Source organism: Ostrinia nubilalis, chromosome 15, assembly GCF_963855985.1.
Source record: "Ostrinia nubilalis chromosome 15, ilOstNubi1.1, whole genome shotgun sequence".
Taxonomy (NCBI): domain Eukaryota; kingdom Metazoa; phylum Arthropoda; class Insecta; order Lepidoptera; family Crambidae; genus Ostrinia; species Ostrinia nubilalis.
The window spans coordinates 9,079,632-9,367,989 of record NC_087102.1 but is presented as its reverse complement, the minus strand read 5'-3'; the positions used below and the strand labels follow the sequence as shown (position 1 = coordinate 9,367,989).

General features: G+C 36.1%; 3 protein-coding genes and 2 long non-coding RNA genes across 6 annotated transcripts; 2 read left to right on the top strand and 3 right to left on the bottom strand.

The window, feature by feature from the left end:
* Positions 1 to 20,403: 20,403 nt before the first annotated feature.
* LOC135078491 (uncharacterized) lies at positions 20,404 to 25,410 on the bottom strand. Its single transcript, XM_063973034.1, has 8 exons — positions 25,255 to 25,410; positions 25,089 to 25,163; positions 24,686 to 24,808; positions 24,051 to 24,077; positions 23,041 to 23,085; positions 21,602 to 21,721; positions 21,105 to 21,215; positions 20,404 to 20,548 (listed from the first exon to the last, which is right to left on the bottom strand). The coding sequence occupies exons 1-8, from the start codon at positions 25,319 to 25,321 to the stop codon at positions 20,466 to 20,468; spliced, it is 651 nt and encodes a 216-aa protein (XP_063829104.1). The 5' UTR covers positions 25,322 to 25,410; the 3' UTR covers positions 20,404 to 20,465.
* Positions 25,411 to 25,833: 423 nt separating this feature from the next.
* Positions 25,834 to 39,797, bottom strand: LOC135078492 (uncharacterized). Of its 2 annotated transcripts, XM_063973035.1 has the most exons (7): positions 39,570 to 39,797; positions 39,296 to 39,370; positions 38,740 to 38,838; positions 26,538 to 26,573; positions 26,327 to 26,419; positions 26,023 to 26,166; positions 25,834 to 25,934 (listed from the first exon to the last, which is right to left on the bottom strand). In XM_063973035.1, exons 1-7 carry the CDS (start codon positions 39,637 to 39,639, stop codon positions 25,852 to 25,854), a joined length of 600 nt encoding a protein of 199 aa, XP_063829105.1. In that variant the 5' UTR covers positions 39,640 to 39,797; the 3' UTR covers positions 25,834 to 25,851. The 2 variants fall into 2 exon arrangements, with proteins under 2 accessions (XP_063829105.1, XP_063829106.1); XM_063973036.1 differs by lacking the exon at positions 38,740 to 38,838.
* A 39,973-nt stretch (positions 39,798 to 79,770) lies between these two features.
* LOC135078935 (uncharacterized) lies at positions 79,771 to 213,627 on the top strand. The gene is made up of 3 exons (XR_010258693.1): positions 79,771 to 80,132; positions 129,710 to 129,782; positions 213,591 to 213,627. It is a non-coding gene; the product is annotated as an uncharacterized LOC135078935 (long non-coding RNA).
* Positions 213,628 to 213,634: 7 nt separating this feature from the next.
* LOC135078557 (transcription factor hamlet-like) lies at positions 213,635 to 214,384 on the top strand. Its single transcript, XM_063973092.1, has one exon. It carries the CDS (start codon positions 213,635 to 213,637, stop codon positions 214,382 to 214,384), a length of 750 nt encoding a protein of 249 aa, XP_063829162.1.
* Positions 214,385 to 264,354: 49,970 nt separating this feature from the next.
* On the bottom strand, positions 264,355 to 264,942 carry LOC135078490 (uncharacterized). The gene is made up of 2 exons (XR_010258630.1): positions 264,812 to 264,942; positions 264,355 to 264,637 (listed from the first exon to the last, which is right to left on the bottom strand). It is a non-coding gene; the product is annotated as an uncharacterized LOC135078490 (long non-coding RNA).
* Between the last annotated feature and the right edge of the window lie 23,416 nt (positions 264,943 to 288,358).

The following is a 288,358-nucleotide window of genomic DNA, read 5'->3' as shown; positions in this document are numbered from 1 at the left end:
GTCATTGTATACAATTCCTAGGAATTGTGTATGATTTTAGGAATTCACCCGGAAAAGTGTGATTTAAATTATATTAGACACATTTCCTAGGAAATTTACACATTTCCTAAACAGCAATCGGAAATGTATAAGAATTCAATGAATACGCGTGGACATGCGGTGCGAGGGGAGGGTATTGCATCATCCGATTACGCGGGGTCTCTATCGAATCGCAAAATTTTTTGTACGCCTAATTGTCTATAGCACAAAAAGTTCAAGCCAAAATTTTTTTACACATTTTTTTTTATTACGCCACTTTTTTTTCTCCGATACTTAAATAGCGCTCGGCGGCGGCTACCGCGGCAGCTGTACTAATGTGTAAGGTCGCAAGTCTAACCAACCTAACCGAGACTTTGTTATCCAGCTACAGGAGTCTAAAACCTTCATGCCAACGCTGAAGGATTTCCAATACTTCAGCGTAATATGCCGAAAGAAAGGTATGCCAATAAATTTTAGGTAAATATTTTTTTCGCTCAAGTATAATAGTGCGAAAACAACAGTCAGGCTAAACAATAATAATAATTGTGAGTTAAAAGTACCTATCGGCCAATGTGATTTGGCTAAATGAAATTTTAGGCGTACCGAGGGTCACGATCACGCGACCGCGCTAGTGTCGCTTAGTTTTATACATTTCCTAAATATCTTCGGAATTGTATACATTTCCTAGGAATAATATACAATTCCTAGAATTCATACATTTCCTGCAACATAGATAGGTACTGATTGAATAACTCATCATTGCAATCCTATTGAGTATTAAGGAGAGCCATGACAGAAAAAAAACTATAGCTCCAATCTTGCAAAATTACTATCGAATTTACTTCAAAATCTTCCATTCTGATCTAGGAAGAGTAAATGGAACGCGGAAACTTACGTCGGCGCCACAATAAGATTTTTTTAACGCAATATTGTATCGCTTGATCGAGTCTTGTAAAGGCGCTCTCACACTTATTTGCCATGCGCATTTATTTTATTTTAACTCCAGTGATTAAAATTGACCTGTCTATTGCACAATCAATATAATTAAAATTACTCCAAAATCTTCTAGAAAGAGTTATTAAATGAAAGAATGTTGTTGGCAATAATGACGTTTAAAAATTGAAATCTGGGGGCACGGCAGTGCCCCCACCAAGTCGAGCAAAAAAGCGGCACGGCCGTACCATACTTTTCTCGAAGCAATTCAGGCCATTTTCAACCGCCTGTAACTTCGTTGTGGATAAAACTAGAAGGCTGAATTTTCATTAGCTATGCAGGCATTGTAAAAAAAAAGTTTCTTAATTTTGTCACTCACTGACTGACTGACTGACTCACCGATCATCAAAATTCTAAGGCACTTCTAGCAGACCTAGAAGCTTCAAATTTGGAATATAAGTAGTGTTTGGTGTATGAATCAAGGAAAAACTAAAATATTTGGGGGCACGGTAGTGCAACCGCCAAGTCGAGTAAAATTTTTCAATTTCGGTCCAGTTTTCTAGATACATAACTGCTGTCTACAAAATACAAAAAGAAATGAGATCCCATCAAAAATAATACTTGTCAAAAAAACCAAGCCTCGCAACTCAGTTGTTCTACGGTAAAAAGTTGTGAGATCCATGTAATACCAAGTCCAGGCCAGGAAATCTTTAACGTTTTGCATAAATATATTGACTTGGCCATCGCATGAAAACACGTGTAAATTAAATTATTTAGTGCGATGGCCAAGTCAATAATTTCTTTTTTTTATGTACAGTCAGCTTCAAATACGCTCAACATCAAATAAACCGCACCTTCCGCGACGCGCACTTTAAAGATTTTCTTCTGACACAATCATGGTGCCCCAGCAATATTGGTGTTATTTGAAAGCCCAATAAATATCGTTAAAGAAAGACTCATTTAATTTTTTAATAAATGATTAACATAATAATATACCATAAATGTGACTTGAAAAAAGACCTCACTTTGAGCTCATCTCTGGGATCAATTAGACCAATTTTTATGGTTATAAAACCGAATAATGATTTCACGTGTCCTTTTTAACAGATAGATAGCGATTAATCCCAACTTAACAGTTTTAAAGCCATAAAAGTTGGCTGAAGCGTAACTACCTAATTTTTGAAGAAGTGACTCTGGATCCTTCTAAAGACACATTTTTGGGGTAAAAACCTTTCCTTTAATGAAATGAAGTTTAAAACTAGGCTTTTAATTAGTGCCAATATTGGTGGGAAGTGGGGATGCATTTGTATGAAAGTGCTTGTCGCGGGAGGTGCGATTTATTTGATGTCGAGTGTAGTTCGTCACACCCTAAGTGGCCGAAAAGTTGACAACACAACCTTATTTAAATTGTATCAGAGACGTGTTGAGAACTACGAGTATTTGGCTACTTTGAGAGTCACTATTTGACTGTAGGTACTTGCCTCTTTATGAAATAACACAATGTACGATCAGAAAGTCATAATATTATATTCTAGCTAGTAAGTGTAAATGCCTCTTAAGAAATTCAGAATGTCTTTGTAAATACTTTTCTTACTGAAAGGCAAAAAATAAACAGGCATTTCATACGCAAATAATTTCGGACAAAGAACATAATCAACTTCAGCAAAAAGTGGCCATTATCAATTATTTATTGGGGAAAGGCATCTTTTAACTTTTTGCTCCAAATTGTGTCATTTTACAAAGTAAATATTGAAATACCGTTCAGGTTATTTGAAGTGAAACCGGTTAATTTAGGAGTTTTACTAAATATATTTTGTCAGAGATTTCCAAGCTTTGGTTAGTGTCAGTAATATCTATCTCTACATGAAAATAATTTAACTGATTGACTGGTCGATCTATCAACGCTCAGAAAAAAAAACTTGATGTTTTTTTTAGTTAGTAGGTTAAACTTGTAACAAAAGTATCAGTTAAAATAAAAATATTTCAATAGTACCAATTTCCCTGGAAAAATATGACTCCACTCATGTATTACATAGTTTTTACCTTTAGCATTCAATTAAGATATTCGAATTGCATATTATGTTAATATTGTTCGTAAAATGTAAAAAAGTTTGTTATACAAGGAAAAAACCGTTTTAGCCACTGATCCAAAATTACCAGTCTACACCTCCTTCCAACAAAATCAAAATCAAAATCAAAATCAAAAAATATTTATTCAGTTTAGACCACAAGTGGCACTTATGAACGTCAATAGAAAATAATAAAAAAAGAAAAGGTAGCCCTTATGGGGCACTTTACATGTCTCCTTATCTTTTGGGCCCTACCAGCGCTTCGAGACAAACATATGGCAAGTCCTGAGAAGAAACGCCGGAACAAACTCAGTCACCACTTATTGCCAGGAATTATCTAACGGTAAGAATAGTCAAATTTAAGTACATCAAATATGTGCAGACTGAACTGACCACGCATCCTTGTCATCAATATAGTCTCGAACCTTGTAGTACCCTTTGGACATAAGGGTATTTTTTATATGTATCTTAAATTTGTTTATTGGCAATTCGACAAGGTTGTGTGGTATTTTGTTAAATATGGTAATACATTTCCCCAAGAATGAATTACCTATCTTATGCAACCTAAATGATGGAACAGCAAGTTTATTCTTATGTCTCGTGTTAAATGAGTGGACGTCACTTTTCTTAGTAAATAAATGTATATGTTTACGGACATACATAATGTTATCAAATATGTATTGCGAAGCCACAGTCAATATATTGATTTCTTTAAAAACTTCTCTAAGCGAGTCACGTGGTTTAAGACCGTATATTGCCCGAACAGATCTTTTCTGTAAAATGAAAATTGATTCTATGTCTGCTGCTGAGCCCCACAGTAAAAGACCATAAGACATAATACTATGAAAATAACTAAAATATACAAGCCTTGCTGTTTCAACATCAGTCAAGTTTCTGATCTTTCTCACCGCAAAGGCAGCTGAACTAAGTCTTCCCGCCAAGGCAGCAATATGGGGGCCCCATTGTAATTTACAGTCTAGGGTAATACCTAGAAAGACAGTAGAGTTTATCAGTTCAATGCGTTCATTATTTACTGTAATATTAGTATTAACTTGTTTGACATTAGGCATAGTGAATTTTAAACATTTAGTTTTTTTTGCGTTTAATAGCAAATTATTAGTTGTAAACCAGTCTAATACTTTGGAAAGAGCATTATTCACGTCGTCAAATATTTCCTGACGCCTGTCAGTTTTAAAAATTAAAGAAGTGTCATCAGCAAATAATACTATCTCACAAAGGTCCTTTGAATAAAAAGGTAGATCATTTATATAAATCAGAAAGAGCAATGGTCCCAGTATTGAGCCTTGGGGCACTCCCATTTTTAGGGGGGCGCCCGAAGAGTTAGTTCCGTGAATATTTACTTTTTGTAATCTGTCTGAGAGGTAAGAGTGTAATAGGCTTAAGGCCTTGCCTGATACGCCATAATGTTCTAGCTTAAATAACAGAGTTTGATGATCAACACAGTCAAACGCCTTCGATAAGTCACAAAATACACCAATAGCATCCTTTTTCTCCTGCCAAGCATCGAAAATGTGTTTGATAAGAGCAACCCCTGCATCGGTCGTACTTTTCCCTTTTGTGAACCCATATTGTTTTTCATGAAACAGTTTATTTAAGTTAAAATGAGACAGTAGTTGATTGAAAATAATTTTTTCAAATATTTTACTGAGCGCAGGTAGTATCGATATAGGTCTAAAGTTGGATGGGTCACTTTTGTCTCCTGCTTTAAATAATGGTATGATTTTACTATGTTTCATCAGGGTAGGGAACTGACCTTCGTTAATACATTCATTAAAGATATGAGCTAAATGGGGAGCTATAAGAGGAATGATGGGTTTTATTATGTCTGTTGATATGCCCCATATATCCTCTGTCTTTTTTATATTTAGTTCTTTGAAAGTTTTTATAATAACTATGGGGTCTATTTGTCTAAATTTTAATGGGCTATTGCAAACATCAACACAACCCTCGAGAAGAGACATTGCCTGATATGAACATGAATTAAGATTGCTTGTTGTTATGATTGGTACATTTGAGAAGTAACCTTCGAATGCGTTTGCTACCTTATCATTGCATTTAATATACTTATTATCAATTTTTAATGCGAATGTGTCATCCCGAGATATAATTCTACAAGTTTCTTTATTAATACAATTCCAAGTAGCTTTAATTTTGTTGCCAGAGTTTTTAATTTTGTCACGTATGTAAATAGATTTTGCCATGGTACAAACTTGTTTAAAAACTTTTGAGTATTTTTTTACATATTCTATAAAGTCCGGGTCGCTACTATAGGCTTTTCTACCATATAATTCAAACATTTTTTTCCTACTAATATAAATACCTACTGTAGCCCAGTCACTGAATTTAGTTTTATTGTTTTTAATAATAATTGTTTTCTTAGGAAAAGTTTTATTGAACTCATTTTTAATTAATTCAAATAATTGCTCATATAAAATATTTATACTACAGTTAAAATAATGCAAAAGTGGGACCTTATTAGATATTTGAGATTTAAATTTGTCTTTCTGGGATGCAGTGACTGGTCTATATTCTATTTCCTTGCTCGATGGCACAAAATGGTGTTGAAATGACACTATTTGACCGCAATGATCAGAATTAACAAAATTTATTATTGATTTCTCTAGCACTAAGCAGTTACAGAATATATTGTCTAAGCAAGTAGCTGATGTTGGAGTCACCCTAGTTGGTTCAGAGAAAAGATTTAACAAGTTAAAAGATTTGAATAAATTTAAAAACCGTATTGAAAGAGAGGAATCTTCTATTATATTAATATTAAAGTCTCCACATACAACTACTTTCTTTGAACTATTACACACTCTTCTAAGTACCTCTTCCATTGTGGTTTCAAATAATTCATAGTTACTAGATGGGGGTCTATATACACATACAATAACATAGTCGTCCAGTTCTGCACATGACAGCTCAATAGTTCGCTCGACAGAGAGAGATACAATATCTTTACGCTCTTTACATTTTAATTTATCATTGATTAATATTAGTGACCCTCCACGAATAGCTAACTCTCTAGTGAATGAACTAATAAGCTTATAATTATTAATGCTCAGCATTAGTTCATATTGCCTGAGCCAATGTTCCGTTAAACATAAGACATGAATATTCAATTCTTGGATAAATAACTCAATTTCCAAGTCTTTGCCGGAGAAGCCTTGTACATTTTGATGCACTAAATTAAAACCGTTAAATTTCTTTGTACCCGAATTTTGTATGCCAGAGTTATCCTCTATTGTCTTACGATGTAATTTAAATTATGATTTGGAACAGATTCCAAGGGTCGAACATCCATGTTCTGCTCAATAAAAGCAGTTTGGCTAGCCAAATTAATGGCTAAATATTTAATAAAATATGATAGCGAATTCGCTATTCGTCTTTTACAATATTTATTTAGATAATTATATTTATCTATTGTCAATAAACATTTATTTTTTAAATAATTGTTAATGTCAATTACATGGAATTTGCATTGATTATATGTCAGTGTATTCAATGTCAAATTCAATTTATATCTTAAATTATTTTCCTCCTGTGGCAAGCTTCTACTGTAGGGGAATGTGAACAAAATTATTTTATCTACAAATTGATAGATCCTACTAATCCTACTAATATTATAAATGCGAAAGTTTGTATGGATGTCTGGATGTTTGTTACTCTTTCACGTAAAAACTACTGAACGGATTTTGATGAAACTTTACAGTATTATTGTTTATAACCCGGAATAACATATAGGCTATAATTTATGACGATATGTGACAAACTAAATTTCACGCGGGTGAAGCCGCGGGCCGCGGGCAAAAGCTAGTCTGATATAAAATGAGTTCTTTATTTTTTTTTATTTTACGAGCTCCGCAGGAAGCATTCTATCGACACACCCAGCTCTATAATAAGCCAGTAAATCAGATGGCAGAGCACTTTTAATTTTGCCTGACCTTCGGCGCTCGCGCAGTGAAAATCTGATAGAATCAAGCGCTCGTGTTCTACCTTTGTTCGGTGCTGTGCATAGAAATGTTTGATAAAACAATTATAATTAACTAGCTTTTGATCGCAGCCTCGCTTGAATTTCGGTCTGTCGCAGAAATACTTTCAAAAACTTCCTATTATGTTTTTCCCTGGGCGCCTTTACTAATTCGTTCTAATAAATAAGTAATTAGTAATTATTTTTCTACTTTTTAGTGTAGGTTTTTTGGAGTTGTTTTTTTTTTATAAAATTTATACAGATTTTTGACGTTTGTCAAAGTAAAAGTACTATGGTGCACCTCAGCCTGTAAGCCTGTAGCCTTAAAGTATAGCATAAAGTATCATGTAGTTTTTTCGTAAAAGAGTAACATTACATCCATCCATCCTCATAAACGTTCACCTTCGTAGGCAATATTAATAGGATAACATGCAGCTTACAGGTAAGTGTGACAGAAATGACATTTAATAAGGTAGAGCAAAAAATGGTATGCAGTAGCACTAATTTTTTGTGAGGATCACTTTCAGTTTCCCAAGAGCGAGACCGGATGAATCGTTGGACAAACCACAAAGGGGAAGTCCCTTTTACCTTATTAATTTTGTAAGAAAAACAAAACAAAATGGGTGAATAATGAGAAGAAGGACAATAGGTTATAAAGGACAATGACCAAAAATGTATGGAGTGTGGTCCAAAAGTCCACCACTAACGAGACCTATGTAGTAAAATAGTCTACTAAATACTGATTCATTATAACCAAACCGCAATCAAAAATATGCTGTCAGTAAAAAGTTATGACTGAATGAAAAGTCATGTTTTTCACCTTTTCATACGAAAAATGTTCTTGATATCATTCTATCCATCGCACATTTTGGACTAATCTATGCATGTTATGTCATGTCGCTTAGTGTGCCGTGTTAGGTTCTCACTAGAAGAAAAAAAAATAAGCTCAGAAGAAAGACAACAATATTGGAATACTTGGAATAATACGAAAGGGGTAAAAATAGTCTTATTTCCAACTGGTGCCGGGTTATAGATGAATTATATTATATATTAAGTATACTAGCTGTGCCTACGACTTTGTACGCGTGAAAATAGTTTGAATAATATTTCCCATTTTTACAACATTTGTCTTTACTGCTCCGCCCCTATTGGTTGTAGGGTGATGTTATACAGGGTGACAGGTAAAGCGATACATTTCTTGAAAGGGGTTAAAGTAGAGCTTATTTGCAGTCATTTAAGTCGTATGACACCATGGCCGAAACTTGTTCATTTCCAAGTTATTCGAGATTTAAGTATTTTTTTAAAAATCTCCAGTTTTTATGTTAAAATGTACCCTTGCAATGAAGAATACGGAAAAATGTTAACTTTTTTGTTGTATTCGTATAGCTAAATAATAAGATTGACATTTTAAATTAAAATTTGCAAGAAAGAATCATCATTACTCAAGTAAAAGCTAAAAAACTATGTATTATTTTGCAAAAAAAATATGTTTTAGGTAATTAAACGAAGAATTTCCAAGAAAAAATGTATGGAATGTTGTGTACAAATTACAGAATTTAGTTCCTTGATTCATTAGCTATTCAAAAAGGTACAGGTGTTTAACAAACAATACATAATTATTTTTTTATTTGAATTTAAACGTCTAGTAAGATACTTTCATAAAAAAATAAATAAATAAAAAAGTCACACTAACAACTGTTCTTGGGTCTCAATGAATGAAAACTTAGTATTTTAATAATAATTGTATCACCTAATTTTATCTAGATACATTATTTTAAGTCCTGCTCAAACTGTGAGCCCCGTCTTCTAATACAAGCTCGTAGTCTGTTTCTCACTTCTGTTTTTGTGACTCTTGTTGTCAAACTTTGCTGAATATCTTGAGCTGCCCTCTGAATGCGCTCACGAAGCTTTCACACACACAGCACACTTTCGGCTCAGTGCACGCCAATGGATGGATCAACAATATCCACTTCGTTGGATTGGGCGCGGTGGACCCATTCCTTGGCCAGCCAGAAGTCCGGATCTGACCCCTTGCGATTTTTATTTATAACGTAAACAACGAGCAAAAGCTTCGTGAGCGCATTCAGAGGGCAGCTCAAGATATTCAGCAGTTTGACAACAAGAGTCACAAAAACAAAAGTGAGAAACAGACTACGAGCTTGTATTAGAAGACGGGGCTCACAGTTTGAGCAGGACTTAAAATAATGTACCTAGATAAAATTAGGTGATACAATTATTATTACAATACTAAGTTTTCATTCATTGAGACCCAAGAACAGTTGTTAGTGTGACTTTTTTATTTATTTATTTTTTTATGAAAGTATCTTACTAGACGTTTAAATTCAAATAAAAAAATAATTATGTAGTGTTTGTTAAACACCTGTACCTTTTTGAATAGCTAATGAATCAAGGAACTAAATTCTGTAATTTGTACACAACATTCCATACATTTTTTCTTGGAAATTCTTTGTTTAATTACCTAAAACATATTTTTTTTGCAAAATAATACATGGTTTTTTAGCTTTTACTTGAGTAATGATGATTCTTTCTTGCAAATTTTAATTTAAAATGTCAATCTTATTATTTAGCTATACGAATACAACAAAAAAGTTAACATTTTTCCGTATTCTTCATTGCAAGGGTACATTTTAACATAAAAACTGGAGATTTTTAAAAAAATACTTAAATCTCGAATAACTTGGAAATGAACAAGTTTCGGACATGGTGTCATATGACTTAAATGACTGCAAATAAGCTCTACTTTAACCCCTTTCAAGGAATGTATCGCTTTACCTGTCACCCTGTATAACCTAAAACCATCCTTGATAAATGGGCTATCCATAACAAAAAGATTTTTTCAAATCGGACCAGTAGTTCCTGAGATTAGCGCGTAAACTACTACAATTTTCCATACAGTCATAACTTTTTACTGACAGCTTATTTTTTTTTCGTCCCATACTGAAAGTTAATCTCTATTTAATGGACTATAAGACAATATAGGTCTCATTAGTGGTGGACATTTGGACCACTTTTGGTCATTGTCCTTTGTATGAAATCTTATACAATGCTGTGTAAAAGAAATAAAGTTTGCTCGTATAGGAAAGAGTCACATTTCGTAGAATACTAGAGCTGACGCGTTAGAATTATGAAAATGTTCTAGTATTACTAATTTAAAAAACGTGAGGAGGACACATACATCGCACACATTAACTACTCTTTTTCATGAAGTATAATATAATAATACGAGTATCAGTGCTTATCGAAACATTCTGTATAATATAAAAAGCAACCAACAGGGTTTTACGTTTCATTGAGTACCAACTGCGTTCCATTTTTCGAGCTCACGTCCGCGACCAAGTGTAAATCGGACGTAATCACTGTATTTTAACATTTTGCAATTATAACTGCGCGCAAGGTTGATGTATGAAACGAGAGCAAATTGCTATAGCCATGCGAGTGAAATAATGCAGAGAACGTTTGACCTCTCCAAGGCGGTCGGTCAATGGAATCTCGAGCGACATTTTTTGTTTTATTGCACTTGTAAAAAATGAGACAGTAAGCCTCCATACACCTGTATGTATATGTTTGTATACACACACAGGCCTTAGCGAGACCGAAGGATTTTGAGTTTCAAAGATCATTCCAGAACTGGCGTGTAACTAAGATGATGAGATGGTGCATATTCAAGATAAGGATGATCTGAAATTCTGAATATAACTGCTTAAATCTTTATTTTCTTTCAACTAAGGAGAAAGCCATGGTTATCCGAAAGTAAATAGGATTTGATTAGTGTTTTTGAGGACGTGTTCGCGTAGTTTCGATTGAAGTTACATCTAGACTTACTCGTAATGAGATATTGACTCTCGTAGTTAGTCAACATAATCTACCTATTTATTTATTAGTTTAACAAACAATTTCTTAAAGAAACTAGAATTTAAAAAGCTATTAAATAAACAAATAGAACGTGCTAAACGATCGAATTAAACTTTCAGAACTGACAAACGGTTGGATTTACAAAAGTAAACAAACTTGAATGGGACAAATTAATTAATACTTGCAAGTATCAAACAGCTAACTCGCGTCCTCGCCTGTCTATCTGCCTGTTTTGTGACCAGATTAAATCCAAGGTGGGTAAAATGAATAGATCCAATAGATTCTAGCTTAAGATAAAGAATTAAAAAGAGATTCGAAGAACAAAAAATATGCAGGACAAGGCAGGTATATGACCGCAATCGTAAGATGCAGTCTAGGATGGTACATAATAATCTGCCCTGTAAGTGCCTATTCACTCTCGCCTGGAAAAGGCAATTCAAATTCATGACAAAAAATCGTCATAGTAAGTTAGGAAGCTAAACCTTGGCTATGCTACGATCTGACACATGAATCATATATCGTAACTAAATACTTAACAGATTATACTCTTGAGTACGTTGTACATTGAAGTTATACAAAAATGTACTTGCATGATCATTCTATTTCTACAACAGGACTCGAATGATCACAGGTGGAAAAGAACCCAGCAAAATCATAAATATGTAATGGTTTTGAATGGGTGGCAAGTTCTGGAGACAATCCTGAAAATTGAAAAGAACGTTTATAACAGTCTTAATTAATTAAACACAATTTCTTGTCTTTTCTGCTATCTATTTATCTATTAAACCTCATAATAATATGACTTGATCCTTCAATGACTAAAACGTTTGTAGTTTATACCAGTGTATTCTATAAAAGTGCCATCTATATGTATACCTACTTATTACATTCGGAAATTAAAACTATTGTAGCACCCAACCGTTACTAAATGTTTGGCCAAAAGGTCACAATAATTACAATTGGACACACAATGGTTAATATTTTGCACCGCATCTGATCTGTTGTTAACCCGGCGCCAATGACGTGAAAATAATTGCAAAGACGATGACCCCGGGTCATATTGACCCATTCTTCATCGATAATTTTTCAGGAAATCGAACAAGTAATATTAATTTTAATTACTGTCTATGTTTATAGGGTTCTTTACTGAGCTAATAAAACAAAAATAAAACTAATACATAATATAAATCAATTTTTTATGAATTTTTGAGCAAAACATAAAAAAATCACGTGTAAAAACACAATGAGTCTATATTTTTGGTTTTTGGTAAAGATTTTTAGTATTTATAGGAATCAACAATGTTATATAGTGAAAAAGAGATAAAATCAACTTCTTATATGCAGATACAATGAGATCAGTCTTCTACTTCATCATTCAGAGCCATGGAACTGCTGCAACTGGTGCAGATGTAATCAAATGGTCTGGGCATGTAAATGTGGCATGACGCACTTGCCGGCATCGTACTAATGCAAGGTCGAGATTTTCCGAACTGAGTCCACATTACTTGCGACTTTTTCACATTCGTTGCCATTTCTAAGTTCTGGCTATTACAGCCTGAAATTCTTCACTCTCGGAATCCGACTCTTCTAGCAGCGCTTCATTCTTGCTGGGTCATTTAACAAAGACATTTTGACTAAAACTTAAAAAATAAGAACATAAGCTAGCACTAAACACAAAATAAGCGAATAAAAGTAAGCCACAAAATCACCGCGCCACCGATGACGCCGGGTCATAATGACCCGTTCTAATTTGAAGCCTGTGTATCTCGCTACGCAAGCGGAGTTACACTGAGTTAACTAACGGAATGGACTTAGGGAGGTTGTATCTCCAGCTATACGAACGCTCGAACCACAAAATGGACGCAAAAAAAAATTATGAACGTTTGAAAATGCCTCGGGTCAATATGACCCAGCGTCATTGACGCCGGGTTAAACACGGCTAAATGTCGTTTAACTGATCAAGTCCGGCTCTTTGTTTCATAGTAACTTGTTATGCGATTTTCCATAGATAATGCTCGCCATTATTGTATAATACGAACCTGAACCGCTTATCAAGCTGCAGTTCTAATTCTTTTATTGGCCGTGTCAGAGATAAAATAAGTGATTGTACAAGTCTAAAGTACTTTTGGCTTCGATTGACGGCCGTTTCCCTAAAGATCTTAACTTTGTTTTAGTAGCAGACACCACTGTTATTATGTAGCATAGCACACAGCACAGTTTTATGTTTTGTTTTGTCCAGTTCCCCGTCTCCACGAGATTTGCTATTTACAAAGCACTATATGTAACAAAAATATACAGGCTATACAAGTAGTAGCTAAAGACAGTTCAAATGAAGAAAATTAACATTCTTATTATTAATTTGTATGAAATATAAGCATATAAGCTTGTCGTCTACGGCTGCCGTAGCCGTCGGTGTCAGAATTTAACCTTTGTGTGAGTCGATGAAGCTTAATACCTACCTACAGAACAAGATATTCTAATTCGAACACTAAAAATCATTTTGGCAGTTAGCACCTGTCTCGCACCTACAAGTGGTAATGATATTAATTTGATTTGCCTACTGTCTGAGAAATGAAAGGATAAAAAGAAACAAACGAACAGCGCTCAACTTCTGCGCGTGTCTGAAATCAGTCTACTAAAATGTCATGACTAACTTACATAACATTTAATTTAATATTACTGCACCTTATTTTTGTGGCATTAAAGTGCAGATTAAACTAGAGTAATATCTCCGACAATGTGTACCAAGCGCAAAATAAGCTTTCAACAAGGGAGCAGAGATTAAAATAAGAGGTCATAGATTAAATAATTACGCAGAGGCGTGGCGTGCGCCCGCGCACACGATGCGAGCGTGACCTCCGCTCGGCCTCGCTCCCGGCTCGATCCCAAGTATTCTTTCCGCATTTAATTCGTAAAAAAGATAAATGTATCATTTGTAGTCTTATCTGTTTTTGATCTTTGAATCCTTTTTCATTTGTTTTTTTGTTGACTTTAATTCGTAAAAAATATGTATCATTTGATTTGAACTAAGTTTGTATCGTTTTTTGATCTTTGAATCGTTTTCAGGTTTTTTTTTGTTTACGTGGTGGTATTATACCTACAAATTATAAATAGAAATATACGACAGTTACCTAGTAATATAAACAAGATAATTGTGATCACATGTGTTTATTAGATGTGTCAAAGTTTTGAAATTCTTTAACGACTGGAAGTTTTCGATCAATAAGTAGTGGCATTTGTAATACCATTTTTTTATCCGACTGCGCGACGCAAAGGAGTGGTAATGTGTTACTGTAGTGAGTGTGTAGTGTAGAGCTTCCAATTGATGTTATGTAAACAACAATAAACGATGAATATTTACTACTAGCTTTCCGCCCGCGGCTTCGCCCGCGTGGAATTTTGTCTGTCACAGAAAAACTTTATCGCGCGCGTCCCTGTTTCAAAAACCGGGATAAAAACTATCCTATGTTCTTTCCCGGGACTCAAACTATCTCTATGCCAAATTTCATCAAAATCGGTTGCGAGGTTTAAGCGGGAAAGCGTAACAGACAGACAGACAGACAGACAGACAGACAGAGTTACTTTCGCATTTATAATATTAGTTGGGATGATAATCTTCAAAACAAATGCCCTGCCAAAGAGTAAAAACTCAAACGTACCAACGAATATTTGTTTAAGCATTCCTTAGGAGTCAAAAAGTCAACGCGGACAAGTAATTTCAGAGCTGTCATAAACGATTGCGCAAGCCGCCCCCAAGAATTCACGCGTTGAATTTTCGCAATGAATCAATGCAATCAGAACCTGATTCTCAACTTCACCTTTCTGGTCACCATATAACCTGTTACAAAAAAAAAAGAAATAGATCGGTCTAGCGCGTGCGATGGGCGCGCCGGCACGCTTCCAGCATAGCGCGACGGAACCTCTTTGATAGTTTACGTCTTTTTGTTTTTAAATGATTGATAGACAGATTTACAGACGGTTGTGCTGATTGTAAATGATTAGAGTTCGGACCTGTAGCTCTTTATTTTTACAACCGTGGAGAAAGTGTCTATATTTATGATTGGAACTGGAGCTTATTTGTCAGTATGCAGCAATACTTTTGTGTATGTATTGTAATCAAATAGTGATGTATCTTTTATTGAAGTATAATTCTAAAACCAATAAATAATGTGTGATTAAACAATTTAAAATTAGGCACAAATTGAGAAAATTAAATTCAACTATCCTCAGAAGGTTCGTCGATTAGGCAATGTTTCCCCGATTTATAATCTTTTAATAGGCGCCTTATTATAATGTTCTCGAGTCTTTCCTCTGTCGCAACACCCACGGCACTGCAGCTAGTTCCACGTATCTTCAACAATCTTCGGCAAAGTTCAGCGGAACCTTTGACACGCCGAAGGACGTTACAATTTCCCCCGGCAGCCATTTTACGTGATCGCCCGTTGCACTTAACCTAATAACACTAGCAATCTCAGTGTTACCCGACAAAATTATGGGGTCATCTATCTAGGAACTAATTGAGACAGTTTAGCCGACGCTGGCCGGTCGGCAGACATCCGTAAATTGGCCATTTATGGTGAAAGTCGACCATCGGGCCCTATGTGGAAATGTCAAAGTTTGCTGCAGCTCCCGATATTACAGGCATGTTATGGAGTGGCTTCGCTCCGGGGCGCTTCTGCGCGCTAGCCGCATTTACGGTAAGGGCGGCAAGTTTGCAGCTGTTAACACTATTGTAGTGTAGGTATGAGTTTATGGTCGACACTTTTATTTTTATATTTTTATCACTATATCATTTCAACGTGTTCACAAGATATTGATTTTGAAACAGATTTTCTTTCTCATACTTTTCCCCTGAACTTGAATTCGAGTGTGATCGTCGCTATGCTTAAAATATGATCGTTTTAATAAACTCATCTAACTTTTCTATGGACATGAATAACAAAACTTTGTCATATCATAAAACTTTTATGGACTTGCTTGTTTGATGCCCTAGGCTCATCTAAATCCAGTGTCAATGTCAGTGTGACGTGGTAATTTTTGGACTCCCTGTATATCTCATGTTTCTAAGTCTAACTCGCTGTCCTTAACGGCACGTGCAGTGTCCATGCAATCTGATTTACGCGCCATACTGTTCCTTGGCCCTCTATAAACTACACTGTAGCCTTTTTAGGCATGCTAATTCTGGTGCAGATTATTCATGCCTCTGGCTTAGGCTTGTGCCATTTTATTGGCCGAAATCTATTGTAGTGATAGGCGTGGCTGGATCGGATTTTGTATTTTTGGCAAGGCAAATTTTTTTCTAAGGGTTTACATTTCACTATTTTATAATGCATGATTCTTGCTTTAAATAAAGACATATAACTAACAAGTAACGATGACTGAGTTTTTTCCGCCACCTTCTTTTCAGTAATTGGTTAAAAGCTCTGTGATACTAGCGTTCCCTGTGATGGTAATTCAAGCCAAAATACAGATTAATTTAATAGTAAGATTTGTTACCTTACAATGATGCATCACCGCCTACTTCACGAATATGACACCTGATAAAGAAGAATTTTGAATAATTTCTTTTCAATGATTTCCGTACGAGTTTAATGTAATGAATGTATGTCTACATGTGAAATCAAACGTTGCTTAAAAAATAGAAGCTTCCAAGAATCATTCTGCTTCTTGTTATGTGATACCTACATACAGCATCATAACTTCAATGACTTATTACTAATTGTAGAGACCTTTGGCTAAATGAATGTCAAGGTTGAACTGTTTAAATATTGACTTTTACAAATGAAACATAATTAATTTAAAATACGCGTGCCTTAGTAAATTTTTCTTTAAAGTATATTTGTTTAAACGTTTATTGCTGCTACTGGTACCAATTTTTAGTGACTAGAATTCTACTACATCATTGTAAATAATTGCCAATGTAAAGACTTAAATACTAATGAACAAAATAATATGAGTTTGTTAAATAGGATGATATAAATTTTATGTCTATTCTTCTGACAGACGCCTAGGCCTGTTAGAATACTGGATTCCTACAGTAACGCCAGCTGAGTTGCGGATTTGACTCCTGCTAAGGGCAAATTTCAGTGCTTTGAGTACGAGCATTTATGCCCGGACTCATTGTCTTTCATAATGATAATAGTTTATTTATAAAATTAAGAGCGTTCTGTACGTTTTATGTTAGAATTTACATCGGTCATAGTCTCTTTATCCTGGACTAGGTTAAAATCTGTGTTTCGTTCACAGTATATTCATTTATCATTCTACAACCATGCACACAAAATTATATCATTTAAAATAAGTCGCCATAAAACAACAACAAAGTTTAGTTAGATAGTATTTTCTGATTTCTTTTTGTGATAGTTTAAAAAAATATTATACATAGGTATACGAATGAAATTGCAAGCCTAATCTTATTCTAAAAGAAAATATTTACTCAATGAAAAACGTGTGCTTAAGTGAGGTGGGTCTCGTTAAGATACGCTTAAGCAACTGTTATTAGTGGGACTAGTCAGCGTACGGCTAGTGTAGAATTAAAATAAACTAGTATAAAATTACTGGACCTCACGCTGTGTGCAATTAAAACGCAAGCTTTTTTATTGTTTTAACTACGGTTCTGCGATACTAGCTTTAGTTTGTGTGTTTACTCGTATCGAATATGGTATTAAGAATCTGGACGTTGAAAAATCTTTGTTACAGATTTAATTTCAGTAGGAAAACAAATTCGACATACGTGAACGAGGTAAAGTATTCATAAATCCCAACAAGTAAGGCTGAGTTGCACCAACTTATTCTTTATTCTTATTCATTCTTATTCTTTATTCTTATTGATTCTTATTCTTTATTTTTATTCATTCTTAACTTACTTTAACGGTAACTATAACAATAACCGGTGCTTTTGTATAGAGTTTGACAGATTTTTGACGTTTTTTTTAAGTTAAAGTAAGATGGTGAAACCCAACCTAAGAATCTAAAATTATGAAAATAACTCTAAGTATCTATACCAGGATATTAATCTCATAGATTTCCTGCCCTTTAATGGACACTTAAATTTTCAGTCTCATTCGAGATTCAATATCATGTGTGCGAATATGGTTTAGCTAATGGCGATAACAGAAGTTGTTCTACTTAGTAAATTACACCAATTGGAGTGATAATTAAATAAAAGTCAGAGAAACAGACAGACAAACACTGACGTTTTTACATAAGCGAAAACAGCGGACAAATTAGATTTAAATTCGACGCCGATTAATTATCGAATGCTTAGCATTATATTGTCACATTGGATACGAACAGCTTGGATTGCAGTCACGTTTTTATTAAATGCTGCGATTGGTTAATAAGCACTTGCAATGTTACACTTGTTGTTTGAGTTAGATACTTACTTACTTAGATGACTTTTTATTTGAATCTAAGGTAATTAATGACTGAACATAATATTGTCTATGCCCGCTAGGTAATGAAAGGCTCGAAGAAATATTTAATTACACTGGATAACACAAGTAAAGCTTGATGTGCAATCTTACTAAACTATTCTACCAATATTATAAAATGTATTAATGAATGTGCATTTTTTTGAAGACGGGTGTATGACTTGAAGTATGGATTACTCATAACGCTTAAACCACTAGAGAAAAGTTAAATTTAGTATAGTAGAGATAGTGCCCAGGAAAGAATCTCAGGAACTCACTTGGGAGTAAGTCTTTTTTTGACAAAAGACGCGAGAAAATGCTAGTTCTCCATATGTAGAGATACGAGTACAAAGAGATTTTACGAATAAATGAAAGCTAAAGAAGAATGTGTGGTAACCTTGACACTGGCCAATATCAAACCGCACGAAGCCATAAAGAAAAAAAAGAACGCACGTTAACTCCCGTATCATTATTTTTATTTAAAAAAAGAACGCGGTTCAACCACGACCTCAGTAACTGCCACAGATAACCAGATGGTCCATGGATCCAAACAAAGAGGTCCAACATTCATCGGGACTGTCCTTTAGCTAATAGTTTAATTGCAAAGCTATTCGGTCGAGCACAGATAAGATAAGATCGCGCATGCGCGCGGGAGGTCACTAGCGGCCCGCGTTTTGCTGAACTATTCATCAGTTGCATAAGGCGGGCTGTATTCATAAAGCGAATTATTTTTGCTGGGAACAATAGATTTGTTTATGAGTTTTGGATTCTATTTTAGGAATGAAAGAGAGATATTTCTGAACGTTTGTGAATGGAACAATTTTGAAATAATTTTGGCAGTGTTAACTGTAAACAGAGATGTACACGGGTCTCAACGCGATATTTTTTAATTAGGTCCATGAGTACTTACTGATGGAATCGTTATACTCGTAGTTATGGACTTTAAACTAAAAGTTATCTTGAGCATCATCAGCGGCAAAATTTTAAGTTAACTATTTTACCTCAAGTCTGCCTTAATTTAACAGATTTTACATATAAAATGATTCATAACTGAGTTACGTATTCTAGAACTCCTAGTTAGGTAATGTCTTTGTTAGTGACTGTGAGTAACCGTAGAATTTGGAATATCTTTGCGATGCAATTCAGCTCTGTATCACCAAATTAGATTAGAATGCGTTGTATTATTCACTTTACGAATTCACAAGAATTATTGTAATAAAATCTATGATTTAAGTTGTGAAATACGCAAGAGATAATAAAACTATAGGGAAAAAGTTCTTTCTTTTCAGTTGATTTGAATACTACAGAATTTATAATCTGATGATTACTTACTTAATTACTTTTGGTTGGTACCTTTTCCACACAGAATGTGTGACTATCACGTTATTTTTCCTCGTATCTTGTGAGTTTGTCAACTAAGGTAAATTATTTTTCCTTCTTATTTATTTCTCTCGATCAGGCATTTTTTATCATTTCTTACCACCACGGAGGCGTAGACATTAATAGTTTTTGAGTTGTAGTTTTAATTTACAACATCTCGTTGATACTACACTCACAATATATCATTCGGTTTTGAGACCGTCCGACTTGGTAATTGGGCTCATATTGTATCCGCTAAATAGACAATCCGTCACTATTATTTACAGCCGTCATTCTAGTCCCGCATCATAAATACGGCTCTTCGAACGTCAGCTCGGATCGATGAGTTAATAATATTATAGAATTATCTCCGGTGGTATCCATAAATAAGGCCCGGTTAATTTTTGTTCCGTGCCTCTGTTCTGAGGTCAAGTAGCCTAAAATATTGTTATACAGGCAATAATTGATTAGTTTTATTTGTTCTTTGTTTGATTTAGTGTGCGCAATGACAGAACATCGACAAGCAATGTGTTTTAGTCATACGTGTCCTTCGCTGTGCAAAATAAATGAATGGAACTTATAGATATAGACGATAAGTTGTCTGATTATTTTGTCTATTGTTTTATAATATAGCTATAAATTATTAAAGTTAATTATTAGTTAATAGTGTTTGCACAGTCGTCAGCTGTTCTTTTAGAGATGGGATATTATTTTATTATATGTAGTTCAGTAAATAAACTGCGATTACTTATATTTTCGTGTAGGTATTTAATATTAGCTTAGCTTTAAGTAATGAAAACTGAGATTTGGTCAAGAGCTATTAGGTATTTTAATCTGAAGCCAATCCAGGTCGTCGTCTGTTGGCTTCGGGACATTATACTGCACTTTTACCCCTGAAAAAAGTTTTTAAATAATGATTAATACATAAAATGGCGACTACGAACTGCATATTTTAAGATTATAAATATTTATAAACTTTTTTTTACATATTTTCCAACCTAGAAGAATTAAGAACGTAATAATCTATTTAGTTATAACGAAGGCTGTGTCTTCAAACAATTAATAATTATATTTTGACTATCTTGTTTTATAGCGCCTTCAGTAAGGTTCGAACCCACTACCACAGCTGATGATGTTGTCCAAATTCAAAAGCGGTATTGCCAATTTTTTTTTGTTGCAATGAATTTACGGGACTATTCCCGCCTCTTGTTCCAACCGCTGCAACTCCTGTGAAGCCAGGATCTACAGCTTGACCACCAATAAAAACCAGTGAAGGTCAAGTTATTGCAGTAAATTTAGTGTACAACAAGCTTGATTTAAAATGAAGTCAATAAGATTGACAAGTTCCTCTAACTGCCCACGCAAACTGAATTACTTAGATTTGCTGATTTACCACCGGTAGTATTATGATTACTTCAAATACCTGTGCATATTAATGAATTTAATTACCTTTTCCTATTAATTGCATGATTTCTTGAATATTGCGGTGGGCCTGGATAGGACGTGGTGAGTAACCCTTTTGTGCTGTAGTTGCTGTATTCTGGTGATTACCGCTGCAGTCTAGGATGTGAAATAGTTTGATAGATGAATCATTTGTAGTTGTACTTATGCTTTAATTATGTCTCTATCTTGTCTTTCATTCTGACTGGGATTCCAGTATGTAGAAGGTGCCTTCGAAAAACTTGATTATATTCATTGGAATTTAGGTATAGATACTGATGTGAGTCTTTTGATCGAATGATTCGTAGTCGTAGTACAGATGACAGCACATAATACTATACAATTTTGTTGCAATATCACCCTTATTACAACTACATAAAACCCTCTAGCGTTTAGCTTGATGTGCTGTCGGCTAAACATATTTGCATGGCGGGCAAAAAATCTTAAAAGTACCTATGCTCTTTTACATTACTTTTGCCAATTAAAATCATAGTATAATTGGTTACCTGAATGAGATGCCAGTTTCTTCTCGAACTCATCTAATGCTTGCTTCAAATCATCGAGATAAATTGGAGATTTGTTGGGCTCTTGCACTGCATTGATTTGTGATGCTGATGTGAAGAGTGCTATAAATTGTACAAATTATTATTAATAATAATTAAAAAAGGAGCGAACGATTTCTAAATCGAGATAGGCCAATATAAACTTCTTATTTTGTTATAACGTGACTTTTTTCGGTAGGTAAGATTCCGGGCGATACTCGCTTGCCTTCGTTCGATATTATGATTTTCGATCGACTTTTCATCAGGTGAGTGACAAAGCTTAATACCTAGATATAATATTATTGTGGTTAAAAAATAAAGTAGGTATACCTAGTTTCCTTTATATGTGTTATAGTCAAACCTCGAAGTTCCGGCACTCCTAGGTTTGACTAGTCAATCCTCAGGTCTGACTAGAAGTCTTAGTCAAAGCCCAAACATTTCGGCCTTTGACTAAAGAATGTTAGTCAAACCTAGGAGTAACTAATTTGGTCAGGCAAACGTCGAAACTCAATTTAATGAAATCGGGGTTTGACTAGTCAAACCTCAATTAAGACTTTAAACTATACTTCATTCTGATCTTGAACTTATTGCATAGGCGTTACGGTCGGTTATCACGCGCACGCGCAGCTATCTCTTTAGGTGAAGGTACGAGTAACTAAACTTATTTACTGAGGTAGTTTGTCAGTGTTTCTAGATCGATCTTGAAATTACTAATTTTTAGGGTTCTGTTACCTTAAATTAAAGGATAAAGAGTTAAAACGCAACCCTATTACTATGACTTCGCTAAAGGTTGTCGTCTATCACCAGGCACGTAACTAAATATTTTGAGAATGATTCATGAGATTCGTATCTCATAATTTATCATTATTTAGTTTTCTATTCACTTTAAAAATAAATAATTCAATAAAATACTTAAATATTTAAGGGGGGTTCCTTTACAGCAAAAGTGACTTGTTGCAGTTTTCTACTCGATATTAAAACGTAAACAGGTGAACCCTTGAAATATTCACATAATATTTAGTTGCATATCTATTTTAAAAATAAATCATAAAATTAAAATAAAATAAATATTTATGGGGGGCTCCCATACAACAACAATGTCTCACGGAACCCTTCGTGAGCGAATCCGACTCGCACTTGGCCGGTTTTCTATTTGCCGTCTACTTTTGACCGAGTCTGCCAGTCGTTTCTAGGATTGACTAGGCAAAGCCCGAAACAGATTATTTTAGTTTCGACGTTTGACTGAACAGTTTAGGCACTTCTAGGTTTGACTTAGTCAAAGGCCGAAATAAGAATTCACTTCGGGGTTTGCCTGAAGGACTTGGTCAAACCTAGAATAGACCAGTCATTCCGCGAAGAGACTGCATATCGACCTTTGACTATGACATATGTATCATACTTACTTGTTGTTGTAGCCGTTGTAGGAGCAGCAGTTGTCATTGTTATTGCTGTAAAATTCAACTAATATCTTATATCAAACTACATAAATTCATTGCACTTTAATCAGATTTTCATGAGATATGGAACTGACAGTTAAACTATAAATTTAAATTACAAGTTTCGATTCTACATATAATTACATTTTCCGTATTTGGTATAACATGTATATTTATCTACCAAAGCCGCGGGCAAAAGCAAAGTTAAAGCGCTTAAATATTACTTTAAATCCTTTAGTGCAGTTTGCCAAATCTGCTAAAATTTGTAAAAAAAAGTCTTTTGGGACAATTTACCATTTTCGACTTTTCAAGCTAACTTACAACAACTCGAGCGAGGCCAATGATCATTTGGGTGTAGACCACCTTTTTTGTCCTTTCATAAAACTGATGAATTACTAATAATACTCAAGACAAATTATGAATACTTTTAAAGACAATAATATCAGCGAGGAATATAGTCCGTAGTGGATGCCCGATGGATTAGCAAGCTGAAGTGGCAATGGACAGGGCACATAGTACGCAGAACTGACAGCCGATGGGACAGCAAGGTTCTGGAATGGGGGCCGCGTACCGGAAAACGCAGCGTGGGATGTCCACCCACGAGGTAGACCGACGACATCATAAAGGTAGCAGGAAGGCGCTGGACGCAGGCCGCTACCAACCGGGCAACATGGAAAGCATTGGGGAAGGCCCATATTCAGCAGTGGACGTCCTATGGCTGAGATTATGATGATGATGATGATAGTCATAGTCATAGTGATACATGTTATTGCATCATGTTGGTACATTTGATGATGAGTGGATGCAGGCCGCTACCAACCGGGCAATATGGATATCATTGGGGAGGCCTACCTCCCATAAAGTCTATTCTACTATTATATACTATCTTCAACAGTGGACGACGGACGTGCTGTGGCTGAAATGATGATGAAGAGTCTGTAGTAGATTGTACGGTTAAAACAGAATGCTCTACTCACCATTTGAGTCATTATTATCGGAGCGCCCTGAAAGTTAAAAACGTATTTTTTAATCCAATTTAGTTTCAGCCATAAAAAAATACAAATTCAGCCGAGCCACAAGAGGATAGTAGGTAAATAGTTGTGAAAATTTGGGTCAGTTGTCCTAAAATCGACGTGTAGTAAATTCTTTAATAGATTTTCATGTATTGCTTAAAGAACCGCACGAAATGAAAATTTTCTTTGAACGCGTTATTGTTTTATTATAACTTTTGAATTTACGGATAACGGCACAATAAGCTGGCATGGGGTCCCATTGTATAAGAATTGCCATTTTACAAGAATAATACACTAAACTACATAAGTACCTACTCTTTACTCGAAATAATGCTGCAGCTTGCAAATGTTGTTGTTGCAATTCACGAAGGCGAGTGAGCTTTACATGTGTGGTACCTCGCTACTGTTCATTTTTCAAATGTTTTGGTAGACATTACACTATCGTTATGTGCATGTACACGTACACACACAAGTAAAACTTTCTCGTCTTCGTGAGTTGCAAGAACTATATTTGGACCAACCTGGACCGCGCGGGCGGAGCTACCCGCTAAAGCTTGTAATAAAATAAACATAATATTCTTGGAAGGGCTTTCACTCACATGTTTTCTTCGGATATTTGACCACCCGCACGTTGCCTCGCCTGAAGGGCAAAGGACTTGGTTTCTTAGTAACTGGACCAGAGTATTCGATCTGCAATTCTATCTGGTGATTTGGAAATTGTTCTGTAAGAAAATATCGAATTTATTTTGAAACATTTGAATATTATGAATCACTTATCTCACTGTTTGTTCGCCTTGTATGCTAAGTATAAGCATGCAAACTTAATTAGAATTCATACATGAAAGAATTAAATGTCATAGCTGAATCAAGAGCATTCAAACTTCAACTATAGATTTAAAAACCTCATCTACCTTGTTTTAATCATCCTCCTATGTACTTTCTAAAAAACTCATTTTTGACAGAAAAAAAGAAATAAATAATAATACTTGTGTAGGTACAAACTTGATAACTGGTTTATTGTATTAAAATATCCATGAGCCACTCTCTCCATTTTCTTAAATACACCACTAGTGTCAACTGAAAAAATAAATAAACACTTCCGTACTTTTAAAACTTTCAAAGTTACTTGCAAATAAACTTTGATTAAGTATTTAATTTGTATAATTACCTCTAATGAGAGAAGTTTCACTTTCACGACCGAGTGTAATAAATATAAAAAACAAAGTACAAAACATTACTGTGCAATCACTTCACCATTTTTATTGTTTCAAATAAAGTTTTGTAGTTCACGACTATTAAAATGGGTATTGCTAAATTTAATAGTCTATACGCTGCGACAAACCCGAATAAATTCAATATCTAGATAATAAAGTTTATCGTTCAATTTTATGTGTTTGTTCAAAGAAGTGAATGACGGATTTCCTTGGAGAAGAAATACAAATAGCTTTTAGAAAACGAATGGTGAAAAGTAAAATACCACAAAGAAGTGTAAAGTACCATATTTACAAGGGGCTAAATTATGGAAAATGAGTTTATAAGATGGCAGAACGAAAAACAGACTATAATGGCGTCAGTTCTTGATTACATAGTAACTTAATAGTAATCTGTGCCAAAAAATTCGTGCTCTAGTCGATTCAAGGCCTGAAACATACATATAGCACTAACCCCAAATCAACTGATCTCTATACTCAATACTTTAATCTACAAAAATCGGAATATCTATGTATTTACAGTATTAAAAACCAAATTCATTGGAGTGTTTTATTTAGTGCCCCGTTTTGGGAATCTTAATCTTCATCCAATGAAGATTTTCAGGGATTGGGTCTTCAATACTATGTATAGTGATTCCTGTAAAAGCATTAATTAAAAATATTGTGTTATTGTTTTCACTTTGATGGAATTAGAATCTACCCTCATTACTATTTTGAATACTTGCCTCTTTTTATAATATCCAATACTTCCTCCAAGTTTGAAGCCTTTATAAGACTTCTCTTAGCTTTATTTAATCTTGAAATTATTACAGGATTTTGTTGATGGTTAGTGTTTTGTGGTGATTCATCAAAATGCTTTTTCGTACATTCTGAAAATCGATAAATAATTTGGAAAAGCTCACTTGAAAGTCATCAGTTAAATAAGTTGGTGTATAAATTTTGTGCATATAAAAACTAATAGAGACCAAAAAACCTATCAGATAAATATGAGCAACAACTGAAAACAAAAAAGAGTGATTTATCACTTACTGTGTAAGGTTTTCCGTTTTTCTGCTATTTCTTTTAAACCTTTTAATAAGTCTTCTTTATTTGCTAGTTTCTTAGCGTTGCTAGTAGTTACCTCTGCAAAAATGTAAATGGCTGAAAATTTTGAGCGGCTAATCTTTACATAGAGCTTCAGAAACAACAGTTTTTAAATTGTTTGAAAATTAGCTCTAATTAGTATTGAAGTAAACTCTACCAGATCGGCTTGTTGTAACGGCATCTGTCATCTCACCTGAAAATAACAATGATATTGTTCACTTTTGACATAAATGTGAAACCATAGTCGTAGCATTATTTAATATTTTTCGTATAGCAACATTTGGTTGAAATGTCAAATAAAGTTAGTTGCAAAATTTGGATTCGGCCGTCGTGTCGCTCTCGTTTTCGAATCGCCAAAAAGGCGGTTAAACTTTTCGGAATTATCGCGCAAGCATAGAAATTACTCTCAATTAGTGTCGCAGTAGTTTAAAGTAGTATATTTATTAAATCCATCATCGATTGCGTGAGAGGCGGTGTGAAGGTGTCCAGCGTGGCCGTTACTACAAGGACGGTAGGAACTCATCTGGGCCCAGCACTGGGGGATTACTTGAATTGTACGTATCAGGCTAAACATCTTCAGGAGCCAGGTAAGCCCGATCGCAATCCTTTTACATTATTTTCAATCTTAAAGTTTTTCACCCAAGTCACAGAAATATTTTGGAAGTCTCCCTATCGCTATACAGTCCACTTTTATCGAAATCGCTTCATTTTTTGGCCTTCCGAGCCGCATTTTATTGAAAAGTGCCTTTTCGTGGCGATTTCCAACATATTTTTCGTGATTTTACACATTTTTCATTTTTATAAATTAGTTGAGGGTGGTTTGCTTTGCGCGATAAATCGTTTCGTTTCGTGTCGTTGTGGTGGCAGTTGTAGTCCGCCATATTTTTCGCTGTCGATTTTTTTTTGTTTGTTGGCACTACTACTTCCTACCATAGACAATCATAACATTTACCGGGTTAGGTAGTTCTTTTTTTTATCGATTAGTGTTATTGATTTTTGTTTGACAGTTGGTTTAATCTGTCGTTCGAAATGCCAATGTCAACAAATGAATCACTTGTTGAAATTGCAGATGCAAATAGAATTGCACGGGATTATGCTATTATGCGATTGGAATTTATTGAAAGTTCCGAATTATTAGGATACACTGAGGCGGACATTAAAGATCTTGCTAATGAATTCCATGACGCGCAGCGGAAGGTGTTGTTATCGTTATCGGATCCGTCTGCGCGGAGTGAGGAGATGAGTGCAACTTACGAATTCGAGAAGAAAATGTTAGCTATTAAACATCGTTTGCGTAGTAAACAATCACAAGAAAGTGAATCGAAACCCTGTGTTGGCGAGGCAGTTGTGGCTAATTTACCTAAAATTGACATTAAACCTTTCGATGGGAAATTAGAAAATTGGGTATCGTTTATTCAACTTTTTGATTCGTTAATTCATAGCAGAAATAATATATCGAACGTCGAAAAGTTACACTATTTGTTGTCGAGTGTACAAAATTCTGCTTATGAACTAATTAAAAATTATCCGCTTAGCAATGAAAGTTATACGGATGCATACGGTTGTTTACGGAAATACTATGACAAAAAGAGACAGATTGCTACACACTATTACGAAAAAATATTATCCTGTGAACCGATCAAAACAAAGACGGCCAGTGACCTTGAACGTATTCATCGCACGTTTACTGAGAACTTATCGGTCTTAAATAAATACAGTTTACCAAATAGTAACTTTATGCTCTTTTACCTATTGTGGTCAAAATTGGATAAATGCACTCGTGAAGCATTTCAACTACAGCATAATAGTGATGAAATTCCGTTGTTCTCAGACGTCATTAATTTTATCGAAAAGCAATATAGGGCACTGGACCTGTCGATTGTCGTACCTCTGTCGAATAATTCGGGTGGTTCTTTTAAGGGTAAACATAGTGGGGTAAGCATGCCTAAACAGTCGTTCGTAGTCTCTTGTCCAACCTGTCGCTTTTGTGGTGGCCAGCACAGTCTCACTGCTTGTGATGAATTTTTAAAACTTGACATAAATTCTCGTTTTAATTTTGTTAAACAGAATGGTCTCTGTTTGTTGTGTTTTTCGGATACGCATAGGGTAAAAACTTGTCGTGCTTCTCGTTGTGGAGTGTGTCGTAACTCACACAATACCTTATTGCATTTTACAAAACAAACTCAGACCTCATCTGTAACTGACAGTACACAACCTGATAAGAATAATATCGTTTTAACTTCAGTAACTAGTAATAATACTGTCTTGTTTTCGACTGTCAAGGTTTTAATTAAAAATAGTTCCGGTAACTTTCAACCCGTGCGTGCACTGCTAGACTGCGCTAGTGCTTGTAATTTTATTTCGGAACCCTGTGCCAAAATGCTGGGACTTAATATTTGTCGTGGCCAACATTCCGTCAATGGAATTGGCAATTCTGTCGCTCAGCCACTTGGTTCGTTGTCGTGTGAACTAAAACCGTCTGGTAAATCATTACTGTCGTCAAATATAAAATTTGAAGCTCTCGTTTTGTCGGCAATTTGTGCTGATCAGCCTGCCCAACCTATTGATTCGTCCGCATGGTCGCACATACGGAACTTACTTCTCGCTGATCCCGACTTTGCTCATCCAGGGCCGGTAGACATACTGCTCGGTGCAGATATTTTCGCTTCTTCGTTACTACCGGGCCTTAGGAAGGGGAAGGCTGGTCAGCCCAAAGCGCTTAACACCATCTTTGGATGGATTATTTTGGGGGAGTGTGACGTCAATCGACTCGCACCCAAACCTGTCGGTCGTAGCAATAATAATTGCCTTCTCGTCTCGAATATTTCACAAACGTCGTTGGATAACTCCATTAAAAGATTCTGGGAAATAGAAAATGTAAATTCTCCGCAGAAGTCTTACTTGTCGAAGGAGGACCAACTTTGTGAGAGTTATTTTGTCGATAATCATTCTCGTAACCATGAAGGTAGATTTGTGGTGCCCTTACCTTTTGTCGATCCCACAAATAAACCTGTCTTTGTGAATTCCCGTGAAATTGCGCTTAAACGCCTTTTCTCATTAGAACGCAAATTGAACACTAGTCCTGAATTAAGAGCTGAATATGTCGCTTTCATGGAAGATTATAAAGAACGCGGTCATCTTGAGGAGGTTGATCCTCCTCCCACGAGTAAGGGGCGGTTTTATTACATACCCCATCACGGTATTTTACGCCCTGAATCTGTCAGCACGCCTCTCCGCGTTGTTTTCGATGCCAGCGCGAGAGATGGCAAAGCGGTCTCACTCAATGAAACCTTACTCGCCGGGCCGAAACTTCAGACTAATATTTTCGATCTGCTTATGCGCTTTCGTTGGCATGCTGTTGTTTTCACTGGAGATGTGAAACAGATGTATAGGCAAATATTAGTTCCAGAAGAAGACGCGGAATACCAGCGCATTTTGTGGCGTCCTAGTGCTGATGGACCAGTGCGTGACTATCGATTGTTAACCGTGACGTATGGAGTATCGTCGGCACCGTTTCAGGCTCTTCGAACCATGGCTCAACTTGCCACAGATTCTGCTGAGGAGTACCCAGCTGGTTCCGCAGTCCTGTCACGTGACATCTATTTAGATGACGTAGTCACTGGTGCGAACTCGGTCGAGGAGGCTTGCTCTCTTCAGATGGAACTGACCAAAATATTGTCGTCGGGTGGGTTCCATCTGAGAAAGTGGACCTCCAACAGTAGCACTTTTCTCGATAGCCTTCCCCCTTCGGACTTGTATTCGGGTGACTTCAAGCGTTTTGAAGAGATTCCTGACCTTTCGCTTAAAAATCTTAGGTCTGTTGTGGTAGCCACAATCAGATTCTTTTAGTTTTCGTGTTGCAGATACTTCGATTTTCGTCGGTTTCCACTGTGAAACATATTCTTTCGTATTGTTTTCGATTCGCTCATAATTTAAAATTAAATCGGTTTGTAACCGTAATAACGGACCTTTGCAGCCGTCCAAAATTCATGGCGCCTTTATGTTTTTTGATCAAATCTGTGCTGTTGTTTATTGTCGAGTTGTTACTGATGAATGTTCGTATATCGTTAATCTTCGTCTGGAAGCGGGTCTTCTCAGGGTGGGCGGTCGCTTGGCTCATCCCAGGGTTGATTTTGAAGTGAAACATCCATTGCTACTACCTCGTTCACACCGTCTCACTTCCTTGATTATCCAGGAGTACCACGTTCGCTTCATGCACCCCGGTGCGCAAACTCTCCAAAATCTCCTTGCACAGCATTTTTGGATCCTGTCGTGTAAACGCGCCATTCGGTCGGTAATTTCGGGCTGCATTAAATATTTTCGTGTCCGTCCGCAATCAGCCCCCACACCACTCATGGGTAATTTACCGTCGTATCGGGTTAACCAAATTAATCCTTTCTCGAGTTCTGTCGTTGACTAGATATGGTGGACCTTTCGATATAGCTCTCGGACGTGGTCGCGGTGTTAAGACCTTTAAAGGTTACATTTGCGTTTTCGTTTGTACCACTACGAAAGCTATACATATCGAGCTCGCCTCTGAGCTGTCGACGGAAGCTTTTCTTGCTGCTTTGCGCAGATTTATCGCACGTCGTGGAAGGTGTAGTCAGCTCGTATCGGATCAGGGTCGCAATTTTATCGGTGCAAGTAACTATCTTGGTTCCTTAATGCAGATGGCCGCGGATGCTCAGGAAATAAAATTTTCGTTTAGTCCTCCTGGGAGTCCCCACTTCAATGGCTTAGCGGAAGCAGGGATCAAGTCGGTTAAGACACATCTGGCTCGCGTTATCGGTACTCAGCGACTTACCTTCGAAGAGCTTTATACCGTTTTGGCTCAGGTCGAAGCGATGTTAAATTCTCGGCCTTTGACCCCCTTAAGTTCTGATCCTAACGATCTTGCAGCTTTGACCCCAGGACATTTTCTCACATTAGAGCCCATGACTATAATGCCCGAGGAGAATCTTGTCGGTCAAAACATTGGCGCTCTTCAGCGCTGGAAGCTTATCCAACAGATGCACCAGGACTTTTGGGTTAGATGGCGCAATGAATACATGCACACCTTACAGCAACGTGCTAAGTGGGATAAAACCAATGCTAATATAACTGTGGGAACAATGGTTCTAGTTGTGAATGAGCTACTGAGCCCACAAAAGTGGCCATTGGGTCGTATTGTTGCCTTACATCCTGGCTTAGATGGAATTTGTCGAGTGGTGACCGTGAGGACTGCTGCTGGGCAGTACAAAAGACCAGTCGTTAAGATTTGTCCTTTGCCTTTGGCAAATGACTTATCAAATTAAATTTAAATAAGTTTCGTTTATCGCTTTACACTGCCTTCGCGAATACAGGGTGAGTGTAAACCTATCGTCTCGTAGTTTGTAAGTTGCACTTGTTGCCTTATCGTATTTTTTTTGAATTTTCGCCGTATTCTTTTTTTCGTTTTCGTAGTAAATACGGTTGTATTTAGGTGGGCGGAATGTTCACTTTTGACATAAATGTGAAACCATAGTCGTAGCATTATTTAATATTTTTCGTATAGCAACATTTGGTTGAAATGTCAAATAAAGTTAGTTGCAAAATTTGGATTCGGCCGTCGTGTCGCTCTCGTTTTCGAATCGCCAAAAAGGCGGTTAAACTTTTCGGAATTATCGCGCAAGCATAGAAATTACTCTCAATTAGTGTCGCAGTAGTTTAAAGTAGTATATTTATTAAATCCATCATCGATTGCGTGAGAGGCGGTGTGAAGGTGTCCAGCGTGGCCGTTACTACAAGGACGGTAGGAACTCATCTGGGCCCAGCACTGGGGGATTACTTGAATTGTACGTATCAGGCTAAACATCTTCAGGAGCCAGGTAAGCCCGATCGCAATCCTTTTACATTATTTTCAATCTTAAAGTTTTTCACCCAAGTCACAGAAATATTTTGGAAGTCTCCCTATCGCTATACAGTCCACTTTTATCGAAATCGCTTCAGATATTGATATTAGTAACATACCATACATAACAAAAACATGTGGATGGTACAACTAAGAGCACATAATAAAGAATCCCAAACTGTCATACAAAAACCGGTTAATGTCTTTACCTTGTAGATATAATAAGATATTATGCTTATTTTAACTTTACCAGTGAACCTCCTTTTATTCATTTTTCGGCGTTTTTCACGATATATCTCTGCGACACAATTTACAAATGAGGATCGGGGCGTACCTCCGATACATCAATACACTCATGTACCCTACACTGGACATTTATAGGCTATTATTTTACCCCTTATCTTCTACCTCTTGGAACAATCACCGAGAGCTAAAAACTGGATATCTCCACCAGACCATAAAGGTACATAAGCCTATATACAGGGTGTCCTAAAAACAATGGATAACCTTTCAACTATCGATAAGCCTTACTATAGTCTATCTTATATAAAATTTTGACTAAGCAAAAATATCTCACAGGCACAAAACAAAAAGTTTGTATTAACGGAACTGAGTCTTCTGGAGCACCTCTTACTATGGGTGTGCCGCAGGGATCAATATTGGGACCTTTGCTATTTCTTATTTACATTAATGACCTTCCTTACTTTGTAAAAGATCTGTGTGATATTGTGTTATTTGCTGATGACACATCTCTCATTTTCAAAGTTGATAGAGGTAAAGTAAATTTTGACGATATTAATAACACACTCTCACAGGTTCTACATTGGTTCACTGTTAACAACTTATTGTTAAATGCAAACAAAACTAAGTGCATTAAAGGATGATGGGCACAAATGTATGGAAAGTGGTACCCGCTCCAATAGCCATAACCAATATATATTTCAAAGGGCCTTTAGATGTAGGAAAATATCTGCTATGGGGCCAGTTCTAATTCACGTTTTGAAAGCAGTAATTCCACTAAGTATTATAAGAAAGTATAACACAATCATCCATGTATACGAGTATGTACAATGACTACAATCTATTAATATAACTAAAAGAAGCATTGAAAAGGAAAGGATTATACCTACGACGAACTACCCAAGCTATTAGCCCTTGATTCTCTTTCATCATCATCATCATCATGATCATTTCAGCCTTAGCACGTCCAGTTGAACATAGGCCTCCCCCAATTATTTCCACAATGGCCGGTTGGTTGCAGCCTGCATCCAGCGCCTTCCCGCTACCTTTATGAGGTCGTCGGTCCATCTTGTGGGTGGACTTATTGGGTCTTGTGGGTTTATTCGCTTTAGCAACCCATTATAAAATCCTTAAGAAGTAATAAAACTCTAACCCCTTTATTAATAAAATTAAGTTACACCCGAGTTGAACTCAGGCTTAAATTGTCATTTGGTATGGAAATGTCATTTTAATCCATGGTTCATCTTAGGTGTAACTTTTTATTAATAAGGGGTAGTAGTTCTTCAAATAAAAATATTTATTTCACAATTATCCCTATAAATATTATAGAGTTAAGAAAGGATGCTGGAGTAGTAAACCCTTCATGCCTCGCATAACCTAAGTACCATACGATGGACACGGTGATACTTCGAATACACAAAAAGTATGTTTATCTTCGAACGCAACCAGATCTGAGGCTGGTGGCCATAGTAAATGTTGTTCGTCTTGGTAAGACCTTTCAAATGACACTACAAACATAACTATTGGAGCCGGGTACCATTCTGCAAAAAAGTATGTTTATCTTCGAACACAACCAGATCTGAGGCTGGTGGTCATAGTAAAAGTTGTTCGTCTTGGTAAGACCTTTCAAATGACACTAGAAGCATATCTATTGGAGTTGGGTACCATTTTGCCCATTGTCCTTTACCTTACCTAATGTGAGGCAGGTTTCCACGCAATTAATGGTGAAGAATGAACCATTAAATAGCATAAATTCCACAACATTCCTGGGAATCACTTTAGATGCTAAACTTCAATGGGGTCCTCATATTTTTTTTTTTTTTTTTTTTTTTTTTTTTGAATTTGTTTCTATGCACCTCTGACGATTGCATATCAGAGCCTTTTTTATTATGCAATTTTCAATTTTTTGTCTGGTGTGTTTTTAAAAGTTTTAGTTTTGATTTTTTACCAGTGTTTATTTTCTTGAAATTTTTGTTTAAAGTAATTTTTATTTTATTTAATTTTCTAAAAGATACCAAGTTCAATTTTCCGTTTTATCTATTTTATTAATATGCCAAATAGGTTTTCTGTTGTTCTGTTTCTTGCTTGTTTTAATTCGCGATGATCGGTTTCAGGACTTCCTTTAGTGTTACATTTTAACTATTATTTTAATTTCTACGTTAAGTTTGCAGGTTTTTCTTTAAGTTATTTTCTCTAGTTCTATTCTAAAATTTGCCCATCTGTACACTTTTCATTAATGTTTTTCTAGAGTAATCTCATATTACTTAGGTAACATTGGTGTTATTATTGTTTTTATGTGTGCGCCTTTATGCTGTAGTGTTCAGAGTGAGCTTTGATTCCAAATAGTTCTAATTTTCTCATAAAATTATCTTCTATTTGATTATATTTAGAAAATTTTGAATTTACTACAGTTTCTTTTCCGAATTTTAATTTATATGCCAAAAATGTGTAGTAGAAATTTTGAATTTTTCCAATTAACCAACTTTTCAACTTAATATTGTATTTTCCTTTTTCAGAGTTGCAGCGACGATCGAGGCAGTTGGCGACCAGGTAAGTTATGAGCTGGATGGAGTTATCGCCCGGGGCAACCTTAGCAGTAGGCCACTGTGGATCTGGCCAACGCGTCCCACCGCCTGCGCACTGGGCAGTCGTTGCTGAACGCATTGTGCTGGACGTGCTCCGCTTTGGCTCGCTGGCAGTTCCGGCACGACGGTGCCCCACCAGCGAGCTTCTCGGCGCAGTCGGTGCTAAGGTGTGGCCCTCCACAGTGGCTGCAGACATCCGCGGGCTCCGTGCAGAATCGCTTGCTGTGGCCGTAACCCAGACACTTGGTGCACTGCACCAGCGGTGACTGGTCGGCCACTCGGATGTGCTGCAAGTCGATGTGCACGGTTCCCGCATCAGTCGCTCTCCGCCAGATTGCCGGCGATACGCTCACAACTATATGGTGGGTATGGGGGTTTCTGGCCTTCTTTTTATAGCGTATCTGGACGCGGTCCTCCCCTTCGCGGAGTTCATGAAAAATGCCCCTGTTCTGATTTCTCAGAGCCTTCAGGACGTCTTCGTCGCTATTAAGCAACAAGACGTCCTTCAGGACTAGGAGCGGGTCCTTATTTTTCATGTCCTCCGCGACTAGGAGGCCCCCGTCTTCGATTCTTGCCTTCACCTTCCTCCTTTCCTCCTCCGAGCTACACCCCATAATTATCTTCTGGTCCTTTGCCTTTCTTATACGATCAACCTTTACCCATCCCTCCTTGGCGTTGACAGCGTCCCTGACCTTCCGCAGCACCTCCTCCCCTGTCTCCATCGCGTCCTTAGACGTGACCACGATGGAGTGCAGGGCCGACCTAACAGGCAGGCGCTGCTGTCCGGGCACGGACGCCGCGACGCTGGCATAGGTAGGTTGCCCAATATTCGTCCTATGTTTCTCTGCCTCTTCCTTAATCTCATCCAGTTTCTTGCTATTCTCCAGCAGGAGTTTCCGGTTTACCCTGATTTCAGCCAGTATTCTGTCCTCCTCCTCTCTACTATCCCTTTCCCTATCCGCTTCCTTCTCTTTTACAGGTTCGGGCTCGGCGACCTTCTTTGCCGGAGCCTTCCCCTTCCTCTCCAACTCTGCCTCTTTCACCAGCTGGTACAGCCGATCCAGAGCCTGCGTGACGTCGGTCTTGATGTCACCGCGCAGGTTCCTGGCTGTGCCAAGGGACATCTTGGCCTTCTGCAGGCAGGCTCTGGCTTCGGCTGTTCTTTCCTTGATTGCAGTGGCGGGCAGCTTGGGTGAGCTCGCCGACGCTGCCTCCACGGAAGCCCGGCGCACTGGCGCGGGTTTCTTGGGGGCCTTCGGGGGCTCGGCCTGCGGCGGGGTTGAGTCGGAGCCAGAAGAAAGCCCAGCTTTCCCTGTCTCCCACTCGCCGACGCTGCGTCTCACTCTCCCTGCCCTCCTGATAGGTGGGGACTCCGGAGACCTCTGCTGGACCTCGTCGCTGGGCTTCTTTGCTGGAGTCCTGAAGCCGAACATAATATCGTCAGAGGTGCGCGTCTCCTAAAATGTGGTACAATGTGATGATAAAAATCAATAGTCCGTATGACCGCGTTAAAATAAAATAAAGGTTTGTATAAGTTATATAAATAAAATTGTATAAAATGTAAAAATAAAAACAGTCTTGTTTCCCCTTTCAGGTACTCGTCAGTCTGGATGGCAGACACTGCGGCAGTCGGTGTGTCAGGTGAGTATTTATTACTTTGTAATGCGTCTTTTTTTCTTGCAGGTGCCGATTGCAGCAGCGTCGTGTCCAGAAGCGGTCAAATATGTCTAACTCGTCACAGTTAAATTTGTTAACTGGTCGAAATTACCTAAAACTACTTACAACTAAACCCAAATTTCGTCAAAAAGTCCCTAAGTGTCAACACTACCCAAATCAACCGAAAACCGAAATAAAAATTTTTGGCCCAATCTAAAAAGTTAACCTAGTAAAAGAGAAAAGGGTGGGTGGGCGGGCTGTTTTTTAAAGTTTTTGACCTCCGATCGCAACAAATGAGGTGTCTATGGATAGGGCTCGCCGAGACGAATCCAAAAAGCTGAAAAACGCCGGGGGTGGCCCTAGAAAATTTTGAAAATGACGCCCAAAAACCGTCTCAGATCCCAAAAGAAACACTAAAGACCACCAAAAAAGCGGAATTTAGTATGAAACGATGTCAATCGAACGTCACGGGAGTGCTAAACCGAAAAGGGTGAACCTATTAAAACGAAAAAATTTTGAAAAACCGACCAAAAATTACCAAGTTAAAAAATTTTGTATGAAAAAATTCTAAGTCAATATTAAAAATCTAAAAAATTGAATAAAATCGCCAGGAAGGGTGCTAGGGGTCTCAAAATGTTACGGGGGTGTAGGCAAAAATGTGGCGCTCAAAATGATGTATATAACCTATAGGTAGGCTATTATTTTCTAGAAATTTGAGTTGGGGGTCCTCATATTGAAACTCTGTCAAAAAGGCTCAGTTCGGCTGCTTTTGCAGTGAGAAAGATAAGGCAATTAACTGACATTGAAACGGCAAGGCTAGTATATTTTAGCTATTTTCATAGTATAATGTCATACGGCATATTGTTGTGGGGCTCAGCCGCGGACATTGAAACTGTGTTTGTTCTGCAGAAGAGAGCAGTGCGGGCCATTTATAACCTTGGACCCCGATTTTCCTTGAAAGATTTTTTTTAAGGAAATAAACATACTGACAGTAGCTTCACAGTTCATTTATGAAAACCTTTTATATGTCCGCAAAAATATAGAGCAATTCACGAAAAAGAGCGATTTGCATAACTTTAATACAAGAAACAAAAATAAACTTGCCGTTCCAAATTTCAGATTGCATAAGATTGGTAATTCATTTATGGGAAAATGTATGAAATTCTTTAATAAATTACCACAAACTGTTGTAGAACTACCCATTCATAAATTCAAAGCACATATTAAAAGTACCTTAATGAAAAAGGGCTACTATAAAGTCGATGATTATTTAAAAGATAAAAATGTTTGGGATACGTTACTGCCTAGCTCGCATAAATATTTATAACTTTGTACATTTTAAAGCATGTAAACCTTTGAAAAAGAGGCTGACAATAGTGACTGAGTTTCTTGCGCTGCTTCTTCTCAGCACTGGCCCATTTATTGTCCTGAAGCAGTGGTAGGGTTAATACTGGGACGTGTAAAAGTGCTTTTTTTAAGCCTATTTACAGAAATAAATGAGTTTTAATGAGTTTTTTTAATGAGTTTTTTTAATGAGTTTTAGTTTTATCACGGTTTTCAAGATTTTTAAGTTTTTTTTAGAAAATTGACACCTACGATTGCGATGCGAGATTACGAATTAAATTTTCCTTTTCTTCTTTTTCATTTTTTAAAATACTTTAGAACTATGTAGTTTGTTGAATTTTATAAGAAAAACTAATCACAAATGGCAATTTTCTAAAAATAAAAATCTTGAAATCTGTGATATTTTTACTAAGGTCAAAATGTTGATATTATAGGGATCTTGAGGTGGCCAATCGAAAGCTGTAAGCTTATACATTATTTTGGGACACCCTGTATAACCATGGTTTATTTTATGATTTCCTACGTGCTTTCGTTTTATCGTCGCATTGTCGCCACCGGTATAAACACTTGTCAACGCTAAAAGATGTTTCCTTACATTTATGGTAGCAACTCTACGGGGGGTACAGATCTATAAAGACGTCATGATGCTACAAAAAGTTTCTCACGAGCAATCGGAATTGTGTTGTGATCCTGCGGTTTTGGCGTGTGGACTGAATTTAAATGGGGGTGCAGTAAGTCCAGCCCTATACCCCGGTTTGGTACACCTGTAAATAGGTAGTTAATATTATAATTTATATTAAAAAAATGGATCTATCGCTTAACTCAGTCAGTGTCTGTCAAACCTGGTCGAGCTGGCGCAAGTGAAGGCCCAAAAAAAAACAATAATATGTAACCAAAAGCGGCACGGGATGGTGTTTTTATAATGTCAAACTTCAAATTTCTCTATCACGTCATAATATTATGTCAACACCACCCCTCTCGTGCCAATTTCATACCTCAGGAACTGAATTAAGCGCTAGAATTAAGCTGATAGTCTCAAACGAAACCTAATATTTTATACCAAACAAACAAAAGTAAATAAAAATATTAATCTCAGAATAAATCGTCAGTTTTGACATTATTTCCCATACTGAAACTGTCAATGTGCCAGTTACCAGGAGTTATTCTCGGATAAAAGTTTGGTCGAATTGGGCCTAAATGGCACAAACTGTAGGTGCTTACCAGATACGGCACGTAAGGGTCTAATAACTCTCCATATTACACGGTCCATCACTCTCCGTGAATTTAGTCCCGGCACTGCCAATATAAAAAACATAAAACATTGAAACTTTTCTTTCAATCTTTAAAAAAATGTTTATTTGATTAATCAAACATCAGTATTTTGTATTAGTTGCGGGAGCGCGCGTATCACCAGTATCACACACATTTCTACAAGAATCACATTATTATTTCAATTATAGAGACAAGTGTTCAAACATTCTAAATGGTAACTTACAATGAATGATATAGTTTTTTGAGAAAACACCAATATAATTCAAATAAATTAGCAAAATATATCTTCTCATAATCTTCTTGTTTTTAAGAGCTATTATTTTGTTTTTCAGCCGCACTTATCATTACTTTATAGGGTGTGTTATCCAGATGTAGGTAACCTAAAAACACTTGTAAATTGTGCACCAAAGAGTCGTGTGTGCGCAAAGAAAATATTAAATTTAATAAGCGATTCGATAAAGTTTACAGCGGAACTAAAATTATAGTTTTCGTGGATCTCGATTGCGGTCGTTATTTCAGAACGTAATATTGTTCTTATCGGGTGGAGTCGGCGACATCGTGAGAGTGCGCGTGTGCGCTTGCGTCGATATACAGTCATTTGTATGAATGCGCCTTATTATCAACGGGTTTGGTATCATTATAAATTCGATTGAGCGAGTTACATTATTTGCATGTTTTTAACAAGAGGGTTCGAATGCGATGGTCAGTTTAGGATTATTATCCACTAGTATGTTTTACCGTAAGGAAAAAAACATAGAATAGAGATTGTTCTCTATTATTTAGATCTTGTTTTTCTGTGAACGTCCCCAGCCAAAGCATATTTATATTGATTCAAAATGCTACCATTTTTAAACCACAAATGGTGGAAAACTTTTATTGTCTGTCTTTAATACATAAGAAGTCAGAGTGTCTAGCTTAATGTGCCGTCATCTATATTCAACAGATTTTTGTAGTCTAGCAATTTTTAGTTGCGTTTCTTTCGGAAATAAATGAACTACCATATTTTTGAGGTAACGTTTCCTTCACGTATTATTCAGCTACGTTATGCAGATTTTCGCATTCAACATGAAGTAATCATACACTTGACAAGTGGTCCTCGTCCAAATACTCCAGCTGTCTATCGGATCATTTTAACGACGCACTTCGTTAGCGGTCTGTATGGACTGTAGTAATTACATTTGCATGGAAATCCCCGTAAATTACCCCATAGCGGTGCTTGGTGTTCTACAAATCAGAGCAGACATAGAAGCGGCCACACAGTGCGTTACTCTTCTATAGATTTTCCTATAGTAAGTACTTGCCGGGTATATTCACCTACAATATTTGTTTGCAAAAAATATTTTATAACACTTTCACATTATTTCTATTGAAGAGGTCTAAAGTTTTTTGTAGCCAGAAATAAGTTCTCTGTATCCCTTCATAGATAATAGCTAATCATAGCAAATATTAAATATTAAAATAAATGAATTTTCCGCTGCTAATTATTAATTGAGCTTTTATAGTCACTGTAGTACAAGTTGCTATGTACCTAAACACCAAGCAGATAGGCAGTACTTGTACTCTTACATTATTTACTTAGTTGAATATACATTTCAACACTAATGAAAATGCTATAAATAAGACAAACAATGCCTTGCTCTCGGAGTACTTAACCCATTAGCCATAGCAAGAGCAAATCGATAATACCTACTTCAAGAAAAAAATCTGTATCTGTCCAAAATTTTTATTTTGTGCTGTTCTGTCTATCGAGCAACATTTTTTTTGAAAAATGACTAAAGCATGCGAGGAGCTCAGGACCAGTTATTTTTAAACAGAAACATACAAGCCAAGTCACGGTAATCAGCTAGTTAACAATGGATACCAATCTTACATCGATAATGGGTATCTAGTACCGCATCGAGGGTCACGCGGTCACCGCTGCCGGACCCATTGACTACAGACCCTAGTGATAACCAAAATTGTGTGCTAATGCGATACCATTTTATTTCTTGGTACCTATTAAATTTTGTAAAGAGAGTATTGTTTTGGTTTTGTTTATGAATATTAATGAGGTTTTGTCCATTGTGTGGATGGTTATTAAAATTTTCTAGCGGTAAGAATCGTATCTCAAACTAAATTGAAAACATCGAATTTTCTGCCTAAGGTGGGAATCGAACCCATTTTCGTTTTGTTCGTTTGACTGTGATCTAATGTAGCTAAATGGATTTTACGATCTGGTCTTACATATTTCACGACAGTATTGAAATGGTAGATAATTATTATCTTTAATCTTCTCAAAGTTTTCGCCTGACCTTATACTGAAATTCATGAAAATCTATATTTATGAGAAGAAAGAAAGAATTAATGAGAATTCCAGTGACAGTTAATTTACCACCGTCAATTCAAAATAAATCACACACAATTTCCTACTTTAATAATATCAATTACCATCTGAATCTTTATCTACTCATATAATTTCCAAATTCTTTCTATTCATCTCTCTTACATACACTGGCATGTTAATATGGACGAAAAAGACGAATATGGTGTATTTTTACACTGTAGAAAACCCCTTGTATCATCAGCGATACATCTCAATCTGACCTCCCCTTAACCTGCGTTTATGAGCGAATCATAAACCAGAATGGCTGGCACATCACGATATTTTCAGATCAAGAACTATTTCAGCTCATTATCGGCATTATACCCGCATTTATTTAATGAAATGTAATTTAGCTCAAGATTATTTTTAACAGCGTTTTTCTTTTGTTTCAGACTGATGCACGTATACGAGTACATGGCTTAATTATTCCCAATTGGACTCATTCCTACCGGGCAAATAGGTCATCTGTAGGTAAAGAAGACGTGATCACTACGGCTGACTGACATTTTCACAAACGTAGAGTTTCGGAGGCGTCTCCAAAGTTATACAACAGTCATAACAAAAATTTAATTATGCATGAACATTGAACACTAATGAACAGGGACTAGAAAAATACGTTAAGTAGCTTCTGACGGCGTAAGATTAAATTATTCATTTATCCATCCAAATCCTTTTATGAACATGAATGTAATTACTGTCGTTTGCAAAACAACACGACTATCAAACCTTCAACCACACCTTTTTACTGCACAAAATCGCTTCAATATTTTATGTTAATTGCGAAAACGTATCGCAAACTTAGTACACGCGAATCGCGATACTATAACGAGTATCGAATAAGTCTAAAATGACAAGTCGGGCCCGGCGTATCGGGCAGTATCCCGCTATGGTCACATCACGCGCGGGCTATCACTGTTATAACGCAGTTACCTGCGGGTGCCCGCTGCTCCTACCGGCACTGCTGATACTGCTCTATACGCTGACCAGTCAGTCTTGATACTTAGGTATGCATTAGGTAGATGAACAGCCAGAGCATACTTTCAATATTAGTAACGAGCGTAGCGTACTATCAGTTAATCTGTGGTAGGTATAGGGTAGGATCGCGCTATGTTATGATGACCAGATGCATCTCTCAAAAACTAAAGATCAAACTCACCAGACTTCATTACTAGACCTAACTGAAACACTATGTATCTAGCTACATTTTTAAATTGGAATAATAATGTCATGAAAATGTCTAATTATGTGAGTAAAAACGAATATCAAATATTTTATTCCAAAATAATCATCGTTTATATTCCACCTAACTAAACTATCTTTATATTGCTAACAAACAACAATTTACATTACAATCAGGCTAACTGTCCCATAATCATCGGATTTAACTGTTCATATTTTCCCGATGAGTGTGCAAGTGTGCCGTACTCAACAAAACACCTATAAAGTATCAAAGCTAATAGAGCGCTGTAGACATCGGGAGCGAGTGTGATTGCGAGCGGCCACAGATAAGGTAAATAGCTCATACAATTGTCGGAATGGGAGGCTCGGAGTTGCTTTTGTTAAGGAAGTGGCGTCTAATAGGCCAGCGTTGCCGGTGGCTACACTAACACGGTGCGAATTGCTATGCTGCGTTCGGAACGAACGGTGTGTCGATTGCCCACTCAACGCCTGATAGTCCGCTTCGAGATTTGCATTCGATAAAGGCTCTCTCGAGTGTTTTGTGATACCTAATGTATCGGATTACGATTAGATATAGGGCTTATTTGGGTAATATAATCGCGGAACATTTACAGAGGTATAGACTATTGACGGATATTTAGGAAGTGGTTTTACAGCGCTAGCGAAGGGCCTGGCTTTGCATTAATGTAGAGATTGGCTGTATATTTGCATCGCACAGGTATGCCGTTGGTTTATTTGATTGAATTCACGATCGTTTGATGTTGAAGAGGTATAACCATAAACGTTGAGCCTAATGGCATTATTAAGTGAATTTCTGCTTGAAAGCCGTAACAAAAAGCTTTAATCAATTACGCTAACGTTATAAAAGATAGACAGCGCTTACGTAACGTCAACGGCACGCGCTCGATGCGACAGAAGTGTCCACGATCGTGACACAGCGCAGCGGGGGTTCGTAATCTCGTATAAATTGCGTACACTTAGGACTTTATAGACCTTTTAAGGTAGAAAATTTAAGATGATGATAGGCACGTTCATAATTAAGATCGGCGGAGATAGCCGAAGCGTGACGACGAGTGGGTGGCTCCGCTTCCGACTCTTGGGTGGTGCCTGTTTTAGGCAATTATTCTAACGATTAGAAGCGGTTAGGATGTTTTTAAATTAAGTTACTTTAAGTCAGGTTTAAAGTAGGTGTGGCTCAAAGTAATTATTTCATTTTGCTGTTTCAGCGAGTGAAAGTTTCGTCCACCAAATAAGGTGCGAATTTAAGTGCTTAAAATTATCTGGATTGTTATGCAGCCAAACGATATAAGAAGAATGAGATATTACTCGTGTTTTCTGCAATGTAAAAATTAAAATAAAATCTAAACAATCAAAATTTAACCTAGAGAAAATGCAGAGAGTATTTGCTTAATATGTCTATTAATGAAGTCTCAAACAAATTCGGGCTGGATTTCTTAGGTCGATATGCGAGATGTTGGAGTTATTAACTTTCAATGGCGAATGTCATGGGCATGGGTATAGCTAGTAAAATCATACAAAACATAACAGATATAGAGAAAATATATTTTTAAGTGTCTACATTAAGAACATTTTTAATCCGACCCGGGATTAATTTATAATGACAATAAGTAACGCGCCTTAAAAATTAAGAAGCTCTCCCGCGCTACGAGTAATATTGTATGCACAACGATGTTACCAGTCAGCCGTATTTATCAAAGTTACTTAAATCTAAGTTACGGTGAATATTTACAAGCACTTTAAACTAACCTCGACTGGTTAGCTAAGTCTGGGCTAGACGTTAACTCTAAAGCAAGACCATAAAATACTAAAACGACGTTGTATAGCTCGGGGACCATACGGTAGCTTCGTGTGTGGCATCCTGATACTTTGAATAATATACGAGTATACAGGGTGAGTGGATGAATAGGATGTCGCAACTTGAAGTTTTGAACTTATGGTACAGTATGGTAGTGAAATGCAGATCTAGAGAATACAATGACATGTTTTAAAGGAAATCGTTTTGATCTAAGAATATCTGACAGCTTATATCTTTTTGCTCGACCACGTTCTGGGCGATTGGATAACGTATGAACACATACATTGTTAAATGCGGGTAGTAGATTTAGATGAGATTTTATTTTACAATATAACTTGTACATACTTACATCATGAATAAGTACTTAATGATTGATTTAATAATACGCTCTACCTATATTTTTCACAGAAACCAAACACTTTATCCAACTCACCCTATATACTTACTGGTTCCAACGATGCTTATATCTCAACGGGAAGTTTTGCATGAAGCAAACACCTATCTTTTGGTATAATCTTAAAACGAGAGCACTTACTTTTAAAACGAATTTAAAATACCGCACAAAATTGAATTTTCAGTCTTACATTTCAGACTTAAGTTGCAATTTTGTTTGGTTAATTTATCACTGTATGATGTTTGCAGTTGAGGTTAGGTGGTTTATCGTAAAGTCGTAATTGTAGATTTTGGTCAAAGAAGAACTTTATTCGAGGGACTCTAATGACGTATATTAAGTGTAGATCGCTGCGTTTAAGTTAAGTATTAAGTTGTAAACCAAAATTACAATGTTCGTAAAATCTTGTTTGCGACGGTGTAGTTGTAATGGCGGTCTATTTATTTTTATGGGTTTCTTTAAAATACAATTATTTTGATGCGTATTTATTAAATAATTAGTATGATTTAAAACAATGTTAGCTTTAAGTAAACAGATTTGTCTGATTACAGATATAAACGAGCATACTCAAGCAAAAACTACTTACTATGTAGATACGAGTACAAATAGTTTAAGTATACGTATAAAATGATTACCCCTTATTCAACCACTTAAAAGCTTAGGCTCCAATAGCTATTGCGATTATTACTTATCGTTAATTAAAGAAAGAATAAAAATGACATCTTGAATTTTCGGTGCAATTCAAGTAGGCTTACAAAAAGCTTTTTTACACGTCAAGTTTGGGACAACGATCCTTTTTACATTTTGACTTAAATTTTTAAGTATGATCGCCAATATCCTTATTAAACCATGAATATGTATGACCAGTTCTAAGCTCGATAATTACGCCGGCTACTTATAAATAGTTCATTACAACGCCGGTCATAAAATGTCTGGTGGGCGAAGAATTCTAACGCTTCATTAACAAACATTAGGATTGTGCAGAGACTTCAGTACGATGTAATGACAATTTAGCTAAAACGACTTCGGTTGGCTTGATACGTGATGCTTCCCAGTAAACCACCACAGTTTTAAAAAATGTATTTTGATTCGTGAAAAAAGTTTTACCATCATCATCATTTCAGTTATAGGACGTCCACTGCTGATCATACGTCTCCCGCAATGATACCAAATGATAAAAAAAGCTCATTGCCGTTAAATAATTTATGTTAGTCTACATTTTGAATAGACGGAATAGAATAGGAAGACGTAGTGTGGGCAGGCCTCTTCAGGGGGACCGACGATCTGGTAAAGGTCTCGGGAGGTCCTTTGTGAACTTGTCCAGCAGTGGACGTCATTCGGCTGAAACAAACGAACGAACATTTTAAATACGGTACTCTCCGGAACAAATTTTAGGGAGTAACATATTTTCTTCAAGTTCTTCTTCTCCATTTGGAAGGTATGACGACAAACAAACTTTCAACAATAAAATAATCATTATACAAAAACATTAACCTCTTCCCTGCAATCGGGTAAAAACGATTAACATCAAAAGATTTACGTCTGTACATTTTATGATCAGATTTTGACATTGATATGCTAATTTTATAAAAGCAATAAAACTTTTTGACTGTTGATTCTCAGTTAATTACCCCGCTTGATTGATTTTCTATGCGTTTAATTATTTTGTTACATCTTAGTTTGCGACTTTGTAAGGCTTAACTTCCTTAAATAGCTATAATACGAATTTTTTTTTTAATGTTCCTATGACTGTTGACTGTATTCTTTCTTAAAATGTTTTTTTAACATTTCTTCCTAATCCTAAGTGACAATAAAATCGACCCTATTTACAGACTAAAGAGGATTGATACACAATACAATACCTGTATGTACCTAGTGTACGAATTTACCTTTTGTAAATAAAAAGAATAACGAATAAAATCATAAAATTAAGTCTATTTCCTAAACTAAGTAAAATCGTAGAAAATACATGGGGGAGGGGGTGATTTCGATACATGTAAGGAGTCTAATGCCCGTTTTCACCATCAATGCCAAATTTTTAAGTGACCCTTACGGTAACACATAACAAGCATTATGTTTTCATAGGGGTCACTTCAAAATTAGGGATTGATGGAGAAATCGGGCATAAATCTTAGCTTTGGACGTCAACTCCCTGGCCACCCTGTATTATTTTTGTGTGAGTGCGTTTAAGCAAATTAATAACAAAGTCTTTTTCTGTTGTGTAATTTTATTGGTAAAATCCAATCTATTGTAGATAATAATTATTGTATTCTAGTATTAGCTTTAGATGGACTCAGCCTTCAATCTGCTCCAGATTTTAATTAGAAATTGGAGCGGCCATAATGTGTTTTATTGGTTCGTTTGATTGCGGATGCCAATACAGACGCACATCGATTGGTTTGTATACTCAGACTCTAAAACATATTACATTCCTACTTGTTCAATGGTCCACTATTGGACCAGGCGATTCTACTGACCAGGGGCGTTGCGTTTTGTCTAAACACTCCAGTCTTTAAAAGTCATTAAGTATTATTTTCATCCTGTTTTTCTGGTTACATGAAAAAAAAAATGGTTTTTAATTAAACGAAAAAAAATACTACAATACTTCTCACCTCCTCTTTCATCGATTTTCCATATTTTTTCAATAAATGGTGATTCTATCTTATAAAAGTAATAACGTATATCACGCCTCATAAAGGATGATGCCGCTACCAATCGGACAATATGGAAATCATTAGAAGAGTTCGTCAACAGTGGACGTCCTATGGCTGAAATAATGATCATGATTCCACACTGTTTTTTAACCATTGATAAATTAGGTCATTGCCTTGCTGGAAATTAAGGAAAATGTAGTTACTTTTAATAGACTGACTGTACCCTGATTAGACCGGCTTTTCAAAAGGAAGCAGCGTTATTAAATTATTTATTGAATAAAGTAGCTGCCTTCGACGGGATTGGTATAATGACATCTTATTCTGTACCTTCATTTAGTAAGAAACTGGTTGTCTAATAACTTATTTTGCAACATCTCACAATAGATGTGGGCTGGAATTGTAGGGGTCTTTGGATAATTTCTTCTTCATCTTATCATTATCATCATCGCTGCGGTACTAAATAATAATATACCTAACCTACGTAAGCTGGAAATATTGAATTTTAGGAAACATTCAGTTTAAAAGAGCTCGTGTAGCATTTTCAGGATCAGTACAGCAGTTGTTTGATATCTTGTATAGTTAAATCTTAAAACTAAAACATTTCTGGGAAATTAAGAAATGTTCTTTTCCTGCAATATGTATACCTATCAAACGTCAACTCAAAATACAAACAACATGCATCAAACTAAAGCATATTTCAAGTTAAGTCCATACTCGTAGCTCGTAGAGACGATGGCCGTTGGGGCAGGAAAGTTCTCGAGTGGCGACCACGGGCTGGAAGACGTAGCGTGGGCAGGCCTCCTACTAGGTGGACCGACGATCTGGTAAAGGTCGCGGGAAGAGCCTGGATGCGGGCAGCGCAGGACCGTTCATTGTGGAAAACCTTGGGGGAGGCCTTTGTCCAGCAGTGGACGTCATTTGGCTGAAACAACAAGTCCATACTGGCAAGATTGATCGACATGATCCAGAGTCGAGTATTTTGGCAAAATTATTCCCCCAATGCAATTATTTTGACCTAAGTTATTTATAGTTGCATCAGTGCTGCCTCTAGACACATTAATAACTTGATCTGCATCGGCGGCTGTCCGCGGTTGTCCGTCCGACTGTCAGACTCGGGCTGATTTAGATGTCCGCGCGTTTCCTGCGCGTACGCAGTTTCATAGCCTTTGGTTTATTTCTTAATCATTGGGGCTGGGAAGATGATATTTTTATGGTTTGTCGAACCGAAAATAACGTCATTTATATTAGATAACCGTGCCAATCTTCTCAAGTTTATGTTATGGGTAAAATATGGGTTTACATCGGTAGGCTGTAAGTAGATGATTCTAATGCCTTACAGAAGTGACGACAAAAGGTGGAGCTTACGTTTTTCTACAGTTTAGAAAATAAAAATATTAATCTAACTAAGCATGTTGCGAATGACAATTATTATTGTTAATATAGGTATGTACTTTTTAATGTTTTTACCATAAGTTAACATTTTCGTGCTGTCATAGATTTCAGGAGACGAGTTTGAATCCGAAATATAAACTTAGAGATTTTTTTTATATACTAACTTGACTTTTTTTCGTTTTACCATCCTTTGCTTGTGTACCGTTATTGTTTCCCTTCATCCACAAAAATAGATACCGTTTGTCATTAACTGCTATAATACAGACCCAACACATACCTGTGCAAATGATTTAAACATCCGCAGCAGCTGTCGGCAGGCGGCGCTGCTACAGCAGTCTTCAAAGATACAGTTTCCTGGACCTGATGGATGCGGGCCGTAAACAATCTAGGGAAGTGGTTCCCAAAGTTGTCTGGGCTACGACTTATCTAATACAAGTTCACAAACTCGGGACACACCTATAGGACATTTCGCCCGCTGCCCAGCAGTTGGATCGGTAGGGGGGTGTGTCGTTCTACAGGCAGGGACCACTCAATATTCGCTCGCGACCCACCACTGGGTCGTGACCTATAGTTTGGGAAACCCTGACTAGGGAAAGGAGAGGCGGGGTGGTTGATTGAGTGGTTAGTTTGCATTTACACTAATATTATTAAAGAAGAAAGATTTGATTGTTTTTTATTAGGCTACGAAACTACTGAAACGACTTGAAAAAATCTTTTTCCATTAGCCGCATTAAAGGACCGCGTAACAATTGAAAATTCTGTTGTCTCGGTTCGCGAGGTTTGATGGGCTGCCTGCAATCTTACATTTTTTCTGAGGAATGAAAGAAATATTTATTTAGATAAGGCTGTTGTTCAAATAACTCAGAAGTCCACATCACATTTTACATGAAAAAAATCCAACAAAAGGATACAATACTTGAATTAATTAATATATTGATATGTATGGAATAGCCTACATCATTAAACCCTATTACAATTAATTGGCATTTGCTTCGACAATACAAATAGCAAAATAGCGTGCCGTAACGAAACTATACTTAATTAATCCCTTGTTTCCATTTTAGATGTGGCCCGTTATCGCGGGGTCGACGCAACAAGTCCGCGGGCGGTGATAATGCGGCGCGCTGTCCGCGGCACCTCGTTGTATCTTCGCGCTGCGAGCCTTGCCCCTAATGTCGAGCCACATCGCTTGCTCCCAATCGTTAGCCCCTCTACAGTGTCCTCAGTTTGATTCAGGAATACTTTTTTTATTTCAATGTTCTAGCTACGATGTGGCCCGTTATCACGGGGTCGACGCAACAAGTCCGCGGGCGGTGATAATGCGGCGCGCTGTCCGCGGCACCTCGTTGTATCTTCGCGCTGCGAGCCTTGCCCCTAATGTCGAGCCACATCGCTTGCTCCCAATCGTTAGCCCCTCTACAGTGTCCTCAGTTTGATATAGGAATACTTTTTTATTTCAATGTTCTAGCTACGATATGGCCCGTTATCGCGGGGTCGACATAAGTCCGCGGGCGGTGATAATGCGGCGCGCTGTCCGCGGCACCTCGTTGTATCTTCGCGCTGCGAGCCTTGCCCCTAATGTCGGCTGCCCCATCGAGCCACATCGCTTGCTCCCAATCGTTGGCCTCTCTACAGTGTCCTCAGTTTGATTCAGGAATACTTTTTTTATTTCAATGTTCTAGCTAGGTACGATGTGGCCCGTTATCGCGGGGTCGACGCAACAAGTCCGCGGGCGGTGATAATGCGGCGCGCTGTCCGCGGCACCTCGTTGTATCTTCGCGCTGCGAGCCTTGCCCCTAATGTCGAGCCACATCGCTTGCTCCCAATCGTTAGCCCCTCTACAGTGTCCTCAGTTTGATTCAGAAATACTTTTTTATTTCAATGTTCTAGCTACGATGTGGCCCGTTATCGCGGGGTCGACGCAACAAGTCCGCGGGCGGTGATAATGCGGCGCGCTGTCCGCGGCACCTCGTTGTATCTTCGCGCTGCGAGGCTTGCCCCTAATGTCGGCTGCCCCCATCGAGCCACATCGCTTGCTCCCAATCGTTGGCCCCTCTACAGTGTCCTCAGTTTGATTCAGGAATACTTTTTTTATTTCAATGTTCTATCTACGATGTGGCCCGTTATCGCGGGGTCGACGCAACAAGTCCGCGGGCGGTGATAATGCGGTGCGCTGTGCGCGGCACCTCGTTGTATCTTCGCGCTGCGAGCCTTGCCCCTAATGTCGGCTGCCCCCATCGAGCCACATCCCTTCTACAATGCCCGCATTTTCAGTAAGTATACGAAATTTTGTGGCTTGTTGGCAACTTTATTTGGCTGAAGGTGGTTGCTATGTCCGCGGCACCTCGTTGTATCTTCGCGCTGCGAGGCTTGCCCCTAATGTCAGCTGCCCCCATTGAGCCACATCGCTCGCTCCCAATCGTTCCCCCCTCTACAGTGTCCTCAGTTTGATATAGTAATACTTTTTTATTTCACTGTTCTAGCTACGATATGGCCCGTTATCGCGGGGTCGACGCAACAAGTCCGCGGGCGGTGATAATGCGGCGCGCTGTCCGCGGCACCTCGTTGTATCTTCGCGCTGCGAGCCTTGCCCCTGATGTCGGCTGCCCCCATCGAGCCACATCGCTTGCTCCCAATCGTTAGCCCCTCTACAGTGTCCTCAGTTTGATATAGGAATACTTTTTTATTTCAATGTTCTAGCTACGATATGGCCCGTTATCGCGGGGTCGACATAAGTCCGCGGGCGGTGATAATGCGGCGCGCTGTCCGCGGCACCTCGTTGTATCTTCGCGCTGCGAGCCTTGCCCCTAATGTCGGCTGCCCCATCGAGCCACATCGCTTGCTCCCAATCGTTGGCCTTTCTACAGTGTCCTCAGTTTGATTCAGGAATACTTTTTTTATTTCAATGTTCTAGCTAGGTACGATGTGGCCCGTTATCGCGGGGTCGACGCAACAAGTCCGCGGGCGGTGATAATGCGGCGCGCTGTCCGCGGCACCTCGTTGTATCTTCGCGCTGCGAGCCTTGCCCCTAATGTCGAGCCACATCGCTTGCTCCCAATCGTTAGCCCCTCTACAGTGTCCTCAGTTTGATTCAGAAATACTTTTTTATTTCAATGTTCTAGCTACGATGTGGCCCGTTATCGCGGGGTCGACGCAACAAGTCCGCGGGCGGTGATAATGCGGCGCGCTGTCCGCGGCACCTCGTTGTATCTTCGCGCTGCGAGCCTTGCCCCTAATGTCGAGCCACATCGCTTGCTCCCAATCGTTAGCCCCTCTATAGTGTCCTCAGTTTGATTCAGAAATACTTTTTTTATTTCAATGTTCTAGCTACGATGTGGCCCGTTATCGCGGGGTCGACGCAACAAGTCCGCGGGCGGTGATAATGCGGCGCGCTGTCCGCGGCACCTCGTTGTATCTTCGCGCTGCGAGGCTTGCCCCTAATGTCGGCTGCCCCCATCGAGCCACATCGCTTGCTCCCAATCGTTGGCCCCTCTACAGTGTCCTCAGTTTGATTCAGGAATACTTTTTTTATTTCAATGTTCTATCTACGATGTGGCCCGTTATCGCGGGGTCGACGCAACAAGTCCGCGGGCGGTGATAATGCGGTGCGCTGTGCGCGGCACCTCGTTGTATCTTCGCGCTGCGAGCCTTGCCCCTAATGTCGGCTGCCCCCATCGAGCCACATCCCTTCTACAATGCCCGCATTTTCAGTAAGTATACGAAATTTTGTGGCTTGTTGGCAACTTTATTTGGCTGAAGGTGGTTGCTATGTCCGCGGCACCTCGTTGTATCTTCGCGCTGCGAGGCTTGCCCCTAATGTCAGCTGCCCCCATTGAGCCACATCGCTCGCTCCCAATCGTTCCCCCCTCTACAGTGTCCTCAGTTTGATATAGTAATACTTTTTTATTTCACTGTTCTAGCTACGATATGGCCCGTTATCGCGGGGTCGACGCAACAAGTCCGCGGGCGGTGATAATGCGGCGCGCTGTCCGCGGCACCTCGTTGTATCTTCGCGCTGCGAGCCTTGCCCCTGATGTCGGCTGCCCCCATCGAGCCACATCGCTTGCTCCCAATCGTTAGCCCCTCTACAGTGTCCTCAGTTTGATTCAGGAATACTTTTTTTATTTCAATGTTCTAGCTACGATGTAGCCCGTTATCGCGAGGTCGACACAACAAGTCCGCGGGCGGTGATAATGCGGCGCGCTGTCCGCGGCACCTCGTTGTATCTTCGCGCTCTGAGCCTTGCCCTTAATGTCGGCTGCCCCCATCGAGGCAATCGTTGGCCCTTCTACAGTGGCCATTGGGAACGACCAATTGTGCGAGACCTACCCACTAAAAGGAAACGGAGCCGTGTGTCAAACTTGGAAATTTGTCCACAGCTCCGTCTCAGGTTAATATGGCTCTCCAGCTTATAAAGGTTTTCTCCTGGTGGCACTGGTGAAATAGGACCCTCGGACCGCCTTTACGGTTTTCTCTATGCCGCTGTTCAGTCAGCTCTGCTGATCAGAGGAGTTCGAGGGTGGCCCTCCGAAAAAAAGTGCCCGGGCAAACGCCCTGCCAGGCCCTCCCTGTGAGGGTTTTAAAGATGTCCCCTGCATAGCGGCCATTGGCGGCCTAGGCAAATACGCGGGCCTTTCCCTTAACGTTCCCTTCATAGAGTTAACTCACTTACTCCCAATCGTAAGTCACTCTATAGTGCTCACATTGAAGCAAGTATGTGTAAGAAATGAAGTGCCCCGTTACCAACGATATTTGGCTCTAGGCGTCCTCAGTGTCCATTGCGCCTTTCCCCTAAATCATAAAAATGGCCTTAGTGACGTAACTTTACATTTATACTTACTTGTTCATTTTCATTTTAGCACCGATTCCATTTTACAATATCCACTCACGACCACTGTAGACGGCCCGCCGCCCGTGACGCCCGCGGATACATTTGACATTAACGTGGAATAAACATTGATGATTCGCCGTTTCCATGTTTATGCTGCAAACGGCCCATCGCGGACTTATTGATGTGCCTGGTGATACACATTGTGAAATCGAGGAAGCATGGTGAGAGAATCGGGTTAGATTACAGTACAGTTACGAATATAAAGTAGGTAAGGATAGGCAAGACGGATAATATAAAGGGATGCTTTCCCAAAAGCTCCTAGGTAGACGAGTTAGTAGCTTAAACATAAACTTAGGGTTTTCTTTAAGCAATCAAATTAAATAATTGGAAATGTAGCAGTACCTATGTAAATTTTATATGCCTCTATCCCTCTTTAGAAACGACATGGTTAAAAATTTGTGCACTTACTTTTTTACTTCTTCCGACTCACGATATTAAGACAAAAAGAGCGTGCCAGCACATTTGGTAGTTTAATGCAATTTCAGTAGGTTAATTTAATGGTACACATTAGAGTATCCGTTGTAGATGAAACACCAAACCCGTATTATAGAGATGTTACCAACGTGTGCACAATACTATAAATAAAGCGTATTCAGTGTGCACACGTTTACAAAATTCATTTTATGCTACCCCTTTGAATATTGTTTTAACGCACTCATTCCGTTCCCTTATCGTTTTATTTTCAGACGCTCTCTCCATTGAAATGTGCAGGACATTAGTAAAGTGCAAAGGCCCAACAATGCCCACACAAATCAAACAGGATTCCGAATACTATCGGCGAGTTGTGTATAAACATTTGCATGGCCCAAACGAGAGTTGCGTGTTGACGCCCACTCCGCGGTGCAATACTGTGCAATCGTCGGCGTATCGGCATTGCATTAAGCCTGCTAAAGAGGCGGCCATATTGCAGCTAATTGTCATAGACAGATTGGAGATCGAAAGAATATTCAACAGAATCAACCGCTTCCTTAGAAAATACCTATTCACTTGTACAGACAGCGTCAAATACTCGTAGTTCGTGACAAAAAGTTCGCACCACTTCTTTGTTACAATTTGGAATAAGGTTGTGTTGTCAATTTTTTGGCTACTTTGGGTATCACGAACTATTTGACGATGGTCTTGGGTTTATAAGAACTCGGGAATACTGACGTCGGCAGGGAATCCTCCTTGACTTTACGCAAAGCGCTAGGTAAGTTTCTTATTATTATAATTAAGCTGATGTTTGATTCGGGATCAAAATATACGATTAACTTCAAAATAGAGACATAAGTACTCGTAAGTCAAGGATAACTTTAATTAAAGAGTGGATCAGCAAAACTAGGAAATAAGTCGAAGACCTCTGGATTAACTGCTATTTCTTCTCTCACCACTACCTTATAGCATAAAAACGTCTGCTGTAATCGTCAACGGTAAAAAAAATTTGAAGGCTACCAAAAAGTTGATTTAATATTGGCAAGTATCCTGAAATTTTAAATCTAGAATAGACATAATGCACGTATCTAAACGCAACTTTACCCAGCACAATGCAAGTTTCTCCATGCTCCGTAAAAAGTTATGCGCCGTTTTTGCTAAATGCCTAGCGACATGCGAAGACCATTGCATCAATGATCCGTACAATCGGAGTATTTCTCTAATTACAGTGGGACACATGAGTGTTCACACGTCTATTGCACACCCATTTTGACATCTGCCACAAAAAAGATTTTTACAAATATTTTAGAAGCCTTAAATAATCCAATTACCGATTTTAACAATCGTGAGACGTTTTGCGCTTTATACTGCGCACTCTCATAAACACAATTTTGTGATGTTTAATCTATTAGATTTTTTTTTCATAAAGTTTTTTTATGGAAATTGTTTAAGTGGGAACTTCAAAATAAGGGATATAGGTAAACATTTAATTATGATTTTTTACATAAGAATTAAAAATTAACGATCCTGAAAAAAAGTAAAGCAAATACCTATATGTATACCGTTAAATCCTTACAACAAGTATACAAGGGGCTTAATAGTAACTGTTAGATGTTCACAAATAAAAACTTGATTAATGATACAAAATTAATCGTTTCCTTTTTAACGCATTCACTATTTATTGCATCAGTTCCTCGCAACAGATCTTAAACAAACTGTTAATACTAGTTAGTTAATTAATTCCTAATTACAAATTAAAAGATTCATATCTCCCAACTGGCATAGAAAGCCGGGCTGAATGCAGATTGCTTACAGCGCCCACACGTGTCGCATTAGTAAAGGTTGTTCCCTTAAATCAAGAGTTCCCAAACTTATTTTGTCCACTTTGAAAATAAATTTTTAGCGTCCCCATTTGTAGTCGAGAGTACTCGAGAGTCGAGTGTCTAAGAGCGCTTTCATATTAGGGCGTTAGTAGCATGACTGTAGCGTGGCAGTGGCGTTTTTATAATGTGAAGGTAGGCAGCCGCTGTCACATTTTAACCGCCTCTGAGACCACCTGCTTCAGACGCAGAGGTTCCCAGTGGGGGCAGATTTTTCTGTTCGGTTTGGTTGGTGGTAGGACTGTTTTATAAGTCCGCCTGGCTAGCTACCACCATCTTACCTAAGTCTGTCGCCATAACAACAATGTTAACAGCATTGTTGTGTTCCGGCAGTTAGAGGTAAGATAGCCAATTCCTCCGTGGTTGAGGATTCCGGATGAAGCTCGCTTCCACCTTCGGCCTGATCATCACTTATCATCAGGTGAGATACAGGCTAAGAGCTTCCTCGTTGTGGATAAAAAAACATAGTATGAAATTTTCGGCAGCGCGTCTGTCGCGCGTTTGTCGCACTGCTAAATCGCCTAAATTTGGAAGTGCTGTAAGGGCCAACGCTGCTTTATGCGGATGCGAGCGCGGGCTCATACAAAATTGACACGTCGTGGAGCCCGCCGCGGAATCCTCCCAGCAGGTGAAATTACGAATCTTTCTTCTTTCTAGTGGGTGGATTTTTTTCTGGGTCTCTTTAGGCCCACAATGGGGCGTTGTCGCCCACTTTGGGAAAGACTGCCTTAAATCTACGCAGGTAATTAGTGTGCGTTGGCATTCTAAGCTCGTGATCGGTCGGTGGTGAGTCTTTCTACATCTCTTCATTGATATCTAGTTAACTTTGCTGCCTAGATAAAGGTGTCAACATGCGTCGAGGGTTTTGGGTAGAAATGTAATATTTTAACCGGTGCAAGAAACGGCAGTGCGACAATAGATTCAGAATTGTGTCAAAGAGTAATTAAAAAATGATTGATGAAAGAAAGAGTGGAAACAAGGAGGGAGGCTTATGTCCATCAATGTACTACTTGTATAGTGGGTAATGCTGATGATGATGATTTCAGGTGGAAATACGTGAAAATCTTGTTGATTGATTATTATTGATTGATTTTTTCAGTTATGGCGTGGTAGGTAGATTGTGTAAATAGTAAAGCTAGTGTACCTACTCGCACTACAGGTCACTCCAATGGAGAGGTGTAAAGCCTAATACCAGGGTTGTCACAGTCCACAAATTAGTCGTAAGAGAGTTGACATTCTAAGCTGATCGGTCGATGGGTAAGTCGATCGCATCGTCTCGCCACCCGACACCCCGTATCGTCTGTCCGACGATACGGCACGGGGCCTTGGATCGCGCTTACGGAATACACGTCTCATGCGTATCGAGTTAGCCGGCATTCTTTGGAAATCTGAGAGTTTACTTGTGTATTTCGTTAATAAAATAAATTAAGACGTTTCTATTTAAAAAAAAAAAATTATTCTCAAACAGCCTGAAATATAGTAGGTACAAACAGAATTAAATTCTAAAGTTTAACCTCAGTCTAGGGCGATCCTGTATTTTCCTGCGTAGGGCAACCCTGCGTTCTACAAGGAATGAACATAGGCTTCTTTAAATTTGGACTAAGGTCAACAGACCTCTTCTTATCTCTAAGTTGGCTTGATCCATCCAATATAATGAACGGTTAATTACATTTTTTGCAAAATGTTGCCACAAAAAGTGCACATTACCGATCGTAAATTATTTTTATTAGGCTTTATTTAACACATTGTGCATTATTTGGTACAAAACATTATAAAACAACTATTGGGTCGAATTTGTATGTTAAAAATTTGGAACGTTATAATATGATGCACATTTTATATTCAAAAGTTAAAATCAAGTATGAAGTCAACTTTGAAGCAATAAAAACTGTTATTACGACAGGAGTTTACATCTTCACTTTATTTTAAATGAAGCGAGCAGCCTCAGGCAAGTGACACTCCCTTTTTTAGGTTGTGCGTGGATTTTTAAAAACGGTTCTTACATTCTGCTCCAGCAAAAATAGGGTTCAATAAAACAAAATTTGAGTAACACATACCACAAATTGATCTAAAATTATTGAGTGAAATGTAAAAGATATCTTAAAATATTTAACTTTATTAATTTCATTGTAATATTATACGCGAACATCAGTAACTTATATTTATAGTGAAATAACCATCACGTATCCATCCAAATTGCTTGTTTATTTAAATGAGGTGCAGCGATAAAAAAAACATTTCTAATTTAATGTTGACACGATATTGAATCGTTTACGTATTAATTTGTTTTTATGTCCGAATAATTAATTTGCATATCAAAATATGTGATCTTCAAATCAAATTCGAATCTTCGCTCTGTATGATAATTTTATTAGAAATTCATTCAAGTTTGTAGCGCCGATCGGAAATGAACCAAATGCGTTTAATAGGCACTTTACGAAAACTAGATGTTTTACTATAATTTCGATAGATACAGGTTATTAACATCTTTCTTCTTGCGGAAATGGTGTAATTGTAATAAAATCTTCAATGGGCGAGTTAATTATTACGGTATTTATTCGAGTTATGTAAAAACCCTTTGGTTTCATAATTTCTTTACCTCAAAATTTTCCACTTCACACTTCACATTGAATTCAAGTACCTACCACATGGAGTATGGAGTTTACGTTTCAGAACCTAAGGAGTTCCTTGCCGATGTAAAAGTAGGCTTCGAAATACTGTATCGTAATATTTCTTTCAAGAATTTTATTCCCATTATTATTTGTTTGTTTTATTTGGTTAATGTTCCAGACTGCTTATTTTGTACATAGTTACTTATCATTTCATATTATTATTTAGTTTCACCTTTTCCTTCTTCTTTCTTTCCTTTCTTGTTTGTTCTTATTTTTCGCCCGTAGAGCTACGGTTAGTTAGGATGCCTCTGTTCATAGGGAGTAAGTCCTGGCCGCATTTAATTAAAATAAAAATAATTGCTTACCTTTCACCAATTATATTATTATTGTTCCAATGCTGTTATATTTATTTAATGCCTAGTAGCACTCTAACCTGTTATAATTATGATATAAACAACTGAGTGAGGTGTTTAAGAATTATCAGAACACTTATGACAGGTCGAGTTCTTTGAGAATTTTTCCATCAATAATTGTTACCTTATCGTCGGATTATGTAGGAAACCGTATTTTATTATTTATTGGCGTTTATTGCTGAATAAACAAGTGGTATAATGCGTAATTACAAATAAGGCGACGCGAGTTGATGATCCACCTTATGACAGAATAAATTAAGGACGTATTCATAAGCAGATCCCGAACCAGCGACTTGTAATAGGACTTTTAAATTCTTCAACAACTAGTAATGTCTTATACCTAGGTCAAAATTCATGCTTCGTAATTATGTTTTGAACATTCTTGCATTTCTGAATTGAACGTATATTTTTTGACCTTTCAGTAAAAAACATAGATAGGCTGTTTTGTGCGCTACCAAAGTGACTTCAGTACTTTTTCACTACATAGTAAACCAAGTCACTTACCTCTGTATGTCCTTATGTATGCTTAGATCTTTAAAACTAAGCAATGGATTTTGATGTGGTTTTTTTTTATAAATAGAGTGATTCAAGAGTTTATAATATGTAGTATAGCACCCGTGCGAAGCCGGGCGGGTCACTAGTAATGTAATAAATTATTTTGACAGTTATTTTAACAGATTTTAAATGTATCAAATAATTTACCTAGTTGCTGTAGTACAACCTTTGGTTAATTGGATTTCTTAGTAATTGTTTTTACAATTGAAATAGTTAATTTGTATTTTATCATTTTGAAGTGGTTAAATTCTAAGCCTATTGAATCAAATGAATGGCATGTCTAACTCTAGGCTCGGCTTATGAATACAGGCTCTAATATGTAGATTAGTCGTAGGCTGCTTTGACTTTTAGATCAGTGTATTAAAGCAATTACGGAGGTGTCTCTATCTGGAGGTACATGAGGAGAAAAATGGATCACTCATTAACTCGCTAAACTTGTATTTTAGAATAATTATAAAATAATGTGGACCTTGAGATTGATTGACTGCTAATAGTTAACAATTCTTAAAGGTTTACAATCCATTAGTTTTTTATTAGTAAAATTATTTATAAAAGGATTCTTTTATACCTAACCATCTGGTAGTTTAAAAAGTGTCCGAAATAATATTTAAACGAAAGAAAATTACTTGTATTATATAAGTACAAAATCTTAATGTTAGTATAATATTAAGGATGTTTATAATGCGATTTGCTGCTGAAGATTTTAGAGTACAGTAAATACGTCTGATGTTCTGTCTATTGTTTTCATGTTAGGGAAACACATATTTATATGTATATAAATACACTTATTATATGCATTACATACGGATAGGAACAAAGTAGGTATGTGTACAATCTGTGTAGTACATTGTAACATCGGTGTAAAAATACCGTTTAAATACCTTCTTGCACCGGTAGCAATATAACAACGCAATAAAAATATTTAAGTTATACTTAATAACGGTGTTAGAAAAAAATATTATTGATAAGGCAAAATGCCTCTGTAGTAAGTACTAGTACTACTAGGTAGGTACTAGTCATTACACTTCTTTGTACTTGTAAAAAGTACATATAAAAACAGAAATATACACAAAAACAAGTTACTTAAAATTACTTCATCTTCATCTTATGCATCTTTTCTCTTAAAAATACACAGTATATTAAGTGACTAAAACTGTAAACATTAACGTCTATTATGTAAAATCTTCGGAAAAACTTTCAGTGACGCTAAAATATCCTAATATACCTCCCTCCCTATCTCTTAATACCTAGTTATACAGTAAGTAGTTTATAGTATTATTATTTTAATGATAAACACTTCAATTAAAATCCTTTCCTCTAAAAAGTTACTTAATCTAGATAATAATAATTAGTTGAAATTGGATTCACAGTTAAATATTATAGATTTTATTTTAATCCTATCATTTGATAGTTCAAGTAAAGGATTTTTATCACGATCGTTGTATTTTACAAATCGAGGAACTGTCAAACTTTTTTGTCCCTCCTCTACTATTTTAACGCTCCTGTTCACAAACGATGCTTGCTTAAGTGAAGCAGCAAATCAAACGCACAGCGTTGAATAGAGCTCTGTAATTGGTGTGACATCCTGTGAGTCCACGCGCACTGTGAGACCTCATACTTAGTAATGTTTAACGGGCGTAACACTTAAATAAGTAAAGTAAACAACTTACCACTGTAATGCTACTGGTGATATTTTAAACGATCTTGTGTGCTCGTTAGGTTCCTAATGTGTTCCATAAATGGTCTGCACTTTAAGTGGGTGTACCCTGATCTACATATAGGCTTCCTCAATAATAACTCTCGGGTCTTCCTTTGTACTTAATCATTGGTTGACGCGTTAGCATAATGAATATGAAGTCGCGTAATTGGCAATCAGCAGGGCTGTCACAAAAGTAACAATGAGCAGTTTAGGGCCCCGTTCACCATCTCTGAGTAAGGTGTCAAGTAGGGTACCAATGAAACCATGATAGGTACTGACAAGACTTTGACGCCAAAATACTTTTTGTACTTCCTCAACCGTCCTTAATAGTGTTAATCAGGAAGTAGCTACTTAAAAGAGGTCTTTAGACTATTTGTAATAAGCTTGCTTAAAGAAGCGTTTTATTTTCCCAAACGCGAAATTGTCCTTTTGTCTTTTCTTGATGTGATTGATTTGGCTTTTGAGCTCTATTTTTTTATCCTTATCTATTTTGAGATGCTTACTCAAGTAAGAGTTACATAAAGAGACAAAATAATGATTTGCAGAGATTGGTACACCTTTAGCTATTTAAAAGTATTATTGGGATTTTACACGACGACGGCTATAGGAAGCAAAACAGCAGTTTTTTTTTTCAGGGAAAAAATCTAGTACTTTTTCCCCATGACAACAAAGCGTCTATTCAAATTGGAAACAAATTAGTCATAATAGTGATTTATTATAATGTCAGTATCACAAGGTTTTCTAATAAAATGTTGACGGTAGACATTTTATCTGATCGATACGACACCGATATACTTATCGTAGTTACATACGCAGTATATCTTGATTGTTCACGTATGTTCTTCCGCGGTATGTAGGGTAAGTTATGTCTTTTTTATAAAGTTTAATAAAGGAATATAACATACTACAATGTTTTCCTTAAAATAGTTATATTTCACAAACATCAGCATTATCAGCTTCAGATCATTTAGTCCCCACTAAAGAGGGTTACCCTCTCTAATTTATCAAAGGTAAAAGGGAGGATTTGACCTACACTCCCCTGATGTTCACTTGTTATTCCTTAGTCACTTTTTACGACACCGAACCCACAAGGCATTAAAACTAATATACCTATATCTTTCACTTACAATTTTTATTTTAAAAGAGTTTAATTGTTGCCCATGTCTGATGAGGTGCAAAATCTCAAAGCGACAACTTTTCAGTTTTCAATTCAATTTTGAAAATGGAGAACTACAAAATAAAGCATAAAAGTTAAGTTAGAGCTGCTTTTGTGGCTCTATATCATTTATCTGAAAACTGATTCACTACATAAGGTGCTTTACGAGTACTCGTTGTTTATCACTTATTTAATTCGTAATTTTCATAAGAAAGGTCACGTATGCCAGACGCAATCAATTTTTTATTCGCATATCGTTTCATGTTTATGGCATGATTTCTTTATTACAAAAAGACATAAGAATCCGAGCAAAGTATAACAATAAATGTCATAATAATGAGTAATTGTGTTGTATTTCTTATTTATTACTAATTTATAATTGTCGAGCATTTTTATTGGTACTTGTGGCTATATTTGTTGATGTTTTTTGAAATCATAAATCATAAGTAGGGCAAAGTCGATCACTCATAGTTATTATGACTAAGATAAGTATAGTCCCATGGTCATCTAAGTACCTACCTATTTATTCTTTGTAATAAATGTTTATTTAGTTAATACACTTTTTAAGATATCTTGAATATTATTAAAACAGTTGATTGACTTAAAATCAGTATATTTGGATCAAAAAAATTCGGGGACGTGAAGAAAAACCTGCTTCAAGGTAATATTTTTCAAGCCGTTGATTTATTATTAATTACCTATGTGACATATTAAATGTGCATTATAGAGGTACTCATTAGTACTACGGCTGAGTTGCACCTCCTTACTTTAACCTTAACTATAACCTTAACCGTAACCTTAAAGTTCGACAGACTTTTGACGTTTGTTATAGATAAAATAAGATGGTGCTACCCAGCCTAAGTAATCATTAGTTAATAAGCTGGATCATAGATCAAACATGAATCCTGTCATGTCCTGTTAACAATGTCCTAACAGATTTAAATTTATTTAATAATAAAATGCACTTCGAATTATAAGTGCATTGTGCTAGCATCCGCATTGTGGACAGCGGCTATCAATAAGCCGGTAAGTTATGCCAGTGGGGCGCGTGGGCGGCGGACTGATGCTGTAGGGTCACGTCGCCTGTTTGCGTCCACGTACTATTTGACACTACGGTTCATTAAATACCCTAAGTATATTCAGGGTTATTACCTGTCATTTTGGGTACAATTGATGGAGGAATCTTTTAAATCAGTAGGAAATACACAAGAATCTGTTACGTGTGTAGTTATACCTATAACTTGTACGCCGCTGCCTGGTATCGTTTTAAAAAAAATGTGAATCTGAAAATCTGTGTGAAACTAGCTATGGTGTCTCGACATTATTTTTCCTAATACAAGACTCTCATATATGCAGACTTTCATAGAAAGCTTTCAGTTTTGTTTGTATGGATACTTTTCAAGTTATTCAAATATTGTATAATCTGTTGTTTGGATGCGGTAAGCGAGGTGGACGCAAACAGGTGGCATGACCCTACTACAGTTAGTATCTACACGCCGCTGACAGGCGGTCAATGCAAACGCTTGTCTTTGAGTGACCCATGGATCACTCTATTGATATGCTTATTTGTGTTTAACCGACTGCATAGCCTAGAAAACAGTGGCGTTTTAACTGTTTTTTGTTAAAAATTGGTAGATTTGTTTCTTAAAAATTAGGTTATTTTTAAATTATTATTTTATTTAATAAAATAACAACAAATAATTCAACCGTCCATTGGTAGCTCATGCGTTCACCGTCTTTAGATCAGAACTTTAAAAAATAAATTAATTATAAAAAATACAAACAGACGAACATTCTCCTTTTTTAAGTCAGTTAAAAATAGCATATCATCCAATCTGCAAAAATATGAATCACATACGGAAACATAATTTGCGATTCCTTTAATATACAAGTAGCTATCCGGCTAAAGTATAAATTATACTACGAAATTCCTAAAACTAAATACCTAAACGGCCGCGGCCCGCAGGGAAATCACTTGACCATCTTTTTCGCGTAATCGTCTCTAATCCGACTTAAATAAGGTTTAATCTGACAAATATTGCAATAATAAAATTAACAAACGCCTGAATAGATGTACCTACGTATCGAAGAGTCGGCTCTAGTATAATGTAAGGTAAATATTATTATAATAAATTGTGGTGTTATTCGGGATACTGTCAAGGGTTCCAATTTATGGGCCCTACATTACTTTCGTATGTATCTGCAGGCTGTGAAACCAGCTGATAAGAATAACGTAGTCATATTCAAATTAAGTTTAAAATTAACTATCGGCTGATAAAATGGTTTGCTATTGTTTATTGAGAAAGACAGTGTTAAATGTACAGTCTGTCTTTTTGTTGCATAATAGATAATACTACAACTAGATAAAATATCACACACAGTATCTTCAGCTTAATGTGCAGTTGTTTGAACTTATTTATACAGGTTTTAAAGAAGTCTGAGCTTTACCACTATAGTAACTTAGACTATACTTACTATAAGGCTGGGTTGCACCATCTTACTTTAACTTTGACAAACATCAAAAATCTGACAAACTTTATACAAAAAACACCGGTTGACGTTGAAGTTACGGTCAAAGTTAGGTGGTGCAACTCAGCCTAAGTGTTTAATATACTCGTAGAGTTTTGGCCAAGTTTTCCAAACAAAGCTCATTAATAAAAGTGTGATTGAAACCAAGAGCATAGATCGTATCGTATACATAACTACTGACATTGAATCCTACTTATCCATCCGAAACACATTCTGTGTATTCTTCATCTCAAACTGTCCAATCAATACCTGATAGATACATGGTCAACTTTCATTATAATCAATTATATCAATAAGTTAATTTTTAGTGATTTGTACTTATGTTAGTCAAAACTTAACCTTGATACTTTTCCATAGAGTTCAAACAGTACCTAAATGTCGCCCATAATTTTACAACAATATTACGTAAATTAATTATTTCCTGGTAGATTTTCATACTGCCTTACACAACCTCACAATGGTAGATGTTAGCAAAGCCCCAGTTCCATTACCTCAGTGTGATAAGGCAAGCCGCGTTATCACCGCGCCCCGTCCACCCGTACAGTCGCCACATTCACTCCGATACAGCGCCGACTAACCCTGTTTGATACTTGACTTAAAAATACATTTACATTTTATGCAGAACAAGACAAGTGTTTGACCGCAATCGCACCGATGTTAAGTAAGTAGCCTAAGATAGTACATACCTGCCTGTTAAGTAATTTTCGTAGTTTCAACCAAAGGACGTCTACTGCTCGACAAACGCCTCCCCCAAAGATTTCCGGAATGAAACCTCCAGCACTGCCAGCATCCAGGTTCTTCCCCCGATCTTCACTAGATTGTTGGTATACAGACAGAGTGGAAGGCCTATCTGCACCGCGGTTTTCTCTCTATATTTGTCCCAAAAATGATAAAAATGGGAAAAGACAACTTAACATTTTCTTTGTCCTATTAATGTGACCATATTTTGTTCTGCGAAAAGAATCCTTGTTATTTATATGCCTTGACCGGTAATTAAGCTAGGTTATAAGTTGAAATCTAATCAAGTCTTTTAAATTAAAACTTAAACAACAATATTTCATTGCAGGTAATTAATTAACGGGCTAACCTCGTGGTATTTGGACTCGAATAAAAGGAAGAGCTATATAGCGAGATTATGCGATGTTTGACGGTGAGCATCAAGATTCAAGGAAATTTACATGATAATAGCTTTATTTTTGTGTAACGTAACATTTGGACCCAAATAAAAATAACAGTTGCATCAAGTATCAATCACACTAATCCTTAATATGCTAACAAGATAATTATGCGATGCTTAGTGTGGTCACTTAAAAACAAAAAAAAAAATCAAGTATCAATCACACCCGGTCGCTATATACAGCAGAGATCATGCGATGCTTGACGTTGGAGTCAAGGAGAGCGGCCGGCGCCGACCACGCCCGCGCCCCTCCCGCGCCCCGCAATGCAAACTACGGTCTACGGTACAATCGGTGGCAGAAATACGGCAACTGTTGTAGTAAGGCACTGGTGACAGTTCCAGGTAAGGAAATTGCAGGTCAATACTCAATAAGTTATTGATTATTCACATTGATGACATATCTGAGATTAGGTGTCGATAACGATTGGCGCATAATGATTGTCTTTTTTAAAGACTGCTCTGCTATCGATTTGGGGTATTCAAATTATAAGAAAATATCCCATCCATGTAATCTTATTAATGTGTAGGACAAAACATTAGTGATCGAACTAGCGTCGCATCAGACAATACGATTCAGTTTTGATTTTTACGAGTACCTTTATTAACACAACGAGGCAGAGCGCAGATTTGTATGAAACTGCAATGTTTTCCCCATAAAAAGGGCTTAATTTTATGAGCTTTCTCACTCTCTATTCATTATTTTGTCGTTTTCGTCACAATATTACATTTGGCAGATAGGCCTAATGTTAATCTATCTGATCAGATCAACCTACTTAATATCACTGACTGTACCCCGATAAGTCCAATTCTTGGTCATTACGGATCCTGCTCAACGATATTATTATGGTTTATAAAGGATATTATATAATATTTTCAATGAAGCTTCCGTGATATGAAGCGATTGAGTTTTGTTTAACTAGGCTGGATTATCTTATGCCCCACAATATCGCAATCTGCCGTTGTATGTTAGTATTGGGTCTGAAACCGGTTTTATAGAAATGAACAATGTTAAATTGTATGACATGTAAGTTTGTACGGATGACACTATGCCATCTTTTCTATAATAATTGGTGGTATCTTAGGTGTTATTTTAATAACAGTCTATATAGTGCTTCTTATATTTATGTAGACAAACGTTAAATTAAAAGTATTTAGGCTGAGTTGCACCACCTTATTTTTGCCGTAACAATAACAATTACCTGTGCTTTTTGTACGGAGTTTGAAAGATTTTTGACGTTTATCAGAGTTAAATTAAGATGGTGCTACTCAGCCTAATACTTTTTATTTGACTTTTTGTGTCTATTGAGCCAGAGTGATAAATTTTTTCTATAAAGTAAAAAATAGTGAAAAACTTATTCTATAAAGACGATTCAACCAAAAAAATTGTAACTTTTATAGCTACATAAATAAGTTAAATAGTTGTCACATCTTGAAGCCATTTAAGCATTCTTTTACCTTCATATGGTACATTCTAAACAATATTGCAACTTTGTAGGTTACAATATTATTCGCATAGCATTTACAATAATTATGATAACCACTCATTTACTCAAAACGATCCGTAATTTGAAATCAATAAATAGATGTAGATATCGGTTACATGCTAAGTGAACTAAATGATTGATTATATCTCATTTCAATTCTCTATATTATTGTTATTTCATATCGTGTCTATACTGATAACCGTAAGGTGGCATAGCTGATGTAGAAAAGCCAGACTTTTATTTAAAGCTTTCAATTAATTTCGCTTTATACCAACAGTGGAACAGTTTTCAGGTACTTACAGATCAGTTTTCTTGTACAGCCATGTAACTAAAAATAGACTACAGATATACTTAAAGCTAGATTGGATTATGACCTATCTAGCTTTAAGTGAAAAGTATTATTTGTTATTAATAGTCAATGTTGATAAAAGAAGGTGAATTTAGAATAATCATTTTATACCTTTTAAGACTTAAATTTAGCCTAAAACAGAAGTGGAACTGGGCAGGTCATTTGGCAAGATATAAAGATAAGAGGTGGACCTATCAAACAACAAAATGGCAAGGCCCAAAAGGCAAAAGAAACGTAGGACGGCCGAAGAAAAGATGGGCCGATGACATAACAAACAAGGCAGGGAAAAATTGGATGCACATAGCCAGCGACAGGGAAAGGTGGAAAAAGATGGAGGAGGCTTTTACCCAAGTGGGGCCACAAACAAGAGATACAGATTAATTGAATCAACTTTAAAAATGTGGAATATAAAGCTATAATAATAATAAAAAAGACTTTTAAAGGTAAGGCTTCGAACCTATCTTTTGATTTGAGCTACAAAATAAAAATGGAGGAGCCGCGTGCAGAAGCTAGTTACTATAAGTATTAAATGAATATTCATTTAGTCGTATGATATAATATGAGTGGAAGGGTTTTCTGTTCTACGTATCCTGTACACGTACTATCTGAGTAACGAATGATCTATAGACATCGGCTTGACGCGCGCCAACGACGACAAATATCCGCTATTACTTCGCAGTAAATTACACATTCATTATTAAATCAGAACACCTCCTCAGCATTCAGGATCTATGCCTTTCCGACAAAGCGAAGCGGACTTAACAATATCAATTAACATTCGTATTACAAGTGATAATTCGAACCAATACACAATGACGGCAAAAAGACTACGTCAGAGAAAAGTTACGAGCGCAGGCGCATCATTACTTAGCATCTGGATTGACATAATGGAGACGTACAACTCAAATTTCCCTATCCGAAAAACTGGTTATATTATGACGGGGAATAACTCACATGTGGGCCATAAACATACGTCATACAGTATAGCAAACCGCATTGATTTCAAGTTTATGCTTCTCGCCAAAAAACAACAGAAATTGACTCACTTCTGATATTGTATATGGTTATGGCCACTAATTTTGAATGTAAAGATATCCCGTATAATAAAACGGTCATCTTCTCGAAGTGAAAGAATAAATCCATTCAAGATTCCATACTCAATCCGAACTCACCCATACGCGTCGCCAGCAAAAACTTCTAGGACCGTAACAATTCAAATTTGACATTTTCGTATTGGTCCGCTGAGCAAAATTAAGTTGTAAAAGTTAACGATACGATCCGAGAAAGTATTCAACGTCGCATATATTATCATATGATAATTGTTCAGGTTGAAAAAGCTGTCGAAACGATCGCGGGGTGGCATGGAGCCGGTTCTCTTTGCAGGTAGGCAGGTATTTCTGGTAGTGCACTTGTTACTTTATAAGTGGACGGATTAAAATTAATGGGAATATAAAGTCCACGTTAATATCGTGATGAAAGAGAGGCAGACTGGATATAAAATAGTTTTTTTTATAATTGCTGAAATAATCACAATTTAAGTGATTCAAGATACGATTTTGTCGGATACGGCTGTCACCACGCCAGTGCAATTTAATTACGGATTGTGCAATGCATTTTAAAGCTAAATATAAGTTAGATTTCAAACTAGACGTTTTTTTCTGTCAACCGAATCGGACAAATCAAATAGCAAGTGTCTTACACTAATAATTATATCACAAACTTTTATAACATTAACTTATAGCAGACACTTTGTTATGAATTTTAGTCTAGTCTAAATCTGAAGTCAGCCAAGTCTTACTATTATGATCTTGACTTTTAACAAAAACATTTTTATTGGTAAAACTGAACTGGATACTTTAACTTTGATCTGCTGTCATAAGCTGGTAAGTGACAAGTTCAAACAGAAACCTGCAATCAGAAGCACTGGCCTGATTTCGTGGCAGTGCAGCGCGATCGACATTTATGCTGCCAAAATGCAGGTACAGTTAAGGGTAAAAAACAGATGTCTATCAATACTTATTAAAATTCAAGAATTTGTTTCAAATTGAGTGAATTGCGATATTAATATAAACTATTGTAATATCTATTTAAGGTCTATTTAATGTAAAGATCGTTATTCTTTTTATATGATAAAGATACATAAATCATCTGTTTTGTACGCAACTTTAGAACACAACGGCATTTACGATTTCTTATCTATGAAAATCTAATGTCCTGTGGTAGTATTATATTCATTCTGATAGATCATAATAGTAAGCTAAGTATTTGCAAGCATTTGGAATTACCAAAAGCTTAGTAGAGTTAGATCGTAAGGGGCTGTGTTTTACAGTTTTGAACTTAATGTTTTTTTTTCACGTGCTCACTTAAATACCAATAAAACTATCACCTTACGGTATTTTATCCACCTGACTGTACCGAACCACTACTGCGTCTGTAATGCTTTCGGACGTTAATTTCGACGCAGTTGCCTGACCTTTTCACTCAAGCAATACTTTTTAGAGTACCGCAGTAAGAATAATAATGTTTCCTTTATAATTACACATCCTTTTATGGCGTGGAAGTTTTTTTTTACTTTCTGCTAATCGTCGATGACTTGCATATTAAGATTGAGTAAAATATTAATTTAATATTAAGACACTTGTAATAACAGACGATAATAAATAAATGTTTTCAGCTCATTAAATTATTCAAAGATCGCTCGGACAACAATCAAATCAATTGTTATCCGAGCGATATTGAATAAAACGACTAATGAATACGAGTTACTGAGTTTAATAGAGTTACAATTGTAAAATTAAAAGTTTGCATAAGGTCATGCCTTTTGTAGAGTCTATAAAATGAATTAATTAGATAGATAATTAGCTATTTTTATTTTTCATAATTAATAGTCAGTGAAAAAACCTTCAATGGACAACGTCATTACAAGTAACTTGTTTTGTTCTAGTAGTCCCTAAAAGGAATGTATCGATTCCGATTACCGTGTTAATCTGTTATCTAATCATCTTATTTACAAGTCGGCTAATGTAATGTTTTCTCAAGGAAAGCACTTAAGTACATCCGTTGTCTGGTAACAAGTAATACAAGCTCTGATTGGTTTGGAACTAAAAAAATGTTTTGAAAATGAAACGTGAAACAATGAAAAGTTGAAACGAACATTTTTGAACATCCGTGAATCTCACAAGGTATCACTAAAATGTAACATACGAAGCACCAACTTTATAAAATAGAGTCAAAGTCAACATTCTTTTATTTAGTCCATCTATTAAAAATAGTGCTAACATAAAAAATAGTGCTTACTTAAAAAAAAAATCTGATCATACGATCAATTTTGATTTAACTTTCCTTTACTCTATACAAACGGTAAACCACCACACAGTGTTCCCCACTTGACTATGAAACATGTAGTTGTAGAGGCTCCTTAAAAGCAAAATATTTGACGATATGTAAGTACTATTTGAGTATTTCTCAAAAAAAATGTACGTAACGAAACGGTAGTAACGAAATAGTAAGGCCATAAGGCTTGTTATACATTGGCGAAATATTGTGAATGCTCTTCATTTATTCAATTCGAGATATTTGTAAGTATGCACCCAAATACGGGGTAATATTAAGGGGTTAGAAATAAAATAAGGAAGTAATCATTCATACTATTTTAATAAAATTATTTTTGTTCCATCATGTTTATCCATTTTGAGTCGTTCTCTGTAAGCTTTTTGCCTTTCGGCATTGGTTTTTGGCGGCATTCCTAAAAAAACAAAAGAGGTAATCACGTAAAAACGTAATCTACTTAAATGATTTGATTATTTTTTGCTGGTGGCACTTCTGTAAAGCAGATAGTATCCAATCCTTTTGTTATTGACGCTCTATATTTTTTGAAATAAATTAAGTAGTGAATATTACTATGCTTAGTCAGGTAATAACAGTATACACTCAGCATTATGTTGTACTTTTTCGTAACGTAACGAAATTCGTAAAAAACGTAACGAAATATTAGACAAAATGAGATCAGACACAAGTATTTTTTTTGATAAAAGCTGTTACAGAAAATATAAAAGCTTACTAAATGTTCGTACCACACGTATTACAAAAAATGGTTAAATGAAGACTTACCGTTCTATATAAAATCGCTGATTTTACTTCCTGTTACGAAAAAGTAATCCCACAAAACACACACGTTTTCACTAATTTTCGCGATAGATGTAATGGCGGAGACGTCAGGCCAACAGCCATTCAGAGTGCAGCTATTGTTGTCCGTGTAAAATAAATACGGTATTGTTCAGAAACCATGGGAAAGTAGAAATAAATCGTAACTAAAGAGTAAATAACGAAATAGTGAATGAGAGCGACTCATTTTGTTTTTTTGCTTTATATTGCCAATTCATTATGACACCCCATAGAAAATCAATTTGATACAGAAACTACGATTACTGTAGAACGATAATACAAAGAAATTTACAATAATTTAGTTACGTATCGCATTTTATGAAACAAAAATACATGAAAAAGCTAGGGTGGCAAACAGGTTTTTGTATGAAAGGTAAAAAAGGACTATTTTTAAAATATCTAAATATTTGGTAATTAGTAGGATTATAGCTACAATTCTTCGTTATCTTAAAGATTAATATTCATCCTTCAAAATTGTTTGTGTGTTTTTTTTTGTGTGATGATTTATAAACATAAAACTTTTGAACTGTTTCAAAGCACACTTTTTTTTTTCAAAATGTACATTTTTTTTGAGAAATACTCATTTATTAGTCTATACAAATAAATAAATTTTGACTTTGACTTTGATTATTGTAAAGGCTAATTTATTGGTCTAAGATAATTAGGTACCTACTTAAAACCTGATCGACCACATGTTCCAGTAATTTGCCTAATACATCAATAGACTTCCGATTGTTTACATGACGTTGTCGCGCCTACATGGAGCCTTGAGACCAACCCAGTCAATCACATAACGATCGATCATCACATCTATACTAATAATTTAAATCTGAAGAGTTTGTTTGAACGCGCTAATCTTAGGAACTAGGTACTGGTTCGATTTGAAAAAAAAAAAGTGTTGGATAGCCCATTTATCGAGGAAAGCTTTGGGCTATTTAGCATCATCCTACAGTCATTAAGAAAGAAAGATACATTTATTACAATGGACATCATACAAATACAGGAAATTACATACATAAAAGTAGCACATAATAATATTAATGAAGAAAAACTAGAGTGAACTGAGCAGTACCTACTCACAATCAGGATGCCCAGTGCAACGGGACCCCACTGAGCATGCCGTGGCCCACGGTGACGAAGGCCACGACGCTGGCTAGTGTACCCCATCTTCCAATAGAAGCGGAGCAGTAAAGAAAAATGCTACAAAAACGGGAAATATTATTAAATATTTTCACGTGTACGAAGTCGCGGGCACAGCTAGTCAATCATACAACGATCGATCATCACATCACTTTATATTATTAAATGATATAGTTCCAATAACGTGACGTGTGATGGATAGGTGCATTACGCGTCTAGTAGCAACCAATTTGCTTGTCAATTTGACAATGGAAACGCCAGTGTTAGCTGTCACCTTGGGCGGTGTGATATAATCGAAATAGCAATCTTAATCCAGATGGCTTTTAGGTATAATATTTTTCAGCTGCTTCTTTGTTTAGTTCACGCAATCGCCAGCTGTTTGACGCACCTCTTATGATCTTCCTCTCACCTCTTCCTCGAATATAACAATGTTTTAGAGATTGAACAAATTAGAAATCCTGAAAAAATACAGCTCAATGTTAGCGTTAGTGTTAACGTAGAGTTTGTATAAGTATCTAGTTAAGATTTTTGTAAGAAATAGGTATGTCGAGTTTTTGCTTGACTTCATAAGTTTATTTTACCAAGATACTTTTGCTTTTAGATCATGACAGATAATATAATATAAAGAATTAATAAATCGTTTGTTAGTTCTGTCGTATAAAATGACATAGGTGTTCACGTTCAGTAAATACTTTAAAACGTGTAAAATTAAACTAAGGTTAACTTTATTCATCGGATTAATAGATAATTTATAAAACACCTGTCTGAATCATATTGTAAGTGTAGAGATAATTTAATATAAGAATTATTTCAGTTATTTATTTGAGCATACTAATAAATGTTACATTGCAGAAAATATGTTGCATATTACACTTATAAATTACATGTTAAACAAAAACTAAGTCCAAACCTGGAAATGCTTGGAAAGGCGAAGTATAAATAAGTCATACTTGTACAGCGCCAGCACTTAATACTATTTTGTTGAATAATCGTACTTATTACAATGGTATAAGGTACTAAAATGCTTAGTATGATGTGCCGTCATTCGTACACGAGTTTAGTTTGTAATAAATAATCGTATGTGATGGGAAATATAAAACATGTTGTTGTCATCAAAGTACCTAAACTTAAGGAATACGCTTTATGGGATGAAAAATTTATGACATAGGAAAATTCATATTTTACACAATACTTTCTTAGGAAAACTCGTACTAAGTATATAGGACTTAAGATACAATTCACTACAAAGTGATTATTGTCAGCACTGGCCCATTTATTGTCCTGAAGCAGTGGTAGAGTTAATACAGGGACACGTAAAAGTGTTTTTTAAAAGCTTGTTTGCCAAAGTAAAATGTGTTTTATGAGATTTTTATAAGTTTTACTCATTTGAATGTATTATTCGAGGATAGAACCCGAGACCTCTTTGCAGTAGCTAAGTTAATGTAAGTTCTCAGCCACTGCGCCAAATCGATCGCCACAATTTCTAGGACATCACTTTCAAATTAATAAACCATAGACTACAAATTCAGACTCCTGTCCAGATAATATCTGTGATTGACACTCTATAATGACTATGTGTTGGAAATAAAAGGTAAAAGACAATATCCGTCGTGTTCATCCGTTTGCGTAAGCGCAGTTTACATCAAGAATAGGTTTCACTTTTTCGGTCGGTTGAGCTTAAGGTGGCGCACACTTAGGTGCGCACTAAACACAGCTCAAAACTCGACTTATATTCAAGCATAGATTGATGGTTTAGATTGGTTGAGTTTCAATTTTGGACCTGTTGCAGGTCAGCGTCTATGCGTCATGTTAATACTTGTTTTCTTACAAAAAAATAATATCTTAGTTACCAAAAAGCAGCATAAGTACTAGGCACTTAAGAGGTGCCTGCCCCTGTAATTGATATTTTTTAAGCTTAATAGCCAATCTTGAAATTATACCACTGGTAACCTAATGTGCGCCAAACTTTACTTTTTAAGGCGCAACAGAGAAACATGTCCTTGTCATGCATTGGATCAAAATCCTTATAACATAAATAGTTTCTTACATGCATCGACGAATACAGATATCATTGTGATTGTACGCTGGTTACTGTTTAAATCGGTGGTCCGGCAATTAAATTTTCTCCGAAAGGTTTCGATTAGTGTTGTTCAAGACAAATTGAATATCGATAACATGATTTACCACAACGGGGAAGCTCTTCGCCGGAAACTCGCCTGATGAAAGTAAGGCTAAAACGGAATCAAGCTTCAAACAGAATAATTAAACTCAGTGGAACTGGTTATTTCCAACTACCAATTGCGGAAACAAACAACCCATTAACATTTTTGTTATGGCGACAGGCAAGATGATCGTAGCTAGACAGGTGGACTTAGAACAAACCCTACCATTAGCTTTCAAGAAAACAGTAGGTAGGTACTTGATTATCATATTTATTCAGAATCATCAATTAGATAAAATACAATTAAAAAATTAGAGCTCTACATCGACGAAATTATATGAATTTATTAATACAAATAACGTTTAATATCATGTTTCTATAAAAATGATTTTCGTAAAAGTGATTTGTTATGTTATCAGGTCGTCGGTCCACCTTGTGGGTGGACGTCCCACGCTACGTTTTCCGGTACGTGGCCTCCATTCCAGAACCTTGCTGCCCCATCGGCCGTCAGTTCTGCGTACTATGTGCCCTGCCCACTGCCACTTCAGCTTGCTGATCCGTCGGGCTATGTCAGCGACTTTAGTTCGTTTACGGATCTCCTCATGTTGTAGTGTTATGTTATAGTGAAATAATTTCGGTATAATAAGTATATCACTTTAGTTCACAAGGCCACTTTTATCGATACAAAAACTGTCGACACATTCGCATCACTGCCACCGATGACGAAATGCCGTAATGATATAGTTTTACTCGGTGAAATGTGAACCTGTTACGGATTGTATTGTAAAGTCGAGCACTCATTAACGAACTCGTACTTTGAACCAGATCTTGAGACGAAAGGTCACTGAATTTTCAAGTTTACATCCTCCAAATGTAAGGCTTGTTTTACGTGTGCACTTGTTTTTCTTGATCCGCTATGCTTTCCAATTTCATTTTAAGAATTAAGGTGTATACCTATTATTGATTTTTTTATTCTATCATGCTCGTATACATAATAATGAATATTTGTAATTCAGCTTACCCTCTTATAAGCATAGCTTCATAACAAATTAACATATCAAATGATACTTACTCGTAATCATCACACGCATCTTTGACTCCTCCAGAATTTGAAGTCGCAACTACGACTGGTACGCTAACCACCAAGCCAGGCGGACCTGACAACTTGGTAAAAGTTGGTAAATAATTTTAGTAATACTACTTCGGTCGTTGATTGCAAAGAAGTTACAATGTAACTAAAGTGTAACTTAATAATGTCATTATTCCTCAATTAATTTTGGTGTATTTTCTTTTATGTCACAGGAGGCAAACGAGCAGACGGATCACCTGATGGTAAGTGATTACCGTCGCCCATAGACACCCGCGGACCCAGGGGCGTCACAGGTGCGTTACCGGCCTTTAAGGTGAAGATACGCTCTCCTCTTGAAAGCTTGCAGGTCGTATCCGTCCGGAAACACCGTTGACGACAGTCCATTCCACAGTTTGGTTGTACGGGGCAGGAAGTTTCTAGAGAAACGAACTCTTGTGTTGTGTGTTGTGTGTTGTGTCTAAGTGATGGGGGTGGAAGTGCTGTATACTCGTATGCTAGATAATTCCATAAATACCAAAAAAAAACTATGCAACTGGAGCCAACGGTAAAAAAACTTTAACACAATTTCAAAACTTTATAGCAGGAAGTTGTTACATACTTAAAGTATTTTCGGAAATTACACAATCGTTCATTTAAATTTAACAAATTTTAATAAAGAAATTTTACTAACTTTAAGTAATAAAGTTTTAAAGTGCATTTAAACTGAAAGAATTGATATTATTGTCGATGGAAAATAAAAAATAAAAAAGTCGCTGCGTTTTGTGCAATTTTTGCAAGGCCGGTAATGAAGAGTTATGTCGGTGTTGATTTTAACATAATGAGCTGAGTAATTTCCGAACCGCACTTTAAGCTGTTGGGACACACAGTCTGTCAGAACAGCCATCAAAAATTACAATGTAATCAAATTGGACTCATGAAATTTAAGAATAAGAATAAGAATAAGAAACAAAACAACTGGTAAACGTTGACTGGCAGAGAACGCTGTGAAGCATTAAGGCCACTTGTACTTTCATAGTGCAATTAAATAAGCTAAGTACGCGATGAGTAAATGGAACTCGGTCTGTTATCATTATGTCATAAATAGAATCTCTATTAACCTCGTAAAATTCATGTTGTAGTTTACTTACTTCAATTTATGTAATGGTACTTAAAAGTATCAGTAATTTAAATATTCTGAAGATTTGTACCTATTTAAAATACCTCTACCTGATTTATTTACGTGGTGAATTTTCAAAAGTCAAAGAATGTTAATTAGGTTTCGTTATCTTAGAAATATTGATTTTTACACGAAATATACTCAGAATGTTTGAAGAACGCAAGAGTCGTATTCTCGTTCTGACGCTTACAGAATTTTAGTCGATTCTCGAAAATCGATTAAATGTGATGATTTTTATTGCATTTTAATAAGGCGTCGGCAGGTACAGCACGAAAAGCCTCCGGCTTTTATTTTTTTTTTGTATTTGGCCAGGGATTCCTTACTTTTTAAGAAAATAAGTTGATATAGTTTCTTCGCGCTGATGGAGATATGGCACAGTATTTTTAGTAAATGAAGGATTAAAAATATAAAATAATTCCAAGACTTTTTAAACCTTTTATATAAAATGTTTATTATTACATACATCAGCGCGAAACTTGACCTTTCCTAGGTGGCGGTAAATGTCTACGATCAAAGCAAACTCTACCGTGCCTGAGTAACGAAATGGAACTCTGATTCAAACATTAGATGAAAATTGCGTTGCGAGCTTTAAAAATAAAAATAACTCTACCTCTAGGTTACTAACTCTATTTTTGGGACACCCTGTATAGAAGCCTTAAGGGTTTATAAAACGTTATGTTACGTTTCTATGAACATGATTAATATTTTTGGCTCCAACTTTTAACCTCTATACAATAGACATCAACGAGCTAATACCTCACTTAATTTTATTTATTCAAGAATTTAAATTTTAGTTTTGTTATTAATAATGTAAATATCTGCGCAGTGCAACATATTTATGAGCAGACTTATTACCCACATACATATTAAAATTTTATGGGATTTCAATATTCTAAGTCAGCTGTCCAGCAATCAAAATAATTATAGAGATGCATAACGTCAGTTATAATTATACATACAGCACTCATAAATTGACTTGACATCTTTAATCTTTGACAAATACTTAAATAAATTCTAGCCTTACAGTCAAACCTTCTATTGCCTTGAGCAATTATATCATACGGCTATTAAATAATAATTATAATTCAAATTACTTTGTTTCAATTGCGACTCATTAGATGAGTTAAATTTACGGTTTACTAGTGCCACATTAATATGCAAAGCACTTTCATTATAATAATGTTAAATCTGTAGCAATTTGCTTGTTTTACATCAATTAATTGGGCTTTTATCAGGGACCAGTTGGTAGCATTTAAAATTTCGTAAATGTCTCATTTCAACTCACATAGAGTAAAATATTTATCAAATGGTGCACTATTTATTGTATTAATAAACGACAATTTCGAGTTTCCAAAAACACATTTGGTAAGATTATAAACTCAAATTCTAATTGCATAAAAGGAACGATTCTTATAAACGCATTCTGAGCTGATCCAAGTTAACAAAGCAATTGTATTACGATCTTATTTCAGTCATACTTATTCATTCGCATCGAACCCGGAAGGCTGCGATCTTACGCTCGCAAAGGCTTCTACGCTGGGCTTAAAGCCTTAGGCGCGTGCGATCATAACGGAGTCGCGCGCGCGACTGTTCGCTCAGTTCGCTGCCGCCCGCGCGCTATCGTTCACTGATCGGTCCCGTTAGAGCGAGAGCGCGGGTGCGAGCGGGACGGCTAGCTGCGCCCGCGCATGAGCCATCCGGAAGCCTCACTGAAACTGGACCGTTTTCTTTTCTTGTTATTATTGAGAGCTCTCAAGTTCTGTTGTTGTCGCGCAGCGCGCCGCCTGCGCTGATAACGTGATGCCACGCCGGACCGCGCGCGCGCTTTGTACGCTCCGTAAGCTCGCACATTACCGCTTAAAGCTCGCGCGTGCGTAAGCTATGGAATGGATATTTTGAGTGCTGTGACATTAAAAAATAACTTTTTGACAATATTTTTTTACTTTGTGTGTTAAAGACGTTATTTTTTTTTAAGTGTTTATAAGAAAGTGAAAACGATACTGTGCTAATTAAAATTTAAGGATTTTTCATGGAACTTGGAAAATTTTGAAGTGCGATTCGTTGAATGACACTATAAAGTTTAAAAGAGATCCGAGCAGTTTTTTTTATTCTTCTAATTTAGCAGGTATGTTGGTGAAACAGAAGTTAGTGATAAGTGTCTGAAAAGTGTCAGTTCTGAAGTTTTTTGGATACCATGCGTTAACAGTTATTTTGTCTCTAAATAAATTTATTTTAAACGTGAACCAAAGAAAATATCAAATTCATTGTGCGAAAAATATTTTTAATGTGATAATTATTTAATTTACGCAAAAACGCGAAATCGGATCAAAAGTTTTATGGACAATTTATCAAACAATAAATAAAGGCGCATAAAAACTTCCAAAGTTCTAAAAGTTCAAGTGAAAAGACATAAACTTTACGAGGTCATATTTTAAGTCACAATTATTTGCTTTAATTTCCGAATTTAATGGCCGTGTCACAATAAATTACTTTTTACATTAAATAGCACAAACCTTATAATAAAACGCATTAAACTTTTTCTTCCGCGCGTATTTTACAGAATCATTATTACACTTTTTTAAAATCCAATACTATTAAATAACAAAATAAAATAAAGTTTTTAATTTAGATAAAACAAAGTAATTAATCCATAAAAAACTATATTGTATAACAGTTATGATTCCATTTCAGAAATTAGTAAAAGACACTAAAATCATTCTCAAACTAGGATCAAAATCCCGACCTACGGCAACGTGTTGTTTTTCATCGATTTTCAATCGAAACAAAAGTGAAGGGTACAGTACCTCTAGTAGGAAAAACTTTCGAGTTCGTTTCGTTGCGTATTCAAAGTGTCATCGAAAAATTTTGTATGAAAAATTAAACAGCGCCCCCTAGGGCGGCTATAATATAGGGGGCGCTGTTTAATTTTTCATACAAAATTTTTCGATGACACTTTGAATACGCAACGAAACGAACTCGAAAGTTTTTCCTACTAGAGGTACAGTTTCACTGGCATTTTCACTCGATATCGAAATAAAAAATCGAATAAAGAAGATTATCCGACCTAGTAAACCAGAAACCTCCCGCCGAAGGCTTTTTTGCGCTCGAGTTTCGGTTCATTGTAAACAGATAGAGTTGAATAGGTAGAGTTATTTGATACTCATCATTCATAGTTAATTTAACTAGTATTTTTATTTAAAAAATCATGGGTAAAATAAATATTATATGGGTATAATAATATTATTATGAGAGCATCATCTCAAAAATATGTTTAACCATTTTGATAACTTATGTAAAAAGTAATCATTCCATTTTATTTGGCACGGAAGATTTATAGAAGATAAATAAATAATATTATGTTAAAAAGTCCATACTTAAATGTTATCTCCAATTTTATTTACATAACTTCCACAAATTATACGTAAAATTTAAGTTTTAAACTAAAATAAAATTACAATGCAAATTCCTTAAATTAAAATCCGAAACGGGAACATTAACTGCATTATTGATCTCGCATTTTTCCAAAACGAAAACGGGAGCTAAGTATCGCTCTGCAACTGATAAAACTCGCAAAATGCGAAGTAACTGTACCGGCGGTACCCACAGATGCGTAATGAGTGCGTTCCGATTTTTAAATCGTGCAAAAATCGATTCGTTACAATTTTAAATACGTGCACGGCTTGAAAAGCAGCTTGAACAAGATGCACGGGTGTGGAGTTAACAAGAGCAATTTAAAAGTGTTTTTCTTTAATTAAAATGCGATAAAAGATCACTAAAAAACTAAAATTGGAACATTCATCCGTTTTTGTCTATTTAAAATTTAAGTTAACAAAATTTTTGAGATATTCTATTTTTTTTTAAGAAATGTAAAACAATGAAAATCCTTATAAAGCCTAACATTTTTATTGTAAAATATTAGATGACTTCAAAATTTTCCATGCTTTTAAAATATTCTTACAAGTATTTACCGCGCATTGGCAGGAAATAATTGAATTTGAAACGTTTTTTCTTTTTTGTCACTTCGTGCGGCACCAAAAAGTATCTGCTTAAAACATCGGCTTCCAAAAGATTAAAATAATTGAAGCAGCGTCCGCGAAAATGTTATCTTGCCCTTAAATCGACGGACTGAAACGAATAAATTCGAATGTTTAAGCGCTAATGTTCTAGGGTATCAACTTGATAAGTTTTAATTTTAAATGTGGAGTGCTCTGTTTCTTTTTAATGTATAAATGGCACTTTATAAAGTTACTATTTAACTGAATTCAAAGTTAATGTATGCTTGTTGTTGTTACAAGTGGATAATATAAATATAAATGAACTATTTTAAAGTTAAAAAGTATTGAATTTAAGGTGAATTAATGTAATTAAAGTAACAGCGCGGCAGCGCTCTGCTGATAACAATATTTAAATAAAATTAGTAGTTTTCAGCTAAATAATGTCATGTATTCTTTGCCTAAAATGCCATTTCAATAATGTACTTCTATTTATAGTTGTACAATTGGTTAGTAACAATATTTAATCGATCGTTTTCTCAATCGAAAGTCAATCGAGTACGTTTCTAGCAAACCAATCCCGTTCCGTTCCACACTGACCGCAGATGAAAATTGCGTTCCGACCGCGTAGAAGAAAAAAACAGTCAAGTACTAGTGATGCTAAGACACATTGGGTTCCGTATTCAAATCTGAAACAATTGCCAAACATGGAACACACCTTACAATATTCAAGATTGAAACAATTGACGAGCATAGAGCACATCTTGTTACAAATAAAAGATGAATAATTTAAGGTGATTTATTTAAAATGAAATAACTTCTTCATGAAACAAAAGCTGTTCATAAAATAAATCGAGCGGCCAGACATAGAGCAATACATACTTTAACGGGTAGAGATACTAAAACTCGATTTAGGCCTATTCTTAGTTTAATATAGAGCTTAGTTTGCAATGTTTTAACTGATCCCCACTTTTACATGCATATCACATTATATTTTCAACTTCTCTTATAATAAAATACGTTAAAAATACAGTCAGGTTTCTTACAGTTACAGCGTTCCAACACTTCCAAAAGAACCTTGCGACATTGAACCCTAAAACGAAGCGCTATGTCATCTCTGTTGGATAAAAAAAACACGAAAATAATTAGACATTTCGCTTTCACTAACTCTAGGTGCGTAGAGTTAGGTAACTAGTAGACACGTCTAGTTGTCGGATGGGTGACAATGGACTACTTGCTCTAAATTATTAAGAGCTAAGTTTTTTTATGTGTTTGACAAATTCATAACTAAAACTTAATATAACGCTGCTGTCTTAAAACTTAATATTAAATAATTAATATAATTAGATCAGACTTCTTACATTTATTGTCATACGCATTAAAAAACTAATTTGTTAGGTGTTCAAAAACGTTTGCGCTTATTAACTATTTTAATTAAATTACCATGACTTTCTGACGGGTCTATTTGTCTTTTAATATGCATTACGGAACACGAAATTAAATATCCATTGAAATTAAGGTGAATGTTCACATTTCCTTTAATTTATTACCGTTTGAAAAAAATCCAGAAGTTTTTATTAATTGCCTAGTAGATAACAAACAGTCACACCGCGGGGCATGACGCTACTATAAGCAAACTGAAGCGTGGGTGCGCTCACACAACAAATTAGTTTATTTCGACGTTAACTATTTCACGGTGTAATTGTTTTGTTTTGTGACTTCATTATAAATGTATCTTTTATATTAACTCAGTTGTAAGTAACTGATCGTGTTCCATTGTTTACAATGCTACAAACAGTTTTTAATGCCTAAATCTTCGCGAGCAAAGCTGTGGGCAGAAATAGTTATAGTTATTTTATAGACCATTTTGAACTACAAAAACAGATTTTTTTGTAAAAACGTTTTTTTTTTTCTACATTTCATGAAATATAACGTCAAAAACGGTAAAAAAACAATAATATAATGTCATTATTCATTGCATTTATTTTATTCTTTAACACTATTATTTTTCGGTTTGATTTATTTCTTTTGACGTTTATACGTTCAACTTAGACCTTGAAAAAGACATTTCAATTTTTATTGACACCTTCACCCATACAATCGCTAATTTGTCAAAGCGGGAACTCTAACTAGGTCGGGTTCAATCGTCTTTCAATTGCGCACCACCCACAGTTGCCCACCGCACACCTATGCATCCCAAAATTGCCCAAGTAGGTGTGTCCTCAAATTGGTGGTTACAAAACGAGCGCAGTTGTCGTCTCGCATTTACATATAATTGCAGTGGGGCCTAATTATCTGCATAGTGTTTTGTGCATGTTTATTGCCCTTCCTGAAGCTTTGATGGGTAGGCTAGAGTTGACGGGATGTGACAGATCTATGACGTAATAAGATGGAATAAGGGAGACTGGACAATATGGTATAATTTAAAAGTTAAGTAACTTTAAGTTTCGACTAAGTAATGATAAAAGACGGACTGTTTTTCTCAATTTTCTTAACACTAAAGGTATCTTTTAATCATTTAATTTGTAAAACAAGAAATAAGGAGAGTTTTTAGTAGGTTCCGGTAATAGTTTTGCAATCGAAATTTCTTCTTTTTGAAAGGGAAACCGCAATATTGAGACCGAAATATAATTTTACGATTGCATCTGTCTCTACCAGCAAACTGATATCAAGAAACGAATAAGCGACGTGAAAAAATGAGTGTTCAATGTTAAAAAAATATCTGTCACTACAAATTTTATTGGTCTACTGCTGCAGACACATGAATCACGATGCACGACAAATAAATTCGGTTCTAGTAGTGAATTTGCGAAACATTGAACCGGTGGGCAAGGCTTGGAATTCTCGACCCTAAACGTTCAACTTTAAGGACTAAAAACAGTCGAATTTTGCGTCTAGGCTCCAGTTGCCACGTTGGAAAGAGCATTTCAGACATAGACTACTAAAAATTCAAGGAAATTCGAATAGTCTGCACTCAAGTACATCACTCGATAAAAATTCAGATCGTAAAAAATGCACGAACGACATAGACCGCGTCGCATAATTTTCAGATTCATTTTCATAATGGTGCAGTCTAGAAGTTGAGGTCAATATAGTATGACTGTGACTTGTATCTAGTTGTGATTGGAATAACTTAAAATATCGATAGAATATTTATTTTTTTCTTATACGAGAACTTATTATTGTAAGCATTCATAAGTAGAAATGTAACTAATCCTGTTACTTAAAAATATTATCTAAAATCGTATAAAGACACACATAATTCCACTTCTTCAATATAAAGATACGTTTATCAGTTGACAAACAAGTAAGTTTAAGCTCATATTTATATTCTACAATCGGTATTAGGAATTTTACCAGTTATTATAGAACTATTAAATAATTGTAACATTATTATGCAACAACGGAGTAAAAGAACGCAGTCTTTCTCTTCATATACTATTTCTAATATCAATAAATCACAGCAAACGTTCAGTAAGTGCTCAATAAACTTTAGAAGTAGGAAAAATGTATCATTTTAAAACAGCTATTAGTTTAATAACGTATTATTCTAATTGAGGTCTGTGTTTGTTCAATAAAACAATTAATTCTTTAGCTTTCTCCAAGAGCGGACATCCGTCTAACTGTACTGCAAGGATGTCATAGCTTGAGGCATAAATTGATTTATCGCTCGACTAGCGTCCGTCCGCGGGTATATTCGCATTACCTTAGAATAGACCTCACAGCTAAAAGCGGTTTCTAAAGGAACTCTACATTTTGTAAAATAGATACATAACTAGGATTTTATACGTTTGAAAAAAGCTTTACTTTACGCTTGAGCAAAAAATATAACCTTTTTAATTTGATTGAAATATTTATTCTTGTTTTCTCAAGATGAATTAGTTTTATTAAAGTAAACTAAGATCTAAGAGCTTTCGCTGCTAAATAACTGCAATTTACAGACCTGTCATAACAATATACAGATGGACAGACTTGTATTTATTTTATTTATTATAGATGGATGAATACGATAAATAAGCAAACGCTTTGTGGGTTCAGTCAGGTAAATCATTGAACTTATCATTATTATACTTACTTTATTTTGTTTAGTACCTTAGTACTCGTATTTTTTATGCATTTTGTGAGCTAGTGCCGTTGTCTTTGTTTTAATAGTTATAAACATTTTAAGTTGTGTACAAAGAATAAATATATTATTTTGTGCAACCTATTTAAAGTCGTCTGTCTATAGGGCAGGTGTTCATGCTATGTTACTCATGACAGTGAACGGATTCCATTCAAAAAGGTTTCTGCCCAGAGGCGTCTGTTCACCGCACACAGTGCAGCACTTTTGATGGCCGTCTCGCCTGATGGCTTACGTGTCGGACTACCAAGGTCAGTTGCGGGTTCGAATCCCGCTGGGGGCAAATTTTAGCTAAGTAATAAATAGGGCTTTATTCATAAATTAAGCTGTCATTTTAGTTTATTGAACATTTAAACAACCAACTTTTTCAAAAGTTACATCTGTAAAAAATCACATTATTGCTCTATCGAACGAATTATTTTAGTAGGTTTTATTGCACTATATTATTTAGATTTAAAATTCAATCCTTAAACCTTCAAATTATGAACACAGTTCTATTGACTAGGTACCATTACAAACAACAAAACTGTAACAAAAATCGGCAATTACAGAAAGAATACTGTTAATAAGGAAGTTATTACTCCACCACGCTTTATGACTTACATTGTATGAAGTAACGTTTAACTTATGTTAACAAACTTACTCAAACAATAAGATTCACTGACGCAAAGCGTTTAAAGCTACCTTGATTCCCTTCAGTTTCTTTATAGTATAAGTTTATATTATAACCTTATTGTAAGCATAATAAGTTGCATCTTCGCAACCCACAAAGGCCTATAACATTTTATCAGCGAATAACCGAGATGAGAAAAATCAGTTCATTTTACGAGTTCACACAAAACTTCATTAGCTCTTCAAGGCTAGTGATGTGACCCGATTTTAGAATATCGATATAGTTTCAAGAGTAAAGATATATTTTTGATAGTAAAGTGGAGAGTAAAGGATACGCCTTGGTGGGGCGAGTTTATTAGGACTACAAATGCGACTTATAATTTCAATGCTAACCCCGTTGGGAGTAAATATTAGTATGATAAGCCCAAGCCTTATACTAAACACATATTATTTTATGGCTTAGGAATGCTATTCATTAACTTTTCAAAAGTGTAGCTGTACCGACTCCTGGACAAAACCTGGAAAAACTGGTATATTATAGATAAAACTGCCACAGTTAAGAGATTAAGATAAATGTATGATGTTGGATATGGTTTCGCATATCAGTCACGTGACTGACCAGAATTATTTTGACTCTACTTTGAATCAAACATCGATATGAAAATATCGACGATTCGTCCTCACTACCAATGCGTTGAATTAGCTCAGAATCCTACAATAACACGACTAATGTCAGTATTCGTGTGTGAACCCGTTTTGTGCTACAACAATGGTGTTCCCATGCACCCGATTGGCATCAGCTGTAAACTTGTGTGCTTTACGCAACGTGTAGTACTAGAGATAATGAAAGTGATGTTTTTGTGGGCAACGCGTGTGAGGGAACCATATGGGCGCGTTAATGAGATATAGGCTAAGATACGAAGTGCACTCTCGGTTTTTGTTGTACTATGATTTAGAATTTAAGTACACTGTGTTACACGTACATACTCGCCCGTATTCAGTAACGATGCTTGCTTAATTGAAGCAGCATGTGATTGGTTCGTGTATCACCCTGTGCATCCACGCGCACTGTGAGACCTCACAGTAATTTTTGTGAATACGGGTGACTGTGTACGCCCAAATCCGTATCGATCTACTTCTCAATTCACAATTCACAAAAAGAAAAACATGTAGTGTGACATAAAATATTGGATGGAAGAGACAAGGTCAAGTTGAATTTGATAAGTTAGCCTAAAACTATGTAACTGATATAGTCGTAGTAAGATATTCGCTAAAATATAAGATGTGCTATGAAGTGATGTGTGTTAAGACGTGCGTAACTTACAAAATTGTAAAAGAAACTGTTGCTGCGATGCTCGTAACTCGAAGAGGCGTGTTGATAGGTTGCGAAGTAAAATGCTTTTTCTTCAGGTAGTTGCGTATAGTATTCAAAGAAGGAATGATTTGACAAAAAACATACTTAAATTAGTGGGGCGGCTCAGTCGCGCCACTTCAAATTAGTCTATGCTAATAATGCCATGGTTATAACACCGACACAAAATAACGTTACCGTTAACTACTAGACAGAAACTATGCATTGGAAACTTATAGCTGTGGCATTACCTGGTATTTACTAATACACAATGGTTATTACATTATCTTTAAAACTAGTTTAAGAGTGGCGCTCCAATTTTAAGTAAAAAAGTTTTGTTTTTATTCCACGTTGCGTTCGCTCCGCTATGCTATCGCCTACCAAAACCCATTCGATCACAAAAAAGATCATCGAAAATGAAATCGAGTCAATAAAAGATCGCTCGTGATTTCGTTAAGTGTTTCACTCAATGGGTGCTATCGTGATCTTTAACAATATAATTCCCATCAGCGTAAGAAATCGCGAAAAATTGCTGTTGCGTAAGCGTGAAATACTTACAATAGAATAATTGCCGTTGCCGATTTATTAAAATTGGTTTACGGTCATTTTTGAAACGTAGGAAATTATAACATCTGTTAGATCATTCGGGTGGCTTACTCTTGCGGGAGATCTTTTGAAACGTTTTAGAATTAAATTGTAATGGTGATTTATTGAAAAGAACTGATGTCGTATAATCTACCTACTCTGTTGCTGTTGGCTAAGATAATAATATGTTTATGTTCAAAACGATATCATGCAATAATTAGCGCAAGACAACTTAAATTAAAGAATTTCGTTAAAAAAATATGAAAGCATTTATTGGTATTATTAAAACTTATACTTTCTTTCTTGTGATGCAAAAATTTTCTTAAACTAATGCTCCTTTCATCTTGCATTAAATAATTTATTTCGAAATTTAATTCCGACTACGAAAAAATTAAAAAGCAGAGGAGCCTTTTTCTTAATTACAACTTTATTACATCCTTATTTTTTTTTAGATTAGTTTCACGTAAATATCTGGTTCGGTACAGTTAAATAAGTGTTTAAACAAACTGGACATTTCTTAACCGTCTCATTAGCAACACAATAATATTCACAATAAGTGGTTACATTTTATAAAATCATTACACCTTTACGGCACGGCGCATACTTAGCTTAATCCGTTTTATTGTATTTTTATGCACCACCACAAATATAGTTATAAAACGTACGATTGAAATAATAAAATCTGTACACACTAATAAAAGTGAAAGTAACGGAATTACGGTGCCGATGTTACCACACAATATCGATTACTTAGTGAGATCGATCCAGTTTTAATATGCAGTGTCCATTCGATAAATTCATGGAATGTTGAGATTCATTTATGCATAGTGTTCTTGATTACACTTAGTTTTAGGGAGTGTTCACACTTTGCGAATTTGAATAAGGAACTTCACACTCAGACCTTGCTTATACATAGCCTAAAGTCAAGTAACGCTCATGGTCTTTCGTCTCAGTTTCTTGACTCAGTCTTTCGTCTGGGTCTTTCGATTCGGTCTATCATCTTAGTCTCTTGTCTCGGTTTCTCGTCTCAGTCTCTTTACGGTCACTCGTTTCGTTTCCTCGTCTCGGTCTTTTCCTCAGTTTTCCTTTTGTCTCAGTTTCTTGTCTTGGTCTCTCGTCCTGGTCTCTCCTCTCGGTCTCTCGTTTCAGTCTCTTATCTAGGTTTCTCGTCTCATGCCCGTTTTCACCATCAATCCCTAATTTTTAAGTGACCTCAATAAAACACATAACAGGCATTTTGTTTTCAAATTAGGGATTGATGGTGAAAACGGGCATCACAGTCTCTCGTTACGGTCACTCGTTTCGGTTTTTTGTCTCATACCCGTTTTCACCATCAAATCCCTAATTTTGAAGTGACCCCTTTGAAAACAAAATTCCTTGTAAGTGTTACCATAGGGGTCACTTAAAAATAGGGATTGATGGTGAAAACGGGCATCAGACTCTGATCTCGGACTCTCGTTTAGGTTTCTTCTCTCAGTCTCTCGACTCGGTCTCGTGTCTAGCTCGATTATGTCTCCACCTTTATGAACCACGCCTTATCATCCGTTTCGCGCGCAACTGCGCAGATGTCCAAAATCTAAATTCAACCTTCATACGAAACTGGAGCAACTTTACACTTACATAGACTTACGACAAACGCGACGGAATTTGACCGCTAATAAAAAAACCATTAGAGTAAAGACGAAACTTGATTCACGTCTGGTTAGAGGTTCTATGAAATCGATGATAGTTATGCCTCGTTAGATGTTTGCTTAGACGAGTGCAGCCTTAAGGCATTGTGACTTGTTTCATGCCAGCATCCGTAACATCCTGTAATAAGCAAACAGCGTATGAATTATTACTTTTTGAGATGACTATTTATTATCTGTAAGAAATTTTGGAAAGAAATAAACACTCTCACAATGAATTTTCTAGTTTGGAAAATACGTGTTCTTAACAATATGTTTCTGTAACTTACTTTATACGAACCTGTATTTTTTTAGTAAATTATATGTGTTTTAAAGTTTCAATTTTAAATATAATAGGAATAATAGTTTCCTCTTAGATGCAAATATTCATACAGATTACTTTTTATTAGGATAGCTAAAGCACAAAATGAACAAAAAATATTTTAAAAAATCTGCATACATTCGTAGGTAGTTAAAAAGACATCAACGAGTCATGCAGCATTCGTACATCAGGGCAAGTAATCTAAGTAAATAATTATCTTTATTTATATGTAGTTTAGCCATGTTAGCTATTAGTTGGACTGAGCCAAATCAGACGTCTATTCTGGCTAAAATTTCAGTGCCACTACTGACTCAGTTATTACAATCGTCTCAGGAATCGTCAATTTCTGACCTTAAATATTTACTGTTATGTAATATTAACCCAATATTACTGAGCGATGATACTGAAGACTATTTTTCAAATCATTTGTGTTAATAATTAACCATTTCAATGTACGGCTATCTCTTATTCAGATCAAATATCCATTTGCATCAATCCGCAGTTAAAAAGACATCAACGACTCACTCTGTATTGGAACACTAGGTTTTTTAGCTTCCTGCAAATCTATACAGTTTGAATTATTTCAATTTAAAAAAAAACATCATAGATCAAATCTGCTAAATAAAATCAACATCTTAATAAGCCATAATGATACATCATTATTATGTATCACAGTGTTGTCTTGTATTTCCCACGCAGAAACAGCACGGATTATTCGATAGAATGATAGATAACATTCAATTTTGGTGCTGTCCAAACTATTTTAGTCCACTTATTACACTAATTAAACGTTTATTAAAACCAGAAGCACTTATCAATTATAAACACCGTTTAAACACTTTAATCCGGGACTTTTTAAGGCGAGAGTGAATAGGCACTTACAGGGCAAATATGTACCATCCTAGACTGCATCTCACTTAACACCAGGTGCGATTGCGATCAAATACCTGCCTTTTTATGCATAAAAAAATTAAGCCTCGATGCTCTATGTTTTGAAAGCCTTATTTATACAATCTATCAGTAGCACATTCTAATACTTAATACCTGCATTATATGTAGAAAAAATCAATCAAAACCAAATTGATAAAGATTTTGACATTGATCCAAACTAGGACCGATTAACCGACTGCCAAAGAAGAGTCCTGTTTTATACCGAAAAAGATTACAATACTAAAATAAAATAATTGTTTTATATGATTCCACAGCCTATTGTGACTTTGACAAGACAAATAGCTTTAATCCAAGCAATCTCACATCCGAAAACGATCGCAGACCTACGTCCTCAGGAATGCGCCAATCAAGCCGCACAATAGCCCACAATCCCACGGCACCGCAATGAATAGCTTAAACTAGGTGAATCTTTGCAACACTAGTGTCTTTTAAAAGAAATATGATCATTTTCAATTTCATAACGTTTCCCACACAGCCATGAATGGGCTACGTTGTCGGGAATTGACAAATTAGTGTAATCTAAAACACATTTGGTGTCGTCTGACGCGTGCGCACATCAAATTACACGGTCTGTGATACGGTAATAAATATCTTGTGCCGGTGAAATCTAGTAGTTTTCGAGAACTATCATTCATGGTTTTTGTATGGTTGTTGTATGGATGTTTGTTTATTGTTTTTGGTGTTGTTAGAATATACGACACCAATTCAACGGCGTTTTATTTCTTGTAAGGTTAAACGAAGTACATTATTACTAGTCTTTTTAAATTATATCTAGACCCTAAAAAAGTACATCATATTATTATATTTTTATTGAGAATAATGTAGACGATGCTATAGATTGACTAAAGTATGTCAACTACTGTATCAGTATCTTATCTACAACTAATCAAAGTCTTATAAAATACCAGACATCTAAATTAAAACAATAAAATTAAAATCAAATAAAACACAAAAAACATAACTTTAAAATGTAAATTAATAACCGAAACACTTGTCAACTGACAACACTCGGCTCAGATCTAAACGTTTGATGTATAATTTACGATTCCAAAATGATTTGGCAGTTTGAATGCTCACAATTATGACGTCATCACAAAATTTAGTTACAATACCCGTTTGTCTACAAACAAATGGCGTACAATTTATTTCTACTCATCTCGTTAAGCGCAAACATTTAACTGGTTCAAAAGTCCATTGCTCACATTAATTACTGCGTCAAGTTGAGGATGCGCGGGCGCTGCAAATGTAGCACATCAGGCTACTCATTTTTGGAGCAAAATGAACCCAATTACAAACCTATAAGGTGCCATAATGTTTAGCTTATTGTGCTGTTTGTACGTGTTCTAATGAGCGCTTTAGTTACGCTACCGACCCATTAACTACTGATCAGCGAGCCAAGCGAACTGTTATGAGCTTTTACTGTTCGGTTTTGTTCGTTAACAAAAGTGTTTACAACTTCTAATTGTGTAAAGTGCTTTACAATGTGATGGTTGTAAGTCTTTGTGTGCTCTTCAGAAGAGTGCTTCTAAAGAAATGGTAAATTAAAAGAGCTTTTTCTTCTGTTTCAGGTATGGGATTTTTTTCATCACCTTGTCTACCAGCTGAAGAACCGTCTGTTCTGGGCCTAAGTGAATACTTGTAACTGTAAGCATCTTATACTCGGACTATTATGCACATTTAATATCAATTCGAACGTGAATGCTGATTTTTATGAGACTATAATACACTCATACTCGGTCAAAAATACACGGGACTCTACCAACTTCTTGTTTCTACCCCTACAACAACAAATTACTTAGTTAGAATCTTCAACTCATTCCCCGATAAGATCTAACCCGTAAACTAAGTCCCAAACTTAGAAATCCTATGAACTTCGAGTATGAACATAAAGTAAAAGAGTGTTTTACAACCAGTTCACCAAAACAAAGTCCAATGCTTAATCCAATAACATAATACATCATAAACCTCAACACAGACATAACATAACAATGAAGGGAATACAGAAGAATGCATGTGGAATCAAGAACACATCCAATGCAAATTGGCGGAATGTCAGACGTATAATGGTGTTGCACAACGCACATCTTGACATTACACTTTGTCCATCAAATAATCGGCCGATCGTGGGAACAGTTCCCACGGTAGGGCTGACGCTTCTGCGATTGAAAAATAAAATTGTGAGTCTATGAAATGAAAAACTGTGATAGATTATTGTGCCCTATTATATCAATCAGGTTATTTGCCAGTTTAATAATTGAAATGCTTAAGTATTTTAGGTACTAGATTTTTTTAAGGGAAGCACAAATCTTCCAGCGACTTGACCTCATTTTTAGCTTGGCTTGCTTTTCAAAGTGGACTTAGATGCTGGAAGTCTCGCACAAGAGCACAACAGATCTAATGGATTGAGGTGCACTTAAGTACCACTGGTTTCGGGACATAATTCTGTATTTAAGAAACGAACGGACAGGTGATACTCGTAGTCTCATATTAGGTTTTTGATCTACATAGTTTAGTAAATGAGAACTTTTACCCGGGTATCAATGATTTGTTTGAAAAGGTATGTGGCGGCCCTAGCCCAGACACATTCAGACGATGGTTTGTGATATAAAAAAACGATTAATGCATCCACGATACGCCGAGAGATAGAAGGTCTCCGATTCTGACCTTTTTGTAACATCAAGATGAGATAACTAGAGTGACGGACATCATTATCTTGCATTTCGTTTTTCTCTGAAGGTAAAAACGAGAGAAACAAAACTTGTGTCATACCTTGTTTATTTTCTTTTACGCCCTTAACGATATGATTTAAATAATTAAACAATATACATAAATAAACTTAATTGAATCGATCCCAATTTTGTAAACAGTGAAACGATACAACAAGAATCAACTCAAATTACCATAGGTTTGAAATCAAATTTGAATAAATCTCATCGGTGCTCCCATAATTTACCCGAGTACGAGGTGTAGCTGGAATCCACAGAATCGATTTAAGTAATCGATTAAGCGATTCATTAATCCCATTCGATTATAGCGGCGAGAATTTATTTGTCATCTGATCTATTTCACACGGATGTGTTAATTTAGACGCGAAATATTCGACATCCGTAATAACTAGATGCCATAGTTTATTGAGATATAACAAGAATCTCGGTTGAGTCACTGGCCATAGAGGAAATCCGACGCATCCTATGTTTTACGCGTAGTAGATTTAGTTTATACTGCGGCATTGCTTGATCAGAATTTGGTTAAGGTCCTCATGGAAACACACTACATATTAGAATTTTTATCTCATTAACAATGGTAGTAATAGGACAAATAGTACATACAATACTCAAGTACAGGGCCATCTAGTTAACCCAGTATTTTTATAGATTTTCTATTTTTTTCAAAATATTTATCTAATTTGTGCAATACAAATTACTAATAGTCCGTTAACTTATCGTAGGGTTTGTCTTATACAGATTTTATATTATCGTCAATATTGACAGAAATTTATAAACTTTAAAGAACTTCACTGACTAATATATATAATTGTCGGCCGTTTGGTGTAGTGGTTCAGAACGGACTACTATGCCGAGAGGTCCCGGATTCGATTCCCGGCCGGGCAGAAATTGAAATGATGAATTTTAATTTCTGTGACGGGTCTGGGTGTGACTATGTATAATATGTATGTATTTAAAAAAAAAAAGTATATAAGTAGTATATCCGTTAAGCTAGCACCCATAACACAAGCATTAAGTTGCTTACTTTGGGGCTAGCTGGCGCTGTGTGAAATTGTCCAAAGATTATTTATTTATTTATTTAATAAATCTAACATTTTTTCTACTACTTATAAGAACAGTAGCTTTACATTAAAACGTTGTCTAATTAGGATATTATATCCATGACACTCATTTAAAGAGTAACGCAGTTTCGGCGTTTTTATTGCGCCTCAATTACTCAATAAAGTTACTCGGAGCCTCTAATTACTGAATCATTAATTGAGATTATCTTATTAACGATTAAACGAGATTGCGCACGCAATGATGAATGCCGCACTAGGACTTTGTGCTTGTATGAAATTTGTATTCATTTACATATTTATTGATTGAAATCATTTGAGACGTATGTCGAAGACGCTAGCAATCTTAAATAATTGAATCTAAATATATAAAAGGAGAAACTGACTGACTGACATATTAACGCACAGCCTAAACGGCTAAACGTAGCCACTTGAAATTTGGAAGGGACGTAGCTTAGGTACTGTAGAGGTGCACTAAGAAAGGAATTCCCGAAATTCCCACGGGAACGGGTATTAGCGGGAAAATCCTTTTGTATGAAAAATCCAAACCGCTTAAGTTAGATGCTTGAAATTTGGCATGCAGGCACCTTAGTAAACTTAAAGCTTAGTTACAACAGGATAGGACAGTCCCAGTCCAGTTGCAAAATTCCCACGGGAACGGGAGTTAGCGGGAAAAAACATTTGTATGAAAAAATCTAAACCGCGTAAGATAGATGAAGGGGGTAAAACGGGATCCACGCGTACGAAGTCGCGGGCGGCCGCTAGTTTGCTTATATTCTATTCGATGCCATTCATTCTCATTCTACTACTACCAAGTGGACCGACGATCTGGTGAAGATCACTGGAAGAATCTGGATACGGGCAGCGCAGGACTGGTCGTTATGACAATCCTTGAGGGAGGCCTTTGTCCAGCAGTGGACGTCATTTGGCTGAAACGATAATGAGAAACGAGAAATCCTTATTCTATGGTTTGCAAACGATTCATAGTGTGCTTTTGGTAAAAAATAAAAAACTTTTTATTGTTTAGATTTAAATAAATAAATAAATAAATCTTTGGACAATTTCACACAGCGCCAGCTAGCCCCAAAGTAAGCAACTCAATGCTTGTGTTATGGGTGCTAGCTTAACGGATATACTACTTATATACTTTTTTTTTATTTTATTAAATACATACATTATATTATATACATATTTACACCCAGACCCGTCACAGAAATTAAAATTCATCATTTCAATTTCTGCCCGGCCGGGAATCGAACCCGGGACCTCTCGGCATAGTAGTCCGTTCTGAACCACTACACCAAACGGCCGACAGATTTGACGACAGTGTTTTATTCTTGAGACGCACGATAAAAACTTCTGTAATAGACCGTTGTAATCATAATAAAGATGAACTCAAATTGATCCTGGAAAAAGGCAATTTTCTTAAGCCTTCTAAGTTGTTATCACTTATGTGATACAAATGGCTGTAGGCTATAATTCCAACAACATAAATCACTAAGTAACATCCTTGATTTGAATAAGTTGGAATTGGGCAACACCCATCGCCTATTTAACAATTTAAAATTAGAAACACATGTACAGGAATGGATTATTTACGAGCAGTTTCGAAAAGCAATCAGGGTGGGCGTGACCCGCAGTAATTATTTCTTAACACCATCATCTGAGCAGCGGCTACTGAATGCTCTCCATTAGACACTTCCTCTTCTCTAATGGTTTTGATTGAGACTGGGTAGGGCTGTCACGTGTTTTTTGAGAGTTTTGACTGTACAGACGACAACGGATTGTACATTTTTGTTGCAAAACAGTACCAATTACAACTATACATATACGGTGCCACAGTGTTTGCTTGATGTGCCATCGTCTATACAAAAATAAAACACCTGCTCCTGTACTGTACAAAAAATGTCTATTCTCACGCATAATTATGTGAAACCTAAAAGAAAAACGGTTTTCTAAGGAAAATAGTTCATTGGAAAATTAGCTAATTTATTTGGTTACTCACTAAAAAGATTCCCGCATTGGAAATTCGTTACGTTTTATTACTTTGCTTTTGTACCAATTTTCATTTCAATTAATTACAAGTAAGTTTGATACGGACAACTGATACGGACAACGGAAATTATTTTAACAAAAGCTAAGCTGTGTCATCCCTGAACACTTAAGCTTAAGGGTTAATTATAACACCTGAATTAACTGTACTTCGGTGTTCTATCTTTTATAACATGGGAAGTAGGTACTTGTAAGTAAACTTTATAGAGTTTAGTCTTCGGAAATACCTTTGGAACTAAATGAAGCTGTATGCTTGAACTAATAAATCGCAGAAAAAAAAGCTTTCATTTTCAAAATAATCACCAAAATGGTAAATAATTAGCAAGTAGCATTTACCGATGTCTCAATAATATCGCTAACATGTACTTGATCTACTTTTTGCCAGCCAATTTTGGCACTAATGACAATATAATGAAATTATAATATTCGCGGTTAATCTTCCTTTTGTACTCCAATGTCATTTGGGATATTAAAATAATATCACGCGATGATCGCATTTGGATCAGTTGTAATAAATTTATATGTGCCAAATTACCGATCGTTGCAATCTCAAAGCTGTATGTTTCAAAGCATTCCGAACAACAATGCGAAAGTCATTCTGTCTCGCTCTGATGCTATGATAATACGAGATGTTAATAATTATAATCATCGCTTAATTTCTATCTCCAAATTCAAAATTAAGATTAAAGACTTATCGAATCAACAAAGTCAGAACAACTACCTATTTATAACTATGAAACTGTATAACAAAATGTCTTCTAACTTACAGTTCAAAAATACAGTTAAGTACTTGACAAAGACAATGTCTTCATTCCAAATCGGCACGCCTGATCCAGATCGATTACCATTGACCCATCACTAAAAGACGCGTCTAGATGTTGACATCCGCCGCTGTCATTGTCATGTCGCTGTCCCGATGACAGCCAGTTTGACAACCAGCTTGACAGCTAACCGCGTGACGAAGAGATAAATCCGGCTTAACGAAAGCTGGTGTGGACGACCCTTGCATGCCATCTCGCTTATTAAAAGAAACATGATGAAAAACGTCAGTTCATCTTTAATGAAAAATACATAGAGAAAGCTTATTGAGAAAAGTGCTTATAAAATGGGTTAATGAACCTTGTCGTATGTGATTAGATGAGCAAATTATATGAAAAGTTGGTAAATTAATAAATTGAACCTTACATAAACTTAATTTCAAATTAATCCAGTTCCAGTATATGCGTATGAACTTCTAGTGTTCTACCAACTTGGCTACACGTCAAATATTTTACGTATTTTGACATAGGTCTGCGTTAAACTTTGTTTAATTGCAGTATATCAGCACAGAATGCCCTAACTAAAGAAACTGAAATAACTTATCTACCATCATCTAATGCTCTATGACATTTATGATTTCATGTTAATGTCTCTTATAATATAAAATGTCACAGTAACATAGCACGTCATGTAGTCACAGCCACGCCTTATTTTGTTTCTGTAACCAACTTTCTGCATTAACATTTGGCTTTGACTATAATAGGTCGTAACTGAAAAACGACATTAATGTTTCTACAACAAAAGGAAAAATTAAGCACGCACGCTAACATTTAGCGTTAATGCTCAAGTTATTCAGGGCGAATTAATAGCGAACACAAATCCATAACGTGTCCGTTTCAAAACCGAAATTGTTGTCATTAGCGGGGGTAAAATGTCATAGAACAATACAAACGCTCCGTTGTCGCAGACGAAGGCCGCACGTGATCGCATTTCCTTAGACTTTAGGACAACTACATACTATAAACTAAATCGAACTAAATCGCAAATTAAACTACGACACATCTTTTATTGACAGATTTAATAAAGACTAGCTTATGCCTGCGGCTTCACCCGCGTGAAATTTAGTGTCAGAGATCGGCATAAATTATAGCTTATATGTTAATCTGGGTTACAAACAATAATACTGTAAAGTTTCAACAAAATCTGTTCAGTAGTTTTTGCGTGAAAGAGTAACAATCATCCAGACATCCAAACTTTCGCATTTATAATACCTATTAGTAGGATTGCTGGCGATTAATTAGTTATTAATTATTTCGTCGACACCAACATCGCCAGGTGAATACCATCAAAAAGTGAGTATTCTTTTGAATAGTAGTTTTGTAAGCTCTATCTATCTGTATACTACGAAAATAAGCTCTCCTTTTGTAATGAAAACACTACACAAATAAAAGAAGTAACAATTTCTTAGGATGAGTAGCGTCTCACTTCTAGTAAAGTCTACTCAAGTCGCAATCTATAAATTAAGACCATACCTACATCAAAATCGTGAAATATTCAAGTGTTCTTCTTTACACCATATTAAATATTTTCAGTTTTTAACCCCTAATTGCTGTTGCTTTAGTCTCTAACGCATGATGTTTTCTCCTTTAATTAAGTTTGCATTTAACAAGTGTCATTTTTTACTTTTGTGAATCCTCAATGTAACCTTGTTGGTGATCAAATAAATTAATAAGTGTAAAGAACATAATTTTTAAGAGTCACAATTTTGCGACTTTAGCCTCATTTGACATGTCTGTCGTGTATCCCCAGCCTTACAAATGGTCACGCAACAACAAACATAATGCACTCAATAAATGTCTCGATATAAAATGTTTTGGCAATACCATGCGCGCGCGCAGAACAATCTATATTCAATCACCAGTGACCTAATTTTCGGAATTCGATTCGATACGTAATGAACTCATTTCGATTTCGTATCGACCCAAAAGAAACGATTAGAAATAATGAAATCTTGAAACTGATAGATACCTATTGTCTGTTAGAGTGGGCAATTCGATAGTGCGTTTAATTTTATGTCTGCTTAAATTATTCTAACTCAAAGGTGACTGACTGACATAGTGATCTATCAACGCACAGCCCAAATCACTGGATCGGGCTGAAATTTGGCATGCTGGTAGATGTTATGACGTAGGCATCCGCTAAGAAAGGATTTTACGAACCTCCACCCTAAGGGGGTAAAACGGGATCCACGAGTACGAAGTCGCGGGCAGCCGCTAGTTTTTATACCTAAATAAAACTTTTGTTAAGCAAATAATGACCTACTAGGCAAATTAGTATAATAAATAAATACTTCACGGTAATCTAATTTAAATATTAAATTAATAAACGGCGACATCTCGCTAATAAAATACGAAATCACGGCAAAGGATTAAACACGATTATTATAATTAAAACCGTAAATATGATGCTTATCAAAATAACGAAGTGTAAATCGAGTTAATTGATGCTGACTTCTAATAAATAATATAGTCATTATAATATGATTATTCTTAATTTGACATTAATTAACCCTTAACTTTATTGTACGTATGCTAAGAAAAGGCACTTAGTTCAACATATTCTACTTTAAAACATACTCATATAAATAAAAGCAAATAAAATCGTAATAAAAACAAAACACAATCCTGTTTAATGGCCTTCTATGAACTGCGAATCAATGCCTCATAAAACTATAAGAGCTTTTATGGGAGGTCGTATAAAAGTCTTAACTCTACAATACTTCAAGTCTTACGCCCGTATTCACAAACGATGCTTGCTTAAGTGAAGCAGAAAATCGTACGCACAGCGTTGAATAGAGCTGTGATTGGTTCATATGTCACCTTGTGCTTTCACGCGCACTGTGAGACCTCATAGTAATGTCTGTGAATACGGGAATAAGCAAGCTAAGTAGCCTGAAAATCATCAACAAAATCATTCAGAATTATTTCAAAAAGTGACAAAACAAACCTTCTGTTTCAACTAAACGGTTGATATAAGAGTAAAAAGCGAAAGATCACGGCAGCGTTTAGTAGCTGTGCCCTAATAGAGCGAGACTGTTACAAAACGATGAGCGCCGCCTCGCCGGCCAATCAGAGAGGCAGCACGTGTTGAGCCGCGCAGGTCAGGGGTCAAGCTTGCGCGGGCGCATAGTCTTAGGGACAGGCGTCTTTTTGTAGCTCGATTATGAATTAGAAAGAAAGAAACAAATAGTTTGTTTCGTTTGAGTTTGGTGAATTATTGTGAATAGCTGAGAGAAATAGTTTATTTGGTTTTAGTTTGGTTGGTTTTGGTAAATTTTAAGAGCTGAGTCTTTGTACGATGAAGTAGTAAAACAAAAAGTTACTCCACACTCGTGGTTTATACATGATGAACGAGCATGATTGTGTTGTCATAAAAAATATGGCAATGGCGGTCGACTTTAAGCATGACAGCAGATTGAAGTTACGACTGGCGGTAAAGAGAAAAATATGCAGGAATCAATTAGTAAACACTTTTGCTAGACACTAAGATAAATAGAAAGGTAAATTCATTCTTAAAACAGAGTACATAGAGCAATAAGTAACTAGTATTGCAATTTTCACATTAATTCAGCCTCCAAGTTACAGACAGGTGCTTCCAAATGATTACATCACGTCCGTATCAAATTATGATAATGCAAGTCAATTCTGCGAACAACAACCAAATACAAATGTTTTATTGCTGGTTCGTGAGCTAATTAAATAGAATACTTTAACTACTGCCTTACACGAGTTAGCTATAATCCCGTTACTGAATCAATGATCAACTTGCCATTAAAACATATTTTAATAATAATAATAATGTAGTTTTCTTTTTTCTTAACTTACTTTTTGTCTACAATCCAAGCATATTTTTTTTTTACAAAAGCAGTTGCGCTTTTTATTAATAGCCGTCTAAAATATGTATCTATTTTGTGATGATTTAAACCCACTTGTATGGTAATCAATCAGGCAACTTCAATGTCTTATTTGAAAAAGAAACATAGTACAAATTGTAATTGATTTGTTTAGAACTATGTTCCTTGGCTCTTGGACTAATTTGCGCCTTAGGGATCGCCTAGGGAGCGCGTGTTTGCTATTGTTACCGACCTGATGAAAACGTGATGGAAGTTTTATAATAAAAAATGTTTGAGTAGCTGAGAATGAGATCCTATCGCAACATACAATAGGGGCTTATTGTGAATCACTTTGGGAATTGCATCAGTTCAATGTCTTTTGTATAATGTGTGCGTATGAGAATAGTATTATATGTAGTATGTATGCAGTGAATTAGTAAGTATTTGAACTATGTTAATGGTAAATTATGTAAAGACATTTGTGAACAAACAGTATTGTTATAGTACTAGTGCAGTGTGGAGTAGAGCGTAAAAATCATGACATTGTGGATGGTTTGCACACCGGACTACAAAGCAACTGTATCTCTTGTGGGTTCAAATCTTACTAGGGACAATAAATATTAGCGTGATGTGTAAAATTTTAACCAGTCGTACTTGTTATAAAAAATGTAAAAGCCATGAACGTAATATACTAAAAATGTGTGTATTTTTTCGGTATATTTATCGGTCTATTCACCATTATAAATATACAAGCTCTATTTGATGTGACTCATATAAAAATATGTCGGTGAAAAAAAAAATTGGTGACTGAGTTTGTTCCGGCGTTTCTTCTCAGCACTTGCCATATGTTTGTCTCGAAGCGCTGGTAAGGCTCTAAAGATAAGGAGACATGTAAAGTGCCCCATGAGGGCTATCTTTTTTTTTATTTACAATATTTTGACGTTCTTAAGTGCCACCAGTGCAGTGGTCTAAATTGAATAAAATATTTTCGATTTTGATTTTTGATTTTGTCGTTTTTCTCTATTTGGTTTTGGGCTATGTAGGATAGTAGAGTCAATGTATTTCCGTCATTATTATTATGAAATAGAACGTGATATCGCCATAATTCACAGCGTACACGCTAATGTCTTGATAACAGTATTGCTATCCGACAATACCTACGGGTCCCCGCCCACAGATACGACTGTCTCTCCGCCGCCATTAGGCCCTTCATCGTTAGTTGTTTTGGTTTTCACGACAATGTAAGCAGTGAACACACTGCATATCATAAACTTCTAACAGTTTTAATAACTCACGTAATCAGAAATTCACGAATAGTTAATGTTGACTCTCAATTATGATTTTAATTATGGAATAAAAACTTCTTAAAACTTCTATTATTTTAGTTTCTTTTCTCTTCTTTAAGCGACTAGAGTTGTTCGAAACTGAACCGTCCCAGCTACGACATTGTCATGGGGATGCTACTATCAATTAGTTGGCTTAGTTTGGGACTAGAAGCGTAGTGTAAAATATTTATTTATGTGCCACGTTGGAACACACTGAAAATATTATAATTTACAGTACGCTACTTCTGATTTTTGCGATTTGACGTTTCAGAATCGTTCAACTATTCGCCACATACTCGTATGTACTGTAAATCTTGAGAGCACAAAACATATCCAATAACTTACAAAGGGGCATATTAGGTGCGAAAGATATTTTTATGTAATTTGATTCCACCTTCGCATATCCTTGTTGCATAATAACATAACAGTTGTTAATCACTCAAAGCAAATTTCACCCTTATCAGCCAACACTGTATCAGGAACCAACGACAGTGTGACCCCGCAATCGTGTCAAACCGTCTCCTGCACTAGGCCTAACATTCCGTTATCTATACTTGACAGGGCGCGAGGGGCTTTAATTCAATCAGAGCCACGATAGCTCGTATCTGTTCTCTAGGCACCGTTTCTCAAAGTGTGGTACATGTACCCCTATGGGTTCGACAGACGGCAGGGGGTTCGCGACAAGGTTTTCATAATAGTGGCTTGATGACTACGACTCAAAAATTGGAGTCAAAACCTTATTTTCTTCAACATTCAATTTTATTATTTTCTTGGGGGTTAGGGGGATTTAATTAGTTATTTATGGGGTTCGCTGTCACCTAGGATGTGCGCTGCCATAAGCTTTTATCACAACATTTTATCTATTCTACGCGATAAGCCCCATACATTTGTCATCTAAAACCATCGATAAGATTGTATCACGGTGCGCATCCTAGCCCGGTTGGAAACTTTAACAGGGGTTCGTAGAGCCCAAAGTTTGAGAAACTATCCTCTAGGGAGGCGCGTCAGCAAATAAATCGGCGCGCGCGCAGGCCAGAAGATGAAGTGCCCGCTTAACATACAATGAGTTTGCACTCTGTCGCAACAAGGACTTAGGACATTGTTGTTCGAGTGACAAGCGGGCTTGGTTAGCTATTTCAGTTTTAACTTACACCTTTCGTTAAAGGTACAGTTAGCACTTCGACATTTTTACGTACGCAGACTAACGATTTAAATAATTTTGTCACACAAGTCTATCAATCTATTGAATATTAAGGTGGGAATTGAATTTTCTCTTCTACATTTTTTTTATTTAGACTTAAATTAGACTGGCGTTTCGAGGAAATGAATCTATTTCCTCGAAACGCCAGTCTAATTTAAGTATCTTGGCTATCCCCTTTCACTACTAAAATATGACTTTATGACAGAGGTACACTGTCATAACACCCATTCGATCCGTCGCATTATACTCTTAAAAACGTCAAAAACTATGACTCCTTCCTTCGTTTCAGCCAAATGACGTCCACTGCTTGACAAAGGCCTCCCACAAGGCTTTCCATAATGAACGGTCCTGCGCTGCCCGCATCCAGGTTCTTCTCGCGATCTTTACCAGATCTCAGAAGAATTTCATTTTTGCCTTATTATTAAGTAATTTTATTTAATGTTAACACGATCCTCTTACATAACTACAATACACCCTTCCAACCAGATAATATCAAAGCATTCGCAACACGACCTAATTTTAATAAGTCAGCGTAGGTATTCGACAAGGCGCTAGATCTTAGACCGCATAACCGTTGCCAACCGGACTAAATGCCTTTGTGATCCTAATACGCACAACTATGTATTGACAAATGAACGACTCATGAGCTTTATCTGTTTAATCCATTTACATCTGCACTAAATCGCTGGACAATCAAATCTTGGGACAGAACAAGAGGTTGGAACGCTGCCCCGTCTAGTACGCTTGATAATGTGGCGCCGGCACTTGAATGTTTAATAGTACCGATTAAGTACAATTTAAAATCGAATATAACACTGAAATACTCTCCTTTATTAATATGAGAAAAAACGATTGATTGTAAGACAGGAATCCAAAATAAGTAAGAGTCTTCAAGGATAAAATCGTCTTTTTTTCGTGACCGCAATGTTTTGCCGTGATCTAAAATGTAAACAGCGCCATTTGTTAATTAGAAACAACTTTATTGACACACACATGACAACTAGTTAAAACAAATAATAAACACATTTTATTGACCTAGGTATCTCTGTAAAATAATTTCGTATTATTAAATGCATCTCACATAGACATCACAGGTCATCAATAGTTTCTAAGGTTTTTTCAAAGGATGGTTTACAGCGGAGTCTTTTGTCAATGATCAGCCAGGACAGTAAAGACAAGTGATAGTAAAATGTGGTGCAAACAAGGCACAAGGGCCATCTTCTAAAGTTTTTTATACCATTGCTTTGCATGCGAGCGGCGCAGGACCGGTCTTTGAGGAAATCCTTGGGGGAGGCCTTTGTCCAGCAGTGGACGTCTTTCGGCTGAAACGAACGAACGAACCATTGCTTACTGCGCAGTCTTTTGTCAATACAAAAGAATGAATGAAAAGATTAGCTGGGCCAGTAAAGTGATAGTAAAATGTGGTGCAAACGAGGCACAAGGCTAGTCGCTAACGAGTCTGGGTGTGTCCCCTGCACCAAATAACGCGCTGATAATAATTGTGGGTGCAGTTAGGTGCAATGCAATACAATCTGTACAAGTTCTGTTGAAAAATCGCACCTATTGCTACAGCTTAAGGTGCAGCATTTAGCTTAATGTGCCGATTGTACATAGTTTAGGTAGCTTAAATGTAGTGGACTTTGTTTTGAACTAACTGTATCAGTTGTGATATTGGTTTATGTAATAGATGGTTTCTGACGTGTTATTAGCTGAACGATTTTTATTTTTACATTAGCTAGCTTTAATAAGAGGATATACTTTTCATGGATATTTACGAGTATTTGTATTGAGAAAATAATTTTGTATTGAGTGTTAAATTTTAATAAGTTCGAGAAGTGCTTAAAGTTGGGTTTTAGAATCATTTTTTCACTCAGACCAATGTTTTAATGATCAACTTTACGTAATAAGGTTGTAAGGTTAGTAATAAGGCTGGTACTATAAATTACTAAAGCTTTTATAATTAAAGAGAAAAAAAATATGTGTCTGGATTTAAAGCTCTCCGCGAATTTTCAAAAATGTGATTATTGTATTTGGGTATTTATCGAATTATATACTTTATGAATAAAAAAGTGTCCCGAATTAAAATTCTGTCGAAAACACTTCCAAAATCGACCAGTCAAACAAGAATAGCCACTAAACTTTTTGTGAAGCGATACGATGCATTAAAGAGCAATTAACCGGGCAAACACGGCAACCGTTTAGGAATAAAAGCAAAACCGAAATTAATTACACTCATACAGTAGAAGATTAACGATTACTGGCTCTTCCAATTACAACGTCAAAACATCACCTTGAAAGGAAAGAAAACACGCGTAGGGCGAATAGAAGAGGCAGCCAATACCAGAGTATAAGCACAGAATAAATATTACTGTAGGAGTGAGTGACTATAAATAATAAGACAAAATCTAATCTAACTTAAAATATTATACTTTAACATTAATAATTGTTCGCGTTTTCCTACACGATATTTAATGGTAATGAAATTATTATAATAACTTATTTAATACAGATAAATCTGTACCTTTTCGTCTGTAAATCGATTAGTTTACGCTTACTGTCGAGATTTTATGTAAAACCATTTTATAGCCTGTAGCTTCACCGGCATAAGCGTTCATGTTTTACTATACAGTACATTTGAAATAAAATAATTTTATTTGTTTTGCAATTAAAATTATTTCATTTCATATTTAATTGTTATGTTTCCATAATCAACGTTGGACGGCAGTCATTGCCGGAATAATGATTTTGTTCAAATAATGAATCGTAATACGTCATGCATTATTTGCATGACGTATTACGTTTTGAACAAAATCATTATTTCAATTGGTTCAATCACAATGCACGATTTCATTAACACTGTCAAGACAGTAGTTAGGTTGAAAAAAAATTGTTTTTATGTAATAAGCTGTTTTCGTTTAGGTGTGACATCGGCAGAGGTCCGTCAAAATAATGGGCCTATTGTGAGGCAGATGTTGCCCACAGATAATTTTGTCATGCAAAAATATTGCCAGTGCAATAATTGCAGTCTTCAAATATTGCACAATCTCTTACAATGGGGGTGCTTCAGTATGTATCATTTAGGCGTTTTAATGATAAGAAAATGTTTTAATATGACTAATTAGTTACTTTATCATATTCGTCATAACTTCTTATAGTCAGATGTGTATTCCATTATAATCATTTTGAGTTCTTATTGAGCCACTATTTGTATTGTAGTCACTAGTCAGTCGTTTTGCAAATGTTTTTTTCTAGTCAACGCAGGAAGTTCTGTATTATGTAGGTACGTGCTTTTTAGAACAAACTAGAAATTGGTGTTCCTTTTTGCAAACTTCACTTTCAGTTCAATTAAATAGAAATGGATTAATGTCCTCTTACTGAGTAATAATCTTCATTAAGATGATCAACATGACCAAAACCGATTGTATTCAAAAGATGTCTACAAAACAATTTGCACAAGCTTTCGCAACTCGACCAGTTTGGTCCTCTTACGGCACTCTAGTTCTATCTCGATAGGCGACGATTTGTCATAGTACACGCATATTAAATTGATGAGCATAGACGGTCCGTAGGAATGCGATTTTACAATACAATCTGTTATGTAAAACCATGAAAAAACCGCACGCAAGAATTTGTGGCCGCATCGACGGGTGTCGGTAACGGAACGTCTACCTATGCGGTTTGACAGAATACTGACGCATATAAATATGTTTTGCTGACGCGTTAGAAGTTTGGTAGCGTCAGCAAAAAGGTTGATGTATAGTTTGAAATGTTGAAAATGTATGAAATGGAGTTGCGTCTGTATTGAATACGATTTTCGAGCTTACGAAGTTTAAGTAGTTCTAAAATTACGTAGGCTTACAATTCTCACACTTTTGCTGGGTATATTCAGTGTTCATAAAAAATACTAACTGACGAATACGTTACCATACGTATTCGTCAGTTAGTATTTTTATGAAGGCTACAAGGCTACAGATCTAACTCTGGTTATTAAGTATAGGTACTAGAACTTCCAAATGTTAAACAAAAGTAGTTATTAAAAGTTAAACAGCCACACAAAATCATAATAAATAAATTGAGACGTCTAAATCATGGTCTGTAACAATGAACATCAAAGACAATATTATGCATTATGTCCAAGTTTAGTGCCGCCCATTATGTCATAATATAATTTACGTCAGGCATCATTAGCAACATACGTCACTCTCAAATCTAACTTTGAATAGGACACCTTTTAACTTAGATGTAAATGACAGAAAACGACTAAATATCCCCATTGAGCTCGCCAGATTTATCTTATGGGCGGGACGTAAATCATTTTCAATTGTGTTTTGTTGTTCTACACTTTACGGTAAAAGATGAGCGACGTTAACTAGGTATTTAGAGGCATCCGCATCTATCTTCTATCTATCTTCTATATAAATAAAAATGAATTGATGTTCGTTAGTCTGACTAAAACTCGAGAACGGCTGGGCCGATTGAGCTGATTTTGGTTTTAAAATGTTTGTCGTCCAGGGTAGGTCTAAACGGTGAGCAAATAAGGAAAAATTGCGATGGCTTATTTATTGACTTTAAGGCGGAACAGAGTTCGCCGGGTCAGCTAGTCTTTAATAAAAACAAAAGAATGAAGAATAATTTGAATGTAGAATAGCCAAAATAATAAGTACGTTTCTGCGATGGCATCTGATAGGTAAGTGGTTTTCGTAACGCCCCGGCGGCGATACAATCAGAGGCTGCGCGCGCGCCCGAGGCCCGCGCATCTGACCGTATGTTACATTTTTAAGCCGAACAAACACGTAACAGAACATCTGGCCGATCGCAGATTATCGACCATTATATGCATCCTCTATTGTTTTTTTACTCTCGAAGATCGTTTGCGCACCGAGATGAGGACAAATCAACTTAATGGACCGATACAATCGTATGATCGCAATCACACCCATATCACGAAGACAGCTATTAACCTCAATCCCTAAAGGACATACTTAATCGACCTTGTACCGATAACCGATAACATCGTTACAGCTTTCAATCTACTAACGCACATTGTCGAACAGATTTTTGTACTATGAGTCACCGTTAGGAGACGAGGCGTAAGTTTCATCGAATTCCAATCACGCTGAATCGAGTTCTCGATTATCTCGAAGATCATAACGAAAGCAAGGTTGAAAGGAGCGGTCAAGGGATAGTCACCTTCAACTCGAAGCCTTGATGAGTCACTAAGCTCGGACATATTGTTCTTACTGATCCTAACGACACGACGATTGCAACAGCCAGTAATTATAACTTTATATTGTTGGCCAACGCTGGCATGGCTTCTGTGACTGCTGTCAGATGCCTCGGCTATCTTTCGTGCTCGAGTAGGTACAGATCTGATCTTGCGCAATGCCACGCATCTCGGGACCAAAAATATTTTACCGACGGCCTTGCTATCTTCGGATTGTGCGTTTCTGAACACCTGATAACGAGATGGACTATTAGTTATCTCCAAATCGCAATTTGTTTGAAGCCTTTCGTAACAGCCGTTAGGTAGGTCAGTAATAAGTCCAATCAGTTGCGTTTGCAGACAAAGAATCTGTTTCACTTTCTTAAGTATAGAATTTGTTCTTTGTTACGGCTAGTGTTTGGTATGTTTCATATTTTATTTGATTAAATGTTGGTCCAATATTGAATTGTTTCTTTTCAACTTGGACATTGGAAAGTTGGTTCTCATCGTCACTTTTTATTTCTATTGGAAGTCGTATAAAAACCACATGGTTGCAGACATATGTTCTCATCTTGTAATTCTAAGCGAGTATCGTTTATGGGTAATCTGGTGGCGCAAGAAATTATGACATCTGCTGAATCCTGTGTTTCACATTGTTGTGGAAAAATGCGCTTAAGCCTTAAAAAGATTTCCCGTCGGACATAACTACATTGCAGTCGTTCTGCAAAAGGCGTGTCAGTGAAACGATCTTGGTCTACGCGTTTTTGTCATAATAATATCATAAAGGATCGAACTGGATTGAGGCAGATCTACTTTCTTGGTTCTTGAATTCTGGATCTATATCATTTACATTGATGATATGACATTGGTTTTTTACGCAATGGACACTGACCTTACAATGTGGGTTTCAAAGATCGTAAGTTTTATAAGGGTATGTCTCATTGTGAAACAATAATGTACTCAGTTTACTAGTACTTCAGTATTTTTATGGCACAGTTTTCCATTGCCCACATCAATTTAAAATACATAGTTGATTTTAAGCAAACATTTTAAACTAAGTAATTCAGTGTCATCATCATCTCAGAGTTGTTTTATTTTCTTGTTTGGGTTTGATTGCCACTTATCTATAATTTTGAGGATTTTGTATCAAAATAAAGCATCACTTCTAACAATTTTATACGTATTTACAAGGCTAAAATTCTTAAATGCATCATGTCGTGATTCATACTATCCATTACACTGGTGGCCAAATCATTTGTTCGTTCGCAACGTCGCAAACGTTCGCATACATATTCATCCGCATCCTTATCTGAGAATCTAAGCGCTCGACTTTAGTTTTTCACGTCAATGACGATGGCTGTGTGTGGTACAAATACAACAAGTTTAATTTTTGATATTTTGTTTTTAAGGGGAAAAATATGTTCATTATTTTAATCTACTTACAAGACTTTTTGTTTTTCTACCACGTTGAAAGTAACAACTTCAATTAAAAAGACTAACATTACACCACGATCTTGATTCATGTAGATAACTTATTTATTACATAATCCATCATCATTGATGACTCACTCAATATCATAAAAAATTAAAAATCTGGTTTGCTTTATACGAATGCTCATAAATAATATTTAAAACCTGTGATGAGCATCTAGCGTAACATCTCACAAAGCACCCGGAAATTGAAATATAACACACAAAAGGCCTAATTTGAAACGTATAACTAATAGTGCACTTAAAATACTTTAAAAAGTTTCATAATTTTTAAATAAGGCTGCTTCCTTTCCCACATAAATCTGTCGCTTAAATGCCTCATTTTGTGTTGTAAAAACAAGTGACCAGCAAAACGGTTTTCCGCTACAATGCCGTGCATTGGCATGTATCTCTCGATCATGTATGCACAATCGTCAAGCTGTTTTAATTAAAGGAAGACATCCAAAAGTAACATGAAGGACCACCCGTGGCGGGCGGTTTCTTGCGCCGCAAGTGTATCATGTTGCATCGGGTTTCGTAGGAAGTTTCTGGCGTTTTTTTTTCATCATAGACGACGGGAAGGCCATTGATGAAGATGCACGATTGTATATAGAATCGATAACATCTTTACTCGATTAATTATTATTACGTTAATTAAGAGAATGATGATGTTGTGTGTGATCAAATCAAATGAAATTAAAATCATGATGAATGTTACGAATCCGATAAATTGACGGTCTTCAAGCTTATTTATCTTAAAACATCTAATGACAATAAATATCGAAAAATAAATAAATAAATAAAACTTAATTTCAGAAAGGTACACAACAAATACAAAAAAATTAACTGGTGTAATTAAATCAATTGGATAACTTTAGACTTACTAGCAGTGCCCAAACTAGGTACCTAATCAAATAACAGAATACTTACGTGCCAATATACACAAAACTCACAAACACATCTACTTAAACCATAAAGCTAATCTCTATTCATTCATATCACTAAAGATGAGATCTAATGTTGAAATCCATAAGTAATATTTTAGCCTTAAATGGGGGACAATCAAATCGTCGGGCACGAGCCATTTCTCCGACGCCCGGCTTACTGGACCATTGTGGTCGGCTATGACAGTAACGAGAAATTTCTGAACGCATAGCTTATCGGCCTGCTACGTTTAGGGTTGCCACACGGTACGTAAATAACGGGAATAGCAGGGAATTTTTGAAGCTGCTTCACAGTCAAGTTGAAGTGATTGTGTGGAGATGACAAAAGGTAAGCTCATTATGACTGAAATAAAATTATAGAAAACACAGTCTAAAGTTCACAGTTACAAAGTTAATTTGTTCCTTTTTTAATTTACAAGAAAGTAGAATAAACAATAGCTTCGTACGAGAGGCTAACGGGACTATTGTATTTGTTATTACATAAATTACTACTAATCCTTAAAAAAAAATGTTTTTGACTTTGAAAATTAATTTTGTTTTAGCATACATTTTAAAATGGTTTTTATACTTCATTGGAATATAAAAAATCCTGAAGAAATATTTCGTAATTAGAAAAAAGTCGCTCCTAGTCTCGGCTACAAACAATCTACTAGGATAGTCATGTTTGAAATTAAATTATACAAGAACCAGTCTTTGTCCGGTTTTTTCTCAACGCGTGGTAGCCCTACACGGGCTTTCACTGGGAATACAAAACGCTTATTATAATAACGAGGAGTCAAGTAAAATTATATCGCGATCTTATTCCAGCTTGGAGATCAAAACTGTACATTCAGTGTTTAGGAGCAGCGGTTAAGTAACTAAGTAGCAGCTGAGGCATGTGGAATTATTATTATAGTTAAGTCACGCCTACACAGATATTTAGATAATGTATTACTTGGGTCATTCATTCATCAGTCGTTATTTTTACAAAAGAAAAATTCATTTTTAAAATTTAAGTCAGTATAGTAGTACTAGTTGTACAAGTAAATATAGTTTGTTACAATTCACAAAGACGAGTGAGCTTTACATGTGTGATGGTCTGCTACTGTCCGTTTTTCAAAAGTTTTGATAGACATTATACACTATCGTTATGTGCCTAAACGTACACACACACAAGTAAAGCTCACTCGCCTTTGTGAGTTGCAAGAACAAGAATTTTTTAAATAAAAACTATTCTTCTTCGATTGTAGATTTGACAATTTCACCGTGTTTTGAGTAAAATCAATGACACTGGATAGATGCCACTTTCTATCTTTGACAGCTTTTTGAAAATCGAACCCGCCCCCCTAGACAAAACGCACTTTTTGATCGAATCGAAAATCGAATCCGTCAAATTCCATACAAAAAAGGGGCTTTTCGACCACTTTTCGACTGGTTTGCGATTATAATGGCACTTTGTCTAGACCCACAGTTTTTAAACCTCCGTAATATCAGTAACTCGATAGGCAAGCTGTACCGCACGCCGGATATTGCAGCGCGTAGGACATCCAGCGTCGGCTTTATCGATGTAATCGGTGTGACAACCCTTAATTTAATCATTATTTTATGCGTACCTAATAGGTACTACCTATTTCTAAATGCGGTCTACATTAGCTGTACCATATACGGGGTGTCCCAAAATACAACAGAGGTAGATGAGCCTATGACGCATCGAATATGAATAGCCTTGCTATTAAGCCCATTTTTAAAAAAACATAACCCTTCTTCTGGTGCAGTCGTGTAATAACTAATATCAGTCATTTGCAAAACTCATCAAACTTTTCTATTGACAATAATAACTAAAATTGGTCATATCTGAAAACTCATTAAACTTTTCTATGAACATATTTCTTGTTCGATGCGTCTTAAGCCCAGCTACCTCCAGAGTCAATGTGTCGTGCTAATTTTGAAACATCCTGTATAGCTATATATAGAACTTTACTGCCTTGTGTTAACACCCAAAAATTCTTCAAAAATTCAGTGCCTGATAAAAGGAACACGGAAACGTTTACCCTGTTAAACAAACAATTACCCTGAATCAGATACCAAGCCTGCAATGCAGATCCATCGCCACTCTAAACGGGTGTAGAGCCGTTTTTATATGTTTCCTGCGAGTAATGGATGTCTGTAGTGGTTTAACTACGGAAATAGCTGTTTGCATCTGTCTAGGTGTTTTTATTGTAGCAGGTGTGCGGAACATTCCAGAGTGGTAGTGTTTGAATCAGGGTACTGTTAGGCTGTGCTAGATTAATTGCGGGTTGTGCCTTGGCGCCAGGCTACGTGCCTAACAGAGTAAGATTGAGAAGAATCTTTTGATAAAATTTATTGGACTAAGCTTCTTTTACATTAACTGTGTATTAGAGGCTTACTTCCTTATTTTATTAGGAGTTACAGGATTTTATAATACTTGTGCGTGTAATTTTTTTCACACCAAGATAACCTTAATCAACAACTTAATGGACAGAACAGATTTTTTTAAGATAAATGTCACTGGCTTAATCTTCATCAACTGCTGGATAATATAGCTCAGATACTTCAGGGGTTAACGGGAATATTAGTAAATTATACTGTACATTGCAAGTACTGTCAAATGCGTCATAAAGGAATATCTCCACTGAGATTGAAGATTTTCTCGGAAAAGATGACAAATCCCCATCATCTAAAGGACATCTAAAAACTTCCCACCACAGTGTCACAGATTAGCCGTGACGTAGGTCATTACACTACGAAATTAATTCTCACGCAGCCTGCATTAAGATGCTCCGCTACATCACAAAATTAAAAAAGGAATTAACACTCTTATTCCAAATTAAATCTTAACACATTTACCACACGGTTGATTTTGAGTCGCGTTAAAATGGCATTCTGTAACGTATCTTGCACTGATCCATCAAAGATGATACTGCCTTAAAAGTGTAAAGGGACGAAATTGAATTCTGCTGTGAACGTAATAAGGTTTGTAATTGGTTTGAGGATGATTTAGGTATGTATCTCAGTTGGATCGAATCAGCTGTCACTTCACACGGAGCTTTGGACCGTCCGGCTGATGGCTGGATATGTATTTGTATAGAGACGTTAATACGTATTTAACACAATTTTATTGCGTTTATAAACAAACAAGAAAGTTGAGGTGATAAAACGGGACTGCTTCCGAATGAGTGGTTTTGGAAATAAAATTAATTAAAGAGGCTAGTTCTTTTATTGATAAAATATGTTTGTTTTATGTTCTAAAACTAATTCAACGTGGAATGTAATGGAAGTTTTTATAAATTACAAAGCTGTTGAAACTCTCTCTAAAGGACTTAATTCGCATTTATGCGAGTTTACCATCCCTACCAACACTGCAAATTTTTAAAGTACATACCTAGTAATAAAATAATCAAATGTAATAAAATACGGTCAACGGCGAACTGTTAAGAAAAGCATTATAGACTTTTATGTAATAGTAATAGGCGCTATATTGCTACAAAAATATGGTCTTTAGATTGCTGTACCTACACAGTAAATGCAGCGGATGATGATATCACAAATAACACCAAATCGCCTGTCAGTTTTACTAAAAGCCCGCTGTAAACAAAAAGATGACTTCACACCAACACGAAAGCGAAGGTCGAAACTATATTTTAGTTAAGCGACTTATTAATAATTTTGAGTTAAGCGACTTGACTGTATGCAATTTTCGCATTTTTATAAAATTGCAACACCACCACCCACAGAGTTTGTGAAACATTACCGAGTATGTTCCAAGAAAAATTAATATTTTAAAGTCACTTTGTCGGCCATACTTAATTAATTTTGAGAAAATGAGACCAGTGCGTAAGTGTTAATTGTAATAATCCAATCCCATGAAAGAAAATAAGGGTGATTTTGTATGAAATACAAGTTAATTTATGAGCACAATCATACTTATCGTTGACCTATAGAAGCGTATGGCAATATTTTAAACCAAATCACATCCTTATAAATGTATTTTAAAATATCATACAATCAATACTTATTAGGAATCGCGGATATTGGTAAAAACATCCAATTGGTACTAAATAAGATTACAAACGTAACAATAGCAATCTAGGTTATTTACGCAAAATAAAATTTGCAATCAAGAAAAGGCAATGTAATGTAAAACCATTAAAAAATATTTTAAAATTTTGTGCATAAATAACGACTGGCAATATTCACGGTAGTACGGATATATTCAGGGATGTAGAGTCTTTAGATAATTAATTAGTCTACAAATAAGTAAATAGGTATCGAAATTGAAGTTAGATAAATACTTACTTACTCGTATACTACACTAAGAATTTCTTGACTGGCCGTGGATGGACACGTGCTAAACTTTTAAGTAACTACAAAGTATTACAAAATAAATAAAGAAGATTCCCACCCACCCTACCTGGCCATGCATGGCGATCGAAGCAGCCGGACAAAAACTTAACAGCCATATCATGGCCGCCGAAAAAAGGCAAACAATGAAAGTGAACAATTTTGATGAACCTCTAAACTACGCTTTTGGCATGCGCGATACTTTTCGCGCTTAATTGGACACCCAAATGAGAAGAGTGCCTCAAATTGGTCGCGCGGCAACCTCAAAGAACCGCTTTTATTTATTGTAAGGGGAAAAAAAGGAAATTAAAACAGATTAGAGTTAAAGTGGCCGCGAAGATTGTTTTAATGGCTCGTTTGGCGTTACGTGAAGTGTAAATAAATCAGTTAAAAGCTTAATATCGGAATGAGTGGGATCAGGCCGATGGTTTATGAGCAGCTTGACAGATGAGTTCAGACGAGGATGTTCAAGGAAAATCCAATATCTACTTGATTAGAGTATCATTTTTTACATGGGGTGAAAAACTGTCTTACTTTTACTGTAATCAATTTATGAAATTTAATCTCTTTAATAAGTTAGATAGATCATAACTAGTTAGTTCCAATTAGTACGAACAAAAGATTTTCTTACAACTTCGCCTAAAAAATACGAAAAGTTTTATGCTCGACGTTTAATGTAGAGTAAGGCAAAAAAAGTATATCTTGATACTTTTTCTACTTCATCATTAATACACATCAATCAGCTTAATAAAATTACACCTTTAATTCTATACAACAAGAAAAAAATCGCTTAACACATTACTTCACAGTCCGTTTCTTGCGCCACGCAATATCTTATTCAAGCGTGCGTCACTCTTACAATCTTCACTATCACTCCTCAATCTCTCTTGCTCCTCGCGACCTCTGCTATCAGCTACCGTAAGCACGACTTCGGTATCATCGTTCAAATCAAATTAAGCCTTCACGTCAATTAATTAAAATTCAGTTTAGTCTGCTATATTTTTATCTGTCGGAACATTACAAGCATTAGTAAATTAACATGTTAAATAGCTGTCTGCTTCTATTGGCATTTTATTATTTAATAATAGTTGTAATAAAAGATTTCATATGTTCATATTTTGATTTTTTTTTCATTTGCTTCTATTGTATTACAAGAAGTACGTATCATTTTGACATTTCGTGGAAACAATATAATGTCAAATTGTTCGATACAACTCTTCAAGCTATATCTAAACCTATTGTTTGTCATATAGGTAATAAATAGTCCAGTCTAGACTTAGGACATGGCCTAGACGGAAAGTTGTCTAGATCTGACTGTTATTGATTAGATGCACCAATCCTGTTAGTCCAAGATAAATCTAATTTCCATACAATCGAATTTTCGAATTCGCAGTCGTTGTTGAAATGACATTTAAAACAAGTATTGATGTCATTATAAGAAGTAATTGATGCAACGGTAGAACTTGGCATAATAAAAATTCCACTACATACAGTGTTTAAGGTTTCTAGGAGGCCCAAGCAGTCTGTTATTATTATTCTGTTTAATGGCTTCAATGGTGCGTATTTGAAGCTCACTGGTTTTGCCAATGTCGATCTGTCAAGATTCTGACTGTCAAGATTTGACCGACTGTCTACCAGATCCAATCCAAACAATAGCATATTGAAGGTTGGTCATTCAAGTTAATCCCTGAGCGCTCATATGTCCAAATAAAACTGGAAATTTTCAGTTTGCTGGCCTTAAAACTTTGACCAAGGATCCAGGCAGTGAGAGTCTAACTTACCTACTAAATAAGCTAACTTCATTGATCTTCCTATAACATTAGAACAAAACCCTTAAATCTTCGAACATCATTTATATAACATCCCCGTCATAGCGATTACGATCGCCATCAGCGATACAAAGTACTTTGGGAAGTCGCAAATATTCAGTTCGATATTTCGCAACAAAAATCATCAGTCCGAACCCATTAAGCTAATGAATGGTGAATATGGAGTAACATCCTGTGGACGTAGGAAGCCAGACCAGTTTCTGAGTAATGGTAAAGATGAGACCAACACAAATCGATCAGCCAACGCAATTTTACCTCTAAAAGCTCTACGCACGATTGAAATTCGACCAAAATGCTTTGCATCCTGAAAAGTACAAGGGCGATTTTAATGTACCCCTTTTTTGTGTGGGCAGAGAGGTCAGTAATGAGCACTCGAAGGTATTTTTTATGTACGACAAATGCAAATAGAACTGCCAACAGATTCATTTTATGCGAATAATAAAAAACAATTCTTATTAATTACACAGTAGGTAGATAAGTTTTATCATTCGGCAGAGTACAAAGTAATTCATTTCACAAGGAAGTGGATAAAGAACTAGTTATCTTTATAAATATGCCTTCTTTTGTTTAATGCAGCAAAACACTGGTCAAGTGCGTCTTGTATTTTGCGAGTTTTATCGCATCAATTACTGTTATATGTAAATAAAAATCTACTTGTTAATTCCCTCAACATTTAACACAATTTATTTAACAAAACATATTTAAATTTCCTACAATTTTACTATACAACAAGATCCTGAACAAATTACCTATGAATTTTAAAGGGGTTCCCGTTTTTGCTGTAATTATATTATCATGTAAACAAAACACTGCACTGCATAAAACAATCAAACAATTTCTACCTGTAAAAAGATGTAAAAAAAATCGTACATTAATTATCACTATTATACGCTTCTTTCTCTTGCACGTTTTAGGTTTTCACCCAACTAAGTATAGTGTGTTGAGCGTAGTGTTGTTCCTATTGTTGCATTACATTAGGAATATTGAAGAAATGCTACCGCTGCCCTCACGATTCTCGCCTCTTTATTATGTGCATGAATAATTTGTTTCTATTAGTGATTTATGCATGATAAAGGCCTCGGAATGCACGATATCATATCTCAGATGATCTATGTGCATGTTCGGTGCCGGCTATGTACGGGATATGTCCCATTTGTATTGTCCAACAAGGTCTTACTACATAACTTGTACTGTACCAATTGATTTAATACTAATAATAAACTTTGCATCAATATTTATACATACAATAATATGTTTTCTTTTTTGTTTTCAGGTAAATAAAACAAAAGATCTACTCATCTAATGACACTACTTAAAGTTGTAAGTTTCAAGCTGAATGAAAGCTGACAGATGTTATAGTTTGCACTATTTTTCCTTATGACTATTAATAACATCTGCTATAAAACATGACACAGGTTATGACTGAAAAAAAAAGTATTTTTTTTTCTCTTGATACATTTTTATAAAGGTTTAATCACAATATTTTTGTTAGATTTTACAAAAAATGTCGCGTTATGACCCGTGTTTCTCTACAATATTTTTTGTTCCGAAAATAAAGTTTATTCAGTTAACAAGTTTAAACAATAAAAAATATAACACTGGCGGAAACTATTACCATATCTCCAGCCTACTCTAGAAAACATTTCGCGTACGCTCCATAGTAATTTATCTTTTATTTTTTTATCATTCGGACTCCCGAGTTACACAATGGCAATGACAATTAAATTTGTCAGCGCACTGACCGCAAAAACTGGTGCGCTATAACGCGGCACACACTTAATGCTACCGGACGATAATATGGCCCGTTCGTGCCAGATGGCCACCGCGTACTCAGAATGTCAACGGTAACGCCAGAAAAAAAGTTTGTTTTTGAAAATGGAACGGGGTAGGCTGCCAGATTTTTATCATTATGGTTATTTTTGAGAAAAAAAAGTACCTATAATTTAAATTTCGAAAATGGAACAATGTTAGAGCACTTGGGGTTAATTTAATTACCGCTACCGGTTAAAATCGCTACGAATGTAGCGGTTCGATTATTGGAATTAAAATGTTTGGTAAGTGGTACCATTTAGTCAGCATTCATCTTTAGCTAAAATTACTGAAAAAGTTGTAGAACCATATTTTTAAATGCTCATGAATATTTCTTAAAATTAATTGGAGAAATATTATAGTTAAATACTTTGAAATGAAATTGCGATCATTTCATTATTGTTATTATATTAAGCTTACAATAAACTCGATTGTGTCAATGACACTCAAAAATAATTTACGACTTTTCTTGGCACTCAGAATTCAAACCTACAAGGCTACCCTTTTTTACCAGACCGTACATTAAGTCGGTTAACATTAGCAATAAAATTCTGATGATTCCTCGAGTGGCGCGCGCGCAGCCATGATCTACGTACTTCCTTATAACCGTCACTCTGCAAAAACGCCGATTACAGTGACTAACTTGTTTTCCATGAAAAAGTCGCAGTTCTGGTGACTTTCCCGAGTTTTTTATTTAAGTTTTTGCACTTCAAGTGTAAATTACACTTATTTAATTGGATGAGTCATTTCTTCTTTGTACTAAAAAAGGAACTACAGGATAATGACATCTGAAAAAGGGACTGATTATTGAGTTCGATCGAGACAATTTATTTCGTTCGATAAAAAGCAAATTAATATTTAGAAAATTATTATATTTTGCCAGCCTTCTAAACTTTTTTTAATAAAATTGTTTTATAAAAATTAATTAACTTTATTCAGTTTTAGTAAGTAAGGACCCTGAAATTCTTAATCCTCAAAAAATATCAGCCACAAAAGAACATCGCATTCCGCTTGATATTTTCAAATTGCCCAATAACGTTTACATCATCAATAAACTTTTAATTTACCAAATAAATACTTCAAAAAACAAATTGGGACATGCATAAGGATGAAACCTCGTCCTGGCAATAAAACAGTTTGCATAACCTCAGAAATCACTTTCGAAAAGTATTAAAGATACATAAAAAGTGAATCCCACCCTTCTCTTACCACTGTCGTAAAGGCATAAAACACAAAATCTGATACATTGATAATGTATATTTTTATCTTTGATTTATTATGAGGTGTAAAAGATGTCCCGTTACTAATCATTTGCTTAAAATATCTATAAAAAATTAAAAGCGGCCTGTAACTCAACGTAATGTGTTTCATTCACAATACAGTGTGAGTCACGTTAAAGTGTACATATGAAAATAGATGAAACTAGACCTATTTTTATCGACAAAAAAGAGGTCAAAAAATTTTTGAGATTTTTTTTTAATTTTTTATAGATTTTTTTTTCTTCCAATTACTTGTTGTAAAGAAAACGTAATAACTTTTAAACTAAGCGGTATATCCTGATAAAATAAAAACAGTAATAATGCTAAATAACAGGAAATACTAAAAAAATACATAAAATACGCAAAAAAGGCCAACAAATAATAAAAAATGATACTTTTTGAAAAAAATCTGCTTAAAAATTCGTGTTTTTTTGGTTATTTGATAAATTTCTCAAAAAAATGGCCCTATAACCGGTAGTTTTTATTACTTTGTATTATTCTCTATCGTATTACCTTCGTAAAACCAAAAATCGCATGTCTCTATCCCTATCACAACGTTTGCAATGATCGTTTGAACTAAGCCTCTCCGGGCGCGCCATTCAACGCTTCGTTAACAACAAAACTGAAAATGGCTCTAGATTTGTAATTTTGATAAAGACAAGTTAGATTTCAAATAAAAACAAAAGATTTCGAAGTAAAATAAGCATTTTAGTTAAAATTAAAATTGTCTCTACCTGTAGCGGAGAATAATGTTGTGACAGGCCTTTGTTCAAACGATCATAGCAAATGTTGTGATAGGGATAGAGACATGCGATTTTTGGTTTTACAAAGATAATACGATAGAGAACAATAAAAAGTAATAAAAACCACCGGTTGTAGGGGCATTTTTTGGAGAAATTTATCAAATAACCAAAAAAACACGAATTTTTAAGCAGATTTTTTTCAAAAAGTATCATTTTTTATTATTTGTTGGCCTTTTTTGTGTATTTTATGTATTTTTTTAGTATCGCCTGTTATTTAGCATTATTACTGTTTTTATTTTATCAGGATCTACCGCTTAGTTTAAAAGTTATTACGTTTTCTTTACAATAAGTAATTGGAAGAAAAAAAATTATATAAAAATTTTTAAAAAAATCTCAAAATATTTTTGACCTCTTTTTTGTCGATAAAAACAGGTCTAGTTTCATCTATTTTCATATGTACACTTTAACGTGACTCACACTGTATAAAGCACGATGTTGCTGCCTACATTGAAATATGGAAAGAAAAAAGAAAATCACTGATCAGGTAAACGTAACAGTATTCTGACCTAAAACAAACCTCATTTCATCTACAAAAAAAGAAGATTACGTCAATATTTATACACTACCTGCACGGATAATTACACCTACTCGTAAACAGTAAAATGTTGACTCATATGGCTAAAAACAAAAGCAAAAATCTGAATGTCGTCACAATCTACATATGGGTACGTAATAATGACAGCACATCAAACTAAATACAGTGGCGTCTTATCTCGTTGTAATACAGGCTGTTTTACAACAAAAATGTATAATCTGATGTGCTGTCGTCTGTACAATCGCGAGCAAATAAACCAGACCCAAATTGTTATTCGGTTCGACGGAGTCCAACGTCTTAATTATTGTTATTTCGCTCGACCCACCATTCGTAGCAGGTAATTGCAGGTTGTGTCTAGGGATGTACCGGTAGAATATGGCAGCTGCATCTACCGGTACACTTACCGGTTTTTGTAGAGCATTGTCGGTAGCGATAATTGTAATGAATCTAAATTCCATCAATCTTTAATTAAGCACATCTTTTTGGTAAAAGTCAGTCTCAGTAGGAATATCTAGAGGCATACTTTCTTCAGCGTGTCTCATATAGAGAACGATATTATCTCCTGATTAACCTTAATTAACTGGTTCTCTGTAAAAATACACGTTTTTAATTTACGTGTTTTTAATTATTTTAAAATTAAGTTTGATGAGAAAAAACGGCGCTTTGATAAGTAAAGTTGAAACGGTCCAAAAGTAATACCGATATTCCGTACCGGTTCCATACCGGTATTCATCACATCCTTATCTGTATCATCTATAATTTTCATAGAACCATAATATTTTGTATAAACGAGCCCGTCGATTTTTTGGAACGGCCTTGCCAGTTGTTACTTAACATTGATGTCTTAAACAGCTCTCATCAAAGAAAGTTGCGTAAGTTCTAATGGAATGAATCATCTTACAAATAATGGATTTTTAATAATCGCTACTTTTGAACGACGCTGTTATTATTTTGTACGCGTTTTCACAACGATCCGGTATTCAATGGAAAAGTTGCTCTGTATGTCTCATTTTACCTCTAAGTCTCGTATGATTCAATTGGAATAAAATTAGGGGCAGGAGGATTTGATTTGACCTAAAAATAATTACGTCTGAACGTATTTAAATACATCTTATCACAAACTAAGCACAACTGTAGCAGCAGACACCTAGTAGAAACAAAATGTTAACTATACTTTTATGTAAGATGTGGAGGATCAAAACTAACTTCTGGCACCATTTTTAGAATGGGCATATCGGGTTCGGGACTCTATGTGAGTAAAATAGTATCATGCCATCTCAAGCGCTACTCTAAACTCTATCACTCTTAATCAACGATAATATTAGTAATCCTACTTTCATGTACATTTTTAAACCAGTTTATCTACGTCATCACCATAATATTGTAGTATAGTTTATTTATATAGTTACTTTTTGTTTTGTTTTTCATAATTTTGACGAATTTCAATATTGGTCACGGGCATCATCAGTTCAATGGTCACTGAGTGATGATGGCACTTCTTATGTCATATCCGTCGGATAAGAAATCTGATCCCAATTATGATGGCTTGATAAATATTAATGAATTAACTTAATGACCAATTATTTGATGATAATACCCATCGGATGATGTGACATTTTACCGTGTGAAACTATTAAACAAATTAACCTTGAATAGATAGGCAAGTTAATTGTCAAAGAACATAAAACATTTAATTAGATTTCCCATCAAAATCTAAACGGAAGATGTACAGTAGGCTTTCTTTGAGAAGTTTTTTGCCGAACAAATGTGTTTGTGCTCAGTAGCTTCAATAATGGCACGCGTAATAATTTACGCTTGGGTATTAAGGACGTGTTGGATTCAAATACTAGTAATATATACACCCTAGGGGACACATGAAGACAAGCAATTGTTTTCTATTTTATTTTGTTTTGCTGGAGGGGGACTAATACTAAAATTTTATTTATTTGTGTTCTTCTTCGTTCGCTTTTTCTTTGGATTACTTTGAAATTGTACAGGGTTTATAAATGCGTGGTGCGAGTCAAGCAAGTCTGCTGCGTATACTTTTGTTGCGTCACAAATGATACACTAAAGTTAAACAATACTTATTCTACGGCCCAATAAATTAATTGACATCGCGCTCTGACCAACGGTGGACCGTATGCCCACGACATACAGACCTAGTTAGCTTGACATGCTTGCCGTAATCAAATTAATTTAACTGGGTAATAACTCTTACACTGAACTGATAAGCACAAAAGTTTGAATAGGCCAGTCAAATATTTAGGCAATTTATTGAAACCTGTTTTATCGGTATTTAACTGAATGTGTTATCTATTAACCTTTTTATATTATTGAAGGCCTTATCATACGGAACCTTATACCTCAAATACAGGTTGAATGTGTCGTAGCTATCAATCTCACGGGCCGATTAAAATGGGGGGCAACAATTGCTTTGTATCTTTGTATGACAGAATCATCGCCTATTGTATTCAATATCTCAACGCGTGAGACACACAGACAAGCAGGTTGAGGAACAAATATTTTTGAGATTGTAATTATGAATGGCTATCTTTGATATTTTAAATTTTAAAAGCTTTCTGATGTTACACAATTAAGTAAGGCCAATTATATCGGTGTACTTGATCATTAACTTTCATTAGTAAGTTCCATTTTTTTCTATTAGGCTCTTTAAATGTCAGTAAGCGAGTGCTATCCAAATTGAAAAGTTTGATGTTAAATAAGAAAACTTTTGAAAAAGTACTTCCTATAATCTTATACGTAAATCAAAATCATATCATTACATAAATAAATCTAAAACGAAAAAAACTACAAGATTTTTTATTCAATACATTAATACTAAGTAATTTGCTTCTGACTTGAAGTATCTAACAAGCTTTAGCGTAATTTACTAAAACCAAAAACCATTATCCTAAATATGATTTATAACAATTTAACAGGTTTTAAATATTAATAGGACATTTATTGCAAATCCATTAACATCTATTTATTATACTGTATTGAATTAATGCGCAATAATATACAATCAACTTTTAATCAACTGCTAAGACAACATAATTGCTTGTTCTTATTTAAATGAAATTTAAAGAAAATTGAGGTATATCGTTTTACTACACTTTTAATTGCCAAACTATTAACGTGAGGCGTGTTTATAGCTCTACCGTATCGAATTTCGATATGTTTTTATGCTACCTTACATTAAAAATAATTAGATAGACACTTGATTTCGTCTGTGTTAATTTTAGAGCTGATTTATAAACGCAGAAGCTTCTGGACTAATAGAAGCATCAAGTATAATTAAGTGGATTGAAAGCCAATTTATTTTGATTAAATTTGCTTCGACTTTAGTCTGTTTTACGTTAATTAAAATTAGAAACATGGAATTATTATATGTTTTTGAAATGATTTTTTTATTCAATCTGTTTTTTTTTTAAACATTATTAGTAATTTAATATTTTAAACTATTATGTTGCATTTTTACTATAAAATTATCACTTCACGGGATTTATTGCAACAATATATCCCGTGTATATAGATAAAATTGATATATTGTTGCAATAAATCCCGTGAAGTGATAATTTTATTAGTAATTTGTTATTGCGTAAACAACTTATAGTCCCGTTAGTCCCTCGTACTAAGCTAAATATGCTTGTTAATTTAAAAAATATATTTATTTTAACAAAGATTTTTTAATAAGTCGTCTGATCTTCCAGTCTGTATACTCGCTGACATTGGTCGAGATTCTCAATAGGTGTACCAATGATGTAGTCCCAAATTGTTTATGGTTTTGTTTCACGATGGATCGCAATCATGCGCAGGTCATGATATGAAAACATCTATCTTGTTATGCAAAACCATCATCGTGTTACACAACAGTCATCACTGCATGGTTATTGGAACTCGTATGTGTAACTCAATTGTTTTGATCAAGACGTTATATGTTCTTTGTGAGGTGGAAGGTCGCTTCTTCTATTCGATTATGTATCTAACTTGAATGATAATAAGATATGAATAAAGTATGTAATAGGAAAGGTTTGAACTATTAACTGTACTGAAGCTCTACCATGAAATGTCAATTTAATTAATCCGGCGCTAATCAGAAACTTATCCAGAAGTAAAAAGAAGACCAATAGACTCTATTTACAGTTATAACTAATTAAGTTGCTATTCAATTCCGAAACAAAATTGCATCAAAACGCCACCAAATACAAGCTTATTATGTCTGTTTTATTTTTGTAACTCTAATAATAATGCGGGATTTTGTAACACAAGTAGACTGTGTTTCTTTACTTCGAAGAAAACCCTGTCAAAAAGTGATACTGAATAAAACAATTTTGTATTTGTAATGGTGAATAAAAATAGTCAGCTGATAATCTCTAATTTAATTAACCACCTGTGTATTCAAAGAGCACGCGCCATACGGACATTCAGCATGTAATGTTCACAAAACGCGCTATAAACCGTGCGCCCGCGCCGACTCATAAAGTGGCAAATCGATTCTATGCCTATAAAGAAATGTTCTAGCTATGCGAATATTATACAGTACGCAAATAGTATAAATAGGTATTTTATAATGTAGATAGATTTTTGTTATTTAAGCTTTGCATCATCGCAAAAGCTTCGTAGCTAAATATTTTTCTTAGTGAAAAAGTGACTCTATATCGTTCGTTCCTCCGTTTCAGCCAGATGACGTCTAGGTACTGCTGCACAAAGTCCTCCCCCAAGGATTTTCGTAATGACTGGTCCTGCTCTGCCCGTATACAGGTTTTTCCAGGGCCCGGATCGTCGGTCCACGGTCACCGTCAATGGGGGGCCTGCTCTCTATAACGTTGAAATTACTGAATGAAATTGAGATATTAAGAATTTCACAACATAATATTGTAAAAAAATAGGGGAGAGTTCGGTATATTGTACCGCCGGGTAAATTGTACCACCCTCATATTTCGTAAAGTATTTATTGAATGTCTGTAATTGCAACACTCAGCGATACACAACTAAAATCAATTAATATCGGCCATGTGTTTTTTGCCGTGACAACAAACACGTGTGTTTTATTTTGAAAAGTATTTCTTCATTGTTTTCAAGTAACTTTTGACAATACATGTTTAGATTGTAATTTTGTTAAATTTAATCACAGAGTGTTTCTAATATATTATTTAGAAGCGTAAATTAGTGTGGATTACAATTATTTGAAACATTTTTCGGTATTTATAAGCTATATTTTTTACCGATTTTTTAAAAGCACTATCACCTAGTCGGCTAAATTGTACCACATCAAGTTGTATGGAACTTTACCAAAGGATTTTGAAATTTTTTTTAGTAAATCATATTTTGAAGTTATAATAGCGTAGTTATGTTTGACTAACAATAAATGAAAGCAAAAGACTGGCAAAGTAGATTAGGTACAAGTGTGCGTTACGATAATTGGAATTACAAAACTTGTACTCAAAATCGTGATAACGTGTAAAACAATATCGATTGTCTATGTTATTAACTACTGTTCCTCTTCGTTTCCTAATTTGTTAAGAATGTATCGTATAATATTTTGCCATAGTTTTTTTAAAGGCTTGAAATTTATTGAAATCCAATTTAGTAACCCTGTGGTACAAATTATCGAACCGGTTGGCTAAATTGGACCGAAGCTCTGAACTCATACTTTGTTGATTTGTGCTAAATATACAAAAATCATGTTAATTAATACTTATGAAATAGTAAGTTGAATAATGTATCTTTTATTATATACCATGAACATTAGCAAAAACAAAAGAAAACTATGTGTAAAATGGGATTGAAAAAAACTGGTCCAAATTAGCGGACTCTCCCTTACTATTTGCCCGTCTCTTCACGATATAAAGTTGCGGATGGCGTCATCTTTATAGCGATGGTTTATTTTTCAAGACGATTCTGAAATGACGTAAATTGTGGTCGTATTTACGATGAAATTCAATTCACTTTATTTTAAAGTCGAAAAAACTTTATTACCTCTCAGCAGGGACCAATTACGCTACATTTGTGCCTTACATTTTATGATGACAAAAAGATGGCCGATCCAATTGCAATCGCCTTTCAAATGTTTCATTGTGATTGCCGATTTGATTACTCGAATAGAGAAAATGTAAAACCTAAAATTCTACATTTTAGAATAGTCACTAAATGTGCCTAATGTTTTAGAAAGTGTAGATGTAGAATATTTAGATACTCAGACAATTTTAAGCTATTACACATAGAAAAATATTACACTTAAAATTGAAATATTTCCTCGACCTACAGACCATCCCTAAATTTAAAAAAAGTTCGTAACATCACTTTGGGAATATACCTTATTTAGAAGTTAATAAAACTGGTCGTTAACGTTTAAATTATAGCGGCATTATCTCAACATTAAAAGTGTAGCAGTCACGTAATATCGCTATATCGGTATGATATCGTTTAAGGCCCAAGAAATGTATGAGGGCAATAAAATAATAAATAAAGTTTCTCTCGGCAATGAATCACCTATTTACGCGGGCTCGAGCAACAATGCAGGGCTAGTGAACATTTGGCAATGGTTCAGAGATCACGCAATTAATTCTATGGCCGATTTCGAGAATCGGATCTGCAGCTACGTCACGATGCGACTAATTCACCGCGAATTTCGCAATGACACCATGAAATAATTGCTCGCGAGCAACTTTTGTCGTAACCGAACAATATTTGGTGACGTCGAAAGTTGCACAACTCTGAATCAGATGGCGATGAAATTAACTTCTCGCAACTCCGTCTTATTATTTGTTAACAACCATTATTAGTGTTTCGTCAAGCACCGTCATTAAAGGCAAACAAGCCTCTTTATTTGCCATCAAATCCTGCAGATATCTTTTATTAAGGTCGCTGATTAGTGTGAATTTCTTTTGCAGTGCAACAACAACGCCGCCAAGCTGTCTACCGCAAATGAGATTATACCCAGTCACCACGTCCAAGCGCTAATAGGTAAGTAAGTATTTTTAAGCAGATATTTTAAATATTGACTAATGTCAATTAGTCGCAGAAATAAAGAGATAAGAAAACAAGTCCTTTGAAATTTTTTTTAAAGATTATTATTAGCAATTTTTTGTTATTTGTACTGCAACCTTCATGTTGCTGAAGTTAATTATACTGTCTTAGGTGACGGTAAAAACCGTGCCCATGAGTTAAACCTTCTCAATCTCTTTGTACCCACTATTTAGGCGTTCCTACGTTATTTAAAAATAAATATTACGTCTCCATTAGATAGTAAAATTCTTCTTAGCGCCTCATCATTTAGAAGACAATAGGTACTGTAGCAACAAAATGGTTTTGATGGTGAGCTTATGAGAATGAAGAGTAAGATTTAAAATATAACAAATGTTTATCAAAACGTGTTTTATTATTATTTTGACTAGGTACTAGTTCTTTTCCGAACTGAAACTCAATTTATCACCATGGCAAAGTATTTCAAGTCAACTTTTGATATTCCAGACACATTTCTAGATGACCCTAGTTCCTTTACCTTAAAGCCTACTTTCCAATAGGTTTGGTGCACATTACAAATTACTCGAAAATATTCCGCTAATGCAACACAGTTTCAGCGTGGCATAAAGGGCGATCGGCAAACGTTATAATAGCTACCAGGCCTTATTATAATAAACGTGGCGGGCCGGCGGGCGGAACACGGCTTGACCCCGGGCTGCGATTAGCTGGCTACCAGTGGAAATACCTCGTTGTAGTACCTAAGAACATGATGCGGACTTAGATTCACTGGATATGGAACCATTTTTTTTAAACTGCGCTTAGGAATGACCCAATAACATTACTTGTACTTAACTGTTGGATGTGTTAAACCACACACCAAGAAATACACCGGCCTTCAGTTAGTTTGCTACCAGTAGAAAACTGCCACATTGTAATGAACTTATTTAGTTACATAAGTACGCAAGATAATTTATAATTGCGAATTATAATATTAAAATGTGGTTTTTGAACTATCCGCTCCTGATGAAGTTCACCCTTAAATTAAACATAGGAATTAGCATTGGACATTTACATAGAAAAAAAGACTGACTTCCAAAGCTCGATCCCCAACTTTTTTAACCAGCCACTGCCTGCTCCTTCCTTGAGACAGTCGCTTCAGCGATCAGGAGTTGACCTCTAGTACTTACGTTTTCCAAGACTTGGCCTTTTAGAGTCAACTCTTGCAGAGCTCTAGTAATATAAAAATATCTTTATTTACCTGCTTCAAATAAGTCGAGTGTTACCTTAAAAGTTTGGATTGGGTACAGGCCACTTCAATTATTTTTCTTACATCTCCGCACACCGTCGGCGACTGTACACAGGCGCTCGCACGCATTACATGCGCGATATAATCGCGTAGCAAATGACCAGGAGAAATTTCCCGCATCCGAAACATTTTCCAACCTCGATCCATGTAAATTAGACTGCATTATACGGTCCCATCGCCATATTGAGAGAAACGTTTCTATAAAATGAGCAGGGAAAAACAGTAATTGCGAAGGCTCGGCGAGTTATCGAGATATCTACCACCGATTTTCATTTGTTTCACTTTAATTTTGAAAATATATTTTTTTTTTAAACAATCGCTAGTGTCTAGAAATAGATTTCTTTTTTAATCACAACAAGCATTAGAAGAAAGCCTGTATCTCACCTGATGGAATGTGATGATCAGACCGAAGGTGGTAGTGAGCTTCACCCGGAGTCCTCACAACCACTATGGACTAACTGACTATAATATTTTTTAATAGTATTATTTTATTTCGCTTTAAATTTAATTTAATTAAGTTACTTTTTCATAACTGAATGTGCAGGCAACTATTATAGTCAATTCCGAGAAGCTTTAATGCAACTTAAAATGCAAATGAAAAATTAAATAAGTATACGAATACGTACTGTAAAATATGTATAATTTTTGCTGATTTTAATAAGAAATTACAGACGTAATTACTACCTCAAAGTTCCTATTACGAAAATACTAATAGCGGATATATTAGATTTCTAATCAAATTAATTCATTGAACCCTGTACTATTTTATGGTAAATGACAGATATTTAATCCGAAAGCCCATTAACACAAGTCAAAGCTAACCATTTGGGTACTTGCGTTAAAAGTGGAAGACATTATTCGCCTTTGCGTATTAGGTCAAGATATTTTGACACGTGTCTCATAATGACTAGTACGCACGCAATGTTGTTTAATATTCACAGAATTCCAAACATTGAATAAGAACATAACGACATAATAGGTTTAGTGTCTTTCTTTAAAAAAATATAATTTTATAGGTAGGTATAATGTCTTTCTTTAAAAAAAAATATTTTAAACCAACTATTATAGTCAATTCCGAGAAGCTTTAATGCAACTTAAAATGCAAATGAAAAATTAAATAAGTATACGAATACGTACTGTAAAATATGTATAATTTTTGCTGATTTTAATAAGAAATTACAGACGTAATTACTACCTCAAAGTTCCTATTACGAAAATACTAATAGCGGATATATTAGATTTCTAATCAAATTAATTCATTGAACCCTGTACTATTTTATGGTAAATGACAGATATTTAATCCGAAAGCCCATTAACACAAGTCAAAGCTAACCATTTGGGTACTTGCGTTAAAAGTGGAAGACATTATTCGCCTTTGCGTATTAGGTCAAGATATTTTGACACGTGTCTCATAATGACTAGTACGCACGCAATGTTGTTTAATATTCACAGAATTCCAAACATTGAATAAGAACATAACGACATAATAGGTTTAGTGTCTTTCTTTAAAAAAATATAATTTTATAGGTAGGTATAATGTCTTTCTTTAAAAAAAATATTTTAAACCATAAACAATTTTGACAGATTTGAGTTCGTAATCGCTTCGCTACCTCTCCCTATAACGTGTCAGAATCAGTCCCTTTAGCTTTAGACAAAGTTACATGAAAGTCGAGATTCCTACTTCTTTATACCTTAATACTTCGTTCCGTGAAGCTATTTCGATATTACAACTGTCATAAAACAGTTTGGAGTTAAAGAGGAAGGGTAATGATAACAAGTTAGTGTATTTCATGTGTTTGCACTAAAAAGAAAAATAAAACGGAAAATTAAAAAACTTTTGCTTTTTTCTTATTTTGTATAATGACCAGGATGTCATAATAACATAAATGAATGTTTGTTATCATTAGTCATTGTCACAAATTTTTTTGTTTTTGTAATTTCATTCTGGTCTTTGAAACTAATTCACATGTACCAACTTGTTGCTATCTTCACAATGTAACCACATGCAACTTACCCACCCAGAACTGCCTGAATTAATTGATATATAGCCTAGCGTACCCACGTAATCTGAAATGGTAATTTTATGCGATGCCTGAACCGAATGTTCAAGAATATTATAGCATATTCAAGCTCATTAAGCCAGCTTACCGAATAACAAATGAGAACGACTTAAACTTTATTAGACATAATTTCACTAATAACTCTATAATCGTGTAAACAGTGTAGCTGTCAAAATTATACGCTTGATGTGTTTATTTCTTTGGGCGTGGGAGTGGTCAAAATTATGGTTTATTTTGGTAACCAAATCTTGGTTTTTTTTTTCTGTCAATATTAACAGCCAATAAATTACTCGTAGCTAAGTATGTTTATGGGCATGTTGACTGTAAATTTTTACCATCCTTTAAGCGAAACGATTATTCTTACATAATTTACTCAAAAAATGGAGATAATTTTACTACAACGCAAACAGTCGAAATAACCCTACTAAACTCCGGTTGGTAGTAAAGACGTAAAATGTATGTACATAATATCGTATCCAGTGCATTTAATTTCTCGATAGCTAGATCAAATTAACTAAATTATTAGTTAACAACTGGAAAAACTTCCATGACATGCTCGAATTTATTAAATCGCTTCTGCTATATTTATTAAGTCCTTATTACCAAGCGTTATAAATGCAAATTGCACGGTGATAATTTATATGGCAGATCAAATGTATTTTTTTATGACAAACATTTTTATATCATCATTTTTCAATAACTTATCCATCATCCGAGACTTGCTTGTATTCATTAATAAATATAATATCCATGCCATTGTTAATCTTAATGATCTGCAAAAAATATGCGGCACTCAAAATCCTAATTGAGTTGTTCACCCATTCTTACATATTGAGAGAAGAGACACCAAGAAACCTTCTTAATTATTTGTCTAGACCTTTAAAATGTGTTGATAAATCAAGTCTTACAAAACCCTTTATTGACATTTCGTGAGACAACTCCATCGATTAGCATTTTCGTAATTAATTGACCACAAACACCGACTGTGTGATATGATGGGAATCTGGGCCTTATCTCTATTATTTGCATACAAACTACGGTTTAATTTCCTGTCCACACACTTCCTCGATAAAAAAACGATATTAATAACAATGACATCATAGTTCATCATGTGCAGTAGACAATAATGTCGTTACAGAAATTGTCTCAGTAAGCTCACATCAAGGGTTAATAGCAGTTTCTTAGCTTTAAATATAAGCTATATTTGCATAGCAAACCCCCATTTAAAGAACTGACCCCAAAGAATGGACAATTACATGAAATTAAAAACTAAATAAATAAACTGGAAACACAATACGCGACCTATTCCAAAAACCTGGAGATTGCACGGGTGTTACATTTTTCTTAAGAGACTCATGCCCGTTTTCACCACTAATCCCTAATTTTTAAGTGCTCTATGCTATTTGGAACACAACAGGAATTTTGTTTTCATAAGGGTCACTTAAAAATTAGGGATTGATGGTGATAACGGGCATCATGCCAATTTTTTCAAGCTTCAAGTAATCGACAAACGAGTCTTCTCTCCACCTCTACTTTGGTACATTTGGCATTATTAACAAAAGAGAAATAACTCAAAACTGATAAGGCTGACCTTAAAACTTCAGCCAGATTTGGTCAATAGACCGGAGCCTTGAATCTGCACCGCAATGAGTAATTAAACAAAACATTCGGGCTATCTCGTGCGAAAATCTGAATCAAAACCATTTTAAGTAAAACTGCAGATGATATATTGTCGACGTGTTCACATTACTATCGAATTAACTGCAGGTATAATTATGAGTAATCTTTTTTCTTATTATTACTAGCTTTTGCTTGCGGTTTTCCCCGTGTCACAGTCTTCGCGCTCAAAACAGTATGTGTGCCAAATATTATGCCAATAGCAATCATTTACTGAGTTTCAAATATTTGTTACAAACTTTCACCCCCTATTTTACCCCATATAACTTTTACGAGTACTTTAACAACATAGCAATCTTTCTCTACACCATTTTTGTGTGAATGGTACTTCGTTCGTTCGTTTCAGCCGAAAGACGTCCACTGCTGGACAAAGGCCTTCCCCAAGGATTTCCACGATCCTGCGCCGAATGGTAGGTACTTATGGCCTTATTATACCAGTACAAGAAGACATTTTTGCATATCCATACATTGTTACTAAGTATTGACTGGAATGAATTGATGGAATAGCTTTAAATGACGTTGTTTGAATATTTTTACACTTAATAACTGTAACGCATAATTACGTTCGATTCAGTTAAAAAATAATTATCTACAAGTTTGCGAAACCGATACTTTTTATGGCCATATCAAAGTCATTTTTGTCGGGGACCCAATTGAATTATGAAAATTTAACGACCGTTCATGAACGGTTATTTATACAGACTATTTCAAAGCATTTAATGGAAATTACTTTTCAATTAACTGGTTGCGGTTTGAATTAATTACCTCTGCTTTGAAATACGCACTTTGTTGCAAGCTAACGTCTTTGTCGGTCACTGTTGGGCATAAGCTTTAAGGGCATGAGTCCCCATAGGCCCATGTTATTTGCCATGGCTCAGATGCAATGTGACCTATGACACACGCAGTAATGGTAGTTTTTAAATAAACAGGTTGATTCAGATAAAATATACTTATTTACCGCAAACTATGTGTTCATCTCAGGGCCTGTAAATTAAGAGACCATTTCCTCTATAAAATATTTGTAGCCAAAATAGTAACTGGTGATTTAGTTACCTGAATGTAAGTCTGCGGCTATTCTCAGAAAAACTTGGTTATTTTTACTTTAATAGCAACTTTATTATCATTGCGGTAGATAGAACGCTGATTTGTACGAAAAAAAGAATTAACTTCATTTATGAAGTGTTCTTCCCATAGCATAAATAATTTGTTTGGACAAAAATAATCGCCAATTTAAATATCCTAGATATCTAACTTACCACGCTGTATATCGGAGAAATTGAACGTTCTGCTCGTAGCAAAAAGTATGTATTCGTCATTCAATGACAACGCATACACAACTATCATACTAATACACAAAAAAGCAATAGATAAATTGTATTCTAAATCTGATATTGTAAATGCGAAAGTTTGCATGGATGTGATCAGTGACTTTAATTTCACACGGGCGAAGCCGACCGACGACCTGATAAAGGTAGCGGGAAGGCGCTGGATGCAGGCCGCTACCAACCGTGCGATGTGGAAGTCATTGGTTGATATGTTCAGCAGTGGACGTCCTGTGGCTGAAATGATGATGATGATGATGATGAAGCCGTGAGTAAAAGCTATTGTTTCTCATAATTTAACTTTGTTTATATCAACTGCAACATTTCTTCCTTTAAACCTTTACTGAAAGTCGCCACTGCATTATCGCTTAAACAAAACAAAGAAGCTAAGGTCTTAAATCGCTAATAGAATATAAATTATAGTCAGCCCTCAGTAAAGTATTTATTAGACTGCACTGAGCTCAGTGAAATTACCGGCGATTTCTCTGTTGCACCGATAACGTTGAATTTCTATGTAATAAAATCTTGAATTTTATTAGTTTAATTTTGATTTGAGTGCTATCACCGACCTATTTGATTGTTGTAAGATATTGGTTTTAAAAGTTATTCCGTTCATCAACATAAAGAGAGATGTAAAGATTAATCTTTTCCTTATCGATATAACATTGAAATGAGTCATTCAAAACTTTTCTTTAAGAACTTCAGCCGACAGACTGAGGATTTATAGCAGTAAATATTTACATAAAGATCAATTCGATTAAAGTCGTCTCTTCGACATTTATTAAGGTTGTATATTTACTTCGCATTAAAATGACACTCCATTTTAAGCTCCAACTTCTATCAAAGATAAAAGCTTGAGGTAGACAATAGATATTCCTGAAATCCTACTAATATTAATTTAATGTGAAAGTTTGTGAGGTGTTTGTTATATTCTTTCATGCAAAAGGCACTGAATGGTTTCCGATGAAAATTTACTGTAAGTTTATACATCAAAACAACATAGGTATAGGCTGTAATTTTTTAATATGTAAGTCTAGATATTAGCACGTCACTACCTTGTTTAATATACCACGCAATCTTGTATACCCATTCTTATAAGATACACCATACAAGAATGCATGGTAAATTCAGTGAACTGCTCCTGAATCGAATGTACCTACTACTACTATTTCTATTTATTTATATTAACCGGCAAACAGTGGTGACTGAGTTTGTTGCGGCGCTTCTTCTCAGCACTTGCCAAATGTTGGTCTCGAAGCGCTGGTAGGGTAAAAAGATTATGAGACATGTAGAGGCTCCTTAAGAGCAAAATGACGATTTGTAAGAACTATTTATTAGTCCAAACAAATAAAGAAATTTTGACTTTTGACTTTGACTTTATGTGGCATACTGAATTTCTGATCTGAGACAAATGAAAGGCACTGAATTATTTGAACCCACTGGTATTCATTAATAAATACCTAGTATCAGTAGATACCTAGTAAGCTAGGCCTGTCAAATTAAGCATTTCTCCTTGACACATTGCCTTATTCTTCCCGCACGATCGTATAAGAACTTTTTATCTAACGGCAAAGTGCGCAAGCGCTTCAAACTTTATCAAACAACGCACTAGCCCACTTTCAAAGGCTCTATACATCGAAAGCAACGGCTCTACGCGTTTGTGGTTTCCTACAATTGAATATCAGCGGTCTCGTACCAGTGGATTACTCGAGTACCTAACACTCGAATAGCGACCCAAGTAATAATGAAACCGACATCCATCAGAGGCGCTCAGAATTTACTCATTATTTACTGAAAAGTCAACCTTTATCTTTCTTTGTTAAGGTAAGGTTTCATTTTCAGTCAAGCTTTACCTACCTACTGATTGGCTATACCTGTGTTGCAGTGACATAAAGAAGAAAGATCTTAAGTCATTTATTATACGATTTCTGAGATAGCTTTTGTGTCTTACTTTTAAAATTGAAAGAAATCAGGCAAAGATATAAAAAAAAACTTCTAAGATAAACTGCGAAGATACTGCAAAATAAGATTTACGAGAACAAGAAAACAATTGTTTCATAACAAAAAGACAAATGCGCAAATCAAAGGCCCTAAATTCTAATGTAAAATTCTGTTAACATCATACAAAATTCATTGAATTTCAGAAACCTAGATTAGTTCATACAAAACCGCACCTCCTAATTGGGATAGAGATAAGCTTTTTAATTAAATCTGTTAACGATCTACGCGTATCTTCGATCGATGATCTGAGGATCGTAATTTGGACGAGGTCCGATGTTATCTTTTCAATTACGACCATGGCAAAGGTGTAATACCAGAATGGCTTACAAGTGGTACGGGCTCACCCTTGATCCCTTACTCCTATTAGGTCTACATCAAAGAACGTTCTGTGCACCTACCATGAGTTTACGTTAGGTGTCAGCGTTGCCAGTTTTTTTTTTCGCCAAGTCGGGACTTTGGTACTTTTTGAGTGAAGAGCGGGACATAGTAAAAAAACGTATTTAATCAAAGGTTTTCAAATATTTATCTTTTTATTTGACTTAAAATTACGTTTACGTGACAAAAGATAGCAAAAGTAGCCATAAAAAATGTATTTTAACAAAAAAAAAATATTTTAAATCAGTACGGCTAGCACGAAAAACTTTCGAGTTCAAATCGTTTGCGTACTCGAATCGCCATCAAAAGATTTAGTAGGAAAACTACAACAGCGCCCTTGTAAACGTGTCGTAAAGTGAACTTAGTGTAAGAAATGGTAGCACGAAACTTATTTTGAGAATCTAAATTGTCACGTTATCGTTTAATTCGAAGGTTGAGTATCGAATTTTATCGAATACGCAAACGATTCGAATACGAAAGTTGTTCATGCTAGAGGTACAGATTTACTCTATCGTTAAATTCGTCTTTAGAATAAAAAAAGAAAAAAAAAACAAAAATCGCAATTTAAAAAGTTTTAATCTTTAGAATAATATGGCGTTTCAAACAATAGTCTGGTGAAGTGAGTGTCTCTCTCCGAAAAGCGGGACCGAGCCTGTCCCGCGCGGGACATTTAAATTTGTTTAAAAAATCGGGACGTCCCGCCAAAATCGGGACGTCTGGCAACGCTGTTAGGTGTGCTCGCTAGAGAGTACGTCAAAAATCTCTATGAAGATTTTGTTTCTTGAAAGTAGCCGCTAGGGGCGCTGCACAATATGTCATACAATTAATGTAATTTTTTTACGTAGTCGCTAGCGAGCACACCTAACGTAAACTCATGGTAAGCACACTGAAGAGAGACCACATATTTGGAATTTCTTTAAGTGTCGGCTACGTGGTAAGGTTGGATACTCCGCTATTTACAATTCCAATAAACGAATACAGCATTCTCGATTTAATGTAAATTATTTGACGTCCGAAGAAATATTTCGCAGTTCGAGAATGGTTTTGAAAATGCCTCGGACGCGAGCTGAGAAAGATTTAGTAGGTATCGCCATTATCTACAACTTCTATCTACTAAGAACTTTATTAACATTCCAGAGAACGCGTTATTGATTTAATTTGTCATAACTTTCTTGCTTCCGTAGTGGCGTTAAAAAGTATTAATAGAGTCAATTTTATGACCAGCCAAGTCAAACATTCAAGTAGTTTATAAAATAATTAACGAACTAACAAAAGATGATCGTATTAGTAAGCTGGTAGTAAGCCAGTAAATCTTCGATTCTCGATAAAGCAATACCCATCAAATCTCTTCGTTTCCCCATAAAGTTGGTGAGGTAAATATGCTAATAAGCGATAAAGATGACCATGCTAGGGCTATGAAACAATATTTTGTTTTGTTTCAAGAAGATATTAACGCTGCACGCTGGCTGAAAAAAAAAATTTTTTTGAGAGCAAAAAGAGTCGATGTTACGTCACGGCTGCCAAGGTACGCAATAAAATCTACCAGGTTGTAATAAATTTTAACATCTTTTATACCTGAGTAAATATTAATTGTGTTAAATAGTTTATAATACTCGTACCAATTGCTAACCTCGTCGTTTCAGCCGAAAGACGTCCACTGCTGGACAAAGGCCTCCCCCAAGGATTTCCACAAAGACCGGTCCTGCGCCTATTTAATGATGAATTCGTGTTATTTATATGACGCTAACCTATTTAAAAAAGCATTATTGTTAAGATACTACTTCAACACATCTCTGCCAGCCCTACCTCATACATAGTTAAAGTAAAACTCCGCCGCGTACGCAGGTATTATAAACTAGTTTATTAACGCAGTTCTACTTAGCAGTTTCGCTGCCAATAATTGCCAATTCCGCTGGAACAACATAATCGAGGAAAGCACGTCGCGAGTCGGTCTGTTTGTGAGATGTTATGAACGAGAGTATCATTTGCAATGGAGCTAAGATGATAATCTTAATACTATATACTTTAGGGCACTCGCTGCGACTGCTTAGCACTGTTACTTTTACTTCGATTGGTATTGGATAAAATACATATTTGCATAGCAACTGCAAGATACTATTGATTTGATTAATAATAACAAGAGCAGTATAGACTTCATCGCTTAACTTTGTTTTTATTGATTTTTAAACGCTTAGAAATATCGAATTGCAGTTTGAAAAAGAGGGATTTAAACATACGACCTTTTGCCTGCTTTTGTTTTATTGCTACAGAATAAAGCAAAAACAACACTAGGTACATCTTTTTAAATGTGACTGTTCTTAAAAAGCCTGCAAAAAATATACTAGAGGATGACGCAATTTACTTCAATCAACAAACCTTAACATTGTAGAAATATAAAGTGAACTCAGAATAAAGACATAAAAGTTTTTACTTCGCCCACTGCGCTCGCACATCTGCATACATAATAAATTTTATACTAGTACTTATTCTGTGGTTTTACCGACCAACAGCGAGAAAAGATGGTCACACTCATCGCTCCAATTTGTTATCTAAAGATATCGTACTAGAAACAGCAGGAGCCGGAACTTTGTCGGAATAAGCTGACTTTAACATAGGAAGGGACTTTAGAAAGTTCCCTTGTAACTTGTTTCAATCAAACATTTAACCAACACTTTAATAAAGTTATCATAAAGTTACTGAACTTTTTGTGACAAAGAAAGCAATCATCATCATCGACTGTGTGCTCTCAAAAAACGCGTAATTTTTACTGAAATTAATTGAATTATTCAAAAGGTGGTGGGAAAGTGAAGCCTAGATTTTTAATTGAATTTTGCGACCTAGGCAGTCAACTGTTTATTGCATCAAAATTTAATCCCAAGGTATCTCCCGCTGCTTCGCCCGCGTTAAGTTCGGTCTGTCACAGAATTTCAATCAGGGATAATGTAAGTTTTTTTAAGTCGATCCAGTACTTTCGTTTTCAGTCAAACCTTTTCTCTCTATAATATTCGTGTAGATGTTCATATAGCGTTTAATAATCAGTGTCACGCACATTAACGAAGTTTGTGCTCTCGTTTCATACAGAAATGAAGAGCCACTCGCGCCGGTGTTACCGTTAGGCGGTCGTTAAGCTGCTGCTTATGTAACTTAACTGTATCAATTAATCCGATCAGCATTCTGTAGGCTTAGGTTTGAACAAATATTAGTGGAAGTGTGAATAAGCAGTAGGTACCTCAAATGAACCATCATAATAAATGTTATGCACTATGCTATCTAGTTCCAAGCTAAGCAAATTTTGTACCATGGGCACCAGATAACTGCTGTTGTAAACATTTCCATACTGAGGTAAATACAACAAACAGATGTTATGTCTATATATATCATACTTATGCATATTTTTTTTTGTTATTGTGTGAAGATCAAACTCGCGACTTCTGGCATTATAGTACGACAAATGGACCACCATAATATTGTCATAGCAAAAATTACCAAAATATCAAACACTACTTAAGGCCTTTCAAAGCTTAAGCCTAATGGAAACATTTATGGGACAGAAATGACACTTTCAACACTTAGTCTTAATAAAATTGTAGTTCCGTGACGTGACCATTTCGGGTACATCAGGCCACTCAAAATGGCGACCCAGAAACTAAGATTCTGTAAATCACGATCCACTCACGCGTGATCGGAAAAAAAGTTTATCAATTTCTTACTTTTTTCATCGATTTGTTTGAAACAATTTACTGTTTTCGAATCTTACCTCCATTTTTAAGAAAGCCGAAAAAACGTTACCGATCGATTCAGCTGATATGAGTATATAGCGTTTTACGCGAAGCTTTTAAAATTGTTATTGGGGCTCCCGAATACGCATTTATTTTCGAATTTCTGCTGCACTTTAGATGGGCAGTCGTGCTCTGCTCGCATTTTTGTATTGCTCAATCAGTTGGGAATATCTAAATGCATGTTTTTTTGAATTTTTCGCAAATGTGTTTTCACTGCTCCACTGCCTACGGCAACTCATGAACACAGAGTTATTAAAACCGAAATTAAAAAAGAAAACCAAGACATATTTTAATCTTAATTTATTATTTAATTTAAGCACTAAGGTTATTGAAATGTAAACGATCGAATTTAAAGAGCTTTTTTCACGAGAGAAAATAATATGTAGTATGTACTAATAAATTATAACATGTCCTAAGGGGCCTTGTTACCCTAAATGTTACCTTAAAGTACACACAGGAACTATTAGCTCGCACATCACAATTTAAGTCTTCATCTAACAATTGCGCATTTAAAATTCCAGCCGTATCACAATCTGCTAGTAATACCAAGATTCAAGAACAAAGTGAAAAGAGTAATTACTTCTCCTCACATCGCGGTATCGCTGGTAGCGCGTGCTTCGTAGCGGAGGCGCGGGCGCACGCGCGCCGGCATCAATTACCCGCTCGTGATCGCTCCCGCGCCGCATGGTTGCCAGGAGCTGGGGTATGGACCGTTAGAAAAGGGCCGCCTTGAGGCAACAACAGTATCGATATATTAGACTACTTATGTCACAAATTCCTTAGACTCCGAGTTGAAAAGGCAGATTTGATAAGGTTGGATGTATTAAATACCCCAAAGCCAAAGAGACTTTAGAGAGTTTGACTTAATATAGCGAATTAGAGTTGAATTGGCCAGAATAAGTCGCCTTTGGTGGAGTTGAAATGACCAGAATATGTCACCTTGGCAATCTGTCTCTGGTAAGGAAATAAATATTTGACTTTTTCAGTATTCTAGAAGGTATGTACACACGACAGCACATCATGCCACCCATTTTTGTTGCAAACTCGCCCCTATTACCTACAACTAAAGAAATAAGAACACAAATATAGTTAGCGGTGCCAAACTTAATAAATGGTGTAGGAAAATAACGCTACAGGATGGATTGTTTTGTAAGAATGGTTTATTTTTGACACCATCTCCCGTTAGTATAAAAGCTGTCATAAGTCTCTACTTAAGTCTTAGGCTGAGTTACACCATCTTACTTTAACTTTAACAAACGTCAGAAATCAGTTAAACTCCATACAAAAACACCTGTTTTCGTATATTTACGGTTAAAGTTAAATGGTGCAACTCCGCCTGAATGTCTTTATATTTATTGACATGTAAAGCTACTTTAATATCTAAATTATGCGCCAAAATGTAAGGAATTCAAACAAACATCCTGCCAGCCCTGGCTACAAGCAATATAAATAAAACTGGCCGGCGCACACGCCGCTACCACACCATTTCACAGTGGCGCAATTGTAAAATGCTAGATCGGAAAGGGCACGGGTTCAAGCTGCTTATCTTTGTGTCAGAAAAGCTTTAGGGTCCGTCTGAGCTTCGCGACCTTGGACGGACTTAAACATTGTAAGCTATTATCTTCTTTACCCAGTGATTGCTATACAGTTACTTCTAATTCTCTAAACTGTATTTTATTTTTCTATCCAATGTTTATGGCACGGTTAAAAACGTAAAATTGAGCAGCTCTTAAAGTCATAAGAATTCTTCACCATAACATAGATTACTATCATAATATTACAAGGATCCAAAACCTCACTCATTTCTTATACAAAATAGAGGACCTTAATCAAGAAGGACAAATAAGAAAACAAAACACAAACTACTTGATCATAATCAAAAAAGACCATTAAGAAAACAAAAAACAAACAACTTGATAGAAATCAAATTGAACTGAAAGATTGGCGAGCACGTGCCGAATCATGCAAGCGCAGGCGCTCGTTAGGCCATACACAATCGGTGGCCATATTAGACGAGTCGTGACTGGGGTGACGTGGAAGTAGCACGCGACGAACGAGAGTCCACGACTGAAACGCTAAAAAGGCTTTTAGATTGCGTGAGGAACTTTCGACTTCGAAAATATTCGGTAGCGCATTCCGTGTTCAATTACGCTATTGTTGAAACGGGATCTCTAACTGCTTGGACTTTAAAATCTTTCACTACTTTAATTTAGTCTGAAAATCAGAAAATAAAAAGGTGTCTAGTTAACTAGCAAATTAGGTAGGGACTAACTAACTACGTGTCATATGAAACCATAATAAAACGGTGTTAGTGATAAACTGTAGTGGGTTATAGTACTTTACAAGTCAATTGTTATAAAATGCAACTTGAACATTTGAACACATTCAGCCCACTTCAATCAGCGCTGTAATTCCGTGTTTTTTTACACAAAATCACACCCAATAGGCTGTATCAGATATCACTCACTTTCGCTGCTAACTGTACGTTTACAAGCGTGTAAAAAGGCAAAAAATCTCCGGACGCCATTCGATTCTTCTATTTCGGCGTCCTATTTTCCCTTTCCTAACAATGGCCTCGGTCACGCACATCGATGAGCGATCGATTCGCTTTCGCTACCTGATGACGACACGGCCCTTGCGGTTCGCTTTTGTTTTTTTGTCAACTGTTTTGCTTATTAGACAATTGGGTTGGCATGTACTCCTGGTGTTGCTTCCTTTGAGGCATGACAAATGAGCGCCTAGGCTGTGGTTTGGCCCGAAAGTGAGGTTTTTAGCTGTTTGGCGCAATGTTCCCGCAATTAGTGTTTAGCTCTATTATTTTGACTCAAACTCAATAAAGCTTGTATTACAAATAAATAAAATTAACATGCCATACATTATACGAGTAGATCCATGCCTCCCTATTTTCCCTAACCCATCATGCATGGAGAGTGTAGGCCCTTTTTCCCTTTGATAATACGGGGAGGGTCTTGGTCCTGGAGTGGAGATAAAATGATCTGATGACGATAGATGTATCATTGTACCTAATGCTATCAATGTACCTTATTTACGGCTCTACTATAAAATGCTCATGTTTATCATACTATCGATCCACCGTTCTCTGTACTTGGTACTTACTCATAGAAACCTCTTCAATATAAATCAAAAAACATTGCCAAATATCTCCAGACCTCCAATTGTCAGGTTTTTCTTAACTACAACACAATTAATTGATTATACGAAGCTACGGTGCTACGGCCTTGCGCGGCCGTCAACCTGAAAGAGTTTAGAAATAAAAACCGCTACGATTATGAAATCATTCGATTTTGAGTCTTTTATTGCAGTTTTTTATTGGAGAAGACGCAAAAGTTAAAATTACAAAAAATAAAAAAGGTTGGAACGGGGAAATAGTCACTGTCTCGGTGTGAAACATACAAAAAAACTAATAGTTTTTTTTTTAGAAAACGAAAAATGTGGGTGTGTAATGTATGATATAACTACATATCATATAATACTTAAAAGATATAACATCAAATTATATAAAATCATTTAATATAATAATTATTTACTATAATAAACGAATAATATAATTTTAAAACGAATAATTTTAAGACAAATAACTATTAACTGATATAAAATGGTTTGATATAATAAATATTTTCTATAAAACTTACAATGTATAAAATTTAAAACAAATAACATTCAAATCATATAAAAATAAAGTGTCGAACAATCAAATGAGATAAAATTCTTTTCCTATAAAACTTAAATCATATAACAATAATAATTTTATATAAAGTTCAATTGTTATAATAAGCATTGCATGCAGCAAGCAAACAAGGAAGCTAGCAAACGAGCAAGCAAGCAAGCGAGCAAGCAAGCTAGCATGCAGGCAAGCAAGCAGGCAAGCAAGCAAGCAAGCTAGCAAGCAGGCAAGCAAGCAGGCAAGCAAGCAAGCAGGCAAGCAAGCAAGCAAGCAAGCAAGCAAGCAAGCAAGCAGGCAAGCAAGCAAGCAGGCATGCAGCATGCAAATTTGACTAAAAACTTGAGACTTCTGTCACGGCTCCGGCACTGCGGGGCTCTGGCGGTCCCTCGCGTGCTAATCGTCGCAGATGGCTTTCGCTCGACACCGCGTCTTCGGCTTGCTGGCCGGCTTCGCCGGCCAGCCTCAGCCGCGGCGCCTCGCTTCCAGCCACCTGCTCCTCAGCCCGCGGGCCGCCTCGCCCCTCCGTGCCTACGCGCTTCTAAATTACACTCTAGGGGTAGGGCAGACAAGACTACGTGGAGTCGGTTTTACGGCGATTCGTTTTTGTCACTAAAGTCATTTATAAGTCAAGCTAAAGAAGAACATACTAAAAGTTATATCTATCAGAAATTATGTCAATTAAAGAGTACCTATACCAAATAGTCGTTATAACAAATAATATTTATTTTATGTAATGGTTATATGAAATATTATTTATATTAAACAAAATTACATCAAATGAGTCTTAGGTTAAGTAAGGTTTATATCAAATGTCTTTATGCGTTTTGATTGGTATCTGAAATGACATTATTAGAAATGATTTATTATATGAAGTAAACATTATATGTTAAAAAATTATATCAAGTGTTATTATAATATACGTTTATTATACAATATGAACGTTATTGAAATGAATTTATATCATATAAACTTATATAAACTGTCACGCACCCGAAAAATGTATAGGTACTTTAGAACATTACTCTGTCTCTTCATAATACCATTTTTATCAAATAAAATATGAAAAGTTCATATTTGATAGGCACGCTTAAGCCAAAAAACTTAATTTGGAAACCCATCCAAAGTTTTGTATGTAACTTGATGATAATTACCGCCCTTAGTGACATTGAGCGTATAACAAATGAAAGGTTAAAAACTCGAAGCTTTTAAGTAATTAAGTAGTAATTTAGACCACTTAAAAATAAAGTATAAACGACATTAATGTTATCGCCGTCATTATTTAACAGTGAGTAAGAAGTTCCATTTATGTTTAACGATTTATGTAAATTGACAACGTGTTGAGTGTGAATTATATTTAAAACGCGCGTCAATAAAGTGAAGCCTCACAGCTCATTATACCATCAGAGACATAAATATTTTTTGTACTTAATGACTTCTTGTGTATAAGAAATTAATAACCCAATTATTTTAATTATAAGGAGTAGGTCTTCGTTTCCCTAAATTAATTTTAGCACACATTGTGCCAGATACAATATAAAATATCGATGGCTAAATTTAAAAAAACACGATAATTACTAATTTTGCGTTGAGAGAGGTAGCACTTGAAGACAATTTAGGATACTATAGACTTTTAGTCGGCCGATAGTTGGGTCGGGCTTAGTCAGTTAATCAGTTTGAACGTGTATGGAAGTGCGCACATTAGGTACACCTATTTAGTATCGGCCGATTCCTCATACGAACTGGAAGCCGACTAAACTATCGGCCGACTAAAAGTCTGTAGTCTGCGGAGTATACACTTAATACACGGTGTTACTTTGCATCCTTGACATAATGCACAAAGATAAAAGTAGGGAACAGTACCTATTATTTTAGATAAACAAGAGACTCCCATAATGAAAAGCACACTATCGCCCGTATTCACAAACGATGCTTGCTTACGTGAAGCAGCCAATCGAACGCACAGCGTTGAATAGAGCTCTGTGATTGGTTCGTGTGTCACCCTGTGCGTCCACGCGCACTGTGAGACCTCATAGTAGTGTTTGTGAATACGGGCGTAAGTTTTTAGTAAATTTAGTTTTGCAACAAGTCTCCATCGCCATCGCCAACAAGTGATGTGTATGCGTTACAATAATAGTGGTGTGTTTAACAGATTGTCGATAAAATAAAATATTCAAAATTAAAAAACAAAATTGTCTAGTACCCATAGTACAAGCTTTGCTTAGTTTGGGACTAGAAGCGCAGTGTAAAATGTCTAAGGATATTTATTATTATTATTTAATTATAGGGCATAATTTTTTTACTGATTTATGAGTGTCAGTAATATAGTTATCTTTGTATAATGGCAAGAATGCAAAGTAACACCCTGTATAATGCGTCTGTCTGCGTTTGAGATGAAAATACCGCAGGCCTAAAGTACGCTGAGACTACAAGAGATTAATTTTCTATTGTTATTAGTAATGAAGTAGATATGATTAAAGGATATCCTTTCAATCAATATGAATGTAAAATTAATATTTAAGATTATCCGATACTCATCAATCAGTTTGCGCAACCTTAATAGCGTTTACTCGTATATTAGACATGTAGATTAAACTTCAAACTTCACCTTTAGACACAAAGCAAAATGGTAATGAAAAACCATCTATCTAACCTTGCCGTTATGTATCTAGCGAACAATGTTCGCCGCTGGCGTATCTTGCACTATCGCGGTCGAGGCTCGGAACAAACAAATTCAATTAGGATTAAGAAATTAAACTTCTCAAAGACGCCGCCAAGAGGTCGTTGACTGGATATCGAATTTCGCGTAAAATTCTTGAGCTACTGGTTTTCTGGGTTCTCTACAGAGAAATTTCAGTTTCATTATGTGCCTGAGCTAAAAATAGCATCTTGTTACGGTCAATTGCATTGAAAGAAATTACAAGTAACTGAAATAAAACATCAAAACAAGTAATCGTTCATTATCTTTTTCATTTTTTTCTTAGAATCACTGCCTTTTATTTCAGTACTAATTAATTGATGATAGTGTAATACTTGTTACAAAATTTTAACATTTTTCATGATATTTGTTGTAAAACTATAATATGTGCTGAACCATTCATAAATTTCCTGATTCTACTATTTATTAGTTACTATCTGTAAGACACTTTTAGCCGAACAACATCGCAAATTCTTTTTATTCTGTTTACTAAAGTAAAATTAGATTTACTTTCTGTCGTCGGGCAAATACCTACTGTCTAGACTAATATTGATTGGTTTTGGCTACATCTAATGCATCAGTGATCTATAAATAACATTTATTTTAAGGTTATAGAGCTTTAAAGCCACGATAGCCGAACGGTGTAGGGGTCGGACTTGCCGACTCGTGATCCGGGGAACGCGGGTTCGGTCCCCGCCGCCGCTCGACTATTGTGCTGAGCTCACGTGATACAAGCATATTTAGCTTAGTACGAGGGGCTAACAGGAGTATTTGTTATTACACAAATTACTAATAAACTTGTACTTTTTTTAAATAAAAAAGCATGATATTTACAACTAATACAATAAACTACTCAATAAGACTTTCATACTTCTTTATGTTTTATGCAAAGTTATGTTTTAATGCCAACTGATAAAGAAATTCTACCACCACACCACACTCAGCAAAGCTATTTGACACTTTCGTGTCCGTGTATGTTCGTACATAATTTGTCTGCAGATTAAAAAAATCCGTCGACTAATCACGACACGTATGAAAAACAGTTTTTACCGTGTGAAAAAAAGACTTTAAAACGGTTATACCCATCGTGCACGCGTTTGAACGATCCTCGAAACTTCTTGGAAGCGCGCGCGCATGAGAAAGAAGTGTTTTAAGCTGAGGTTACAAATGTCAGAATAGCCAGTTGAACTGGTGATATAATTAAGGTGACACTGATATTACTTTCTGGCGAGACTATGCGACGAGTGTGTTCACACCATTAAAAACTGTACATTTATGTACGCGTATTGCTCGGTAGCTGTGACTCATCTTTTTATTGAGCATTTACACTTTATTAAAGTTGTAAATGCAAGGGAATAGCTATTACGTTACAAGTTTAACAGGAACGTATGTGAATCTGCTCGTGTATTGATATGTACGGATGATGTCACATTTGCTTACATGTTCAAACTAGTCTGGCGCTCTTTCGACATAATATTATATTCATTGCAATCAATAAATTCTTGAAATATTATTTACAGACGACAGCACATCAGACTACACATTTTTGTTGCAAAGTCACCCCTATCATAACCACGTATGATACCACAGTGTTTTTACCTTGATGTGCCGTTGTCTGTATAATTAAAATACCTAATGCGCATTTTACTTAGCGCTGTCGATTCCAACAAACTACTCCATATCTTTCCAGCGGCTGCTGCTCTTAAAGACAAGTGCTCGTAATAAATAAAAATAGCCTCTTAAGCCTCCATAGCTGTCATTTTACAAATAGCATCTAATAAAAGCGCAGTCCGGGGGTGGACTGACAACTTTTCCCTCGGTCGAGTTTTCTCGCTCGGACCGGTCACATCGCTTAGCGGAAACTGTCGATTTCAATTCGAAGCAGAGCGATGATTCCTCTTATCAAATTACGGGTCTCGGTCGGACAGTGAAAATTTTCCCACATTTTCTCGTTGGCCTGATGATATAAATCAGTTGAAATTGTTGGTTGTGGCGCGCGCGCCGCCGGGCTCCTAATGGTGGGCATTTGGTGTTTTCACTGGATACGCGCGAGTGCGCACTGGTGCGGTTGGCGGCTGAATTTGGCAACTTGGCAACGCGTTTGGCAATTGTTTGTTAGCAATTAATCCGCCATTAAATAGTGCGCAATCGTTTTTCAGTACCTAAATACTTTGGTCTTGAAAGTCTAGTTAAGTATCGCGCATTTGTGATGCTAAAAACATAATTACAACTTAGGTACATTATCTTTCAATTGTAGTAAAGTACCCATGATAACTAACATGAAAAAATAACTACTTAACTGAATTTTTTCGAAAGCGTAATCCGTAACTGTCTTGACTAAGATAAACCAACACTAGGCCATGTAATAATTACAAGCAATAAAAAGTCTCGTAGATGACTTCCAGAGCGTCCATCATGACAATGGTGGTCATAATATTCGCAATATTCACATGTCACTCTATAAAACAAACACCGAAAGAAAGTGCGCAATATCAAGAGAAACCCCACAATGTAGACAAGATGGACGACATCGTCCGAAGGCGAATAAATCTGGAGCGCAGACCACTTGAACAATAGACTGCATTTAGGTATCTTCACAATTCATGGACAATATGGACATAGCATCAGAAACTATGATTACTAGAGTCTGCTTAAGCATACCAAGAAGGTGTTACAGCCTACAGACAGAAGGAGACCAAATCCTTCGACCTAAATTCGACAATGATAGGAAAATCTATGGTAATAATACTGCTTTGTACTGGTCATTTTCAAAGCTCGTGACCGCTCCTTTGCGCGGTTTCTATCAACCCATTGTCTATAATAGTGAAAGCAATTCAGTTGTGAATTATGGCGTCATAATTTCGTGACTTAAATGTCCTAATATTCTTTTTAATTACAATTGCACAACCGCAACCTGCCGTGAGTGACGGTGTCAATTAAGCTTGATAGCGATCGGTATTGGCCAGTGATGGCATCCTGCTGTGAGTTGCTATCGGTATAAACGTTATTAGAATATTCGGCGACCTACTGTGCAGTAGAGTGCTTGCTAAAACTTCTATTCATTGAGAATGGATTTGATTGTAATCTAGTTAGTGGACGGTACTCGTGTACGTCAAAAATTATATTCTTTTCGTTGAATTAAACTGTGTTGAAGAAGTAGTAAAGTCTATTTATAAATAATAACAGAATGTGTCCACAAAAAGTGGTTTCATTGTGAATTTTATAGGTTGTGACACCATTTACTTTATGAATTGCGATTCGAGTGCCAATAAAACAACGAACTCTTAAAAAAGTAATATGATTGATAAATAAGATCACATCAGTTCATACGTCTGTTATTGAATCGCAAAACGGTAATTTACTTCTATTTTTCGCTACATTGATTGGTGTTCACCAAAAGCGCACATTACGTTCTTATCTCCATATTATCATCAAGGCTCATTCAAGGGTATAATCATAATATATTTAGGAGGCGTCGCAATTTTACGTAATCATTATTATGTAAATATCGATTTGAAATTGAAAGTAAATCGTTGGTTCTAATAATAGGCGCGCGACGTCCCGCTGGGTTCCGTCCCTCGTGCGTGTCTATTCAATATTGTAAAAGCCTTCGAGCTTTCTCAATTTTGAATTAGAATATAAATTGAACATTTTATATGTACTCTAGAAGTAATAAGAGTTACTAACTGGGTTACACTCCTCACGACTCTATCGAAGATAACGATAGTAACTCATGTGCTCCTTGTCACATTTACAACGTAATCAAAGTGAAATAAATAACCAACGTATGGTAATAGTTTAGATAAATAATTTTTCTTTATTGATGAGTGCATGTGATTAACTAGATAGGTACCGGTATCCGCCTGGTAATCTTCAAACATAATTTTTTCCTTCAAAAATATTTTTACCCTTCTCATGTTGAGATTTTCAGCTAAACATTGTAATAGCAGAAACATCAAAATCGGGATCGCAATAATTTGCGAAACAGCACGTTGTAAAGGTATTATTTACAAGGGTTAAAATGTAAAAGATCGGTTGCAGCGATCGGGTTTATTGCGAATGCCTGCCGAGCCGGGCCCATTACGCGAGGACACGACCGCCGGCGGCGGGGCGCGGCGATCGACTGAAGAAGTGACTGCACCCCGAGGCGCACGCGCAGCGGTCAGGGGTGCGAGGAAATAAAAACAATTGAAAATTATTTATTTTGTGTCCTTTGTTTGAAATATCAAGGATGCGAGAAAGAAAAACAATATCCAGAAATATTTACGCTCTTTTGTTTTTGACCTGTATCAAGAGATATTGGAATATTGGATTTTTTATGACTTAGCTTGACCTGCTAGCAACAGTACGAGTATTTCTTTATTGTAATCATTAAAAAGGCACAAGTGTCTATGGTGTAGGTAATTCCGTGATAGTAACAAGAAATTCCATGTGCAAAGAACACTTTTAAAAACAATGCGTAATGTTACCAACAGACTCGTACTGTCCATGGCGATACATCTCATCAAAGTTTTTCCAAACTTCTGGCAAGACCCTTTATTATTTGAAAAGTACTATTTCTTTTAATCGACTCTACCTATCATTAACATTAATCACAGACTTTTCGATAGCAAATAAAGTACTTGAATAGACCGAAATTTTTCAAGTTGTGCCAGCCCTACCTTAGTTCTTTTCGAGCTGCGCAAACGCAGCCCTCGCGTATTTGCTCAAAGCCGCCGCCGCCCAGAGCTACGTGTCACTCCGCGGGGCCACATTAGTCTCGTGTCACTGGCCCTCGGTCCATTTCAAACGCCTTGTTAACGCACTGTCTGGCCCTTTGCTTTGTTTTGAATTAAGTTGGAATTGTTCAGTTTGATTTTATTATACGCTAGTTTTAGCCTGCAGCTTGAACTGGTTGGTCATAGACATTCTCTAAGGATCAGTTGCACCATCTTACTTTAATTTTGACAAACGTCAAAAATCTGCCAAACTCTATACAAAAAGCACCAGATTGTTATTGTTACAGTTGAAATAAGGTGGTGCAACTCAGCCTGAAGCATATTCCATAAATTGAACCGCAGTTTCATTTCAACCCCTAATTTCACATGTTAACTAAAGTTGATTAAAATTAGGTCAGCTGTTTAAGCGCATAAAATTGTGTCAAATAAAAATAAATAGAGCAACTTTCGCATACATAAAATACCCGTATGATTTTCTCCTTTGGTCATGTTTCCTTCGATATTAATTTTGATTTTAACTTATTCATAATGACAACAACAAAAAAAGAGATAATACATAAATAAAATTCATGAGTACCTTAAGCCTTCCGCCGCCGAACGAATCAAAGTAAAATATTGAATGACAACCAAATATCTAAAGCATTCCATCTGGCCATGTTTATAGCTTACCCATTTACAAATATTTGAATAATAAGTATTTTGCGAAATCTACAACGGAAACGTTATACCTAACGATCGTTTAGATGTCTTTAGTTGGAGTAACTCAATCTATAATTAACTGTGATAACGATCATTGTGAAGAGTAGGAGCAATTTGGACCATATTATTTCGTGATTAAGCGCATCGATTAAATTATTATCACACATAAGACAGGCTTGCGAAATACAAGCCGACTGCTTGCTAATTGCTTTATTAACTGAGAATAGTTTGATTAATTGAAGGCTAAATAAAATCTACCACCCGTTACACAGTTATTTCGTTTGTTACAAGTAGGTACAATTAATAAGTAAATACTTTTTATAACGAGGCTTAAAAAAAACAAATGACGTCTAGGTATATCTTTAAAATTGGAACGAATTGACATGCCAGTATAATAAAAATATTATTTTAAAAAGCTCTGACAAGCCAAGAAAAACAAAAGAGAATCAGTGTGTTCAGAACATTTTCAAACGAAGACTCTTTGAAAATAATGTATACCTACTACCTACATAAAAACTTTTGCACGCGTTCCATACAAACAAGCGAGAAACTAACACCAATCGATATTCTGCTTGCCTCCCAATCAATCTCCACACGTCTAACCATTAAAGCGCTCATTGAAAGCGCTGCTTAACACTTGCGTTTGCAGCCTTATTGTAAATAGCAGTAACTTACGGCGCGCGCGCGGACGTTCATCACGATCACTTGCACATCTAGCTGCATGAATTAAACATGGCGGAGTCGAGCTGGCTGCGGACACCATATTCAATGTAAAGACGTTAAATACCTGTGCTTTAGAGATGTACCCGTGACTGGTGTGGGTTTTCAATCAGTCGATTGGAAGTTGAGGCAAAAGGCACGTGAAAACGGGGTGAGAACTTATTTTAAAGTTAACAAAAAAACGTCGTCATTTATGCTGTATCTTAATACAAGTTCAGGTATTACGAGATGAAACCATTTTAGAGTATACAATTTTGAAGAACAAAATGTCTGTAAAAATTACAGCACATGAAAAGCAACTTTTCCATTTCACCACTTATGTGCTATTAATGACGAGTAGTTAGACTAGTAAAAAACCGGCCAAGTGCGAGTCGGCCTCCCGCACCGAGGGTTCCGTACCATTGATTTATGAAATTAAAAGTATTATTTTTTATTTAAGTTATTGGTATGAAAGGTTACGCGGTAATAAGCGGTTTACGATTTACGAGGAATATAATAATGTCATTGAATTTAATTATAAGTATAACACTCTAAGCAGTTAGGACGCATTTAGATTATACAGCTACATTCACCAAAACATCGGGATTTAATGACGATGAGTGAGGTCGTCTTTGCCGTTTGAAAAATGTTGCCCTCCCCATACATAGTATAATAACTCGCGGTCATTGCTGTAACTAAAATTATGTTTACAATCACAATTTTTTTGGTGGTATAACTACTTAAAATTTTAAGCTTTTCGGAATTTTTCTGTTACTTGTGCTGTAAGCTATTGCTTCTTACCAAATTTCGAGATTCTATGTCAACGGGAAGTGGTCTTTAGGTTTTAATTCCCTTGCGTGTAGTTGCGAGTTTCAAAATATGCGGTATCAATGGTTGTACTTTTGCGTTTTGCGTTTTTGCGTTGACTTAGAATTTTTTTTTTTTCACGGGTTAAAGGCAATTAGATCTAAGTATTTGATATGAATTTCAACTTGATAGCTCTACGCGTTCATGAGGAAAAAAGTAATCTATATATATAAAAGAAAGTCGTGTTAGTTACTCCACTTATAACTCAAGAACGGCTGAACCGATTTAGCTGAAAATTGTCAGGGAGGTAGTTTAGAGCCAGGAGAAGGACATAGGATACTTTTTATCCCGTTCGAAATAAAAAAAAAGTCTGCTTATTTATTGCCATTAAGGCGGAACAAAGTTCGCCGGGTCAGCTAGTAAGTTTATATTTATTAAAAAATATATATTTTGTAATGTAACTAAAAATTTAAGATTTTCGGAATTTTTCCTTTATGTGTGCTATAAAACGTTGCTTCATGCTAAATTTCAAGATTCTAGGTCGACTGGAAGTACCCTTTAGGTTTTGATTCCCTTGCGAGTACTTGCGAGTTTCAAAATATGCAGCTTAAATTGCTGTTTCTTTTGATTGCGTTGACATAGAAGTTTGATTTTGTTACAGCTTAAAGGTATTATAGACCTGAGTATTTGGTATGAATTTCAATTTAATACCTCTACGCGTTTATGAGGAAATGGGTAGTAAGTTTAAAATAATTAAAAAAAAAAAATTATGTGATGTAACTAAAAATTTATGGTTTTCGTAATTTTTCCTTTATCTTTGCTATAAGACGTTGCTTCGTACCAAATTTCAAGATTCTGAATTCACGGGAAGCACCCTGTAGGTTTTGATTCCCTTGCAAGTGTCGAAAATTTGCGGCATAAACGGCTGTATCTTTTGATTGCGTTGGCTTAGAAGTTTGATTTTTTCACAGCTTCAAGGGACAGTAGACCTGAGTATTTGGTATAAATTTCAGCTTCATACCTCCACGCGTTCCTGAGAAAAAGGGTCTTGACAGACGGACGGACGGACGGACAGACGGACAACAAAGTGATCCTATAAGGGTTCCGTTTTTTCCTTTTGAGGTACGGAACCCTAAAAATCGGCTAAGTAAAATGCACTAGAAAAAACAAGCTGTAATTCCTAGTCTGGTGTTCTCGCTACATCACTATTTTAAGCCTGTTTGCAGCAATTATAATATAAATGAAGGAATCCGACGCTTTTCGCTAAGAAAAAGTAGTTAAGCGGTGTTAGTTGTGACTGCGATTATGTTATTTAAGTTTAATTAAAACATTAAAAGAGATGTACGGTTTCTTAAGCATTAAGAAGCAACAACCTTCCTGTATTACGGTCAGTTGTACCATTTGTTTGTAATAGTTACTGTTATTTTAATTAGAAATCTTACTAATGAGTGAAAGTACTTAAAAGACCTTGTAGAAGTAACTCAATTCAAATAACCTCGTACATTGTTGACACATCTTAAGGAATTTCAAGTCTTAAAAACATTCTTGATCAAACAGTCAATTGTTTCAATTTTATGAGCTCTACATATTCAAGTACGAGTATAATTTCGAAGCGGGCTGACTCTATAACTTAAACAAATGACTCTATTCTCTTCGTAACTGTAGTTTTATAATAGCATGCGAGAGATCGTTGTGTCACTTTGAGTTTACATAATAAATTCTTCGCAGTTTTACACGCACTTTCATTTGTTTTATTTCATTATTCATTTTATGATTCGCTCTGGATTACTTGTTAGGAATTGGTAATTGCGATTATAAAGAATTAATTGTTATAGGTTTATGCAAACATTATTTATAACAGAAATCGAGTATTTATAGGATTATTTTATGATCCGTTAATTTACTGTAAACATATTTCAGCATTGCGTACATTTCCTTTAAGTAACGACTTTAGTATTATGGTTACAAAATGTGAATCTCGCAAACATCAATACCTAATACAAACGTCTATAACTCTATAACATTGCATCCGGCGTTCGGAGAGTACAATACATTAAATTCAGTACATTAACGCTGCGCGTGGGCCGATCCGTCCACATTTCTATGATGAATCGACTCCGGCGCCGGCGTCTTACAAAATTCCGCACAATTTACATATAGATACGATCCTGCGACATATACTTGGGCTAACGATAGTTTAGGGCTTTGTATTATTGTTACAAGCGTTATTTATTGGCTACCGATGAAGTCGGCTGAAGTCGGCCGAATGCCCTTATTTGGGAAGGCAATTTGACGCATATTGCAAACCACAACAATGTTGTAAACATGATCGTGTCAGGAGGAGATTTATAAATCTAAATTACGTTCCGATGTCAAAATGAGTAACTGTATTGACAAGGTCCTAGTAAAATAACCTTTGAATTCGTGTCTAGGATATTTTTTACAATGAATCATCATGTTATTAGAGTAAAGACAATGTTACGGCGCTTTTAGAACACAGCGTTTTGATGTTGATTGAAGGCACGGGGAAAAATACATTATAAGTGCAAAATGCACTGTCTTTTAGTATCTTCAAAAAGTCAAGGTTCCATCTCCTCTTGGGCTGTCTCTATAAATTTAATATATTACACTCTTGTTTTTAGCTCATACTTTGAGTGATTGCGTGCATGTAGCCCGCATAATAGGAAAAATATGAAATAATGAAATTAATTATGCGGATTAAGTCCGCACGCGTGCCACAACCCGCATCACAGTAAAAAGGTAGGTTAAACTTAAAATTAAGAAGATATCAAAACAACATGGATATTAAAATTTGTATTCAAAGAAAAAAGAAAGAAACCTTCTTTAGAAGGCCTCTACAGAGATGACGGTCAAGCATTAGGTCAGAGTTGCAAAATAAAGTAGGTAACTATTAGAATGTCATGAGGCAAGCGCCGTAAGTCATGATCATGATTGATAACACGTGCGCGTGGGCGGGACGCGTGCACCGGAGTCTGTGCTTTTTTGTTTTGGTTTATGTAAATGTCATCGCGCATTTCTGGGTAGTGTTCTAATATTGTGTGAAGGGTTTGTAGAGGCTTGTTTCGCTTAAAAAAACAAGGTGTTTTTTTTAAAATAAACAACTTGAAAAAATCAATCTGCGGGAAACACGTACAGGTACTCAAGTTCTTTGCAACACCAAAATTGGACAATCCCCAAAAATACTTAATTAAGAGGGCACAAGTTTTCCTCCGAATTCGGGACTTATCCCGAAAGAAGAAAATAAATCGTAGTCAGGGTTTTTTTTATCTTGTCAATTACTCACACGCATGTTTCATAATACGTAGCTTCCAAGGTCAGGTCAGACCCAATCAAACAGTATGTAAGTATACCTTCGTTAAACAATAATTAGCAAACCATCAGATGGAATATTAACCAGTAAGTGCGGTTGTGTGCACTGTTTCGATAATGGCTCATCGTCGCACGCGCAGCGCACGCGCCGCTAATGACCTGTCGGGTTATTCTGCCAACGATACGTCAGTTTTAGATTTAGCTGAACGAATTGCGAGGCTTTGAAGGTTAATGTAAATAAGGTTTAGAATGTGTCTTCATAAAATAGTCCTATATATTTTTTATATTTTTCGATGTCCTATCTATTTTTTATCGTAACATTTTATATTTTTCAAATGATCAGAATTTATAAGTTCTTGCAACTCACGAAAGAAATTAGCTTAACTTGTGTGTGTGCGTGTAGATGCACATAAATAACGATAGTGTATCTAATGTCTATCAAAACTTTTGAAAAACGAACAGTAGCGAGCCACCACACATGTAAAGCTCACTCGCCTTCGTGAATTGCAACAACTATACTTATCTCAAGACAATGAGTTTGACTTGTTTGTTTGTACCGTTGTCTAGTACCCATAGTACAAGCTTTGCTTAGTTTGGGACTAGAAGCGTAGTGTACAATGTCCAGGGATATTTAATTTTATATTTATACTTCTTTTTAATGCAACTGAGTTTTTAACGATTTCAATTCTGTAAAAAAAAAATTACAATAGCAGAATAGACCACCCATTCCATCTTAATGACGTTCCGTAGCACGCTCACTTCGCTGCGCCCGCGCCCATCCATCTCGCAAATGATTTTTATTAACTATCCATTTGTTCGGCTATCTTGTACTCCTCGGAGAACGGAACGTCAGATTAATGGCGGTATTATTCAATGCAAATTGTATTTAATCTAATAGAAGCTGATTATTTAAAATAGTTTTTATTGGTTGGCGTAGTTTGATAATAATATAATGATAACGTTAGATTAACATTTTGTATACTTCTTACCTTATTTACTTGCCTTGAGTACCCGAGCCTAGAAGGTACATTCGAAGATCACCTATCATGGGAAACTTTCTTCTAAATTGTTTTTTTCTTTTGACTTTTTGACATTGCAAAGGCACGAGAGGCAGGAATAGTTTTTGATGTAGAGACCTGCGATACGAGACTCTATATCGCTTATTAATTTGCCTTCATAGCTCAGATATTCAGATATTTGCATCTTGACAAACAATGACACTAACACAATGCCGGTATAAGAAACGGGCTAAAGGTTGACGCCCCGTCGCCATTCTACCTCATTATTCATTCATACGGATTATATTATGACAGTTCATCCAAAGTATCCAGAGTTGGGGCGCAGTTACACTACGATCCGATCAAGTTAACAACGCACCTGGCAGCCGTGACGTCACATCGACGCTCTGGTACGGACGAGGGTAAACGCAGTTAACTCGATGAAACAAACAGTGGCGTGCTTATAATACCATCTAATTTGACCAAGTTCGCGCATAGTGTAACCGCGCCGTTACACCATCCATTGTAATTTGTGCAAAAGCCATTTGTAGTTAAAAGTTCATTAAACAAATGCTTACAAATAAGTGATTTCGCGCAATGGCTTCACCCATAAATCACATAGTCCAATTTAGGTTAGCCTCGGGCCATGACGTCTGCTTATAATAGGTTTTAAACATGTTAGCGAGATGCTTAAGTAAATTTTCTGTGTTAAGTTGCCGCTGTGTATCATTTGTCTCAAAATATGTAACAGTAAAATTATGATCATCGTTCATTTACTTCTGGAAAATATGCTTGACATCTAATTGTACCTACTATGTTCATAAAGCATTGTTCTGTATAATTTTCCTTTTAACTGGCTTTTTATCACAATATAAGTAATCCCAGAATTGTAAACCTTAATTACTCATATTTGGTCCAATTTCTTAATGAAAACTTTTTAAACATCAACATTTACTATCACATTCCGATTTATTCTCACAGTTAACACAATATTTTGTACGTAATAAAGTTTTTACAACATCCCACCATTGCAGGAAACAAGTAAATTTATGAACCAGTAGGCAATATTCGATCAGAGTCGTATAAAAACTAACATCCCGAATGAGAAACATCTGCCCTCAGGCGAGAGCTTAATATCCGATTTAAACACCACCGAAATAATTATCAATGATATCACTTCTAACAAAAACAACTGAGAGATCATTAATTTATTATGAAGTGTTAAAACTTTTATTCATAGTTAATGAAGTATTTTATTCTAAAAGATGAAATATTTAGCATAATTATTTGTGGCCAAAAAGTTGTATTGATAGAGCATTGTTGAGCACCTGCTGTTTCTCTTTTTTACAACAAGATTAAGGGCCGTTTTTATCAATCGTCAATCAGATAACATTAATATAATTAATACATCAATATATGTCATTTAAACATGTTAATTAATTGTCATTGTTCAATTAAATGTCAATCATCCCATAATTATTAATTAATTATATCCAACACCTTAGGCAATCCTGAGCCTCAGATATTATACGACTGTGAAATGTGTAAGCTAATGTATTATGAGCTTAATTAAAGCCATTTTAAATGACCGCCTAATACAATCCAGACATTCCAAGTGCCACATAACTAATCCCATCCAACAATTTACGTCAATGTTGCCGAAACGCGGTCATATTTTGCGCCGCACAAAATCGCCTTAAAACGGCTCAAATTGTTCTGGATGACTTACGGGACAATAAATCTAGTTTGCGGTCTAACTTGAAACTGATGCGGCGCTAAATCAACGCAGTAAACATCTAGTGTCCGACAGAACACTCGCTTTATTGCTCGCAATGTGCGTGCGCAACCCTAAGGTCGGGGATAGACCACCGACCGTTAGCTTTGTTGGAAACTGTATTATTATGAAGTAGGTTGAACGAAATTCCTTTAGTTCATTGATTCTGATGAACATAAGGTAGTCAGAATGTGCCTCATAAAAAATATCTGAACAATTTTTACTATTTTATGTCATTTGTCTATTCGCAAGACTCGTAGCACTATTGACAGTAACATTATGACTTAAATACTATAAACTAGCAAGTAACGGTGTGGTCTAGGGTCATTCAAACATTTAGAATATCATTCCTAACGTTTTAGGGCATGCCATTTGGAACTCATTTGAGAAATGTTTACCGGTGTCGTTCCCATCTTTTTTTATACATCGGTTTATCAGAATTTTTATAGCATCTCTTCCTTAATTCTTACCGGCACTCTTTTTATCATTAGCCATAATTTACCAACTGTTAATTAAGTTGTTATCAGTTTCATTTAAGTTTTCTTCTAACATTATTATCAAACTAGCTTGTGGATCGCCTTATTGTACCTAATTGACTCTAGAAACATAGTTGCCAATATGCCTACCTTTTTGAAGAATTTCGTGAACTTTTTTCATAAAGACTCCTATGTTAGTGTTCAATAGGAAACAACGATAGTTTATTGAGATGTTTGAACGTTTAGTTGGTTATTGTTAACATGTTAATTGCCATTCCCGTGTCTATGTGTTGGCGAGAGTACAATGAGAATCGGTTATCCGCGCTATGTGGCCGGTTGCCCGCTGCATCCGCGTTTGTGGGTTACACGCCGTTTGAACATTCCGAGTGAAGATATCGAGTATCGAATGCTTTGTGCGGTCGCATTACGTTTTAATAGATTACAATGGGTAAATCGATTCGGTAGAGTCGATTCCTAAAACTTTATTTTACTTTTTTATTACGGGTATCGTATTAATTAGATACCACAAAGGCTTATAGTCGCCAATCTGAATAAGCTTTTTTTAATAAATCTTTTTTTAACAATATTAAATTAACTACAATTTACGGTAAAAATATTAAAATTAATAAATCAGTAAAGCTCTACATTTAATTCGTAGCCCTATTCTAGCAAATTGATAATGATGACAACGACTGTTTATGTTTTTTGAGACTTCAAAACATTAAATCTTATATGTTACGAGTATGTTAAGGAACCTAGCAACCTCTTTTTTCTAACATTGATTTTATTGTTTAAAAAATGAGCATCAATTTTCAAAAGAATTTATGCAATGTGGCCAGTTACCGTTCCGCATTTGTGGGTTACACAGACTTAGAGCATTCCGCGCGAAGATATCGAGTAACGCATCGACTATCGAGTGTTCGCTCGCTCGGCTTATTTTAATACATTTCATTAGCTCAATCGATTCCACCGAGTAGTCGATAAAATTGCATACCTTTGAACTTGTCTTTTGGAACACATAAATACATACAAACTGTTGCTACTGTGACAAGCGAAATTGCAGTCAGTTCCCGATGCAGAAGTTCGAGCAATAAAATTGTATATTAATGATGCTGTGCCGACTAGCTTATTACTTGTAGCGTCTGTAATAATTGCTTATAATAATGAAATAGCGTGCAATATTACTTTTACATAATAATATAACTACCTATAGATTTTCCTCAACTGTTCAAAGATTTTATCACGTGTTTTAGCTTAAATTTATCATTAACTTCACCGTTATGATTAACGTTACGCCATAAAACTTTTGTAATGACTCTTTGTAGTCAAATTCTTTTATCAACGCGTCGTCTCGTGTGCTCTTGGCTTTAGCAAATAAACTTATTTAAATAGCAGCCTGTCGACCAGATGGACAGCTTTCGTTTTGATATTTATTAACTTTAATTGATAGGATACGTATGCGATGGTCCGTAATGAGCAGAGATGAATGAGCCGGTCACGTGGTCCAAATAGCGGACGAAGCTTGCCTTCTGATGAGGTTGACGTTTCATTTAATCAATAATCAAAGCAAAATTAAGGAAAACGAGCCGATTAAACCATAATTAGGTAATAAGACAAGTTTGTAGTTTAGCCGGTCTTGGAATTTCAAATCACGGCTAAGTCATAAGCATAAATTGGTGCTCAGCTAAAATGATGCTAGAATGAAAATTACAAACATGGGGAGTTTAAAAAATCTGCGTAATGCAAACTACACACCAAGCCCGTCGACCCACCGACATGAGTCGTCGACTTTTGAAATGTCGGCAAAAATCATAGAAAGAGGTACCTATATGTTGTCGACATAATTCTCTTTGAAATAAAGTCGCCGACACCAACCAAAGTTAAAGTCGTCGACATGGTTCTATTAAAATAAAGCCGCTGATACCAAGTCGCCCGGGTACGGCGGGCTTAGTGTGTAGAGTCTTAGGCTGGGTTGCACCATCTTACTTTAACTTTGACAAACGTCAAAAATTTGTCAAACTCCATAAAAAACACCGGTTATCGTTATAGTTACGGTCAAAGTTAGGTGGTGCACCTCAGCCTTAATGATGCAAATAAGCAACAAGACTATCATTGCTGAAAACATGAATATAATTAGAAATGAATTAATACCTCTACCTACCTCAAAATACGGCTAATATCCTTAATATACACCAGCTTAGGGATGTTATGGATATGTAGTTTCGTTTATGGATACGGTTACGGATATAGGAATAATATACCGGTTTCGGTTACGGTTACGGATATTTTTTTATTTCGGATATGCGAAAGTTTCGGTTACGGTTACGGATATCTGTGCTTTAGAATGCAATTTGCAATAGTTGTCCAATACGGTTCATTCATGGCCGCACACTTTACATCGAATAAAAGTAATAAAAAAATAAAAATTGATACTAGATGGCATTATAAAGGTAAATCAGGCTGTTATGCCTTTACATATAATGCTATACAAAAAACATTTTAAACTGCCTACATCCGAAACTATCCAAAACTTTTGAATCGGTTACGGTTACGGTTTCGGATATTTTTTTATTTCGGATATCCGAAAGTTTCGGTTACGGTTACGGATATCCATAACATCCCTGCACCAGCTCCACAAAGTACCTACTGCTACGCATCTTACACCTAGATCGTCTAAATAGGTGATATCATTTACTGATTGTGAAGTATGAGGCTCTTGATATGGATCGCAACCAGTTTGTATAGGATCGGCATTGTGAAAGCCCTTACCTAATACAAATATTCTGTTTATAGTAATGTACCTATTTAAGGATCTCCTTACAGAGGTATCGAGCTGAGATTTTAGCTTCCTTGTTGTTTCTTCCCAGTTTTATGGGGGCCAAGCTTCTGTTTAACTGGAACACACCATTTGTATAAAGGTTTGTTTTGTTAAGATTATAATAGTAGGAACTACGAACACTATGACGCAATTTCCATGTAAAAATTGGTATAAAATATGTATTTCAAAAGACATCAGAAAAATACTTCATGATGGGTATTTTGAAGTCCAAAATCTGAATCCATATCCAGATTATCCCATTAAACCCTATTTTGCAGAAAATCTGTTAGTAAAATGGTGATAGTGAAAGGAAAAGAATGTTCACCTAACATAGGGCTGCCATCTCTTCGAGATTTCCCATGTTCGCCCTAGTTTAGAAGTGCCGTCCAAGAAGTTTTCATACGCCAGCAAATAAATTACACAGACACTGCTTGTATCAGAGTTTTAAAACATGTGTAATTATAAGAGCACAAAATTATTTCGTGTACTGCCTTAAAGGCAACAGATCAAATCGTCATATTCAGAGGTATCCAAAAAAACTTAATTTCAACCAAAGTTGAAAAGTTGTTGTTGGGGCTTAAAGAATTTGTCTGAGAAACTCGGTGATGACAGCCCTAGCAGTAGTACAACGGTCGTGCTTATTTCAATATTGGCACAACCGCAGGCAATATTATTTTATGCCTAGAACGGAATCCAATAACTTCTCATCGCAGCTTCATAAAGTGGTGCAGGCACGACTCTCCATGTCCGCGGTAATTTTACACTTATTACTCGATCGACAGATTGGTATCGACTTCGATTCGACATCGCCACTTAATATAAATCGTAAGGCGTTGGCGTTTCGGCAAAGTCGCTAACAGGTTTGCAGTTCGCGTTTTATGGTATTAAGCCAATAATGGCGCTCACGCAATCCATTGAAATTTAGTTGTTTCACTTTATTCCGAAAAAATCCTACAAAGAACAGTTTAAGAAATTCACATTACTACCTTAAAATATTTTACCAAACCATCAATTGACTTGTTCTTAGTAAAAGTAATGACGTTAAGGGGATTCCTTTACAATCCCCTTAACGTCATTTCTTTTACCAAGAACAATCAAGAATGTATCCAAACAATAACTTCAATCATTCATAATGAATTTCATTAAACAATGAGTGGAATTTCAAAAAGGACAAAAATCCATTATTTCATCGTGTACAACATCAATATGCAAAAACCTTGCACAAAAATCCCATCCGTTATAAACTATTTGTAGAAATCTTTCGAAAACCCCAAAGGAGATTTCTCAAGGAGACCAACAGCATCAAGGAAAGTCATTGACTCAATACTCATACTCAATGGTTGGATGAGTCATGACGTTTTCTCCGCCGTCATTTGTTCACCTTGACATTTCAGAGCAATCATCATACGTAAAAGTATTGTTGCATCCCAAATGCGGGGTAATTGTGGTAGCGAGTGCTGAGACGCTGGCTGCGTAGGCGCCGATGCCTGATGAGCTACGACTCAATTTATCAAGCCAGGGTTGCTACTTTGAGAAAAAAACAAAATGTCACACAAACTCGAGGATTAAAAAAATCAAAATTCAAATAAAAAAGTGCACTAAATGTTTAAAAAATGTGTCCTGTCCAAAAATGTTTAATAAATAACGCATTCACTTTTCTACCTAATAGTGCACCTTGTTGTGTCTTGTTGAATGTAAACCAGTTTAAGCTATTCAAAGTGTCAATAAAAGCAAAATCATACATGCAGTTTGAAAATCCCATCCTTTTTTTAAGTGGATCAAAATCTGGGTCAGTTTAAGGCAAGTCTGAGAATTTAAGGAAAACATACTTGATTACATGTTACAGATAACGATGCCACAGGAAAGAGTAAATCCATACACATCATCGTCTGCTCCAAATAAGCTGCAAGTCTAATGTTTTCGTCCGAATATTACCATAATTGATAAGGCACAGCTCATTAGTAGACATCCTTATATAAAAGCCGTGTCAAGTCACGTACATGTTTAATTCACAGCTCTAATAAAATTAGCCAAATCGGGAAGGCTGTAGCTGGTAGCGACTTTTTAATGGCTTAATGTTGAAATCGAACCGCAACCCCATCTGTATTCAGCCGTTACAGTGATGTGCCGACTGTAACCTGCCCAAATATTTACGTTAATCAAATACTATACCTACAAATCTAATAAATTTTAAGATTAGCCCTAAAGCTCCTACCGGCTCTACAAGTCTAAGCCTAGGTTGCACCATCTTACTTTAACAAACGTTAAAAATCTGTCAAACTCCATACAAAAAACATCGGTTATCGTTATAGTTACGGTTAAAGTTAGGTGGTGCAACTCAGCCTAACAATAGTTCTTCAACTACATTGTTCGTAATGTTATTATTATAAGATAGAGAAGTGAGATTTTAAAACGGAACAATTCCGCGACCATTTTTTTTAGCTCATCCTATCCCATCGTATTGGCAGTCTTTTTTAATTAAGTAATTTAGTGAAGCATAGCGATGCCTTAATGGTTTGTGCGGTAGCTGCAGGCTGATCGTGAAGAGAGGGTCTTTGATGACTACAAACGGGGGCATAGGACAAAGGTCAATAAGGAAAAACACTAGGAGTCAAGTCTCTATAAAGCTTTGAAACTTAAAGAATAGCAATAAGAGGAAAATATCACTTATCTTAAAGTATTCAATAATCATCTGAAATTAATGTACATAATCATTGAGGACCCCATAACTTACTGACCTTATCAGGCCTTTGTCCTTTGTCCTTTGTCCAGCAGTGGACGTCATTTGGCTGAAAAGAAGAAAGAAGAACTTACTGACCATACAATATTTAAAACAATTAATAACAAGTTTTTAAAGAGCTTTTGTAGTCGTACTACACTGCAGTCTCATTTGCATTAAACCAACCATCTCCCTAACAGTAGGAATCCGACCACTTGCAAATTAATTTCATCCTACCGTCTTAAAGAGCCCTTAAACCATAAAGGTGTATTTATTTGTTTTCTAAGTTACTAACTGCTAATTAGACTGGTATACACGTTTTATACTTGAATACCTTACCACCTACCTTCCTGGACGCTCCGTTTACTTTATGATAGTGTTTACGTATTTCAGCTTAAATTGTAGTTAACTGTAGAGTAACTAGAATTCCCCTTCATTAGCACGCACCATCGTATGTTTCAATACAAAAATTTTCAAACAATCTCAACCCTAAACCAACACAATAAGACTCACAGTTTTGAAGTCTTAGGACTGATCTGTGCCAGAGTCCATTCAGTAACTAAGCCTATCGAATTTCAAGTAATGTTCATTCCTGAGGAGAAAATGTTAGTAGGCTTTACAATGTTTATTGAATATCGCCTTAATGCTATCTGTATTTTGCACTGAAGTATTTATTCTTACAGATGGATAAACGTGAAAGTTATTGTGGTTGAGTGTACGATTAACGGAAGATAGGATTACGTCAAACGCGGTACAGTCAGTTTTGCATAAAATGCGGCTTAGTAAAGCATGTTCTATACGCTTTTACAATAATCAAGCATATACTTAACTTTACTATTATTTGCAGTAATTAGGAAGTTTTATTTGGAAAATGTTCCGAAAGTTTTGAAAATTGGTAAACTTATAGATTTCGATGTGCTCTTTACGAATTTCCACTTTACCACTCCTATCTCTGTCGCTTGTGCCGCCATTTTAGAAAAAAATAAAACCTATTAATAAATACGGGCATATCGTAGTTTACTAACGATTTTTTTTAAATCGAAGAAGCGTCACAGCTCGATAACCATCCAGTTTCGACTCCTGGTTCACTGGACTTTCAGGGAATAGGTCAAGTATCCCAATCAACTTGTAATAAACAACGAACCTCAGCCCTATAAATACTTAATTAAAGTACATTTTATTAGGAGAAAGATAAGAAAGAACACAAAATGGCCGCATCTCATTAGTGCAAATGATGCATGATAATTTGTTAACTATAAAACGCTGTGCGTATCTTACTTACTCCTAATAACTTAATTGAAGGCATTACATTAGATGCGTAAAGTTTTATTGCGCAGATTACCATAAAGTATGTTCTTGTCGAACTATCTTTACTTACCTACTGTAAAATCATTATGGAATAAGTATAGTAAACCGTACAAGGTATAATTATACTTAGAGCTATAAAAACAGTGTAGGTACATGATGTTTACATACTATTTTAAGATTTACTAGTTTTTGAATTTTGATAGTTCCCTTTTGAAGAAAGTGCGCTTCTTTTATTAAGGTTATGCTTATTTCATTGGTTTTTTGCTGCCTTTTCCTCTCTTGTAAGGTTTTCCAATACAGCTGGATTATAATATCAGGGATACTGTTTTGACAAAGTTTCTTCAACCTTTTTTCTCGAACGTGATTTCATGGTCCGCAAACCGCTTCAATTAACGTGCGAGATAATAAAGTCAAAATAAGACTACACCCACATAAATTAAACGTATTTAAACAGATAAATTCTCCTTAATCTCTTGATATATTGATTGCTGTCATTAGCGAGACAGTATCAAACAATGGCTGAAACAAGGAAGTGCCGTATCCAGTTCGAGCTATCGATAGTACCGATAGTAAACGCAGTGGACAGAGGGCAGTGTCGCGTTGTGCCTTGTGGCCCGCTTGCATACTTTCACCACTTCCCTATTCATCGATAAAGAGCGTTTGAACTGTATTAGAATACTCACCCTTGCGGTCCACTACTTTGTTGTTAGAGATTTATCAGTTTCTACTGCCGTTACCAAGGTAACGAACCAAATACATTGATAAGCATCCAGTGTCGGTTGCAACTGGGCTAGCTTCCTCATCCCCCGGCCCCCCGTCGGGGGGGCATAGTGGTAGACTCTTTTTAGTAGTTCAAGCCCCACATAACCTGCCGCCCACAGCGGTAGGTATGGACAAGCCATTTTCCTGGGTAAAAAAAAACTTCCTCAACCCTGCACCCTATAGAGACTGCAGAGGGTAGACGACGAAAGCATCTTCTATTCACTATGAGTTTGTCACTTTTTATACCCGACTGCAGAATATTGTTTAAGGTTTTATGAACTAATGTTTACTGTTATGTTTTTGTTCCCGTACTGGTTTTTACATCCCTATAGGATTCTAAAATGACTATCATTTGCAGTACATTTTTAATACTTTCTCAAGACCTCAAGTAGTTAGATACAGCAGAGTGTGAACGCAGCATCGCTCGCTTTCCGTCGTCCGTGGCACTTGTTACACATTACTTAGACGCTAGTGTCTGCTCGAGGCACTAACAAATGCCTGCAGGCCTCCTTTATTTATTCTACACTGTATATTGTTCGAGTGTGTGAGCTTATTCCAACTCTTCAATAGTTATCTTGTTGAATTTATGCAGATGACTTGCATGTTAATGACTGTAGTTTGTGATAAGAAAACTTTACTTACAAAACCTTATTTGATTCTTATTCTTTATCATTTGATTCTTCGGTAGATGCTCAAACAAAAAGAATTGATTCTAATACTTAAATTCTATATTTTTTCCTATGGGATCAAAAAGTAACGTGACTTCCCGATGCCAAATGAGTGATCGCTGATGACATTGTAAATGGAAAGGTTTTTAAAATTGAATTTGAGAGAAAGTTATCTAATGAAGTTTTCGTTTGAACATCCAACAACGAAACTCTTGCTTTAATAAACAAGTGGGTGGATACTTACCAACTAAAATAAAATAACAACACTTAGCAACAACTTTACCACCCAATTAACGCTTTATTTCCTTGTCCCCACAGTTGCATACCTGAATGAAATAAAAAAAAAATCCGCAAACAGCTACCTTAATTTCACCATACGAAAAAAATAGCGCTAAATTCGCTTCATATTTTTGCATCATCAGTAAACTGTGCAATAAAGCGATGCAATCAGTCAGTGCATCTTGCGCAAGCGCTCGAAAACTGACAATTTCGACATGAGACAGTAAAGACCCGAAATGATTCCGCCGAACGCTTATAAACAGTGTGATTTACATGGAAGTTTTTTGGGGTTCCGTAATGCCTATTGTCCATCGAGAAAACCGACTTCCACTGGCCACCAACTCATATGAAACTAAGTATATTTAATATCACTTTACAGTTTGTTTCTTTTTATTTGACTTCATTTCTGTCTTACAGTGTGTGAATGAACGTAAAATGTATGAATAAATAAGTATACTTTTTAAAGTGATAAGAGGGACTATTAAAATAGTCCAATTTGATAAATTTGTCTGAAGTCTGATGTAATTTGAGTTGTTTTCCTTTCGTTAGATTTCATCGTGGAAACCAAAACAGTCAAAATAACAAATACCTAACTCACGAAAAGCTCGCTCAAAAGCTTCCCGAAGCATATTGATTAATAAATTTACTTAAAAATAAACACCGGACCCTCAACTTCCTACCGGTTCGATCTTGCCGGTAACTTTGAAAGTTACGAGCAGTAAAAACGTTGGCGGCCCCTGCGGTGTCACCGCGATACGCGAGCGCGCTAATTTGCGAGCGTGCGACTTCGCGCTGTGACTTGCGATGAGTAAACTGACTTGTTACACCTACGGATAAACAAGTTGTAGGTTTTAGTTAAAAATAAGCCGATTTGACAATATGAGGTACTTATTATATCGATTTATAGGTACCTACTTGATATTTGAATTGAAAACACTTTAGAATTTCCTAAATTCTATAAAAAGACTTCACATATTCCGGCAGTTAGAGGTAAGATAGCCAATTCCTCCGTGGTTGAGGATTCCGGGTGAAGCTGGCGGCGAGATACAGGCCAAGAGCTTCCTCGCTGTTGATAAAAAAAATATTACGTAGGACAAAAATTCAGTGTCCAAATGTAAAAGAAGTAACATTACAACGTGAAGTTTTAATAAGTTTATTTGTAAATAGATAACAAATACACCCAGATTGCGTGTTATCACAGTAAATTTCTCAGAATGACGGATATTTCCAAACGGGGCGCGGCGGCCTCATAAAAACCCCGATATAATTAGGCACAAACACAGCACCACTTTTAATTACGCCCATACTTTACATTACCCTTATCGGCACGACCTTTTCGAGAAAACCGCATTAACATTTGCTTTCATTATTATGTTTATTCGGCAGACTTTTAATTCGACCATCTGAATTCCGCGAAACGGCCGCGATCCGTATCGATCCAAAAGAAATATCGATTCAATATTTTGGCACCACATAAATTGTCGATCAATGAAAAAGTTGACGTAATAATTATGAGATGTGGGAAAAATAAGAGCAAGCGCACACGGTCTGATTTGATATCTCACTCTGAGTGATTACTCGTGTGAGATAGCACCGAAATTACATGCACAACTCGAGTTTATTCAAATCAGTTGACTCATTTTTGCGAAGTTATTCAATATTCTTATTAATAAAGCCATAAATATTCAAGGTTCAAGTCTAATTGCAGTTTATTTAATAACATTATTTTGTGTACTCGTAAAATGTATTCATTCTTACTTAAAACCTTGAAGCATACAATATCAGTCCAGCGCATAATATTAATTTCATCAATAGCTTTAGTTCTGCTACTTATTTTAGAATAGTACGGCGAGTGAGTCAATTCAATAATACAATACGCTGACTTGCAAACTCGTATCACATAATAGGAGGGCATAAACGGCACCTAGAATCTGCGCCGGAGTTTGATCATGACTCATGTCAATTAGTAGTTAAAGAAGCTTATGAGTGTTTTTAACACGCTATAGTATGAATTAAGAGTGTAAGCAGCTTTTTTCACATTTTTACTATTAATTACCATAGAGGGACTTGATAAAACAATCTTACTTGTCAAACTGATATACTGGGCAGTTCATTTTGCTCAAGAACCATAGCAGTGGTTCGACTAACAAGCCGTAGTATGGCCAAAATGGCTTTATACATTTGTTTAGATTTAAATCTCACTCACGCAAGCTTTTTGTTGATAACTGAGGCTGACCCAAAAGCATGATCTCTCTTTTTTATTTTGACACGTACCAACGCACTGCTCCTACCTGAATTGTGCTACAACATTGTAAAGGATGAGTAAGGGTCATAATATCGGTCCCGAATGTATTAAGAAAGCACAAAGCGACCGCTGCCCTACTTCGCTCGAGGGTTAATCACGGCGATCGCTCACCGCTGAGGTCTTCATACGACGGCACCACGCAATATATTACACGGCAAAGAAATTAAGTGAATATGTAATTAACAATTGTTTTGATTGGACATTATTCACTTTACAAAACTTAATTAAGACATCCCATTAAGTAGAGTTATAATGGGAAGATCATTGAAGTCAATATTTGCTTTTTTGCATTTATAGTAATTTTGAAAATGGATTTTGGAGACGTGATCATTATTCTGGTCTTACGTTTTCATGAGTACCTAATTAAAAATTGTAAGTATTGACAGGTAGGTACTAAAGTAATGCGTAATCAATGAGATTCAAATTTTTTTCTATCATTTAAAAAATAAACCCACTACTTTGCTACTTTATTAGGTAGTTACTTACCTACTTTTTAATTTGTTAATTGAATTTAAAGTTTTCTTAAAGCTGTTATGTTAATATTTAAAGTTGGATTGGCAAACACAGTTTTATAACTATTTATTCGCATAACTTAGAATGTAGATTAATTACTCGCAATAAAATTTGTCTACTCGCATCATTGCAATTATAAAAGCGGTATATTCTTTCATCTTCAACTGAATAAGATTTATTGGCTTCTTTTTATAGTGTGTAAAGTAAATACTTTTATAATTAGCGGTAAGTCTTTTCAGTCGTCTTCTACATATTGTGACTGTGACGCCCGTATTTATAAACGATGCTTGCTTAAATGAAGCAGCAAATCGAACGTACAGCGTTGAATAGAGCTCTATGATTGGTTCGTGTGTCACCCTGTGTGTCCACGCGCACTGTGAGACCTCATAGTAATGTTTGTGAATACGGGCGTGAAAATGGAGGTTTGACAAATACATTTGCATGACTCTCATACATTACACGTAACACTAGGCAGCAATAAAACATATGTCAAGAGGTTATTCGCTATAACCAACTATAGTTATAGCAAAATGACAGGAAAAAACATGAGTTCGTGAAGCAGTTTTCATTTCATATGACGCTTTTTATTACTATTGTAATTTTGTAGGTTATTTTTCAAGGAACATCCTATACCTACTGTACTTAGTACGTATCTGTCAATCTAAATAAAACTTTATTTTGTTAAATATAAGGTTAAATGTTAAATATTCGAACCTGAGACAACCTAAAATCGAGACTGGTGATTCTGGTGCTCTAGAAATCTAAAAAAAAATGGATTTTCTATCTGTCTGCGAAAAGCACGAATCACTATTTATACTATTTATATACTTTCGGGATATTTTCCATTACACGAGAATCGCCCAACAAAATACAGCCCACATAAAATAAAAAAGTCGAGGTTCCGTCTTCATTTTATGATTTTCGTACATGTTTGCATTATCAAAACATCTTTGTCTGTTTGTATTGACATCGTATTCCATATGAAGTCGGCCAAAAATAATAAAGGCAAGATAAACATCATGCTCAGATATTGCAGGATTTCACAATGCATTTTTAATTACTCCACCTTCAAAAGCGATGCCGACTGATGATTACTTTCGTGAAATTAAATTATCTGATTTTAATGCTTCATACGTGCAAGAAAATTGCACAATCAACAGCAATATTTATTGCAAAATAACACCTATTTACAACTACATTAGAAGCTACAGCATTTAGCTTGATGTACCTACCTTACTTGCGGCACGCGTGATCTTCTATTAGTTTATGTCTTAAAAATATCATAAAATGTTATTAAATCTACTTCGTAAAAGCTTAATACATGTTATTAAAGTTGAGTTGTAGGACTTGTAAACACCTTAATCAAAAATTATATTTATCGTCGTTAAAACTGGTGAAACGATATAACAGTTTGTTAATAATTGTTCAAAGATAATGAAATAATAAAGTTATCTTTATTACAAGTGTGTGCACTACTACAATTCTCGCTCAACATCCTAGAGAATTGGGCATGGCTGAAAACCAGTGTTGCAAGGATCTCTCCTTACAACGTAGACTGAGCCAGGTCCAATTGCCTTCGGTGTACTTCATATTATTATAGTTGTAAGTCTAACTACCTGTACCTGTCTAATGGTTCGAAGGCAATAAATACATTTTTTATTTTTATTTTTACAATACACACTGTGTACACTTACGCCCGTATTCACAAACATTACAATGAGGTCTCAGTGTATCTCTATCAGATCTCACAGTGCATGTGGACGCACAGGGTGACACACGAACCAATCACAGAGCTCTATTCAACGCTGTGCGTTCAATTTGCTGCATCACTTAAGCAAGCATCGTTTGTGAATACGGGCGTTAGGCTGAGTTGCACTGTTTAACTTTAACCGTAATTATAACGATAACTGATATTTTTGTATGGAGTTTGACAGGTTTTTGACGTTTGTTATAGTTAAAGTAAGATGTTAACAACCCAGCCTTAAGATTTATAATTTCGTTGTAACTGTTAGTTTCAATTTGTGCTAACTAATATTTCTACATATTTCCACATTAAACCTAATGGGTTATGCGCAGGTTGTTAAAATACTATGTCCTGTATACCTCGAGATTTTTACCCTTATATGGCAGGATTGATTTATCATCACCGATACCCGTCGTGGTTATTGAACGCTTCAAATAACGTCCTTCGGGCTATTGCAACACTCGTCGGGCTATTTGTAAGATATTATTGCAACATAAAAATGCTTGTGACTCTTTTGGCGAATGTATTGTGACAATTTTGACGATCAACAACGATCTTGAGATAACTTTTCAAAAACGTATAATCTCGTGTCTCTCAATAGGTATCTAATAGTAGTAGATAGGTATAGTAGGTACCACCTAAGCTTAGGCTATTGTAAAAAATAAATAAAGCCGTACAAGAAGTTGTTAGGCATTGGATAATCTAAATTCATTTCAACTATGCATCTGGCGGCGTCCATGACGACTTCAAAAAGCTTTTTATTTAAATGCACAGTATTATTTCCATTAATAATGGATCAATATTGTTCAAAAGTAGATACCAGAAGTACCTAATCTAGATTTGTCAACTTTCAAGTAGATATCGATCTTAGTTAGATTGGCACTTGGGTCCCTGTAGGTACCAATTGATTAACGCAAATAAGCGTAAAATGTTCGTACTGAGGTGTTGATTGCGTAAATGTGTACCACACTTACAGGGTTGTCACTTTCATTAGAGATCGAAACTTTAAAAACTTTAATGGAACCATATCGTAGGTTAGGTATTTTTGTAATCCGCATACTCGTACGCCAATTCCAAACCACATTTCTCCTTCTAAATTAATATGAACTCACAGAGTACCTATCACTGATATTTTTAGCTCAACAATAAAACTTTTGACTCAAGATCAAACTGTTTTACTACTCACAAGAGTCACAAGTTATACGTATGTACCGATCAACAGATGTACGAGACGGGATTTGTATCAAATCAAAACCCTAATGACTTACTCTATTTTTGCGTTTTCGAACTTAATAATAACTATTTAGGGCCATGTCAGATCGCTTAGTGCCTTCAGGTTGCTGAACTTTTGAAATGTAGAGAGAGACTTCTGTCTACATTTTTGTAAACTTCTTGTTTATAAACGTATTTACGGAATCTCTACAAAAGCGACACAGCCCTGGCCGTATGAAATATTATAAGTTTTCAATCGCGTCCGCCTGTCGCCGGATGCCGGTATTGATGGAACCAGTCCGCGATTCTTGGCAATTTCACTTCTGCAAGATAAGTAGGCTTACTTATCAATTAATTAAGTGTAACACTTGATTACGCAATATGGTTCTGCGAGCGACAATTTAGCGGGTAATTAAACTTACTTTGTTGCTTGATCTCTATCACGTTAGTATTTTGTCTGGCGAAAGTCTATTAAAATTTCTTTCTTTCTTTCAAAATCGAGTCAATAGTGAAGGTATGTATCGATTGTCGAATCAAATCAATAGAGCTCACCGTAGACATGAGACACAAAAGTGTCTAAGTTTGCGGCCTCTGAAAAGTCGGCAGTACTTATCGCAAAAAAACTTTTAGTACAATTTACCTGGACATATCAAACTACGAAACAGAAAAAAAATAAGTAACGAAATTATGATACAAAACTATAAGATACAATAAAACATTATATCACAATCCAAATTCCAACGCGCAGCTTCAAAAGCTAGTCATAAATAAATGCCAGAATCCATTCCAGTCGCTCAACAAATCAAGAGCGTAGAGATTCCAATAAAATTTATATGGCCAATTAAATTAGAGGCAATACAAGGCCGGTAATGAGGTAATCAATGGCTATTTACAGTACCTTTCGACTACAAAAAGGTTTTAGTCCGAACTGAAATTTCTTTTAAATGCCTCTCCATCTTCTGGGCGCGACAAAGTAGTTAATGGTCACATAAATTTGACAGCGTTTTTTGGGACGTGTTCGTTTAATGAGACATCTGAATCAAAGACAATGGGTGGCCGGGGTAAATTGATTCGTACGCCAGCAGATTACCCTACAACAAAATTACGGATTTTACTAATGGATTCTGAACTTTACAATTTTAGTTTAAGGTTCAATTCAGTAAATATAATTTTGGGGTAGCTGAATAAGTTTGTAACTGCATAATGTAAGTAGTTCTTTACATGCGCACTTTTAAATTGTCAGTTTGTTAAAAGTGACTATGCCTTGCTGCTTGTTATAAACATACTTATTTATTATCTAATTACTCAGCACGATTGAATTTTAAAAATTGTTAACAAACGAATTAAGGACGTTTGAATTGAAAGAGTTACCATCTAATCACTAGACCATAGAGACTTACAGCACAATAAAAAGCAATAATATTTTATTCCCCTTTCGAACTAACAAGACAACCTATAAAACCAATAACATGGTAATAGCGGGCTGCTCTAATGATGTTTTGATAGGCGCCGCGATCGGCCATAAACTAGCATATTTAACACTATAATCTGATACGCATTAGCGGATAATATACTACGCCGTATCACGCACAGCGTGAATAGAAGAGCCAGCTCAGTTGGAACAAGCTAAGAGTGGTGGTTGATTTACTAAAAATCCAGTCGGAGCGTAGCGTAGGCACTTGGTGTATCTCAAGATATTAAGCTACTCGTATTATGGCTTGGTTAGATAACTTGGAAAGTACAAATTAGGGGTGAGTGTATGTATCTCACTCAAGACATGAGATAAAACTGAAATAGTACATAGTTTAGGTTTGTTGTTAAAATGAAAAGCAATGATGTTTTGAACTAATGGCTACCTAATCATCATTAACTACCTAACTCATTTTTTTCAATGCCGAATTTTCACGCTTATCTTCAAAATAGGAATAATGTTAATGTCTTTCAGCATCTGTTTGAATTGATTTTACTATCCGTTCTTGATATCCATTTTCCAATGGCCTAGCTGAACAATTTGGACTTTGTTACATCAAATACAAATTAACTTGTTGGACGTTTTGTCATTTATAAGGTTTACAAGTGGCGTTTTCAACCTAATTTACTATTATGTAGAATTAATTTTAATAATGGTTGTTGAATAATTACCGGTAGGTTTACATAATTAAGTCGGTAAGCATAATCTTCTTTCTTTATGGTTTACTTATAAATATAAGTAAAGTAATCAACTACAAAGTAGTACTTTTTACATTATTAATTAAATAAATATCTTTTTTAAATCGATTCTTCTATGCTGATTTCTAAGACATATCAAACAACAGAGATTCATTATGATCAGTAACGGACTATACTTATTTATTTAATTTTACCAACCTTTTAAACGATATAAATATAGTTATTTCTTTCATTATATAAATTATAGTCCCAGCAACACATAAAACCAAGATGAAAATATTAATAACGCTTATTAAATAACTATGAATCAAAAACAGAAGTTTACTACCAAATTCCAATTAAGAAGAGAACGCAAACTATTAATGTTTACTTATGATGATATTTGTTACATAGTTATTACTCTAAAACTGCAGTTATGCAGAAATAAAAGTTAATTTAATAACATTTACTTAATATATTAGTGATGTTTATGTTTCTTTCGATGATATGAAAGCACTGCACTTACCTACTTTTCCTATGGTACCTAGTTAGGTACCTAAATAAAATGATAGATATCTAGCCTCTATTTCCAATGTCAATTGTCATGAAGGTCAACGAAACAAATGTTGAATTTATAACGAGTTTTGAGCGTTATTTCAGAATTGAAACCTTAAAGCTCTATTTTTTTATATAATCTTTTGTTTCGAAATCTATTATGCTATAAGCATACATCGTAGGTAAAATTTAAATACTCGTATCATTGGATTGTCACTGCATAAAACCAGTAACGTTCTTTTTCAATGTGACTGAGAAAGTGGCAATTATTTTCAAAACTCTTCATTTTGCATTAAAATCACGTGTAGGTACGTAAGAAGAGACGCTATATTGACTATACATTAGGCGACTATCTTTAAAATCTGTACCACGTCTAGCCTTACAAGCCAATATCGGAACATAATTATCTAACGCATGATTCCACGCTACGTTGGATCGATATTAAATATGATAGGCGCGCGACGCAAGCGCATCGAGAGAAATGCGCCGAGGCGCGCGCGCAGATGTCGTTCTAACAAGACCGAGTGTCCGAGCGGTATCTAAATTCCGTGCGGCAACGTGCCGGAGAAATCATAGGGGTCGGCAACATTTTCATAATTCTATAACCTTTATTAATTATTAGAAATATTAATCGCAAAAAAGAAAACAACATATTGTTCTCTTTTTCCCAGTAACATAGAATACCTCAGTCACACAGAATCTAGCTTGAGAATTGGAAGATTTTTAAAATCTAATGAATAAAATTTTACCTATAATTATTATAGTGCTTCATCATTTTACCAAATCTACAATACTAATGATTTATTATTTCCTTTTTTCAGGTAATTTTGAAGCCCAATTCCACTGAGGTTTTCCGATGGCGATTAGGTAAAGTATCTCGTGAAAAATACCTTAATAATGTATCACACATCGATTTCCAAGTCACAAATTAGAAGTAAATCTACATACAGTGCAAGTGCGAATTTAAATTCAAATTATGACCAATTTTTTTATTGAAACCATCTTAAATACCTGAAGCTTTAATCAAATCAATGAGCTTCTTGGCTCATACGTAATTTCAGTTTAGCTTTTCAGACTATGCACCTGTTAACTACTAAGATGTTTTGTCTCTAAATTAATATGATCTAAATGGTTTAGCACCACTGTCTAGTTTCACCTTAAACCAGTTGTCGCCAGCGGACGCATCGATCCTCGCTAATCGCAATTAACGACTGAGCCCGTGAAATCGAATTATGTCGACAAATAGTTTCCCAACCATCACTCATGTGCACCATGTACGGCACACTACTTACGGACAATATTAAAATTTATGAACTGCTTAAAACAACTCGAAGGGAAAGTTCGTGCATCCAACTCATATCTCCACGATGTAAACTACTCAGAAATCGTTGATAATGATCATATTTCTCATAAATGGCTGTGAGATTGAACGTTTATAGAAACACGCATCTATTGATTTAAAGTTTTCTTCCAGCTTCATAATTCTTAGCAGATTTATGACTGCTTCATTTGAAATCGGCAGACCAAGTAATGCAATTATCAGATGCCATTAAATCCTGCGCTATATTTAATGAAAACTTTCAAAATCTGTGACGTAAATGTCCAAATGTTACTCGTTGCTCTCGTTATCGATTTCATCAAAAAGTTTAATATACTTTTCATTTAAGTAGCCGGCCCCAGAAGCTTAAATACCAATTAAAATTATTACTAATTACAGCCTCGTGTTGCGTAACTAAAGTTCCATCACTGTCAAACAAATTGAAAAATGTAATTGACGTAGAAGATTGTGTTGACTCGTAGAGACGCGTAGACGTTATTAACTGTCGATGAATTTGGTACCACATTACCACCAATGTAGTTGCGACGTAGTTTTTCATCAATCAATCATAAGACGCAGCCATATGTCACAAAAAAGTATTCAAGCACGTTTTCGCGGACCCACCGCGAGTTCCTTATATAAGGGAAAGTTCGTTCCTTATTATTGAGTGTTCAATCTTTGAACAAATTGGAGTATTGTGCCCACCTCCAGAAATAAGATCGCAACCAGTCAAACTTGGTCTGTGGTACCAGCTCTGTAATATTAATAAGACACGACTATCGCACTACGTAAGGGCTCTCTCGACATTGGGCGCCAATAATGATCTTCTTGTGTGTGGTCCATGAAACTTCCGCAAAGAATGTCGTACGAATAATTATAGCAAGGTCAATTACAGCGAAATTAGCATGCTAATGATCTAATTTCCAATCAGTAGTCTCAATCAACCGCGATTCAAAAAACTCTACGTAGTGATGTGCCAATTAGAATGGTATTCGAATTAGGTATGTTAATAATTTAATTGAGTCGGGTGTGGATGTCGATGCGATTATAAATATTTTTATAAAAAATCTAATATCAATTTAGATAAATAGCGTTAAGGAATGTTTAATTACGTTTATCTTTCATCGCGGTATTCTAGGTTGGCCGTAAAGTCTATAAATGTGCGCGATTGTGACTAAATAAAGAGCAGTTTCACCGTTAATGGATACTGATGTCTTCGAAGCCGACGGTGGCTATAAAGAGAAGTTTTATAATAGGGATTCCATAACCGTTAATGGTCGCCAGGTCGATAAAACCTAATAATAAATTGATTTATTTGTTTTTTTATCACAATAGCTGGATGGATAGAGCGTTATCAGGTGGTGCTCATGTCAATGTCGTGGTCTTGGAATCCTAACCGGAAACAAATGGCGGAAATATATTTCCCTTTATGAAGGCTCAAAAATAATTCTTCCAGATAAGTTTACAATACATACATTGTTGCTTTGATAACAGACATAATCCCGGTTTCTACGGCCCTATTCAGTCCTATATTTAACTAAGTGATTTTCACATTTTCCTAATTAAACATTTTCATAAAATGATTTTCATCGATAAATCTATCGACACGGTCGCATCCCTCCGAATTAGTGCAGCCGCCAGGCAAGTTCAGTATGTAAAGCAAGTGCGAGGCTGCGCCTTGTAAGGCATAATAGTGCTCGGGGCTCGGACGCTTCCCCTTGTGAAAGTCTTGACGCTTCTGTAGGATCTTGCGTAATGGAGATATGAAGGATCAATTTATGCCTTTTTAATGGGTATCGTATATTAAAAAATCGTAAAAATGTGTAACTTTAGTTAGTAATAAAAGACCGGAAGAAAACTGGATCAAACGATGTGGTTCGAAAAAATCATGCATGATAAAATGCTCTATTAGGAAAATTCTTGAGGCTTTTGTCCGGCAGTAGATGTTTTTCATACAAGAAGAGAGAGTATTTTTCCAGTAAATTACTTTGTGTGGGACTGACGACGATCTACGTAACGTTAGTGATATACTGGGCTTAGGTAGAGCAAAATGAAATGTTGTGGAACTGAAAGTCCACTTCTATCTGCTCATTGATCGTCCGCGTTGCGATGTTTACTACAGAAGAGCAAAAAATTAAGTAAAAAGTGCTAATTTCAAAATAGGAAAATGCAATCGTTTAAGATGCCACACCACATTACGATCCTCTGCTCGATAACGACTCTATATAGTCATTACTTGCAAATTTCCTTCCTAACACTATTTATTTCTTGTTGCGCCCGCGCCGGCCTTTATCCGGCGTTAAAACATTTTGTTTCGTAAACTATTAGTAAGTTTTTTAAACAGGAAGGAGGCCGGTTCGTATTATTAATTAAATACATTATCAAACACCAGCGGCCTACTTTGATACTCCTCGAACGCACTTCCACCCAAATTCTAACGAATGATTACTTTAATTAGTTTAAGTATGAACGATAAAACTGATGACTTCGGCCCCCTTTGATATAAACAAACAGTAGCCAGTACAGATGCAAATAAATAAACTTAAGATAACATAAGTAGCAGTGTAGTGTCAAATTACAGACAATTTTATGATTTAATGAATATTACGTCAAATAAACTTAGGCGCGTTATCAGTTTCGCATCACATAAATATTTTGAGGCAGACAGGACGGACATCATAAAACTGAACGTCCAACTTGATCTCGACAAGCTCGCCGTAAACGCTGCACAGCACTAACTCATGGCAGTGCGCTTAAATAAAATTCATGTTGTCTAACACAAACACAGATTTATTCGAGTTCCTCAACAGTTAGTAGCAAATCAATATGGGCATCGGAAGCGGCGCAGGAGCCGCCCCCGCGCCATTGTGCGCGCTTACCGCCATCTATCGGGCGAAACGGGTATTTACGACGACGCCCCGTTGTTTACAGTAATGTACCGTTTCGCTCTGAGTACCTATTTGATTCCTAATAGATACTAATGACTGCTCTAATGAAAGCTTTACCGTTGTTCCTATTGAACTAAAGTTATTGCTTCAGGCTCATTTGTTTACATCGTTATTACTGTCAAGGAAACCGTTTTAAATCCAAAATCATTGAATCTCGACACCAAAATACGTCAAGTGAAAATTCTTTTACCGATTCCTCGAGTCATGTTCGCCCAATTACTTCGAATTCGCTTGCACAATACGAAGGTGATTTTAAAGGATTGTGAGTTTATTGCAAAATGCTCATCCATCACATCTTGTCGTACAATGTCTCGCATTATTAATTAAAGCAGCTATTTAAATCACCGCAAGGCGTGCTCAATTTTTTCTCTCCCTTAATGAGGTCCATATACGGTGCCTTCCGATCCTGAATTTGCATTGCGAGTAATTGCAGTTGTAGAAAATTACCTGTTTAGTAGTGTCACCAATTGAAGCCCCATGCACTTGTCAACATTGAAAAATTGATGGTCCATTCATTGGATGTTCGGAATTTGTTATGGATCACTTAAGTGAAATTCTAGGTCCTATTCAATGGTCTTTGTGGCACGAATTTTAAATCAGTGCTGGACATGCATAAATTGCTGGGATCGCTCTAGGGAAATTGGTTAATTGCAAGAAATTCTTCTTTAAGTGGGTTTAATGAAGCAATTACAGTAATGTGCTCTTGAGGGCAAATGGAAATGAGGGGACATTTCTAACATACTGCGAGTTTCACATACGGTTGATTTTGTTTATACGTATAATTTTCTATTTAAAATCCAAACAACCTAGAAAGATAGAAGCAGAAATTATTTGTGAACTGATATTATTAATTTGTTGATAATAATCAAACTCAGTAACACTTTTAACCAAGATTCAATGAACTTGCATTTTCAATTAAGTAAGTTGCTTTTATTATATCCGTGTCCGCGTTAGGGCGTTGTCAAAGCATGTCGAATCATTAGTTTGAAATAATCGATAATCAACCTTCGGTCAATTTATAATTCCACTATGAACAGGATGTCGTTATTGTCAAATCAAAACAATTGATACCTACGCAGATAAAGCTAAGATTAGAAAAAGACCTTAAGTTATTACTTTTTGCACTAAAATGACCTGAAACTAGCAATACAAAATTCGAAAACATTGAACAATAACTAGCTATTGCTAATTAATATATATTATAAATGTGCACTGTGCTTAGGTCACAATTATTAATAACATGTCCAAGCAGCACCGATAGAAATCAAATGTTTTAAAATTGAATTGATGTAATACCTGTTTTACTAAACAATTACTTTTTTCTATGTCCGGGTTCTATTATAATGTGAAAATAATCCAAATGTGGCACAGTAAAGTCCTATTTTTTTTTTTTGTTTTAAGACATCATGAATGCACATGATAGTACAGCGTAAACTCTTTATAACAACACATAATAAGGGACTGAGCTTTTTTCTACGTTTGAGAGGGAGCGTTAAATGGAGAGACAGGGTAGAGTGGATAGAAAACAAGGTAAACCATGTAAAATTAAGCAAAGTCAACGTTTTAAGGAGTTTGTCGGTAAATCGAGTGACTTCGTAAAGAGTTTATAGGCTGTATATGAAAGAAATTCGTTTGCGTGCATACAATTTTAAAGTAAAGTTTTTATTATGAGTGGGTAGGTGTAAACGAGGCTGCTCGCACCAACTGAGATCGTAAGTTCTATCATAAATTGTATAAAGGAAATCGTTTACCTTCGGGCTATAGTTGAAAACCAGTGTTATTTCTTGAGCAAAATTATACACTGCTCCACCATCTGTTATTACTAGAGTAAGGTACCTACTGAACTTAAATATGCCTATTCTAATTCTAATAAAACACCTCCTTTTAGGTACTTATTGGTTCTTAGTGGTTTGTAAGAAGAAAATAGCTGACTAATGCCTTTGGATTGATGGTAAAAACGGGCATAAATCTTCGTTATTTTTAATATTAAATCAATTCACTAACAGCTTAGGTGCCTTCTTAGGTATCTTCTTAGTAAGTCTTACTGTACCTACTGTGTAATTCTAAACCAAATTTGAGTACGACCAAAATCACTACCATCTTCAACCTCTAACCGCCTAAAAACCATAAAAGAAATATTAAACACAATTTAAAGCCTAAGGCGACAATACAGTCCTAGGATCATCACGACACTAAGCACAGCATTACATCGTTAGCGACTCGTAAAGTTGTCACGATATCGAAATTCTATAGCGTTCGAATTATATCAACGCAAATACCCGGGCGCTTCGTAAGAGCGTATCTACACATTTTATCGTCTTTACCCTAAGGGGCAATGCGCACTCTTTCCACCCTGGCACACTTTACGCCTTGCATTCATTAATCACCATTTTAGGTTGCGTACATGTTGTATAAGTTAAATCATCTAGATGATCAGTTGCTTAACTAGTTGGCAAGCGCACTGCGTAGTGTAGTAACAACGGCCAGGCTGACGAAAAGCACATCTGAAGATACATTTTTGTAGCAATAAAATTATAAGAGATGACAGGGCAGTGTTTAACTTAATGTGTGCCATTCATACTACATGCTTTCTAATTGAATATGAGAGATTCGTGGATTGAATGATACGCTAAGAACAAGTATACATAGTGTCAATACCTTACCAAGCATTTTAGAGCTTAGATTGCTCTACCAAATTGTGGCCACGTCACACCTGTTTGATTATGAAGAAGTGGATTACAAATTTTAAAAACACCACACACATATTACAACTAATTCAAAGAAGAGTGGCTCTTTAATCCAATAAGATTAAGCACGCATGAGCATATTTTAGAAATACACATTATTTACTATGGAGGACACATTTTTATGTGTCAGACTTCTGTTGCAATCGTAACATGATCTGCCCGTTCTTCCCAAACTGTAACATCATACGTCATCCATAGAATTAACACTTAACAATTGGCTGCCATATCGTCCTCAGGAATCTGCCAGACATTTCGTTAATGCCAAGGTAGCCATGTGGGCCGTCCATTGTGGACTATTGTCATTAATTCCTATTGGAAATATTGACTCGCATTTATTCTGATTATGATTAATACGACACGTGAAGAAGAACCAGTTTCGCAAGAATACCTTCTATGATCTGGCCTACTTAATACTATGAATTAGAGGCAATGCAATCGATGCTGTTGCAGCTCTGAATTATATTGCCAGTATTATTGAAATGTCCACCATCCATTTAATTATTTTACTCGTTGAGAAATCTTCGGAATAACACGAATAATGATGTCGGTTGTAATATATGCTAGATTATTATCCTGTTGGAATGTTTATTATTGTAACCAATCAGACGCATGTAGTGCAGTAACTCTTACAAAAGATTGAAATGGATAGCTAAACTATTTTTGTAAGTTTAATATAAACTCACGCACATGTAAACACCATTGCTAGTGAGCTTTAAGCTCGTAAAATTAATCTGCAGTACAAAACCAGTTTTGTTATAGTTTGTTTATACAGGGTGGAAACGTAAAGTGATCTCACTCGATTATTTCTAAATTATACAAGATATTGAAAAACTGGTAACTGATCCTGAAAGTGCTTCATGAGCTCTTTCAAACGGTACCAATAATAGGGAACAGAATAAACTGGATCTTTCTGAAAATTCAATGTTTCCAGCTTCCATACTAAATGTATGCCAGCCACACAATATTAGAAGTGTATTTTTTTTTATTTAATAATAAACTCTTAAAATAAACTCGTAAATTGTATTCTTATTTAAAATTATTCATGAAAAACATTGGTTTTAGGCTTTACTTGCTATAATATTGTCAAGAGATGAGTGTCATGATGACATGACTGTGTTTGTACTAAATGTATGGAAGAAAGAAACATTGAATTTTTGGATAGATCCAGTTTATTCTGTAACCTATTATTGATACCATTGGATAGAGCTTGTGAAGCACTTTTAGAATCAGTAATCAGTTTTACGATATCATGTGTAGTTTTTAAAATAATGTGACTTTACCAAATGTATCGAAGCTGGAAACATTAAATTTTCGCATAGATCCAATTTATTATGTAACCTATTATTAGTACCTTTTGATAGAGCTCATGAAGCACTTTTCAGATCAGGATCAGTAACTAGTTTATTGATATCTTGTATAGTTTAGAAATAATCGAGTGAGATCACTTATCGTTTCCACCCTGTATACGAGTAAGCTCAGTTGGAAGTAAAAAAACAAAAAAGGGAAATACTTTTCTAATAAGGGAAGAAAAGCTCAAAAGCCAGTAATTACTGACTATGATAATGATACATTTGTGATATTTTTCCTAGACTATGCGAAAGAAAATTTTAGAAATAGAACAACCAATTAGACCCTAAGAAGAAGAAATAGCACAGACTATCTTCTAATGAACAGACGGCTAAATGTCAAACACTTGCACCTTACAAGGGCACGCCAGTTCACCGGTAATCTCCGACAAATTCAATAAAAGTACACAGTCCACACGTGTAATTGTTACGGATCAGGCAAATTGCCGACACTGAGACAATGAACATACGACAGCACATAAGCCTATACACTTTCGTTGCAATATAGCTTCTATTGCAACTTCATATGCCTACAATTTTTAGCTTGACGTGCTGCCTGAACGTGTAATCTCCGATTGCAGCGACCGCAGCGCCCTCATCCTGATGCATGGAGAACTTGACCTGCATCAAGCATTATACGCCTTCATTACGCTTCGGCCTTATTACGTTTGTAATGACAGGCCGACTGGCTTGCCATTCAGAACCAGTGATGTGGTAGAGAAAACGCTCCGTCAAATCGCGGTTGCGATAGTGAAATGTCCGAAAGATTTGATTGAATTGAAGATGTGATGAGTTGAGAACTTCGGGGTTTCAATTAATTTTCGAGACTCTTCGATTGCGTCGCGTTTGTTTTTTAGGATAGCTTCTTTCAAAATGTATTTGATATTTTGGAAAGATTTCTCTTTAGATTTTGGAAACTTTCGTTTGAGAAAGACTACTTAATTTTAAAGCGTTTGTATTGGTGAAAAGACAGTACCTACATAAGTAATTTAATGCAATTTTCTAAAAGCTCCTCTTTTGAAAATCATGCAAACTAGCATACATGTGTTATATTATGAACGTATTATAATTTGCAAGATAATATACCTAATGTAAAGGGAGTGAATCCGTTATCGTAAGCACAACATTTTCGTATCATTTAAATATCTGACCCAGTCCTGCTTCAGATGTCTAGTAGAATATACCTAACATGAGTATCAATAATACCGATCGATATCACTCGAGTAGTCCAGTATCCATCAAGCATCGATTGAATGCTCGCTCCGCTATTGCAGTCTAATGACAGGCATCAACGCGCGCACCATTGAGTAAGGTCGATCGTCCATAATGCGACCCATTAACAGGTGTTACACTCACATAATAATCCTATCCATTGTTCTAGTTATGGCCGTTTATAGCGGTGACATACTAAGTGCTAATCGCTGTAGCTGTCTTAGCAGAAACAATAAACTTTCCTTATTTGAGTATTTCGACGCGTGCGCAGATTACAAAATGAAACCTGATTTTGAACATGAAAGCTAATGTATTGTGGTGCATTGTAGGATTGTTGTTGGTATGTGGGTCTACGTCGTTCTTGTAAGCTTGTTGTCACAATTTCTAAGTAAAGTTTATTTATTAATGTAGGCACTAGATTATAGTTATCTAGGTTATGATAATGCTGACATTAGTAATCATCTGAAGCATTAGACTTTGAGCTTTCTTAGAACAATGACATTTTAATTGTACGCCAACCCGCCGAACTAAATTGCAGACTTTTGACATGTTGTCAAAAGTTATAGAAAGTACAAGTCGTCGACATTTTTCTTTTGAAATAAAGCCGCGACAACTGTGTATTGAGTCCTTTGTAACCTTGTGTGTTACATTTCTTGAAACTCCATATCATGTAAATAAATAACGTCAATAAGGAAGGAAGGAAGGACATTACCGATTATTTTGATTAATTGATTAATTAATTTCTAAAGATTACTAATTTACGTTTCGTCGTCTAGCTTGGTGTATAGAGTTCTTAATTGTAACCTTATGTATCACAATTCCAAAAACGCCGCATCATGTAAATAAATAACGTTACATAAGGAAGATAATGCAGATGTTCCGTTCGTGTAGTAAATAATTGTCTCAAATCATCTGACGAATCGCTACTATGTTTACTATGGCAATTACTGTCGGTCGCTTATGGACTGATGACACTCGGAATGATGGCTTTCCGCTATTGGATGCCACCTATTAATTTATTCGATGAGGCATTTTAAATATGAGGAGTCCTTTGTTATGTGTAGATTGTACACCCAAAGTTGTTAACACATCCTTATTCCAATTGTAGCCACGATAGCCGAACGGTGCAGACAGGCCGACTCGAGATCCGAGGAACGCGGGTTCGAATCCCACCGCCACTCGACTATTGTGGTGAGCCCACTCGTAACACAAGCTTATTTACCTTAACACGAGGGGCTAACGGGACTATTAGTAATTTGTGCAACACCAATTGCTAAAAATCTTTAAAAAAAATTGTAACGCGATCTTTTTGGCTACTTTGGGTGCCACGAACTATATATTTGAAGCTGACTATATAACGAGCAGTGTTTACTATGTTCAGTTGTTATTACACTGCTCAAGCTAGAAATCGTAGCTACAATATTATTGAAATGTTAAATCATACCTTTAGCTGATCACAATTATTTAGAGTCACTAGACAGAGGAGTTTGTTTTATGGCGACAACGTAAACAAACTTAAATTGTTATAAATGAATATATTTTACCTACCAATAATTCATTATAATTCCAATCCCGCAATCGATCGTTGTTACGAATAGTACCTATTTAACGTGGACCACCGAATCAAGCAGTGGTCAAGTCATATAGATATGTAATTATCAGAATTCCTATTTCATTTATGTATACTAAGAGAAATAACATAAATTGGTAATTGAGCCCACGTTTCTACCAATAAACACAATATTCAAGACTCTATAATGGTTTAGCCAAAGTAGATATCTTCGCTCTTTACATTTAATTCAAATAAAAATGCCTACATACCGACATAGCTTAATAGGTAGAATCCTTGATGAGTCCACGTGCGGATCCATATTCATCTGCATAGCTGCAGAATATGACAATGTAGTGCATTTATACATTATTGATGAGTCTTAAGAGGACTCTTCACTGACCTACTTTTTTTTTTCATATAAGCAATAGGTCACTGATTCATTAATCACGAAATCTCAGAAACTATAAGTCCTAGTCTCAAATTTTGCATAAGGCCCAGAACAGACGGTGAAACGCAACTGCAACGAAACTGCAACTGATGATTCTGATGAATGAAACTGAAACGGAGAGTTTCAAACTGGTCGCGTCATGTGTGGTCTCTCAACGGACGCTATGGCAGAAAATTAGATGCAACTCAAAAGTAACTAGCAGTTGCAGTTTCGTTGCAGTTTCGTTGCAGTTGCGTTTCACCGTCTGTTCTGGGCTTAAGGGTTCCTTTTAGAATGTAGATGCTCACTAAGACTGAATTTTGCAAAATTCAATCCCTAAGGGGGTAAAACTGGTTCCACGAGTACGAAGTCGCGGGCGGGCGCTAGTATTCCTATAAGATTAAGGTAATCCTTCATACTTGAAATATGTACCGACAGACACTACTGCTTTTTTCCATTCACATATTCATTAACTTCTTGCCGTAAGTCAGCGGTATGCTTTTGAAACTTCGGCCAAACCAACGCGTGCAGCTCGCGTCGGCGATAGCGATCACTGCTCGTGCATAGAGCCGCGACTAATGACAGAACGCGTTTGATGTGAACTCATCGCTACAAATTCTTGCACGATCGCCATCGCCATCGCGCGCGCAGCCTGCACGAGTTGGTTTGGCCGAAGCTTAAAGGTTTTACTCGTACTTTAGAATAATTTTCCTATCGTAGCAACAAAGGTTATAACCCCCGATGCCAGATTTTACGAACCCCATAGGCGTTAGCTAATCTATATCGACACGGCTTAATATGCCCTCAAAAGCATGGAATCATCTATCTTTTTCGAACAATCAAATTAATTCAAGCTTGCATTGTTCAGAATATTTCGAACCCACTCCTTACAAAAGGAAGATTGCTGAAACTAAGCAGATTAATATAATTATATTAAGATAAAACTTCGCACAAGTTAAAATTGTTTGAATAATTTTTCAGTTTTGATAATATTTTTCATTAGCGCTCGAGTATTTTTCGGGCTGGAAGACGTAGCGTGGGCAGGCCTCCTACTAGGTGGACCGACAATCTGGTAGAGCCTGGATGCGGTCAGCGCAGGACCGTTCATTGTGGAAAACCTTGGGGAGGCATTTGTCCAGCAGTGGACGTCATTTGGCTGAAACGAACGAACGAACGTTAGGTAACGTGATATTATTAGCCTGCCTTCCTCGCTAAATGGACTAACCAACACAAATAAAAGGTTTGAAAAAATTTGATGAGTGTAGAGACAGTTGAAATAGGAACACGTTCGCGATCAAGTCTTTGTGTGACAGATCAAAATCCGCACGTCATCCGCGGGCAAAAGCTAGTTATCAATATCTATACTTCTATACTAATATTATAAATGCGAAAGTAACTCTGTCTGTCTGTCACGCTTTCACGCCTAAACCACTGAACCGATTTTGATTAAATTTGGCATAGAGATAATTTGAATCCCGGGAAAGGACATAGGATAGTTTTTATACCGGTATTTGAAACAGGGACGCGCGCGATTAAGGTTTTCTGTGACAGACAAAATTCCACGCGGGCGAAGCCGCGGGCGGAAAGCTAGTATCATATAAGCTGTCAATGTATCACCTCTACATAACTCTAGGACACTTACTGCTCTCGATACAAGCCCGATGCTCTAATGTATGCAGGTTTGACGGCCAGAACGACCGCTGATAAGCCTCATTGAGACATTTACATACGTGGCCGATATCCACGCAACTGGTTGTACACTTGTATAACTTTAGGGTCATGCCTCCTGCTTGCGTCCACCTACCCATTCGTGCAAACGACGGATCATTCTTTAAAATACAATGGAATACAGAGGATATGGAGGACTGATCATCACTTACCATCAGGTGTGATACAGGCCAAAGCTTCCTCGTTGTGGATAAAAAAAAGAGGAAAGTCATTGTTATAACAACAAAACTTTCGGTTTTATTTGTGTCGTTATGATTGATTACTTTGTACTGCTTTAAAGAGTGAGCAAAGAGTAGTTTTTTTTGGACGTTTTTTTGAAGTTTAGTTGGACGAGAACGGGTGACATGGCCCTATAACTATAACCAGTACCGATGGAACTATAGCTTGAAGCAGGTTATAAAAAGCATTTGATCGGCTAGTCTTATCATAATCTTATGAGGTGAAAAATAATAGTCTATGATAATCAGTAATATGTTACCAACTTTATTTTCATTCACCTTTCTTCTTCTTACCATTGCAGTGTCTCCTCTTAGATCACGTTTTCGAAATGATGTATCAAGTCATTACAGCATGATCCATTTCCTAGTGTTTGATTGTTTACCTGCTTCCTACATCCTAGCCTTGGCAACAACTAGTGATGTCTGTTAATATTGGATAGGATACTACCGGTTGAGTATCACCATCATTCGAAATCGAATAAGTATTCATCTGTTTAAATAATATGACTTAACTCTACTGAATTTTCTTGCAAAGTCAGCGTCAAATGACGCCCAAAGTTGCAACAACAAATGTTATTACAATTTAAACAATAACGTGTTGTGAACTTTTTGACTACTTTGGGTGTCACGAACTACTTGACGCTGACTGTATAATGCCCCTATTAAGACAAAAACGAACAACATTAACACTCACTACATTACCTAATCTCATATAACAACGTGTAAAATCAAAAGCCCAGAAGTCCACTCCAAACTAAACAAACCTAACCGGTTTTGCGCCTCGTGAGACGAGTCCACAAAAACCGTACCGGTACCAAAAAGTTCCGGTAATCCAAACCCTACGCACACCTGTATCGGCAAGACAAATTACTATAATCATCATCATGCGGAGTATCTCAACGATGCCATAGTCGGCGTCATTAGCTAGTTATATAAATATGTAGTTACGCGCCTATGAAATTTGTTGCTCCAATAAAAAATAGTCCAGTCAATTGCGCATGCTCAACCAGGCTGATTAGCATGCAGACTTCACTCATTGGCATGCAAGTGGATCGGACCAAACTTAACTAGTTCTACTACAAGTGTTAAGACATTTCTAACGACTTTACGCGTATAAAATCGTTAATGGTGGATAAAAAGCTCTATAAGCGTGAGAAAGTTCGTCGTCCTTTTTCAGGTAGGTATTTTAAAAAGGTTTAAGGTTATTTAATGGCAAAACTGCTAATATTCAATTAAAAAAAGTTTCGTATCTTTTCTCTGTCACTCCGCATGTCTCGCCTTTCAACAGATAACTCTGAAAACTTTTGTCGTTCGTTGGTTTCAGCCACATAATGTCCACAGCTGGACAACGGCCCCCAAAGGATATCCATAACGACCCTGCGCCGCGCGCAACCAGTTACTTCCCGCGACCTTCACCAGATCGTCGGTCCACCTAGTAGGGAGCCTGCACACACGTATACGTCTTCCCCGTGGTCGCCACTCGGAAATTTTTCTGCCCAAACGGCTACCAGTATTAGGTACGTGTTATGTGCCGCCTACTGTCACATGATGTTACAAATTTTATTTTAATTCATTTCTTCATTTGGATAATACTAATACGTATTATATTTTCAGACATATGCTAACTAATAGAACCCTATTTTGAACTGCATTATCACGCACTGCACGCAAACTGCACATTTACAGGGCGTGTATCAGGCCAGCCTTGCCCGCGTTCTAGGCACGTACCGCACATCACTGGCAGATTTACGATGATACAAGGCGGCATGATTAATATTAAATATGTATCTCCGCTCCGGTATTCGCTGGATCTAGAGCGGTGACGTCAGATGGCAATTTAATCGAATGAGGTAAACGATTAAGCCTTAAAATTATGCTGCGGATTGAACCAATTAGACCTTGTCTACATGACGTTTAATGAACGCCATACATAATAGGTGGAGTACATAACAATTTAGTACGACAGGCAAATACAGCTTCTTTGGGCCATAATCACGCCAAATAGGCTTAAAATGGCTCAAAGAACGACATAATGATCTATAGATTTTTGTGATAGTTGATGAAGCTTGAAAACAAATTTTCGAGATTTTCAATAATAATTTGTTTCAACAATCATATCAATTTCTTAGCTCCAAACTAAGTCCGGGTTGCACCATCTTACTCAACTTTAACAAACGTCAAAAATGTGTCAAACTTTATACAAAATACACCGGTTATCATTACAGTTACCGTTAAAGTTAGGTGGTGCATCTCAGCCTAAGAATTCAATGAAATGTGCCAATGTGTTTGCGATTCTACATTAAAACACGCGGTCTTATAAATCATAATTTATCGCCTGCCCCATTGCACTCTAAAATAAACTTTACACTAATAATCACATACTGCTAATCCGCATCAACTACTTAATAACTTTAACAGCCATAAAGTTACAAGTTAATCAGCGACCGTCTGCTATAAACTGGGTTATAAAACGTTGCTTACTTAATAATCGAGCAAAGATTATATCTGGATTCTATGAAAGTTTTATTCACGACCAATAAAGTTAAGTTCACGCGAGCTCAGACTGTAGGCGGTTATCACACTGCGCCGCGCTCCGTCGCGGAGCGCGTGATTTTCAAATAAAAAATCACGCGCGCGGACGCGTTGTCAGTGTGAAGTGCCGCGCGTGTTTTCTATACAAACTGAGGTACTTGCATACAATGAAAAAATCTGTCGCGGAGCGCGGCGCAGTGTGATAACCGCCATACTGTTTCAACTTTGATGTAAATAAAACCGCCCATTGGCACCTTCAAACATTATTTATACGAGTATAGTGAATTGGCATGTCCTTTTTTGTTGCGAAATAATTAAAATAGAAGACTGCGGTCTGGTCAAAGTAAACGCAGCCCGCATCATGTTTATGTATGAACAACATTGTCGTCGGCTACGTTCATTTTGACCTGACCGCAGACCGCAGAATACAACCAATGTGGCAAATCCTTAAGTCGTAACTATGGGTCGCAATCGCAAAGCTAAAAAGCTTCTTGTCTTGTTGTCAATTTTAACAACTTCAAGCTTGCAATATCCTAAAACATGAATGTTTTTTTATGCATAACAAGGCAGGTATTTGACCACAATCGCACCTGGTGTTAAGTGGGATGCAGTCTAGGATGGTATATCTGCCCTGTAAGTGCCTATTCACTCTCGCCTTGAAAAGGCCCGGATTATAGTCTTCGGAAAAGACAGCAGCAGGCAATGAATCGAATTTGCGGCCTACCTAAGAATTGTAAACCTCCTCCTTTTTGAAGTCGGTTCAAAATGCAGACTATTTGTACTATGCGCACACGCATCGCTCTCGTACGGGGTCAGAACAACGCTGGATCCTCCATAACAATGCTAACCGCCTTATTACCATAATATACACGCTATAAGTAGAAGAAGGCCATGATGACTTGCAGGTGTGTCTGTGGTCCATTTTTTCTGGTTCCTTAGATGTAGACAGCTGAATATATCGATCTTTATCCATCTTTAACTGATCAATACGATGTAAAACCAATCGTAACTAAAAAGTTTCTTCTTCTTTTTCAAATCTGAAACAACCAAACCAAAGCAAGTGTATTACTTTAATTATAGTTACTTGAATCTATCAAAAAACACAATTTTGCCAGGCTGTAGTAACAGCAAATACCCAACTGTTGAAAGTTTCATCCTCTTGTTAGTAAAAAAAAGCGGATACGTTTACCCATGTCACACATTATGTCTGCGTCACAACACAATATCAGTAGATCAGTAAGTATAGCTAAGCTCCAAACTTTCTTATTAATAACTGGTGCACTATAAATTCTTAGAAGAATACTAAACTCTTCAAACCTTGTTTGTTGATTTGTTAATTTAAATAAGGCTGTGTTGCACCATCTTACTTTAATTTTCACAAACGTCAAAAATCTGTCAACGTTTAAGTTATGGTCAAAGTTAGGTGGTTAGCCTAAGACGACTCCACGTCTCATCCAGCATAGTAAATTGTATAGCAGTCCTTTTCCCTATTGAGTAGAGATACGATGATTTCGAAGCTCTTCATTCACACATTTGCTATTCGTCAGTTTCTATGCTTTTACCGCTGTTAATCACTAATTACGCGTCCGAGTTAAGTCCCACGTCAATGCGCTACTAATCAATCAATATGTTAATGAGACAGAAAGAACGTCGGCGACAGAGGATCTAAGTTAAGCTCAAATTACTAAGAATCCGATGCGTTGACTTTAACAAGAGTGACTTAGGCGATGATACTACGTTTTTATACATAACATAATAATATCCGAGAACTCTTCAATGAATACTTTTTGAATGCGAATCTTTCGCTTGAACTGTGAATAAGATAATTTAAACTGTATACGTGTTAAGTTTTAAGGATAACAGACGTTTCTTTCTTTGAAAACATCTCCCTGAAAATACTGATTGTTTTTCGTATCTCCCATCGATAAGTAATGCATGTGTAAGTCCTTTTTACATCACACTTTTTTTTGTATCAGTCCATTTTGACAGCAATCACACTCTCCACAGATCCTACCCATTTATCTATTCATACATTACGTCTTAATGTCAAAATAGTTAATGTAATAGTTACGTAAATAACAATAAAATTACAACTCAAATATGTCAACCTGCCGGTCCGCTAAAGACTTGTCACCTGCTCTGACCACATCCATTTTAATATCAATCTCGCGACAAAAAATTAATCCATGCAAAAAAGGATAGACCGTATGACAGGTGCACTTTCTCCAATCTTTTAATTAAAGTAGGCGTTAATATATTACTTAATAACTGGGTGTTACGTACACGTAACTGAACCAGAAGTATTATTGGAGTACTTCTACAGCCCACATGTCGCCCTCAAAACATTGGAGAAGGGAAATTTGTGGAGCCATAATTTACCGTGATTAACCATAAAATCTGGTTTTCATTAGTGCTTTTCCAGTGCGTAATCTACATTTAGTAATGGAAAGAATAGAACTAAAATTAGGCTTATGTACAAACTGCTTATTTTGTTATTGTACGAGTAGCTTATTGTAATAGTACGTAGGTACTCGTTGTGATTTTTTTAAATTTTCTGAGTATAAAATCTCTATAAAAGTCTGTAAGAGGTTTTTCTTCATCGTTTTTTAGACTAAATAAAGAATTTTTTCTTCTTTAATTCACACTTACATCATCGCAAAATTGCACTTATTTATATGTGCCATCATGCGTACACTGTTGCTTTAGTGTGACTTTATCACTTTTTTTATTAATATGTGTTTTAATAAATAGGGATTTTCATAAACAGACACGTTTACCTCCGTTACTGTTTACACAAAACTAAAACAAAAACTGTACTTTCGTAGCACACCTATAAAATACTGCACATTTCAGTTCATCTTTTTACTTTAGCGACCAGTTGCCAACCCTGCCCATAGCCTCCAGCACCAGATGCCTTCAGATGATTGCTATGGCCAGTCATAAAGCTGTATTGAGGTTACATATGAGGACACTCACACACTATGATAATAATTAATTTCTGCAAGCCACGCCTCGGGCGCGACGTTTACTGTTTACATTGGGCATTTAATCGCACCAGTAATTATGTGTATAATTGCTGGGATATGATATTGATAGGTTGTCACAAGTATTGGCATTGTAAATTATTTGATTATTATTTAGACAAATTAAATAAAGATGGGATATTCTAACTTTGAAATAGAACTTGATAGAATGGAAGCTTGGGTTTAAATAAGTTTTATCTCATTTAGTACTAACATCATTTCGTATACAAAAATTAGTCAATTTTTTTCGCTAATATACTATGTTTATTTTATGTTTATGACTGGAGGAGAACGACGCGCCGCGTGCGCTTCACAAAAGCCATCATTTATATTTTTATGAGTTTATTTCATCATGGCAGACAATATTAATCATCCGTTTATCGTCAAATTTAATTGAAAATGAATCATATTTCATATTAATACCTATTTCCATTACTTTAGACAAGAGCGAACTTAATTGAAAATGTAATTAACACTAGATGTGTGAGCACATTTTTAACTATGATTAATTTCATAACCAAATTAGGACGTATCATAAAACCCAACTTCAAACTAGTTGCTAAATAGTAGAATTATTTTTGCGAGCACTAATTGAAGAAATAATTAATAGTCGAATGCTAAACAAGTGTGAACAAATCGATTTATTTTTTCTATGATTAAATTATTTCAGCTTTTGCTCAAGCTAATAAAACATGTTTATATTGCCACATTCATCACTTGCAACAATAGTTTATAACAAATTAACCTTTTTAATTCAATTAACGAAGCTTTAACATTATTATAGCAGAAGCTATCAAAATCAATTAATGCCTTTATAAGATCAATGGTGAACTTTATAACAGAGATAGTAGAGTATCAATACAGTCTTGCCAAATATTTGAGCAAAAGTCGAATAAAAAGAAATGAATAGCGTTCTAGTACAGTCTACACAAAAAATCTTTACATAGAAAGTGTTCAAAAACATCTTCACCCATCATTACACAGTACAAATCCTATACGGCGCTGTAACTAACTGTAAAGCCATTTTCGATGTCGAATGCAAATACATTTTCGTCGTCAACAGTACTAGCGGTATTGTCGCGAACGTGACCACCTACGTAAAGATCTCTAGTCTAGACACTGAGATAACACTATTCAGGATTATAGTCGGATTGGCACGCCATAACTCGCCCGGGCGTGCGACATCGGTATCGGACGCTTTGGTAATTTAATTTAAGGACTGGCTTTTACATTGTTCAGTCTGATAGTTTGGAGACGGTTTCTCTATCAAGCGTTGTACGTTTTTATCGCTTGTTACTCGGGGTAATGTCAAGTATTAAGTCAAGAAAGATAGATTTCGATAAGAGTCGAGAAAGACTCATCCGAGTAAGACAAAATCTCAATATACCTACGACTGTAAGAAGTGTCTACCTACCTATGCTATGTCAGCCAATGAGTGCTTGGGAACAGCTAGCCAAAATTGAACTATCAAATAAGACTTTCACAAGTATAGAGTTCTCCATTCACATAAAAAAAAATATTCACAGCTTATTATTACAAACTCCTCCAAAACTTATACGGCAAAGATCCTTAAAATATGACAACCGCTCCGCCTTCAGTTACAGTGGGTTAGAAGAAGGCCTATTTACTGCCCAAAACCAACTACAAATTACGTCACGAGACATAACAAAAATCTATAACTCTGACGAGCTGTACGAGTACTGTTATAACAATACGACAACATCCATGCCCCATACTTTACGCGTACGTGCCGCATCCTTGCCCGTAATCAAACGTCAATACATCATGCTAATGCCGGGCACGTCACCGCAAATCCAGCAGGGCTAAGATGCGCGCCGTGATAAACTGCTATCGCGGCGTTATATCGATTTTGACGTCACTATATCGTTTTATCTACCGGCGCTAACATGGCACCCCGAAAATTATCATGTCATCTGTCAAAATGTGATAGTGATAGATTTGTTTTTTTTTTTGTGATAAACCTGGCAAGCCCTAACATGAAGCGCTAACTATATCATATTTTGACATCACGATAGGATAGGATGTGGTGTTTTTATCGTCCTCGATCCTTGCCCACGATAGCAAGACGATAGGAGATTAACTTTTTTGCAAGCTACTTTAACTCTATTTATTTATCATTTACAATGGTAAATGACATTTTACGATTAATTTGAGGCTAGAAAAATTCAAAGAAAGGAATCTAGCACCTTTGTGATACTTTTACTTCTAGGTGGAGATTGAGTTTTAGTTCAAGAGTTTATCAGAAGCAGCATTTTGTAATTATTGCAATGGATGTGAGGCGAATCTTGCGACAGTTTATAATCATTAACTGCAAAATCTAAGTGCTCCCACAGTCCCACCCACATTTAATTATTACATTACCTACCTTGTAAAATAACCATTACTTACTTACCTACTTAGGTAGGCAGTCAACAACAGTACATCAGACAAATATTAAGTTGCAAATGACGTGAGATACCCCATAGTGTTTAGCTTGATTTAAGTACCTACTGTCATCTGTACATAATCTTGTAAAAAATATTGAAAATGGGGCGGAATGTGGTGACCGAGCTTCTTATGTCTACATTATTTTCAAACAGTGGTAAGGTCATTGTCAGAAATTAGCATTGGGTGGGATATGTAATCAATAAAAAATTGCTATAATAACAATGAGAATAAATGAATTTTACTAATTTTATAACTTGACGGTGATACCATACATACATTCCACATTACTATAAATCTAATTCCTCCGTTTGGACTTTTTTAAGGGCTTTAATGTGACAGGATGATAATCTTGTACAATTTATTCCATTATAATAAATTCATTCATCATCATCTCAGCCATAGGACGTCCACTGCTGTAATGCTTTCCATGTTGCCCGATGGGGCAGCAAGGTTCTGGAGTGGAGGCCGGGTACTGGAATACGCAGCGTGGCACGTCCACCCACAAGGTGGACCGACAACATCACGCAGGCCGCTACCAACCAGGCAATAAATTCATTATTGCAGTGTAATTTCAAAATAATTCAACCATTATTTACAAAATCTTTATTTGGAAATCTTTTGTTTTACAATAGCTATTGATAATTTCAAACACTAACAGAATTCCATGAATTGGTTAGCCTAGCCAGTATCCTTGAAGTTTTTTGCTGATTGTTATTGTGAATTTTCATGACAGTGAGCGAGACTTGCTTATGTCTGCTTTAGAATGAAATAATCACTCATAATCCCACACTTCTTCATCCACTGTCTGAAAAAAAAAAAGAATATTATTTAAACACAATTACATAAACAGTTCATAAATCTATAGAAACATTTACTTAATCCTATTTGTATTTTAAGTTTACATACAAAATGTTGATCATCAATATTATTACACAGTGAAAGAACTATGTGAAATAAATATAGGAAAGAAGGTGAAAGCTTATTTGTAGGAATAAAGATATTTTTCCTTTTATCAGGTGTTATTACTTATGAAAATCAAGATATGCGGAGTATAGCTAATATTTTAGACTTTAGGTACTTACTTTGCTACTTATGAGTGTAACTTTATTTCTCAAATCTCAATAAACTTTCTGACTGCTTCATGTACGTTGAATAATTACTGTAAACCTCGCATTATGGGATAGGTAGTGGAGTTCGGACTTCGGTTATTCTGTTAATTTTGAAGACTTCATTCTTTAATACTATCGGTATGATTAGGAATTCTTCATTGTTTTTCTTTAACTTGGTTATCTCTTCGTTTGATATTTTCCGTACTTTAGAAATATTAAAAATAAGACTGGAAACAATACAATTTTAAAAATACAAATACAATCAAGCAGTCATGTAATGTCAACAAATTTGACATAACTTTTTTTTAATGACGTTCTCACTGCTTTAAGATATGTGTTTTAGCCGAATTAATAGCAGAAATGAACGAGATTGAACGAATGAGCTAAAATATTTCAAGGTTGGCCAACATAATAACGCAATTTTTTCTTAATATGGCAACAATTGGGTTATCACGCGATAGCGGTCGATAGACTTTTCTATCGATGGTCCCATGTTAGGGAAAATGATAAAATTATCTACGTGATCGAAAATTGTCTTATCATATCATGTCATTGTCGATGCGCGCATCTTAGGCCTACAGATCTCCATTGCAAATGAAACAGGCCGAACCTGGCTAATGGCACTCGATAAATTACGACTAGGGTTGCCAGGTGGACGGGATTTGGCAGGATTATCCCGAATTTTTTAAGTCCTGACACAGTTAAAAGGCCCCCGGAAAACAACATCATTTTATTTTAAAAAAAAATAAACGAACGCATTATTTGATCTATTCCATTCCATTTTCAGATTTTTGTCAGTGTTGATTTATGTAACGGTACTATTCCCACCACTCGTTCCCACTTTGCAACTCCTGTGTAGCTTGACCGCCAATAAAAACTCAATCAGTAAAGGTGAAGTCTCGGGGAAAATTGATTCATGTAGACATTTCTATAGGTAGCAGACGATGTATAACAATAATGTTCAATACACATTTACCTACATTTACTTTATTGTATTCTAGTTTCTCAGTCCCAAAATCCCACTTTGATCATTCGAATTGGCAACCCTAATTACAAGCGACCCGTTGCCAGTTTTGTTATCTCCGCGCGTTTCTGTATAGAATTTCATAGAGATTATACTTTGAATACCTAATGCGTGTTCCGTTCAGAATTCTCGACATTATCTTGGGAGGTTTTGTTAGGTTCGGTGAAATCACGTGGATAAATAAGACCGAAAATTAAAGTGGGAACATATTTCCCACTTCACTGATGTTCAAATCATCGATTCGTACTTGAGCTTGAAGATTACACGAATGCCTTCTTCGAGAAAGATGCACTTGCCTATTTGTTTTAACGTTTATTTTATCAAGTTTACACCATACCTGCTTATTAAATGTAGACACGCCTTAACTACTATTTAATTTAATATCAGAAGTGAAACTTTATGCGCTCTCATAACTTCTGTGCGGTGTTAACAGCGCAAGTTTACGACGATGCTAAAACCCATGAGCCTATGAACTTGCGAAACGCCCCGGTTCTGCCCGCGGTGCAATTAACTGTTGCAATTTGGCGCGTGCTCTCAGATTTTATGAGATATGGTTAATTATATCGAACCTCCATAACTTGTGATTGCTCGTAAAGCGCTGATACATTACTTTTTTATTGTCAATAGTAAAATCAATGCGATTATCGTGCAATTATAATCTGAATTAACAGTAAAAGCATGAAGACTAAATTATCTCTATCACAGCAATCAGGGGCTGAATCAAATTAAAAGCAAATCAAGCTTTTTCCTGAGATGTTTGAGTCTAATAAACGTATCTACATATTAAACGAAATCGAAAGTAAACCTGCAAGATGTTTATCAGCCCAAGTATAGTCCGGTGTAGCCACCTGTCCTGCGTCGGCGCAGCTTAGCGTTTATCCTCTTAAAATAGCGTCACATCGTCATACTAGATTATAGTAATTATGTACGTGGCGCGCATAGCTTATGCGCGGCAGCTAAATAAGTTGTGCAGATACGTCTGCGGCTTAAAATTGGTGCAGCAAAAAATGTCCTGTGTTCCCACGTCGTCGAGGCCCGATTCTCACATGAAATCGTAGTCATAAGTGCGCATGCGTGTGGAACAGGCAGCCATTGGTGCGCGTATAAATGTCCACTCTAAAATAGATTGAATTCCACGTGGATTGGCCCATTCGCAGTGTTACAATTTGTAATTGCTGCTAACTCATTCTGAAATGCGGATTCTTTTTATGTAACAGTTTATTTAAGGATGCTGTTTTGGGCTCCATTTTCTTTTATTGATATCAATTGGACTTTTTAAAGATGAGAGCAATTTGGGTATAACATGATGACACATATTCAACTCGAATTTATAAAGTATCCTTTAGAAGTTTAGGGTCTTTCAAGCTAATGTTACTCGTGACCAATGGTGCGGTGGGAGTAATGATACTTAGTTCTTCTTAATTATAATAGCATAATATCTATAAAATCACTAAGCCTAAGTCCAGACTGAATTGTAAACAATTTATTCAACCGGAAAATTGGTTCATTTTCCTTTACCAGACGCACTTAAAGTCTCAGCGGTGGAAGTCATAAATAAAATCAAGAACCGTCAGCTGGCGATATATCATAAATACTGAGCCATCTGAACTCCAATCTAAAACATTGTGCGCACAGACAGTAATTTCATATCTTACCAAAGGCAACGACGGGACATGTTTCCTAAAATAGTGATGTGAAATAAATCAATGATCTCGGTTGTCGATACGGTGGGCTCTAAAAAAGTCGGCGGGCGTGTGAATCTGCTGCGACCGCGATCGTATGAGAATATGACACGGAATGTTATCGACTATTTGAATTATGTCTCAGCCAACGTACAGTTTAGCAACACTTTAGGCTCGATCTTTGTAAACATCGAGATTTATGAATAAAATTTTCATTGCGTCTGCATTGAATGGCGATTTGCGTCGTTTATTTACATTTGCCGCGTAATGGTGTTACGCGCTTTTTGCTTGTTACTAGACGACTCAACTATTGAATATTTCCGTTTTTGTTTAGTGCGCGATTGTGCTCTAATTTATTACTTATTTCGTAGGATTGCGAAGGACCGGCTTCGTGACGAAGAATTGCTGCCTATAGAAACGGTGGTTTTTGTTGTGCGCTTTATCGATACACAGTGGCAATAGCGATGGTGCAATCTCCGCTCGGGTCTAGCTAGACCCATTGTTATTGGGTTCACGATTTTTTTGGCAACGTACTCAGTGTTTCGTAATTTCATATTAATGATCAAATCGAGCAGTAAAGCAATTAAAATCAGCATGATAAGTAGGTGTACATTAGGTATACTTGAGTCGTCGACAATGACAGAATTTGATTCAAATAGCTTTCCTAGAAAAAGACGTCAGTTCATTCACAACACAATACTATCAGAAATTCAGATTCTGATTCAAGGCTACATTTTGTTTTTAATCGGAATAACATTTAGGCATTACTCGTCTACTTATAAGTAGATAAACAACATAGATTAAAATCATCCTACTTAATACATTGTAAGTAAATAGAGCACCTCATCACAACGTGGGTTGGGTAAAGCGCGTCAGTGCGTGAAGCGGAACGCACTGGATTGGTCAGTGCCGGTTCAGCCAAGCATACTGAAAACGTGCGTTTTGCAGCGGAGCGTAACGCGTGTAGTATCAATGGAGTGTTGCCATATATCACATAGCGTGTGAATGCGTGAAGCGGATCGTGATCTGCATCATCCAGTAGCAATATTTCATGATAGGACATCAAAACTGTAACGTCTTATGTAGTTTATAATAGGAGCTATTTCACAACAACGTAAAGCTGATGTACCTACAAGTGTAGAAGGGCTCATAAAACCATGGGTTTCACGAAACTGACGCCCGTATTCACAAACGATGCCTGCTTAAGTGACACAGCAAATCGAATCTACAGTGTTGAATAGAGCTTTGTGATTGGTTCGTGTGTCACCCTGTGCGTCCACGCGCACTGTGAGACCTCGTAGTAATGTTTGTGGATACGGGCGTGAGCATTTTTGATGCCAATTTAGGTGCAATTCTAGGAAACTTTGCTGCTATGCCAGAGTACATATTTATTTATATTAATAGACTCAAAGCATAAAAAGGTAACTTTTCATACTAATATAGCACACCACGGTATTGAGGAAAACAACAAGGCGTAACGCTCCTGGATTGGTCAGTCAGTACACCATTCGTGCACGTTCTACTAAGTAGGTACACATCTACAAATACAAAAAAGTGTATTTGTCATGGTCCATGATCTTCACAAAAGCATGAAGAACATACTGTACTCAATATATCACACAAACATTAAGAGAGCGTGACGAAGACACTGGATTGGTCGACGCCATATACCATACCACCTACATACATTACGATTAGCCTCTATTATAGACTAGCAGTCTATTGTGTATAACTTTAGCTTTAACAGTCACAATACGTCAACTTGTCACAAAGAGTATTTCTAAGGCTGTGTTGCACCAGCTTACTTTAACTTTGAGAAACGTCAAAAATCTGTCAAACTCCATGCAAAAAACACCGGTTATCGTTAAAGTTAGGCGGTGCAACTTAGCTTAAGAGGTAGATTCTATTTTCCTTCCAAAAAAATTAAAGGGTCATGTGCTATCGACTGTACTTTCCTCAATGCCGTATCCAGCGAATGAAAATGAATGAAAGAAAATCTTTGTAGAGACGACGAACACGACACGTTAAGCTATATTTTGATCGTTCGTTATTTTGATCGTTCGATATTTTGATCGTTCGATATTTTGAACGTTCGATATTTTGAGCATTCGATATTTTGATCGTTCGATATTTTGATCGTTCGATGAAACGTATTCGATATTTTGATTTTCGATCATTTGTCATTCGATATGGCGTAGGTAACCCATCGCATGGGGGTGGGTGCATCTTATGTAAATGGACATAGATGCAAGTTTACAAGATAAAATTTTAGTTTTATGTTGCTGTACATACAAAAACTCCTCGTAAAGCGTCGCACGCGCATACAGCCGTGGAAGTCGGTTTTAACTGCTCGGATGATTTATGACGATACTGTTACGCGATTTACACACCTTTTAGGTCAAGTCAAGAGTTAGCTAAGTATCATATTCTGCTAGCAATATGTTCATGTCCAATTTGTAAAATAGTACCTGTCGTAGGTATTTCATTTGGATGAACGATAGGTGAAAGAATACTTCTACTAAAATATGAAAATTATTTAATAAATTTTCAGCACTAAAAAACTATTGGACACTTTAATACATAGTAATAAATTACTTCAAAGCAGCTTCATTCATATTTTGCTCTTAAAATCCTGAAAGGAAATTATAGGTACCTACTTAATAAATTATTAGGTGCATCTTAAGTACTTTTAAGTTCACTTAGGGCAGTATAAAATAATTAATAAATGCCATATTATTCAGCATGAAATCGCCGTGCACAATCGCCTCATTCGTATTCACACCTCGAACGCTTATTGGCTGATAAATTATCCAATTTATAGTTGCACGCTAAATTCACGATATTATTTGAACGCGATGATAGGCGGTCTACATACTGAATCCGATTATAGTTATTTATTAACGTTATCTTTACATAACAAACCAGTTAGGTTAGCATGAAACTTGGAGAGGCGCGGTAACGAATAAGCGTTCCAAAATGATAATATATCACATGAGGCGGCGTCTTGATGGTTCTCATTGGTCACGGTGTTTGCATTAACATACAGCGGCGAGCTGGCTCCGCCTACGCGGTACGTCACGTGGTTCTGAAGCGCAATTAACAATAATTAGTGTGTCGTGACTGCCCCCGCGATGCGCGAGCGCAGAGGCCATAACACACATTGATCAATGCATGGCCGACGGAGCTCACCGGAAGCATCCTGACCCAGTAAGCGACCTTGTTTGTAACTCAGTTCTAAGTCGTATTAATAATAAACATTATGACATAAATCCCAGGGCTGCAGACTAAGGGCTAGTTCCCACGGCTATCCAGTTTTGCGGGACCCAATGATGCAGAATCCCGCAAAACTGGACTGTCGCGTGAACACATTATATAGTCCAGTCAATAAAGCATTATAGATGGAAAACTGTAGAACACAATTTCTGACTTCAGGACTTTATTTAGACTAGTTAGGAGGTGAACATAGCAAAAGTCCCCGCCCTTAGCCCTTGAGCCGGCGGGGAGAGGGGGGTTTAAAGGTGCCACTTTTCGGTTTTTCGCTTAATCCTCGGAAACTATGCGTCCTAGTGACATGACTACATTCAACCAAAAAAAGCATATTCAATTTGCTACAGATGAGATAAACAAGTTTTTCTATAAATTGTATAGTTTTCGCGGCATCTGCTCTAGAAGGTCTGTAATATTGGAAATTTTATTTTTGTCTTACATGTTACCATCAGGAGAAAATCGACTAAATCAACATTGAGCAATCATTCTAGACATGCAGGAGCATGTTAAGCCTAGTTCCAGCGAGGGGACTACACCATGCGTATATTTAGACGAATCACTTTGAGCCACTTTTGAGTCCTCATCACTCAAAAACTACTGTGCATTAACACTTCAAATTTGGCTCATGTGTTGAGACTTACAAGATATACATCAGTTTCAAATTTCATAAATCTGCCTCAAACGGTTCTTTAGATATTGACGTCCAAAAATCTACATGTCTGACCTATAGACCAAATTCTAACCACTTCCAGATGACCTCGAAGGTTCAAATTTGGCATCCAGAAAGGTAGTTATGTAAATACAAAGGAACAAATAAAAAACCAGTAAATTTTAACATTTCACATGTGATAGATAGATAGTAGTGCTCTAAATATCGATTTTTGAACGTCAATACCTAAATAACCGTTTGAGGTATATTTATGAAATTTGAAGCTGATGTACATCTTGCAAGTCTCAATACACGAGCCAAATTTGAAGTGTTAATGCACAGTAGTTTTTGAATGATGAGGAGTCAAAAGTGGCTCTAATTGGTTTGTCTAAATATACGCACGGTGCAGTCCCCTCCCTGGAACTAGGCTTAACATGCTCCCGCATGTCTATAGTGTTTGCTCAATGTTGATTTAGTCGATTTTCTCCTGAAAGGAACATGTAAGACAACAATAAAATTTCCAATTTTACAGACCTTCTAGAGCAGATGCCGCAAAAACTATACAAGATACAGAAAAACTTGACTGTCTCACCTGTAGCAAATTGAATAAGCTTTTTTTGGTTCATAGTAGTCATGTCACTAGGACGCATAGTGTCCGAGGATTAAGCGAAAAACCGAAAAGTGGTACCTTTAAACCCCCCTCTCCCCGCCGGCTCAAGGGCTAAGGGCGGGGACTTTTGCTATGTTCACCACCTAACTAGTCTAAATAAAGTCCCGAGGTCAGAAATTGTGTTCCATGGATTTCTCTCTACACCGTCGTTAAGGCATTCATTGACTGGACTAATATGTGTTTGAAATTCGAATGGATTGGTTTTTGCGGGACACTGCAAACGGGATGTTCGTGTGAGTGAACGTTAATATTAAAACACGTGTATTACTAAACGGTATCCTGCAAAAAACGGGATGTCTTCGTGGGAACAAGCCCTAATTTATAAATACTGACCTACTTTACACGGATAAGTAGTAAACTTTTCCATGATTACACGCAAGCCGTCTTTGCACCGTCCTCGATGCCGTTATCTCATCGGAATGTCTAATTCGTTTCTTGATCAAAACAGATTCTTTATTAAACTTCTTAACACATTCGGCACGCCTTACTAACGCTTCAGATCATTGGTCAACTTTAATGAATCTGGGAGGTAGAGAACTTTATATTTATTTAATCGGTTTGATACTGAGATGTATGACTCGCTGTCGATTTCACTCTGATATATTTTTCGTCTTCGAAACGACCATTTAGAAACTATGTTATACGACCAGATAAAAATCGTCTTTATTATGACTATTCCTACTTTTCGTTTCCACCTCCTGCAACTCCTGTGTAGCCAGGATCAGATCATTGACCGCCAATAAAAACCCACAGTGAAGGTCAAGTTTGTCCCGAGGGAAAGTTAAACTGTCATTGGACCCGCAACTAAGTTAATCTGAAGAACATAGGAGGAGTTCAAATTAAGGTTCGCCTCTCCAGTGCAAAGCGAATGACAAGTGACAAAACAAAGCAAAGTCTGTCTATAAACTTACCTGTCACTATTAACATCATAAAATGCTATTTACTTCACTTATTTATGAGTATCACTATCCAACGCATCACTTACAAAGATTAGCCTCAATTTCTCTAATAAATTTCGCATTCCCTAAGCGCATATTAATAGCAAAATCGTGAGCTACCTTCGTTAGGGGACTACTGTAATTTGTTTACATACTGTACGAGTTAAAACGATTCCGATCTCACACGAGAGCGTGTACAATGTACATGGTCCACATTACGCCTCTTTATGGAGCAATGGCACGATACATGGGATATCTTAACAACTACTCCCTCACGAACTAGAGCGGAGTCAAGTGAGTTTTCAATGTGAAGTTGAAATAAAGACAGGCAAAATAGACCTATTTAAAATGCAAGGCAAGGCAGAAAAGTTGACAACTTTTCTGATGTTCCGAATGTCAAATGACGGTGGTGATTTCATACCATTACTAGACCCATAATATCGTTTATGTCCTCATATTATGTAAACATATACTATAATAATATTACAATAAGGTTACTGTGTTATGCTGCTTAAAATATATTGTACGGACAGTTCAACTAGGTACAATTTTGCAACAAAAATATACTATCTGATGTGCTGTTGGACTGTACTTGACCCCTGCCCAAGGCAAAGCCTGTAACTGGTGGCTGATAGACCCGCAAAATGATAAAACCCTGCAGGCCTACCACGTCTTAAAGGAGCAATATTTCAAGTGTTTTGTTTCAGTAATAGACTTTTACGTAAAAGCATCCTCTCAAGATGGATGACACCATTCATAATGCATATCTGGATCTGGACACTTGCATCCCAGTGGCTTCAGGCGGGATGCAAAGCTAATCCGATAGGCCCGCCCGATTCTGTAGCTAGTAACTATTTAGTACTCAACAGTGCAGGAGCTAAACTTTTAGTAATAAAAATGGTCGAAATGTTTGCTATTTGGACGTAACTACAAAGGGGAGAAGTTTTATTTTCAATTATGCGATTCACATCTATGCACCTGTGACCTATTAGTAGCCTAATTTCCAACTTGCACTCCAAGAACTTTTCTTCATTATAAGAGGAGTAAGAAACCAAAGTGGGACTTATTGAATTTTTCTTTTCTTTCCCTAGGCCTTTTTTTAGCTTTTCCACGAATCGGTGCTTATTGCTGGAGACTGACGCTAGCCGCTTCCCGAGCGTCGAGCGCTTCTTAATAAACTGGGTTGGAAAGACAAACGAATAAATATCTTTATGAATAAGTGTGCATTCATAAAGTCCCTGATTGCTGGAGGGTCGCGCTAACAAATCAAAGCGCGGACTCACGACCCGCCCAAATACGGCGCGGACGCGCGGCGGCGCCCGAAGGATTTATGCTCGCTGCTTTTGGAGCAAATTAGCGGCGTGTCGATGCGGCGTGAGCGGACAAATGCGAGGATACTAGATAAGGAAGATTTAAAACTGGCCAGTAAAGTAGTGCTAACTGTCTAGGACTAGAAGAATTTCCAAGATGATGTGAAAATTCTAAGTAGTGTAAGTTTTTTGTGTGTTGCTTCACTCATATAAATTACCGCGTTAGAGAACATACTAATAAACGCATCTTTTTGACTTCTAAAAGATGTTTCAGAAACACTGTTTTGATAGCTTACCTACCTATTCAGTGATTTTACAGTTAAGAACATCACTTTAACTAACTTTATTATTTTAGGCTAACATTGACTTTCACATATTTCACAATCCAAAAGATAAACTTCAAAAGCTTCATCATTATTACGTGATTTATGAATTGTCGTCCAAAAGATAATGCTTACTGCCACATCAATCTTAACATCTGGAGCGAGTTCTACCGTCTTACTCGCAGTAAAAAACGTGACTCGAAATTAAAATACAATCGATCATTCTAAGTTGTAATAAAATCGTAATATAGTTAACGTTAGGGCAGTATCTTTGCATCGCTCGCGCATGCCAACAATAAGCGTGACGTACGTGGGTGATGCGCGCTACGATCAATCACTCGAATGAAGCTGTCCAATTTATCGTGCACGATTATTGCTTATTATTTTTGTAATCACTGCGTAGGCTTCGGAACGACCGCGGAGACAATACAATCCATTCACACCTCTTCGAAATCGTGCTTGAAATGTACTACTGCTTTGTATACACATTAGTCTGTCAAGCGGCCGACAAATTATAAATTAAAATGGAATTAAAGCTGAAGCATTGAGAGGGAAACCATAAAATTGAATTGATTTACAGGTTTTGATATGTACCTAATGAGCTAGTGTCAGGCATTGTTCATCAAAACACGCAAAACCTCAGAACGAAAACTTATTTCTAACCCCTTTAACATATCGAGATAAAATAGATATCCAAGATTTTTCTAGATATTTCTACGCCTTTCAGCACTAAACGTTCGTTCAACGAAAAACAAGATTTCATACTTACCACGCAAATTGCTTGTGATGTATCTCATTATGACTTCGTTATTTTACTTGTACAGCTTATTATAAAGATAAGTTAGAGAGTGGAGACTATCAATTCGAAAAGTGAAACCTTGATAACCAAACTTGGCTTTTTGTATATTATGAAAACATCCGTCGATATGGAAAGCGGTGATGTTATATTATTTAAACTGGACGTAACAGGAGATTAAAGACCAAAACAGGAAAGCTGAGCTACAGTAGACATACCTGTTTTAGGATATTAGCAATTTGCTGGCAAACGGTATTTATGGTGTAATGAAACAGCCGATAAAGCGGCGTTAATAATTAAATCGGATACATCGCTGATTCGGCGACTGTAGTGATGTTCTAGCACTAGACTTTGTGCAGAAGCTGCTTAGGTATGATTTTCGTGTAACTTTCGAGAACAACTCATTTAACGCCCCTTTTACTTTCATCGTCATCTTTTCCTACAATAAGCTTCTTTATAGGACTCATACATAAGCATAATCATCTTAGGTAACAATTAGTAGCATGTAGCCAAATTTTTGAAGTGCTATTTTGTTTTCACCTTCTGAAGATGATCTTGATCGAATTTGCAATACTAAAACTGTAAGCCTGACCTCAGAATGTTCAGTAAGAAGTTTAGCAACAACTCATCAGATTAGGATTCGACAATAAACAAATCTCCCTTTCGACAATGCCTCGTCACTTCACTAGTAGCTGCTCTAGTTTCGGTGTCGCAAGGCAGTGGGCGTGCGTTCTGCGTGGGCGCACCACCCCCGCTGTCGGCGCGTCATTTCGCAACCGCTTTTAGGACGCTGTCAAGGTTGCAGGAAGCTAGACTGGACACGCCTAGGTGCTAAGATGGCTGATCTGACAGGTCATTTGTCACGCTCCACGGTTTGGAGAATGAAGAGTTATTGCCGGCTTGTGGAAATTGTGCAATAAGTTCTTACCTACTTAGTCCTAAATGGAGGATTACTACATTATAACGAGGTTCCAATTCTAGCACCTACAAATCTTATTGGAAGGCTTAGTTGTAAAATAGCCTGTAATGTTATTGGAAGATAAAGATTTATGATTCTACCATCTCGGTTGATACAGCAGTGGTTACAATGTATCTTTTTCTTGTTCCAGGTCGGTGGCGCACGAGCCCGATGAGCGCGTGCGCGGCGGCCGCCATGCGCGAAAAGCACGCGGCGCCGCGCCGCCTCGCCTCCCCCCCGCTCTCGCCGCGCCGCCCCAGCCCCCTCGGCTCCCCGCGCGCGGACGAGCCCCTCGACCTGCGCGTCACCCACAAGCGCCCCCAGCGCCTCGAGGACGAAAACTGCAACCTCATCATCCCCTCGCCACCGCCTCACCCGACACACCCAGCTCACCCCGCGCATCCAGCGCTTCTTCAGTTCTGTAGACGATTGCCTCTCGCCTTACCAGCATCGTTCGGGCGATACCCGTTCCTCCCGGCAGCCGCGGCCACGCTCCTCGCTCCGGGAGCCCCTCGACCGCCGCCCATACCCCCCAACCCTGGCGCCCCGCGCGCTAGAGACCGCTACACCTGCTCTTACTGCGGCAAAGCGTTCCCTCGAAGCGCAAACCTGACCCGACATCTGCGGACGCACACGGGTGAACAACCCTACCGCTGTAAATACTGCGAGAGATCCTTCTCGATATCCTCGAATCTTCAGCGGCACGTGCGGAACATCCATAACAAGGAGAGGCCTTTTCGGTGTCGTCACTGCGACCGCTGCTTCGGGCAGCAGACGAATTTGGACAGGCACCTGAAGAAGCACGAGGCGGAGAACGGCGACGATGGCCGCCGACGGTCGCCGGACGAAACGTACTTCGAGGAGATCAGGTCGTTTATGGGGCGGGTGGCGCCGGCAGCCCGCCGCGCCGCCGCCGCCGCCGCCACGGCAGCGGACCATACCTGATACAGAACACGACACGACATTCGCCGTTACAATAATCTGGTCGATGCATCCAAATGACTCTTGTGTATTACGATAATTAATTTTGTGTGTTTATATGAGGAAGAAGTCGAATGCGCCAAAACAAGATTTCTGATGTTGATGTACATTCCGATCTGGAAAAGACATTTTAAGATTATTGTGAACATTTTAGTAGAGACGATTGTAATATTGGTCATATTGACATTAAACTGGTACTCGCAGAAATAATTCCAAATAGGTGTCTATTCTCAATTGTTACCGTAGTTTTCATGAGTAGGCGCGAGCGAGTGTGATGAAGATGTTTTCAGGCCACAAGGCTATTAGTGTGTAGCGTTGTATTATAAATAAAGTGATATGCATCTCATGTACTTAATGTAAATACGGATTATCGATTGAAGAGCTTAGCATACCGAATTCACTACCGATAGTATACAATTAGTTAGTACGATTATATTCCTTGTCATTAAAGACATCGTAGATAAATAAATAAGTGTCCAGAGTGTTCGTATAGATTTTAAATGTATTGATAGTTAAATAGATATTGTGAATGTAAGTACATTGTATTATTTCTTTTTGTAAATTTTGCTTTATTTGATGTAATATAATTAGTATTATTAGTCTGAAAGGAAACGCCGGTTACCAATAAAAATATAACTTGTTGCTTATTGAAGAATATTATAAATATTTTTTTATAAATTGTTGGAGAAGTTTTGCGTAACTACTCGAAACCTTATGTACTACATGTTGCATAAATTATTTTCTTTTTCGTTTTCGGCATCGGTCACAGAGACCCGTAAACCAAGCTCAAAACGTATGTAGAGATCCAAGCTTTTTGGTTACAATTTTGTACCAATTAAAAGGTCGAATTTAAGCTTGAGTATGAATCGAGTTTTGAACGTCGTTTCAGAATACGGGCATGAGTTTTGTGTCCCGTCGCTGCACCGATGCCTTCATTGTTAAGTTTTCAAAATATTACGCAGATTATAATATGTATTTTATCGTATGTTTTGAGATTGTAAATTAGAATTTTAATTCAGATAAGAGATTATTCTGCATAATGATGTAATCATGCACTCCAAATTACTAAATTTAAGATAATGTTTAAAACTGTGATTTTTTAATTAATTTATTACTGGGCTTCAATTGGATCCTTCGACATGTTTGATTTTAAAAGTCTCTCAAAGATTTATGTTTATCCTAACGTTCCTTTAAGTATAGATAGATCTCTATAATTGTTACGAGTATAAAGTTTACTATGCTTTCCATTGAATGACTATGATGTATAGATAGACAACATTGTAAAAGATTAAAAAGTATAATTAAATATTGTGAGAGAAGTGAAATAGGTTTTTATATTTAGGTGCCTATTTATTACTAATCTTCTAAGTTTTACAACACCTAATTTCAGAGTCAATGTTACCTTAAATATTACTTGCCATGCCCCAGGCTTTTTGTGATGTCCTTTTCGTAGTATGTAAACAGTGATCTACAAAATCTATTACCATAAGATATTACATTTCTTTACAAAATAATCTTAAAGATCTTAAACGTTACGCTTCATTTTTCTGGAGAAGAAAGCAGTTTTGCAGTTTCAAATACTTCACAAAACATTCCATGATAAGAAAACTCAATAGTGAGCTTAATTTAAAACTGAACTTTCCTTACAAAACTAGTGAGTAAAATGTGAGATTACACTTCACACGTCTCATCCACTTATTTTAGAACTCCATCTGCACATACATACTTCAAAAAGGACAAACCTCCAACTTTTTGTTCACTCGTACCAAAACGCACACGAGATGCTATTTAACTTAACATTAATAGAAAATAGAGATTATTACCTTATCGTTTTGTACTTTTGATACTTATTAGTCGTTCAAAGGTCACCGATTACCTTGTCAAAATGAAATAAATAACAATAAATTGAGCTTGTATTTTTATTTTTACTATTTCTTCCTAAACCTTTTTGCCAGAAGAACATAATGTTAGTGGTGGCAGACGTCAACCAACCAACTGTTAGGTTTTCCTATAAGTAAATTCTCAATAAAAGAAGTAGACTATTCTATGGCATGAATGATGGCAGTTTATTTATTTACCATCAACTGTCTGATAAGATCTTTAAGTAAGTATGCCGAAGTTACATGCAAATTACCCTAGCTGGATTAAAACCAGCAGCAGTAGGTACGAGTGCGGAAGCAACTGCCTCGGTTAGACATTGTCCAAATTGGATGGAACTGGTCACCTACGCTCCATTTAAAAGACGGCAATTTGACTTCATATCACAGTTCATATCGACATCAAAACATGAGTCAATATTGAGACCTCTATCAGTAGATCCACCAAACCAACACGAAGGCGTCCAATGGAATCTCACAATTGGGTTACAGTGGAGTAATTTTGACCCATTCTGCCATGTAATGGATGTGCCATTCAAATTTTTTATTTAAGAAACGGATTTTAACATAATATAAATTGACTTGCCATATTTTTAAATTAATGACAGGCATATAAAACACCAGTTTTTCTCTCAGTGGCGTCAATATTCTCATCTTAAAAAAATCCGTCTAATACGTTTTAAATCGGCACCCGCCATCTTGGCATCGCAGGCGCCGCGGGCGCGTCGCTTGCGCAGCCAGCGTTTACGATATGATTATGCTTTATTGCCATTAATTTGCGACAAACGAACCGCCCAGAAACATCGGACCATAGCACCAGCCATGTTGGCAAAGCACGGATTTATTGGACTCATTATCTGAATGAACTACTGGCCCATCGTCTATTTGAAAATTACTGCTTACGATTGCCGATCCTAGTAAATCCTCTGAATCATGGGATTGAGAAATCCAGTTCGTCTATAATAAGACCAACACCAAAATTATTAAGTATTTGTGCAACTACAAAGGTCTGAAAGCTTCAAATTCGTAACAGTAAGGTCATCGCTAGACTCTACGAGTATCTATCAGAATCAGAATAATATTTGTTATTTATTCGAACACAATATCACTATTTGTTCCTTCCCAACAAAAATACATACAAAGTTAAAATTAAATAATCCTACCTTTACAACTTAAAAAACAATATAAGATATAGAAAGGTCAGAAAATGAAAAAACTTCTTAGTCAGTGGAAAAAAATGAATGAATTTTCATTTTTATTAAATCTGGATATACTGACCACCATCAGATTCATGATTAATTATAATCTTGATAGAGTATAAATATATGGACCTGTTTGACAGATCTGTTTAGCAAGTGCAATTTATGAAATGATTATAAAAACTAGTCATGAGTAGATCAAGTCCAAGTTGCGTAGTTTTTTATAAGTACGATAATTATCTTAGTACCTACCTACCTAAATCGTACCCAAAATAGGTCCTTGCAAAGTCCTCTAACTCGTGGAACCCTTTAGGTGGTCGCATGAGTCCACGTTAACAATTTATAATTCTATTGTTTCTCGTTCACTGATACTTAAACGTCTCTAGGAATCCGAAAAATATTAGTAAGGTCAAATTTAAGAGCAAAGTGCATACGCACGGTCATCAACATACAATTTTTTGTCGCAAAATGAGACCTATTACAATCCCATAAGATACCACAGTGCCTAGCTTTCCGCACTTTTATCATGCCAGATTGAAAATCTCCGCACGTCCTGTAGATTATGATCTGCGTTTATTAAATTAATAGATAAAAAATACTACCTACGCCATCAGCTATTCATCTAGCTCCCGCTTGAATGAATACTAAATTAATATAATCATGAGCATTGCAAAGAACGTTAGCAAATTGTATTATGTATAAATAACAAACAATAAAAATGTCTAAAATAAATGACTTGATAGTAAATGCGAAGCCGTTATCGCATCACATCAAGGAAATATAGGCCAAGAATCGTAAATATCCAGTTCAATTTATTATTTGTTATTGATTCATAGTTACCAGGATCTAAACGCCCATCATGATCGATCTAAAATGCTCATTATTAATTTGTATAACTAACCAATCTGAAAGAGTTATTAACTATAGTAATTATTAGACCTTATCGCTCTGTGCATCTCATTTTCGACATAGAAACTACGTATTAGAAAGGTATTTATTTCAAGGACAGTCGGTACATTCGTATCTACGTTCACAACAATAGATGGAGCTTTTTTATTTGGACAATAGTTAGTTAAATAACAGCTGGTCTCCGTGCGGAGATCTAGTTTGGAATCAGAAAGTTCATATACACAGGTACTTAGGTATCATTGTGAACACGGGCGGGTGAAGAACGGAATCAATAAGGCGTTGGTCCAAGTCAAAGGATTTAGGCTCGTAGTCTGAAATAAGAAAAAAACATACGGGTCGAATTGAGAACCTCCTCCTTTTTTGAAGTCGGTTGAAAATAGTAGTGTCAATTCACATATTTTATGAGCTATCAAAACGTGGCTCGTGGATGGCTTATGGATAGGGTCGTAGAGATGAGCTTATAGATTTAGGTAGATAGTGGTAGAGAGCGATGATATCTCTCTCTAGTTTGCGAACTCTATTAACTAACTAATTGGTTTGAGAGCTATTTGAAATAACATTTTACGTCAAATTGAAAACTAATTCGGTTTTAGGACTAAAGATATTGAACAAAAGCGACGCGACGAACTTACCGACTATACGGCTTACTATCCTATAACATATAAAAAACCGTACAATAAGAAGTAGCTAAATCATCACTTAAATATCTAGTTAGGCAGCAAATCATACTTTATATTTTTGTCTCTAACAGCTCTTATTACTGCGACTAGTACCAACACTGTTGATTAATGAGCGTCCGTTCTAAATAAATATAATTACGCGAAGATGCGAGCGATAAGGATAGCATGGGTAGCTTGGGGTCATTGGACGAAATTCTACGTGCTCGGCGACCGGACTTTAATAGGTATTAAGTTCCAGCCCACACGCTCCCGCCTATACCTTGCGTCGAATGTAAAGTGCCTGAGCAGGGTGGGGCCGGTTGCACAACGATGGCACGCCGCGCGGCGCGGGCGCACGGCACAGCTTGTTAGTGGCGCGTGCTCGCCACCGTTACGTTGCATTACATTATTTATTGCTTATTGAAAAACTACCGAACGCTTTGCAGTTACGAGTACAACTCCTGCGGTCGGATTTCGTAGCGCGCTTTTTGCGTATTTTTGTTGTGACGCAAATGCAATTACCGATGCAAACTGTTTTGTTTGGAAACTAATATTATTAGATTGCAGTTGTTTTATGTAATTTTCGCTGACGAAAAAGTAAATCGTGCGTGTTAAGTTTACGTGATAATATTCGGGCTAGATTTCTTTGTTACATCACTATTAAAAGCGTTTCTGTACCTGGAAATACATTATAACTTTAGGCTGAAATCCAATTTAGCTCGACTATATTATCTGGCAAGATTTTTTGTTAAATCAAGCAATAAAATCGGCCTCTTCAATATCGAACAGAGCAAAAACTGGTAGCACTTACATGCATGCATTAACCTCACATCTTTAAAGCTTTATGTAACGCCAGCAAATATTTAATAAGGCCTGTCTCATAAATTGTGAAAGTAAGTACTCAAGTTCAGAATTCGCTACCGAAATTAAATCTTATCAAGTGTTACGAAACAATGAACCACATTGGTATTACGGATTCGATTAAAGGCACGTGTCAGAATAAATTAAATACTTATTAGTTCAAAAGCTGTTTGGAATGAAATGCTTTAGAGCTTTACAATTTGGACAGCGTAACCTGGGATCGTTTGCAAACCAATTACTTATTATTATTGTAGCAATTACCTACTTATTGTTATCGTTGTACATAATCATACTTACAATACAACAAGAGAAGGTATCGGATAGACAATTGTTCTTCTTTCAAGAAAAAGCTGCTGGACGGATTTTTATGAAGCTTTTCATAGCATATGTTCTTTGTGTAAATAAATCTGAAATCCACGTGGGCGAAGCCACAGAAGTTAATAAATAAAACACTAAACCAAGCATCATTTCGGTATGCCTCTTTGAACAAGACCAAAGGAGTAAGATATCAATACCATCACTATCTCGGATCGAAGGAAGGACAAACGAAGCCGCACAAATAAGCTAGTAAGGTAATACGTTATGAAAGGTCGCCTACTTACAAGTCGTCAGTGAGATGTAACCATAAAATCAAATCAACCTGTCTGTGGTTACTTGCATGATTTTCGAGAGCGCTTTGTGGTGACATACGGACAGAGATGTACTAGTAGATAGAGTTGCTGGAAGTGCCAAGGTTTTCGGCAAACTCATAGACCTTACAGCAAAAATTTTCAATGTTGCCAGTAATAAATCAACATTAAATAAAATTCTTCATACAATTTTAAAAAATATTATAAACGTTATGTTATACATATATTGTTATAAAACCGATAATAAGTTCAGTTTAAAAAATCGAGAGCGATTCAGTCTTACTTACTGACATCCCGGAGCATTAGTTCCCCAAGCTAAATAAAATAAGTCCTCATCAAAAAAATACTAATAAGTACACATGGCAGCACATCAAGCTTTACACTGTCGCATCTTATGTCGCTGAAATAATTTGCTACAAAAATGCAAACATTTTAGTCCGATGTTCTGTCGTCTGTTCATCATACATATCAATTAGGTTTAGGTGTCATTTTTTCTACAACAAAACTTGGTCTGTCAAGCAGCGCCACACACTGATTTTCTGTAACCACATCCAGCTCGACACTACATCTTTGCACCAGAACAGGTGACCGATCCATCATTTGTGCTCAGCGAGGTGGCTAATTAACGCAAAGCAAGGTCGATGATGAAACCTGCTAGCGCCCACTCTACTTTGTCACAAAAACGACAGTTACTTATGTAACACGCCTCCTTAAATTGCTTTGGGTGACATGTTACGCGAATCCTGCTGGAAATTCCAGTTTTAGGGTAGGCCATAAATATTAATGACCGTAATGGTTATCCATTAGATTTTGTAACAATTTTTGAGTACAATTTTCTAATCACGACTATTAACTCATAGCGTTTTTCTATTACATAAATCAGTAGGCTGTACAATTTGTTATTTATAACTTCAGAAGTAATTCAAATTCAAATTGTTTATTGTATTTAGGCCCTTTTCAGAGCACTTATACACGTCCCAAAATAGCTTGTCCTATCACCACTTAGGCACAATATATCGACCGGTACTGAGAAGAAACTCAGTCATCTTTGCAATTTACGATGAAGCCTAGACTGTAAACTATTTGTATACCTATTACAAATAAATAAATAAATGAATTTTCTACACAAATTCTCATTCCCCATTCCAATATTTTTTAATTAACGGAAGGTAGCCTCTACCCCTATTGCAATCCACCTTTATGTCATAAGATATTTTAGCAAACTGACAATCCCTTTCGTATTCATAATTGGAGTATAGATTAAGGCTTTGCAACAGTTCTCTTATCACTCAATTGAATGAGATACCAGTGCGTTTATCTCTTTTTAAAAAACAGCGAATCTGGATCATTGTATTTCACTCAAAACTGTAACGATTCTTAAAAGTCACTACCGCAAACCTGTATTTAGTCACCATTAACAACTTGAACGCACGCAACATATTGTATAATAGGGACTAAAGACGAAAGTTAAGGTAATTAGTGTGATATGTTACGAGAGCTATCCATTCTTGCAAGAATCGGTGAAATCGATACGGATTTTGGTGCGATTTTCGATTCTCGATTTCTTTGATCGAATTGGTTCGTTATTTTTTTGAGATAAAAAGTCATTAGCATTACTGAAAGGAGCTACAAGATTAATCTGGCAATTCCTTTAATTACCGTTTTAAGTGTAGGTAGACATGGTTTCACTGCTGAAAACCCAATCTTTCATTATTATTTTTTTTGTAGTGTCACTATTTTTTCTGATGATCAAACATACGAAACACCTTTTCATTATATTTTTCTGTTTCCCTAGAACTGAATTTTACACATAAAATTAATTTATTAGAAAATGTAGTTTGATAAGCAAATAGAATGCCAATATCTGGTATTTGAAGTGTGAACTTATAATCCCTACTAATATTATAAATGCGAAAGTAACTCTGTCTGTCTGTGTCGCTTTAACGCCTAAACCACTGAACCGATTTTGATAAAATTTAGCATAGATATAATTTAAGTCTTGGGAAAGGACAGAATAGTTTTTATCCCGGTGTTTCAAAAAACAGGGACGCGCGCGATAAAGTTATTCTGTGACAGACAAAATTTCATGCGGGCGAAGCCGCGGGCGTAATGCTACTTTCGAATAATTTCACTGATTTTTAGCCTTTATTAGGGCTCAGTCATCGCAAAATATTTCACGATCACATTACCTTATTTGGCTGCCTATTTCTGGATGTAGGGCGATGTGACTTCTGCAACTTCATATCACCATTACTAATATCGGGCAGTTAGCCACCTCCAGTTTTGGTCAGGACCTCATGCCTCCGAGATATTTTGATGAGGGCAAGATAAATTAATTACAGCCCGCGTGCTACGGTAACGAACCGGTGCCGGCTTATCGATGGTTAGGGTTGTCACTGACCAATATATTTAGGCTGGGTTGCACCATCTTACTTTAACTTTAACAAGCATTATCAACTTCATACAAAAACACTGGTTATCGTCAAAGTTACGGTTATACTTAGGTGGGGCAACTCAGCCTTAGTTAACTCTATATCTGTCGGTACCTGAATTATGTTACACATTTTCGGTTATAACAGAAGCTGTAACCGTTGCGTTAATAAATGAACAATAGTTCTTATTCGTTTAATTTATTCGCTGTTCGTTACTTATTTGTTATATTGAACAGCGAATAAATTAACCTTACGCCCATGTGACGACAGCGAAATGGCTATGCCACATATTTCAGAGTTAGAAGCTTGACGCTACATGAGATCTGATAACTTTTTTACAGTGCGAGCCATATGGTTCGTCTTGCCAACATTTTACGTGAAAATGTTTTTGTTGTGTAATCATAGTTTCTCTAAGGACAGATTTTTCAACCGTCTTTTAACTGAAGAATAAACTTGTCATTTCGACATATTTCCCATACTGAAACTGTCAATGTGCCAAACTTATTCTTTAATTTTAATTGTACTTTTAAGTTAACTGACGATTGAAAAATCAGCCTTAAAGGAATTTGAGTAGGAATAGCATGATATCGTGTGAAAATTTTGAGTTAAAGATTCTTTTCAGTGTCAACCCTAACGAAGATATGCGCGGTTATGACCGGCTGAGGAACGGGAGCGAATTAACGACGTTTTCGATTTTATGTGAGCTAAGCTAATGCACCCATACAGTCGCCCACCGAACTAGCTTATTAAACCTCGCCTTACGCCTATGGTAATAAGCACAAAAGTTGCATATCAACTTTTTGTACACCATACTTGATGTTTACTGCATGTGAGAATAATTAAGATATACACATCTAGTTTATGTGTATATGAATGATTTTGAGATTAAGGTTTTTTGTGTGGCTACAGACGGTTATGGTTAATATGGGTTTTCCGCTGCCGATTGAAAATTATCGCTTCATTTTCAATTGCGTTAGCGAGAAACTGTTTGAATGTGCAATTAATTCAATAATGTAGTGGAAATGTATTAATTTTAATTTTAAGCCATTCGATACGCAAACACAATTTGAATAAGTAAATGAAATTAAAATGCAGTAAAAATATTTTTCAAACAAAAAGTTACCCTTGTAGTAAACAAATTATATTATGTAATCTCTCTTCTATCATACAGTTTGTTACCATTGAGATCGTAACTTTAGTCTAAATTTAAAATCACCATTAGTCAAGCCAGAAATTTGCTAACCTAACTACAAACAATTACACAACACAAGTTTAGCCTTATCTGGGAATCAAACCCAGGACTTCCAGCCCAATGTGTTGAAGGGTGTGTCAATTACGACGTTATAAAACCAAACTTACTTTCCTAATTTCAATTACACCAAATCGACCGGGCGCCGGTCGCCATAAATGATAGCACGCAGAAGGCGATTAACTGATTTTAGATTCATAAATCGTAATGAACGAATTAGGTCCGGGCCCTCGGGCGACGCGCAATTACCGGGCTAACTCGGACAAATTCCATTACCGCCTCTGATGAGGTGACCACACGTCATGAAAAAAAAACATGATCAGCTTCTTATTACGACGGCGACGGTCGCGAGCGTAATATAAACATAGGAATAGTAATAGTTTGTGAGGAGAGGTTTTGAGGATTATTAATCCTTTTAAAAAATTTAAAAACAGCTGGACGGATTTTGATTTAAAAAAATCATGATTATAGCACAAGCATTAAAATAGTACAGTGATTAGGCTACTTATTTAATAATTGCCAGGGATGTAAAAGTTAATACAATTTAGTTTATTTTTGAGAAAAAAAGAGGAACCTCTATTATCCTTCGTGTTCGTCACAAAATAGCTCAAAAATTGTAGCAAGTTATTTAAATATTATTGCATCCATTATGTACTTAAAATTAGAACATTATGGCCCTATTATTAAAATATAGCGAGCAAGTATGACTATATTTACAAGAAACTTCATCTGATGAGCAAAAGGCGTGTTCGATTCCATCCCACGGTATTAAGGTCACGTCACCGTTCCGTCCCGATCCAAAAAGAATTCTGCACTGCTTTTATTTCTTTATAAGTCCGCCAACACCGCTCGTTACGCGTCATTTTAATGCAGTTAACACAAATCGAGAAACTTATCGACAAAGCAGCGCCGCATCGATAATGAGCGAGCGAGCAATAATTGCACGGTAGCGGATGATAACGTCCACACTATTGTGCATAATGTCGTCCAATATTGCGAAATTATACAGCGCCGGTGACCGGTTGCCGTGGGTGCTGATGGAGCGAGTTTATGTGATATGAGTTACTAAGGGCAGGCTTGGGCGAATCTTGTAAGGTAGGGCGGACCACACAGCCTTCCAGCGAATACGAAATAGCCTGTATGTATAAAAAAAAGATCGACAAATAAAAATACTGTCTGAAAATATAAATGCAATGTCGTAAGTCACTTGACAGCTAAACTTACAAGATAAATGGATTTTATAATCTGAGCTCAATAATAGATTCAAGCCTATACAGGGTGTTAGGTAAATGGGTATACACTAGCCCATGTTAACATGGTCATATAAATGGTATGGTGAAGTCAGAAAATTGATATCTTCATTTTAATTAATTAAATTTTCATACAAATCGGAATTTATAAAATTTATTTTGTATGAAAATTAAAAAAAATAAAATAATGATATCATATTTCTGACTTCACCATACCATTTATATGACCATGTTAACATGGGCTAGTGTCGGCTCATATACCCATTTACCTAACACCTTGTATATCTATTCTATTTTTCACTAATACCAGACTATTATCGACAAATAAAAATACTATCTGAAAATATTTTAAATGCAATGTTGTAAGTCACTTGACACCTAATCTTACAAAATAAATGGGTTTTATGAAACTAAATTCAAGTAATAATCTGAGCTCAAAAAAAAAAGATTTAGTCGAACCTATAATTGTCTAAATTGTATATATTTCACCAATAACAAAGTATATTTTCTTAGTTTTGCATCGAGAGAGAGCTTCAAAACACGGCCCCTAATATTGGATCGCACAAAGTGATACAAAAGACATCAACGCAGTAGAGCTAACTATGAAGACTCTACACTCCTTATATCATAAAACAACATTCAATTAGGTACAATACAATATAGTAATTTGGCAGAGAAAAGCCGAAGTTTGGGTTTATTCCCGTTCCAGGTTTGTCCCCACTGGTGTGAAATTAATTAAATAATTGAAATTTATTATTTTTTTATTCCCATTGTCCCCACCGACCGGAATAGTGGCGACGATAAACATAGGGCATAGAAATTTGGGCATAATGCTAATGTCCAGCAGTGGACTGAACTTTACACTTAAGTTGATCCACTAGAAAACCATTTTATTCCATGTATAAACTGTTTATATCCGTTAAATAATTCGTTTCATCCCAGAACATAAAACTAACATAAACTTAATTGAAAATTGGATTACACATAATTGAATAAACAACTTTACATGACGAAAGGTGCATTTAACGTATTAAGTTTATTGTTAATTTCTACTTCATTAATCTGCAATAGTCTCTCACACCTTACCCAACTGACGATTAATGTACAGTAGAAATACAAACAGTAGGCGCTATCATTAAAATGTTTCATCTTATTTAAAGTTTAAAAAACTAGCCTAGTCTACTGGACTATTGGTTATAGATGGGCACATTAAATCATCATCACCATCTTCTCAGCCATAGGACCTCCACTGCTGAACATAGGCCTCCCTCAATGCTTTCCATGTTGCCCGGTTGGTAGCGCATTAAATAATAAATAAAAATATTTTTGGACTTGTGAGTTTCGTCTTCTTCTTTCATAAAAATAGTGTTGTGTTGTCTTATGTCTTCCTTGAGTTTTGAATTTCGAAGTAACATATTCGTAAATATGCATGTCTTATTTTTTCATGTCATATCTTTTAAATTCACTGTGATCATCAGCTTCGAAAAACAATAATTTTACCTTTTTAAGTGCTTTGATGTGTAGCAAGTCTTCTGTACCTCTCTATTTATGCTAAGTGCCTGTTAAAATTAATTTGCCTTGTTTAGGTGATTGATGGACAAAACCTCCATGAACTAAAAATGCAATCTAATCAAAGTAATTGGCGCTGTATAACACTTTTCACATATGAATGAGTAGTGTTAAAGAACTTAATTACTACGTTGGTAGACGATGATAAAATAACAAATTGATGCATTGAGAAACAGTCTCGTTATATCGTAAGCATTATTATTTAAACTATTGTATGAAATACTAATGTTTCTCATCGACAATGGGTGATGTTAAATGTTGTATAATGGTTTCAAGGTTAATTTTTGCTATGCTATTGCAAAGTTAACCAAACATCTTCGAAAAAATGTAATTTTGTGCTGCTCATGGTACATAAAGAAGTGTTGATCCTATTCAGTCTATCTGAAGGAAAGTACCCTTAGATAATAAAGTGTTAGATTAAGTTTAAATACGTTGTAAATATTGATTGTCTTCTAGTGTATGTCTTGTTGGTTGTCCTATTAAATAAATAAATAAATAAAGCTGTGATACAACGTCGAATACGAATTCAAACTACTGGATATGAAAGAAGACTATCGCCCGTATTCACAAATATTACTATGAAGTCTCACAGTGCGCGTAGACACACAGATACACGAACCGATCACAGAGCTCTATTCAACGCTGTGCGTTCGATTTGCTGCTTCACTTAAGCAAGCATCGTTTGTGAATACGGGCGTGACTTAACTACACATAACTTTATGTAAGAAACTTAAAGCTCACCTGTCACAACTTCATCCATATGAAGCAATGGCTAAAAATAAATGTAAACTTACAACAACTACACAACCAAAGTGTCATGTAATATAAATTCTTAAATTTATTAATAAATTGATAAATAAATGCCTCACAACTCGCTTTCGAGTTAATTAAAATATTTCCCAGATACATATGGATATATTGTCCAAATTAGTATACGAAGGTCGCCTCGATTTCGCACTGTTAACTTACGACTCGTCGATGGAACAAGTAAGAGATGGGAAATAAATCCTGAAGTTACCCGCGTGCCTTTTACGTGCATGGAAACAAAAAATCGAACGGTCAAGTGTGTACAGCGCCTGTTTTACGCAAGGTTCCGTACTAACTTAAACTTAACTTTTAACAGTTGTATTGAACTACGATTTTGAACCACTCCTGCTCGTGCTCATTACCTACATGGCAGCACTAGGTTATTTTGTTAAAAGTGTAATAACAGCACGCTATTTCATAGGTACACTTTTTCATTCTTACTATTACTATTGCTGTAGGTCATGTCAGCATCTCATTTTGATTATAAATATCTGAAAATATTCGTTTGGAGTGGGGCACTCCAAACGAATATTTTCAGATATTTATAAGATATTTGGATGAAGGATCAAAGTTTTGAACGTCTTAATAGCCTTAGTTTCTAAGTGCCGAATGAAGCATACCTAAAACTCTTCATTCTCTTAAGCCCGGTTTGTGAATCGAGATTTTTGCCTTCAGCGTGCTCAGTAGAAAATATAAGCACGCTCATAATTCTCAACTCTGAAACCGGGCCTTATAATATAATTTTTTTATCATCAAAAACCCGCGGCACCCTAAAAATCGGGCGGTTGCGATGTTGCGAAACAAGAGCGGATTCCGAAATAATGAGGTGCGCAGGAGTCGCTGCGTTCGCCCGCGGCCGCCTTAATTATCTGCCCGATATTATTACAGTTACACATTACGGAGAGATGCTAAGAAAAAGAAATGTTTTACATTTATTCCGACGTATAAAGTCTGTGTACATTAATGAACAGGGGCGGCTTATCAAGAGCTGGGTAGTCAACTAAAAAGATACAATGTAGAGGTGACAGAAGTAACTTTATAGCAAAACTATTTTGTATCAAAAGATTTATACAGTTACGTGAATTAACATGCACCTTTACTTATCTTACTTTACTTCAGAATACAAAAAAAAATCCAGGAATTAGGTAGGTATAACAGTTTTTTTTCTATCAAAGTAAAATTTTCTTTTACGACGTGCTTATAGAAACAATGCTATGCTGTAGTACCCCGTATAAGCACAAAACAAATTATCTGACATAGATTTAGTTCTAATCATTATTAAATGTATTCTGATTTCTAAAACGAGACCACACCGCGTTTCATAAGCGAGAAACGATCGATACATTTATGTACTCCCACTAATAATATAGCGTATAAAGCAAAATTATCTTAATGATAAGCCTACTGCTGGCCCTACGCCCTGTAACTGTGCCACGTTGATGAGACGTAACACTTGCATTCCAATGTAAATAAACAAAACAAGAACTTGTTATACGCAATAGCACCCTTGCCTCGCTCGGGGCTATTATTTGACGTGTGTCTTTCGATAATAGACATATTGAAAAGCCGAGTCACAAACCTATGATAAGCATAATGACGTAGCCAATTTTATAAGACCTACCTCGCCCCGATTGGACAGTATAAATAATGGATCGTACCTGTACAGTTTGTCTAGAGTAAGAGGTCTGTCAAATTTGGTTGACGTAGCAAGCCTCAGGCCCGCGTTTTCACTCTCTATACCATCTCACTAGGCGATTTTCTACACTGATACAGTTTTTCATTTGGCTCACTGACCGGTTTCACTGATTGTTGTCAACGAGTTGCTAGTTGCAGTTTAATAGGAGCGGTAATTGCAATCTAAATTGAAATCAAAAGTTTGTAATAAACTTTTGTAAGAATCTTCCAATTTACAATGTAATTGAATACGGCTACCGCTTTACTTTATTTACATTTACTTTGTAGCTATGAGATAGTAGTAAAGAAATTCGTTGATTAAATTTTATGTTGAAATAAATTAATCAATTTGTGTGCACGTGTACGCTGTTATATTAAGAATGCGATCCCATTTATTTTTGGCTTCGTAAAAAGATGTGCCCTCCGCGCACATTTAAAAGGTATGTTGTATCTATCTTTTGTTTTGTGGTTATTTATTTATTTGAATAATATCGATAAAATAAGTCAAACTTACATTCTTTTGAGACTCATCTCTAATATTGCTGGAATTGTCAGCAAATAAATTAAGATTTATAAATGCCATGGCACGTGCCAGTTGGCACTTTTCATAGTTATAGTGTGGAAAAGAAATTCTCTTCGTATTACAAAAACGTCAAAGATGAGTGCTATAACCGATCTCGCATTCATGTCTCGTCAGGTCGACTTTCACGCTAGCTCGGATGCGTACGTTTTTGCCGCAAAAAACTTGTTACGGCGATGAACTGGACCGCGCTGTAGATACGGGCCCCGCGAATATGGGTCGAGACTTTGACAAAAGAAAAACGAATAACGCTTTTTCTTTCGATCATAGTTTGGTTAGGTATTTATTTATCGAAGACTCAAGCTGTAGTATTTATTACACGTGTTGTTAAGATCACATCTAAGGCTGAGGTACTTTAATTTTAACACACGTCAAAAATCTGCCAAACTCCATACAAAATGCACCGGATATTGTTATATTTACGGTTAAAGTAAGTCGGTGCAACTCAGCCTTAAATTTCGCATTCTGATGAAGATTTTTCAGTTCGATAGATTTTATAAACAATCGACGTAAAATTGAAAATAGAAAAATTACTATTATTTGTTGTAACATAGCTGTATGTGTGGCCCAAAAGGTCTAATTAAAAATCAGTAGAGTAATTTCATTCAATCAATGTAGAGCGTTGGTTTAGTATCGAGATAGGCAATATCTTACCTCTGCTTTTTAGCTGTAACTAGTAAAATTCTGTTTTTCAGATAGGCAAATAATTTTAGGTTCAGCTTAATTGCAATGCATCTAAACATGCGTTATAAAATTATACAGTTACTTAGTGCGTATTACTTATGAAGGTAATTCAAAGTACCGTGTAACTCATTACTTACTGATTACTTATTATTTACAAACCCATTAAGAATCTTACAATTTTCCATTGAAAGTTACTCTTAAGTGTTCTTAATTTTATAACTCCATTACTGAACAATATAAAAACACCCTCTATTACTTACAACTATCCAATTCTCCATATTTAACCTAAGTATCGTGAAATGGTCGTGTCGTGCGACCGATTTGGCTCAGTGACCAATTCTGACATCGTATATGTTATATTGAATCGGCGATTTTTCTTTTTTTTCCGACCCCACCGACAGAAGTGTGACCGAGTTTGGTATCTGAGCATCACGATTAGGATTTCGCGCATAGCAACCATTCCTCCTGGATCATAAAACCTGCGTGTTTGGTAAAAAATTGTAACATGTAACAAGAGTATGTGTGCCGTAATCTGGATTGTAACATAGCTCGGCCAGACATTCTCGGGCCGATAGCAACTCATAAATATACAAAAAATCGTGTCTGTCTAGCTTTGAGACTGTGGGAATGAGCGGACAGATTTCGATGCGATATTTAGCTGCTCTCTATGAAGCTGTGTTTCGGCAAAGACCTTTGCATGCGTTAAATATATTTAGAACTATAAGAATCAAGATATCACATCATAAAATCACCAGCACTGAAAAGTTTAAACATAATGAAAAAAGAAATAAAATCACCTAGAACTCGCTAGAAATCTCTGATTTTTGCAGTTTGTTAATAGCTAAAAAAAATTTAAATCGCATTATAAAATCGAATACAGGATTATGTTTCCTTAATGCCTTAAATTGTCTTCACATATAATTTAATTAAAAATCTCCATTCACGCGTAAAAGTGTTCCCATTATGACTAACTTTATATTCTAATAATTGAATAACAATATAAATAAAACATAAATAGTTGCCAAACAAATCATTGATTCTCAATTACAAACGTCGCAGTATCAATCGGAGCCGTTACTATTTATTACCTAAAATTAACTATGTAAATACTTCTCCTTGATATCTCTTAACGATCTAACCACCAGCAATGACATGCGATGTTAAATACACGTTAAATACTAAGCGGAATGACAAACCACCCCGTAATTACCACGTCCAGTAAATTGCCTTATGATTTATTTAAGATCACGATCCTTATGCTGTAACCGGAGAGATTCAACGCAAACTAGATGCAGTGGGGACGGATTAAGGGGAGAAATGTCATTATTTGATTCAAATTCGGAATTTTATAAAAAACAATAATTAATTATCGTTGAAATAGCGCTGAAATTCATGAGGGAAACACTGAATGTGAAAAATGTATTCATAATGATTTTCCTAATTATAAATTACCATGAGTTGACGCCAACTGTCTTTGTCTTCAACTTGATATGCAATTTCCAACTGTATTAACCTACTCAATTCCAATGCATTATTCTGAATTAAGTCCAAAATTGTGATCTCCAATAGCTGAACGGCATTTGGGTAAGCCTTCAAGAGCTTCTTTTTACGAGAGTTGTAGGCTGTTATTTAACAATACTTACTTACTACGTATATTGTTGTTTATTGAAACATCACTTCTAGAGATATAAATTGACCGAATCTGACCGATCACGATTCTCAATCTGACTGAAAATGACCATTGTTATGACCAGTTTTTGACCAATTGGACCGTAAATGACGGTCATTCAAATCATTTTAGTAGTTTTCAATACTAATCACTTAATTGGGCCTTCATCCCGGGGCCCTGGCCCTCAGTCCGGCCCTGCGCAGGAGCATGATTCGAAACCGAGCTGCGGTTACAAAAGAAGTGGCCTGGAACCGCATCGATTGGTTTCCACTCTCCGTAACAATGTGTGATGAGAAAGTCATTCTGACTATAAACTTGCCAAATTGCTTCTTCTGTTACGGTTGCGTTGAGCAAAATAATGTAAAACAACTATAACTACTTACTTACTCAATTTCAAATAGATATCAGTCTTTGGTATTGCTTCTAACCGTGTGTGTGCCTACCTATCTACTTTTTACTTTAGCTCCTATTCTACCAACTGATCAATTATGAAATCATTGAAAGCCTATGTCCAGCTGAGGACGTCCTGTGGTAGAATTGATGGTGATGATGATGACTTCTCCATTGATCTTGAAGAGACTCAAAGTCTAGATGAACTTGTACTTTCTTTGTATAAATTATTCAATAGTAGGCTTACAATATAGTCCTAGCGTTAAGGCCACCCGAACTGTGTCGTTTAAATTTTTTCTAATGAACAAGTTTTAGATCTAAACCCTTTTATCAGCGATACCGACCAGCCTGATTGTCGATTTTAATTTTAACAGACTAAGGCCCAGTTTTTTGATTCATAGTTAAAATAACTAGTTGTTAAATTTTACTACTAATGGTTAAATATTAACCAAATGTAAACTAATAGTTAAAAAATGTACTAAAAGTCAAGCTGACCATTGTTCAAAAACATTTTTTCTGATATTTGACCACCTGTCATTTGACAGATGTCAAATTTGACTATTGGTTAATTTAACTACGGATCAAAAAACTGGGCCTAAGGCATTGAACTAATATTACTACGTATAGAACAGACATCGCGAACAAAATATGTACAGTGCGGGGTGCGGGGCGGGAATTTGACGGACAGCTGTCAGTCAAATCCATGACTATCAAGTTTCATAATTTATGGCGATAAAATCTGCACCAGAAAATGTCGTACTTCATTGATAGGATTGCACGAATAGTGACGTTCCTGCGGTCGCCTCATCATAGACATTGTGAATCGATTGTGAAAATAAACAAATCGGCTAAATTGTGTTAAATTTTCATGGTGCTCAATAGCAAAAAGGTTCAGCTACTTACATTATTTTCTTTTATTATATTGTGCGTTTCCTGTAATGTAATCTAAGCTCCCCTCCCTTAGACTAAAATTAGCCCTCCTAGACAAGTGACAAAACGTAGCAGTTGAAACATTCGAAATCACTTCGCTCTGCCGTTTTTTGGTGTTAGTTACTTCACTCTGTGATGCGATTTTAAAATTACAACTGGCGATTCCGAATTCACAACTGAGGGGACTGAGGCTAATCGTGTTACTTGTGCTACAAGCCTGTACTATTACTTATTCTGTGCTACAAGTGCTTATGGGCTTCATACTGATGCTTAAGCCATTAATTATTTTTCTGCCCGATTAAAATCTAATGTAATCGATAATCGCCTTGAGAATCGTTAACTGGTATTTTCTAATTCGATAAAAAAATTACCCATCTCTAGTTTAAAACTGTCATCCAACAGCGCACGAAATATTATGAGTTTAGATAATGATACCATTACAGAGGCGACACTTCGTTTACGTTTAGTTTCTGCCTATTGAATTGGATACTGTAAGGAAACATCGTCATCATCATTTTAGCTACTGGACGTCCACTGCTGAACAAAGGCCTCCTCTAATGATTTCCACATCGCCCAGTTGATAGTGGCCTGCACCCAGCGTCTTCCTGCTATCTTCAGTCAGTCCATCTTGAGATTTTAGAATAATTCCCACTCGTCACGGTAGGAACAAAGCTAGGGATGACCCACGCCTTCACTCCAGAACCAATAAAATAACTGAAAGTCAGAAACTTTCAGTTATTTTATTGTCTCTATTGTTAACTATCTCAGTGGTTGAGTACACGTATAATAGCTGTGAGGTAGAAGTTACGGGACTATTCCCACCTCTCCTTTTCACCGCTGCATCTCCTGTGTAGCTAGCACCTAGACTAGTTGATTTAAAGCCAAGGTATATCAGTTTTTAGGTAATGACTTAGTGCATCTAAAAATGTAAAACTTTCTACTTTTTTGTAACATTGAAAAATCTAAAAAGAAGCATCATTTTTTTACGTTCAAGTGTTTCTAAGAAATTTAAATGGAAGCTTTTAATGACAACGTATTGCTTACTTTTTCAGCTGTCGAACGAATCACTTTTATACTCATAGGTCCTGTACATCGGTAGATTTGGTAAATAAATGAATCCATCCGGGACTCAGAAACTAAAAAAATTAAAATAACTGTAATTTTTTAATACTGGATTTGTCGATTAAATTGATCATATTTACTGCGCCCTAACGGGTCGGACACTGGTGACCAGACACACTGTACAATTATTATAATTTTAGCCTATCTCGTGAGCTAGGTGTCAATAATTAGGGTGATTTACTAACTAACCAGTCGCATACGAACAACAGCAGTGAGATTCAAACAAGTTTGATCCATGATGCCGCACGACTATTGTGTGAGCCCACCCGTAACCCAAGCTTATTTAGCTTAACACAAGGGGCTGGACGGGACTATTAGTAATTTGTGCAATACAAAGTGCTTATAATCTTTAAAAAAATCTTTTTATTGCTGTATTTAACCTTCCTTTCGTATACTAATTTATGCGTCAGTGTCAAGTCTGCGATTTTTATTCTTTGAAATTTTCGTAAAATGGCTGCCGCCGCGGTGACGCCTTGTAATTAACAAATTAAAATTAAATTAGTGTTTTAAAGTGCATAAATGTACAACTTAATGGTAAAGAGTCATTCCTTGATTTTTACTTAATATGTATCTGGAGTTATTTGAACAGTATTTTCGTCTATAGGATGGCATATTTCAAAAAACAAAACTGCACTCAAGCGTGTTGTCACAGCAACCGCTGAGCACATACTAATTGAATTTCGGTCCCTGGACCTATTTGCGTGCCAGAAACAGTCTACTTGACATGTCTTCTCTAGTACGTAGTACATTATAACTCAATGGCCTAAGGCCCAGTTTTTTTATTCATAGTTTTAACTAGTTAGTCATTTTAATGACTAATTGTTAAATTTTGCTACTAATGGTTAAATATTAACAAAATGTAAACTAATACTTAAAAAATGTACTAAATGTCAAGCTAACCATTGTTCGAAAAACATTTTTTTCTGATATTTAACCGCTTTTCATTTGACATCCGTCAAATTTGACCATTGATTAATTTAACTACGAATCAAAAAACCGAGCCTTAGTGGCATTTATTCGCCGTTCTTTGAAAATATAGAAGTTAAATAGTAACCTACCAACAAAACAAGCACCAAGGTGATAACACACTGTGTCAATGTATTATTCATTTGAGGACATGAGATTTTGATGTCGCAAGCCCGCTCAGACGTTTTTGCTGGCCCATGTGAGACATTCATACAATCATAAATGTATGGAATCGACTCTATCTAGAACATTAATAAAAATTAATGAGTGTCAGATAAAACAGCCGTAATATTTTCGATTTATTGATAGACTCGTATGTGATGCGAAAAAATGATAAGCTGTTTCGACCGTCTTATAAGGACATCATAATTTGAGGTTGCATTTAGTTCATGATGCACTTTATCTCACGCTAGAGCGGCCGAACGCGACTTCGTACACGTGGATCCCGTTTTATCCCCTTAAGGGTGGAGTTTCGTAAAATCCTTTCTTGGCGGATGCCTACGTCATAACATCTACCTGCATGCCAAATTTCAGCCCGATCCGTCCAATGGTTTGGACTGTGCGTTGATAGATCACTATGTCAGTCAGTCAGTCAGTCAGTCAGGCACCTTTGAGTTATATAAAAAAAAGTTAACTGCGCACTTGGCTGGAATGCGACTCTCCCTCGCACTCACCCGCACACCTCCCCGCGTTCGCCACGTCCGTACCAGAGCGTCGGGGTTATTCCGTATTCGACCCACGACAACTCAACCCATTTCTTCTCTCATCCCAAATTAGTATTCCTAGCTCAACCCATTACATAATTTCGTTATTCTACCCAAATGCATTCCTTACTCAACCCAAAGTAAATATACCAATAATAAGTATGGATAGCAAAACAACGTTTACTGTTTTTTCAGAAATTTAATAATGATAAATACATACTAGTATGTACATTGATTTATAATTAAACTAGCTTTCCGCCCGCGGCTTCGCCCGCGTGGAATTTTGTCTGTCACAGAAAAACTTTATCGCGCGCGTCCCTGTTTCAAAAACCGGGATAAAAACTATCCTATGTTCTTTCCCGGGACTCAAACTATCTCTATGCCAAATTTCATCAAAATCGGTTGCGAGGTTTAAGCGGGAAAGCGTAACAGACAGACAGACAGACAGACAGACAGACAGACAGAGTTACTTACGCATTTATAATATTAGTAATTAAATAAAAAAAAAACACCTACATGAAAAAATGATAGATATGAATATGTTGATTAACTAAAATATATCAAAGATTTTATTTTATTTTAAAGTAAATACATAAACAAATTAAGAGGCTGAAAACTTTTACCGCGGGATTAGCTGTCCACATGAATACTTTTATTATTTTTCTTTTGTCATCTCATACCGCTTGAAAAAAAAGATGAAATACATTATATTATTTGAAATATTTGTACATTCATAAACTAGTGTCTAGGGAAAAAAATATACGCCATCGCTTGGTTATACTGATTTAATAAAAAATCACAGTCGTTTGCTTTATTAGATTTATAGTGGATTTACAGTAGATTCTAATTAGTCATTATTTGATTTGTGTCCTTTTGTGAAGAACGTTTTTCAAATATATTATTGTATCAGAATTCCTGCAGTTTTATGTAATAGCACAAAAGTTAACTGAGCTTAAATTTCACAAAAGTTAACTGAGCTTAACACGTTGAGTGCGAAACCAGGTCTATAGACCTTGTGTACGTCTCGCTTACCGTGCGGCTAAGAAAATTATAGTCTTCTTTGTCGTGCGAAAGGCATAACTTCAATTGGGTCCGGTGTAGGAAAGTGATGAATATATATCTATGATGTATTCTTAAAATAGAATCCAATGATGTACCTACCTTAATACCAGGTTTTTAGACCTGGTACCGCACGGAAGTAATAAAATGTCTTCACAATGCGAAACCAGGTCGAAGCACCTTGTACCCTGCGCACCTGGTACCGCACCCCACGCTAGCTTCGTGCAGCCAGTGTTGCCTCGCATTCGTAAGAAACGCACATGTCGACATGGCGTCAAGAGAAACAAACAAAATCAAAACTGCAAATTGATTTTAATTTAATTTGATACACGATTTATTGCTAATTTAAATAATGTTTTTCGTTACAAACATTTGAAGTTGTAAGTTTGTAACTAAATGTTATTAAATAATATGTTTTCTTTAAATATAGCTTATTTAAGTAGTTATGCACGTATGTCTTATTTGTAAAATATTTAGACTAAATTATTAAAACATCTTTGTTTGTTACTTTTTTAAATTTTTATTAAAACTTAATTTAAACTATCGATATTTGTATTTCACATCCCTAGAATACCCACCAGACTTCCCTACTTCAGTGCGGCACAGGGTGCATAAGCCTTGTATTTTGAATATAGCTATAATTTTTATACTAAACAAGTTATTCACGAACGCCTTCAGGTGTATGTCAATAAATGCATTATTATTAATATTCAAAGAAAAAAAACACAATATCTAATAACATGAAGCCAAAAATAAAATTAATATATCTTAAATATTACAAGGTCTTTAAGCCTTGTGCCGCCACAATGTAAGTTTTAATACCAGGTTTACTGACCTTGTACCGAAGGAATGGAAAGTATTAGAAAGTTACTGCCGCAGCAAAGGTGTTAAATTTCTAAAAAATATATTTTTATTCTGACCGTACATAAAAATCGTATATTTTTAAGTGGTTTTAAAATGGGTTGAGCTAGGAATGTTTTTGGGGTGAATAAGGAACATAAAATTAAAAATTTGTTGTGGGTAGAGTAAGGAACAAAATTGGGTTGAGTAAGGAAAAAACAAAATTGGGTTGAGTTGTCGTGGGTCGAATACGGAATAACCCGAGCGTGGGTTCGATGTGACGTCACGGCTGCCAGGTGCGCAGTTAACTTGACCGGGCTGGGCTTGACTTGACTTGACCTGGGCATAGAAAATTCCTTGTATGTCATAATAATAACAAATCCCATTTAGGTGTCATAGGTGACCGTCAACAAAAAATATTGGCAAGCAAATTACATGCCTTCAACATTTTAATTTCAATGATTTATCCTTTATCAATTATGTGCTATCTGATCTAGAATCTAGCCTGCAAGCATGAATCATTAAGTTGACCCTTATTGACAGGTCGTTACAGCCCAATATTATTAATGACAACAATTTATTCGCTCAACAATATGTCATGTCTTGATATACCGTTTTACGAGTCTTAATTGGCCAGTATGACATAAATACATATGTATAAACAATTTAAAAATAATTATTCCCGGCTAATGATAAGTTTTGAAACTGCATCGCATAATTTGATATGGCTTTGATAAGTTGCTCGCATTGCCTACATCTCCGAGGAATTTAAATCAGTAGAAAACGGATTAAGTGTATCGAGGACGTACTTCAAGGGTTCTGTAAGCATTTAAAGTTAGTATCTATTTTTTAATGAGAATTTAATCAATGGACATGCTTTTACTACAACTTTGTCGTTAAAGATTATAAAAGTCAGCCAAAGTCATCAGGGGCCGTAGTGTGAGTTTACGTCAAACGCATTCGATATCGAATGCATTTAACATAAACTCATACTGTGCCCCCAGATGTGATGTGTGTAATGTAATCTTACCTTGTAGTTTAGATTAGGTCCTAGTTGGTCCAGCTAACTCTAACATAAAATTATTTTTATCAGGCAACCCTAACTGGTGTATACCTCAGATTTCAAAGTTTGACTTATTGTGACTTGACCCATATTAAATAAAGCGCACTTTTTACATGTCTGTCAGTCCGTATTCATTAAGTTTACTTGACGTTTCTATTCATTAATGATAAAAAGTTACATTTAACGACTTCTGATACATATCAGGAAAAGTTATCTATGGATATCTATTCGAAAGAATGAATAAATTTGAATTTGAAGCTACAGTAATTTAAGAACCCTGTTTTCCCTTCATAACCTTTTAAATGCTTTAAAATAACAGCTCATTTTCTTGAGGAAGATTTCTCGAGTGCATTTTAACCGTAACTGCAAAACAATTTCGCTTGTTCCTATAATAGTAACACAGTTACGCCTAACTACTGTAGTGGCATGTGCCTACTACAGTACAGTCAGTTGCAATAACACCTTAGCATACTCAAGCCTTATTGGCTTCAAAATAAACAAAAAAAGTTATTAGATATTAGTTCCACTAACTGTACAAAAGACTGCACGTCAAGGTGATCACTGTAGCATTTATTGGATTGTAATAAAGGTGAGATTGGTATAAAAATGGATAGTGTGAGGTGCGGTTGACTCTACAACCATCAACAAACTGGCATCAATCATTCTAATGAGCCCCGGTAGGCAGATGCAGCCCGCACGAGGCTCCGCGTGTGATAGTGATGTTTAAATACGTTTTATTTTTATCGATAAAAAATAATAGAACAAAACAAAAAAATATCTTCAGCAAAATGAATATTTATGCTTTAAGACAGCAATAATAAAGAATCAAAAATTATGGGACTTTAAGTGGACATTTTCAAATCAAATAAATTTTCATAATCTAGTGAAATATCCCTCAATATGTTTCACTTAAAGTCACAAGAAACAACATAACATCTAGTTTTATGATCCGTAAAATTAATTGCCCCCAAATAAAAACGTCTAAATCTGATTAAAATTACATATTAATCCAATATACGTCGCACGTACAAGCAAGGGAGTGTCGTTAGCAGAAAAACTTACATACATTACATCGTGGTTCGCATATAAAAAGCAACGGATATGCACCAAGTATAGAAAGTGAATGCGCGCAATGCCCGATATTGCTCGCCGTGGAGATTGATACCGAAAGACTCCTTAATGGACTAAATTCTAAATTGGTATGACTGATATACCCTGCCCACTAATAAACCTCTATAAACAGAGTCTCAATGATATAAATTAACATATCGCAATTAATTTCGCGATTATAATTTCAAAATACTAAAGTTGAATATGTATCGTAAAAATTCATGTCGTTTGATATCTTAATTTGCGGTTAAATCCTAATTACCGTCAATTGGTTCGGTGCTTAGTTATTAAACGGGTATAGTTTTTGCATTCTTATAAGTGCATTTAATTAACTGCAATAGTATTTACCTGTTTAATGCATTTGAATATGATTTTAGGGTAGGCAAAACTGTTTTAAACTAACCATAACATTCCAGTCCAGAGATTAATCAAAATAAACAAACATGGTCGATTTACACCCTCATCCAAAAAAGCTTTTCTTTGAGCAACAATATTAAAAATTGCAGAGACAGTTCTGTTTCCAAATTCCACTGGCACATCGATATCGACAATATGCAAAGCAGCTATCCCTATAACAGCAGTGATATTCTACTAACAAGATGTCAGCTTTCAGAAATCTAGGTTTCATACTACGAATAAGTAAACCCTTCAAACGCCCCGAAACTCTCAAAATTCTATATTTCTCTTTTGTCAGATCTTTCCTTGATTTTTGTAGCACTGTGTGGAGCCCCTGTTATGAAGCACACATTAGTAGAATAGAAAGAGTCCAAAAAATTTTTATGAAGTCTTTAAATTATCGCCGAAACATTCTAAATCAGTCGTACACAGATTCATTAAAAAATAACAAATTGCTATCTCTTTGCAACAGGCGAAAAATGTTCGATATTGTATTACTTTACAAAATTTTAAATAATTTAGTCGACTCCCCGATGCTACTGAGTAAGTTGTCATTTGTGTCCCGAGTTCGTCTGCCAGTGCGCTCCTCACGTAGTAAACCACTTTTCGTTACCCCGCGATATCGTAAAAATTATACTCGTAACTCATTCGTGTATCGTTCCACTAACGTTTACAATAAAAACTTCACAGAAATTGATTTGTTTAATGTAACATTATCAAAGCTGAAATCCGTCCTTTTTAATAGTTTGGCTAGTGAATAGCTTTCCAATCTGTCACTATCTTTGTGTTCCTCGTTTATTTTTCTGTTTTATTTTATTTTGTTTCCGACTGACAGCATGTCGGACCTATATCTACATATATTTTAGTTGCAAAAAGTAACTATTACAACTACATAAGATTCCATAGTGGTTGGCTCGATATGCTGTTGTCTGTGCACTAGGTTTTGGCTTGTTGTTAAAAATTTTAGTCCTAAGAGTGGCTCATTTGTAACCAATATTGTAATAGCTATAAATAGGCACTAATTTGGTCTTTAATCATATTCATCTTTACTATAGTACTATTGATTGTACATGACTGTATGTTGCCTTAAATAAATTAAAAAAAAAAAAAAAAAACAAGTTTAGCAATGGAGGAAAGAAAGCAGCCCGGAGCGTCCGGCGGCGTTATCCACAAATTGGCACGAGCTAGCCACGCGCGCTGTCTTCCAAACCAAACGACTTAACCGCCATTTATTAGACAGCCAAAACCAAATCCTAAAAACAAGGAATAAAGGTACATTTTTGTATGAATTAGATAACAATGTTAAATTGTTCCAATAGAAAGGAAGGGCCGAAGATTGAATGGCGCGGTGCATTGATACCATGGACCCATTAGCAGGAGTAAGACGACGAATTCTTTCGATTGTTTTGTCTTATTTGGAAATCTTGCATGTTTGATAGGCCCGATTAAATATATTGAAGCGTTAACAGCTATTTCAGGTCATTAGTTCATTACCAAGAGCATCATGGGTGTATTAATGGTAAATTAGACATCATTATGTAGGGTTTTTCTTGTCATTTATGTGTACAACGCATTGTGAGCGTGTATGAGAAATGTAACCTCTATACTTATCCAGACAAATCAATTTTTTTGTTTCAACTAAATTAATATATTAATAAGAATCAAAACACTTTCACATAAAATACCTTTTAAAATTTCATTGGCCATCAACCTATTGAATATTTATAAGGTTTTAATTGCTTCATCAGCAAATTACTTAAAAAAATTGTAACACGAAAAGTCGTTAGATACTACGTTTTACCGCTATTCTAAAACAATCTAAATCCATCTTAAATTCCTACACAAACATTACACATTCAAAAATGATTAAGCTCAAGCAAACCTAGCATTAATTAGCCACGTCAGCTATCAATTAAAGTTAATCATCCCAGTCCAGTCCCAACAATGAGACGTTCGCCTTCGAGCCAGAGACAAACCTCATCTCTCTTCGCAATTAATGATGTTGTACACCGCTAGTATAATTATAGTCAGCGCCAACAGAAACGGGCAAGTTTTCTAACAAATAAGACCGAATACACTGACACCGACCTCTCTAGATCCTATTAATATTGTAAATATTATAGTTTGTACGGACGTGCGTTATTCTTTCATGTAAAACTACTGAACGGATTTTGGCTGACAATTTTATAACGATCTGTTGTGGCATACTGAATTTTATGGGGAAAGCCACGGGAAAAGCTACACAGAAGATTGAATGTCAATTCATAAGAAAATTTTCAATTCAGTGTTTTTAAAGAGTCTTAAAAGGGCTTGTAAGTTTCTAATCTGACGTGTTAATAAATACCAGTATCTAAATAATAATACTTCTAACGCAGGATCATACAGTCATTATCATTATCATTATCGCAGTAGCATTTCATCTTCATTTACCTCGAGGTATTCCTAGACAAATACCTCAACCAAAAAGCTTCGCATATTGACAGCGTAATTACCCCTAAACTGAACCTTATTGTTATTAGCTGTAAGATTTACAGCGGCGTTCGGTATTGTTTCCTAGCACCGTAAAAGACACGTGCCGGCCATCCATCGACGATAAAATCGCGTTACCTCACCGTTAGCCGTCTAGGGCTGCCACTTAGAGCTAACTTACACCCAGCCTTTTTAGGTTAAGGCGTGGCGCAAAAGTAGAGTTTTCCTTCCATTTTTGTTTCTTGCTCATGTGCTGTGTGATCCTTTTAACGGCCACTCACGGGGCCGAAGTAGGGCCAATACTATTTTGAACATTATGAAAATGCACCTAAGTATCAGGGATTAAATCTATACAAGAAAAAGCATTAAAGCTACTTCTGTCACTTACATTTGGATCCACAGATATTTTTCTACAACTTCACCCCCTTACTTATTAAAGTTACACGTGGTATGAACACTTTTAAAGCGTTTAAAGTGAGGTTCAATATTAAAATGAAATTTTACAACTGTTGCTCAACATGCGTATAACTTTTTATTACTAAAGTGGTCGTGGTTAACGCCACTATGATCCAATGGAACTGGAATCGAAATTCTCCCGAACCGAAGGCACTTTTTCCTTACATGATTATAAAGACCAGACTTAACTAATCTTACAAAACAGCCTATAATATAGCGAAGCCTATTAAATCGAGCACATGTACGAGTAGCTTAATATGAGTTCTGCCAAAAATGCAACAGCGCGTCTGAAAAACTATCCACGTCTGCACTTCGCCTAAATTGTATCTCTCCTTTTTATCGCTAAATTATATCGTTCTCCCTTTACAGAAATATTATCGTTGAACTACGTGACGCGTAGTTCAACAAGCGCGGAATGAGCCACTGAATATTAAGGTGTTCTGATCGAAAGCCACTATTTTCGTTCACTGTATTCATATATGGAGGATATTCAGGTATTCCAGAGAGCATTCAAGACAGTCTAGTCAAACAGTACGTCATGAATTTCAAAGGATATTATCTACATGTTATTGTTTGGAAAACTTCCGTTCAAACACACATATCTATACAGGGTGTTAGGTAAATGGGTATATGAGCCGAGACTAGCCCATGTTAACATGGTCATATAAATGGTATGGTGAAGTCAGAAATTTGATATCATCAGGTACACACACAGATCTAGATAGGTACTTCGAGATCGAAAAAACTCCAGAGCACGGTGAACTGAAGTGTCTCGATTCTCAAATCAAATCAAATCAAATCAAATCATCAAATCAAATCAAATCATCAAATCAAATCAAATCATCAAATCAAATCATTTTATTTGTAAAACATCAACCGATTCACGATCTCAACCGATTTAATAGAGACGTAATGATATTAATCCTCACTTAATCTAATCCCCGTTTTAATAAACTTGCAGAAGTAGATAAATGAAGTCCAATACATAAATAGCTGCATAATAAAATAGTACCAGCCCTGCTAGCAAACATTACACGCATTCCGCGCTTATAACCCGCCTGTTAAACAATTATTTCGTGCATAATATATTTGTTGCATCCGACGCACAGTTGTTTGATTTTAAAAAAAGGTGGACATACGATCGAAAGTCATAATTTCACCAAAACAAAAATCGTTTTGGATAGCATTTTGAATGCTGATCAACATTTGTCATTATGCATTTTTCGATAAAACGAGCCTTTCATGCTTAAAAAAAATATGTCAAGAAAATTTGTATGGAGAAAAATCTTTTTTATTTTTTTTCTGGCTACTGTTGCAAACTGTAGCGGTCAAACCTTATGTAGTCGTAAGTACCTATGATGCCTAACATTACTACATAAATACTTTTTGCGGGCACGCGCGGCGAAGCGAGTAATGGACATGCAAAATTTTAAATATTTTTATTTATTCATTATTGATTTTAATGCACTTAAAGTAATTATTAATAGATAAATATACTTAGTCTAACTTACTACAGCCCCCTATTACCTCATTTCACGCTAAAACCTTTCAAACTAGAACCTAAGTTTGTAGGTACTAGGTAGTCTAAGTTGTTTTTATTGTCATTATAATATTCACTACTGGTCTACTGGTTATCGTTTAAGATAGATTAGGTAGATATCAACCCTTTACCTAGGTATATACCTACTTCTTGGCACTTATAATACCGACATACATGATTAAAAAAAATATTCAAGCAAGAACCCTTGACTTCAATGGTTATGAAAAATTTTTTAACTTTCTAGAGTAGTCCTGAATAGATCCTTAAATCATTTTGACTGTCATAATCGATTACAGTAGGTAGTGGATTCAATTCAAGTAAGGGTTTCAACCCATATAGTAAACAATACATTTTTATGGCTCTCCATTCAGTTAGTCAAATAATTCCATCATAAATGGAAATATCCGTAACCCTCTTCTACACATTATTCATCATCCATCATCATTTCAACCATAGAACGTCCACTGCTGAACATAGGCCTCCCTCAATGATTTCCACAATGGCCGCTTGGTGGTGCCCTGCATCCAGCGCCTTCCTGCTACCTTTATGAGGTCGTCGGTCCACCTTGTGGGTGGACGTCCTACGCTGCGCTTTCCGGTACGTGGCCTCCACTCCAGAACCTTGCTGCCCCATCGGCCATTAGTTCTGCGTACTATGTGCCCTGCCCATTGTCACTTTAGCTTGCTAATCCGTTGGGCTATGTCAACGACTTTGGTTCGTTTACGGATCTCCTCCTCATTTCTGATTCGATCTTGTAAAGAAACACCGAGCATAGCCCTCTCCATAGCACGTTGTGCAATTTTGAGCTTATTTATAAGGCCTATATTGAGAGGCCACGTTTCCGAGCCGTATTGCCACACATTATTGCAGATCCGGAACCGGATCTCGGAGTTTCCCTGCGTGATCGAATCAGAAATGAGGAGATCCGCAGGAGAACCAAAGTAACCGATATAGCTCGCAGAATTGCTAAAATCAAGTGGCAGTGGGCGGGGCACATAGCTCGTAGAGACGATGGCCGTTGGGGCAGGAAAGTTCTCGAGTGGCGACCACGGGCTGGAAGACGTAGCGTGGGCAGGCCTCCTACTAGGTGGACCGACGATCTGGTGAAGGTCGCGGGAAGAGCCTGGATGCGGGCAGCGCAGGACCGTTCATTGTGGAAAACCTTGGGGGAGGCCTTTGTCCAGCAGTGGACGTCATTTGGCTGAAAACGAATTGCAGATCCATTATGTACACCTCTACCTATAGTTTTATATGCCAGCTAACGTACACAAAAACTACTGATACATGGTGCAGATAATGTGATAACATTTTGGTGTACTGCAAACCTGCCTATTTGATTCTTTCGGAAAAAGTAAGTATGTGAGTGACTTTGATTATTTTGAACACTCTGATCAAGATAAGTGAATAGGCTTAAATATCTTTTTTTGATTTTTTTTTCGAACGAATATAATAATAATAATTGAAGACATGAATGGAAGAAGGTGATAAATGTCGGATTTCAGATTTTTCTCAGTTCGATGATTGGGTAAAGGTATGCTTTATGTTTGAGGCTACTTATAAAGGTGTTATGTACGTTACCTTTTAAGACTTTTACACCTCTTTAAAGGAGCCAAAAAAAAAAGAATATTTTTGCGAAAGTATAAGACTATTCAACAGAAGAACTGGAAATTACAGTTCTATCAAAATTGAAACTATCCCGCTACCTACTGTAATCGATTATGACAGTCAAAATGATTTAAGGATCTATTCAGGACTACTCTAGAAAGTTAAAAAATCTTTCATAACCATTGAAGTCAAGGGTTCTTGCTTGAAGACTTTTTTTAATCATGTATATCGGTATTATAAGTGCCAAGAAGTAGGTATATACCTTGGTAAAGGGTTGATATCTACCTAATCTATCTTACACGATAACCAGTAGACCAATAGTGAATATTATAATGACAATAAAAACAACTTAGACTACCTAGTACCTACAAACTTAGGTTCTAGTTTGAAAGGTTTTAGCGTGAAATGAGGTAATAGGGGGCTGTAGTAAGTTAGACTTAGTATATTTATCTATTAAAAATTACTTTAAGTGCATTAAAATCAATAATGAATAAATAAAAATATTTAAAATTTTGCATGTCCATTACTCGCTTCGCCGCGCGTGCCCGCAAAAAGTATTTATGTAGTAATGTTAGGCATCATAGGTACTTACGACTACATAAGGTTTGACCGCTACAGTTTGCAACAGTAGCCAGAAAAAAAATAAAAAAGATTTTTCTCCATACAAATTTTCTTGACATATTTTTTTTAAGCATGAAAGGCTTGTTTTATCGAAAAATGCATAATGACAAATGTTGATCAGCATTCAAAATGCTATCCAAAACAATTTTTGTTTCGGTGAAATTATGACTTTCGATCGTATGTCCACCTATTTTTAAAATCAAACTACTGTGCGACGCTGCGCTGCTCGCATTCATCACGATCAATTTATTGCATTAACTGGACCGCTGCAGTTCGTAAATTAGGTTTGTTTACTAAAACATCTGTTTTAGAAACAATTGTTATGTAATGAATATTTTTTTGTACTAAAGCCTACTAAAACCACAAAATAAGGTGTGTTCCACGAAATACCTCTACCTACATATTCACTTATCTTCTATAATGAGAAAGTTTATTTAAAAAACCGCACAAGTGAAAGCTACAAGTAATACGAGTACTCGTGTGCAGAATTTTCCATTAATTTTCATCGAATCACATGATTTCCAGATGTATATTAAGGTTCAACGGAAATGAATGCGCATGTCATAGACATTATGTAGCCCTTTTCTTTGATTGGTAGTACTTTTTGAGTTTTTTAGTCTACGAGACTAAAGACAAAGGAACAGTTAATTTTATTAGATATCCGATTTTCTTATGCAATAAAGAGTTTGAATTTGAATGTTTTTTCGCTTTATAGTGATTGTAACGAAAATCAGAAAAGACCTAGCAAACCAAAAGATACCTATTTAAGCTTTTCTGACGTGTGACTTGCTAATTGTTTTTACTAAAGACGAGCTAAATTCTGACTGAGGCACTTATAGTACAGAATAATAAGTACTTAGTAAGATTTATTTTGCTTCAAAAATGTCTAACATCATAAGATCCACCGCCTAAATGCTGTTAAGCTATAGCTAGGTAATTAGAACTCTCGGAGATTAAGGTATTAAGGAAGCTCATCTTCTGTTTTCACAAGCTCTCGATTCCGCTGTAAATAATGTTGGAAGATAAAGACGAACGCGTCTAATTACCATTCTCGTCGGCCAGCTTACTCCACTTTTCTGCGGATCACTCATCACGAGCTCTGCTGTAGGGTGGCCATAGATCTTGATGTGGATGAGACTATAATTTAGTTAAGCTACGGGACTATTCCCACCTCTCGTCCCCACCACTGCAACTCCTGTGTAGCCAGGATCTACACATTGACCACCAATAAAAACCCAACCAGTGAAGGTCAAGTTTATCTTAGCTAAGCTGCCTGATCTGATCTGATAATCAAATGATTTATTGGCCAGATTACAAGCACCACGTAATTGCGGGCCCGAATCCAGCAAAGATGAGGAACGGTCATTTGTCGCATGTTATGTGCACGAACCTGCTAGATTAGTATCTCCATTTGTATGTAAAACCTGTGTGTATTTACATAATTAAACATTTCCTATTATCTGGTAAATAAGGAAATACCTACCTACTAAAATCCACAGGTACCTACAATCTTACTCATAGTTATCTGTCTATCTATCTCCTTACGACCACAACCACTCTGTTAAGAGTGCAACGACTGAGAAGAAGTCAATTTTAGCTTAATTATTAAAGGTTATGATGCCGTATCAAATCGTTACGTTCATTTTGACAGAAGAAATCTTGACAACCTGAAACTAAAATCCTATCTTATCTTATTCTTATACTTATTCTTATCCTATTTCCAGAAGCAGGTCATGTTTTGGACACCAGAGTCCAAAAAAACTTATACTTAGCACAAGTCCGACTCTAACAGAAAAATATGGGCACGCGCAGCATGATTGCTATGTAAATTTATAATGGATAGCTCATCGGCGCACTATCGCACATTATTGCCCCGCTCCTGTCACAAGGCAATTTCATCTCATCAATCTTCCATTTAAATGGTACAAGTAAACGCTCTCAACTGGCCCCACTGGAGTAATGGCCTATAAATCTTGTATTAGAAATGGGAGATTTGCGACGACTGCATTGTTTTTTGCAGTGTTTAATTATGTTTGATGTTTTTGACTTTTATGTATTGATCATCAACTTTCACGAGTAATTCTGAGGTTGTTTTTCATATTTTATAGTCTCTTTCTTTTAAGACTTTCTAAACATTTAAGGGCATTACTAACTAAGAAATACAATTAGGAAATAAACTTACAAACGGCTTGCCTTTTCTTATCTTGGCCTTTGGTTTAGTATAAAGAATTTCATCATTATTTCTGCCAAAGGACGTTCATTACTAGACCTCCCCCAAGGATTTCCACTGCAACCGGTCTTGCACTGCCCCAATCCAGGACTATATCCAGGTTTTTAATGCATTTGTGAAAATTGTCGTCGACACATTTGAAAGTACGTTTAAGTTTATTTTAAAATACGTTCTCCAAAACTAAAACTCAAATAGAGCACAATCTGATGGTGATTATTGTGTCCAAAACATGAAATATCATCACAATAATCTCAAAAAGATCGTTAGCTCGTACATTAAACCCCAAGGTCTATTTATGCCCAGGACTACCCGGAAAGGTCTCGAGCCTTAATGATGTCAAAAGGCAACATAATGTGATCCCCTTAAACGGACGCCAGCGTTCGTTACTGTCGCGCGGTGACATCTCACTGCCTACACCCGACGCGTAACATCACCTTAGGGTAAGTGTACAGGATGACCCTTTTTGTTCAAGGTTCTGCTGGATAAAGGCATGCCTTTAAGGCCCGACTTATAATGGATGCGCTTTATGGCTCATGAGCCATTTTACACATTGCACCTCTGCAACAAGACTTTCATATCAGTGTTGTTAAAGCGACTAGGTACCAATCCATACCATAATTTCAAAATTAATCCACTATAAATTTCAAATATTGAAGATATTTCTGCAATAAGCTAGAGCTAGATATACCTATGAAGAATTTCCATCAATTTAGCTTTTGCAAACCCATTTCAGAACAGCATTTGTCCAGTGTTAATTTTCTGTCCCTATTCTATAGTGTAAAGAATATTTTGAGGTACATCCTGTATAGTCCGTTCACAGAATAAAACATATTCACTCGTTAAAAACAAAATAAGGTCTTTAAGCTGGTTCCAGTGAAATAGAGATGGGTTATACTAGGTAAATTTGATACTAGGTGCACCTATTCCAAGTATTTATTAATACGTGATCCAAATACCTGTTCCACTTAGTACGTAGTAATTTACCATACTTGACGCGACTAGTGCGGACTAATCCACGTATTATGACTTTAAAATACAATTTTCTTTGAAAAGATCCACTCGTAGTCGTAGTATTAATAATGCAATTTGAAATTGAATAATAATGTTTTTGCTGGTTGTTGATTGATTGATATCCTCCCTTCATACTTCAACAGGCTTAGGACTGTCAACTTAAAAGTTGGCGTATTTAAAAGATATCAATTTCATAAAAATATTTACATAATTTTTTCTATTTTTTATTTATGCAATTATCACGGACGCGTGACAACAAACCAAAACAAACCTGTCGGAAGAATAAAAACTGGTTTTTTACCGGCTAGTCAACAAGGAGTGAGCTGGATGAGAGAGAACAAAAATTAAAATATGCAAAACCTTACCTGTGTACAAATAGAGTTTAAATTACGTAATACATCAAACACCTATTCCTATCTCACACCTGCCTGCGCTCAAATTTGTTTGTCAGACAGAGACGGAGTGAATCTCTACGTTCGCACATAAGCTTAGCGAGAAATACGCGGTGCGCGTAATACACGACTACGGATTATGCAATAATAACCTCTATTACTTTGAGGGTAGGGTCGGAAATCGTGTAATTTAAAAAATACTTAGTGAGAAATACGCGGTGTGCGTAATACACGACTACGGATTATGCAATAATAACCTCTATTACTTTGATGGTAGGGTCGGAAATCGTGTAATTTAAAAAATACTACGTGGATCAAGTATTTTAAAAATTGGAATAGGTGCCACTTAGTACTGTAAAATACCTAGTGTGTGGATCTGTTCTAGTAAATACGTCTCATCTCTACAGTGAAATGCAAGTCGGCGCGCAATGTTTTTGGCATTATAAAAATGATGACGTTGCGCATAATAAAAACTCAATAAAGGAAGCCATGTCCATAATTCACTGCCCTCTCGCAACAATCGTGATAATAAAAGAGTTTTTTTTATTGCACTCGATTACAGGGAGCGGTCGTGGCCTCGCAAGCGCAGCCTCCACTGACATCGGACCAAATTAATTTATCCGTATTTAGAAATGTTGCAGATTGGAAACGTGTTAGGATATTATAGAGACGGTGACGTGCCCGATAATATGACAGCTCGATGCAGGAATTAAATTTTAGGTAAGGCCATACTCCTCAGTTGCCGATCGGGTGACCTCGATTGATCATTATCTCCGTCGAAAATCTCTTGCGCATATTAAACTGTCTCCGTGTTTTTGACGTCTAGTTTTCTAGCTCGATATCCTGTATTAAAATAGAGTTAAAAGGCGATCGCGCACCGCCTCATTTACACTTGTTGCGCTGACTCAACTCACAAAAAATCTGCATACTTGTTTTTGTTTTATGTAACACACTTAAAAACGGTGTTTGAAACTTTGAAGGAATGACATTACAAAAAGTTATCTACTCGTTTAAAAGAGTAACCGAGTCGATTGTAAAAAAGCTAGTAAGCAAAAGAGCGTTGAACAAATTGCATGAAATGTCGTAAAAAGCAGTTCACGCCAAGAGTTGCTAATTAAATATGTAAGAGCCACGAAGGGCGATCTGCGCAGTCATTATAAAATACCAGAACTGCGTGTTTTCTATATCTCATATTGAAAAAAGGCCTGAATGAACGTAGCAATTGAATCCGGTGCGCGTGCGCCGGTCTACTACCATACCTTATAATTAGACGATATCAATTCGATGCGATAGCGTGGCCGTCCCTTGCGAAACTTGTCCAGCTTCTAAGGGACCATATCGATCCTACCACGCCACAGAATCATATATTTTTCACGCCCCGTACAGAATATTGCCCTCTATAGCCCCTAACATACAGACTAAATTTACGTATACTCCAGTTTCAATTAAGTCTTATGTTTTCTGTTGCGAATTGTGCACTTCCGCTGATATTACTGTGGCTTACGCCCGATTGGTCGCAAGTGAATTTGCACTTAAAATGGTCGGAAAAAGAGTCAAATTTGGAATTTTCGTGAACGTCGCTTAATACGTTTAGCTTGAGGTGAGTTGTGCGCGTTAGAATAAGGATGCTGTAATCACCCGGACGCAGTTCTAATTACCGCCGCCACTCGATATTGCAAAATGAACGAAGCCTATTCTGTATACCCTTCGGCTATTACACCCGGTCCATTGTTACACAAAACACATTTAAAACTCCCAACCGCTGTGTAATGACCTGGGTGTGACCAGTTCACGCTACCAACACCATTGCTTCAGACAATAAACTGTTTTTGTTATCGCGGCCATCGAGAAACAATTTCTAATTAATCCCGAACACAATTAATTGCTATTATGAAAGTTTAATTGTAACGATTATGAGGATCTGAATTTATCGCGGCAATAATCATGTGCAAGTGTAATGGATGATAAATCGTTGGAACGACAGCCTCGGGACAATGTATTTGAATAAAATCATAATTAAAAGTAGCACCAGATGGGCACGCGGCTTTGAACTCGTAATTAATTATCTCGTGGGTATAATTTTGCATGCGATCTAGGTTTCATAACTAGTTGTCAAAGAATTCAGACGTCGAAATCGATTTTTTGCTTCAGCGAACTTTAGAAGCGGTTTTCTTAGTAAATTCAGGAAGGGAAATATTTACAACGTCAAGACATTCATAATAACAACTGAGACTGGCCGAGGTTTAGTCGTTATCAAATCACTTCATATAACGTCGTTATCAAATAATAAATAATAATAATAATAATAATAAATCTTTGGACAATTTCACACAGCGCCAGCTCAAATCAATCACTTCATATAATGTATCTTATTTGATTCTACAGACTTTAGGGCATTTTGAATCCCGTAGCCAGGGCACTAAATCCCAGAGAATTACTCAGCGAAACAATCTCACATATTGTCGATTAAATGAAATAATCGAATCGATCAAATAGGTACAACAAGTGAAAAGTTACTATTAAACATAGAAAGATGGAAAGATTTCGTTTTTGTTGTGGTATCTTACTTTTCAAAGTAAACTCTCTCAACTCATTGATTAATTGACTCATTTAGAGTAATGAACTAGTGATTATACAGATATACATAGATCTACAAGTTGGGAGGTTCCCAATGGGAACCCAAAATTTCACCCACATTTTGTGCTTTGCTTCAACGAAATTAGTGAAGTGAGATTACGGTCTTCCGTTTTAATTTTGACATGTTTAAGCTGATAATCTTAATCGATTGATTGATTCGTTAAGAATCCCGTTGAGCTACGAACGGCACCGTAATTGTGGCCCATCGACACGACATCGGTGCACACGCACGACACGACCCGCCCGCCTGATTATGTTTTAATCTCGATTACTTTAACTTCGACATTTTCGAAAAATTACATTAAATTATTCCACTTACAATCTCCAGTGTAATCATGCGGCAATAAAAATGATGCCCGATACGATTTTCGGAGAAACTACGGCGCAAGATGATATTTCACATAATAATATCGATGGCCGACTTTGTAAGGGAATGTAGATCTGTATCAGAAGAGGCTCACCCTAAAAGGCGGCTTAAATGGGTTTTTAGTTATCAAGATTCTAGTTCATCTCGCGGTGCCTGATAAGAATATTGATGGCAATGTTTGTGTTTATAAACATACACAAGTCAAAAATAAATTGAGCTTTAGGATTCATTTGATTGAGTTCATTTATGTATAAATGAAATTAAACTACTTTCAGCAGCCTTGTATGTTAGTAGTGGTGGTTAGCGAACTGAGCCCAACAAAATTGAGCTGATCATCAATTTTTTGTTAAATTACTATACCTACCTACAATTTCAATGCAACTGAAGTTCGTTCAAAATGAAACAACCACCAAAAGCGCCAAAACCTAAATAAAAAAATAAAACCTTCAAAGTGCATGATGCATGTGCACGATGAAAATAAACGAAAGCGACTGAAGAAGCGTCGGAACACGGAACCGACCGACATTAATGTTGTTCAATTAAAGGGACGACGGCACATCAAAGTAAACACTGCTTCTTATGTCGTTGTAACAGGGGTTATTTTGCTATACAAATGTAGAATCCGATGTGTTATCGACTGAACAACAAAGAACACGTCTCTGACTTGTTGAGGCTTACTCTGAAAACGATTTCATTATTTCCATCCTTGTCACTTGTACCAAAGTGAGTGGGATAGCCAGATAAATTGTAATCCTTTTTCAGAGTAGACCTCAATACTCACTCCCAGGATGGGAAACGGTGTCGAAGAAGCCCCAAACCCGTTATTTGCATGGACAATACATTCGTTTCGTGAAGGATGTCCATCAGAAATTGAGATTGGCTGCTGCATTTGCCTTAAAAGGAATCATGTCTTATAAATAGGTATCTCTTTCCTAAAGTATTTTGGATTTGGATAGTACGGGATCACAATTAAAGCAGAAAAATATTATATAACTTAAATTCAAAATGAGTAAACCCAATTCGGATTTCTGCATAATTACACGGCATTTCTTCAAAATCTGAGCCTAACATCTTCCATATTACCATTAAGTACGTTATATTGTATCTGAACACGCATGTCGAAGTACGTATTAAAATGTTAAAACCAACCTACACTTACTTTTTTCCTTCGCGCATCGCCGCATATCTGCTTAAATCTGGTCAGGTTAATAATTCATAAGTACATTTCAGCGACGAGCCGCGGAACCGCTCCGTAATATTAATATCGCGTCAACATCATTAAGGAATACCTTTTATTGCCAACTTTAAATAAGTCCGCTCGCCAATCGCCTTAATAAAGGAGGCTACCTTTCTCCAAGGTTTTGCAACACTGCCCTTCTTTTAAAGCGGTTTTAACAACGCAATACTTAAAGGTATCCAACAAAAGAAATTCTTATCAATTTTGTGGTAATTTTTACACGCTTTTCGTGCTTAATAATCACTTAATCTGTGGTGGTTTTGGTAATTTATGGCGCGGCTTACGAGCCGTATCGGCGCATCCGCAAACATTGTCCCGCGGGACGGCCTATAATGAGCCGAAATTAAGATTGCATGTTTAAGGGAAATTGCTGCCGTAGGCCAAAATTGTATTTTATAGCTTCATACCGTTTATGGAATCACAAAATTATTGGTTCTTTAACGACGCACTGAAGACGAACTTTACATAATGGCGCGACAATGTGGGACCTAACTCAGACTTGCTACCGACCTACCGAGTCACTGAACACGAGCTTTTGTTTATTTTTATATCATTCAGAAGACGGACCGCCATAAATCATTGTCGTGCGTTAAGCTTAGTATGGACGGCACTCATTAGTGTTATAAGTTAATAATTCATGAATACGTCTGAATATTATGAATACCGGTAATACTTTGTTATGAGAATGAAGACGGCTTGTTGTTAATACATCTTATTTCCATTTTAGGTCGGTATTGCAGGCTTAAGTCCCTTAAAGAATTTTTGTAAGAATGTTATATCGTTAGCTGCCGAGTTATTTTATCTCATCACAGTTACTAGGAGTTAATGACTGTATTAACATTGCACTAACTAATTGTCTATTATTTTTCCACTATAGGTTATGCGTTAACCATGTTACGCATTATACAATTTACAGTCCTATGTTTATAGTTATAGTATGAACTATCAGTACGCTATTAATATAGATAATTGGGATCATGTAGAGCTTATCCATAATAGTATTACGCTGACTGTCGCGACCTGTCCGCTTCCAGGGGCCGGCTTATGTCGACTTTTATCAAATTAAGTCTACTCAGTTTTCATGCAATTTAAGAAGTAACTTGAACAGCTTTTTTTAATTCATTTTGTCCAAATTAAGGGCGTGCGGCTACACAATGAAATCCAGAATTCCTGTCTATATTTTTCTTCATAAAATATATTTAATACCACAAACAAACTTGTGACGTCATGACGCCACACAGTGTGTTATGGGACTGTATAAACGGACATTCTCATTGATTTGATGAAACGTATAGAGCTCAGTTATACAAACATGATAGTAAAACTCCCGTTTGAAAATTCCACGTAGTTTTCGCGGTATAAAAATTCAAAGTTACCCATTTTTTTACTTCAAAATTATGCAAAAATATTCTCACTCGTTAACTAATAACATTTAATTCAGAATTGTTACAATACTTCATAGAGATCTTAAAACTACACGTAATAAGCGTATTAAGTGCTTCGTAAACGCATTCAGTTAATTAGGAAAAATGATTTTAGTGATTTTTGTTTTTATTTTTTTTCTCAATTATATCTTAATATATGCAAACATTTTTAAGTGCAAGATATAGTCTGATATTTAGTCTAATTGCATAAAAAAAATCAACTTTAAATTCCGTGATATATTTGAGGAAAATCAAATTGAAAATATGCGCAATATAGAATTGTAAATTTCCCATCACTTTTTAATAGCAATATTTCTTTTGGATGTTTAAATATCATCAGCTCGATTGTACCAAATTATTGTATTGACATTCGATTTACATAGGTTTCAAATCGATGAGAAAATTATTAAAGGTAGGATAAATTTCGACTTCCTAGATTAGTTTACATACTTTTTTAGTTAGTTACTTACATACAACTTAAGTTAATATAAGAGTGTTAAAAAAGAAAAATAACTCGACTTGAGAACCTCCTCCTTTTTTTGAAGTCGGTTAAAAACAATGTGAATGTGACTTTTTAGAACCTTCAACACTATGCACATAACAGGCGGGATTTGAAACTTTTTAGACATGAATTATTCCTTCCAAAATTGTAGACTCGTAAAAATTTTATTAAGACGTTTTATGGTTTTTCTCAAATATATCACAGAGTTTAAAGCTGATTTTATTAATACAATTAGATTAAATATCAGACTATATCTTGCAATTCAAAATGTTTGCATATATTAAGGTATAATTGAGAAAAAAAATAAAAACAAAAATCACTAAAATCATTTTTCCTAATTAACTGAATGCGTTTACGAAGCACTTAATACGCTTATTACGTGTAGTTTTAAGAGCTCTATGAAGTATTGTAACAATTCTGAATTAAATGTTATTAGTTAACGAGTGAGAATATTTTTGCATAATTTTGAAGTAAAAAAATAGGTAACTTTGAATTTTTATAACGCGAAAACTACGTGGAATTTTCAAACGGGAGTTTTACTATCATGTTTGTATAACTGAGCTCTATACGTTTCATCAAATCAATGAGAATGTCCGTTTATACAGTCCCATAACACACTGTGCGCCAGCATGTAAAAGATAAAATGTAGATATTCCCATCAGAAGCGACAAGATGTCACTCTACGTGTCACTATGTGACTCTACATCGATTCAAGTGCCAAAGACCATAACGGGACTATTCCTACCTCTCGTTCCCACCGCTGGAACTCCTGTGCAGCCAGGATCTACAGCTTGTCCGCCAATAAAAATCAACCAGTGAAGGTCAAGTTTGTCGAGGGGGGAAAGTTAAACTGTCGTTCGACCCGCAAGAAATTAATCAGAAGACCATAGACGAAACAATGCCTTTGTTTTTGTAGAGGCATTAAATTAATTAAAAATAGCGCCAAATCTTAAGTCAAGAAGCTGCCCAAAGCTTTTTCCTTTGCCATATCATGGCTTAAATATTAATAATTTTGAATTTATGTTATTAATTTTTCACTGATAATTATTTATAAGGTAAGATTTATTAATATAAAAGTTATTGTCCGCTATGGACGATGACGTTTCCTTCTTTTTGAGTGGATATTTTAATAATTATCCATTGTTATGATCACCAATACTTAACCATGATATGCATAACGATGAATTGTTTACAAGACTTGTTATTATAAAGGATGACAAATAAAAACATTAATAAAAAGTGTTATCTCAATAAGTACTCCATAAGTACTGCTTAAGTTAAGGTTTATTTTATGCTTAATCGGATCATATTGTGAAACTTCCGTGTATAGTCAGTACTAATCTAAGCTACATACTTATAAAATGACTAGCGGCCGCCCGCAACTTCGTACGCGTGGATCCCGTTTTACCCCTTTAGGGGTGGAGTTTCGTAAAATCCTTTCTTAGCGGATGCCTACGTCATAACATCTACCTGCATGCCAAATTTCAGCCCGATCCGTTCAGTGGTTTGGGCTGTACGTTGATAGATCACTATGTCAGTCAGATAAAGTAAAAAATACTTTTAATGCTGCGAGTACCGAACAAAAGAACAAAGCTCTTAATATTTCAACCAGAATCCACCATTTCATGCATAAAGTTGACATTCGTTGACATAATTGATCTTGTAAACAAAGTGCCTGCTATTATCCGATGATATATCATATTAATAAATAAATATGCATACCAACGACCAAAAACTTCTCGGCTTAAGGCTTAAATAACTTAAAGACAAAAACATGGTTTTCAATAGTCTCAATCGAAATGTATGCAAATCAATAATGCTAAATGATTATGTTAATACCATGTTGACACTCTCGTATGTGTTTTAGCGGACCGGTAAGTTGTTAGATTATCGTTAGATGTGAATATATTCATTTAACTGCAACCCTGAATTTAAAAACTCGTCCACATACATAAATATGTATTTACTTACGAGCATGCAACTTGTTTATACCTTATGACATCTCTTCGTACCTCTCTAGTTGTTGAGTCTGAGTTACACAGCAATACTTTTAATGTCTGTCTTGAAATTTTTGTAGGTTGGTATTATTTTTATATTAATTTATCACCAACTAATCAAGTAGAGTATCAAGCAGGTGACGAGAAGACCCTCATCGGATAAATAGCATAAGTAGCTGAAGATCAAGAAGAAGAAATAATTCTTTGGTAACTTTTACATGCTTCAGTAATTTTCTTGCTAAGTAAATACAGTCGCTTTTTTTTTCCACTTCTGTAAAAGACAGCTGCTGTAACAGCTAGTACGTATCGGATTCGGAATGCCGAAGACAAATCGCTTTAATATTTATGACCAAAGTTTACTGAAACCATGTTTGTTTATCTTGACTTTCCTCAAGCGTGACAACAAACGCCACAACATTTTTCGAGTAGCGTTCATCAATATTCGTTGACGCGAAATTAATTCGCCATAATTGGTATAAAGTTTCAGTTGACCGCATATTCGCGTCGCTTGCCGTGGAGGTGAAGCCTTACAACCATCGTGAGGCGTGTTGGACAAACTCGTTTGACAGCAGAACGCCCTTGAAAACCAAAGCTAATAAGTTGACACCTTACACTAAGTCACACCCACAGCCATCTTCTTATCGGACCAACCATCACCTAAATAATCATGTCAATAATTGCATTACACATCGCATGTAGTACCAGTTTCACAGATTTGGATGTGAGTTAGTCGATCAAGAGTTTAAGGTAAGGTATTTGTGGGAGGATAAAATGGAAACAAGGTGGTAGCTCGTTTAAAAAATCAGCAGTTATAATAAAACTGCCGAGGATGATTTATCACGGTATATTTTCAGAAATGAAGTACATTTAATGATGATACTGTTTTAAACTTTCATGGTTCATAATATAAATTATTAATACTACCTTAATTTCGAATTTCCGATATTTCGGCACTATTGCATGCGCCATTATTAAGGTGCATTACAGCCATCCCGTCAATAATAATTATTAATGATGACATTCTTGTAAATTAAGATTCTGTTCTTTGATCTGCTATTCTTATCACGTACTTACCTACAACATATTCTCTAATAATCTTAGTTTTGAGATATGTTGGGACATTGTAATGTTTTATACAAATTGGAATATTCTTCAAAATATAAGAGAGAGGGTGCTGATAATGTATTAAACCCACGCACATAAAGTTGCGGTCAAAAACTAGTTAGAATTACGTCGCCGTGCCATATTCGAGAACCGGCATTGTATTACGCAAAGGCAAAAATTTACAGAAATTGAACTTCAATTTATTTCGCTCTCGTCATGTGACAAGTGCGCGGACCGAATACGACGTCTGATAGCGATTCAGTGGAGTTTTAATGGAAATTGATTTTTAGTTGCTATCAAAATATTGACTTAAAGGTTGAGGATTAAGGCAACTAAGAGGCTCTGCTTGTTTTACTTTTTTATTGTTTGTGTAATATTGGTATGCTTTATAAAGTCCTCTATTGTTATCTACAGGGAAATATGAATAGATGAAGATCGTGTGGCCATTGTAGAGTCAGTTACTATCGAAGTTAGTAGTGCTTCCCTAGGTCACTCTAATAAATGGATCGACCGGAACCGACCCGGCCTTATGTAAGCACGAAATAATTTGTGGTCGCTGCGCGAGTGGAAACGTACCAAGGTCCGTCGGAATATCGCCCCACTCCAATTTATAAAAGCACGCAAATTACCTCAGTATTATTTCTCTCAAAAGTGAAAAATTCGTGTACCGCACTCAATGTCGGCAGCATAATTAATTGAGGCCTCCCAAGCAATAATTCGGGCAAATAAACGCTTTTAATTCTCCACTTCCCACGGAGGCGTGATTCGAAGGATTCGCGGAATCCGAAACTATGCGAGCTTTGGGTGGTACAGAAGCTGCTCGCCGTTACTCAGGCCGAAATGCTATTAAGATGCCCAGTCGCTGAGAAATATGTTAGACTGCTCTCCTCGGCTTCCATTAAGTCCTGAGTCGCATTCTTTTTGCGTTTCATCGCTTTCACGAACGGATTGACCCGCGGACGCTTCCCGACAAAAAGCGATCGGCGCCCTTTACAGCGGCTGTCATATTTAAGCTCGCACCAAAAGAATTAACTTGTAATTTTACATGTTTCGTTTCTGTCAGAGCACAAGCGGGGAGCAGCGAAAATAAATTATCGAAAATTGAACATTTTGCGGTGCTGTCCGTTCGTCAATATTGACAGCCTGATATTCTCAATCTCTCGGAGTTCTTTTGCTCCATACACGTCATGACAGCAAAACATTTAAACGCTTAAAATGTTGTACAGAATTAAAACAAAACGAGAGATAAAATCGTTTTTGTTCCTTGAGGGTCCAAAGTTGGCAGATGGCAAGTGTAAGCTTTGACAGGTTTCGTAATATTCGGAGGTAAATTTTTGTTTAATAATTAAGGAGATTATTTTTTCGGAAACTTTAATCTTGTAAAGTATAACTTAAGCTTGAACTTTTGAGCTGGTAGATGGAATGATGAAGAAAGTCCTACACAGATATTTCGCAAATATGATAATACTACACCCGTATAAATGCCAAATTTCATATTACTTAGCTTTATAGTAATAGTCCCATTTTTATCTCTTTCAGATAAACCTAAGATTCAAAAAGGCATTTTCGACACCACCTATCAGAACTGTGGACCTCAAAACTGATTTAATATAACGACCTCCGAAGTTAGTGTAAAATGTGGACTGCAAATTCACACATGCATAAATAGTAATTACGCATAGGTACGTAGGTACCACAGTAGATCATTTATATACTGTGTAGGTACTATGCAGTGAGGCACAGCGTGTAACCTTAATGACAATGAAAATTTGCCACGACAGAGACTCGTGTCATTTATTTAGTGTAATCTGTTTCTACATGTCATCTTCGACTTCATTTAGGTTCTCTAAGGTTCTTTGAACGATGTTTTTAAACATTCACCAACTTTATTTTCCTCGTAAAGCACGTGTTTCGAATTTGAGGAGACATTCACAAAGCAATCCCTCTTTATAAAATTTTACGTAAAACAAATCATATTTAAAAAGTGTTTTATCGGACACGTGAAAAGTGACATTTCTACTCTCAAAAGTTTCTTTCAGTTTGCCGCGTTTCAATTAAACTCCATAAACATATTTCAATCAGTTAACGAATTCAATTAAAAGTAATTAAAATATCAGCTTTTTACGTAATATACTGCCCAATACTGAATCAGTGTAATTCGATCGACTTTCGCACTTCCACCGGACCCCAATTAAGCTCAGGTTGGCAAACAGAGGGGTTATTCCGAAAAACGTAGTCCAAAGTTTCGAATGCTGCCATCCCTCTCACGCAAAGGGAGATGCCAGTATGAGGGACGGTGACAGATAGACTCATACGTTTACAGCGTTTTGTAGTAGGCCTGCAGGCCGTTAATCCTGCGCTGGCGAGAGACCTGTTCCGAGCCTTCCGAGTGGTGACGTCCTTAATGAAGGCAGTGCCGGATTAAAAGATCTGATTTGATTTTGATTGATATTGCGGTGAAACGGTGTTCATATGAGGACTCTCTCTTGGTTTAATCTTCCGTGAAAGAGGATTTAGATATTTCGATTACTCACTCCTGCAAATTTAACCATATCTGGATCCTACATGTATGGCTTCCCAGTCAGATGACGTTACATTGTTAGAAGAACATTTCAACAAAAAGGTCCTACGCTAAATGAGTAGTACTACACTTTGGTAAGTTAAAAACGAACTTATGAGAGCTCCATCTCCGATTGTCGTCCAACAAACTAATTAAATAAAGTTTTCAATTTTCTTTATTCCAGCCCTAAATTGGCTAAGTTATCGCAGTCTTGAGTAGGGTTTCTGATTTCTCGACCTATTTTTTTTCTCGAGTTTCGGGAATTCTCGAGGCCAAAGTCTCGAGTTTTCTCGGGTCTCGAGTCTTTTAATTAAAATTGTTGAAATCGATTGAAATTTGCTAAAAACACAGGTTTTTTTTAAATCTAATATACAAAAAAACAAAAACCCAACTAGGTACGTAAAAATGAACTGAAAAGATAGGAACAAGACAAAGTGTTCACAAATGCAGTCGAAGGCATCAATGACTATTTTTTTTTTGTTGGTAATAAGTAGTGGGTGATAAGCCGTGTGGTGACGGCAGAATAGAATACATTTGTCACCAACCCCTACTCTTCCCGCGGAGGAGGCTCATAGTCCAGCAGTGGACTGTAAAGGGCTGTTGATGATGATGATGACAAGTGTTTGATGCTTCCGACTGCATTTGTGAACACTGTCTTGTTTTTATCTTCTCAGTTCATTTTTACCCAGTTGTGGTTTTTTTTAATAATATTTTTATTTTAATCTTTTAGTTAAAGAAAATACATTTTGCAAGCTATTTAAAAACCCTTTATTTTGATACCCCACTCGATAGGTTTGAGATATTTTTTTGATACATATTATAGCGCCCAAAATCGGCGATGGTTATAGTATATTTACAGTTAAAACAAATCTAACGGTAGTCTTTAGTGACACTCGCCGGACTGAGAGGAATCGATTGACGTGCGAATCATAAAAATCGACCCCGGAGTTTGGTCTCTATTCGCTGGGTGCGAAGTACTAGGTGGGGGTAACATAATCTATCGCAGCGCTCATGGTGGTCAAAAGTAGAAATAATGTAAGCTCTGTCATCAGATGTATCTGTCAATGGCAAAGCGATTCTACATAATACATTTTAATATCATTAATTAATCACATGAAAAGGGTCCTACTGGGAACTTAAATAAAAGAGTGGACTGTATTTCGATAGGGCTGGTTTAATAGCCGTTTACAATTTGGAAATAACTAGACTATACAACGTGGTAGTACAAAAATGAGTCACAGTAGTTGTTGTGCACAGATGTTTGCCTTATGATGAGAGCGTGAATTATTGAACTCTGCCCTTGTTTTGTTCTTAATTCTTCTACATCTCGGACTTGTCCAGCCAATATCAACAACTTTCCTTTAAATACGGTTTGTGGTTGGAATTTGATATTGTAACACTCACAAACCCGGTCTTCAAAACAATACTCATTTCGATCTGAAAACGATATTTAATTTATTACTAGCGATACAGGAACATTTAATATATTTACTGTAATATAATGAAACCGTTAAAGTAGCTTTTTCTTTTTATTTTACTGTAAAACTACAACTATAAATGAAGTAAACAAACCCTGACACAATCAAAATTAAACACACTTTTCGGACTTACCTCATTTGATTTGAATGACCAAAATGATTTCAAAACCTTTTTTCCACCCAAATCGTGGTATCACAACAATTTATTAGTCGAAAATATTTGTTATTTTTCCATTTCGATATTTTTTCACAAATAAACGACCTAAATGTCAATGTGACAGAGCCCACAAAGTCATGGACGCTAGTTGGCGCTGTAATCGTGCACAGAGCCAATAGTGCTTCAAAAAACATACATACATAGGCTGTTAAACACATTATCACTCCTTTGCGTCACGCAGTAGGGTAAAAAAGGAAAGACTGGACCATTCTAAAAGAAACGTTAACCTATTAAATAATTAAAATCTTACTTTTGTCTAAGAAAATAGGCTTTCAAGAATATTAAAGCTTCAAATTCGAGACTCGAGAATTCTCGAGCTCCGGTAATTTTTTTCTCGTCTCGAATGAAGCCAAATTTCTCGAGTTTTCTCGAGTTCGAGAAAGCTCGAGCAGAAACCCTAGTCTTGAGCCATCTTGTTTTCTGAAAAGAAATAAATATGACTCTCTTCATCCGAGGACATGTTAAGAAGAAGTCCTTTAATCACGGGTTTAATAAAACCTTTTTGAAATATCTTAAAGTGTAAAGGACCCTAATTATTACACATTCGAGACATCGCTCAGCAGATTAAAAAACTGGCAAGTGAAGCGTAACAAGTTCGGACACATAACTGTAAAGATGGCGTTTCACGTAGCCACGATTATAAACGCGTATTAACCATTTCCATTTTTATAATAGGTATTCTTGTAAATAAAACACTTACGAGTACTTATAAAGAGCTCTACTTTTACTGGTAATTCTGATCGTTGGTGACGAGAGCTCCGATAAACTGCATAAAACGTAAATTTATTTGTCGAATGCCTATATTCGATTTATGTATAAGTTTCTTAAAGATCACGGTTATATCAGATATAAAAAAAATAATAAGCTAGAATTGAACCCACGAACTTTCGATTATCGGAAAACTGCTTTAACCACTGAACTATAGAGACATTACAACCTAATTCTGTCAAAATTATCAAATGTTAATTCACGTTGCGCGACTAATCGCATCTGACAATCATTACCTATTTCTTAACAAACCTAATATTTCTAATAATCACCTATAGGTTTACCAACACACAAGAAAAATCAAATAGAACAAAAACAAAGTTTCGATTAAGACCATCACGAGTACTCCAATCGCAAATCGTTCCTTATCTTTCAAAATCGAATATCAATCGTCAATTCTCGTAATTTCTTTCGCAAATCGTAGAGTCAGCTCCTGAATTGTGGTAATGTGCATATTAGCAACATGTCGGGTCAGGGAAGAAAGAATACATGGCAATTCATCTCGATTTGTCCGCCGGTCACGCGCGGCTCGTGACTGCGCTCGCCGTACTTGCGCGCGCGCAGAACTAGCGAAGCTTTCAGATGTTTTCATGGAAAATAGATATAAAAGTGCTTATTTTTTAGTTTTCAATTAAATAGTAATAAGTGGAGGTATATAGTAATTGATAATTTACAGAAAAAGTCTTATGTTATAGACATCTATATTTGGCGAGAGTATTTTCAAGAACAAAAGAAGTATTTAATACTCGTAGTGGTAGTTAATTTAATATTTTCAGTCGGTTATTGCAATCAATACTTATTGCTGAATTTTCCGAATGCTGCTTTAATCATAGAAAAGTTCTTAAGCCCAGAAACTACTTTCAGGCGATATTCGTAAATTGTGTAAATCATCAATTATCAAAATACCGTTTTATCTTCACATTTTTTGACATCTATCCATCAGAGGCGCAGACGACCCTTTCGCAAAATTACTGGCATGTTTCCACGACTGAACGCCCATGCATACGTGCTTAAAAACTTCAACCTTTATCCCCGATTTTACGGTTCAATTTCGCACTGAAGTGACTTACAAAGAAAATAATCTCTCATGATTTAGGGGTCCATATCTGTCAAATACCACCCGATTATGTGAGGTATAGAGGACAAATAGGTTTATTGACTACTGTCGCAATAAAGCCACGTGATTTATCAGTGGCTGGAACCCTATTTGCTCAGGAACATCACTGATCCACTGTGTATCGGGTATCGGTGTTCGTCTGTCGTTTGTAATTTTGTTACTGCCGTAAATCGCTGAAACGAGCCATTCTATCTAGTGTCAAGTAACCTTTACAGAGAAAACGGCTTGGGCTTGCATCTTGAGCCAACAATGTACGATAATCCTCTTTGGTTCTAACAAAACAAGACTAAACGTAAACTCTCCTTAGAGTTTAATCAATAAAAATTCGAGGACGTGCATTAACATATTATATGCATGCACGTCCTCGTAACAAATTAACAAAAACGGTGCAAATTTAGTTATCTCAAGAAGTCTGCGTGAAGTTTCTTTAAAAACATCTTTAGTAAAACTTAAAAGAAAGGAAGGGAGATAATTAATTCCTTACATTATTATAAAAATGTCATAATAAGGTCCTACTTGAATAACATCTTCATTCACACTGGCTACATGTGTACAAGACACACGACGCGCGACGCCATAAATCAGAAAAAAAATTATAATAAAAACAAATGATGTTTACTTTTTCTTTTTTCAATTGTTTTTGTTAGACACTAAAGTTGTGTTCCTAATTTGAACTCCGCAAAAACTTTTAATTTCGCAGATTGCAGCCACAATAATGGTTCAAAACAGCGGACTTATGCAAGTCACATCTTGACACAGGACTGCCCAAGGTCTGCTCAGTCGTGCTTGACCGAACGTGAAAGATAACTAAATTAGAACCGATCCGTCATTGAAGTTAGTCCCAATGCCGAGTGCATTCCGAAGAATGGTACGCAGTGGCACCTTAATTACTGTAATATTAGATACGGTAAAAAAACAGGGATTTTCGGATGGTTTTCGTTCTGCTCTCAAAAGCATAAGATTAATCTATGACCTCGATTTGCACTTAATATATTTAAATAAAGTAATAATTGCAAATGTTTACTTATCACAGAGGTTCCAATGACAGTTTAACTTTCCCCCGGGACAAACTTGACCTTCACTGGTTGGGTTTTGTATTGACGGTCAAGCTGTAGATCCTGGCTACACAGGAGTTGCAGTGGTGGGAAAGAGAGGTGGGAATAGTCCTGTTTATCACAGAGTTTACCTTTGAATTATTGTGCCCACTAACGTATGTTTCAACAATAAACATGCTTATACTTAGAAATATTGTTAAAATAAAAGATATTTCAAGTTGTGGACTAATATTGGTCTGACATTTTAAATATTAAAAGCGAACTGCAAATCTAAATCAAATCAAATAAAAGCTAACTGACGAATTGCTAATATGTTACCAATCATCAGTGTTCACGCGAAATTAACTTATAAGTAAAATTAATTAAGCTACCACACTAATAACCCCGGTAAATCACGCGCGCGCGCAGCTTAGGCGATACGATCTACACATTAATCGCTAATAATATACGCTGGAACTCGTGTTAGATACTACATACCACATCTATGTATAGTCCTTCTCCTACTAATGTTATAAATGGGAAAGTTTGTGAGGATGAATAGATGAGTTTCTTACTCGTTCACGCAAAAACTACTAAAAGCATTTTGATGAAACTTTTCAGTAAAGTTTAAAGTTGAGTTGCACCGCCTAACTTTGACGGAATTAACGAAAACCGGTGTTTTTTGTATGGAGTTAGATTTTTGACGGTTGTTAATGTTAAAGAAAGATGGTGCAACCCAGCCTTAGTTTACTAGCTTTTACCGTGAAGTTAAGTTTGGCATAGGTCGTTCAAATTATAGCCTATATGTTATTCTAATCTACAAAAAGATATTGAATACAAGAGTAACAATATTCTCACCAACTTTTGCATTTAAAATATCGATTAGTAAGTAGAAGTTGCTTCGCCATATTCTGTCAAATATAAACTGAATTTCACGCGAGAAAAGCTGCGGACAAAAACTAGTTAATAATACATTCACAGATCTAATCAACCAATAAAATTGTCTATACGCATTACTGCGTCCAAATTGAACAGGTATCCTCATATACAAAACGAATGTTTGTTGCAAATTCTCTCGTATTACAACTACTTAAATGCACTGTTTAACTTGATGTTCTGTTGACGACTGTATAATGTATTTAATAAGGCAAGTTTTAATTACTTGTCATGTTTTCAAACACTAATAATACCTAGTTCCTCCTTTCCTATTTGTTCGATATTATTCAATAATTTAATCCGTCTGACACGTGTTCAATCCTAATCCGCTGAACCAACATGGATAAAAGAACAAACTGTGGTTTAATTTTCAATCATGATTCTGAAGATTCTCTTTTTAAAGCATCATGAAGTAGAGGTCAACTTCCACCAATTACTCGTACAATTGTAGTTAACGAAAATTAGGTATATGTATATTTTTTACCCGAAGAATTGCATTCCTATATCAATTTTATTTAAAAAAAAAACGGAAAACGTAGTGTAAGGCGGTCCTCCCACTGGGTGGACCGACGATCTGGGGATGCGGGCAGCACAAATCTGGTTGTGAGGAAATCCATGGGGGAAGTCTTTGTCAAGCAATGGACGACATTATATTGAAACAAAACAAAAGAAAAAGGTCTCAAAATGGTATAATTTATGTTCCCTTATTGTGTTAATTGTGCGATTATCGGCTATTACAATTAATTAAAATTAAAATGTGTCAATCTCATTCCTGAACGTTTCGAGTTGACGACCTTGCATTCGTCTTTGGCACCCGTCGCTAGGTGCAAAAAACTTCAGATTGTGCTTGTAATGACGAATACTTTGAACTGTATAGTTTTACTTATTTGCATTTAGTTGTTACATTCATTAAGTTCTGGTTATTTGAAGTAGATCCAAATGTAATTAATAAAACTCTTTTTCAAATCATTTATTAAAAAGTACCTACTTAAATTATGTGAAATCTTTTCTATTTCTTATAATTCATATTCTGTAAACCCTTTCTGATGACGTTACCAGTCTATGCTAAAGGAGACCTTAAATATATGACTCCTATTGGCATCCATAGAAAGTCTTAGCCATAAAAACGACTTTTAATTCATAGTCGTAGTATCTATGGTAGTAGGTATTTACTCGTATACATATTAGTAAATGTATAATTCACTGTAAGTACTCGTATGTAAAAGCTTAAAAAGTCAATAGTTTTGCTTATATTTCTAAAAACCATATCTCAGACGCCTACCCAATCTTCAAATGTAATGAAGTTCGCTCTACATTTTTTACAACTTTTTTGTCCAACCAATAGGTAAGGACTCCTCAAAGACTGACCTTGGAAACGCGGAAGGCCTGAAGAGTACTTTTGTGGTGTCACAACTGACATTATCTGGTGATTTGATCTAGATCAATGAATGTAAAAAACAAATTAATGTAGGTACGTTTTTGAGGCGCAGCATGAAGACTCAAATCAACTTTGGCGAACTGAAAACCTAAAAGCTTCTAACCACTGCTATGTCTAATGTACTGTCAGTTCGTAACACCCAAAGTGACCAAAAAGTTGATAGCACAATCTTATTCCAATTGTAAAGATTGCGAACTTATTGATTACTTTTGGTGTCACGAACAAAATAAAATGTACAAAATTCATCATTTATTTAATGCGTACGTTATATCCAAGAAAAGGATCCTTACCATGGAAATACGTCCATTAGAATTGAAAGCAAACATAATTAGAGATGACTAAAGAAATAAATTATTATCCTACAGACCTTTTCCACTAAGAACTTTCTACTTTTCAAAAATTTTCAAATCTAATATTTATCTGGACTTCGCCTTCAATGGACCGAGCGTTTGTTGCACAAAATGTGATAAATTTTTTCGGATTGTTTTAGAACATCCGGCTTTTTTTATAGCTTTTTACTGTTTAGGTTTCATGATGGTAACCCTAAAGATCAAGAGTAACCCGTACCAGTCTCCGTATCCAACAATGTACTCGCATCGCGAAAAAATCTCATTCCAATTTCACGCAACGTAAACTTCGTGAACACTTTTTGCTTGTTATGATGACAAAGTATTTCCTAGTTTGATCTAATTGTGCCGGCCTATTGAATTGGCCTAGAGCTGTGGCTTTACTATGCACTTGATTCATGGAATTGAGTTCTAGAAAATGATTTTCTTTTTCTATTGCTGTATTACAGGACTTTTTATTCAACTAACCCGGAGACCACCAGTGTTGGACGTTGGTTCATAACAAATCTTGTTCATTGACCAACAAAACAAAGAAATACTTTTTCACTTGAATGTTCGAGTAGTAGTTAAATCAAATAAGAGCGGAAAGACAGGTACTGGGAGAGAATTCCATATCTTATTGCAAAATGCTTTCCGATGACACACTGTAATAAGTAAAATATCGCAGAAATGAGCTTAAAGTCTTTAAAAAAAATAAATTCATGTAACGGCTGTGCCATCTCTGGGATCTCTATACCGCTACCAGCTCGTGTAACGACCACGGCCTTACACCCGAGCGTTTTTTGTTTTGCACATCGTCTGGGCCGGTCACCTTGCACTTTCGATTTTGCGCGCGTTGCGTTGACAACTTCATTCAGATTCGGGCATTTTTGTGTGACTGTAAAATCATTTGCGATAAATATCTGATCAATTTTGAATCTTAATGAGAGCCTAAACTTATTTTATCAGATCAGGGATAACTAACAACAGAGCGAATACAAAAAACATTCCATCATACATATTATATTCGTATTTTAATCATCAAAATAATTCTACAGTGATTTTAAGCTTTTAATTCCTTCCAATGCTAAATTCAATCAATTTGAAAACTGAAAGTGATTGCAGGTAAATGCAGACTCTTTTTTCTTAATTTTTTTATCGTTCACGATAAAGATGGATCCCGAAAAAATGTTCTCGACCGAAAAGACACGTAGCCATAGGTATGTTTTTTTCTGAAATAAATCATTATTTTCAAACAATAAATCCTACTTACTTATTTGTCAACTGGGTAGTAAAAGTCACCAGTTATTCGTGAATGCAAGTGTACAACACTGTTGGCAACACTCCGGTTTTAGTTCCACGAAATCAATTCTTCACCAGAATTATTTGAATATCTCTATTCTTATATTATATTCTTAACCATGAAATACATTAGGTAAGGGAAGTTTGATTATGTACTCGTAGTACTCGATTTTAAAGATAAAAAAAATCTACTTACTCAAGTGTGAATTCAACATTATAATAGCTTCTGGAATTCTTAAATTTCAAGGACTTCAAAGTAACTTTAGAAGCCAACTTTTTTACGCAACCACAAACCATAATCGTCCTTGATAATGAAGCCTTAATTTAAGGCTAAAAGACGGTCAATAAGAGCAATCTTTGTGAACAATTTTTATAGCCTACGGTACCAGTGAATTGAATTTTGTTATTTTAAACAAAGAAGTTTACCAGGTAGATTTCAAGAGCCAGAAAAAAACTATTTAGGTCTTTCTGACGCTATGCTATCAGGTTGACTAAAAGTGCCCTCCGTAGAACGTGTTTTTCTTATAAGTAGGTCTAGGTACCTGTCAAATCATTTCTGCGTCCTATCTATAAAAATGAGAACCATTACCTACAATGACTTTCAGTGTGTATATCCCAACTGGGAATTGAACCCAGGACACCCACCTACTCCGTAACCCACTTGCGTTAATCATAGAACGCAAGTCTTAAACTACTACGTGTACTACTTATAACTGTGTTACAAGTGTGCATGGCAACATAGATCGGCCTTCGCAGTTATCTAATGTTAATTATGAATTAAATTAGAGAATACATAATGACCCGTACCTGGATGTCGCAACTGACACGTAGAAAGTCTGTGACAATGTCGTTTGATTGCTTTTGGCAAATGTTACCTTTAGAAGTGGTGTTACCATAATAGAATTTGAAAATAAATAGCCAACGGGTATACTGTAGATTGTAGATTATACTGCATTAAACATCTATGATAATAAGTAAGATACTCTAATTCGTTCGTAATATAAAAAACTTAATACTTGATTCAAACACATGCACAAGGTTAACAAGGTTAAAAATTTGAAAATTCAACCAATCAGGGAATATAATCCATACTTTAGTTTAAGTTCAATCAAATCGAGTTTTGCGATTTCGTTTCATCTGCTTTACCATGTTGTTAATTTCATTCTTAAATAAAAAAATCGCTAATATCAATATTCAATTCCAAAATACAAATCAAACTATTTACCCACGACTCTACAATAAAATATAACCCCAGTACAGTGGGTCCCATAAATTGATACACACGTCTCACGCTGACGTCACCTTAATTACAGGGTATTACTTATGCGTGTGAGTCGAAACTGAGGGACTGCATCAAATCGCGATGAGATTAATACTGCGCCCGCGCCGTTAATAAATTTGTCGCCGCAGTACAGATAGGGCGAGAGTGCGACCAGGACAATGAGAGGGCCTGAATTATTGCGCTGATAGGCCATTAGTCTTGAAGCTACAGTATAATGGCTGGGATAGTGATATCTGGTTTACTAGAAGGAACACTGAAAAACGAGACCCTTTTCTACTATAGCTACGGGCCAAATACCAAGCACCTTCATTGAAACTTGAAAACATAGAATGTCATAGACGGGATTCGAACCCGTTTAAATCATTTACAACTCGGTGTACCTTCTAAAGGTGATCATCCCCTCCTACCATAGTCGTACACCATTTTCTTTTAATAGTTTTAAGTTAATAATACTCATACCTTCATTGTGTGTTAGAACTTAATTCCTCGAATAAAATAAAATAAATACAATTTTTCTACTAACCATTTTCTGAAACCGTCACAAGTCTATTTCTATGGAACTGAAATATGGTTTTACTTACATACTTATGTTCATTACAAAGTTTCAGCTCAATCGAACTTAATAAGACAAATTATATTACAGCTCGTGAAAATGGATTTAACACCCACCTACAGGTGAAGCTAATAAATGCCTGTAAAAAATGCACATACCAGTACATATGAGAGATTAATTGTCATTAACATAATGTAAAACATCACACTGTATATTAAATGCCAATTGTACCGGATTATAAAAGATGTATAATTAATTACTTCTGTCACATCTAATGTGCAAATATGATCATAATACAGTGTGAGTCACGTTAAAGTGTACATATGAAAATAGATGAAACTAGACCTATTTTTATCGACAAAAAAGAGGTCAAAAAATTTTTGAGATTTTTTTAAATTTTTTTATAGAATTTTTTTTCTTCCAATTACTTATTGTAAAGAAAACGTAATAACTTTTAAACTAAGCGGTATATCCTGATAAAATAAAAACAGTAATAATGCTAAATAACAGGCAATACTAAAAAAATACATAAAATACACAAAAAATGCCAACAAATAATAAAAAATGATACTTTTTGAAAAAAAACTGCTTTTAAATTCGTGTTTTTTTGGTTATTTGATAAATTTCTCCAAAAAATGCCCCTATAACCGGTGGTTTTTATTACTTTGTATTATTCTCTATCGTATTATCTTTGTAAAACCAAAAATCGCATGTCTCTATCCTTATCACAACGTTTGCAATGATCGTTTGAACAAAGGCCTTCCACAACATTATTCTCCGCTACAGGTAGAGACAATTTTAATTTTAATTAAAATGCTTATTTTACTTCGAAATCTTTTGTTTTTATTTGAAATCTAACTTGTCTTTATCAAAATTACAAATCTAGAGCCATTTTCAGTTTCGTTGTTAACGAAGCTTTGAATGGCGCGCCCGGAGAGGCTTAGTTCAAACGATCATTGCAAACGTTGTGATAGGGATAGAGACATGCGATTTTTGGTTTTACGAAGGTAATACGATAGAGAATAATACAAAGTAATAAAAACCACCGGTTATAGGGGCATTTTTTGGAGAAATTTATCAAATAACCAAAAAAACACGAATTTAAAAGCAGTTTTTTTTCAAAAAGTATCATTTTTTATTATTTGTTGGCATTTTTTGTGTATTTTATGTATTTTTTTAGTATTGCCTGTTATTTAGCATTATTACTGTTTTTATTTTATCAGGATATACCGCTTAGTTTAAAAGTTATTACGTTTTCTTTACAATAAGTAATTGGAAGAAAAAAAATTCTATAAAAAAATTTAAAAAAAACTCAAAAATTTTTTGACCTCTTTTTTGTCGATAAAAATAGGTCTAGTTTCATCTATTTTCATATGTACACTTTAACGTGACTCACACTGTATTATAATTATATCTATTAAGAATTTAAAATTCAAAGAGCAAATTGTTTTTATAGATTCTGTTGATAAATGGTTCATGCTGGGTGTTATAAATCAAAATAGTCGAAAAAATTAAAATATAAATCAGTGGCATATCCAGTTTATTATCAAATATCTAGAACGTAAAGTAATGTTGGTACCTAGAGGTAATTCACTAAGCGATGGTATCGGTTGTCGATATGCCGTTTTTATGACCGTTCTTCAGATAGAGAAAGAGTTGGCAAATCTGTCTGTCGCCAGGAAGTTTTATTGAGCACAGTCCTAAGTCCTTTAAAACATTAACACTTGAATGTAGAGTTATAAAATCAGCACTTCTTCGTTTATCGAAGCAATGTCCCCCATAAAATGGTTAATTTACTAATTAAATGTGAAACACACTCAATATTACAATAAGGTACAAAAGCCTGAGCTTTAAGCTCTAGTAGCAGTAAGTATTTACATGGTAAAATGCATATAGAGTACTACCATAACCGGCAGACAAGAATAACGAATACATTTCAAAGCCAAAAGTAGAAAAATGGGAAAAATACAAACTTAAACTAACTTGAGTTCCTTGAGGGATTTCTTCATAGAGAATTTGCTCTTTAACTGTTGTGCGGAGTATAAATATTTACTCAGCACTTTGACCCCTGTCAACCAACTTCCTTAGCCGCCCACTTCATACTTTCTACTAATCATCTTTATTAAACAGTACAGATTAGCATAGAGTAGGTACTTACGCCTCGACTAATCTATTCTGTGCTCCACTATGTAGATCGCAACTTTCAGTCTCAATACCGATCTAAGTTATGTATCTTGTAAGCAATCAGCTGATGGAGATAAAAATAGAAGCTTCTAAAGAAAGTATCCTTTTATAAATGGAATTGAAATATCCAACGCACTATCGCTCTGGTATCGAAATCTAGCCCAGTATAATAGAGCCGGACAAACCTGCCTAGATGACCTATGATACATTTAACGCGACAGGGGCAGGGCGTGGCGACGCGTGCGCAACTAGGCCCCGCGGGGTGCGAGGGGCGCGGAATCGAAGGGACAGTACACGTAAAACTAGGCAGGATGCTTGTGGTACACTGTACTACTGAAGAGCGATTTTGTGAGGAAGCTTTCATCGCTAAAATCAATAAACAGGAGCTCAAGCCTCCGGCTGTAATTTGTGGATATAGAAAAGAGATTAGTTGGTGTTTGGCTTATTCATCGCAACCACCATTGAGATCTGCGATTACCGAGCTGCTTACGTCCAATATTAACGTACCCTTCAAAGAGTCCTCACGTTGTCATGAAGTGACGTATCGCTACCGCTTGTAACTCGCGGAAAACAGACTTCTTTTGCCAAGAGTGTTTGGGACACTCACTTCATTATGATTCTCTCATATGCTGCAGTTTATAAATAAGCGCCAGAACAGTATTGTTCATATCACCTACGATTTGTATAGAGCCAGCTATAATTCCCGGCTGTAGCATCCTGGCTGTTGATCGGATGATAATTGAGCACTTACGATATGCTAAATGGCTACTCCTATCGTTCATACAGCTGCAACCCCTGTGGGTGTAAAATTTACAGCTTGACCGCGACATTTGCTCACAGAGACAGAGTCCGCGTGACCCAACTATCATATTTAATTTGAATTGGGGTTAGGAAAAGAGGCTGAACCGCTGCTGAGACGCAGTCATCGAACTGCTGTAATCTAACTTCACGCTTTTGGTAGTTGATGGGTCTAAATAACTATCAAGCTCCAATCCCAACCGGTTTGAAACCCTAATTGGTGACCAAACTTACTTCGTTATGCTAGCTACAGGAGTTGCAGTGGCAGGATAGAGAAGTGTGGTACTACTAACCCAAAATTATAACATCGGTCCTGCTTATAACTTTCGTAGGGCCAGGAAGAGTGGCCGGGCCGTCGTGCAGCCTTCAGGCCGCTATTGATAAATCATTAATTGCCAAACTATAGAGTCCTGTCTGTACCAATATAAAGTTCTAATATTATCGCCCTCGCTTATAACTTGCGTAGGGCCAGGAAGAGTGGCCGGCCGGGCCGTCGTGCAGCCATCGGGCCGCTATTGATAAATCATCGACAGGCCACGCGCGCCCCCGGCCAGGCTGCGCAAGCGCACCCGCACATACACCTTAGCGAATGCTAATAAAAGCGAACTGTGTTTTACCGTTTGCTATAAATCTAACGCAAGAACGAAAGTGACTATTAATTCGGATTCGTTTAAATTAAATTGTAGGTACGTTCTTTAAAACATTATTGGAGAGTACAACTTTACACTGTATTTTCAAGAATAGCTTTAGGATTTTTAAGAGGAATCAGGATTTGTCTATCCAAGTGCGTTGTAAAGTTTGGATAGTTTTTTAATGAGTCGGTTTTTTGCATTTATAGTAAAAAAAATGGGTTGAAGTCCCACCATTTGGTTTCAATCACAGATTTTTTTGTATGAATAAAAATTTGAACATCACAAAGTAAACTAGGGTACTGTACCATGAACCAAATGACGAAATAGAAAGTAAATGATAACTCAGTACGTACGTTTTAATTAAATTCAGTCTGCTTCTCGTTTTGACATCACCATTGCGTGGGCATGTCCGCTAACTATGTGTTAATTAACGCATTGTACATTAATACAGGGTGTACCCTAATTCCTAATTAGCATAATGATCATCAAACAGGTTTGCCCTGTAAGTAGATCTTTTCTCGTTTTCTCGTCGGTCCTAAGCATCGTTTACACTCCTTTAGATTCCTTGGAAGCGTTTTAGTTTGTAGAAAAACGTTTAAAAGCTTCATCCCAAATAATGAAGTGCAAGTCAGTATACAAATCATTGTAAAAAATCTATCCATTATCCTAATCTAAAGAAATATGTCAACTTCAAAGTTTAACTGCTTACAAAGAAGAACAAGAAATAAAATCATCAAAGCTCCAACTTGATAGATAAGATTTTTGGAAGGTAGCACGTTAAGGCTGAGATGAATCACCTTCTTCAACCGTAACTATGAGTATAACCAGTGTTTTTGTATGGAGTTTGACAGACGTTTGAAGTTTGTTATAGTGTAAGCCTGTCAAACGTCATTGCAGCTTGAAATTCCACCCTGTATTAGTTGGCCCTGTTTAATTTGTGCCCGTAATTGGGCTCTTACAAAGGTCAAAGGTATGTAGTCCAGTAAGTTTGAATTAATTTCAACTTAAATCGTGCTTACCGGTCTTGATAACATGAATATTTAAATGACGTTATCTTATTTTATACGCTGTTGCGACAAAGGGAGTAGATGACAATGGTGATACCTAAATAGCTAGTATAATTTGTAAATATTATTGATACCTAAATAGCTCTGGTAGTATAATTTGTTAATATTATTGTAGGTAGGTAAGTCAGTAAGTAAGATATTTCTTAAATTATATTTAAACTCCGTAACTAATGTTCAGATCCGACCAATGGGGAAATCATTATAGGAGGCTTGTATTCAGCAGTGGACGTCCTGAAGCTAAAATGAGGATGTGGTGATGATTAACTAAAACGTTTTGATTTAGTACTAATTACCTACTTTTTATAGAACGTACAGTCAGGGTGAAATAGTTCGTGACATGCAAAGTGGTCAAAAAGTTGACAACACAACCTTATTCCAATTGTTAAAGACGTACCTATTGCGAACTTTTTGGCTACTTTGGGTGTCACGAACTATTTGACACTGACTGTACAGGTGTAAAGCCTAAGTTACTTTTCAATATTAACGAAAGTAAACCATTATCATCATCATCATTTCAGCCATAGGACGTCCACTGCTGAACATAGGCCTCCCCTAATGCTTTCCACGTTGATCGATTGGTAGCGGCCTGCATCCAGCGCTTCCCTGCTACCTTTACGATGTCGTCGGTCTACCTTGTAGGTGGACGTCTCACGCTGCGTTTTCCGGTACACGGTCTCCATTCCAGAACCTTGCTGCCCCATCGGCCGTCAGTTCTGCGTACTATATGCCCTGCCCATTGCCACTTCAGCTTGCTAATCCGTCGGGCTATGTCAGCGACTTTAGTTCGTTTACGGATTTCCATATTTCTGATTCGATCTCACAAAGAAACACCAAGCATAGCCCTCTCCATAGCACGCTGTGCAACTTTGAGCTTCTGTATAAGGCCTATAGTGAGAGGCCACGTTTCCGAGCCATAAGTTATCACTGGTAACACACATTGGTTGTAGACTTTCGTCTTCAGGCACTGCGGTATTTTGGACGAAAAGATGTTACGTAGTTTCCCGAACGCTGCCCAGCCGAGTTGGATTCGACGATTGACCTCCTTCTCAAAATTGGACCTACCTAGCTGGATCGTTTGTCCGAGGTAGCCATACTTGTCAACAATCTCGAGAGTTGAGCTCCCAACTGAAACTGGGTAGGGCGCAACATGGACATTCGACATAAGCTTCGTTTTGTCCATGTTCATCCTCAAACCTTTACACCATTATACTCGTAGTAAACTCAAACCATTATACTCGTAGTAAAGTAATAGTAATCTATTTCATCGTTTAATCTAAGTTTCATGAAAATAACACTAGGGGGCGCCGGGCGTGTCGCACGCACCGCCACGAGCGCGCGCACGAAACTACGAAACACTTGCGTAAAATATTGATCTACCGATCTAGCCGGTATGGACTCGGAATTACGAGTAAGTTTAGCAAAATTATATTATGCTATTCTTAATCGATTTTAACGCCTCAAATTACTGAGCCGCCAGCCAGGAAACCTACGCACATAAACAATTGGAAAAGATATAGTATTTAGTAATTTCGCGACATAGGCGTGAAAAAACGAATGCCAAAAGTTTTTGAAGCTTCATCGTGGGTTACAGCATAGCAAATGTCATATTTTATCGTCAAGCAGGGGATCCTGCTGAAAACAACACCCTGAAAATGTTTATTTTACGTATACTGGAATTTTAATGTTATTTGTTCTTTCTTCCTTGCCTAATTAGCATTACTTAGGAATACTATAATTTATGGCATACCTAATACTCGTTACTATTGTTAATAGGTATTACCTCTGCTTGAATTGTTTATACCTAGTATCTGTCCGTAAAATCGATGCGCGATAAGATCAATCGGAATTCAGAACGCATTGATTACAATGGATCATAAAACTAATTACAATGTTAACGTTCAACTGCTTATCTCTAACATGTACGCTTGTAGAAGTCGCCATTAAGTATAGCGGTGACGTCAGAAGGACCTTATTTTAGATAATTAACATTTTAACAGCTCTATCTGTCATTAATCAGGTCAAAACAGAACTTTAGGAATTTTCTGCATTAAACAAAACAGTTCGTGACACCCAAAGTGGCCAAAAAGTTGTAACAAAGACGTGTTGAGTATTGAGACGTGACGTCATAAGTGCCACTTGTGGTCTAAACTGAATAAATATTTTTGATTTTGATTTTGTTGCGAACTTATTGGCTACTTCGTGTCACAAACTATTTGACGCTGACTGTACAAGAAACTAGCATTCTTGTAAACAAATGAAGGCGACTGAAACAATTAAATATCTGTTTGAGTTGATTATTAACATACTTAGGTAGGTACTACTTTATTCCCAGAATTACCGGGATATATCGGCGAAGACTATAATCTTTAAAGCCATAAAGGTAACTGCAAACCAGACCCCAAGCTTTTTACATAATTATGTATGTATTGTACCTGATTTGTTCCTGCATTATGTCTTAATCTTCTGCACTTTCCAACCTCTTTATTCGTCGAAACCGAATTTCGTGGAACGTCTTCGTTGCTTTCAAGTGTTGCCAATCATGTGATTATGGACCCTAATTGAACCCACCAAAAAGTCACATAGGGATGGCGATCTGACATTGATTCATTAATATCGATTTTGTAGGTCAATTTCATCGATTTTTTTAATTAAATAATCTATCTCCAACACTTGAGCCTTGTTAGTTGTTAAAATCTTTTTGCGTCCGTGTAACTGAATTCTTTTTATTAATCTTAATGGTTGTTAAAATCGATACAGTCATTTCATTTCGTGTAGGTTTTTCTTTCTTTCCTCAAATACAACACAATCAAGGGTCACAGAGTGCAAAATTTAGGGAATATTTTTGGATCAACCTAATCGTATCGATTTAAACACTAAAGAATCGGCTTTATTAAATCGATACAACTGAATCAATCGTTAAAAGGAAGAGTCGCCATCCCTCAAAGTCACGTCATGTTTATTGCCTCCATTAAAATTATTCAAAGGACCTGAGTCATAGTATTAAGGCAATTCTTCCGGAAATTTTTCAATCAATGTGTGACCACAACCGTAATGATGCATCCTTAGTAGTCCGTAAAATTTACCTTACCTCATTAACCTTTGTAAGTACAAATTAGTGAATAATTTATTAAAGTGAAAAGGGAGTTATAACAATAAAATAATGCAAGAAATTTTGAGCAAATGCACATCAAATGCCACGTCAATTACAAAATAGAATCAAAGAAAATCACGTGTCTTCATTACTCTACATTATTTAAAAACAAAAGCTCTATTTAAGTACAAACGCACAGTCAGAGATAGAGAGCTTAATTATATTTTTGGTGTCCTAGACCGACCTCTAACTTGTTTGTGCAGAACCGATGTTCTAAGTAGTTGTGTTACATTCCACGGTTTGTTTTAATAAATATTTGATTTTAGTAATTTCTTATTATCTTTGTTAGTAAATACGCAACGTTATAATAAGCTCCAAGTTCGCAAAGCAAGCGTGACGCCGCAAGCGCACGCAATAAACGCATCGTCACGCTCACACAGGCAAGTAGGTGAGTACATTATTTCCCGATTGATTTTATTCAAATGGAAACCATCGTGACACAAATCCAGTGTGAAATTAAGAACTTGTACAACCGACAGCACACCTGGCTATTCATGTTTGTTTAAAAATAGCTTCTATTACAAGCACATAAGAGACCACAGTGCTTAGGTTGATGTGCCATCAGTACAACCGAAAGTCACCACACGAAATTGAGCTCTGCCACCGTGGGAATAACACAAAAAATGCTGTCAAAACCATCGATACACTTGCAGCAACTGCACGGACGCGGATAGTAGATTACTTGACCACAAAACTAATTTCCACCGAACACACTATGAAATTCACAGCAGCTACGAACAATTGAAATAAATAAGGCATCCACGCAATTGTAAGCCGCTACTGTGAACAGTTGATGGTAGAACCGGTAGTTGTTACCAATGAAAATAGTGAAATAAACTACAAGTCGAGAAATATAAGGAACAGACCATTCCCCTAGTAACAATACATGATGATAGAATTAACTATGTACATCCCTTATTAATTAAAAAGGTGTTCTCTTCTCGGTTTTTATTGTGCTTCCAGCTCGTCGAAAAAAAGATCATTCTCCCAAAGTAGGTACGCATGATACTTTGATTTGGGAAGCCAGCTTTGTGTTGCGTAGCGTATACGAGTATCTTGGTAACCAAATCAGCAAATGCACGTGCGTGATTCGCTATAGCCAATTGCAAAGCTTCAAAGTTCTGTTGACATCGCGTTACAATCTCACCTGACAGCTTACAAAGAGTTAAAGAGTACATTAACGCAAACTTAGTGCACAATGCAGTTTACGATGCCCAGCTCCAATTACTGAGCGGTCCGCGCGAAACGTGGCCAATACCGTCAGGTGTGGCCGCCCGCTGACTCACGGCGGTCGAATTCCATAGATAACCGGCAACTCCTTTATTCTCTCTGCGGATTATTCCACTTTGTTCACCTGGGTGATATCACCTAAGACCTCCTAAGGTAAGGTATCACCTGGATGAAGAAAATGAAATTATTAGTGTCCTCATTTCAACTATCATTTCTCCCATCCATTTTACCCATCTTCAGATGGGTTGCGTTCCAGGTGAATTGTCGACTAAAGCGGTCGCATTTGTTCGCCTAGGAATTAATTCACACAGGTGAACAGCTACGAAGACCTGGGTGAATTAATGCCTAGGTGAACAAAGGCGACCACTTTAGTCAAATCAATCCACCTGGGTGATATAACCTGGGTGAAATGGTTCCGAGGTGAAATGAGGACACTAAAAATTCCACTTTCTTTACCCAGGTGAACAAAAACGAGTGCACAAGAAAGGCTACAGTGCGGGAGGAATGGCGACGGATTGTGAGGCTTGCCACCGGTCCGGGTGTGACAACCACGACCACTCTGGCAAGAGTGTAGCGACGAAGAAGAAGAACAAAGTGGAATAATCCATTCTCTCTGCTATACCCATTGCCATATCCACTATGCCCTTTCGAACCAATGCCGGCTGAATAATTCAAATACACAAAGGTATCTATGCCGAAACGTCGTTGGTTGCGATACGCAATGGACAGGACAAGGTGGGCCAACAAATAATGGACAACCGAAATGGGTACACAAATCGCGAGCTAATGCCACTGTCGTTGTGGATGACTAATAAGTAGTAACGAGACATAATCGACACCCACATGTCTGTTATTTACTTGGCCCATATATTTAAGGACACAAACATAGTATAAAAGTCGTGTGAAACTGCCGGCTATTCCTTTGACAAAAAGGGTTTAAATAAACTGGAAGTTTTCTGAAAGAGATATTATATATAGTGATCTATCTATATTCCATTTTGAGATGCTTTCTATCAATTTTAAATAACGTGTGTATATCAATCTATCAACTTTGTTCTTTAAAAAAACGCTTATAATATCCGCATGAGCAAAAAACAATCGATAATTTATTTTGTTTTTCATCCATAGTAAACATACCAATACCCTTGCGCTGGAATGACGTCATAACGTAAACAAATCTCTGTTTAGAATTAAAATTAGAATATCCAGATTCCAGAGACATACTTATGGTACTAAACTGCATCAAACCCGCAGTTTGCCCGCACCCATGCATTCGTATTTCATGAAGCTGACAATTCAAAGCCTTTATACCACCATAGGGAGCCACTTCGCAAGTTTACTGGGTCCATATATCAGCTATTTTATACCTCGATGTCTTAATGACATTCGTACTTGATATAGGGGAGGCAATATCCATTATTCTGTGGAAATGATGTCTCATCCAACATAATTATCATAGGACCCAACGTTTAGAAGCTAGGATTTGTACTGGGAAGGCTAGACTCAAGATACGGAGTCGCAGATAATGGAAGGCATAATAATATTGTAGAATGTTTTGGCGTTCCCATATTGCTTAACTATGCACCGTTTCTAATGCATTCTAGTGTAGAGTAAAGATAGAGATGCTAGGCATTTAATATTTATTACGATTAATAGAACTGGAGTTCTTTCCTAGACAATAGACAGTGCTACGAATAATTTAATCTATAGCGCTATAAAATAGAATAAAATATGTAATTTTATCAAATAAGCTGATGACTTCTGGTCGTGTCAAGTTAATTTGATTGACTGGAACCAAAACTACTGTCTCCAGTAGAATTCTAACCATGACTGGCTTTTTTCAGTGGAAATAAATGTATAAATAGTATATTTTTACCATTATGAATGCAAAAATACCAATAACCAATAGGTATCTACATGAACTTTATAACATGATGAATTGTGGGCGGTAGACGAACCACTTCATCTTGATTAATTCCATCTAAAGTGCGGGATGGTTGACCCGATAAGAGGTAATTCGACAACGGTAATATGGCAGCCCTAAATCATTCACCCATAAACAAAGATTTACACCGATACGTAACTACAAAATATATAAAAAATTGACAAAATAATGACCCTTGACCCCTCTCTATGTAGGTAGAGCTGGGAAGCGAAGGAAATGTTAAAGAGGAATTGAGGCCTGGCAAAGAAAACGGCAAGTAAAATTAAAGTCACAAAAAATAAAGGAATGAAACAACTTAGTCGATTTACAATCAGAAAATGAGCAACTCGAATGCTGGCCAGTTTTTAGCAAATATTTCAGTTTATCGAAAAACTCAGCAACCTCAACCAATTACTAGTTAATTTTAAAAACCTTACACGTCGGTGTGATAACCGTCCGCCATAATTGGAAAATGTGCGTACGCGCCATACATTACGATCGGATGCGCTGGAGGCATCCTCGTTTGTAGAAAAATTATTACGGTATCGGACATAATCGGCCCTCATCTGTACAGCGAATACTGAAAAGGTTAATATGGGAAGCTGCGGCCGTCAAAATAATTAATAATAAAATATTTGACACTCCCGCAAATTAATTTTCAATTAATTTCTCCGCGGATTTTAGTACATCTTGATTCGATCCGCGACCGGCCGCTCATATTAATGAAGCGGACAAGTCTTTTAAAACTTCATAATAGCTATGTATACTGAAGAAAATTGAATTTTAATAGTTACTCGATCTTCAATACATAACGCTGGTTTTATTAAGCCATACCCCGAACTCTTCTCGCCTTAAAAATAGACAAAGTTTTTAGTTGATCTGGGGGCACGGCAGTGCCCCCGCCAAGTCGAGCGCGAAGCAAACACTGCCGTACCATCCTTTACTGGAACCATTTCGCCGCATTTTCAGGCCCCTATTTGAGAACCTCGGGATAAGACCAGAACGCTGAAATTTTCGTTATCTAGTAAGCTATAATCACAGACTTAAAATCCAAAATTTCAAGTCTGTAGGTCATTTAGTTCCGAAGTTAAGCGAAAGCAAAGTTTCGCATTTATGACACTCACTCACTCACTGATGATCATCAAAATAGAACTAGTACTTCCCATAAACTCAGAGAGCTGAAATTTGGTACAGAGTTAGGGTTTAATGGCCACATTAAGGGAAAACTATAAAAACTAGGAAAATCGAAGATCTGGAGTAACACCATATTCATAATCAATACTACTAGCGCCACACCGGCATCGTGGTGTTCGCCTGTACCGCTCACCGCTAGATGGCGCTAGCACTTTGAGCGTCGATTTTCTGCACCGCGGTGTCCAGATTTTTTTTCCTTTCTAGACCCCCCCGTCGATTAAGTTGAATGTTGTGTAATTTATTTACATTTCGTTGATTTCGTTTATTATATCGTAAGGTTCACTAAGGTTAAGGTTATGTTATTAAAACCATTCTGATTCGTTGTCCATTTTAAAGGTCGTTGAGTTTATTTGTGTTTAACTGTTTAATATCGTAAAAAAATGTCGATAATATTTAAAGACGACGACGTTAAATAATTATGCCACATTCTACAAAAAGAAGTGAAATCCCACCAAAAACATTCTGTAAAAAACTAGCCAAGTCTCGATGGAGCTGCTTGTTTATCTCTAAAAAGTAATGAAATCTAGACAAAGTCGTGCCAAGTCTATGGTTCCTTACTGCGATTTCTTTATTATTATAGTTAATGTTGTGTGACTTGGCCGTTGAACAATCTTTATTAAGATAATAATACATAAGTATTATTGAAATACGCAGCTTTATTAAGCCTACAATTGACTGGTTATTGAATCAACGTTTTCCAAGTGGCAATTTTCCATCATCAATGGATAGCGGTTCTGGCGACAGATTGGTGCAATGGTGTCATAGAGCACCTGGTTTTGTACACTTCAACGGCCAAGTCACACAACATTAACTATAATAATAAAGAAATCGCAGTAAGGAACCATAGACTTGGCACGACTTTGTCTAGATTTCATTACTTTTTAGAGATAAACAAGCAGCTCCATCGAGACTTGGCTAGTTTTTTACAGAATGTTTTTGGTGGGATTACAATTATTACGAACTATAACTTTAACCATGTAAAAAAAATAAGTTAATGCTTTTAATACCTTTTTAAAATATTTTAAAATGAAAGTACTTAATTGGCAAATGTTGTCCAGCAAGGTGCCGGCACTTTTGAAGCTATGGCCGATTTACAACTGAAGACATATTGAAAACGAGAGAAGCCAATTAAAATAATATTCTTCATTTAGCCTAGGTGCAGACCACCGATTTTTAGTTGGCCGATAGTTGGCCCCGATTTTAATTTATATGAAGAATCGGCCAAATCAAATCAGTGTACCTAATGTGCGCACTTCCATACATGCCCATACTGATTAAGAGCCCGACTAAACTATCGGCCAACGAAAAATCGGTGGTTTACGCCTAGGCTTAGTATTCAGAACTTCAAAATCGCAAATAATGTATCATCACCATTCATCTAAGCTCCCATTCACTAGCAAAGGTCCTTAAAACAGAGGATCGTGTCATAAGCATTTATAGATAAATCAAAAATATACAAATACAAAATCATTTAAAAATGGAACGAGCAAAAAAGAAAAAAGATAAACTTCATTTTCACTGTCTATGGTTATTGGTTGGTTGCTGTGAATCGCCCTTCAGACGAAATCGGTTAATTTAATATGCATCGTATTATTTATTGTTGCGATTCATCTCGGCTAATCGATTATCTTTAATTTATCGATCTCTAGATAGCTCTTGTCTCCTCGATTCGGGACGAGCCAATTTGCAATAAAATGGTGCAAACATTAAGATTTGGCGCAAGATATTGGAAATGCCTTTTAATTTAAATGTATTAAAGTGAAAAGAAAGCGTTTATGGTAATATGAAATGCATTTAACAGCGTCCATTCCCTTGCTAATTGAAACAGTAAAGTTTCTGACATAGATAAAAAACGGACATAAAATAATTTAAGTTTAAAGCAGACGTAGTGACGTAACTTATCTAGACTACAGCAAAAAAAGTGCAACAAACGAATGCAATTTGCAACTTGTTCCTATTTAATATTGCTGACAACAAAGCGACTTGTAACTGCTCCAAATTACTTCATGGCCTGATACAAATACATAATTAACCTTCAATAAATCGATCTCTACAACTAAAAGAAGTTAGCCGAATGTGCACCGTCATCGAAATGCAATTTAAATCGTCTGACTTTGCCACTGATTCCTATCTGACAACTTACATAACTTTAGTTATTAAATACCATTCCGTTGAATTTGACTTATTTAAGAACAATTTAATTAATTAATGACATCGCTAATAAACAATAAAAATTGGCCATGTAGGGTTAGGTAGGGTTCCGTAGTTGTCCGTCGTTACCACAATATATTTCAGAAGTAAGCAATTACTTCATCTAAAGTCACTTTTAATATTTTCTTCTAAGGAATTTTTATTAGGTATGAAATTTTATAATACATGAGTAAAATGACTATTTCTCTTGAACTAACTGATCTATCTTAACCGCTATAGTTTTCATTGAAAGTTCATAAAAAGCACTATTATCATGAATTTTTCCAGATTTTTCAAGCCAACAGTTTAATTTTTAGAGGGACAAAAATTGGCACTT

What these genes read in the sequence shown, in the direction of transcription:
- LOC135078491 (XM_063973034.1), bottom strand. Translation starts at nt 25,321, where the DNA reads ATGTTTTGTACTTTGTTTTTTATATTTATTACACTCGGTCGTGAAAGT. An exon ending in TGAAACTTCTCTCATTAGAG is followed by an intron (nt 25,164 to 25,254) that starts GTAATTATACAA and finishes TTATTTTTTCAG; the next exon opens with TTGACACTAGTGGTGTATTT. An exon ending in GAAACTGGCATCTCATTCAG is followed by an intron (nt 21,216 to 21,601) that starts GTAACCAATTAT and finishes TTCACATCCTAG; the next exon opens with ACTGCAGCGGTAATCACCAG.
- LOC135078492 (XM_063973035.1), bottom strand. Translation starts at nt 39,639, where the DNA reads ATGAGAAGATATATTTTGCTAATTTATTTGAATTATATTGGTGTTTTC. An exon ending in CGTTACAACAAGCCGATCTG is followed by an intron (nt 26,420 to 26,537) that starts GTAGAGTTTACT and finishes ACATTTTTGCAG; the next exon opens with AGGTAACTACTAGCAACGCT. An exon ending in AAAACGGAAAACCTTACACA is followed by an intron (nt 26,167 to 26,326) that starts GTAAGTGATAAA and finishes ATCGATTTTCAG; the next exon opens with AATGTACGAAAAAGCATTTT.
- LOC135078557 (XM_063973092.1), top strand. Translation starts at nt 213,635, where the DNA reads ATGCGCGAAAAGCACGCGGCGCCGCGCCGCCTCGCCTCCCCCCCGCTC.